Source organism: Siphateles boraxobius, unplaced genomic scaffold (genome assembly GCF_051911475.1).
Source record: "Siphateles boraxobius isolate OS27281-9 unplaced genomic scaffold, OSU_SipBor_1 8, whole genome shotgun sequence".
NCBI lineage: Eukaryota > Metazoa > Chordata > Actinopteri > Cypriniformes > Leuciscidae > Siphateles > Siphateles boraxobius.
In genome coordinates, this window is record NW_027509208.1 from 8,388,984 (window position 1) to 8,602,500 (window position 213,517).

General features: G+C 39.5%; 4 protein-coding genes across 14 annotated transcripts; 2 read left to right on the top strand and 2 right to left on the bottom strand.

Moving 5' to 3' along the window:
- The first annotated feature begins 10,476 nt into the window (after window positions 1-10,476).
- asb2a.2 (ankyrin repeat and SOCS box containing 2a, tandem duplicate 2) lies at window positions 10,477-16,150 on the top strand. Of its 4 annotated transcripts, none has more exons than XM_077219448.1 (10): window positions 10,477-10,555; window positions 10,802-11,032; window positions 11,127-11,249; window positions 11,670-11,839; window positions 11,923-12,078; window positions 12,169-12,414; window positions 12,499-12,670; window positions 13,241-13,811; window positions 14,061-14,214; window positions 14,332-16,150. In XM_077219448.1, the coding sequence occupies exons 2-10, from the start codon at window positions 10,809-10,811 to the stop codon at window positions 14,457-14,459; spliced, it is 1,944 nt and encodes a 647-aa protein (XP_077075563.1). In that variant the 5' UTR covers window positions 10,477-10,555; window positions 10,802-10,808; the 3' UTR covers window positions 14,460-16,150. The 4 variants fall into 4 exon arrangements, with proteins under 4 accessions (XP_077075563.1, XP_077075564.1, XP_077075565.1 ...); XM_077219449.1 differs by having other exon boundaries at window positions 10,495-10,555; window positions 11,154-11,249; XM_077219450.1 differs by having other exon boundaries at window positions 10,495-10,555; window positions 11,154-11,229.
- Window positions 16,151-34,170: 18,020 nt separating this feature from the next.
- asb2a.1 (ankyrin repeat and SOCS box containing 2a, tandem duplicate 1) lies at window positions 34,171-81,469 on the top strand. 7 transcript variants are annotated; one of them, XR_013199854.1, is made up of 12 exons: window positions 34,174-34,323; window positions 41,007-41,265; window positions 44,780-44,949; window positions 45,044-45,199; window positions 45,480-45,725; window positions 45,821-45,992; window positions 46,159-46,200; window positions 48,760-49,321; window positions 49,411-49,564; window positions 49,654-49,753; window positions 57,868-58,073; window positions 79,177-81,469. XR_013199854.1 is itself a non-coding variant. In XM_077219442.1 (12 exons), the coding sequence occupies exons 2-12, from the start codon at window positions 36,432-36,434 to the stop codon at window positions 49,797-49,799; spliced, it is 2,061 nt and encodes a 686-aa protein (XP_077075557.1). In that variant the 5' UTR covers window positions 34,174-34,323; window positions 35,842-36,431; the 3' UTR covers window positions 49,800-51,109. The 7 variants fall into 7 exon arrangements, 6 of the variants coding, with proteins under 6 accessions (XP_077075559.1, XP_077075557.1, XP_077075558.1 ...); XM_077219442.1 differs by lacking the exons at window positions 57,868-58,073; window positions 79,177-81,469 and adding exons at window positions 35,842-36,465; window positions 43,209-43,328 and having other exon boundaries at window positions 49,654-51,109; XM_077219443.1 differs by lacking the exons at window positions 57,868-58,073; window positions 79,177-81,469 and adding an exon at window positions 43,209-43,328 and having other exon boundaries at window positions 49,654-51,109.
- On the bottom strand, window positions 62,676-65,147 carry LOC143729007 (uncharacterized). Its single transcript, XM_077219984.1, has 2 exons — window positions 64,594-65,147; window positions 62,676-63,081 (listed from the first exon to the last, which is right to left on the bottom strand). Exons 1-2 carry the CDS (start codon window positions 65,145-65,147, stop codon window positions 62,676-62,678), a joined length of 960 nt encoding a protein of 319 aa, XP_077076099.1.
- On the bottom strand, window positions 80,874-175,881 carry prima1 (proline rich membrane anchor 1). Of its 2 annotated transcripts, none has more exons than XM_077219456.1 (4): window positions 175,063-175,881; window positions 174,113-174,263; window positions 122,663-122,795; window positions 80,874-83,206 (listed from the first exon to the last, which is right to left on the bottom strand). In XM_077219456.1, exons 1-4 carry the CDS (start codon window positions 175,153-175,155, stop codon window positions 83,104-83,106), a joined length of 480 nt encoding a protein of 159 aa, XP_077075571.1. In that variant the 5' UTR covers window positions 175,156-175,881; the 3' UTR covers window positions 80,874-83,103. The 2 variants fall into 2 exon arrangements, with proteins under 2 accessions (XP_077075571.1, XP_077075572.1); XM_077219457.1 differs by having other exon boundaries at window positions 175,244-175,474.
- Window positions 175,882-213,517: the final 37,636 nt, after the last annotated feature.

The following is a 213,517-nucleotide window of genomic DNA, read 5'->3' on the forward strand; positions in this document are numbered from 1 at the left end:
CCCAAACAACGTAGAAGCTGTTCGTCAACATCTTCAAGAGCTTCTCGATGCTGGGGTGATTCGTGAAAGTGAGTCCCCATTCTCCTCTCCAATCGCTGTAGTCAGGAAGAAGAATGGCCAGGTACGCCTCTGTATTGACTACAGGAAACTGAACCTGCAGACGGTGAAAGATGCCTATGCACTTCCGAGGATGGATGACACCTTCACAGCACTCACCGGTTCCAAGTGGTTCAGCGTCCTCGACCTAAAGTCTGGCTACTATCAGATCGAAGTAGACGAGGTTGACAAGCCAAAGACCGCCTTCGTATGCCCACTTGGTTTCTGGGAGTATAACCGCATGCCTCAGGGCGGGACAAATGTCCCAAGTACCTGCCAAAAACTGATGGAAAAATGCATGGGAGACATGAACTTGAAGGAAGTTGTTGTTTTCCTGGATGACTTGATAGTCTTCTCGAGAACATTAGAAGATCATGAAGCCAGACTCACCAAGGTTCTCAACCGCCTGAAGGAGTATGGACTCAATCTGTCCCCGGAAAAGTGTAAATTCTTTCAGTCCTCAGTCCGGTACTTGGGCCATGTAGTCTCAGAGCAGGGAGTGGAGACCGACCCGGAAAAGATTGCAGCGTTCAAGACCTGGCCAGTTCCTCTGCATCTAAAAGAGTTAAAGGCTTTCCTTGGATTCTGTGGGTATTATAGGAAGTTCATTAAAGGCTATTCAACTATAATGAAACCCCTGAATGACTTAACATCTGGCTACCCGCCTCTAAGGAAACACCTAAAGTCCAAGGAAAAGAGTGGTTCTTGAAACGTTGGACTCCTGCCTGCCAACAGGCATTCAAGATGATCATCGGGAAGTAGGGTTGGGCGGTATTTCGGTAATATCGTATACCGCAGGGTCTTAAAATAGCAACGGTATCAGTTTCAAAACCGCCATTACCGGCACTTATATATAATATATAAATATAATTTATTCAATGCCTAAAAATGCTTTTGTAGTTGTCATCAAGTGACAGTGTGGAGGAGAAAGAGAGAGAGAGAGAGAAGGGAGAGGCGGTAAATACTGACGAGGCAATTTGTAAATGTTGCAATAAAAAAGGTGACCGCGAGAGATGGAAACACCTCTAACCTAATGTCGCATCTCCGAAACAACCACCCACTCACTGCTGCGAGGATGCATTTTGCCCCGAGTTCATTAAATAAGCGCATTAGTTTATATTTGTTAAAATATTATAATGTTATTTTTTTTTACGTTGATAATGAAAACTGAACAGCACGAGTAAGATGGGATGCATCGGGAGTCAGACATTGACCACTTCATTAAGTTTCATTTTGTAAAAGGCCTTTCTTTAAAGTGAATTTCGTTTTGTATAAATTGTATCTTAATTTTATTAATTGTTTTATCAACCAATTGCCTGGATTTAATAAATAAGAATTAAATATAGCAGACAACATAATCATGACATGATCGTCCGCTGGCGCGCCACGGTCACTTGCATTGAAATCTCATCATAAATTAACCGAAACTCAGTGTATGTCTCACAGACATGACAGATAGGTCTATATCTAAATAAAGCTTGAAATTTCATTAAACGAAACGATTCAAAACGAAAAGAAATAGGCCACTCGCTGATTATTTAATCCATGATGTGCATTTCTCTCTATGCGCGTTCATACGGAAATGGCGATCATCAAATTAAACGAAACTATTCAAAACGAAAAGAATAGGCTAGCCTACTCTCTGATTATGTAATCCATGATGTGCATTTCTCTCTATCGTTCACTATGGAGATGGCGATTCGTCAATTTATTTAAACGAAACAATTCAAAAGGAAAAGAAATATAGGCAGCATACTCTCTGATTAATCCATGATGTGCATTTCTCTCTATAGGCGCGTTCACTACGGAGATATCAATCGTCAATTTCTTTAAACGAAACAATTCAAAACGAAAAGAAAAAGGCTAGCCTATACCTTCTGATTATGTAATCCATGATTTGCATTTCTCTCTATATGCGCGTTCACTAGGAGATGGCAATCGTCAACTTAATCTTTGCAGCACTGACAGAAAAGTTGTATTAATAAAAATCAATGGACGCGTGTCACCGGATTTACAAATGCACTTCTTGCTTGTTGCTTGTTAATTTAATTTAAATTAATTAATAAAATGAATCCAATTGTCATAATAAAAATAATTAAATATTATTAAGTGTCCCATTTTTGCTCATTTATAAATAGTATTTATATCTACCACCCCCTCAGCACCTGGGTTAAAAAATTATTTTGCGCCACCATATTATAATGGCCCACGTATTAAAAATAGTCGAGTCTAAATAGGGCTCCGGCTCATATTAAATTTAATGCCGTCAGCCGGGATCAGACACAACGTCCACGGGTTGGCCTTGATTTTTTTTTTTTTTTTTTTTGCCCGATCTGGTATTCAGTTTCTGAACGGTGTAGGCACAAGCCAACAGTTTGGTGACGCTGTCTGAGCCTTATGTCATAATTTTTAATTAGTCACGGTAATACCGTATACCCCGGTAAAATAGGGAGGAGGTTTGACGGTATCAAAATTTGGATACCGCCCAAGCCTATCGGGAAGTTGACAACGTCCCCAGTTCTGGCTATCGCAAATCCTGCACTTCCTTACATCCTTCACACGGATGCAAGTACCACCGGCCTCGGAGCGGCCTTATATCAGGAGCAGGAGGGACAGCTGCGCATCATCGCCTACGCGAGTAGAGAGTTATCACGTAGTGAGTCCCGGTATCCAGCTCACAAGCTTGAGTTTTTAGCGCTAAAATGCTCTGTAACCGAGAAGTTCATGCATTAAACATGTCATCTCCCAGATTGAGTGTGGCGAGAAACCACCGCCCACAGTAAGAGCTGTGTATCCAGACCTACCTCTGTTATTGAGAGAGTTGACCAGGCTTGAACTGCGGAACGGCATCCTCTATAGAACATGCCAAGAAGAAGGCCACACACAGTATCAGCTAGTTTTACCTGAAGAACTTCGTGAGACTGTCTTAACCAGCCTGCATGACAACATGGGTCATATGGGAAAAGACCGCACACTGGACTTGGTCAGAGCCAGATTCTACTGGCCGAGGATGGCCTCTGACATTGAGAGGAAAGTCAAGATGTGTAACAAGTGTTTGCTCAGGAAAACCTTACCTGAGAGGGCAGCACCTTTAGTGAACATCATGACGACAAGACCGCTTGAACTGGTCTGCATGGACTTCTTGTCCATTGAACCGGACAGAAGCAACACAAAGGACATTCTCGTGATCACAGATCACTTCACAAAATACGCAGTGGCTATCCCAACACCAAACCAAAAGGCTCAAAGGGTTGCAAAGTGCTTATGGGACAATTTCGTCGTCCATTATGGTATTCCAGAGAAACTGCACAGTGACCAAGGTCCCGATTTTGAGTCGCGGCTAATCAAACAACTGTGTGAAATTGCAGGCATACGGAAAATTCGAACAACTCCGAACCACCCAAGGGGGAACCCGGTGGAACGTTTTAACCGCACACTTTTAGACATGCTTGGCACTCTGGAAAACCCGGATAAGTCGCACTGGAAGGACTTTGTGAAGCCTCTGGTCCACGCGTACAATTGTACCAGGAGTGAAGTGACTGGATTCACGCCGTATGAGCTAATGTTTGGACGCCAGCCACGCCTGCCTGTCGACCTTGCATTCGGCTTACCTGTCAAAGAAGGGCAACAGAAGGCACACTCCCAGTACGTAAAGCACCTCAAATCCCACCTCGAGGAGAGCTACAAAATAGCTACAAGGAGTGCCGCCAAGGTAGCTGAAAAGAACAAAACAAGATTTGACAAGCGTGTGACCCCTTTTGCTCTGGACATTGGAGACAGGTACTTGTTAGGAACGTACGTATTTGTGGAAAGCACAAGCTCGCTGATAAATGGGAATCCACTGTCCATGTGGTAGTGTGGAAATCTGGAGACCTTCCTGTCTATACAGTAAAACCAGAGACTGGAGAACGCCTTTCTTTTGGAGAACGCACGCTGCATCGAGACCTCTTGCTCCCATGTGGTTTCCTCCAAGTAACAACAGAAGAACAACCCAAAACACTTGAGCGCCGCAAGACACGCCAGAAAATTCGTAGTGACCCAAGAGAAGTTGATCAGTCCTCAGATGAGGATGATATCATTCCTGTTACATGGTCCCCAAAAGAACCAGTTCCAGAAGTAACCAGATATATTGTCTCGCGAAATGTTCCAATACACCATGGTCAAAGTCATCCTAAAGAGAATTTGACGACAAAACTCAACAAGGTGACTGATGATGTCCCAGCTAATGCCAATATCTTACCTGACATCCCTCCAGTCAACCGAGTAATGCTGGACATGAACTTACCTGGAAATGTACCTGTGGAAAGAGAGACTAACTTACCTGGAAATAAACCTGTGGAAAGAGAAATGAACTTATCTGGAAATGAACCTGCGGAAAGATAGATGAACTTACCTGACAGTGATGACCTTGCGGAAAGGGTCGTCGGAGAACTATCCTGAACAACTTCCAATCCTCTCCGACATGCCAGTATGTGATGAGACACCTGTCCCTGAAAAGAAAGGAGAAGATGAGATTAAGGAGCTGGAGAAACAAGCAGATACTGATGACCTGATAAGGAGATCTGAGAGGAATCGTCAGCCACCTAGGCGGCTGGACTACACTGAATTGGGAACTCCTTTAGTTACAGTGGTGAAGTCACTCTTTCAAGGGCTGACTACTGTGTGGAATGACGTCATAAGTGAGAGTGATACGTCAAAACATTCCCCTGTTTTGTCCCTTCTGGTGATAACCGTTTGAACACTGCCATGCACAGGGACGTGCATAAGTTTGGAGGGGAGAGTGTAACCCATACAAGGTTACGGAAGTGCAAACCTTCTAATCCGCCAGGGGGGTGGTGCGTGCAGTCCAGGGAGTTTTGAAAAAAACACACCACTCTTCCGGTGGAGACGTTGTCCGAACGCATCAAGGACTGGTTAAAAGCTGTGAGAGAGAGAGAGAGATAAATCGCATGACTTTGCGAGCTCCTAAAGATACCTCCGATTGTTTTTTTAGAGAGGAACAAATCATCTGAATCTGACCTGCAGTCAGTGGCGAGCCAACCAAAGAAACCATTGAGCAGACCGAGAGCCTGGTGTGGCCAGCCGTGGCATCTTCGGAACCATCTCCTGTGCCTTCTTTACATACAGATAAGAATACATAAACCTAGTGAAACGAACATACATACTTTGAGGAACACACACAAACACTTTCACAGACTCTTTCTTTTGTTTGAAATTGTTTATTTTGGGTTCAGTGTGCACTCAGGAAGCCAGCCTAGGTAGGCAGGGAATGTAAATTACTGTCATTAACTTGTACAATACATCTCTTGAGCTTCATCTCTGTTGTGTTGTCTGTTTTCTGCTGACATTTTATCATTTCAGGCTCCGTAGTCGTACCTAGAGTTCTGATATTAGCCCAGTTTGATCCACAGCTATAATCAAATTAGTTGTCAGTAGGGATGGGAATCGAGAACCGGTTCTTCTTCAGAACCGGTGCCCAGTGAACCGATTCCTTGGAACCGTTAGCATGCTTGCTTAACGATTCCTCTTATCGGTTCCGCTCGTTGCAAATGTGTCATGACATCACACAAGCGCTACGTTGTTTTGGTTATATTTCACGCGAAAAGACGACAATACAGTCACTTGCAACACTTGTAAAATTTAAATTTCGTCAAAGGGAACTACCTCCAATATGCAGAAACATTTGGCCACACAGCATGCAATTAATTTGACGCGAGTGTGAGTAATTAAAAATGCTCCAACTACTTTAAAAGCCTACATCTGGGCACATTTCGGCTTTTATGAACCACCTGGTAAGCACGACCTGGAGAAGAGACAGTGCGTGTGCGCTCATGTCACGCACAAATAGAATATGCAGGAGGTAATACCACTAACTTGAAATACCACGTTAGCCATGTTCACTCGAGCTGTTATAACGCCTGCAGAGTCTGACTGCTTTAGAGTAAGCATGAGCTCCAATATCACCCGGATCCGCAGCCAAAAACAAATCATCCACCCGCCCTAATGTTATCTGATTTAGGTATCCGCACCTGATGGTCAAATTAGAAGTATTCTGTGTTGTTACGCGTGATTATAAATGGATGATCGTCTTCAACAACTGACTCGTTGACGGATGCGCGCGTCTCAGGGTAACATTATAAAATGATGAATGAGCGCTGCTTTTAAATGAACATTTCTTTAAAACAAAATTGATTTGACAGAATTTCATTTTCTTAATGGCATAAACAGACTAGTCCCATGAAACTTTAACTGGAATGTCACTGTTTCTGTCACTGCGACCGCCCGAACAGGCGAACACACACACACACACACACGCTTGCGCACGCACACATCACTTTTGAAGTAAAATTGAAAATTGGATGCAGAGATATCGAATTGAACTGAATCGATGACATGATAATCGTAATCGAACCGAACCATGAGAACAGTGTAGGTTCAAACCACTAATACTCTGTGCTGTGTCTTCTGATCAGATATTAAAGCGAGTTAATACAAACAAACACATTTGTACTTATTCCCTCACCCAATGAGAATCGATAAGAGAATCGATAAGAGAATCGATAAGGAATCGAATCGATAAGCAATATCGATAATGGAATCGGAATCGTTAAATTCTTATCAATTCCCATCCCTAGTTGTCAGGTATATTTACAAAACCATTAGAAGGGTTACACACAGTTTAAAGGAATAAATATATAATAGGTAATATAAATACGCTTTAGAATCAATTAAGCTATAAAATGACTACATATAGCAAGACCTTTTCTTTTAGTGGTCCTCTTTCAAAGACAGCTATTTTCTTTTTGCTGTGTAAATTAGTTTAAATTATTCATATTTTTCAATCTCGTAATATTCTGCAGAAGAGAGAAGTGAATTGCTTGCTTCTCTCGCGAGAAATGAATCCAGTTTCACTCTTTCTCAGCATGTGATTGGCTGTTCGCTACTGATGTCACACCTAAACTCCTAAACTCAGGTTCAAAGCCTACCATCAACAGGCCCAGCTCAGAGATCCACTCATCAACAAACGGTGGTGGAAACACGTTAGTATTTCTAATAACTAATATGATTAGCCTTTCGCTTAGCTACATTATCAAACAGCTAATAATGTGTTGCTAATGTAAACCATGTTCCTGTTAGTCATCTCAGACAGCTGCATTCGAAAAATCTGCATCTAAGAAACGTTTTGAACAACTTAGAACATCAGGTGAGAAAGGCATAGAGTTCCTCATTATGTCGTAATATACATCATATACATAATTCAATTGCTAAATGTAACCGATTTTTCATACAAACAAAAATCTAGTGGGATAACCATGGGGTCTACCCCTGCTGCAGTTACTGATATTCTAAAGCCCACCGGCACGTTGACTTGATTGGTTACAAGGTAGTTTGTGACATCAGCGATTTCAAAGCGTGTTTTTGAGACTGTCTGTAGTTCATTGCAGGTTTAAGGAGAAAATACTCAGCAATGTTGTTGACTTTTGAATTTGCACATGGTTTGTCTTAAAGTATATAAAAAAACACTATAGACATGTAAACAACATTAAAAACTTGATTTTCACCACATGGGGCCTTTAACAGACCTATTTATAAGCACATGTTGCTACAAGCAAATGTGAAGGAGTTGTTATTTTGACCTCCAGTGATCTTCACTATCCTTAATATCCCTCTTGGATAACAGGTCATATCTGGTCAGCTGGAAAGGGTAAGTCTCCCTACCTCTGGGATCCCAAAGAATCCATGCATCCTCTCCCTGACCTAAGTTTCTCATATCACTGCTAGACTGACAAGTCAACTGTACATACCCCTCTCAACATGTGCCGTGTCAGATGTCTGAATGTCTCTCTGAATATATCAAACTAAATGTCCAGTCATGACTTCACGATATGTCTGAGCTTCTCTTACGTCTAGCTAAGGAAGGTCCTCACTGACAATTAGTGACTCGAATTATTAATCCAAGATTAATAAAATGCTATTGTAACTGAAAAATGCATGGCAAAGATTATTTTACTGCATAACCTATATTGTAAATAGTGTAAATATGGAGTTTTTGTTAAGGAGCTATTTCTACCTGGATTACTTTAGTCGGTTGATTCTCTCAGGTTGATTTAGTCTTTTTAAGTACATTTTTTGGACTTCAATAAATCCAATATTCAGTTTAGTTCAGTTATGTATGAGAAAGCTTGCTTATTATAGGAGGAATTCTGTAATGATTTGTACTGCTATTTTTAAAAAAATATATAATCATAATAATGAGTGTGAATAAAAAATAAGATATATTAAAGGTATAGTTCACCCAAAAATGAAAATTCTTTCATCATTTGCTCAACCTCATGTTTTTCCAAACCTGTATGAGTTTCTTTAAATCTGTTGAACACAGAAGAAGATATTTTGAAGAATGTTGGTAACCATTGACGGTAGCCATTGACTTCCATAGCAGGAAATAATTACTATGGCTACCAACTGTCTGGTTACCAACATTTTTCAAAATATCTTCTTTCGTGTTCAACAGAAGAAGGAAATGCATAAAGGTTTGGAACAACATGAGGGTGTTTAAATTATGACAGAATATGTGGGTGAACAATCACTTTAATCTTACAGGTAAAGATTTGGATGTTTGACATATTTTAACCACATGGTGGTGCCAATGCACTGCTTTTATTCATTAGAAACCAGCAGGATTCTGTACAATTAATTACATGCATTGAAGCTTAAATTGTGTAACATGTTTACTATCATTTCAACCTGCAAATCAAACAACAAGCTTGGTTGTGCTGGGACAAATCCAAATCTAAATTTTGAGAGTGTATGAGTTTATTTCAATAATTTATAAATTCAAAATAGTCATCCTATTTTGAACAAATACATTAATTATTGAATTAAATTAATTAATATATAATTTTGCCCATAATTCAATTCACATTTATTTGTATAGCGCTTTTCACAATACATATAGTTTCAAAGCAGCTTTAAAGAAAATGCACGAGTCTACATTACCATTTAAAGTGATATGTTATAAGAGGTGGCTGTGTCAAGAAATTTCCAAAATGTATGCCTACATATACAAATCACGCAGTTAGTTAACAAGTTATAATTTAAGGCAGAAACAATGAGCTCTTTGAAGGAATTATTACGAGTTTTGGACATGATTGCGAAAATGGAAAATTTAGCATTGGTGCATGTTGATTCAGAGTTTGCGTCATCTGAAGTCCTCGCAAAAGTTGGCACCGTCTCTTCACGGGTATTGGGTCATCTGAAGTTTTCGTAAGAGGCTAGATCCAAACTGAAGCTGACATGCACTCTAGTTACCTCGGGATGGGCATCCTAAGATAATAAAGAAAAGCAAATGGAAAATAATTAGCATAGTTACTGTTCAATAATTTTAAGCAAAGATAATCATGTGCATTTGATCTTATATAACTGGAGTACAAGGTTACACAGTAAACATAACACAGTAAACAAATACTGAATGCGTTAAAGGATAAAACTTTGAGCATAGACATAATACAATGAAAAGTACTTGCATACATGCAGACTATTCTTGCTGCCTTAAGTAATGGCTTAATATCAATAATTTAGAATTCCACAAATATACAGACAGTACTGCATGTTTGGGTCAAAAGATGATCAGAAATATGGTTTATAAACAACATATCTACCTTCAAATTTCATTACTTGCACTGTTTTGAAGCTGATACCTTCATTGCCACACCACTACAGATTAAAACGCATGAGTCATGTAATAGAACAGGAGGTGAGTGTCCATCCGAGATGTTTACAGAGTCACAGAGAGGTTTCCAGCACATTCAAGCGTTCAGAGACAGCTGTCTCTGAAAATAGGGTCACTCAAGGATAGAGCACATACTGATATCTACGCATGAAGAAATGTGCCAGTAAATTTGTAAATAATGCATGTAAAAAGCTGTATAGGTCATCATTGGACACAATGTAAATCTTTACAGCACAGTTTATTATAGAGTATAATGTTCAAATACAATGTACAAATAAAAACAGCCATTATTTCACATAAAACATATTTATATATAATCAGTCATGTCATATTCCTGTTTTTGCACATTTAACTAGTATACTAAAGGATGTCCAGTGCTGCAACGTTGATTTATAGCTAATTATTAAATTTGTGGTTAAATGTTGTTTTCTAGTTCAGGGAAAATGTTGATTTTTACCAGTTTCAAATCAAAGTAAACCAATCCGATACTTGTTCTTCTGCTCTTCCCGTTTCTTGGCCCATAAGTAAAGAAGATCATGTCCCATCTAGGCCAGACATGCTATAATGAATCACATGCAAACCAGGCAGATGTATTTATAAGATTATCAGTTTTGTTTACATCGTGACGTGAAATCAGACTCTTCATAAAGCAAGCAGCAGCAACTGCCATACAGAAGAAGGAGGAGAACCACATACACACATTAATAATTGTTGATATTCTGCAGAAAGGTAGGTGGACTTCTTAGTGATAATAGTAATGAATTATAACGTTGATGTTAGGACTTATGAAACCTAAGATGTAAGGGAACTTGTGTGGATTTTTTATTTTTTTTATGTTTATGAGAATATCTTTGTTATTAACCTGGTATTTTGAAGCTAATTTGTCTTGACAGTTTGTCTGATTGATTAGAACTAGGCCTACATTATTTTGAACATTCTTCGGTATTCTAATTACTGAGCACTTTACTATCACAGGTGCAAAATGGCAGCAGCCTTGGCTGTTTCAAGGACAACAAATGAAGACCTAGAGGACTACAGTGCGTATGCACGCATGTCTGAAGAACAGCTGCTACAGTTAGCTATTGAACGAAGTCTAGCTGAAACCAATTTAAATCCATGGCAGATTCGACAACTGCATGCCCGCACAGTGCCAGCTGTCCCTACACAACAACAACGATTTAACCCTAACTCAGCAAACCCACCCAGGTAATTTTAGTCTTGTTATGCACAACTATGCTTCAAGTAAACAATCACATACAAAAATCACTTTAATGAAAATGTATTGCTGGCCTCCTTTCAGTGATATTACGTGTACACAAATCAACAGAAATGCTCAAGATCATTTCTTCAGTAAGGACAAACACAAGGTGATTGCCTGGACAAGACACAATGGACACCTGCAGGTCAGACTGGAGAATGTGAAGTGAGTGGCAGGAGAGGTCTCATTCAATTTGTGTTTGTGCTGTTGTTGTGATTAGCAGCGACCTATTACTGATATTAAGACCAACAGCACAATTGCAAGTGCAATATTGCTTTTGTACAACAGTTCAATTAGCAGGTTAATATGGAGTAACTTACACATCAGACAATATTTCCAATTAATTTGTTCATCTTTGTTCTTCCAAAATGCATAAATGAATGACAGACTATATTGTTTCCTTCATGAATTAATCATTGTTATTGAACGAATAGTTTGTTTGACTGAATTACTCACTTGTCGCCACCTACTGGCGTAACGTGTAACTTACGAAAATGGGTCAATAGTGAGAAGCAATATAATGCTCATGGATTGATCTCATCCATTGAGATAACAGTCCTAAGATCCTCTTATTTGTTCTTCCAGTGATATAGACCCTTTTCTCTCAGTCATTTGGAGAGGAGATGCAAAGGCTCTACAAGAAATCATTCATTCCAAATCTAAAAATCTCAATGAACCCAATCAAGACGGCTGGATACCGCTTCATGACACTGCATACTATGGCCATATCGAGTGCCTTAAGATTTTGCTCAAAGGTGATGAATGAATCAATTCAGATTCATGTCCAGTCCAGAATCGCATTCTTCAAAATCACAGTTGTATCCCATCTCTCCCACAGCCAGACCAGATACAATCAACAAACGAACAAACACAAGTCAGACACCGCTCATTCTGGCAGTGGGTCGCAAACATGTTTCTTGTGTATTGCACCTCTTAGAGCAAGGAGCTGATCCTAACATTGCAAATAACCAGTGGGAGACACCACTGCACAAAGGTAAACATAATTTTAGCATGATATTTCTCAACAACTGCACAAATGACCAGAAAGAGGTCTGAACCGTCATTGTTGGTTTTTTTTTTACAGCATGTGAGAAACCTAATGAAGAGATTGTGGAGCTTCTTTTGAGATTTGGAGCTTCTCCATCCAAAGCCTGTATTCAAGGTGGTACTCCACTACATGAAGCAGTGAGGAACAAGAAGTTAGAGATTTGTAAGATATTGGTACAAGCAGGGGCAAAGCTGTGGGCCAAAAATGTTTATGGCATTGACAGCCTGTTTACAGCTGCTCAGTGTGATGCTGTTGACGTGCTTAACTTCCTAATTTTTAAAGGTAAGAATTTTTGAAAGGTAAGACGAGAAAAAATCTATTACTTACTTTAATCTAGTAGCATTAACCATGTTACCTATTCTTTAGGAGGTGATATTAATACCCAGGCAAATGATGATGCAACCGCATTGTTTGAGGCTTCTAAGAATGGTCATGATGAAGTTGTTGAGATCCTCTTGAAGAAAAGAGCTGATGTTAACAAAGCCAACAAACATGGATTACTTCCTATTCATGTTGCAGCAAAGAATGGCCATGAGAGGTTAGTAGACCTACTACACTATATACGTAAGTAAATCCCATATTTATCTTTATTACAGAGCTCTTGAGATTACGTAAATTTGATTGGTTCTGATTGAAAGCTCCAAATCTGATTGGTGGAGCTCTCTTTGCAGAATCATGCTATGTTCAATGTTCAATTTTCCCCAGGAATTCCACTGCTGAACATGGCTGTTTGAAAAAAAAGTTTAAATAATGTGAACTGATGACTTTAACAAAAGCATATACCATTGATTAATAGCCTTGGTGCTCATAGTAGGTCTGTCTTTCAAAATGTATAATTCTTCATTAAAAGTCTAAATTCCCCTATATGGAGAAAATTAATGGGATTTTTACTTCTGCACTCTATAGTATACTCACCATTGTCCGCAGCAATATATAAGTCTACTCATCAGTAACTGGCTCTACTTTCGTGTCTCTCCTATCACGCCACAGACTCACGCTCATTTCATACGAACGTAACTGGCATCTCAGTTATTGATTATAATTGAAAATGACCTTGAAGAAATTTATTCATGAAGAAATAAATATCTCTCTTTCTCATCTTCCTCAGCATTGTTGCCCTATTAATCCCAAGAACTAACATGGCCAAAGTGAAATACTCCGGTATCAGTCCTCTTCATTTTGCTGCAGAACGTAACAGAGATGATGTTCTAGAAACATTGATTGAGGGTGGATATGACGTCAATGCCACGCTGTCAGATGACTGGTCAAAAATGCATGAAGATCGTCGCAGCACGGCTCTGTACTCGGCTGTGGCAAACAGGAACATTGAGGCAGCTACTATGCTGTTAGAAGCAGGTGCTAACCCCAACCTGGACATTTTCAACACCCTGCTAGTGGCTGTGAGGAAAGGAAGTATGGAAATGGTGGTCTTACTGGTACAGCATGGTGCTAATGTCAATGCCCTACTGCCAACTCATCCCACCAACTTCCCAGTGGTTTTGGCTTTCTGTGTGAGGCACATGTTGATGATGAAGTATCTACTGGACAATGGCTGCGATGCACTATCATGTTTTAACTGTCAATATGGCAGTAATCCTCACCCCCCCATAAAACTAAGACGGAATGGACATGAAAGAATATATTGTTTGAATGACGAACCATCAGAATACTGTGTACAGGTACAGATTTCTAATGAGATGATTTCACTTTAACACATTTTTAAAACATTTAGAATAAAACAGTCTTTAAGTTTATATAATTGTTTCATAATATTTTATAAAATAAAATATAAAAAATATATAGTAAATAAAATATAGCATTTAATCGTATTATATTTATTACATGCTATATTCAACTATATTCAATTGTATAATTTGACTAATTTCTGTAAAATCAAATTAATTTTATTTAAATTTCTTTTTTTACAGTTTTGTGAGATAATCTCTCCTCCCTCAGTCAGCGAAATGGCGGGACCAATCATAAACACGTTGCTTGACTATGTGGGTCATATTAAACTCTGCTCTAGAATAACTGAGCACCTAGACAGCTACAAAGAATGGGCCCATATTAAAGAAAAATCAGGTAAGAAATTCTTTCTAATCTCTTCATTTGCAGAACCTAAAATTATTGATGTGCAATTGAATCAATTTTTCAAATAATTGGAACTAAAAATGAAAAACTGAAACCTCTCTATTTCAGTTCTTCCTTGCACACTGATGCATCTGTGCAGACTCAAGATTCGTCAGCGAATGGGAATCACCAGACTGAGGCGAATCAATTCTCTTCCTCTACCAGGAAGACTAATCAAGTTTTTGAGTTATGAATGAGAATCATTAGAGGATATCCTGTGATGAACTTCATGCCAATCTGAATTGTTTACAGAACTTGTTGATTTGAATTATTTTGTTCCCGGCTGTACTGCTGCTTTTATAGGGTGTATGGTGTTGTTTACACTAATCACTATATAGGTCAGTGTTGCCGCCGTTCATTGCCTTCCTATGATAATCACCAGCTGTGCCGCTGTTCTCATAAAGAGGATATTGCGCTGCTTGGGCTATCTGCTGTATATGTCGGCACTATAACATCATTCATAATGTTGTCACAGCCGCTCAAAAAAACTAAAATGCGCACATAGACAGATGCAAAAATTAGTAGGGAAAGACATTTGATTGTATGCTCAAGCGAGTCAATCCCATGTACCCATGTAAAAAAATGTGTTTACAGCCTGGTGCAAAAAGTGGTTTTGGTCTATACCGGTGGTGCTTGGACCCTGATAATCACTGCTTGTAGCTATATTTTTATTCTAGTTTTATTTAAAACCTATTTCTATAGGTTGACATTCAGGGCTGTTGTGGTCGTTGCAGGGTGCAGGTTTCAATGTGAGAAAGTAAAGCAAGCAAACAGGGACAATAAACTATGTTACAGTAGTTGCAGCATGTAAGAGATCTAATAAACCTAATACAATATACAATAAACACCATTCTTTCAAAAAGTTTATGTATTCAACAGGTATCATGGTTGGCTAGACCAACAACACCTTTATTACCACAACCATAAATAGTGTCTACACAAAAAGAGCAACAGTTTGTAAATGAATATTACTTTTAATTATAGCATATCAGCGACTAAAAGTAATTATATACTGACAAAAAATATTATACATATGGCAATGATTCTTGAAATTCTAAATCAGATATGAGCTGCAGTGCAGGTGGAGTCGCAGGCTGCGGAGAATGCAGGTGGCGATTGAGAAAGTCATATCTTGCTGAGATGAGGGAAGTCGATAAAGTGCACTTTCCTAACAGCCCCATCTTGCAGGGTGGCCTCTTCCGCAACACTGTCAAGGACTTTGCCCAGCAGTTCTCGGCAGTAAAGAAGCAGGCCAAGGCGATTAAACACATCTTGCCAACGCCCAATGACCCCTGAGGTCACGCTTGTTGTCTGCTCATTGCAGAGGGCATAATGAATTCACCCTAGGCTGGAAGAGTGTGTACAGAAATACACATAAAAGTATGGCAAAATAGCCATATTGGCGAGTAGGGTAGAGCCGGGATGATTGAAACGCGGGACGGATGAAACATTGACATTTCCTTGAAAACCACTCACGTTATGTACGTCAAATTTCGTCAGCACGTACAGCACGCAATGCCTATCAGACCCGCGAAAACATTTCTTCTTTACGTCTTGCCGTTTTAAGGTTAGAGCCGGAAAGCTGTTTTTGATTGTGGTTAGTGAAATCTTTTGTGCAGTACTTTTTTTTGACTGACAAGTTGTATTTATTGTTTCATGTGCCATTGTAATAATAATATGGCAGGTGTATTAGTACTGCATCACACCCTTAAGTGTATAATATCAGAGTTTTTTAGTTTACGGACAAAACAGGTTTAAATGGCTGGAGGCGCTGTCGGGACGGTTGAAACAGCGACTCGTGCCAGTTAAACCTGGTCATAGGAAAACACTCAATATGACTAAATCACTCAATATGACTCAAGGAATAAATGTAAGAATTAATTGTAAACGGATTTGTCTGTCTTCTTCAAAATAGCCTATTAGAAAGATTACGCAAAATGCACAAAGGCTTATCGCCGATTGTTTATTGGGCGACAGAACAAACATGTTAATATGAACTTTAAAATGAAAATAAATGACAAAATATGTTTGTAACAATATGTACATAAGTTACTTGTCAGGTACTGTTCATAAAAACAAGAATTAGATGAATAGTTACCTTTTAAACTGTTATGTTTCATCCGTCCCACCCCTGTGTTTAAATCGTCCCGCTGTGGAGGGACGATTGAAACAAAACGATACTCGGTTACTAACGTAACCTCGGTTCTCTCTAGAGAGGGAACGAGTATTGCGTAAGTTTAGCTTACGCTACGGGAAAGATTCATCTTCTCGAGATACTGAAGCCAAAAAATTATCCTTAATTTTGTATACCTTGTCAACGCAGTGCAGCAGCTAGCAGACCTAGAGCAGGCCATCTCGCGTGCTCATTGGCTGCCCTGCGGGCAACTGCTGCAGCCTACCAGTGAGCCCGGCGTGACGTCACGCCCAATGAAGGGCGCCCGCGCCTTTATAGCGTCACAGCCCGCCAGATAGGCGTGGCTTAGCGTATAAAATAGGGGCTGTAGGCTGAATTCTCTGGTTTTTCGACGACTGAAGCGAAGTCGCTCGTGGCGCGAGCACGGCCGGTAAAGCAATACTCGTTCCCTCTCTAGAGAGAACCGAGGTTACGTTAGTAACCGAGTATCGTTCTCTCACGAGAGGTTCTCTTGTATTGCGTAAGTTTAGCTTACGCTACGGGAACACTTTGTCAACGCCGTGCGCGCCTAGCATCCACATGAGACCCCGAGCTTGAGGGGAACCCCATAAGTGGAAAAAATAAGATGGCCAGCCACGCGGGCCATCACTTGTACATAAGCACATATAGGGAATACAGAGCAGCGCGCCGGTCTGTATAGTCATATGGCACATACCCTACTTAGTGCAGCTCAACCAGGAGAGCTGAGTCATGAAAGTGATCTGAGCAGGAGATCTGGGCAGAATACACCTCTTTTTCAGACTGACAACAGTTTAGCCTGCAAGGCAGGAACTTCTAGGTTATAAAACCTGACAAAGGTAGACGGGGAGCTCCAGCCCGCCGCTACACATATGTCATGGATAGAAATTCTACTGGACCATGCCCACGACGAGGCCACGCCTCTCGTGGAATGAGCCCTGATGCCCAGAGGGCATTGCAGACCTTTTGACGCGTAAGCTGCTGCTATAGCGTCCACTATCCATCTGGACAGGCTCTGTTTCGAGGAGGCGTGCCCCTTGGCGCGCCCACCAAACGAAACGAAAAGCTGTTCCGAACGCCTGAAGGAGGCGGAGCGCGTAATGTAAAATCTCAGCGCTCTGACAGGGCAGAGGAGATTCACATCACTTTCGCTGTCAGATGTTGGGAGAGCTGACAGCGATATAACTTGCGCTCTGAATGGAGTGCCGATCACCTTAGGGCCATAACCATGTCTAGGTCTGAGGATGACTTTAGAGTCATTTGGCCCGAACTCAAGACACGACGCGCTGACAGACAGCGCGTGCAGATCCCCTACACGTTTTACTGACGACAGTGCAGTCAGAAAAAACGTTTTTTAGTGATAGATATTTCAACCCCACGGAGTCTAGTGGTTCAAATGGAAAAGCTTTCAGGGCCTCGAGGACCAATGAAAGATCCCACATGGGAACCGACGGGGGGCGCGGCGGATTCATCCTTCTAGCACCTCTAAGGAAGCGGATGACCAACTCATGTCTTCCCAGTGACTGGCCGTGCGTCGATTCCGCGAACGCTGCCACGGCCGCCACGTATACTTTGAGCGTGGATGGGAACCTTCCCTTATCCAGCAGCTCTTGTAGGAAGGTGAGCAGCTGCGCCACCCCGCATGTCCGCGGGTCCAGACCTCTGTCGGTGCACCATCCAGAGAACACCGACCATTTGGACGCGTAGAGCCTTCTCGTGGAAGGGGCTCTAGACTGCGTGATCGTGTTCATCACTCCTTCTGGCAGGGCAACGAGTACCCGTTGATCAACCATGCATGCAGAGACCGGCGCTCTGGATGGGGATGTCAGATCGTGCCGCGAGCCTGAGAGAGGAGATCTGCCCTCACCGGAATCGGCCACGGAGCTGTATGTGACAGCCGTGCCAGTTCCGGGAACCAAGTCTGATTCTCCCAACGCGGGGCTATGAGGAGCACCGAGTGGCGCGTTTCCCTGATCCTCTTGATCACCTGTGGCAACAGAGAGACCGGAGGGAAAGCACATAGCGGGAGGCTGGGCCAAACCTGGGCCAGCGCGTCCTCGTCCTTCGAGAAGAACGTCGGGCATTGAGCGTTGTCTTTTGACGCAAACAGGTCGACTTCCGCTCTGCCGAATAGGCGCCTCAGTTTCTGGACCGTTTGGGGCTGCAGGGACCATTCCCCTGGGGGAACATTGTCCCTGGACAGTTTGTCTGGGCCGTCGTTCAAATGGCCAGGCACATGCGCCGCCCTCAGCGAGCGCAGGTTCATCTGTGACCAAATAAGGAGGCGTTCCGTCAGATTGCAGAGATTTCTGGATCTGACACCGCCCTGACGGTTTACATAGGATACCACAGATGTGTTGTCCGAGCGGACAAGAACATGCTGGTCCTGTATGAATGGGAGGAAGCGCTTCAGCGCGTTCTCGACCGCTATCATTTCCAGACAGTTTATGTGAAAACCCTTCTCCTGGTCTGACCACTGGCCAAAGGCCGGTCTGCCCTCGAACAGCGCGCCCCAACCCGAGTTGGATGCGTCTGTCGAGATGACCTTCCGATAAGAGATGGTTCCCATCATTACTCCCTGCTGGTACCAGTCGGCCACTAACCAGGGCTGCAGAGCTGTTATGCAGGTCTGAGTCACTCTGATTTTCTGGCCGCCAGACACCCAGGCTCGGCGAGGTGCGCGAGCGTTCAACCAGCGTTGGAGCGGGCGCATGCGCAGTAGGCCCAGCTGGAGCACCGCTGCAGCTGATGCCATACAGCCCAACATCCTTTGAAATGTTTTCAAAGGGAGAAAGCTGCCCTTCTGGAAAGATGCGGCTAGATGGCGAACACGGCGCGCGCGCTGTGTCGATAAACGAGCCTTCATGGTCACCGAGTCCAGTTCTATTCCTAAAAAGGAAATTGACTGGCTGGGCAGTAATGAGCTCTTGGTCCAGTTGACCGTGAGACCCAAGCTTTCCAGATGACTGAGAAGCACTGTTCTGTGAGATAGTAGTTCTGTCTCTGACTGTGCCAATATCAGCCAATCGTCCAGATCGTTCATTATGCGCAGCCCCTGACTTCTCAGGGGGGCGAGCGCCGCGTCCATGCACTTTGTAAATGTACGGGGTGCCAGGGACAGGCCGAACGGCAGGACGGTGTATTGATATGCCTGACCGTCGAAGGCGAATCTCAAAAATTTCCTGTGACGGGGTACTATCTGAATCTGAAAATAGGCATCCTTCAGATCTAGAGAAATAAACCAGTCCCTCGGGCGAACGTGCGCGAGGATTTTCCTGGTCGTAAGCATTTTGAACGGTCTTTTTGCAAGCACTTTGTTCAAATATCTCAGATCTAGGATAGGTCTGAAGGCTCCGTCCTTCTTGGGTACGAGAAAATATCGGCTGTAAAAGCCTGACTCGCTCAGAGAAGGCGGTACCTTTTCTATAGCCCCTTTGCACAGCAGCTTTGCTATTTCTGCGTGAAGTAGGTGTGCTACTTCCGCATTCACTATCGTCGCGGTCCGGGCTTGAAATCGCGGGGGACGGCGAATGAATTGAAGTGTATAGCCCTGCTTTATTGTGCTCAAAACCCATTCTGAAATCCCTGGGATAGTTTCCCACGCAGCTATGTATGCCGCTAGGGGGCGAATGGCCTCAGGGTTCAGACCGCCGCCATTTGCGGGCTTGTGAAACTGAACCGGAGCCGAGAGCGCGGTGCGCGCGCTCTCGGTTCTGGGCAATGGCCGCTCGCTGACAGCCGAAACCGGCTGACTTATGTGAGATGTCCCGATCATAAGGGATGGGGAACATACTTTTACCACAATCTGGGCGGAAGAGCTCTCTGAAAGCGTGAGCGCGCGCACGCGGGCACGAGACTTACAACTGTATCTGACGCCTCGATCATAATAGATGGGGAGCGCTTTATTAACGCCCTGTGTTTTGTGATAACACTTAAACGCGCAGGCGGGGCCCGGGGGGAGGTTTGTGTTAGCAAGCGTGAGCGCTCTCTGGCGGGCACGAGACTTACGTTCATAACCTGCTTCTTTGATCGTGTAACAGAGCGGGCAGATAGTGGGCACAGACCTGTGGACACATTTCTTACATTCAACACTCGAGCGGCTTTTCTGCGTTTTATGAGAGTGTGCTCTGTGAGTGACACGGGATTTGGAGTGCTTATGTGTAGGGGTGAACACTGGGGCGTGGGCACATTCACTACACTTAAAACACTGACGGCGTGAGCCGGACCAGACATTATACTCTTTTTGAGATTTCTCTGGGTCGCCGTGAAAACGGCGTTTGTGTGCAGGCGAGAGGGTGAATAAACCGGCTCGTTGGCTGCTAGTTGAACCACTGCAGTAGCCTGTTCGAAGGGGACTGACAGGGAAATTAACTTTCACGGCGGTCCGGCCGCAGCGGGATACGCGCGTCTTTTCTCTCTCGCTGTTAGGAGGGCTTCGCGTGCTCGGACTTCAGCGTGATTCTTTGCCGAGGCCCTCTGGGGGGCGGCGGTCTGTGACGGCTGTCTGAGCGCGATCTAGGGCGGCCGCCCTGACGTCGCTGCGAAGGCTGAGGCTGAGGCTGTGCTGGACGCTGGGTGCTGGTTCGCACAGGAGGCTGGCTTTGTCTCTCGCGAGAGCGGCCTGTGGCGGAACTCGAGCGTCGCGGCAGGAAGAGGTTCATGGCCTGCGTGGTCTTTTGCACCACAGAGAAGCGGTCAACAATCCCGTTCACCGCTGGGCCGAAGAGACCAGTGGGGGAAAGCGGCGCGTTCAGAAAGGTGGCTCGCTCAGTTTCCCTCATATCCGCAAGCGTTAACCAGAGGTGCCTCTCCGTCACGGTTAACGCGGCCATGGCTCGTCCGATGGCTTGGGCTGCGGCTTTGGTGGCGCGGAGAGAGAGATCCATCGCGCTTCTCATTCCGTAACCGCAGCTGGGTCCCGGCCCTTCTCATCCCATTCACGGAGGAGGTCGGCTTGCAGGATCTGAAGCACAGCCATCGAGTGTAGAGCAGACGCGGCCTGGCCGGAGGCGGCATAAGCGCGGCCGACCAAGGCGGAAGTGGCTCTGCAGGCTTTAGACGGGAGGGCTGACCGTGACCGCCATCTCGCGGAGGGCGGGCAAAGGTGCGCTGCGACCGCCTCTTCCACAGGGGGAATCGCTGTGTACCCTTTTTCGGCGGCGCCGTCCACTCGGGAGAGCGACGCGGAGGCCTGTGACTGAAGTCTAGCAGAAAACGGTGTATTCCATGACTTCGTCAGCTCCGCATGAAGTTCCGGCAGGAATGGAGCGGGCCTAGTTTCTGAAACTGCGCGGCGGCGACTTTGAAGGAAGCAGCCGTCGAGCCTGTTCGGCGCGGGTTCCTTCGGCAGCGACCACTCGAGCCCGAGACGGTCAACGGCTTGTGTCAGCAGGCGCATAAGTTCCGCGTCAGCTCCAGCGCGGGTACGGGTGGATTCCTGGATTGTCGAGGTGGCGGAGTGAAGCGACCATTCCTCGCTGTCTGATGCCAGGATAGAGCAGCAGTCTCTTGTGACGTGTCCCTCGGACTCATCCTCCGAAGCGACGGCAGTGAGGCTCGCAAGCGGCAGCTGCGCGTCAGTGAGGAGAGGTGGGGAAGGCGAGAGCGAGGCTCGAGGGAGGTTCTCCGGCGAGCGCGTCGCTGTGGCCACAGGTTCCGGCTGTCTCAGGGAACGGCGCTTCTTTCTGCGCGGTCCCACAGGGGGCGGAGTGACTGCTGTGGTGTTGAAAACTTCGAGTCGAGCCCGCAGGGTCGACAGCGGAAGCTCCTCACAGAGCTCGCAGCCCCCGGACGCGAGGGCGAGCTCTGCGTGTTCCAGGCCCAGGCAGATCAGGTGGCGGTCTCTGGCGCTGAGCGGGGCTTTACACGAGCCACAGGAAGTGCGAGGCATCTTTAAAAAGACGCTCGCTGCTCTTTTAGAATAATATGCAAAAAGGATACGTCGCCGGATAGCGTAGCTCGCACGGATGGCTGAAGGTGGCGAAGACGGCCGGCTTCCTCAGCGCTGTCCTAGGCTGGCTGTTCGCTGTTCGACGGCGGCGGTGGCTTGTCTCAAATCCAGCGATGCGAAGAGCTCGCTGAAGAGTCGAAAAATCAGAGAATTCAGCCTACAGCCCCTATTTTATACGCTAAGCCACGCCTATCTGGCGGGCTCCGACGCTATAAAGGCGCGGGCGCCCTTCATTGGGCGTGACGTCACGCCGGGCTCACTGGTAGGCTGCAGCAGTTGCCCACAGGGCAGCCAATGAACACGCGAGATGGCCTGCTCTAGGTCTGCTAGCTGCTGCACTGCGTTGACAAGGTATACAAAATTAAGGATAATTTTTTGGCTTCAGTATCTCGAGAAGATGAATCTTTCCCGTAGCGTAAGCTAAACTTACGCAATACGAGAGAACCTCTCGTAAGAGAACCCAACTCCCGTTCAAAGTAAATTTTTACTTAAATCATTCTATGTTTCTACCGAATAACACATGATACTAAGAGAACACATATGTGAGTTGTTGATCACATACACACAAAAAAATCTATCTGTAACCTTATATTAGAAAACGACGTTTTTCTGAAAAGTGTTTCAACCGTCCCGGCTCTCCCCTACCAGTATCATAGTCATTATTTCTTAACCGAATGTAAACCGATGAGAAAGAAATCAGATGTGTCATGCAGCAAATTAGCTCAAAGGGGAAGTATTAAGAATTAAACATAACTTGTTATGATTAATTATGAATACTGGGTTCAGTTAATCAGATTAAATTAATGCTACAATCAATTAATCAGTTAATACAGCGAACACTCAGTATTGATTATTTATTAATTCTAAGAAAAAGGTATTTCATGGCCAGATAAAAATAATTCTTTCGTAGCATATATAGAGCTTAGAGCGTGTAGCAAGATCAGGAATCGCTAAATTGACTTTGTTGCAAGCAGAGAATCAGAACCCAATATGTATTGTGCACAAGTTTTTTTTTTAGCTAAATAACCAACACAACCAATTTTAACAAACACTCACACACACATGGGTAAAATGGAAAGTGACTGAATGAAACAGAAACAGGGAATGAAGCTATGGACAAGAGTCATTTAACCATATGAAAGGAACCAACAGTCACTGATTTCATTAGGCTTATCCTAAACATCTATTTAGTTAAAATATTCGATACTTGAATTGCCTTTGCAGTTGAAGCAGTCTGTTGTTCGGGAAGAGGGTCTTGATGATTCTGTGAGTTACGGAATAACTTGCGTAGTTAGCTTGTGTTATAGATGGGAGAGAGTTCTCTCTCTCTCCTGAGTAAGCACATGGTTGGTTGTAGATTGAGGCCTGCCACCATGCTGGAGAGGACATGCAGAACAGCACACAGAAGATACAGAGAAGAGGGAAGACAGCGGGAGGTCACTCTGACAGAGCCTTTTAACTCTGTGAGGAGGTCGTACTTCCATGGGTCAGTGAGCCAGTGTTAGCCTAAGCTTTCGGAAGGGAACGTTTTACGAGCCTTTGCCTTAAGCAGATCGTTTGCATATGTAACTGGATTGGGTGCTGATGAAGAAACTATTAAAGATTCTTGGAATACTAATATGTTGCATAGGTTTCAACATATAATATACACGATCCACGTAGGTCTTTAAAATACAAATTCGTAGATACCAAACATGGTATGATGTGATCTTGAATAATCAAATAACACTCTTATGCATTCAGGGATTAATACATAGGCAAAACACTATAAAAGAATGATCATAGAGTGAAATCATATACATAAATGTACAAGTCTCGAGTGATTATTCGACTGAGTTGGAAAAGGGTACATTATTTAAAGCTGCAGTCGGCAAGATATCCAATGAAAACGACACTATGCTCCGACAGAACATAAATCAGCCGGATTTTAGAAAAAACGCCGCGCTTCTACCTCCACCTAGAGCCTGTTATTTGTTTTGCAAAAATCCACCGCTCCTGGTTCTTCTGGTCCAATCAGCGCAGGGCTGTGTCAGATCTGACTGTCAATCACAGTTCGTGCACACACCACAGATCCCCCCTCCCTCCTTGTGCACGTTACAATATACACGCACTGACGAGCACAAACTCGATGGGAGGGTGCTCGGTGGTAGTGGGGGAGGGGCGTTAGAGTTGCAAACATTAAAAATTCACCTCAATCTGCCAGACTTGCTGACTGCAGCTTCAATAATTATATCATAAGACAGGAATAGAACAAAATACAATACAAGAGACAATATACATTAATAATAGATGCCCTGTCCTGGGGATATGCATGTTCATTTATAGAAAATGTGTTTATAAATAATTGCAGGAAAGTCTGTTTAAGGGCTATGTGTCTTTCCTTGCTTTTCACAGTTTTTTCAAGCAATAAAACGTCTCGGGTTACGTATGTAACGTCTGCCTGAGTAAGCGATCGTGACGACGAATGGGGTTTCGCTTACAAAGCCTATCAACTTCAAGTATTACAAAACGAGCCAATGGCAAAGAAATGCCATGGGTCTGCGTATCCAGTTCGAGGAGTGTAATGGCAAGCAAGCGAAGACACCTGAGCAGATCTTAGTACCGGCTGGTTGAAGCGAGTACATGAGAGGACACTGGCTCCACTCGGAGATTGAGGCTTTCACACCAAGGGGGCACGGTCGACCATGATGCTGGTATGCAAAAACAATTGCGTCCACTATCCAGTGAGACAACCTTTGCTTGGAGAGAGCCTTTCCCCTTCAGCTTCCCACCATAACAGACAAAGAGTTGGACTGAGGTCCTGAAACACTGCGCTCTGTCTACGTAGGTACGGAGAGCGCGTAATGGACAGAGCAGTGCCGAGGCTGGGTCTGCCTCCTCCAGGGGCAGTGCTTGCAGGTTCACCACCTGATCTCGAAAGGGAATGGTGGGAACCTTGGGCACATATCCAGGCCAGGGTCTCAGGATCACGTGAGAAAAGGCCGGCCCGAATTCCAGGCACGCTTCGTCAACGGAAAATGCGTGCAGGTCCCCTACCCTCTTGATGGAGGCCAATGCAACCAGGAGCGCTATCTTATTTGACAGGAACTTAAGCTCCACTGATTGCAGAGGGCCAAGGGGAACACTCACTGCAGGGCAGTTAGAACCACTGAGAGGTCCCAAGAGGGAACGAGAGGAGGGCGAGGAGGATTGAGTCTCATTGGGACAAGGGTGCCATAGGGTGCCCTGTCCCTGAGAAAGAAGGTCCTTCCTCAGAGGAATTGGCCAGGGAGGTGCTGTACAAGTTCGGAGAGGAATACAAGTTCGGAGAACCAGGTCTGGGTTATTCAGTGAGGCGCAACCAAAATACCTGCTCCTTGTCCTCCCTGATCTTGCACAGGGTCTGTGCTCACTGGGGGAAGCACATACTTGCGGAGGCCCCGCAGCCAGCTGTGCGCCAGTGCATCCGGTCAGGGAGTAATACAGGTCGCAATGGGACGAGTTGTGGGAGGCAAACAGGTCTACTGGAGCGTCCCCAAACTGATCCCAAATCAGCTGAACCGACTGGGGATGGAGTCGCCATTCTTCAGGAAGGGGCTGAAACCGTGAGAGCTCGTCGGCTGCACAGTTCAGGGTTCCTGGAATACAAATTGCTTGAAGCGACCTCAGATGCTTCTGACTACTTAAGAGGAGGTGGTGGTCAAGTTGCAACATACAGTGGGAGCGTAGACCACCTTGTCGGTTGATTTATGCTACTGTCACGGAATTTTCTGAGCGGACTAGTACGTATTGACCCCTGAGCAGCGCAAGAAAGCGGTGCAGAGCAAGGCGTACTGCCACCAACTCGAGGCAATTGACATGCCAAAGGCGCTGGGGTCCTGTCTAGGAGCCTGTGGCAGCATGTTCATTGCGCATGGCGCTCTAGCCTGTGAAGGAGGCATCTGTTGAGAAAACATGCCTGGAAACTCGTTCCAAGGGCACTCCGGCCCGTAGAAAGCTGAGGTTCGACAACGGGTTGAAGGTCTGACGGCAGGTCGGAGTAACTGGTACTCGGAGCATGCCGTGTTGCCATCCCCACCTCGGGACTCGGTTGCGAAGCCAGAGCTGAAGCGGTCTCATATGAAGAAATCCAAGCGCTGTTGCTGTGGCTGCAGATGCCATATGCCCCAGGAGCCTCTGAAATAATTTCAGTGGAACCGCACTCTTGCCCTCGAACTGTGTGGGGCAAGTCAGCAGTGACTGCGTGCGCGCGCTCGTAAGCTGCTCGGACATGGCGACCGAGTCGATTTCCATACCGAGAAAAGAGATCCTCTGCACGGGGCAAAGTTTGCTCTTCTCCCAGTTGACCCAAAGGCTCAGACGAGCTAGGTGCCGGAGCACAAGGTCCCTGTGTTTGCAAACCTGGTTTCGAGAGTGAGCTAGGATTAGCCAGTCATTGAAATAGTTCAGGATGCAAACCCTGTGTTCGCTTAGTGGAACAAGGGCTGCCTCGACGATCTTCGATGCCAATCATCCATAGCCCAGCCTGATAGTTCGGGCGACCCAGCTTCCCAATCGAGGATAGGTTTGGGAACTCTAGCCAGGCTCCCAAGAACTGTGCCAGCGGGGTCATGCGAACTACAGACGTCCCCTCGGTGGTGCAGCGAAGCGGAATGACCGGCCCGGACGTGGGTGGCATAGCGGCCATGTGTGGGGTCACGGTCATTAGCCATATCCTGACAGAAGAGGCCAGGGAAGGATCAGCGTTCCACGGGGGCCTGCTCTGCCAGGGGTCTGGTGACAGAGGGGGACGAGAGTGGTGCGGCCCCTGGGCGGCACACACTGTAATCCGAGAACTCTGTGACAGAGGGGGACGAGAGTGGCGAGGCCCGCGGGCGGCGCGCACTGTCATCCGAGAACTCTGTGTGCACAGAGATGGGAATGTCAGTTCTTTCTTTAACCACATTAGGGTAGTGGAGAACGAAAGATTCTCCCCCGGCCCTCCTCCGGAGGAAGGAGTGGTCCTGTTACCACCTCCTGGAAAGAACTGAGTGCCATCTCTGAGCAGCCTGTCTCAGGAGCACCGCTTAGCCTGGCGTTTAGTGGGGTGCGGGGCTGGAGAGCGCTGTGGCGTCTTCCTGCGGCTTCTTCCACGACACGGCCCAAGTGAAGGCTGCTGCTGGGGCCGTGCGGGAGGGGCGGGAGCAGCAGGAGGGCGCCCTCGGTGGCGAGCAGACTGAGGATTCTGAGCCGACGGCTGGGTGGAGGCAGCAGCAGGCCGTCGGGGCAGTATATGCTTAATCGCCTCAGTCTGCCTCTGGGCGGTTGAGAACTGTTGGGCAATGTCCTCAACCACACCGCCAAAGAGGCCGTGAGGGTGAGCCGAGACCGCTCGACATCCCGCATATCGGCCAGGTTCAGCCACAGGTGTCGCTTCTGGACCACACTAGTGGACATCGCCTGACCCAGAGAGAGTGTGGTCACTTTCGTCGCTCGGAAAGCAAGGTCAGTGGCGGGACGCAGCTCATCAAAGAGCCCTGGGTCAGTCCTACTCTCGTGTAGGGCTGAGCAATTTTATCGATTCTGCGATATAAATCGATATTTTTTTTACCAAGAAAGAATCGATTTTTAAGCCACGAGTATTGATACACAAGTCCCATTCAAATCCCCCGTGTTTACCCCCGTTCGCATTGCAGGAAGAGCGATTTGGTCAGCCAGCCGCTAGTTTCGCTGTATAGCAAATTACCCGTACTAACTTTACACAGACGCCGACGTCTACTTCTTCCTGTTTACGGAGTCAGAGCGAAGAGATTCAAGATAATCGCGGCATATATAAATCCACCACCTTCATGCTTAAAAGCAGATGTGTGGGAGCACTTTTCCTGATTCCCAACTCCCAACCATTTCCTGATGTATGAACTTATTAACGCTTCCAGCTTATCCACTGTTGTCAAAGAAACCTCGTACACAGTCCGCGGCCACAGCAACCTTGGCAGTAGACCAAACTGAAAGCACCAGAGTTTTAGTTTGCCTGGTAGAGCACTGCTGTTTATGCTCTTCAACCCTTCCACTGCTTGTCGTCTAACTTCTCCCACTCAAACTGTGTCCTTTAGATCCCCATCGTACCATCTCCCAAGACTCTTCACTGGCTTCTCAGGAACTGTTGGTATTGCCTCAACATTAATGAAGAATGTTTTATCTACCACCTTTCCTTTAACTATCGAGATGCTCCTTGATTTAGAGGGCTTAAATTGCATTCGTGCCCATTCAATATTATCTGTTAACTTCCCCAATAACCGATTAGTGCAGGCTACTGTTGTAGTCATGGTTGTCATGTCATCCATGTATGCTCTGATTGGTGGTAGTCGCATCCCAGAAGCCAAGCGCTCTCCTCCTACTACCCATCTTGATGCCCTAATGATTACTTCCATTGCCATGGTAAAAGCCAGTGGAGAAATGGTGCATCCTGCCATTATTTCAACCTCTAAGCATTGCCATGCGGTGCTGAATTTTGGAGTTGAGAAACTAAATTGCAAATCTCCAAAATAGGCTTTCACTAAATTTGTTATTGACATTGGTACTCTACAAAAATCAAATGCTGCCCAAAGAAGCTCATGTGGCACTGAACCATATGCATTAGCCAAATCCAGGAATGTCAAATGGAGCTCCTTCCTCTCCTTTTTAGCTGATTGAATTCGTTGCCAGATAACATTGATGTGTTCTAAGCATCCTGAGAACCCTGGAATGCCCCATTTTGAACTGAAGTGTCAATGAAGCCATTCTTTAATAGGTAGGTTGACAATCTCTGCGCAATAATGCTGAAGAAAATCTTACCTTCGACGTCTAATAGTGAAATTGGACGAAACTGACTGATGCTTGTAGCATCTTTTTCTTTAGGTATGAAGACTCCACCTGCTCGGCGCCATACTCTAGGTACAACCTGCTTTTCCCATGCCACTTTTATCAATTTCCACAGAATTTGTAGAACTCCTGAAGCATTCTTGTTCACTCTGTACGGAACTCCATTAGGCCCTGGAGATGATGAAGCCCTTGCCTTTCTCACAACCTGCTCTATCTCTTTCCACTTAGGTGCACAGACCTCCATTTGGTATTCTGGTGGATTGATAGGTGGGATATCTGACGGAATTGACATAGGCTCATGCCTTTTTGCATCTGTATGCGTTTCCTCCAAATATCTCTCTAGCTCAACCCTAGATGCTTTTAAAGGGCCATTCTTCTCACTGGTGAATAACTTCTTTACGAATTTGAATGGGTCTTTATAGAAATTAGCCCTCGCACGCTCCTTCTTTTTGCAGCGTTTCCATAGGCGCTCAGCTCTGCGTAATGTTGCATGCTTATCTTTTATGGCCCTTTGTAAGAGATTGAGTCCCTCCTTCTGACTTTGTTCTGCTTTTTTCCATTGCTTCCTCAGCTGTCTCCTTTCTCTAACTAACCCTTCAATTTTCTGCTGCCGTCTAGATACAGGAGGAGTAGTTTGTACTTTTTCCTTCCTTTTTCCACACCAAACCTCTCACTGCCATATGCGTAAATGATGTCCCCAAATTTATCCAGCTTCTTTTCAACTGCACCAGTTAATCTTTCCAATGCAAAGCATAGATCTTTGTTTACCGTGTCCCATGCAGTTTTCTCACAAGCTCTTGGCCATCTTACTCCAGGCCTATGCCCGTTGAGGTTCTTTTCTCTCTTATGCTGGTTAGTCTAACCGGGTTCACAAGTATCAATGTGTTCATCACTAACTGTGCAAACCCTACTCCTCTATGACAGGGGTACTGATATCCTGCGAACTGTGGTTTGCTTCCTGTCGCTGGATTTCATTCGACTGACTTGACTGACTTCGTAAGAAGTACTGATTAATGCGAGGCCCTTGTCCCTTCTCCCTCAAGCATTTCATTTTCCCTTGATGAATCTTCAACCCCCTGACCGTTGTCACCTTGCTCCAGCCACAGACACAAGCTTGGAGTTCAATGACTTTGCTAACTGCAGAACCTTAACTAGTCTTTTGTGAGGTACTCACCATACTCAAAGCCGTTTCCATTCCAACGTCGTTAACCATGTTGTCCAACATTGAGTCATCTTCCGCCCCTGCTCTCGCAGACTCTAGGGGTATTTTTCTCTTTAATTTCTCAGAAGCCTTGGGCGGGTGTCTCCAGCATCCTGTAAACACAGAGCTGGATACTGCCGACAAGGGTAACTAACCCTTACCAGCCCCATTGGGGTCTCTTTCCTCCTGTCAGCTGTCTCTCCAGGCTGTCACAAGGTCTTTCCCTTGTTGCCAGCAGCACTATTCACTGCAGTCACTGGACGTATCCAGATCTTCATGATTTCCATTACACGAGAGTAGATGTTAAAACTTCATGCTGATTTGTATTCGGCTTTCGCCAAGATACGCACCAACTAAGACATAGCTTTACAGCAACCTATGCTTCTCCATTCATTTACGCTTCTTTCTATATGGTGATGTAAATCTCCTTCTGTCTAGTGTTAACCCTTATGGCGCCACGGTCGAGTTTACTCGACAAGATGCGGCACTGAATAAAACGGCCGATTTTGTCAAATAGGGTGTCACATTTCGTTCGACCTCCCCACTATTAGATGGCAAGCATGTCATACTTCATCCCTGACTCAAAAAAAGTCATGGTTCTATACAAAATCTTCGAGCTAGAGCGCATTGAATCAGTGTAAACAAAAGCGGAGCTAATGTGCGAGTGAGCCATTTTATCAGAGCAATATTGTCAACGTCAGCGAGTATTTGCATTAGATTATTATTATTATTATTATTATTATTATTATTATTATTATTAATATTATTGTCTAATGGCATCAATAAAGCTTACCCGCAAGTGTTGGGTCTTATCACGGACCCTGATTCTGAAGGGGAATATCTGCATTCAGAAGATGACGGTGATTCTGAAAGTGAAAGTATAGCCCTACACCAAGCACAAACGGTGAATCAGAGGTGGAACAATGTTTCCCGGGGTCGGATTGTTCATCGTGAAGTCAGCAGGCGTGTTAGTGTTGTGGGGAACGAGGCGGGAGATTTTTACCGTGCTAGCCACGTAGATTTGTCTTCTGACCGTGTGCCTCTCCGCAATCCCGGCGACAGTATTGTGGTGGAGACTTTGTCTAATGCCACTGGGTATGTTAGACGAGGTCAAAGTATTCATAGGACAGTTAGGGGGCAACGTGGAGGCAGGGTGGGGGGTCACAATGACAAAGACAGTAGTCCGAGCTGTGCACACTCGGCGTGCGAGGCAGATCTGGCCATGTTGCTCGTAGCAGGAGCAGAGTCGGTGTGACACGGGGCAGAGGGGCTATTATGCATAGTCAATCACAAGCATATGAATAATATAAATGTGCCCCATACATGGAATCAGAGTGCCTACTCTATGTAGTAAATGGAAAATCTCTACAGCAAAAGGCCCACCGCTACATGCATATGGTTTGTTTCTACCATTTATTAGTAATGATTTACAGTTTGTTTACTACTTACTATTTACCTGAGCATTCAGTATTGTGCAATATAGCATACAGAAGGTGAGGGACATTTGGGGGGGAAAGAAGTTCTGCATTTTATCATTTAAACATGTGACTTTTCTTGAAAATTCTATAATCCAAGGTGGCCGCCACCATATGACGTCATAATATGCAAATTAGATGGGAAAATGTAATCCCTACATAAACTTTGGGTCATCCTTAATATTTCTCTAATTTACAGAAAGTCTCTATCTTTTATCACTTTTAAGATATAGCCTTTTGAAATTAAGATGTCAAAATCGAATGTTTTAGGAAAAAAACTCTGGCTCCTAAAGGGTTAACACGCGTCAGCACACACAACGGCTGCAACCACAGTGCGGTCCCCCCATGACAACTGTCTGGATTGAGCTGAGTAGGGGACATCTCTAGGGTCTTCAAGTGGGCACCTTCCGTCCTGAGTGTTTCGTCGACTAGCCCACGACACCTCAAGAGGGCTCGACAGTGACTCTGGCGTCCCAGAGTCACCCCCCTCCGTCCCCCACTCAACTCAGCCCAGCTTACTGACCTCTACATCCCTCCTGCTGCTGAGACCTAACCACATTCTCACAATCTCTCCGCAACCCAACCATACGCGCCAACCCGTTTGACTAAGGCTGTCGAGCCCCACTGGTGCGTTATGCCCCATTTGTCGTCACGATGGAACTCGTAGTGACTACGAAAGGGAATCTTATCTGATGGTAGCCCTGGTGACTGAGGCCTTCTCTGCTCTAGTGGCTCTTTTCGGGTGATGGTTCATTTCTAATAGTAGGCTTTATTGCATATATTGCATTCGGTCTTAATGTGACAGCAGCCTAATATAGCCTACCTGCTGTCTGTGTCATTGAAGTTAATCAAAGAACAAAAGAAAAAAAATCACTCACTGATCTTGAGTGAATAACAAGGAGTAATCTATATTTAATTTATACAGTGAAGATTATGCAATGCTATTTTACGTGTGATTATTCAATATCTGTACCTGAATTACTGTTTCTGTACCTGAAAAACTTCAAGCACTTAATTCTTAGCACTGTTCTTATTTTATTGCTGCTTGGCCACTTTTCTACAATAATGTTTGAAATTTATATTAGTTAGGCTTGTAGTTTTCGCTGTGGTATATAAGTTGGAACCAAGAATTGTGAAATCGTGAAATTTTACTGGTATCTAAAATTTTTATTTCGTTTTAGTTATCAGTTAAAAGTGTATTTATTAGAATAATGGGCCAATGTTACGTGGGTCAAAACAATGAAAATAAGTTTTTATTACACATAATATTCTGCCACCCCCTTGCCAGCCCATGCATAACAGTCTAGTTCCACCACTGAGTAGATGTGATGTATTCTCCACATACTAACCTCCCCTTTGGATAGGATGTGGTCTCTGTATTGTTCTTTCTCTTCTCCCATCTGGTTACCTCGTAAATCAGTTCAGCAATTGTGCCATTTTCCACAGGGACCGGGACACACTGTTGACTCCTCAGCACAAATATGAATGAGTGGATGCATGCCTGCTCCTTTTAGTGTGACCCCTATTGTCAGCATTCGACAACACGTCTCATCCCTCCGTCAGGGAACGGAGATTGCAATATATATAGTAACAAAGACATTTCTGGCCAATGAAAGACCTTGTAATGAATAATGAAACAAGGGCAAAAGTGCAAATCTGCAGACTAACCATGGATGTTACCGTGGATGTAGTGGTTGATACTCAAACTTTTTGCTTTTTGATAATGTTTGTCAAGATTATTCATCCATTATCCAAAAAGGCAACTAAAAGGGTTAAATTGTTACATCAGCCCAAACAAAAGTATGATGTGAGTTTATAACCTTGATTATGTGTGCTTGACATTAACTTAAACAGCTTTACCTATAAATAAGGAATAAGGTATTCACACAATGCAATCCCATGTGCCTTTTGTCTCGTAGCCTTGACACGCTTGTAACCTAACACAGCAAAAACAGCCTAACAATTTAACCCAGTTAGGCAATAAACGATTCATTAGACAAAGACATTGTATGAAGGTAAGTTCTAACATTATTTACAGCTACATCATACAGTCTTAAATAAGAGAAATTTGTTTTACTATCTTTATAAATCCACATCAATCAAGAAATTTCATACTGGGTATTTTCAGATAATATATTTCTGGAAGCACATTTCAGCTGTAGTCAGAGGAGAGCCCACAGACTTTTTTGTTGTTGTTGTAATCTACTGCAGGTCTGCTACTCCTCAAGAACAGTATTGGCTAAGAGGTTGATAATCTTAGCATACACGTCACGTGTCCTCTCCATAACATACTCTAAACAGTCTGGTGTGGGGTGACAGTCAAAGGCCTCTCTCTGCAGAGAGCTAAACAAGTCCCAGTGCAAGTGTCGAGTGTGCCACTAGACACTGGGGAACAACAACAACAAAAACTTCTCTGTTTGGAAATCTGACTGAGTTAAGAAAGGGGGAAAACATTTTTAAGGGGGTAAGCTTTTTTATTTGTTGTTTGCTTTGGATTGTGTTGTTTTGGATGTAAATGTATACATTGGATCATTATTGTAATAATGTTGAGAGATCATCTATGAAGCAAGTCTATTGTACCGAGACACACTCTTCACTTGATTAAACGGATTTTTATTTGTTTAATTTTTGCAATTATATTTAATGCACATTAACTTTTATGTGTGTTTTTTTTTTTTACAAAAGTTGTAATTGTACAGAGATTAGAATGGATATATAAACTTAACATGGTTAGTTCACCCAAAAATGAAAATTTGTTCATCGTTTGCTCATCCTCATATCTTTACAAACCTGTATGACTTTCTTTCTATAAAAGATGATTATTTTGAGAAATCTATTAAGTTTGAATGTGTGTACAAATTAAACGTTTTCTCATGTCCACAATGCTTTGTTGCTGTATTGTCACAGCAACTACGTAAATGCTTGCTGCTGCTGTATAAACATGATAATGTAATCGCTGCTGCTTAACTGCTTTGTAATTTATTTCTGCATGGAATGCAAAACTGTAAAACACCACGCTTGGTTTTAATACTTGTTTTATACAGTTACATTAATTTCAATGCTATAAAAACACTCTGCTAATTAGTTTACGGCATTACCGGTAATGCATGTGCCATTGGAGCAATGAATGAATGAACAGGGGGCATGCAAGCATGACTCTGAACTGATGCGCAGCAGAGTCCCTTTAAGACAAGTCATTTCACTCGACAGCCAACTTTGAAATGCCTCTCAGGCAGAAGTCATACAACTCCCATCTCTTTGAATGCGGAAACATCAAATTCTCCAAAGCTGTTAAAAAAGCTTACAATTAAATTTCATATTTGAATTTTGAAAGGTCTCATAAATGTAGTTTCTTAGCAAATAATCGCAAAAAACACCGCAAATAGAAAAAAATTTAATTCTCTAGAGTGCAAACACAAATACGCACTGTTTTCACCAATATGATATTATTACAGTATTAACTGAGGGTGCTCGTTTGAGGATGCCTGGAAAACTGTCTTGACACGCTTAATTATGTTTCTTGATACAGTGCCCACATAGCAATTGTTCTCTGGCCCAACTCTTGTCCACACAACCAGCTTTCGCTCGGCCTACATACAGCAATGAATTATGGTCCTTGGGTGGTCCAGAACTCAATCCAAGACAAGAGCCATGTATTAACTAGTCCTGGACTGGGCCAGAACAAGTTTTAATATTGGTACCGATTCACAGTCTTTAACCAGAAACCCCAAAACGGAACCACACCTGTGCCTTATCTAGCCCAATATAACACAGAATCTTAGTATTTGGTATTGTTATATTGTATACTGCATTTCTCTTATTTGCCATTATTTGTTTTGTGTAATAATGTTTTGGCAATGCTGTATGTAAACATAAATCATGGCAATTAAGTACAAAATTTAAACTCAGCCATAAAATCATGTACCTGTAGAATAATAAAATACTAATCTAAAAACATTTTACTTTTATATATAAAATCAAGCCTGGAGGAGGAGGCTCAGGTGGAGGACGAGAGTCCAAGAGAGGGATCAAACGGAAATTCCAAGGTGGTGCAGGTGGTGTGATCCAGGGAATGGCCTTGAGCAGGGACAGATGGGAGGCGAGCCAGGCCACAGCCAGAACTGTGATCTATGGCGGTGTCGCTGGAGGGAGGAGCCATAGTGGAGAGAGTTCTGACGCCACCTTAGGGACGAGCGGAGGTGACGGTGACATTGGAAAAGAATGACTAAGATGCCAAAGACCTTTGTGAAGACTTTGTGGGTTACGGCCCACCGCGCAGACAAAGATGCCAAAGACCTTGGCGCCAGTGACGGAGCCACAATGATTACCCAAGAGATGTAAGTATGGATCTGGAGGGCAGAGGTGGAGCTTGTGGAAGGGCGGAGCCACACCACTGAGAGGAGGCTGAGGTGGTACTGAGGAGCTGACGGGAGAAAACGATGAATGGGTTGCAGAAGTGGCTGAGGAGAGGAGACTAAAGTGAAACACATGGACTGACAGAACACATTAAATCCATTGTAGCAGTTTGGAGAGGAGGTGGAAGAGGAAGGCTGGGAGGGACCAACAAGTCTGATGAAGATTAATCGGATTCAGGCAGAATCAAGAGGTAGGGAATCCTCTTTTTTTAAACGCAAAACAAATGTTCATTAAGTCCAGCAGATGCTCGCTCTCAGTGGTGGGAGGGTTGGGGGTGCTCACTTCCATACACTCGCATTCCACAAGGACTCCCACGGCAATGGATGGTGCAGTCGGCTCACAAACCTGACCTGGTCAGACACACGCAGCTCTGGCTCCAAGGTGATGTTCTGCTCGGTCGCTCCCGTTGGCACTGGCTCACACATCACAGCGGAGGCGAACTCGGACTCGTTGTCTGTGGTGGGCTCGTGCTACTGCTCCTCGAAGTGGGATAGTATCTGGATTTGGAGTGGAGCTGGCCTCGTCAGCTGGTCCGACGGTCAGTGATAATTCACAGGATACCAGCACCAACTCCAAATACTCAAAGAAGCTCCCTCTTGAACCCTCCACAGACAACTGAGCCTTTGTCACAATGTTGACTCCCATGAAAAGGAAAGAACAAAGGCAGTTGTCGGGGAAGTTCAACTGATGAGCAAGGTCGAGGAAGTCTTCCATATGTCCCTCGAGGGAGGGATCTGAAATTATCTGAAATGAGGGAGAATCCACGATGAGGGGGGGGGGGGGGGGATCCAAACAGGTCGTGTCTTATGTCACAGTTGTGTAGTAGTAAGCACACGAAGAAGAAGGTTCAAGTTCAAAACAGTGTTTAATAACATCCACAGCTAAATCAAAAGGAGAACACACAAGAACTTATATACAACTGAAAACAATAATGATTAAACACACACACCTGAACTGAGAGACGAAATCAAATCTGTAACTATGACAACAAGGCAGGGAGAAATGGTGCAAACTAAAACTCATGCTGCATCTCAATTCGCCTACTTATACTACATCCTAAAAGTATGTACTCTTTTTGTGAAGAAAAAGTGCATACTTTTGAGTGTGTAGCAGAAGAGTAGACAAGCTTTGGGACATACTATCACATAATACAATTTTTAACGGTTGAGCGGGCTAACTTTAATGGTTGCTCTCTGTCGCTTAGTTACACGCAACCCGTCATGCAAACTGACCAGTCAATCATCTTGTCAAAGATAAAATCCTCCACATTTCATTTCCTTCCGTATTGGAGAGAAATGCAGAAGCACTTTGATCTGCAGTCGCGTGAGTCTTTCATACAGAGAACTCTCCTCATATTAATGCTGAATGATACATTTAAAAGTTAATGGCCAAACAGATCTTTATAAAAGTCCACATTGTTATTGCAGATAAAATGTAACACGGATAACAATAAATAAATATTTTTCTATCAGGTTAAACTGATTAGTCACTCAAACCTTTATCTAAACCTCTCACCGTTGGTCACGCATATGTTTTGTAGTTTGTTTCATATGTTTCGCCATGTTTTGTAGTTTTTTAACATGTTTCACTTGTGTTTGTAGCTCCTCCTCCAAAGTGCTATGGGTTGTGGGCAATATTAGCTTTTTAGAGTGTGCACGGATCCACACTTCTAAAATCCACTGGAAATAGTAGACCATCCGGGGACTTCTAGCATACTCTTTTCAACACACTATGCTTTGGGACACACTTAGGCCCCGTTTACACGAAGGGAAAACGCAGATATTTCCCTGCAGTTTGGCCTCTCATTTACACAAAAACCCCGTTTTTATCACAGAAAACGATTATATAAAAACTCCGGCCAAAGTGGAGATTTCTGAAAACGCCGATTATGTGTTGCCGTGTCAACTGGGAGAAACGGGGTTTTAGGTTCTCTCTTGTCGATTCTGAGGATTCTGATTGGCTTGCATGGCTTTATCCATCTCCCTACACTGCCGCCCATAGGTTTGGCATAGTTATGATGGCGCTTGCGGTGTATTTATGCGGGTTGTGTGCATAATTTTATTATTGAAAACGGGGGGGGGGCATTCGTTTCTCTAAATACCCGGCTATGTGTAAACGTAGCCTGATTTTAATCTCACATACTGTTTAGGATGGATAGTATGGACATTGAGACGCAGGGAAAGTCCAAACGGAGGTGACTTATGACAGAAGGAGAGGCTTCACTACGCTGAATAGACCACTCACTCGTTTTCATTCACTCCCTCAAGTGACCCATATTAGTGGACTAATGTAGGGAATAGGGAAAGAGAGTATATGTGGCGATTTCAGACACAGCCCGTGAAGGCACACATTTAATTTGTCAAAACGCTCCCTGAGGCAGCACATTTTTTACTTTTAATGAGTGATGGATTTGACTGTTATCGCTACTGAAGATGAAGATGAAGACAAAGATAGTTGAATAAATTTGGGTCCGTTTCACACACAAAGCAATCACATTGATTCCGAAGATTTGGATTACAGCGCACAAATACAATTTTGCAGTGTATTTTATGGTCATTTTTGGGCCACTGCATATTCATAAAATTCCTTATATTTCCCACAAAATAAATATTGTATAACATTTAATGGTTAAATGATTACATGAATGTTATTCATTTTAAGATTTTAAAGTGTAGTCTGAGTTATTAGAATTAAATTATATAATTTCAAATTAAGTAAATCGGTCATCTGCCTTAAACTGCAATTAATTCTTCTGTTTTTCAATTATGCATTTAATTATGAATTATTTTCAGTATGTTTTGCTAAAATGTCTCTTTCTCATCTGAAATAATCTTGGAATCCTTTAAAATAATAATTTAAAATGTGGTCCTATGGTCACAAGCCTGATTTGGGCCACATGATAACATGACTGATCTGTGCCCCACACCTTCCACCAGTGTTGCCAAGGCCACGGTTTTCCCACGGAATCAGGCTACTTTAAGTTGTTGCCGCAGGTAAAAAAAAAATTCTGCGAGTTGATTTCCACCTCCAAAGGTACGATTTCGATGGAGAATTGGGCGTCCAGTGGAGAGAGAAAAAAATCACATTGGGCTATTTTTGGGCTAGTCTCGCCTAGCCAGACCTTCAGACTGACGGCAGAAGGCCTGGACTCTATCGCAGCTTTTCTTGGCCAAGGACCACCCAAGAGGACGTTTGACTGACATGTAACGCAACCAATCACAGTTCGTTTTGTTCCGTGTCATGTTTACGGGTGTGCAATATAATGTCGATGTCTCTACAATAACAGACCGACGTGCATCTAATAAATTATTCATTCAAGAACGTTATGCAAGTTTACTGCAACAATGGAGCCGCGAACTTTACAAACTTTTGAAAATCTAGCGTTTAGTTGAGCCTGGTAAACGATCATTGTCACAGTTGTAAACACAATGGCTTTTTTCTCTCACGAGGGGTTTTGACGTCATGGCATTTGTTTCCAGGCGGATCCATAAAGAACGCGACACACACATCTCCAAGACATCCTGTAGAATTCAACCAATCAGATCGTGACTTCGAAACTCCTGAAGTGTTTCTAGAAAAGTGTGCCATATACATCAGCCGTTCAGCCAACGGTCAGTGGGCGTGACGTCTGAGGCTGAGACTATTTTTGGGCTACATTTGACTGGCCATTGGGTTACTTTTTTTTCCTCCCACCAACAATCGGCCCTCATGTTTTCTGTTATTATCCATGCTGTGCCATCATTGCCATACTTGGACCAGCTTTGGCTGACAGGACACTTGCCGCTGCCAACAGGAGCAGTGCCAGCATGAGGCCGCATTCGAGCCAAGACTGTTTGCAATGTGGGTGGATGATCTACTTACCTTTAGCCTACTAATATGTTGACGATGGAAGTATCCAACAAGTTTCTCCTGTAGTTGTGAGATTGTATATGGCCAAATTCTAATTATGTTCGAAATGCAGCTTGATACTTCCGTATTGTAATCAAAGTGAATATTTGTTCGCATATTGAAATGATAAATGTTCACATTGCATGATCAAATTGTTAGCCAACACATGACTCATCTCACTCAATTAAGCAAGACACAACAGGGTTTTTATACTTCACCACAACATCTGCTAGGGTGCTATTGCTGTTGATAATATTTGCTAACGTTGCAATCTGAATTTGCAGAAAGAAGGCAGAGCCTCAGTGCACACCTACCTATTACGTAATCGCCACGGACCAATGGTAGTACAAAGCGTTTACCAGCCATAGCAAACATTTCAAACTTTTTTTGGCAAGATGTTTTGAACTCCCAAAACGAATTCCATACGAAGTTCGTTTTGCCCTGATTTTGTTTTAAATGACTTCACAGCAGTTCTTCGATTTCGCTTGAAGTATATCGGGGCCTTCAGAACCTATGAGCTTGAGCCATCTACAGAACTGTGTATTTGTTCCTTCTTTGTTCATTACTTCACAGTGTATTAACAAATGTTAACAAATACAACTTTAGATTTTAAAAAAATGTGTTAATAATTTTTAAAATTACCAGTGACTAAGATTAATAAATGCTGTAGAAGTATTGTTCATTGTTAGGTAATGTTAACAAGTGAAACCTTAAATTTAAAAAAAAAAAATTAATCTAACAGATTTAAATCCTTGAGTTGTATCTCCTAATCAAGCAACTGAAATATGCAATAATACATGTTAGTCCAGTTTCATTACATAATGAATGTTTTGGTTGTCTTAGGGTCCATCATGGCAGTCGCCCATGTGTCCAACCTGGAATTTGCTGACTACAGTCTCTATAGCAACCTGTCTGATAATGAGCTCATGCAGCTGGCAATCGAGCGGAGCCTTTCTGATGCCCAGAGCTCTGGGCCGGGGTCAGAAAACTCTAATAACCCTGCTGCTCTGAACATGTCAGCATCACCATGCCAAGCTCTACCATCACATCGTCGTCCCCAGCAGCAACTAGATCCAACTGCGTGTCCTGCCAATCCACCCAGGTACAGTGTGATGTGCTTCATTCAAGTTGAAATGAGGTACCATCATAAATCAACTCTCACTGCCAGTATAAAAATAACCAGTGCTTAGAACACCTTACTCGCACTGACCTTTAGTGAGTAGCCTATATTTTCAAATTGGCTTCAAGCTAAAATTCTTTAGATATTAGATATCAGATAGATATATGACACTATATTGCCAAAAGTTTTGGGACGTCTGCCCTCACATGCACATGAACTTTAGTGACATCCCATGCCTGATCCGTAGGGTTTAATATGGAGTTGGCCCACCCTTTGCAGCTATAACTGCTTCAACTCTTCTGGGAAGGCTTTCCGCAAGGTTTAGGAGTGTGTTTATGGGAATGTTTAACTATTCTTCTAGAAGTGCATTTGTGAGGTCAGGCTCTGATGTTGGACGAGAAGGCCTGGCTGGCAGTCTCCGCTCTAATTTATCCCAAAGGTGTTCAATCGGGTTGAGGTCAGGACTCTGTGCAGCCCAGTCAAGTTCCTCCACACCAAACTCACTCATCCATGTCTTTATGGACCTTGCTTTGTGCACTGGTGCGCAGTCATGTTAGAACAGGAAGAGGCCATCCCCAAACTGTTCCCACAAAGTTGGGAGCATGAAATTGTCCAAAATGTCTTGGTATGCTGAAGCATTAAGATTTCCTTTCACTAGAACTAAGGGGGCAAGCCCAAGCCCTGAAAAACAACCCCACACCATTATCCCCCCTCCACCAAACTGTACACTTGGCACAAAGTAGTCAGGCAAGTACCGTTCTCCTGGCAATCGCCAAACACAATCTCGTCCATCGGATTGCCAGACAGAGAAGGGTGATTCGTCACTCCAGAGAACACGTCTCCACTGCTCTAAAATCCAGTGGTGGCGCTGCATCCGATGCTTTGCATTGCACTTGATGTAAGGCCTGGATGGAGCTGCTCGGTCATGGAAATCCATTCCATGAAGCGCTCTACACACTGTTCTTGAGCTAATATGAAGGCCACACGAAGTTTGGAGGTCTGTAGCTATTGACTCTGCAGAAAGCTGGCGACTTCTGCGCACTGTGCGCCTCAGCATGCGCTGACCTGCTCTGTGGGTCAGCATTTTAAATGACCTAGCACTTCATGGCTGAGTGCTGTTGTTCCCAATTGCTTCCACTTTGTTATAATACCACTAACATTTGACTGTGGAATATTTAGTAGTGAGGAAATTTCACAAATGGACTTATTGCACAGGTGGCAACCTATCACGGTACCGCACTTGAATTCACTGAGCTCCTCAGAGCGACCCATTCTTTCACAAATCTTTGTAGAGGCAGTCTGCATGTCTGGGTGCTTGATTTTATACAACTGTGGCCATCAAAGTGATTGGAACACCTGAATTCAATGATTTGGAGGAGTGTCCCAATTCTTTTGGCAATATAGTGTAAATTAGATATTTCACTATGTGACTTATGCAATACACAAACTTAACAACTAGACTACATTTAAATGTAAAACAGAGAGACATAGGATAAAAACATGATTAATATGTTGCTTCATGAAATTTCTAGTCATGTTTTGATGATGCAGCTCATGGGGAGTGTAACAAGATCACTTACAGATGCCTACTGCAGCTTCTTCAATGGCTGGCACAAGTGCTTCACACCTGTTCCTCTTCATTTAAAGGAAAACTTTATAAAGTACAAGCGTAGTTCAAGTTCACATGCCACCATGCATAAAAATAGACGCTATCCTTTGCTGTGCCCCAATCTACTTGTTTGGATCCACCTCTAGGCTTCCAGTTGTGGATTTTGGTTTAATTTAGATAATATTTAAAGGTAATTTAATTTGAAATTATGAAAATTTCTTAGAATTCTGAAAATGTGATTGTGCAATAGGTAGAGATTTAAGGCAGCATTAAATTAACCTTACCCATCTCAATGCAACTCCTTTTTCTCCAAAAGTGAAACAATAAAACCACATGGTGTGTGTTCGGTGAGTCACTTTGTGACTGGTTCTGGCAAGCGAATGGTGGCGTATCGAAGATATGATGGAACTATGCAAATCGCACCTGAGCCTGAAGAGTGAGTGATCATCTAATTGCCCACATGACAGTATGATCTCATTATAACGTTTGTAAAGAAAAGTGTGATTATTTGTATGTTTTCATAGAAGCTAATAAATATATTATAGCCTATATGGGCACCTTATTAGGTACACACATGTTCAACTGCTCGTTAATGCAACTATCTAATCAGCAAATCACATGGCAGCAACTCAATGCATTTAGGCATGTAGACATGGTCAAGACGATTGTTCAAACTGAGCATCAGAATAAGAAAGAAAGGTGATCTTGAACGTGGAATGGTTGTTGGTGCCAGATGGGCTGGTCTTGAGTATTTCAGAAACTGCTGATCCACTGGGATTTTCACTCTAGGGTTTACAGAGAATGGTCCGAAAAAAAGAGAAAATATCCAGTGAGCGGCAGTTCTATGGGCGAAAATGCCTTGTTGGTGCCAGAGGTCAGAGGAGAATGGCCAGACTGGTTCGACCTGATAGAAAGGCAACAGTAACAAAAAAAACAAAAACAAAAAAAAAACACATTCATTACAACTGAGGTATGCAGAAAATGTTGTACCTTGAAGCAGATAGGCTACAACAGCAGAAGACATATTATATATAATATTTATGATATTAAATATAAAGGATTCATGAAAGATTTTACATTCCCAGAGCTAATAGTTTTACATTTTAGCTTTTGTGGTCAGAATGTACTGTTTCAGTGTACGGTATATGCAAATGTACAAAAATGTACACTACCGTTCAAAAGTTTGGGGTCAGTATAATTTTTTAAATATTTTTAAAATAAGTCTCTTATGCTCACCGAGGCTGCATTTATTTGATCAAATATACGGTAAAAACAGTAGGGAATTCAGGGTGAATGGCACACTTTTTGCCATTGAGATGGAAAAAGTGTCCTAATCAACCTGAATCCACGCTAATATCGTGAAATATTATTACATTTAAAATAACTGTTTTCTATTTTTATATATTTTATAAGTGATGTATTCCTGTGATGGAATAGCTGAATTTTCAGCAGACATTACTCCAGTCTTCAGTTTCACATCCTTCAGAAATCATTCTAATATCATATAACATTTATTTTTATTATCAGTGTTGAAAACAGTTGTGTTGCTTAATATTTTTGTGGAAACCTAAATTATTATTTTTTTCAGTATTATTTTATGAACAGAAAGTTCCATAGAAAATTATTTATCAGAAATAGAGAACTTTTGTTTTAAGCATTAAACAACTTTACTTTCACTTGTGATTATTTTAATACATCCTTGCTGAATAAAATTTTTTGTTTTTTTACTGACTCCAAACTTGTAAACGTATAACTAATGACATCAGGCTGCACATGGAACAGTTGATATGTTATATACATTTTAATATTACATATGCAAGAGCCATAATGAACATCATCTCACCTGCAACACTTCATGCATCAAAATAAAAGCGGTGTCTTCTCTAGGGAGCTTGAGCCTATTGTTAAGGCCATTTTGGACGATGATGTAGAAACAGTGAGGCTATTGGTTAAGCAACCCGATTGCAACCTTCTTTCACCAAATAAAGATGGATGGATTCCTTTACACGAGGCGGCATATTATGGACAAGATCAATGCATTAAAATTCTCCTGAGAGGTAGAGTGCACTCATTTGAAAATAACTGTTTCACTTTTTTTAGCCAAGCTCTAACCAATTGTTCTGGCTTTTATCATGAACACTATTCTCACAGCTCAACCTGGCATGGTTAACCAGCGCACTTTGAAGTCGAAGACTGCTTTAATGTTAGCTGTGTCCATGGAACACCTTGCATGTGTGGAGAGTCTTCTGGGGAATGGGGCTGATCCTGAAATTGCAAATGTGGAGAGGGAGACTCCCCTTTACAAAGGTATCTATCCCTCCATCCATGGCCTTTGACCCTGCAAATTTCAGGTTTTTTCATCCCCAAAACAATTTTGTTAAATCTTGATGTTGCTTTTTTTATATAGAGTTTTCTTCTTAATTATTCTAGAATTCTTGTTAATTATAATTCCTTACATTCAGCTTATTTTTTTAGGTTTAAAAGCCTTGCATACCAGCCCAGATCCACAAAAATTTATTTTGTTTCACATTTAATAAGACCTTCAGTGGTGTGATGGAAATTGTATCATTTCTATACATATCTGTAGCTTGTGAGAAGGAGAACCCAGCAATGGTTGCCATGTTACTGAATTACGGCGCCTCTGTGAATAAGAACTGTATTCAAGGCTGGACCGCTCTCCATGAGAGTGTTTGCAGAAACAATGTGGAAATCTGTGAGATACTAGTGAAAGCTGGAGCCAAAGTCAACATGCCCAACATGTACGGAATTACTCCTATCTTTGTCGCTGCCCAGAGTGGAAAAGTGGATGCTCTTCGCATGCTTTTAAAAAATGGTAACATCTTTGACTTCACTGTCATTTTCCTTTCTGTTTCATTGTTGCTTTGTGATGTAATGCATCTCAAATGTAATGCATCTCAACTCAATCAGGTGCAGATCTCAACAGCCAGGCCACAGATGGAGCCACAGCACTGTATGAGGCCTGTAAGAATGGTCATGAGGACATTGTAGAGTTCCTTCTATCTCAAAATGCAGACGCCAACAAGCCGGGCAAAACAGGACTGATGCCAATTCATATTGCTGCTCAGCGTGGCAATGATGGGTATGAATTAGGAAATCACTTAAGGAATTTGTATAAATTAATGAATTTGATTTGGGAGAAATGTTCTCAGGTCACAGTTTATCTAAACAACTTATTTGTGTGCGAAGGCCATTGGTTCTTAATAGTTTAGGTTTAGTATATCTCATGATTTTGCATTAATTTTCAGCAAAGTCCTCGGGTGTGCCTACAAAAATGCCAGGGAAACTAAGTAAGTCTCAATGGGTTCTTTACAGCAATGCTGTGGCAAGAGGGTGCTAATCCTGTAACCTATCACCTGAAAACTCAAGCTAACTCAAGTAGTAAATGGTTTTATTTGCAAAATACCATTTAAGATAAGTTTTCTTTCTTCATGTCTTGTTAACCCTTCTAGTTTAATGTGTGTAGGGTCTTTTTCTCGCCTAACAGTTAAACTAATCATCCCATAGCATAATTCCTGATAGCATGAGATGTTTAGGGATGGGAATCGTAAAGAATTGAATGATCCCGGATTCTGGTTCCTCTTAACAATTTAAATTCCTTAAACAACTCCATTAACAAATATTTTAGTATTTTTAAGGAATATATATTTGAAAAAAAGAAATGCATTTTAAATGTCAAATGATTATATAATTATATCATTTTCACAATACATGTTAAGCAGTTCTTTCGAGTGAAAGTGAAAGTGACTTCTGAAATATCAAGTATGGTAACCCATACTTGGAATTTGTGCTCTGCATTTAACCCATCCAAGTTAGCGCACACACATCAGGAGCAGTGAATGAGTAGTGAAAACACACACTGCAAACCAAGGACACTTTGCTGTGGCACCAGGAGAGTGATTGAGGGTTAGGTGTGTTGCTCAGTGGCACCTCAGTCATACAGAATGTGTTTTTGCATTTCCACTGCACTGCTTTTCTGTTGTTTTTTATGTAAACATTCACTAGACTGACATCTTTGATCGTCTTGTGTCTTTTTCAGGGTCTAGTGTGAGACATGCGTTTTTAAAGTCGCTATGAAACAGAAGTTGCGATAATATATTCTTCCCTTTTGTAATGTATGTCAGAGTTAAACAGCTTCTCGAACTTGGCTTTGTCCATCAGGAATTGATTGATTCGCTGTGGTTTGCTATTGCTGTGATCTCATTGTCACGGTTCATGTTTCTGTGTTAATTTTTGGCATGTTTTTGTGTTTCTGTCTCTGGCCTGGTTGGCTGTCAGCGTTGCTGGGCAACTCATTGCGCTGACAGGCCAACAACACCTGGTACTCATTTCGTTCTCCCCAATATCTACCCTTGCGGTTGCAGTCAATCTTTGTCATATTTTTGTTGCTCATGTCCTGTTTTGACGTTTAGTGTTCCCTGTTCTTGTGTTCTTGTTTCTTTTTTGGATTACCTGTTGTCATCACTGTTCCTGGATAACTCTTTGGCTCTACTGGTCGGCAGCCTGCTTCTCCAACCCGCTGCAGTTTGATCCGCGTTGCCAAAGCCTGTTACTTCATCATCGCATCTCTTCAACACCTGACCATCTAAGTTCTGTTTTCTGTATTGATTTTATGTTTAATAAACACCCTATTTGGTTGCATATGTTGCTACTGGATCTATTAGTTATTTCCCTTGAAATAACGATCTGACCAAGATGGATCCAGCGAGTGCTTTGAGCTGAGACATTTTGGACAGCAACAGCACTCGTATAGAACGCCAAGAGGATCAGATCATGGCAACGGGTTAAACAGTTCAGGCTTTGGTAACACAGGTTGCAGAGTTGTCTGCCCAGTTCCAGCAACTGAAGACCGAGGCAGCTGACCCGTTGACTGCGCCTAACCTAACGTTCATTTCTGTGCTCAAGTGCTCTCTGTTTTTTGCTCTCCAGCCGTCTGCCTTCCTATCAGAGAGATCTAAGTGGCTTTTGTGAACTGGCTGACTGCTGACTGGCCTAGCAGCTCAATGGGGATGACATATTCCGTGATGAGCTGAAGAAGGTGTTTGACTGTCTCTGGAAGAGGTACGGGTGTTGGCAGAGCTGCAACAAGGTAATCAATCTGGGATCTGTGTTTCGCACGCTGAATGCTCAATGCAACTGGAACGAGGAGGCACCGTGGGATATGCTCCTGCATGGGTTGGCTGACTGTATACAGAATGAAAGGTATGCTCTGGAAACACCATCTGCCTTGGATAACCTGATTGAGTTGTCCCATCCTGTGCCAGTTGACACGTCATCAGAAAGCACAAGAGACATCGTTGCAAGAGGGAGCAGAAGTTATTTTGATTAATGATATGCACGGATAAATAATTTATAATAAATAGAAATTGTCCATTTTGATTTCATGAGGACTTTAAGTTGAATTTTTAAACTTGAACTCGAACACTGTTTTTAGAACAGGCAAGACACTGTAAAAGATGCAAGATGGGAGCACAACAGTCAAACACGTCCATTATGTGCATGAATGTTTACATTAAAAAACAATGGAAATGCAGTGCAGTGAAATTAAAAACTATGTGAACGGCCCCTAATAAGCCTGAATGTCATCCACTTATGCATTTATTTTTTTTACACAAATTCTCGGTTCCCAACCCTAGTACTGGTTCTCTTAAACTTTCATTATTGCCAAGTATCACTATACATACAAGCTACAAGGTTTACACGCATTAATAGTCTTCTCACGAAATAATTTTCCAATTGTATAATTGTCATTTCACCCTAATGTTGTTAAATTCTAACAAGACATTCAATTGTATTTTGGTGCACACTAGCAAGGCAACACTCAAGAACACAAAACGTCTCGTTTTTAGCATTGTAGCCATGCTGATCCCAGCCACAAGTAAGGCCAGAGTGAGACGTGCAGGTATCAGCCCTCTCCATTTAGCAGCGGAGCGCAACAGAAATGATATTCTCGAGGTACTGATCGAGGCCGGCTTTGATGTCAATGCCACATTGTCTGAGGATCATTCTATGATGTATGAAGATCGACGCAGCACAGCTCTCTACTTCGCTGTCATGAACAACAACATCGATGCTACCACCATGCTCCTGGAGGCTGGTGCTAACCCAAACCTGGACACGTTCAACCCGCTCCTGGTGGCCCTGAGGCAGGGTTGCGTACAGACAGTGACTTTGCTGGTGCAACATGGTGCTAATGTCAATGCCTACATCCCAACTCACCCAACTACCTTTCCAGCGGCTGTTATGTTCTGTTTGAAGTATCTGACCTTACTGAAGTATCTGATGGATAATGGCTGTGATGCCTTGTCATGTTTCTATTGTGTTTATGGCAGCAATCCTCATCCTCCTATAAAGACCAGGCGTAATGTAAGATATGATTTAGATGAAACTACGGAAAAGACCTGTGTTCAGGTGAGTGGCCTGAAGCCAATACATACAGTATAATTGTTATTTTATTCTGAATTGTGTATAGTACCACATTTTTGTACACTTTTTACTAGTTCTGTGAGGTGATCTCCACCGAAACCTACTCCTACTGGGCAGGACCGATTATAGATGTACTGCTTGACTATGTTGGGCATGTGAAACTCTGTGCACGACTCATTGAACATCTGGACAGTTATCACGAGTGGCAATGCATCAAAGAGAAATCAAGTATGTGCACCCATATCTTTTGCTTAAATTATTCATATATGCAAATTCTTTCAGTCACCTGTGTATTCATTTGCTGGTTCTGATTGCAGTGCCTCCACGCCCACTCATGCAGCTCTGCAGACTTAAAATTCGCAAACTGCTTGGGATCAATAGACTGAAGAAAATTTGCAAGCTTCCAGTTCCTCCAAGGTTGATCAAATTCCTAAATCATCAAGAACGAGAGCGAGAATTTTAATCCTGCTTTTGAGTGTTATCTTTTTTGAGTGTCAGTATTGAGAGAACAATGACATTAGAAAATCATAAACTTCTGTTTACAGAACTTGCACTGAGCTAAATTTATAGAATAAATGGCATTTACATTCTGAGTCCATTATTGCACAAATATAACAAACAAATGTGCTGCTTAATAGTGTAAAAATGCCATAAATGTTTTTATCAGACAAACAGAATTTTAAAGAACATTTATTAAATAAATGTAGTGATTAGATAGTACTTTAATTTGTCTATTATATGGGGTGTTATTGGTGCTAGAAATGAAAATTAATGTTACTTTTTGTAATGTAGTAGAAATGTATTGAACGTATTAAGAAATATCCAAAATGGTAAGTGGATCCTGTTGTAAAACAAGAAAATCCACGTCCAGGCTCTAGATACACCTGTGACCATACATTTCAGGATCTGACCACTAGATGTCTCTTGAGTAGGGTTGGGTATCGGTTGGGTTTTATCCAATACCAGTACCTACTCTGTATTTTTTAAACGGTTCCGGTGCTTAAACGGTTCTTGAAACGGTACTTAAGAAAACGAAACCGCACACACTTTGTCAAAAAATAATACCCTTTTATTTACAGGGCCAAACTGGACACAATATTAACTTAAATGGTAAACATATGGTAATAATAAATAAACCAGTATAAAATAAAAATTCACATTTACATAATATCAAATAAAACAATATTGTATCAAACAATGTAATAATACTGGAGATTAATAGAGATTACTACCAGTGTAATCTAATCTCGACATGGCTCCAGGTTCCCATGTTCTCTGAATAGGGAACGAGACGCTGCGTTCGCTGCAAGTTCCTCGCGCTGCCGACAAGCTTCATTTTTCGGCAGAGAAATATGAGGAGCAGATGACGCGTGCGCCAATATAATATGACGACGTAAGAGAACGTCGAGGCGGTGCCCGCAGCATCAGCCAATGCTTTGGCGTGATTCTATATGGGCTTCAGACAATCAGCACAGAGCGCGCATGCGAGACAGAAGAGACTGCGCTCCAAACCGTATAGCGCGCACGGCGGAAGGAGAGACCGTACGTGTGTGTGAGTCATGAAGCGCATGTATGACAGAGAGTGAGGCACCTAAATCAGGCACCGAAATTTTCGTTCTTACTACCGTTTACGTCGGAACCGGTTCCTTATTGGCACCGCGTTTCGGTACCCAACCCTACTCTTGAGTAAAGCACAGGCAGTGTTTGAAATTAACTTTTTTTTAAACAATTACCGGCCATTCAGAACTTCTACTAGCCAAAAGAAAAAAGAAACCAAATTAGCTTATATATATATATATATATATATATATATATATATATATATATATATATATATAAACGTGTTTTTGAAAACTTGTTTTTGAAGATAAAACTAAACTAAAGATAAAACTGGGTACATTCAATTATCATGAAAACGCATCCCAGAGAACGGTCGACTCGGTACACTTGTGTTATTTACCCCTATGTTCATTTTTGGCCGGAATTGTCCTTTAATATTCACTATTGCTTCAATGCAAATGAACAAGAGCACCGTTATTTGTTGCGTAGCGACGTGCATGTTCAAGTAAGCCAGATATGCACAGATTCTGCGCAACACGCTGTATTTATCATGATGACTCACGAGTTTGGTATTTGTGCTAAAGCTGCGCAGATTTGGCTTACACAAACTTCCCCAGCAAAGTAAACATAAGTAACATGCAAAATTGACTAGTGATTTGACAGCAATATCCGCCACAGTTGACTTCTACCTGCAATTGGCAGGTGTTAATTTCAAACCCTGATCACAGGTGTATCTATTTAACTACTTCTTACTCTCTAGTGTCTAGCACCCTAACGAAGTCCTGTTTGGGCTGATACGCATTGGTGTTTTTTAAGATTTAAGCCCTGTCTTACAATAAAGGCCTTTCTAACTATGCGAGTGCCTGGACTTGGATTTTCTTCTTTTGTTTTACAACAGTATCCATCTACCATTTTTTATATTTTGTTCGCTTTCTGGAGCACCCATAGTTTTGTTTGTGAGTACCAGATGCACCCCTGGTTGAGATATTTTCTTTGTATTAAGAAATATACTTGATGTTTGTGTATAGTTTTGTATTTTTACTTTTGACTAGTTTTCTTAGTCAGCTGTACATTTTTTTCTTTGTACATTTTTCAAGTATTTTAATTTTTTGGTTGCTTGCAAAACGAACCAATACACAAACTTTAAATTCTATATACATTTTAAATGGGATACATTTCCCTGATTCCGTCAGTGCTTTATTAGTTGTGACAATGTATATGTTTGAACAACTTCCAACCATATGATTAATGATAAATTTTTCTCTACCTTTTTGGGCAAAGTATAAAAATACATTAGTATTTTTTGGTCTTCACTAGCTGCTATTGTGTTCCGGCGAGAACATACAAGAAGCTGAGCTCGTGAGGCGCTGTCAAAGCAGCTGACTGTAGCCACTGATTATATTGTTCATACAAAGCATCACTGCAATATTTAAAAAAAAAAATTATTTAAATTAAAAGTTATGTTCTGATCTATTATTTTCTCTTGCTGTTGTATTTTTCAATGTTTCAGTTACATGTAGGCAGCATGCAGGGACAAAGAGAGGTGAGACTACAGTTTCAGCAGTATTTATTGAAACCAAAAACAAAATCCAAATAGAGGGTCAAACCCAGGAGCATGAGCATGAAACATAATTAAAAGAGCAGGTACTTAACAACTTCACACAACTTGCAAAGACAAAAACCGACAAACCGAGACTGAAACACTGGGGAATATATACACAGAATAACAAGTGGTTAACAAGGCACACCTGAAACTGTGGAATTGAATCCATGGAATTAATCACTATGGTAACAAACAAGTCAAAAGTTAACAGGAACTAAACAGGAAAGGGAAAGTAATGATATAAGTAGAACAGAAAATGCATTGCAAAATAAGAGTCCACACAACAAGGAACCATGATACAGAGATTGTGACAGTTTCAATTGCATTGCAGAGTAAAATTGCAGATGTTTTATATTTTTTTGTGAAAATATTTGGTAGACAGAGGTGAGGTGGGGAGCACCAGCATGACCAAAAGGTTTGAGAACCACTGAGCAATACCCTTTTATAGGCACAGTACTTCTTTGAAAATAAATTCCAGTACAGCACTATTGGCACAACCCCATAATGTAATAACCCTTCACAATAGAATAGATAATACTTTACAATGAACACTGTTAGAGAGCTACATATGACAGTTTATCATCTGTTCAATGAAATACCTCACTCACCTGTTGAGTAAAATCTCGGTGTCACTTTCAAATCCCTCAGTTCTCGCTATCTCCGAAAAGCCAAGCCAATGCTGATTCTCGTTTTATTACGAGCTCTGTGACTTTCACGTTCTCTTTTTGCCAGCAGACTCTCCTCTATTAAGAGTTAAAAACAACAACAACAACAACAACAACATCAACGACAACAACGTGTGAGTCATTGGCACGTGCCAATGGATAAAACTTGTGACGTGCCGATGGATTGCGTCATATTGTGCACTGACACTGATACTGTAACAGTCATCAGCTCAATTCAGATTGTTGTTTTTCCCTCACAACTACATTTCCCATAACTCACTGCCCGGACTCATCATCACTGATCACATTCACCTGTTTGTCATTACCTTGTTTAGCTCACCCCTTATAAGCCTGGTTTTTACATTCAATCACTGCGTCGTTTTGTACGTTGTTGCACTGCATCTTTGAGCATTTCTCTGGTTCCCTGTATTTCGTTTTTTGGACTCTCTGCTGGATTACCCGTTTGCCTTGTTCCCAACCTTGTGTGTTTTGTTTGTTTGGACTGCCTTCCTGTGTTTGACCCTTTGCCCATGTTTGACCACAATTCTGGATTACTCTATTAAACTGCATTTGGATCCTCAACCTTGTCTCGGAGCAGTTTGACAGATACGGAGCATGTCGCCATATGTTGTGGCACCTCCCAATAACCTAGTAACACATGCCGCTGTTTGCCGGAGCATTATGTAGATTGTGTAACATACGCACTTAATGGCAGTACATTTAATCAATAATATGTTCCTTGTTTATATATATATTTACATTTAATTTTTTTTTTTTTTTTATCAATAAATTTGGGTATTTGTTTAGGATTTAGTATAACAATTAGATCAGTATAACTGCTCAACTCATCTGTCAGTCACTACTGGAGGAGGACACAATCCATCAGCACGTCACAAGTTTTAGTGGCACATGCCACAATCCACTGGCACATACAAGTGGCACATGACGCAATCCATAAGCACGTCGCAAGTGTCAGTTGCACATGCCACTATCCACTGGCACGTCACATGTTTTAGTGGCATATAAATGTTTTAGGCCAATAAAATCCAGACATGCCAGAGAGGAGGAAAGAGTAATAAAATATTCTACTCAAGTAAAAGTACTACTTCAATGAAATTTTACTTAAGTACAAGTAAAATTACTGGTCTAAAAATCTACTCAAGTAAAAAGTAGTTCATTTAAAATTTACTCAAGTAAAAGTTACTGAGTTACTTTTTTGACAGTGGGGGGTGGGTGAACAATGGGTGGGGTGGGGGACTCTCCCATGTAGGGTTGTAATGGTATGAGATTTTTACAGTATGATAATGTCTCAGAAAATATTACGGTTTACAGTATTAATCAATTATTAAATAAATGGTATTATTAAATTATGGTTATTATTATTATCATCAGTTAAAATGACAGTTAAATTAAAGAAAACAGGTTTTTTTGGGGGTTGAACAAATGCATTTGTTATAACAAACTTGAAACCATTTGTTTGTTTTGTTTATTAAAATTTCAATAGAACATCTCTAATCAATTAAATTCAATAATTGATAATGAATTAGATTAAAAAATCATTTTTAACATTAATAATTTATAACCATTTTTAAGAATAATATCAATCAAAATGAAAGTGGCAATCAAATGAAAATTTAAACTTGTGTCCTTTTATTTTTTGGGGAAGAGCTGCAAGAAACAGATTTACTAAATTAAACCATGGACAAAAAAATATATGCCTTAATTAATGTTTAAATAAATTGTATTATTATTGTTGTTGTTATTATTATTTTGAGAAGTTCATTCTATTGTATGCCTACAATAGTAATATATTTCTGTCATAATTTCTCCTAGTTAAACCAAACTTTTATTGTGACGGGTTGTAGTGAAGACCTTTTTCAAAGTGTAAGCCTATTTGACAATGTTTTTTCCCAAATAAAATGATGAAAATGCTCATTAGGCGTTCTCTCAGAGCAGCTCTGGAAATGTTCGTGTATTCATCATGTATTCAAATTGTTTGTGAGACGCTGAAAACACCACGGGTACTTGAGTATGTAGTAGACAAAGTGGACAAACGGCCTTACGTTATAATCGGGACATAACTTTATCTCCAGGAGGGATGGTGTCCTATGTATCCTCCTTTTGCAGCCACTTTGTGTCCACATTTTTTGCAAATTGGATATCTATCCTCGAGGACAACCACACTTTTTTCTACATCCAAAGTATTTCCATACTGGCCATAATTCGCTTCATAAGAATTCAAGGGCGCTTCGCTTTCAGTTTCAGCTGGGTCTGCGTCACCTTTTTTGCGCGTTTGTTCTCCCGCCCTTCAATCAATGCAGTAGTTTCCAGAGTGTGATTTTTTTTTTCTCCTTTGTATTATTTTTTACTCAATAACGGATATGATTTCAAATGTAGCGAAGTACAATACTTCAAACAAAACGTACTTAAGTAAAAGTAAAATTACAGATTTTAAAAACTACTTAAAAAAGTAGAAGTACACAAAAAAACGACTCAATTACATAACGCGAGTAAATGTAATTCGTTACTTTCCACCTCTGCGTGCCACTTAGCACAGCAGCATTTGCCAATGGCTTCTGTGCGTAAGATGCTATGCCACTTAATGTTAATATACTGCTACATAGTTTCTATGCCACTCCTACACCATACACGTCCAAGTGGCCCGGAACAACTTTTCTTTATTTACGGATCTGACAGTACACCATCCCACTATACTAAATTACACATTATCAACATTATTGACACAAAATCACAGGTTCTCATGTAAATGAATGATAAAATTTTCATTTTTGGGAGATAATCACCTGAACAGAAATATTACCCCTTTACTCAAGTTGAGAAAAGCTACAGCTTTTTATTCCAGTTCTTTTACTCCAACTACTTAACCTAATTGAATACCCCTGCATTTTAGTTACATACCTTTTTTGAAACATAATTAATAATAAATTAAATATAAAGTAACTTTTTTAATAACTAATTTGTGTTAATTAATGCATGGCGACGAAAAGAAAACGTGTTAGTTAAAAATGTAAACCGATAAACGTGTTCGTTAAAAACGTAAAAAACCCAAATGATTCAGAGTAGGATATAACGTCACGTATGGAAAATTATTCTGTATTTTCATTCATTCATTCATTCATCGCTTCATGTGACTTCAGAAATCCAGCATCCAAACTACTATTTATTTATGTATTTACTGTCGGGCCCTGATGTGAGATGATCCACCAATCACAGAGGTTCCTTAATCTCAATCAATATTTTTGATTGGTTAAAATTATTTGAGACATGTTTTTCCGTGGGTGCTATGCTATGAAATAAATAATAAATCGATATTTTTTTTTTAGTGGTTACTAATTTACATAATGTTGCCAGCGACAATGCTGTCAGTAGGCCTAATAGTCACACCGAAGCTGTGCCCTTGAAGGTGGGTGTTGCCCCGACCTGAACTTTTTCAGGTCAGTTTTGATGTCAGCCAGAAAAGCCTCTTTCCAGATGGCCAGACTGCTTGTTGCGAGCAGAACTGATGGCATTGCCCAGATTCCCATTATGTCTATTCGTTTTCCAGCCAATGCTATGCTCTGCTTGAAGCACCTCCTGAAGTATCTCATGTACATCAACATACTGTCCTGACTTTTCGTATTGTGTAAATGTATCATATTTATTTAATTTTATCATTTTTTTAATTTGTATTCATTTAATTATTTATTATTATTGTGTTTGTGCATATATTAGGTTTTTAAACCTGCATATATACATCTAATTTTAAGAATTAAATTAAATATTTCATTAAATGTAGATATATTACATAAAACAAAACAAAAATGTTACTTGGCACATCCAACATTGTCTGTTACAAAAGGCCACTCTAAAGCCTCAAAAGCTCACGTGCATATTGAGCTTAATTCTGCAAAGCTGGCGGATGAGGTGGCATTGCAGGTTATGGAATTTTTGGGGGTTAGCAATAAATAAACATCAAAGAGGAGGGAAGGACCTGTAAGTGTGCCACACCAGCAGGGCGCAGATTGGAAAAACAAACTCTGTGGGACTTTTCCCTGTGTTTGTTGCTATGTTTTCTTCCTCAGACAAAGGCTAAAAAAGGCAGCTTTCAATATATGATTTATTTTTATATGTTTGCCACTTCTTTTGAATCTGATCTAGTACAATAATGTCACCACAATTAATGCATTGCCATTCCTAGATAAATTTATACATATAGTTTTTAGCTGTTAACAAACTGGTTCTATTATATTTGATTGCAATTAAAATATATGTGTGACAGAAATTGTGCCTGAATAATTTAGTTTAAATCATGTTGGACCAGGATCAATGACTATTTAAAAAATGTCTATTTTAGAAATATATTCAAGCCAAAGTGAAGTCTAATTGCAGGTTTTGTTTGGGTAATTATTTAATGTCTTTATAAAATAACCACAGGGTGGCAATGTAACTCCATAGCTAATAAATTAAGAAAACTAAAGGGTCCAGATAAGAGAATTGGTGTTGCTAACACTGATGCATAAGCCAAGACATTTGTTGTGTGTTATATGCTTATAATTTAGTAGTAGTATTTGAATATATGGAATATTTTATAGCCTATAGTGTAATATTTCTTTGTATATTAATCGAAATGCATGTCAACACAAAGCACATATGATTTCATCACTGATTTGGAGGTGTTTTCTTTCTTTTTCTCTCCCTCTCAGAGCCCAGGAACCTGTCATCACTCTATCCCACAACTGTCCACTATCATTATAATTTGTGAGATGGGCCAAACCACAACACTCGGTCTTGAGCTTTGTTTTTGTTCATCAGTTTTCCATTGCGGCATTTATGTGGATGAATGGCCCTAGAAAGGTCAACACAACATTGACTACACACCTCGCTGTCAGAGGGGCATCGGGCGAAAGGGGTAAGTGGCCATTTGTTTTGTGCAAACTCTTTTAAATTGCCAGAAATCTTCAAAAAGTGCTGGCAGAAGAGGCAGGAGCATTGTAGGGCTCTCCATCACACTCTGGCACCGGCTGACACTACAGAGCCGTTTAAGGACTGACTCCTCCCCAGGCATCCAAAACTGCAGAGTGTGACTCTGCGGTTTTATTTAATGCAGTCAAATGGTAATGAAATGAAAGCTAAACCTACCTTAAAACATACACTGTAGAAAAAATCCTGTTGTTTTTTGTTTTCAGAAGATAAAAAAGGGGAGATAAAGAAAAAGTGCCAGAATAATTCTGTAAAAATAACGTAAAATGTAAACATTTACAGAACAACCTATACATTTTACAATATAAAACTATGATTTACAAAAAAAAATACTTAATAATTATTAAAATTAAAAAGCATCAAATATGAGCTATCTTACATGGAATTCTGGTAATGACAGTTTATTGCTTTTCACTGTAAATTCACTGTTCTTTTTTATTTCCAAAAACGGAACATTTAACAGTGCTTTACTGTATTATATGCAAATATAATTATATAAATAATGTAAAGTTAGATCTGTAAGGGAACTTACTGTTAACCAATTAACATGTTTTTACTCTAGTATTTTTTACAGTCTTTTAAAGTTAAGTGTACATTTTTACAGGGCTGCTCTCGTCAAATTTTTTAGTGAAATTTTAACTGTCTACCCAAATTGAGACTGATAGGCTATTGCTTTTATTCAACAGTTCAATAAACAAGATGATATATTTAGTATTTCACATTGTAGCAAATTTTGCCCACTATATTTTTGCTCCGCTAATGAAAATAGCACCAAACTAAGCCAAAGCAAATTCGTTCCTGCAACAGAAGAGGTGTTTTTCATTCCTAAATGAATCGTTTAGAGTTCATGATTCAAAGACTTCCTTATAAAGACAGTCCAATTGTTTAATTCTTAAATGAATCGGTGGTATTGAAAAAATCACTCAAGAGGACTCCTTGACTCACTCAGGTTGTTTCATTCCTCTGAATCAGTAATTTTTTAACAAATAGTTTGAATGAATGATTCAATGACTAGCTCATAAACACAGTTCACTTGTTTCGTTCTTAAAGTCCCCCTGTAGTCAATGATTTTATCCACTCATCTTTGATCACCAAAATGACTGATGATTTAAATGTTTTTTCAAAAAAAATGTAATGCCTTGAAATAGCTTGAATGAACTCTACACCCTTGCCTCATTTAGTATACGCGGTTCTATGAATATGCAAATTAGCCCAGGCTCCACTCACTCATGCTAGCTCAGAGATCCACTCGTTGAGGATCACCAGTTGACTTGATTGGTTACAAGGTAGTTTGTGATTTCAAAAACAGCAGCGATTTTAAGACTGTCTTTAGATCACTGCAGTTTTAAAGAGAAAATACTCAGCAATGGTGTTGACTTATGAATTTGCACATGGTTTGTCTAAAAGCATATTAAAAATACCACATAGACACAAACAACATTAAAAGCTTGATTTTCACCACAGGGTGACTGAATAAATCGTTGTTATTGAACAAATCAGTCAAGTTGATGATTTCCTTGACTTATCCACTTAACTGGTAGAAGAATAAATAAAAAAACACGTTTTTTAAATGTTGAATGTCGTTTAATGTTGTGATTTTTGAAAGGCGTGTCACTCGGACACTAAAAAAATGCAATACGCAAGTGCAATGTTCAAACACGTCTGCCTAGTGCATGTTTACATGAGGTGCATCCCAATTTGCATACTATTCTATGTTGTTTTGTAGTATAAATAGTGCGAGTAGTGTGTTCACACTAAAAATTCCCAAAAGAAATAGTGCACTTAAATACGCAGATGATTAATTAAACGGGAGGAAAAGTGTGGAATGTTAGACACTTCATGCACTCAACTGTTGCAGCTTTAATTTATATAATGGAGAGGGAGGGGCTGTCAGACTCTGTTGAATGACAAAATAATAACCATATAAAAGTCATACAATACATGGTTAAGTATATGTATGCACCTCCGATGCAAAAGCCTCTAAAAGCCACCTCTTTCAAAAATAAGATGATAATATTGAGTGAGTATGTTTATCAAATACTTTAACTTCAAATGTACTAAATCCCAGCCTCAACCCATTCAGAAATGCCGGTACTTGGGTAGAAACCCATACATAGGAGCCTGATAAAAATGTTAATATTGTAATGACCCGGAAGTCAGCGCTAGTAGCTGGGTGCATTATGGGTAATTGTTTGTTGGGAGTTGATTTATGCGTTACTGTTACGTGTCAGAACGTAAGTGTTTAATTCTGTCTAGAACAAATGAGTTTGCGCATGCTTTCTTTTTGTTTTTGTTTCTCTCTCTCTCTCTGTCGCTTTATGCTCATTTGAGTGTAACAGATGCAGCTTTTTAGAAGGGTGGGGCTGTTGGACTCAGCGCCTGAATATAAGCTGTGTGGAAGGCTTGTTCATCGAGTTCCCCCTCCTGCTTCATCGTGTTGTGAACTATGTGTGTGAATGGTTTTCTACCAACATAGTGGAGTTGGCCGTTTTGTGCTTCTCTTGTGGCGCTTTTCCACTACACAGTACCAGCTCGCCTTTGCTCGGCTCGGCTCGACTCGACTCGCTTTTGTTTGGTTTTCCACTGTGTAAAAGTTGTACCTGTACCTGTACCTGCTTTCGGGTACTTTTTTTCGTACCACCTCCGGCGAGGTTCTAAGCGAGCTAAGGCGATACTAAAATGTGACATAATACAATGCCGACTGCTGATTGGTCAGAGAGAATCGTCACTATTCACTGCGTCATCATTGCAAGCGGCAGACGGAGTATCCAGAATAACCAGAGAATAACCCCGCCATTTTTAAATAGTTTGCCCAGATATACTAAACTTACTATTATGGCAACTCGGAAGAATACGCCGTGGTCAAACGAGGAGGTGCAGACTTTCCTATGTTTGGTTGCCGAAGAAAGGATCCAGCGAGAGCTTGATGGGGCAACGAGGAACGAAAAAGTTTATCAAGAAATCTCCGAACTGCTGTCCACACATGGCTACAACAGGACTTTCCAGCAATGTAGGGAAAAGTTAAAAAAACTGAAAAGTGACTACAGAGCTGTAAAGGACCACAACAGCCGCAGTGGTTCAAACCGAAAAAGCTGGAAGTGGTACGAACAGATGGACGGTATCTACGGCCATAGACCGGCGAGCAACGGGAGGGAGGGAGGACTTGACTCGGCCACCAGTTTGTTGGAGTCGCTGATGGAGGATGGTAAGTGTTTAAAATTTACATTACATTTATCATGTAGGCGCACTCTGCTTGAGAGTTTTGTTTTCTGTAGGCTGGCTTTTGAAAAGCTGAAGCTCACTTATAACATCGAAGACTGTAAACTTGTGTCGCAGATAACAATTGCTGCTACCGCTAACTATCTGCCATTGCTATTTTCATATTGTGTTGACTTTTGTATGATCTTTCTATCTAGATTCCTTTTCGACGAGCGAGAATGGTTCAGTGACTCCCACTGATGCCACGTCGGCACCGGAACCAGCGGCACCATCGACACCAACAAGATCAGCAGCGTCGACACCGAGACCCGCAGCAGCGTCGACACCGGCAACCGGTTAGTATAATTGGAGAAAAAGTAAACTCTTCTAGCCTGTTGTCTGTGAATCTATACACACTTTTTAATATATCATTAATCGTATCAATAACTCATTAATATAACGTAAACGTACTTGCATAACAACAGGAAGCATTCCCAGTTATGGGAATGCAGGATTCATTAATAAACCTGTTCAGTATTTTATAACTTTCCAGACGTACACCTATACTGTACACATGGTATTTTAAAGTTGACATTTACTAAAATAGTTGGGCTCAGATGTTAAGTTGTTATATACTATATAAGTAATAGTAAGTTGTGGGCTTGTCTTTTTTTTATGTAGAAGCTGTAATGATAATACATGTGAACAATTTACAACACACACAACCTTTGAATGAAACGTGACTTGTCCGTTTTTCTTTATAACTCATTCATTGTAATTATTTTTTTGGCCAGGACGGAGGAAACGAAAGAGGGAACAGGAGCATCTGACTGTCCTGAGGGAGAGGCAGACATCGGATGTCGAGCAGCTGGAATTGAACCGGGCACAGCGGGAGCGCCATTTACAGATGGCACTCGATGATGCAGCACATGCCCGAGAACTAGAAGCGGCTTTAAGGAGAGAGGAGATGGCTGCAATGTCGTCCTTCAACCAGGCCTTTCTGGGAACCCTGAGCCAGCTTGTCCAGGCACTGAACCGGCGGGATGCTGTTCCACCGCCCCTGGACTGAAACCCCTTTGTTTATTTTAATTTAATGTTTGCACTACATGTAACATATGTATATAGTTGGATGTGTGAATTTATATTAATATAATATTTTTTTCTATTTGTATGCGTGTTTAAATAAAACCTTTTTGAAACTTATTACAAACAGTGTCTTTTTTTGATGGTTTGCTTTTTTACAAGGGTTTAAACAAGTATTTTCAGATTTTATACTGTGATAACCTTTAATGAAAAACAGCAGAGACAACATATTTAATGATAATGTATTTATTTAGCAATTAAAATAACGCATCAGACCCTCCCGTACATCTCTGCCCTCCTCCTCAACACCCTGTGCCACTGGCACCACAGGCTCTGCTGCTGCAGGTGCATCCCAGTCATCGTCATAGTCCTCTCCATGACTCTCACAAAGGTTATGCAAAGCACAGCAAGTAAGAATCATAGATTTCACGATTGTAACATCAGAGTCATTTCTTTTCATGAGGCAACGCCACCTTCCCTTCAGTCTACCAAAAGCGTTTTCAACCACTACCCGTGCTCGACATATTTTCTTGTTGTAGATCTGCTGTTCTACTGTCAGCCGTCCAGTGTCAGTGAATGGCTTTAGGAGCCAGTTCTGCAGGGGATAGGCAGAATCTCCCAGGATGTAGTAGGCAACATTCACCCCACCAATATTCCTGGTGTCAGGGTATCTGCACACTTTTTAAAGTCAAATTTAAGGCTTTTTAAGACCTGAAGAAATCTAAATTAATACCTTACATTAGGGGTGCGCAATATTGACAAAAATATGTCTCAATATTTTCAAAGTTTTGTTGATAATAATTAGATGATATTTTACTGATTGTGCATGTTTGTGTACTGGTACCATGGCTGGTTTAGGCCTGTTGTTGACAGCTGACTCACGAAGATATTCATATTTTTCATATTCTATGCAGTGGTCAGTTCACAGCAGTGACAGAAATTAACATTTTTTATAAAAGGGCAATATTTGCAACCTTAAATTGAGTTCCAGGGGCATTTTCACCCATATATGGACTTTTTTTTTTTAAACGTAGAGGTATGCATCACCTTTTATGTCAAATTATAACATTCAAATTAAATTATATTAGAATAATAACACAATACAACTGTTACCAGTTAAATTAAATCATTAAATCAAAATCCATCTTTGCAGTGCAGAGCTGACTCAGAAGCGGCATCAGAACTGGCATTAATATATTTACACTCCATTTACAATTGCATAAATAAAGCTATGATATATTCAATTCTTAATTCAATATTTAAATATGAACTGATTTCTAATTGTAACATTTTAATTACAGGGTACTTTAAATGTGAAACTAAACCCGCCAGTAGGCGGCGGCAAGTCACTGTCTTCATTCAACCGATTTGTTCAAACGGCTGATTCATTCAGGAAGTGCAAGTGATTGTTCATTGAATCGTTAAAATGATTCGTTCAATACGCGGATTTCAGTCAAGAAATCATCGCTGTCTTTTGCATTGAGACTCTGCTACGGTTTCATTTTGAAATTCTCGTCAGCGAAATAAAGGGAAAACAAACAATATTGACAATATTGTTTATAAAATGTAACAATGTTAATTTAACTGTTATATAAAATAAATATCATATTTGCTATTGTGCACGGGAAAACAGCCCTCTTGCTGATGTAATATTGTATGATAACAACATATGATATATAAAATACCAAAACTTTATACGTCTATTAGGGAACATACCTATAACTGCACTGACACATCACGCAGTGAAAGCAAGCATGAGAGACAATGCGATGTCAGCTCGCAGTGCGCCCTCGTACATAGTTAAAAGTAAAACAATGATTACAATATCATAATAGACAATACACATCGCACACCACTACGCACATAAAGAATGAACTTACAATTGATCTGAAATTAACCAGCTTTCTCCTCCTTCTCTCGCGTGAGGGAGACAGAAGTAATGCTGCCGCGAATGTGACGCCAAATGTCACGTGAACGAGCAAATCCACAAAGAACGAATAATAAATATAAAAGTACGCTAATTATTTGGAAAACATTTAGATACGTCTAAGTCAAATTGCCATCGAAAATTTAAGACCTTTCATAAGTAAAAATAAGACTTTTTAAGACTTGTTAAGGCCTTAAATTTTTAAAATCTAATTTAAGACTTTTTAAGGACCCGCGGACACCCTGTGGTGTAAGCTGGAAAGTGGTTGCCACGGCTGGCCAACTCCCACAATGTGGACAGTCTTAAAACACGAGCATCATGCAAGCTGCCAGGCAGTCCTGCAAACACGTTCCAGAACAGTCCTTTTCCATCTACAACACCTTGAAGGACGATGGAGTGCCAACCTTTACGGTTGAAATAGTCACAGTGGTACTCCTGTGGTGCCAAAATGGGTATGTGTGACCCATCAATAGCACCAACACACTGCGGGAGCCCCCATCTGTTCTCAATGTAGGCAGCCATTTCTTCAAACTTCTCCTGGTCTGGGTAACGGATTTGTTCGGGAACCAACAACGTTTCTGCAGCAGCAGTGAACTCTTGAACACACCGGCAAACAGTTGTTATGCTTACTCCGAAAAGATGGCCGACAGTTCTGTACTCTGAACCGGTCGCAAGCTTCCATAAAGCGATGGCCACTCTCTTCTTTAGAGGAACACACTTGCGGAAGCTTGTGTCTTGTCTCTCCATCACTGGACGCAGTTTGTTGTACAAATATATGAATGTTTCTTCCGACATTCTGAAGTTCTGAACCCACTGCGCGTTTGTGAAACCAGGAACAATAACATCCCACCACTCGGTAGCTCGGTTGAAAGCCCAAACAGACGGTTTGCCGCGGCGACTTTGCAAAGCTAAACAGATCTGAAACACATAAACCATGCACATTTTAGTATGTAATACTGGTAGCTATAAAGTTGATTAAATACTTTGCATATAGTATAGTATTTACACATATGCAAACGTTAGCTATGTTAGCATAACTTACCCTCTTGCGTCGGCTTTGAACAACCGGATTCGTCTCGTAGTCTGAACTCTGTAGTAATTCCCAAACTCTCCTGTTTTTTTCAGCAGTGTTTCGTTTTGCTGCCCTCAGCCTCTCATGAAACAACGTTTGTCTTCTTGCTGTGAGAAACAGCCACATCCCGAGGATCAAAAACAGCATACACTCGATTTCCTCCATTGTCCTGTGTGTGTGGGTAGCGGATGTGTGTCGCGTATAAGATTACGTCACGGCAGTTTCCTGCGGCGTCGCTATGACTACCGGGTACTATTTGTGGCGGTACTATCTGCAATGGAAAACGGAGCGAAAAGCGAGCCGAGTCGAGGCGAGCCGAGGCGAGCCGAGTCGAGCTGGTACTGGTAATGGAAAAGCGCCATTAGAGTAAGCCGCTTGTGAGCGGCGTTCTGATTGTTAACGGTATAGGCCGGTAATTTCCATTCAATTCAATTCAAATTTATTTGTATAGCGCTTTTCACAATACACATTGTCTCAAAGTAGCTTTACAGAAAGTGCATTTCGGAAATGTACATAGAAAAATACAGTTAGTTAATCATGTATTAATTTATGGCATAACATATCGACGGCTTTGAGTCGTCTCTTCACAGGCGTCGAGTCGTCTCTTCACAGGCGTTGGGGCATCTGAAGTCTCCGTGAGAGGCTGGATACAAACTGGAGCTGACGAACGCTATTTACCTCGGGACTAGCGTCCCGAGATAACAGCAGAAAGGCAGATGGGAAATAATTAGCATAGCTGATGTTCATAATGTTAATGCATTCGAAATGATTCAGCAGTAGTATTAAAGGTTAAGCATTAAGTGAATGCTTGGTTAAAGAGATGCGTCTTTAATCTAGTTTTAAACTGGGACAGCGAGTCTGAGTCTCGAACAATATCAGGAAGGCTATTCCAGAGTTTAGGAGCTAAATGTGAGAACGCCCTCCCTCCTTTAGTGGACTTAGATATCCTAGGAATGACCAGAAGCCTCGAATTTAGTGATCTTAAAGAGCGCGATGGATTGTATGGCGATAGAAGGTCTGTTAAATACACAGGAGCTAAACCATTTAGGGCTTTATAGGTCAGTAGGAATACTTTGTAATTGATACGTAACTTAATAGGTAACCAGTGTAGAGATGATAAAATAGGTGTTATATGATCATATTTTCTTGATCTAGTAAGAACTCTAGCGGCTGCATTTTGCACTAACTGTAGCTTGTTTATTGAGGATGCAGGACAACCAGCTAATAAAGCATTACAGTAATCTAGTCTCGAGGTCATGAATGCATGAACTAACTTTTCTGCAACAGAAACAGATAGCATGTTACGTAGCTTAGCAATGTTTCTAAGGTGGAAAAAGGCTGTTCTTGTAATATATGAAATATGATTTTCGAAAGTCAAGTTGCGGTCTAGTATAACACCCAGGTCTTTTACTGTAGTGGATAAAGTAACAGGACATCCTTCTAAATTAAAGTTGTATTGTAAGGGATTTTGTGGGTAGTTAATTGTGTTCACTGAGATTATTTGAGAGGTCTGAGGCCCTTTTCTTTCTTTGTAACATGTTTCTCTTGTTTGTTGGTTAGCAGGGAGGTAAGAATTGTACTTTCTTTTGTTTATTTCTAAATTTAGGAAAGACGAGCTAAAACTTAGTTAGAAGACCTGTCTTGTTTTTTGTTTTGTGGCCGACTGAACCCTCTCACCGATCCCTATATTTTCCTTTACAAAACGGATGAAATCTTACCCCTAAAATAAACCTTCATTCTCTTTGACTTCAATTGTTTCGTTGTGTGTTTTACGGGAGCAGGAGATGGAACTCCGGGCGTCGCCTTTTAACAGGCGTCGCTCTGTATGTTAGTGCATGTGGCACGTTACAGTTACTAAAGCAAGATGGTTGGGTTTTTCTGTTAGTAAAGTTATGTGTGTTTATGTTCAAGTTATTTCGGTTGTTCTTGGTCGTCACACCAACACTCCAAATGAATGGCCGGCCAGGCTCCCTCACATGATCGCCTGCTAAGTTGCCACAATATAACGGGTTGACACCCCTGGAGCCCTACCTGGCACAAGTTGACCTGGCCGCTCTCCACGATGGATGGAGCTGTGAGGAGACAGCGATTCACTTGGCCATTGCCTTGGAGGGTCCCGCGCTCCAGATCCTCATCGATCAGTCCCCTGAGGAGCGGCGTAATCTCCAGGCCCTCACTGCTGCTCTCAACCGCTACTTCGGGAAGAGAACCTCCGCAGAACAGAGCAGGGAGGAGCTGACTAACCGACGTCGACGTGAGGGAGAGAGTGTGGGCGCGTTCGCTGCTGACATCCGGGTTTACGCCTGGAAGGGCTACCCTACCTTCCAGGCCGCAGCGAGGGAAGAGCTGAGCATCCACGCTTTCCTGTGGGTCTTAAACCTGAGCGGCTCCGTCTTACACCTGAGCGTCTTCTAACAAGAGCCGCCGAATGGGAGGTTGATGGGGTCCGATCTGAGGAGGAGGGCAGCCGGGGTTCAACCAGCGGCGACCCCCCGACAGAGGTCAAGGCTAGACCACTGCTACCATTGCGGAGAACCGGGGCATTTCGCCAGAGACTGCCCTGCCCCGAGCCCCCTGCCCTGGGCAACGTCACCCCCGGGAAATGACCTCGGAGTGAGGCAGTGAGGGGACCCTCACCCCGTTCTTCAGCACCCCTCCACAACGACTGCCCTACCGTGGGGCGTTGCGGGTTTGCCAAAGGACTGTACCTGGACTGTGTTGTTGACGGGCAGCCCTGCAGCGCCCTGGTGGATACGGGGTCAACCATTTGCTTGCTGCGAAAAGGACTGTTGTCAGGAACGGCCGGTCCTCTTCCGGAGGACTGGACCAACACCAATTCCGAACTGCTCACCGTAACGAGTGAAAGGACAGTAATGCCTGCGAAGAAGCTATTGTCTGTGGTGGTGGGGATGAGCCAGACAAGCCATGAGATCAGAGATGAGTGCATTGTTGGCTTGGACTTGTTGGCCCACTGGGGAGCACGTGTCGACGTGCCGGGGGCTGCCCTATACCTAGATAACGAGACCGTGCCGCTCCGATTGGGCCGGAGCCGTCATGGAAAAGCTCCGGCCCCCAACCGCCACACGAGAGCTGCAGAAACTCAGGGGGAGCCCTGGGGGAGTATTGCAGCTCAGACCACTGCATCTCAGCCACTACCACCGCAAGCTCTATACGCCCCCCCCCCCCCCCCCCCCCCCCCGTGTCACCTGAAACTGTTGTAGCTGTTGAGGAGTTGGGCCGGCGAAGCAGTGAGCATCTGAGCGTGCCGCAACAGGAGCAATTAAAACGCCTATTGGGAAACTTTGTGGACATTTTTGCAGCCCGAGAGGAGGACTGTACCAGAACAGCTCTGGTGCAGCATCACATTGACACTGGCCCCGCTTTCCCCATTCGCTTGCGCCCCCATAGACTGCCTCTCACCAAGCACCAGGCTGCTGAAGAAATGATCAGAGAAATGGCAGCTAACTGCATTATTGAGCCCTCGGACAGTCCCTGGGTTGCACCCATGGTTATGGTGCGGAAGAAAACGGGGGCGTGGCGCTCTTGCGTGGACTTCCGACGACTAAATGCAGTCACCCGCAAGGACTCATACCCACTACCGCACATAGATGATGCATTGGATTATGTAGCTGGATCTTGTTGGTCCAGCTCTTTGGACTTGCGCAGTGGGTATTGGCAAGTGGAGCTGGCGACAGAGGCCTGGCCAAAAACTGCATTTACCATAGGGCAAGGACTGTGGCAGTTTAAAGTGATGCCCTTTGGACTGTGTAATGCCCCAGCCACCTTTGAGAGGCTGATGGAGCGGGTCCTTAAAGACATTCCTCGGACCCGCTGTGTGGTGTACTTGGACGATCTGTTGGTCCATGCCAAAGACTTTGACCAGGCTGTCCACAACTTACGGGAGGTCCTGACAGCCATCCGTAGCGCTGGGTTGCGGTTGAACCCAGCCAAGTGCAACATGCTCACCCGCCAGACACAGTTTTTGAGGCATGTAGTCAGTGAGAGCGGGGTGGCTACCGACCCAACAAAGGTGGCCGCGGTGAGGGACTGGCCCCCACCAACCAACATCACTGAGCTGCGGAGCTTCCTGGGCCTGGCCTCCTATTACAGGAGGTTCGTCAGAGACTTTGCAATCATCGCCAGCCCCTTACATTAGCTGACAAAAAAGGGCCGGCGGTTTGGGTGGTCTGAGGACTGCACTGCGGCCTTTCAGCTATCCCAAAGGGGGGAAAATGGAGAGCGAGTGGTGGCCTAGTATAGTTGCAGCCTCAGTCGCCCAGAAAGTAATTACTGCGTCACCCGGCGGGAGTTGCTAGCGGTGGTCCTGGCGGTCCGTCACTTCAGGCCCTACCTCCTGGGCACCAGGTTCACACTGAGGACCGACCACGCTAGCCTCACTTAGATGCTGAATGTCCGCCAGCCAGAGGGTCAGGTGGCAAGGTGGCTGGAAATCCTTCATAGACCATCTGCGACTCCTGGTTCCCTGTGCTCTGCGGCCGGAGGTCCTCCGTTGGGTACATGGGGCAGCTGGAGCCGGCCATTTCGGGAACTCCAAGACAGTGCGGCGGCTGCGGCAGCGGTTCTACTGGCCGGGATGTCGGCAGGATACAGAGCTGTACGTCCATTGCTGCGATATTTGCACGGCACAGAAGGGACCCAGCCAACGCTCTCATGCGCCATTGCAGCAGTACCTAGTCGGGGCGCCCATGGAGAGGATCGGGGTGGACATCTTGGGTCCGTTTCCCATCACAGAGGCCGGCAACCGTTTTGTCCAGGTTGCTATGGACTATTTTACGAAGTGGCCGGAGGCATATGCGGTGCCGGATCAGAGTGCTTCCACTACGGCGCAGCGGCTAGTGGACGAGATGTTTGCCCGGGTCAGGGTGCCGGACGAAGAAGACAAGAACCACTCTCCTCCACCCGCAAAGCGATGGACTAGTTGAGCGGTTCAACCGCACCCTGGCCACCCAACTTGCCATCTTGACCAGTCAGCACAAGAGAGACAATCTGTCAGCATCTGCCTCTGGTCCTGTGGGCATATAGGACAGCGGTGCAAGAGTCGAGCATGTTCACACCGGCCGCGCTGATGTTTGGGAGGGAGCTCCGCACGCCGGTGGACTTGGTGGTCGGTTCGCCCCCTGAGCCGGAGATTGCTGGTGGGCCAGAATTGGATTACTTCAGGAAATTGAAGGAGCGTCTGAACACGGTCTATCAAATTGCCGGGGAGGCTCTAGGGGACGCTGGAGCTCGCCAAAAGCGGGCATACGACGCCTGGGCCCATGGACCTACGATTGGGCCAGTGGACAAAGTTTGGGTGTTCTGCCCCCAGAGGAAGCGGGGGTTGTCACCCAAACTGGCTCATCATTGGCAGGGACCTGGGGAGATTCTGGACAAAATTTCGGAGATGATCTTCTGGGTCCGAATGACTGGACGGTGTAGACGGATGGTGCTTCATAAGGACCGGTTGGCACCGTACCACCCACTGGTCCCAGAGCAAAAGACTGATGGAAGCCAGAAAGGATCCCCGAAACCCACTCCCAGCGCAGAGACGGACAATAACGGACTCAGGTTGAGCCTGGCGCTGGGGGTAGGACACCGGGCAGGTAGAAGCGTGTTCGACATTTGTTGGATTTTGTGTTGTGGGAGACTAGGGTTGTGGGGACACTAACCCTCTTGGGGGGGGGATTATTGTAATGACCCGGAAGTCAGCTCTAGTAGCTGGGTGCATTATGGGTAATTGTTTTTTGGGAGTTGATTTATGCGTTACTAAAGCAAGATGGTTGGGTTTTTGTGTTAGTAAAGTTATGTGTGTTATGTTCAAGTTAGTTTGGGTGTTCTTGGTACATTTACTGCCTTGTTATGTAGAAATGTGTCTCCCACCATCACGGAGAGAGATGTGTAAGGGAGCGACTTAGCGATGGTTTGTTCTACCAATACACCACATGCAGAGACACTCATGGTCGTGCGGTGTATGGGACACGAGTGCTCGTATCGTGCGCTAGTGATTAGCTCAGTAAAAGTGCAATAGTGTAGTTTAGCTCCAGTCCGCTCCACGTTCTAGTTAATAACTGCCAGTTATTACAATATTAAACAAAAACTTTAGATGGACTTGGATGGTTTTGCTTCTGAAGTCTTCATATAGTGTATAAGTGCATAGTGTAGAACAATGGAAAAGCAGCACAGTGGAATGCTAAAGCACGTTATGTGTGAATGGCCCCTTGTTATATCAGCTTATACCAGGGGTTTTCAAATAGGGTGAATGTGAGCCTCCCCTTACAGTGGGTTAGGACAGCCGAGCCCCCCCTTCCCCAAAATCCCGCCCGCCTGCCATAACCCACACACGCCTCTGCAATAAATGCCATCTTTTGTGTGTTCCAGGCGGGCAATGGTGAATTTCAATAAAAACTGATAAAATGTAAATATTTTTTAATATTGTATTTGAAGACAATTTATTTCCACAACTTTTTTAAAAGTGCATTCATAAACTATTCTTTGCAAAAGCAAATCATTTCCAACTTTATGCAGGCCTAATTGAGGCTACTTTTAAAATTACTGAACATCAGTAAGCCTAACCACAAGTCAACAAAACATGCTTAACATGTGTAATGCAACGAGTAGCAATGTTTCGCCGATGTTATGGGGTTTGCCTGCCTTCGCTATACGTGACACGATAAGATGCTTCTGTCGCCTTCATGTTAATAGTGCCAAACAACTGAATTATTCTTTTTTGTGACTGCAAATCACGCTTCCTCTAAAAAACTCAACTGGTTAGTTTCAATTTGACACCGAAGTTTGCATGGTCTCATGCTATCATTTGCTAGCACCTCCTTGCAGATCACACACTGCGGCAGAGGTGCAGCCTCGGACCCCGACTATTCAGGATCATATTTCCTACGTTTTTTGATGGGTCCTGTCTCATCCCTTAATGCTGACTTTTGTTGACTTGGGACAAGGAAACAATGCATTTTAAAGCTAATACAGGCTTTACACACAATTACCGATATCGGGGGCTAAAGTCCTGGGTCTGAATTTGTTATGGCATCTTTTATGGATAAAGGCCATCACTGATATTAATATAGTGTAGGATTACAAATTTTATTTAAATGTTTAATTGAGCTTCCAATACAATAGTATAGAAACTGAGAAAGTTTAGTAGACTGAATTTAGATATCAGAATATCAGCAAGAGATTCATTGCCAGTCCTGTTCTCTCTATTGTAAGTTAAATTGATCAGAGCACTGAGACTATTACCTTTTGTCTTTATGCACTGCCTGGCCATTAAGATAATGTGAAGGTATCAGTGAAGAGTCTGGCTGATCGGATTAGGATATTTACATTACACTGTTAAGCTGATTGGACCAGGATTGGTAACACTCTCAGTCTAGGGCACGTTCCTCATTTACATGCTTTTGTTTCAGAGTGTCTCCACCTTTATGTAACTCCTCCCCCTTAAAGGGTATATGAACTACTGTATACTGCTTTTAGTTAGACTTGGGTAAGATTTTGGACAAAGCAGACTACAGCAAATAAACAATCCTGCTTAAAAGATACAATCCCAACGTCTCCTGGAGTTCCAGAACTGAATCTCAACAAAGCTGACTGAGTTCCAGAACTGAATCTCAACAAAGCTGACTGAGTTCCAGAACTGAATCTCAACAAAGATCTCAACAAAGCTAACTGAGTTCCAGAACTGAATCTCAACAAAGATCTCAACAAAGCTAACTGAGTTCCAGAACTGAATCTCAACAAAGATCTCAACAAAGCTGACTGAGTTCCAGAACTGAATCTCAACAAAGATCTCAACAAAGCTAACTGAGTTCCAGAACTGAATCTCAACAAAGATCTCAACAAAGCTAACTGAGTTCCAGAACTGAATCTCAACAAAGATCTCAACAAAGCTGACTGAGTTCCAGAACTGAATCTCAACAAAGATCTCAATAGGGCTGACTGAGTTCCAGAACCAAGCTCAACAAAGATCTCTGACTGAGTTTTCCAGACGGAAATTTTCCGAACAACGAACGATTTGGTGAGTTTCACTCTATTCAAAGAACCGCTGAAGACCAGTACAAATCTGTTATTCCTCTGCGCCGTCAGAAGAAGAGTTAACAAACAGCTGTAAAGTTTGGTTAACTAAAGTTATCCTCTAAAGTTGCTTTAAGAGATGAAATGTATCCTCTGTTTTTCAGGCAGGGAAGATTAACGTACATGTTAATACTGTTTACCCTCTGCTTTGCCAGGGAAGTGTTGTATCCTCTATAAAGTTAGGGAAGATTAGCATCAAGTGCTAATATATTGTACCCTCTGTTTTTCAGGCAGGGAAGATTAACGTACATGTTAATATTGTTTTACCCTCTGCTTTGCCAGGGAAGTGTTTTATCCTCTGTAAAGTTAGGGAAGATTAGCATCAAGTGCTAATATATTGTATCCTCTGTTTTCAGGCAGGGAAGATTAAGGTACATGTTAATATTGTTTTATCCTCTGCTTTGCCAGGGAAGTGGCAAAAGTTTTTTTCAGGCAGGGAAGATTTTAGCATAAATTGCTAGTAATTTGTGTATCCTTTGCTTTAGGCAGAGAAGGTTAGTATTAACAACAGTAATCTGTGTTAACGAGTGTACCCTCTGTGGATCTGAGAAGTTTTAGTGTCTGTTTGTGTTGGCAACAAAGAAAACTCACAACAATGTTTAGAAGACAACAATCCCCACAATAGAAAAAGGTGGTCTCGCTACTCCTTTATGGACAGACAGTGAGTTCAGGTCATTGTTAGGGGAGCAGATGGACTCCATAGTGACTGAGTCAGTCAGATTGGATTTGAGAAAGAAATTTGGTATTCACCCAGAAAAAGTATGGTCTATTGAAGAATGCAAGAAGGTGTTGGGTGCATGTATCAGGAAGAGAAACATAAAAGGCATTATTTTCTGTCACATGGAATTTAGCTTATCCATTGCACAAGAACAATCTAGGTGTATAGCTAAATTAAAAGAACAGAACAAACAATTGCACACTAAGGTGGGCCATAACAAGGCCTCAACCAAATGTGACTCAGAAGACCAACAGTCAGATGAAACTTTTCCTGACTTACAAGCTTTCTTTGAAACAGATGTAGCCATCCAATCAGTAACTAATAAGCCTGTAGATTCAGTAAAGGTATGTGTCGCAAGAAGATCTCATTGAGGGAACTGAAAGTGTTCTTCCCAACTCTTCTGTTGTCCAAAACCAAACTGTTGCCAAAGCACTCGGACCTAGAGACATAGAAAGACTATCCCAAAGCTTACCTTCAGTGCGCACAGATTTTTCTGAATTTAGAAGGGCATTGATCAGTAAAATGCGTCTTTACGACATGTCGTTGGCAGAAGTCACACAGCTGATGTCACAAATTCTGAATCTGAATTCAACAGTTTTGAGTCAGCTGTTACTTCTGAACTACAACATGCCAGAAAAGATGAATTGAGAGAGGGAGTTCTGAAAGCATTAAAGAACATTGTTGGACCAAACATGGACTGGTCAAAGATCACAAGTTGTGTACAGAAGAAACATGAGAATGTTAGTGAGTACACTCAAAGATTTTGTCAGTCAGCAGCAGCATACAGTGGTATAGCTGACACTTCAGAGAAGGTGCTAGAAGATAATGGTCCCCTAGTTCGCACATGGTTTGATGGTCTTTTGTCAGAACATAGAAAAGCATTGCCTTTCTTAGACTTAACATGGTCCACTAGAACCATACAAAACAACTTAGACAGTTTGGCTCCATGGGAAAGAGACTCTGATGTCAAGGCAAAAGTAGAAATTGCAGCAGCATCCTTTAAGGTCAACACAGAGAATCAACAGAAACGCAAATGTCCTAAGAGAGAGGGCAGTAGTTGTTATTATTGTGGTAAACATGGACATTGGGGAAAAGTGTGTAGGAAAAACAAAAAGAACTTTAAACAAGTTAACAATGTTACTCAGCTCCTACTCAGTCTGCTTGCTACTTTGAAACAGCCCCTCCCCTCATCATTAAACTGGGGCACCTGGTTGACGTGTTAACCATTTGGGCTGTGAGTGCTTAATTTCCCCAGTATCTTACAACAAAGATGAAAGACTTATTTTTGTTTAATAGAACAAAAGGAAAGTGACGGTCTCACCCTTCCTTTGGGGAACACCAAGTTAAGTAGACTCACAGCCTTAAATGTTATGTTACAGCACAGGCCCTTCATCAGTAATGATGTTAGGTCAGACTGTAAATGTAAAATGCCTTCATGCAGTGTCCACACTGATGAATGAAACAAAAGAAACTTCTGTCACCTCCTCCCATTGGGGAAATTGGTTAACTACCCCCACAGCCCCAAACATTGTTTTACAGCGTGCACCAGTCAAGAACCCATCCTCATGTATGATGTCTGCAATGACTGAATTTGTGTTAGAGGCTGAAGAAGAAATGACTCATGATTGTGTTACGCTTACATACACACCTTTGAGAGAAGTAAAAGAAACTCCCATAGAGAATTCAGGATTTGAGTTGTTTGTTAAAGATTCAGCTCAAGTAATTTAAAGTAATTCAGAAACAAGCTATTAGAGCCTATGTGGCATGAACCACATTAAGTGATGTTGATTACAGTATCTGCAGTATTGTGTCAGGATAAAACAAAAACAAAAATACCTGGACTTATGTTTCACACTGTAACGTTGTTCCCCCACCTACAGGGATAGGTTAGGACACGGAACCAGGCTTCGGGGGTCAAACTCTGTGGTGAAGACTCCCTCATAGGCCCTATCCTAGTCCATCCTTACCTCACTGTTCCTTAGGTGTCAAAGGGTTTAAGAAATAGGGAAAGAGTGAACAACAATAGCAGACTCAGAAAAGTTTACAACCCTAGTGTTTGAACAAATACTGCTCTACTGTCTAGCAGACTCTGAAAAAGTTTACAACCCTAGTGTGTGAACAAATACTGCTCTCCTGTCTTTTGTTTTCTTTCTTATTCTGTGCAGACACCACTTGATGACTGTCCGGGACCCATACGCACCGACCTCGTCATCTGCGTATGAAGCCACAAGAAAACCTCAAGAAAACGACTAGACCCACTGCCGAACCAACTATCACGAAAGAAAAAAAATACACAACTCAGAGACTCACATACGAAACCTTCAGTCATCCTTCATCATGATCAAGATTGTCGTACCAGTAACATGACAGACACTCTCGCTTCGCACAAGATAATAATCTTACAGAACAGAGTGGCCTGCACCATCATCGGACCTGAGTGCTGCACCAGGTTAATGGATCCAACAGAGAACTTGAACAAAATCCAACAGGACATTCTTGATCTTTCAGCAAAATTACACCAGATGACTGAAGATAATTCTTCATGGTTCGGAAACTTGATTGGGAAACCCTGGTTGTGGATAAAGGAAATAGTAATTATGTTGTTGTTTGTTCTACTGGCGTACTATCTATGCGTCCACAGTATCAAGTGTTTCATTCAACATATGAATCACGCCTCTCACGAGAAAATCACAGTTCCTACCAGAAGAGACTATTACCCGTAGGGACGTCACGGATCCTAAAATTGCATGTTTGTTTCTGTGTAAGCATGCAATGGCAGAAAAGCAAACACAGAACATGCGTTATGTGCCTGTAACAATCACAAGTTACAAGAATGAACTTTTAAGTGTTGAAATTTGTATATAATGTGAGTTATTTAGAACTCTCAAAGGGGGAAATGTAGGATTACAAATTTTATTTAAATGTTTAATTGAGCTTCCAATACAATAGTATAGAAACTGAGAAAGTTTAGTAGACTGAATTTAGATATCAGAGTATCAGCTAGAGATTCATTGCCAGTCCTGTTCTCTCTATTGTAAGTTAAATTGGTCAGAGCACTGAGACTATCACCTTTTGTCTTTATGCACTGCCTGGCCATTAAGATAATGTGAAGGTATCGGTGAAGATTCTGGCTGATTGGATTAGGATATATATTTTTACATTACACTGTTATGCTGATTGGATTCGGATTGGTAACACTCTCAGTCTAGGGCACTTTCCTCATTTACATGCTTTTGTTTCAAAGTGTCTCCACCTTTATGTAACTCCTCCCCCTTAAAGGGTACATGAACTACTGTATACTGCTTTTAGTTAGACTTGGGTAAAATTTTGGACGAAGCAGACTACAGCAAATAAACAATCCTGCTTAAAAGATACAATCCCAACGTCTCCTGGTTTTTCGCTTCTAAGTCTCCTACACTTAAGAAGAACAAGGTTTACAACTATAGCTACTGATGTCTCCATGAAAATGATTTTCACCAAAAATTTAAACATTTATTAGGCTTCAAAAAATTTAACAACTTTTAATTTAAGTTAACTTAAAACAATCCTCACTTAAACCCATAATAAATGTCATATTTACTTGTAGGCTACCTATCCTGTCTAACAGGTATGAAATATACAGAAATTGAATAAAGTTATAAAACAGTTTGCACTGCATAAATTATAAATGAAATATAGATTAATCCTTATTAAAGCTACAAGCCTTCTTTAGTCAAGAGCAGTGAGTAATTTTCTCTGTTCCCTTTGTTCTTTGGTTAACCTTACTGACAGAGAGAATGAGTGCCGCTGTCACTTTAAGATCTGCCGCATCTCATTCTCTCACTACTCTTTACTTCTATTTAAGATTTTATTTAACTCATTTAAGACTGTTCTTGTGAGGATACTCGACAAAACGGACATTTTGGCATAAATGTGTGGATTATTGTTCGTTCAAGCGCGAAAGAGAACTCGATACTGGCGCGCGTTTTTCTGTGTGTGTGTGTCTGTGTGAGTGTCAGGAGGACATTCAATGACAGCGCATTTTCTTTTCGTCTTGTTGCGAATGAATGGTTTAAAAGCATTTGCGTGAATAAGAGCGTGATCATATACAAACATGTATCGCATGCAAGGCCGGAATACTTTAAGCCCTGCGATATTAATAGAGCTGCATACAGAGTTATTTTTTCTTCGTGTGTCGCGCCTCCCCTGTGGCTCTTTGCCGCCCCCCAGGGGAGGCGCGCCTCACCTATTGAAAACCGCTGGCTTATACAATCAAATTTGTGTAATATAACTAACTGTAATGTATACTGTAATGCACAATATAGTTACATCCCGGATCTGGTTGGATTATGACTGAATTGAAACCAATAACTGATGGTATTCTTGTTGAGGTTTCTCACCATTGAACCAAGTCTGAAAACATCTCTTCAAAGAACAGCCTGTACAAAAGAGAAGTGCATTTTTCACAGATGTTGTTGTTGTTAATACTGAGGCTTGGACCAATGAGATGCAAATGGGTGCAGCCACATTAGCAGTGGTGCATTGGTTTTGTTTATGGGTACAGCAGAAGGATTATCCCCTCCAGTCCATTTCATTTGATCCATATGGCCCAAAAGGCCTTAGCTTCAGCTGTGCCACAGCTTCGGAGCCACGGTTGAGTTTGTTATTGTCCCAACTCAGGCTGAATGCAGTGCTACAAATCCTGACAATATAATATGCGCAGTCAGTGCACTCTCTACAATGACACGGACAGAAAAGCAAAGCTTCTTTAGTGTTCTGTTTACTTATTACAAATGTTGTGCATGCACACTGAGCAAAGTTTAATTTAATCTATCATTTTCATATGATTTCTCGGTGGAATCATCGATTACAGGGCTGTCATGATGAAGTCATATATCTATAGATTTGTGTCATCGTCTAAAAGTGGACCCCTTTCTCTATCTATCTCTCTCTCTCTCTCTTCCCATAAGCAGGAGCTGAGCAGAGCGATTTACAGGCTGTCAGGTTGGCTTTGTTCCCGTGTAAGTCAAGTCTCGGTGGAGAAGAGATGCATCAGTGCTCCAAATGGCCCCAGCCGTCTCATTGCATTATCTTCAAATGGCACATCTGATGGCGAAGTTAGAGAACAGCTCTCCTAGCTTCTCTCATTTAGAGATGCCTCCCTTATTAACATGTACTGTACCCCAGATAGTTGTGTATTTGTTCACGTGACAAGATTTTGGGATTTGTGGTTATTCATGGGTTTGTGCTGTGTTATATGTCCTCTCAATCACAAGGAAGGGCTTGAGATTAGCACTGCATTAATACTGGGTCACCTATCATAAAGGGCGATTATGAGGAAGCTTTGAAAGGTGAGAGAACCAACAACTCATTCTGCCAACGGCAAATGCATGACTACCTGGAGGAAAAGGAGCTATGCACATGAAAACTTGTTGGTGAATGCAGCACTGAAACATTACTTTCCATTACATTACAGAAATCATTCTAATATGCTCAGAAACATTAATAATTATTATCAATGTTGAAAACAGTTGTGCTGCTTAATTTTTTTTTTGGAAATCATGCTACTTTTTTCAGGATTAATAGAAAGTTCAAAATACCAGCATTTATTTGAAATAGAAATCTTCTCTAACATTGTAAATGTTTTTACTGTCACTTTTGATCAATTTATTTACCCAACTTTTGAACAGTAGTGTATATATAAAAATGGCTTATAACCAGAAAAATATCTTAACTATTTATTTCTGAGTTTTTGCTTTACAAACATTTCAGAGACCTGTAATGTACAATGAGAGCATTGGGTCTGAATAATATGAACCCGCGGACAAATAACTCTGACTGACGTGAAGCCGCACTGGTGCCTGACTAATTGACAGAGTAAACATTGTAAAGCATCAGCTTTTTCACGTGAAACTGACTGACAGACAGCAGATTCGGCCTTCAGGTTCTCCAAGCAATTTATCATCCTTATCCACACTGGGGTAATTTATCTGGCAGCACAGAGAAAATATCTTTACATTGTGGTTCTTATTGGAAAGACATCTTGATATTCCACTTTTCTAAATGACTTGTCAAGCAAGGCGTGTCAGCAGACAGAGGTGAAGCGACAACATTTTCTTCAAACAAATTCTCTCATTTAACTCCAACAACAGGTTTCACCCTTGCCTGACATGGAGGTTTTACTAACTGTCTTGTCTAAACTTTAACTTGAATAAAAAGAAAGACACATATTATACACCCAAATATTATAAGAATTTTTTTGGAAAAGGACTAAAATAGAAAAGAAGAATAAAAGAAAACGTTTTATATACGTGAGAGAGAAATCTCTCTTTTATAAAGAGTCCCACAAGGCCTTGTTGTTGCTAGGTACAGGATATTTTTAGGACAATAATTATATAGAGATAATTATATCTCAGATAGCAATTAATGGCATATAATTATCCAATACATAAAACCACAAAGCGTTCCAAGGTTGACAGATATCAGGCATCAACAGTGTAATGATATCAGATATTTATAAGCATACACTGTTTACATATTATAGCCTATCTGCTATTTTCAGACTGGAAAGATGCACATGTACAGAATTATGGAATTATTCTTCCAGTTTAAATTGTGACAGACCAATTTAGAGACCAAATTATTTTTTCAGACAAATAAGCACGAGATACGATTCAGTAGTACAATTTTATTTAAAACTAAAAAAAGTCAGCAAGTTGCAATTAAATGAGTTCAATGCACAATATATAATTGTTTTACATTTTGGTATGTGATGCATACATTGTGCAACCTCTGATTACTCAAATATACATTAATGGCTTGTTCCAGACAAACAATAATACTTGTTCTGTTCTGACGAAACATCGATTTATACTTATCCCTATAAACATTTTCTCTTACTCTGTACACACGATAGACTGTCAAGAAGGCAAATATTGATATGTACATTCATGCAATACAATTCTGAGTATCTTTGTACAGTATAATACACATAAATCTTCCGTACTTATATCTTGTTGAACGGGTGATTGACTGTCCACTAGTGTGAGAATGTTTTACAGGATATGAAGAGGGATGTTTGTTTACTTGTATTTTATGTAAACATGATTGCTCAGTTGTATATGGTTTTATATTATGATTCATAGTTCAGTGTTACTGTATGCATGAACATTGCATCCCTGTTTTCTAAATACAACAAGCTCCTGTCTATAAAACATATTTAGATACGTTGGATATACAGTTCTAATAAAAATAAACTAAACAATAGAGGGGTGTCTGATTGAGAGTGACATTACAAGCTAAATTTAGGGTTAAGCTTGTTTGATGAATCACCTTGATGCATCTTTGAAACATCAACTAACGGTAACCCTAACGAAATCACAGTATTAACCACTTCAAAAATACCACTTCAAATAATCTTAGTAAAAGTATGATAAGTACCACCCTCGATTTTAAGAGTAGCCAGAAAGGTCAAGAAGGGACTTGATGTGAATCTAGAATGATTTGCAAGCATTCCCAAGACTGAAGATGGACAACAGGCCACAAATGATGACGTGATTATCAAATCCAGTTACACTAGTGCACTGTTTTCTGTTATATTAACCTTACTGATTTATGTTAGAGAAAATGACTACTGTAAATTTATATATTTCTCATTGCTTTAAGTTCTAGAAGAAGAAAACAATTTAAGTTGAAATGATTGAACAATTATTAAAATTATTAAATTTTTTAAAATTATTACCATTTTATTTCTTGCTTCCCACCTGAAATGTATCTAATTGGTGCAAATTATGGACCACTTTCATATACAAATGCTAAATATTTGAGAACGGGAATGTGTAGCTACTGAAAGGTAAACTGATTCTGGACATCCATCATATTGTGTCCATTGCATAAACATATAACACAGAAAGCCAAACTTCTATATTATTAAAACAGTTAGAGAGGTCTCCCATGTACTCAAACTACTCAAACAATTATTCATCTCAAAATGAATAGTTATCCATATTTCATACTGTACATAAATGTTGTCTAAGCAGCCAAACATTGCTTTGACATTCACCAAAACTACACATTTCAGTTTTTGGTGTCTTTTATTTTTATAATTAGACAAAAAAAAGTATAGATTTTAATATCAGCTATTTATCAGCCATAACATGAAACATGATTGATATTTTTCACATGTAGGCTACATCAGCCATATTTAGCTTGTTTAAAATGTATACATATCTATAGAAGTATCAAACTTCAATCAGCTAACTATTAGCAATGCTAACGCTAGCATTGTGTTTTTGTATTATCAGCATGCACCTCAAAAACTCAATCCTTTCCAATTGCATAGTAACACAAACCGCAACAAATTTCTGGATGTTTTCTTGTTCTCTATTGTATATTTGGTACACAAGTGCAGGATGAACCAATCCATTTGGACGCTCTAACAGACTCTATTACAACAATGGGGCCAATGCGTCATTTATCCATTCAACACATTTACACAATCTACATGGTGAGAGAACCCTTAAATGTTCAATGAGGTACACTGCAGAGACAGAGTTAAAGACAAAAGAAAGACAGGAATTTAAAAACATTGCATTCAACAGAAAGTGCATGCGTTTATTTTATTTGTTGTTGTTGTATATTGTCATCAGGTTGAGTCTCGTGATACTCGTGCAGCTGCCAACATTGCTAGAAGTTTCCAAGTCTCCTCAAAACCTGCTTATACTTGCCTATACAGTCTTTTCTTTAAACATTGTTCTATGTCCCAAGAAGGGCAGCCATACGGTTTACAGTTCATAAATTCATAATATACCTTGCGTCCTTCTCATAAGCCCAAACAGAGAGACAGTGGTGCTGTAGGGAACAGAATGTTCAGCTGTACATGCCTTGCTGTAGCATGGCCACTATACTCCAGTGTTATTGGTTTCCACTACCTGCTGTTTACAGCGTGAGCTCATGGCATACTCCCCTCGGCTTGTGCCGTTCTCTTCTTTTCGGAGGGGTTTCCTGGAAAAGAGAACAAAAAGAGGACACTTCAAACAACTATTTATGCCCAGAGTGAGGATGCTATTGATCGGTTGTAGAGGCCTGAGCTAAGTCAAATAACATAAAATGTCTCAAAGGCAAACAGGAAAACTAGGAATAGATAGGCAAATAGTAGGGTTAAGATTGCCCCCCTGAAGATCAATGTGCATTTACTTTCATATTTAGATGTAAGTTTAGCATGTGCAGGAGGTTGATGCATCAGCCAGTGTATTAAGGAAAATAAAAGAAAGCATTTGCTAAATAAGTAGTCACAGCACAAAATGTTAATTATATGAAGCATTTGTTTTTACTAACATGTATATATATTTTAAAGTGTCATTGATGTTATATACTAAATCAACTATTCTATTTAAAATTGTTTTGACAATTTAGTTAAATACTTGAATAACCGATGTCAAACAAAACAAAATCCCAATAAAAGAGGTTCATCTGAAATGGAAATGTTTTCTGACTTATTTACAGGCATGCAGTGTTTCCCTAAGGATTTTGTTAGGGACCCCTGAAGACCCCATGGAAGACATGGAAGAAAAATTGTTTTAATGATTATTTATTTGTATTAGTGTTAGTATTATTATTACTACATTGAGACATATCTAAATTCTACTGTACAACAGTAATATATTTCTGTCAAGTTAAACCAAACTTTTATTTTGACAGATTGTTGTGAAGACCTTTGAGTTTCTGGACCCTATTTTAACGATCTGAAACGCAAGTATCAAACGCGAAACGCAAGTAACTTTGTGGCCGGATCTCGGGCGCTGTTGCAATTATACCGGCGGAATAAATGACTCTATTGCGCCCAATGCAAATCTAAAATGGGTTGGTCTGCAGTAACTACATTACTCATAGGTGTGGTTTGGGTGTAATGCGAAATAAACCACTCAAAGCGTCATCTCGCATTCCCTTTAAAAGCAGGCGCGCTTGTTCCATGGTGGATTTGCCAGGCGCACGGCAGGAGCGTTTCACAGCCAAGGAGACGGACGTTTTCATCAGGGCCGTAAAAGACAGAGAAGTGACATTTTATGGTGATGGGAGAAACCCATCCAAATTAGCTTCGGTTAAACAGGCGTATAATAATTCGGATAAATGTGTAAGCTAGATTTATGCCTATTTTTTCACATCTTCATGGACACCACAATGATTTCCCTCGTGTGGAAATATTTTTCCTTGTAATTATGTATGGTTTGCAAAAATGGGAACTGCTGCGTCTGTGTAAATGAGAGAAGCAAAGTGTATGCGCGTTGTGCACACGCTAAATTATGGCCAAGCATGCGCCCTTAAAATAGCATCTGAATAACGCACCACTGACTTTAGACTAGGTTTTTCCTGGTCTGTGGCGGAATTGTTTACTAAAAATGTAAAATAGCACCAGGGAATGTTTGCGCCGGAACACGCCTCTTTTCGCTGAACTGCTCTCGGGGGGGCGCAAGTTCATTCCCTAATTTCCCGACGTGCGTCTGTGGAGGGAAAAGTCCACTGTGCGTTGTGTGCAAAATAGGAATGATACATGAGTCGGTGTACAAAGTCAATTGCGCTGGGTGCAAGATAGAGCCCTCTGTGTGTTTATGGCATGGCGAAGGTATTTCTCGAATTAAGCAGAATTAAATGCTCACAAAGTGACTTTCAGAGCGGATCTAGAGTCTGGAGATTAAGTTCATGCATTCGTGTACTCATATAAGCACAAAACAGCCCGTCACACGTGCTTTAGTGTGTGTGCATGTGAGGTAAATGAAACCGTGTGTCGTGTGCACCATATATTCGTCAGAACATGCAGGATTCTTATTTAAATAGTATTTTTGCGGTTTAATATTCACACAAACTAGTCCGTCCCACTTTATATTAAGTGGCTATCGGTACTATGTACTTACATTGAAATTAATAATTTGATACAATGGACTTGTGTACATATATGTTTTTACATTGTACTTATATTTTGAAAATACCTGCGTGTAATTACAGCTGTAATTAATGTATGTAATTACACTGTTGACCCTTCCCTTACACCTTGACCCATCCTTAAACCTACCCATACCACCACACCAGCCCCTAACCCTACCCGTATCACACCTCAATAGCAGCAAAAGTGTTTTACAATACAACCTTAACACAATAAGTAGAGGTGTAACGATACCCTCATGTCACGATTCGATACATATCACGATACTGAACTCACGATACGATATTATTGTAATAAACCAAGACATATGATAAAAGGTCAACAAAAAATGCACTGTTGATTAAAATGCTAATATGCTGATATTACATTGTGTGTGTAAATGAATAGGCTTGAACTCTGCTTTTAACCCAAGGACAATGGTGACACCAGAATAAAAATATTCATGATTCTGAAGCTGAAAATACAGAATTATTTTATAATATTCTTGCGCTTTTTCACTGACTAGATATATTTAAAATAATGTTGGACACTTTTTACTCGTCAGGTAACATTTGGTATTATCAGGACCCACAAATATTCCCCCATTACATTATTATACATTATAATCAACATTATATACAGTAGTTTAATGTAGTACTGACACTAAAACTCTGAAAACTTGAATTATTTTCTCACACAGTAAAATTTTTTTTGGGGGGGGAACTAGCCACGATACATTTTGTCACTATCCACGATACGTATTGTTGCGATTTTGTATTGCGATATATTGTGGCACGATATATTGTTACACCCCTAATAAGTACATAGTAAACAATAAGTACTTTGTACTTATTTGTTGATGCAAGTACATAGTACTTAAAGCCACTTAATATAAATTGGGACCCACTAGTCTATATCACGATTTGATTTCAAGTGTACTGAACTGCTTTTTATTTATTCATTATTTTTTTTACAAATTACGTGAAATTCCGCATTATACAGTAAATTCAGTTGGCATCTCCACCATCTCCTCAACGTGTAATGAGGTATAATGAGCTGGAAAGAAAAAGACTGACATCTCTCTCTTTTCATACAGATTACATAAACTGAGAATATTTGTTTTTTTATATAAATTACTTCATTTAAAAGAAGAGAATTTCAGTTTCATAAAGAGAAATCTCTCGTATCTCTGTGACAAGTATTGACAGAGTTACAGTTCATTTTTCGGACGCGTTTCAGAATGGACCTCACTGACGAGAGAAGGTAAAACGCGCATCATGTTTATTTTTCTTTATCTGACGAAAAGCACAACACTTTGTTTTTATTGTGAGTACCCACAAAAAAAATAGACACTTAACAGGATGTAATGATGTACAGCACTTATATGTAAGATCAAAATCATTTAAGACAGTTAAGACAGTTAAGCTCAAAAGCATCAAAAGATATTAAGGTTTATATAGCAAGCATTTAACCACTGACTTCATAGATGGAATCAGGGCCGATTCCAGGATTTTATAAATGGGGGGGCACAGGGGGGACCAAGATCCAGTCAGGGGGGGCCCATCATGGGAAATCAGAAAATTCAAATGGAAATAAATACGTGTTTAGAAAATATTAAGCACGATTTTAAAAAAATCTTTGCAATGCTCAGTGACCTAATATAGATGGTATTAAATGTGGCACTGAAAAAGAGCCTGAAAATCATTTTGTATTATACATGGATTGGACCACACAGTTTTGTTCTAATAAATAAAAAACATCACCTAGGCATTATTTAGTCATTTAACATGCTTTATTCTCAACACAAACACTGAATGTATGTGTGTGTGTGTTGGCGAACGTTCTCTGCATGAAATCTGTCTCTGACATGGTTTCTTCTTAAAGAAGGTCCTGTTGCGGTGTAAAAATAAACAAAAACCCATTCAGTATAAATTACACAGAGTTGTAATTATAGTGCCTTTAGTCTTTAAAACAAAAGATAAAGTAATATGCGGGTCATTCCTGGTTTGCGGTGACATTTTGGCTTCATGAATGTTGGGAAAAAAAGGGCATGATTTTCATGTTTTTAGCATTCTATCAAAATAGTGACGTGTTTAACATATAGGTTTGATGTTTGACATATAGGTCAAGCTCAGGGACTCTATAATAATAATTATTGGTAGATTGTTCAGACACTGTCTATAAAAATATTCCACCCTGTTAGGGACATATACGTTTGTACAGTTGAATTCCAGTTGAACAGTTGAAAAGAAATTTCACTTCTTGAAAATGGTCTCAAGGAAATTGCAGTTGGATTTGGAAGGCAAAAAAGTACATACTAACAGGGTGGAAGATGACTTCAGGGATGCAGTAATTGAAGAAAATTTTAAGAAAAAGACCTATATTTCCACATGATTTATATGTATGATTAGAGGCAATTTAGCCTAGTCTATAACATAATTTAAAATTATTTTGAGGTTTCTGTCATTTCATGGTTTATATTTCTTGCAGAAGTTGATTACTGTGCACTGAGGACATGATATAATTAAATGCATACATCAATTATAATTGTGTAAAATACAAAATAGTATTTTTAATGTCTATTATCTCTGATTGTAAGTCACCGCATACCAGGAATGACCCATGTATCTATTTTATATTTATGTAGACGTGCTGCCGCGGAATAACACTGACAAGTCATCTGCCGAAATTACGTTAGCTAATCTAACGTTACTGGCTTGATCAGTCACACATGAAAGTAATCAGACCAACATATGGTGCGATATTTCAAAATATATACTGTAATTGAATGTGTATATACCATAAACAGTGATGTGTCGAGGTGTTTCTCTCTCTCTCTCCTCCGGTTTGAAAAATGCGGACCTGTGATTCCGCTTTGCGAATCGTAAATCAAGCAATGATTGACAGCGCTCTGATCCAATGGCGTTGGGCATTGTCAGGTTGACAGTAATAGTAATATAATATAGCCCAATGATGTTGGGGGGGCACCAGGGGGGGCCAATCATATTTCAGGGGGGGCCAGTGCCACCCCGTGCCCCCCTTCTAGACACGCCCCTGGATGGAATAGACTATGTTTTAGCATGATTTGCCATGATATACAACATTTCAGTGTGATTGTTCATGATTTACTATGTTACAGTATCATTTATCATAGTTTACTATGATATACCGAGTTCTAGTATGATTCACCATGGTTTACCCTGTTCTTGCATGATTTACCACAATTGAACACATTCTAGTAGCCTATGATGTAATATGATTCTAGCATGCTTTATCATAGTTTACCTTGATTTGTCTTAGTTTACCTTGATTTGCCATGTTATAGGATGATTTACCAGGATTGCAACATGCTTTACCATGATTTATCACATTGCTAGCATGATTTACCATGATACACCATGTAAAAATATTATTTACTGTGATTTACCATGTTTCTATCGTGATTTACCATGATTTACCACGTTGCTAGCAATTATGTGAAGCATCAGAACAAATGAAGTGAAACTCTGACAAAATATGATTGTTTTATAATAGTTAATAATAGTTAATAAGGAAAAAACTGTTTGCTTTAGTGCAGAATACTGGTGAAAATCAAGTCTGTCAAAATGAAAGTGAGCCAATAAGTGGTCTTCTACTGCCCTCTGCTGGACATTATACTTATTAATAAAGTCTTTTCACAGGTGCTTTTGCACTCATATTTAGACTCTCTCTCTCTCTCTCTCTCTCTCTCTCTCTCTCTCTCTCTCTCTCTCTCTCTCTCTCTCTCTCTCTCTCTCTCTCTCTCTCTCTCTCTCTCTCTCTCTCTCTCTCTCTCTCTCTCTCTCTCTCTCTCTCTCTCTCTCTCTCTCTCTCTCTCTCTCTCTCTCTCTCACACACACACACACACACACAAATAAAGACAAATGTTGTTGTTGTGGTGGTTTTCAATGCTATTGGGATGTGTCATTATGAAAATATACTTTAATGGTCTATAAGCATTTCACATAATGTGTTTGTAAACTATTAATCAGATTATTCGGCATTTATTCAGAAACCTAGGACTACACACACACATTCTGTTGTAGATACAGATATTTGAACTATGTGATGGAAAAAAGAAATGTTTCCTGCAATTGTACTTCAGGATTCATATTTTTCAATGTGCTACAATAGTCAGTTTACCATGATTTGTCTTAGTTTACCTTGATGTTACCTTGTTGTGACCGAATGTTACACAATAATTTATCATGATATACCACATTCTAGAATGATTAAGCAGGATTGTAGCATGATTTACTATAATTTACCACGTTGTTAGCAATTATGTGAAGCTTCAGAACAGTAAAGTGAATTGAATTATTATATTTAGTTATAATTGTTATTATAGTAATTGTCACATAAGGTTATTTTTTAGTGTCTAAATATATGAATGCAAAAGCACATGTGAAAAGACTATTAATAAGTATAATGTCCAGCAGAGGGTAGTAGAAGACTTATTGCTATAGTACCACTTTTATTTTGAACTACTTGGTTTAATCAGTATTGTGCACTAAAGCAAACCAGTCTTTCAATGTGAATTCCATTATGCATGCTTACACACACACACACACACACACACACACACACACACACACACACACACACACACACACAATTTTGGGTTATTATATTGCGAAAATCTCTTTTTGTGGTCCTGAAGCATTTCAGATATTTATTTGTGATGTAAAAATATTAAACTTTCTAATAAATCATTTCATAATATATTATTTATTATAAATATTATTTCCAACATAATAAATATCTTTAAGCATTTGTTTGTTAGCCATTGCTGAAAACTGGTTAAAAAGATTACAAATGTCTAATGCTGTTGCTCCCTCTAGTGGACAACAGCGGTTTTACAGCCTACATAAAAGGTTGAAATGAATGACAGGAAATTCGTTTTTTTTTTTTACTTATATCTCGGGAACGAGAAAGTGAAAAAATCTGAAACTCAGAACTTAGATAGTGTTAGAGGAGTCCTCTTGAACAAGACCATCCCCGTGTTGCTGAGTGATTTGGGCCGGGAGTTATGTCCGTTGAAATGCATATCTTTGTGGGCTTATATCTCGGGAATGCCTGGGTCAAATCACAACATACTCGAATCGAAGCTAGATGAGGACGGGCCCTTTCCAACAAGCTCTCCCACAAGGATCTAGGTGGTCTAGGTCGGGAGTTACAGCCGTTCCAAGTTGGGGGTCTCACGGATTAGCGATCCGCGGGGGGGCGCCTCCGAGCCCCGCGATGCTAGATTTCGATCAAGAGCCCCGAGAGAACCTTACCATCAAATTTTTAGCGTGCTGCGACTTTCCATTTTTGAGTTATGAGTGAATATGTACTGAAGGGGCGTGGCCTAATTGGTGGCCAACGTTTCTCTTTCATTTTTATGATTTCCACTTCTCAATAGTAATATAGTATGGAAAGTTCTCAATAGTAATACTCCAATAAATTAATTTTGACAAAATGTGAGTGTGAATGTTAAAATAGTGATTTTAAAGAAGTCTAAATGTGAAATATCTAACAATATTAGGGAATAGTATTGTGAAATGACAGAAGGGGGCAGTAAAAGACCACTTATTTGCCTAATAAGCCATTATGTTTTTCCATAGAAAATCTATGGTTTTAAAGCTTTTTAACAGCTATAGCGCCACCTAAGGTCTGATCTCCATGAAATTTTTCATGCTTGTTAATGATGTTGTCACATATCCTCACCAATTTTTGTGAAGTTCTGAGTTTTTATTTATGATTTATAGGCTTTTGAGTGCATTTTGCCACACCCCTTTTCTAAATAACCATTTAATACCATGCGAAAAATAAAAAAATGCAACTTTTTTTGATAATTATTTATCTAGAGACTCCAGACTGTCCTAGACTGGTCTGGTTTTGATCCGACGAAAAACCAGGGACTAGTTCGCAAAAGTAGGTTTTCAACATATTCATGAATATTTAATGAACGGTTCGATTGACAGCAATGGTTCTAGAGGCAAAGTTGTTCAGCATGAGGAGATCTATCAAATGATATGCATATTGTGGGGATGTGTGCAACATGTAATTACAGAGCTGTAAAACTCATTAGCGCCAACTAGTGTCTGATTTCTTTCAAAACTCTTACAGACCTCTTGGGCCATGAGTCGAACGCGCCCATCGAGTTTCGTTCCGATCGGCCTCCGTTAACCTTGTCTCATAGGTGATCAAACTTCATTGGCCAATGGCGGCCATGTTTTTTGAGATACACCAATGTCCTCATACACATACATGGGGCCTTGGACCAAGACACTGCATACCAATTTTCGAGTCAATCTGACTAACGGTCATAGGCCTTTTTATGTTTTTATAATGTTATAGCGCCACCATGTGGCCAATCAACGCCGTTTTTTTACTGTTACCTCAAAATGTCCTCCTAAACATGTCTTTCGAGTTTGGTGAAGATACACACTAACAAAGTCTGGGTTGATAAACAACAGCACAGGTTATCAAAAGTGAGTTATTCTGCAGTTTAAATGACTTCCCGCAAGCCGTAATGGCTGCTAGACTTAAAAAGCTGTGGTATGCACCCGACCTGTCCATTCTTTATTACAATTTGAAATATACAACCTGCCTGCAGCCAATTGCCTTCATAACTGCATTAAAACCCAGAGCTGCTCAAACAGCAGAGCATGCAGATCCAATCTGTTGAGATTTTGTTAAATCATCTCAGTCACATATTGACTTATTGGTAGAGAGGGCCTGAGGTAAAAGCTGGTTATGTAGAGAGATGGATGCTAGGGATACATATTTTGTCAAATACCAACATGAATATCAGTAAAGGTTTGAAATAGTTGGGGCATATGCCTCAGCATTCACGCTTCAACAGATGTACAAAAAGCAGACATGAATGCAGCAATCGACAATGTTCAATAAGCTAATGGAGTACACCAGTGGTTCTCAACCTTTTTTGGCCCAGCGCCCCCTTTCCAAGATCCAGAACCCTGACCGCCCCCCACCACCACCAAAAAAGGGCTAAATGTCTTTATTGAATGTATGCTGATTATCATTCTGTTATAATAATAATAATAAAAACAATAATAATGTGTATGATTGACGTCCTTATTTTCTTCTTAAAATTATAATTATCATTATTATTATTATGAAATCCGTAACTTTAAGTATTTAAATTGTGAAACATTTATGTATTGAGTCAGTATATCCATTTTCAAAACCGTGCTTTTGTCTTATTCTGAATTACTAAAGTACACCTAATAAGTGTACATAAGGGCCGCATCGTTTTCTCCTTTCCACAAGCGCTTGCGCTCCCGTCTGTTGTTGCTAAGAAAGCATGAACTGCGCTCTCCATGACATGATGACGAGGATTCATTGCATTTGATACAAAGGATTGATTGATTTCTAGCCCTTGCATTAGCTTTAGTAGTAGATATATTTATGGAGATGAGAAAAAAAAAACTGCCCTGTACAGCTATGATCAGCTGTCCGGCCGAGCGTTCGATGTTGTTACGGAAAGGCCGAAGCTGATCAGATGGGTTTTGTCATTATGACTTGCTGTGCACTTGCGGCATTCTGAAAAGTTGAGATGTTTTCAACCGAGGCGTCGGTTAACATATTATGTCTTCAGTTAACTAATTTATAGTTATAAACGCAAATAATAATAATTACCATTATTACCATTATTATTATTACATTTGGGCTATGTAGAAGACGCTTTTATCCAAAAAAAAAAAGAAGAACAACAAAGCAATTCTTCAAATGTCTCTCACAATACAAGTTAGTAGTTAGTAGTAAGATTATCACAAATAAACACAAGATGTTTACGCATATCCAAGTGTGTGTGCGGAGTGTGGCGCTTGCTGCATGCAGGCACGATCACGTGCATTTTCCTATCAACAGTGGAAACAACTGAAAATACTAGCTAGGCCTATATAATTTCTGGTCATACAAAAAAAAAAAAACATAATTTGCAACTTTTATTTAAACTCACAATAACAAGAAAATGTGCTTTTGTAAATAAAATCAAACTATCAGGCGCACTTTGATGAACTGGAGCGCGTCTCAAATATGAACAAACAAAATATAGCCTACCTATATTGAAATGTCCACTTTTAAACTAAAAAAATCTGATCGAAAGCAAATACCCGTATGAAAGGTGCATTTCTCTCTAAAGGCGCATCCGCTTTACAGCGGAGATGGAGAGGTTTTCAGCCGACAGCGATCCTTGGATGCCTGAATTTTAGTAAGGTGCTCCTTAAGACGGGACGGTTTCATTGCCTCGTTAGAAAAAACCTGCTGGCAAAGCAGGCACATAGGGAGCTGGATGTTCGTGGGTGAGGGAATAAATCCATATTTAATATACTCGACACTATACTGTCTGCACTTCTTCTTGTTTTCCGCCATGATGTTTAAATGTGTTTTGATGTCAAAATTGTTTTAGTTTACGTGATTGTGTGCATTTTGATTGGACACATTAATCTTAAACCGCGAAGCTTGTGTACATTTTGATTGGACACATTCTTTCTACCACTCTGCCGGCTGCGGCATTTGTTTTTAAGCGTTGCCATGGAGATAATTTGCCGGTAACTAGCCGGGACAAGTCTGAGTGGGCTACTAGCAACATTTAAATATTAATTAATTAACACAGACATAATTTTATTTTACATTAAAACATGGACGCTATGGAATTATGTCGGACAGAGACGCATTCGGAAGGGCATTTTCAAAAGTGCGAATGACTCATTCATTCTTTTTTTTTTCTTTTGCGCAGGTAATGTTTTGAAAGACGATGTCTTGTAACGTTAGCTTACTGATGTAAATAAATAAAAATGTATACAAAGATGTGATGATGTCCTGATTCACTTTCTTTTTTTTTCTCTTTTTTTTTATTGCATAACAAGAACAATATATAACATACACATACGGAGGATCACATAGTATTATATCTATTACATTCATAATAGCATCAAAGAAACAATAGACAGAAAGAAAAAAAAAACTATAAGGGGAAACATTACAAAAAAATCCAAAAAGAAAGGGATTCAAAAATAGTATACATCCGTTTCGCTTTTTTATTTCTTACATCTTTTAGGGAGACTTTCACTTTCCGTAACGGACTGAAGTGCGCGTCCGAGTGAAGACAACACATTTCAGCGCTAGATCGTCTCTTATTTAACAAACGAATGAAACGAATGCTGCTAGTTAACTGGATATGTTTTATTTGTATTGGTACATCCGTGCCGCGAGATGTTTTAAAAGTGTTTCAAAACCGCCCTGTAGGCTAAATGACGCCTAGGCTACTATTTCATATACCGGTAGGCTACATGTTCTACGATATGATATTTTATATTAATATTCTCATAGGAACCTGAGACTCGCGCTTGGGACTGCACGTGCGTATTGGATCGTCTGGCCTGGTGGGACTCCGAATGAAGGTGGAATGGATTTGAGCAGCAGCGTGGAAATCAATGCTGTACCTAAAACGCCCATGCATTCAAATTAACATTGTATGTGTTGTCAGAGGCTTAAAAAAGTTGTGATAATAACAGTGAGTATATAGTGCCACAGTCAGACATAACGCCCCCCATTTGTGCCTGAGCGCCCCCCTCTCAGCTGCCTCGTTCCCAACGCCCCCCGACACTGTCCAAACGCCCCCAAGGGGGCGGTACCGCCCCCGTTGAGAAACGCTAGAGTACACAAATGCCAAGCAACCACATAACCTCTAGAAAGACACGTCCATACAATAGGGCTCAATGGCTGGCTTCCAGAAGTGAAGCTGCCGGTCAGAATCTCCATAGTGAAAATGACAATTTCAACAATACCTAATAAATATTTTAAGACACCCTTAATATAACCCGGAGGTTAATTGCTAGCGTGTGCCTATATAGAAGCCATTAGTCCGATTCCTTTTTTAGAAAATCCGAATTAGTTTAAGTGAAATCTACTAAAAAGCCTGTTACCATGGAAACGACTAAAGTTGACAATGCAGCGACAATGTGAATCTCACTAAATTCACAAACTATTGAAATTTCTATCAAACTTCCATCTAGGAAATAACAGCACAACAATGAAATAAATACTACAATATACACCACTTGTGTATTGCTTAATATTTATGTGGAAGTGATAAAAAAAATTTAGGAATTATTTTATAATTAGCAAGTTCAAAAGAACAGCATTTATTAGGGGTGCTCAGATCAGGATTTTTGGGGCCGATCACCGATCCTCGATTACTGGAAGCTGTATCACCCGATACCGATCACCGATTAAACATTTTTTAATGTTCTATAGGAAGTGTAAAATAATGTAAAACACGGTACATATGGTATTCAAAGATCCTCCCATTTATTAAAGTGTTGTTAAACAAATATAATTACATTTTTATTTTCCACCAGAGATGGCTGGGTTTCAAGGCTTAGAACTTTGTGGAGAAAATAAATGTGAATTAGATGAAAACGCATCCAAAACCCAGTGTTGGCCAAGTTACTAAATTACTATAACTAATTAATTACTAGCTACTAATTACATCTTCAACTGTGTAATTCGATTATTGTACTAATTAATCTCTCTAAAAAGTATTACATTAATTATTACTTTCTACATACTATCCCATATCAACCTTGACCAGTTTAACAATATAATGATAGACATGAAACTGCTCTTTTAATTCTTTCCAATAAATAATATAAAATGGCATAAATTATTCTTGAACTGGCCAAAATATTTAAAGGGAGAAGGTTACATTAAAACATACAGTACATTTTAATGTTATATGTTAAATATTGATGTTAAATTCACTATTGTTTTTAGAATTGTTCTAGAGTATGAAGTATTTAATGGAATTGCATCAGAAGTATACTGTAAATTACGGGAAAATTAAGAGTAATCCTTTACTTTACTTTTTCAAAAAAAGTAATTAAATGACAGTAAATAATGACTTGGTAATGCATTACACCCAACAATGCCAAAACCCATAAAAAGTGTACAGCTAGTAAGTTCTACAGTAAACTCACCAAAAACTTGAACAATAATGAACAAAAATTCTAAATACCAAAACGAGAGATTCCACATCACATCACTGATTAGGTCGGGAAAAAATGAAAAGGATCATGAGAAAGAAAACAACCTGACCTTTACAGAGCCCATTTCTACTGTCTGCAGATCTCTGGGGTCTGTCTAGAGGACAAGTCTAATTTCATAAACAGAGCTTGAGCTCATTAAAATTGACCTGTTTCTTCCAGAGAAATGTACAGATAACAACTTGTTGAATGAAGGCTACTTTTGCAGACAGAATAAGATAGAGCATTTTTTTCATCTGACTCATATTAAATGTCATTTGAGTGTGGAGCTGAGCTACGGCTTCAACATCCATCCCTTCAATGTGGTACAATTTGTGTTCTATCGATATGACAAGGCCATGCCTGAGCCATATTGTACATAAATAGTGAACTGTCTCTGTGAAATTTAAATCAAAGAGACAGAACGACAGTAAACCTGTTAATTATGATCTAAGGGATGTTCATTTTCATCAGGGGTTGACAATTTTTAGCACAGCTTGATTTATGCAAAAAAGCAATGATGCAACAACATCCACCGATGGACCCCTGGATGTGCGCTACTGTTCAAAAGTTTGGGGTCAGAAATTAACTATTTTATTCAACAAGGGTGCATTACATGAATCAAAAGTGACGGTGAAGACTTTTATAATTTCTGTTTCAAATAAATGCTGTTCTTTCAAACTTATCAACATGCATCAAATAACCCTGCAAAAAAAAAAAAAAAAAAAAAAAAAATTTTAAGTGGCACAACTGGTTTCAACATTGATAATTCTTGAGCACAAAATCAGCATATTATGATTTGAGGGATCATGTGACATTTTAGTATGTTGAAAATTCAGCTTTACTGTCAATATGGAAACATATTTTAAACTTTAATAATATTTAACGATATTACTGTGTTTTTGATTAAATAAATGTAGCCATGGTGAGCATAAGAGACCTTTCCAAAACATAAAAAAAAAATCTTACTGACCCTTTTGAATGGCAATGTATAGTATAACAATTTGAAAGGGATAGCTCAAAACCACTAAAACTTACATTTCTGTCTAGAAATTTTGATTTTTATCTCCCTAGTCCAGAAGGCCCAAGGCAAAAAAGTAAAAACATTCTTTAAAATATCTTCTTTTATCTTCTGCTGAAGAAAAAGCCATACACTCTGGAACAACAAGAGGGGAAAAAAATGACACAACAAGAGGGAAAACAAATGACAGAACATTCATTTTTGTGAGAACAATCCCTTTGAATAATAATTATTTGCTATGTTGATGGATTGGACATAGAGCTAATCTCATCCTCTTCAGCTTCTAAAAAAGATCTAGTAAATGGCTCCAGACTGCAACCACCTTTTTTCTTGCTGGTGCGACTGACTTTTTTTAGATGTCGCACTGTTGCAACCACCACATTGCCCAACTGATAAGAGCTGCTAATTCTGTTTCATATAAAAAAACATAAAACGCCAAACAAAACGAAAGCGGAATGAAACCACACTTCTCATTTGAGCTGCGCAGCATGGACAGTTTACCAGTTCGGACCAATATTAGACAGCGTAACGCGAGCTCAGAACAGGTTCACTCGCCGGTCGATCTTTATCACATGACACCGTTACTACACAGCGCTGGCGGGGAGATCCAGTGAAAAGCGTTTGAATTAGACGCATTATTAATTACATTGCTGCAAGATCCAGTGAAAAGCATTGGGGCAGAGAATTCTCTATTATAAACATCTCATGCTCAGTGCTTTACTGTCAAATGTGCATTTCCAAAAAATAAACATTATTATTAGTTACTGCACTTATTAGTGCAAAATAATAGTAATTTTATGATTAAATTACCTTTATGATTAAAAAACCCTTATCATTAAATTAGTCTGGAGCCCTGTAGTATTTCAAACCTTGAGCAACAAATACAGCTATACCTTCAAATTAATTCCTCTCTAAGTCTTTTCGAGATTGATTAAATGTTTAGAGGTAGCTTGCGCTCATCTGTTGTGATTTTGAGAAACACAGTCTCTGTCTCTTGGGCAGGACTGATGAGACAATCCCATAGCTCTGCAGGGGCCATCTGTCACAAGATGCAGGGCTTTCCTATAAAGACATCCTCTCACTTTGCATGATTTACACATGGGAAAAACTGTGCCTCATCTGATTTTTGAGGGGTGGAAAGGGAAAGGAGATGGGAAGAAAACAAGGTCTTGCTTCCCTTTGTCTTTCAGAGATAAACACTCGGGGAGAAATAAAACAGTCACATAATCCTTGGGTGTATATCTTACGGACTGGTCTTCGTCTATTTGACACGCTTGTATGCTAGACAACTGATGAACAATTCGATGAAAATGGAAAATGTAGACTCAATAATAAACAGTCAAGATTCTCCAGGAAAAAAGGCATATGACAGGTAAAAAAGACTCTTTGGATTGATCACATCATGCAAGTCTTCTTAATTCACATACATTCTATCTGGAAGTCTACTGCATACAATTACTGTTGATGCCTTTTCAGCTAAACAGTAATTTTCCACTGAGAGCTAGTTTCTGTTCCCCCTCCAACCCGCTAAAGGCTCATGGACTCCAGCAGTCATGTGGATGTCCCTCGAGTCGTGTTGCTCTACTGCACCATGTGCAGATGCCCTGACAGTCGCCCAATTTCTCTGTGGACCACTTATGTAACGTGCCAGGACGGGAAGCTAAAACTCTTTTATCTTTCCCCTGAATCAGCACTGAGCGTACTCACTCGCTCTGTTTCTGCTCTCTTTACCACCTTTTCTCACTGATGAACAGAAGCACCTGAGAGGTCCTCGTGGCCATTCCCCAGACATTTCAGTTTACTGTTCGGTTGCCTGGATCTTACGTGACCTCTCCTCTGAGGTCAACAAATAAATCCTGTGGGAAAACGTGGGCTGAAAATGTCTCTGACTGAAATAAATGCTGATCTGGATGGATACGTTCTGAAGCACAGCTGTTAGAAAAACAAGTGATATCTTATTGAGTCATTCTCTTCTAGTGTACAGTAGATGCTATAGATTATTTATACTGCAGTGACAGAGATAAGCAATTATTGATTCAGCCTTTCCTATTTGATTTGGAAGAATTAAAAGTTTGGTTAGAGACATGCTGTGATGAGATGAAAATGAAATGTCAAATGTCAACAAATTATGTTGTAAATATTTCTATAATGCGAAATAAAAATGAGAAAAAAATCTGTGCAACTTCCTTTTTGTAGGTTTGGATGCAAGCTAGGCAAAAAAAAAAAAAAAATTCTTTAACCCCCTGGAGTCGGCTATCGCGAGGGCGCGATAGTCTTGCTTTTTTTCTTATCAGTGCAAAAGAAACTCAAAATACTCTGTTAATTTTGATCTTACATATTAAGTGTTGTACATCATTAGATCCTGATAAGTGTCTATTTTTTTTGTGGATACTCACAATAAAAACAAAGTGTTATGCTTTTCGCCAAATAAAGAAAAATAAACATGATGCGCGTTTTGCTTTTACTCTGTGAGTGAAGTCCATTCTGAAACGCGTCCGAAAATTAACTGTAACTTAGGGGTTACTTGTCATACAGGCACGAGTGTTTTTCCATAATGAAGCTTGAACTCTCTTCTTTTAAATGAATTAATTTATATAAAAAAACAAATATTCTCAGTTTATCTAATCTGTATGAAAAGAGAGAGATGTCAGTATTTTTCTTTCCAGCTCATTATACCCGATTACACGTTAATGTGCCACGACCACGGGAGCGCGTGTTATTCAAACGAAAATGATCTAAGGCAAGCCATTCAAACATGCCAACGCCCACCAGCTGGATTATAAAACACATCGTGTTTAGTAAGTATCTTACTACAGCTGTGTACACAGTATTATTCCTCACAGTGAAAGGATACGCTATCTAATAACCCTGGAAAATGTATCAAAAGTGCTGGTAGTTTCATTTCAAGGAGCAACGGATCCAGCTGATGTAGTAAGTCATTTATTCTTAAGTGCTTTGTTCTAATCGCGATATTGAATAGTGTCTGACTGTAAACCGCAAAAAGACTGTTTAAATATGAATTGCATGTCTGTGTGTAGGCTAAATGATGAATGAACGGCACAGGCGCGCGCTTTGTTTACTACAGTTATACAGCGCGTATCTGTGCCGTTCATTCACTCTCGCACCTACATTAGTGAACGTAATGTTTACATGAACACATCCAAACTATATTGCTATAGTCTACTAAGATGAGTACAAATAGACTGAAATATGTTGAAATAAAATGTCTGTATAAGCAACAAACTGCAAATTCACATGTATATGCTAATATATCATACACAATATGTTACAGACTAAATATGATTGTTTAGAAAAGATTTTGTGATTAGTTTTGGATGGATTATAAAGTTTTGACTGTAAAAAAAGGCTACTGTCACATTAAATAGGTACGCTTTTGTCCACCATTTTCTGCTCACAGTTACATATACTATAGTATGATGTTTTGTCAAAAATAACGTAGGTATATTGAATTATCAACTAAGATGTTATTATAGTGTTTGTTCCAATATTCAAACTAATGAATCCTTACCTTTTTTAATACGTATGATAAAATGTATACTTTTTACAAAGAAATACACTTGAAATATTGTTAAAATTGTAATTGTTGTTGTAATTGTAACCTATTTGTAATTGGTTACAATTTCTAATTGTAAAATATGTATATACAGGTCCTTCTCGAAAAATTAGCATATTGTGATAAAGTTCATTATTTTCCATAATGTAATGATAAAAATTAAACTTTCATATATTTTAGATTCATTGCACACCAGCTGAAATATTTCAGGTCTTTTATTGTTTTAATACTGATGATTTTGGCATACAGCTCATGAAAACCCACAATTCCTATCTCAAAAAATTAGCATGTCATAAAAAGGGTCTCTAAACGAGCTATTAACCTAATCATCTGAATCAACTAATTAACTCTAAACACCTGCAAAAGATTCCTGAGGCTTTTAAAAACTCCCAGCCTGTTTCATTACTCAAAACCACAATCATGGGTAAGACTGCCGACCTGACTGCTGTCCAGTAGGCCATCATTGACATCCTCAAGCAAGAGGGTAAGACACAGAAAGAAATTTCTGAACAAATAGGCTGTTCCCAGAGTGCTGTATCAAGGCACCTCAGTGGGAAGTCTGTGGGAAGAAAAAAGTGTCGCAAAAAACGCTGCACAATGAGAAGAGGTGACCGGACCCTGAGGAAGATTGTGGAGAAGGACCGATTCCAGACCTTGGGGGACCTGCGGAAGCAGTAGACTGAGTCTGGAGTAGAAACATCCAGAGCCACCGTGCACAGGCGTGTGCAGGAAATGGGCTACAGGTGCCGCATTCCCCAGGTCAAGCCACTTTTGAACCAGAAACAGCGGCAGAAGCGCCTGACCTGGGCTACAGAGAAGCAGCACTGGACTGTTGCTCAGTGGTCCAAAGTACTTTTTTCGGATGAAAGCAAATTTTGCATGTCATTTGGAAATCAATGTGCCAGAGTCTGGAGGAAGACTGGGGAGACGGAAATGCCAAAATGCCTGAAGTCCAGTGTCAAGTACCCACAGTCAGTGATGGTCTGGGGTGCCATGTCAGCTGCTGGTGTTGGTCCACTATGTTTTATCAAGGGCAGGGTCAATGCAGCTAGCTATCAGGAGATTTTGGAGCACTTCATGCTTCCATCTGATTTCATTTTTCAGCACGACCTGGCACCTGCTCACAGTGCCAAAACCACTGGTAAATGGTTTACTGACCATGGTATTACTGTGCTCAATTGGCCTGCCAACTCTCCTGACCTGAACCCCATAGAGAATCTGTGGGATATTGTGAAGAGAAAGTTTAGAGACGCAAGACCCAACACTCTGGATGAGCTTAAGGCCGCTATCGAAGCATCCTGGGCCTCCATAACACGGCAAAAGGATTCCCGACCAAGTATTGAGTGCATAACTGAACATACTTATTTGAAGGTTGACTCTTTTTTTGTATTAAAAACACTTCTTTTATCGGTCGGATGAAATATGCTAATTTTTTGAGATAGGAATTTTGGGTTTTCATGAGATGTATGCCAAAATAATCAGTATTAAAACAATAAAAGACCTGAAATATTTCAGTTGGTGTGTAATGAATCTAAAATATATGAAAGTTTAATTGTTATCATTACATTATGGAAAATAATGAACTATCACAATATGCTAATTTTTTGAGAAGGACCTGTATATAGATAATTTCTTTTGTCCTTGCATTCTTTGGGATCCTGTGACAAACCTGTGTGAAAGAATACTTAATATGCAGCTCATTATGCGGCACATTATCCGGCCTTTGTCTTCTCAGGTGTGAACACGCCTCTACGCATATTGCCTTTCCAAACAAAAGGTGTCTGATAAAATTTAAATCAATGCATTGTTTTGTGTAAATGATTAGGCAGGATGATTTTCAGATCATTTTGAAGCAAAAATTCTAGGCAACAACACTCATTAGTCAAAAGTCTTGTGGACACATATTTAGTATGTGTTTTGTGTCCTTATTTCACACACTTTAAGTTTTAGTTTTTTCAAAAACCACGCATAAACATTATTCTATAAAAAATTCGAACATGTACATACATGTTGCTCAAATATTACGGTAGCCCCGTTTGTGCTATATAGAGTGAATTTACACCTTTGCCATTAACATGTTTATAAATAACTGAAAAAAGCACAACTGTCAGAGCATGTCAGAACACCTCAAGGATAGGGCTGTAACGATACACCAAACCCACGATTCGATTCGTATCACGATTTTTGACCCACGATTCGATTCGTATCGCGATTCTATCACGGGGGCGGGGCTTGAGGGGGCGGGGCTTGTGGTGAAAAAAAGAGATTTTGAGAGAAGAAAAAAAATACCGGTATTTTTATTAAATAACATTAGGAAAAACCTGTATAATCTAAACACCAAAGAACAATAATAACTATGCAAATTATTATACTATACGGCAGTGTAGGCTGCTGCTGGGATTTTTTTTGTTTGAGGGGAGAAAGGGGGGGCATTTTTTCCAAACAAAATTATTACATTTATCTTGCCTAAATGTTTGCGCTCATTGCATTTTTACAATGGGGTAATAGCCTATTGTTGTTAAGAATTTACACATCACAAGGAAGCTTGATTTAAATTGTTTAATTAAATTGAAAAAAGTAACACAAATAAATACAATAGAATAAAGATACAAATAAAGACAATTAAAGAGAAAAGTTTTTGAATAGGTCTAACACTAGTATTTATATACAGATACTGAATAAAGTAATCAAATGGAAAATAACACTGGGTAGTATTTTAGTCCTGAATAAATTAAATACATAGGCTATTAATCCTGATTCCTTTAACTTAAAGCCATCTTTTGTTGTTTTGACAACAAAATTAATGACAGACACATATGGCTGCCGTCACTTTAAGAGCTAGTGCACGGATCCTGTGTTCATTATACTGGCATGCGTTTTATGTTTATTAAAGACAAAACCGACTATAGCCTATTTAGAGTATAGCCTACTCACAAAGACCGAAATTGACAATTTTGCGTGTTAAAGCAATATAATCCGCGAAAAATGGTTACTAGCCAGCTGTTTTTGAGGCGGATTTTCTATGAATGTGCGCATAGAAAATAATCTCAGAGAGCGCGCGAGCACTGATTAGTTTAAAATCGCTTGAATGTTTAAACTGGTAAGACTTAAAAAGACTTCAGTCACGATGCACTGCTGGCCCGATTGTGCAAGTGAATATTCCGTCATGTCCCGACCTTACAGTCTATGGTCCCGACTCCAAAACGCGAGTGTGTATTATCGCCGCAGCGCTTGATGCCTGCCTTGCACAAAACATTATGAGAAGAGATAGAAGACGCGCAGCACCGCTGAACACTCACGCTGTTTGTGAAATTGCGTCTGGAAGATAGTTGTTAAAAGAATGATTTTATTTTATTATCTGTGTGGATTACGATTACGGGAATTTCCCACATTATAAATGGGAGACCTGCGGGAATGATTAGAATTATGCGCAATACCCGCGCCGAAATTCGAGCCCTGGTTCTGGACAGGAAGGATAACTCTGGGAGTTGGAAGGGGTGTGATCGCGATTCTGCCTTCTCACATCGCGATACAGGATCGTGGACCTGAGTATCGCGATTTCGATTTTATATCGCGTATCGTTACAGCCCTACTCAAGGACCCCAAAAATCCCTTAGACCTCAGAGGGTTAAAAACAAAAAAACAATTATACACTCAAGGTTTCCTGTTTGGTGAACATATGGTTGGGTGCTCGGTGGTGCAAATTTGTCCTTTCTCATTGAAAATATGCCCAAAATATCACTGCAGTACCAAAAACAGCCAAATCCTCACCTCCAAATGTGGAACTGGGCCCTCAATAATACATGACGTCTAGTACACACATGGCTGAGAGCGACACAAAACATTACAGGTAGAGGTAAATATTTTATAACCCTGCCCTTTGGAATATGCATCAGAAAGTAATAATTTTCCTCTGAAAATAAACAGAGCGGGATGAGATTGTTGCCACATGACTGTAGGTTAAATGGATAATGTAAATTATCTTTTATGCAGTACATGGTAATGTCCTCATATCTTAATAAAGTGAACATAATATGTAAAACAATTTTTCAAGGTGTCATTAATCATATTAATCAGTAATTTATCACAATATCACAATTAATCTGTTGGCACGGCTGATCCCCGTGCATAAACCCGACGTAATTTTGTTTACAATCACTATCTAGACAACTGTCCACAAATGCTATGAATGTTGACAAATCTGACATCTTTTGAAATTTCTAGGGGTTTAGCTTCAGTATCCGGTCTCTGTTTTATGATAGACATGATTATGCAACAGTAATATAGTAATTCCTTCAAAACATACAACAACTGTGCACGTACTCCAAAGGGATCAGAGAAGATTTGAGTTTGAGTTCAGGTATGTCATGATTGGGGGGGGCTGGGGTTCGGTCCCCAATGGGTCAAGCAAATGTAGAAGTGAATAATAAAAAACAACAAAACTTTGGATTGAACTGCTGTTTCCATTTTTCTCTTCTAACATGACAAGTAGGCAAATGTATTAAAAAAAATATAGAATCCTGGTCATATTTTATTTTTTAAACATTTAATGATGTTTTCACCAGTTTTGGTGATCATGATAATATATGTAATGTTTTGTGGTATTAGTTGGAATGTCTATCTTTAAAAAAGGTTCCGTACTCTTTAATAAAATTACAGAAATCAGTACATCATCAAAATTTCACAAGATGGTTAAAAACATTTTTTTTTAAATTAACATCAAGCTGGCACCCTCATGTAAAATAAGTGTCAATCCCTAACCGACTGATCATTTTAGGTCTTTATATCCATCCTGTTAGGAATCTGGTTAAGTTTCTTGTCAATTCTTGTAAAATGTAAGTGCCTGAGCTTAACCAAAGCATTTTTATGAAAGTCTTCTTTTCTTTCTATCTTTATAGAAATTACAACACAAGATTTTTTTTCAAAAGTTAGAGTTCAAAAGGTACTGCACAACAGAAGTTGCCCAATAGTACAAAATTTAGAAAAGCCTAGAAACGTTTATCATCTCACCTAATACACTCAAATATTAAATATTAATAAGAAAAGTCATCCAAGGTGTATGTGCACATTATTACTCTGGGGATAAAAAAAAACAAAGGCTGATAGTACATAATTTTGCAAATGCATTTTACACATTATCACAGCACAATTGTTATGAACGTTAATATTACAAAAGGCAATTTTAGCCTTCTTAACCCCAGTGTCACTTAGAGCACTTTAAATCCAAGCCTGAGTCTAATTAGCATTTTAAATGTGAGTTAAGTTCACACAAAAAGTTATTTTAGGATGTATTGACTGTAACTATGCATGAAAGCATTTAACAGTGCTGCATGTTCAGCAGAGCTAAGAGGAGAAAAAAGACAGATTGAAGTTGTGTTTATACATCCTATCCAGACTGAGGGTTCTGAATGTCCATTTGTTTAGAGTCTTCGTTATCATAATTCCACTAACGTTCAATGACCGGGGTGCTTTATCAGTCATTTACAGCGGTCAAAAATTCACGCAGAACCCCATTTCTCTCCTCTAAGATCTATTCTATACTATATGCATTGAGCAACTGTTCAACAAAACTGCTTTAGCTTTCCCCTCCAGTGCCTCTAATTCCATTAAACTCATTACAATAAGTGAGCCGCACCGGTCTTCAGCATGCAAAAGCCATAAAGCAATGATTGGGGTAATACTCCGAGCCTTCACTGGGACATTTTACCAAGTGTTTGAAGAAGCACCATTCGCGGTGCATCGGTCATTGAGCATAGCTAAATGATGTGTTCGAATGCATATAAAGGAAGGCATTAAACATGTCTCTCTCTCTTCATTTTGGCAGACTGGGCAAGCTCATTAGCGGAGAAATAGCTGCCAGCTGGGTTTTCTTTTGGGAGTTGGCTTCCTTATACCAAGTTCTCAGGCAAAAAAGAGGCAATGTGTAACAAACAAATTCTCCAAGTGAAATGATTCCAAAACAGAGAGCTCATAACAAGTCCCTATTTGATAGCCAGGAGGGGATGTTCCACAGCTTTCATAAATAAAAGATTAATTTCCAGAAGACTGGAATGTTTTAACATTAACAGCTTGGATTCCACCTCCACTTAGTTTCACTTGAATATCTGAATAGTATCAATTTAATGAGAGTAGCTTCACAATGACATGAACCAGGCCAAATATAGTTCAGCGATAGTTACCAAAAGGAATCTTGGGGGGGGGGGGGGTTTAAGCCTGTTTATCACTTGCATGAGACTCTCATGAGTTGTGATGTTTTATAGATGATATCTGTTGGTTGCCTCCTGTGTTGACCCACCAAATAAAGAGTGTTGTGGTTAAGGGTCAAAACCTCTGATCTATATAAATGGCTGGATAGCTCATGACGTCATAAAGTGAAGCCACTGCACCATTGGTGTTTCCTAGTATTCCCTCACATTCTATCCTATTAATTAATATGAAACCATCTGAATTTAATGAAAACATTACCTAGCAAGTCAGCATTTTTTATATCTGAAGTCTCCCTATACATTCTTACAAATCAGGAATTTCCCCTACTTATTAAAAGTTGTCTTCATTATAGCAGCAGATATCAGGTCAGCTGACGGATGGGATACCTCAACATTTGTTACATTTTAAAATGATTCTTCTGAAATCTGCAGATTTATGCTTTTAAGGCATGCACATACTTAATTCGCCATATACATTTATTTATTGTCGTTATGTATTTGTATTATACAATATTGTTTTTATTCATACGGTAACTGTAAATTATTTAACAGTGTTTTCATTAACAGCATGTATTTCAAAGCAGTAGATATAACAACTTACACATTAGTTAAATTATAATTATATCAACAATATATACACTTAATTCAAACTGTCATGCTAGTAAAAAAGCAGTAGAATTTGAGCTGACCTGTCTTTAACAGTTTCCAAAATCTCCAAGAGTCTGAAGTGGATGTTGGTCAACAACAAGATAGGAAATATACACACTTCACAACTTATGCAGAGAAACAAAGAATTAAATATGGATTTAAAGATGTGAAGCTTTATTTCCAAACATTTACACTGTCACTCCGAGCAAGATGATGCATGGTAACCCTTGGATTTTAAAGCAAATTAGTAAAATATAACAATCTACACTTTATGTATTGTAATATTTATTGTATACAGGGTATCTGCACACTTTTTAAAGTCAAATTTAAGGCTTTTTAAGACCTGAAGAAATCAAAATTAATACCTTACATTAGGGGTGCGCAATATTGACAAAAATATGTCTCAATATTTTCAAAGTTTTGTAGATGATAATTAGATTATATTTTACTGATTGTGTTTGTGTACTGGTACCATGGCTGGTTTAGGCCTGTTTATGACAGCTGACTCACGAAGATATACATATTTTTCATATTCTATGCAGTGGTCAATTCACAGCAGTGAAAGAAATTAAAATTTTTTATTAAAGGGCAATATTTCAGGGTTTCTGCAGGTATCTTCAAATTAAATTTAATGCCTTTTTAATGCCTTTTTTAAACTTTTTAATGCCATACACGACCCATGACTAACCACTAGGCCTGTCACGATAACAAATTTTGCTGGACGATAAATTGTCCAAGAAATTATTGCGATAAACGATAATATTGATAATAAACAATATTGTCGTTCTGAGACCATTTTCATCTAAAATAATGATAATGGCATAATAATGCAGGTACACATTTTCAAAGATCAAACTTTTATTTCTAGAGACTATTTTAATTCACAAAACAACCAAAAACAATAAAAGCAATGGACTCTGTCTCTGTTAACAAAAAATGCACTTACCAATGTGTGACTTCCGTTCACACCGAGAATCACATGCATCATGTACTGTGTGAGCATGTGTCTCATATGAGTATGTGCAGTAGTTTGTGTGTGTGTGTGCTCGCGTCTCATATGAGTATGTGCGCGGACAGTTTGTGTGTGTGTGCTCCGTCCCATTGAGTTTGTGTGTGTGTGTATGTGTGTGCGTGCACTCGCGTCTCATATGAGTGTGCGTGAGTTTGTGTGTGTGCGCGCGTCTCATATGTGCGTGGAGAGTTTGTGTGTGCGCGCATCTCGTTCTCGTGTGTGCAGAGTTTGCGTGTATGTGCGTGAGAGACTTTAGGTGTGTCGTTGTGCATTTCATATGTACTTGTTTGAGCATTCAGCAGTATACATGTATGTTTGACTACTTAATATATGTGTATGCAAGTGTTTCATATATGTGCGTGAATGAAGTTTGATTTAAGCCCTAGACGGCGCCTCATATGAGGGTGAAAGAGCGCACGAGAGAGAGAGGGACGCGCTACGGCGCTCTGCAATCAAATACGATTGAAAATTAGCTCAGTGGGAAAAAAAACAATAATAATTTAAAAAACATTCGAAAATCAATGTGTGGCGGTCAGCGTTGATATTGACATCCAGTCGTCTCTTTGGTAGAGAGAGAGAGAGAGAGAGAGAGAGAGAGAGAGAGAGAGAGAGAGAGAGAGAGAGAGAGAGAGAGAGAGAGAGAGAGAGAGAGAAGGAAAACAAAACAAGCATGCAAATGGAAATTATCGCGGCCGGAAAAATTTCCTGGAAATATATGTAATTTGCAGGTGGGACATGTCCCCACCACCTTTGCCAAGGTCGATTGTGTCCCCACCATTTTTGAAACATCTCGCGCCAAGAATGTAACAATACAAATAAATAAAACCTCTCCAGTTAACTAGCAGAGCATTAATTTCGCTCGTTTGTTAAATAAGAGGCAATCTGAAATGTGTTGTTTTTTAAATCAAGTAACCAAAGTGCTCATTGCCGCTTCTATCAGTGGCGCGTAGGGCTGGCCGATATGGACCAAAAGTCATATCCCGATATATTTTGGCTGAATATCGATATACCATATATATCCCGATATTTTTTCCACAAAATGAGAGCAAATGTTCAGTCAAAGTCAAAGCCAAATATAGTCTTCACTGTATAAATTATACATTAATTCTTATTAAAGCTACTATTAAAGTTCTCAGTCAAGAGCAGTGAGTGATTTCCTCTGTGTTTTGTTGTTTTAATAACATTAAATAGATTTCTCCCAAAAATTTTAACTATCATCATTTACTCTCTCAAGTTGTTTTAAACCTGAATAAGTTTCTTTCTTCTGTTGAAGTTATTTGGAAGAATGTGGATAACCAAACAGTTGATGTACCCCAGTGATTTCCATAGTATATTTTTCCCGATGGAAGTCAATGGGGACCAGCAACTGTCTGGTTATCCACATTCTTCAAAATATCTTCTTTTGTGTTCAGCACAAGAAATAAATTAATACAGGTTTGGAACAACATTAGAGTGAATAAATAATGACAGAATTTTTATTTTTGGGTGAACTATCCGTTTAAAAGACAAGCGGCTGCATGTTTACTTTTAGGGCTACTGTCTCTTTAAGACCTGTACACGACGCATCTAATATACACGCATTTGACAAGCAGATTTCTCTCAATTTTCTCAGTTTGCTCTCAGTTTAGACATAACCAACTTTCCTTGTGTAAACCTTGTGTGTATTTGAGAGTATTAGCGAAATAAGACTCGAAAGATAACTTAGTCCAGTAACCAGGCGCTGTAGACTGTAGGCTTTTAGTGCGTGTGCGAGTCGGGTGTTCGCGCTCAGTAAAGCGCATGTTAGAACAGCGCATCAGCAGTGAATGACATGTTTAACCGGCAAGGCTTTAAAGCACATGCAAATAATGAACTTTTGTGAACTCACTGAACTGCTGTGTCCCGTTCCTCTGCGTTAACATTTGATGTGAGTATTTCTCGCGTTGTACACTAAGGCTGCGCTCACATATAGCGCCTAAAAACGCGTAGAAAACGCTAGGCGCGCCGCGTTCTCCTTTTTTTCAAAGGGCTAGCGTTATACGGCGGTTATGGACATTAGACGACAAATGTAACACAATGTATAAAACACTCATTAAACACGATCTAGGCCTACTATTTAAATCGATTCTTTACGCCGATTTGTGGCAGTCACACTGCATGGGATTTTACGGCGCTTATTTCCATTGTCACTAACTTAAATGCTTTTTTTTTTACAAACGCCAAAATCCTTCATTTTTACCCCTAACGGACTGCAACCATGTCTTAAAAGTTTCGTTTTCCAGTCACTTTGGCTGGAATTTGCACTTTCCCATTTTTCCAAGGTTCCAACCCGTCCACCGCTGTACAAAATGCCCAAGTCACCTTTTGCTCCGGCCGGAAGCAATTACCAAATTGGTTCCACGTGTTTATCACACTAACGTACATATTTTGCGACAGCAAATAAAGATTATTAATTATGAAGGCTATATTCAAATAAATTGATATAAAATTCTCTTCAAAACTATAATTTTCACAAAATCCATTTAAGGACTTTTAATGCTTTTTAATGCCCCGCGGAAACCCTGTATTTGCAACCTTAAATTGAGTTCCAGGGGCATTTTCACTAATATAGGGATTTTTTTTTTTTTTTACTTCGAGGTATGCATCACCTTTTATGTTAAATTCTAACATTCAAATTAAATTATATTACAATAATAACAATACCACTATTACCAGTTAAATTAAATCATTAAATCAAAATCCATCTTTGCAGTGCAGAGGAGACACAGAAGCATCAGAACTGGCATTAATATATTTACACTCCATTTCCAATTGCATAAATAAAGCTATGAGATATTCAATTCTTCAATTCTTAATTCAATGTTTACAGGGTACCCCCAGGATCTTCCAACTTAAATTCAAGACTTTTTAAGACCTTTTTAATACCATTTCAAATAAAATTCAATGCCAATTTTGTACCCATTCCGAAAGACGTATGAGGGGAAAATGTCAAATCTGTATACATTTTAAACCCTAGAAAATAATTATGTACAAGTAGGCTACTTGAATTAAATAAAATATTTTACTTAAATTATCAGTCATTTTTAATACATATACACAACAGCGTTGTAGCGCGCACATGTGTAGGCCAGTGTTAATTTTGGCAGCCATTTTTGATTTAGTCTTCATCTTCACATGAAAATGCTTATTGGTCTTAATCACATTTGAGCCGTTCTGTTTTTTTTATAGTTTTATTTGACAGTTACTTTACTTTTGGTAGTTATTTTATATGTAGTCTTTAGACAGAAAATGTCAATTATTCTCTCTAGGCCAATTCAATTAAGCTTATGAGAAATGATTGACATTGCACACTTTAGCAGTAGCACTTGTGCAGTTCTACATATATATCCCTTTTCCTAAGTTCCGTGTTTCTCCAGTGTTTTAGAGTGCCATACCCCTGAACCCCCCTCTCTTAGACTGCACTCGCACCTTTTCCATTAAGTGACAATATTTGCCCCCTTTGATCAATTTTCCATGTAATTTTTTACCTTTAAAAAATTAAATAATGCTTTAAATAAAACAATGTTCATTAAATATGCAATGTTAAAAAGATTAAAATCGCCAGTAGGTGGCAGTAAATCACTATCTTTATGAGTGAGTCTGAGTCATTCATTCATTGAATCTCACGATTCGTTCAAAGCCACATATTTCCTTGCAAAATAGAGCAATAAGCCCGACTATGCTGTTTTAAATGTAGTACATCACTTAATTAGGGCCCTATGAAATCAGTTTTATTTCTCAAATTCCATTTTTTTTTTTTTTCAAATTCCGTTTTTTTGGATTTATTTTTAGCCCTTTTGGATTTTTCGGATTTGCTTGTTTTCTTTTCACTTCAAAGCAGTATTGACGGTTAAAAATTCAGTTACACAAACTCACAATTCAGCATTTTTATTTAAACTGTTAATATATTCAGCAAAGCACATTCAAAATTCAGCCAAACCTTCAACAAATCTCTGGCCAAAAATAACAGTAACATGAAGGTAACAGTTACAAGGTAGGATTGATGAATATTAAATTAAAGATTAAATGCAGACATGCTGTAGGGAGACAGAAACATTGAAACAACGATATGTGCCTGACAGAAAGCCAACACAATTACATTAAAACCACTTTCCTAAAGTAAAAAATTCTTTATAACTACTTGCATACATCATTCATTCTTTCAAGCAGACATATTTATTTGTATGAATTAAATATAATTAATCCTTAAAGCTATTAACAAACAGTGAATGCTTCTCTCTTTTTCTTTTGTTGCTTGATCAATATTAAGGACATGGACCGCATTACGTTTATTACCCACTGTCACTTTAAGACGTCGGATCATGTCCAATGACATGCTGATCCAATTGCACTGATGCACATCCGATACACTCACAAGACATAACCGACATAGTTTACGTGAATACTCTCCAAAACTGACATTTAGACATAATGTTGTGTGTATTTGTCTATTTAGACACGAAAGAGAGCTCAATTCAGTACTCGCGGGCTGTAGGTCTATTGTGCATGGCTGCACGCTTCGGGTTGGGTGTGTGCGCACAGAAAACCGTACCGAATAGTGCTCTTTTTTGCATCATCACTTTTATTCAGATCGCCTGCTCTACTCATTCTCCCAGACGTTTACATTTTTTAACGTTTTATGAGACCGCTGGTTAGATCAGCACGTTACAGTATACAAATGGGCGCATCTACCACAAACGCAGCCACCGTTAGCTTATCAGAAGCCACTCGCTTCGACATTTTTTTTCCTACGCGTGAACGTGAGGTCGTATGCTTACTATGCAACATGTTTATCAATGCCATTTGGCCACGGTTTAGGTAGAGACCTTTCTACATTTGTTCTTTTAAACTGAAAAATGAGAAGGAAGTAAAAAAAAATGTTTATTTAATGTCAACAAAATATATGCAAATTCCGTTTTCATGTGTAAATTCCGTGATTCCTTCCGCGTTTTCCGCATCACGGATATCATAGGGCCCTACTTAATGTTACCATTTATTTATTTATTTTTTTACAGTTGTATAAAATCAATGTCACATTTGAAACCGTGTGGATATTCGGGGAACATTGCATTCTTGCTCGTATAATATGATCAATATTAAAAACACTGCTGGATATCCGCCTTCATTTTGATCGCAGATTTAGACTGCGCTCACATATAGCGCCTAAAAACGCGTAGAAAACGCTAGGTGCGCCGCGTTCTCCTTTTTCCAAAGCGCTATACGGCGGTTGCGCTCCGGAGGCGTCTGTCGTTGCTTATGTGAACGCGATATGTGAACAGGCCCTTATTCGCACAAATAGCGCAAGCGGCTCGAGACAGAACACAGACCGACTGAATAACACTTTAATTTAAGTAGAAAATCTCGAATGAAGATTGCTGAACTCCAGCTTGTCTGTGTTTTCAGATCATCCGCGCTTCTTCAGCAGTGTAGAGAGAGCGCGCGCATGGTTGCAAAAACTATTGAAAAGAACGGTTAGAATTTGTACTTTTTACATTAAAGCTCTGATTTGGGGTTTAAATTATTGAATTCTGGCATTTGTGGCCACAGCGGATTAAACCGACACTTTCCCATTTCAGACGACAAACTAGGCGCAGGGCTCGACATTAACTTTTTGAGGCACTTGTCCTTCGGACAAGTAAATTTATGTTTCACTTGTCCATGCACAAAAGTCACTTGTCCGGGTAATCAATTTGCAAGTCCTGTCAGTTTAAACATCTAGCGCAAGAAAACTGGAACTTTAGCACCGTTTTCTGTCAGCTTTTCTAAACCGTATTTTTGTCCTGCCAAAGCCTTATTTGACCGGTGAGTGATAGTTGACTGACTTCGCTTGTTTAACTGAGAGAACGAGCAGAGAGAGTGAAATCCCTGGTTGCGCGCGCACTCTCTCACCGTCTTCAAACTGTCTTGCTCTCTCTCCCTCCCTCGCGCATATTAATGAATTGAGTTGACTGAAATATCTTTGAGAATACACGATGGTAAAAGCTCGGAAGACCGATTTTTTTTTTTTTCCTGAACTACCACTGGTTTTGAATTGTGCTAAAATAACGTTGCCTTATCTTCTCTGAAAAGCGTTCCACACATTCAGATGACATAAACCAGACTTTCAATAAACAAAAAAAATCTATCCAGGGATGAAATGTTTTCTGTGTTGACACAGATCTTGTCCTTGTCCTAAACTGCCTGTATAATCAATGTGTCGTGGTCCGTTAATGACACGTCCGATTCGCGAAATAGCGTCTCCTTTAAACCAACTCACTTTAATGAATGGTTAAAACAACTGATCTGTCCAACACTGAACTCAAGAGAAATCGGAAACACTATAAGGTTTAATAAGGTTCCATTGATTAAAGTCTAGTTAACTGATTAGTTAACATTCTATTAATATTAGTTTCTATGCGGATTTACTCCATGACAAAACCACCCCAGTCATTCTAGAATGATTCATTCTTTCCAAATAGAGCTATTCAAGTCATATGGTGAAATTGTTTTTATATCACATTATTACATGGCTTTGTTGAATTCTAATGTAGAATGCGGCCTGTTATTTCTTGATAACAGACCGCTGCTAACCCGTTGCCATGAAAAACAGAGTGTTGCCATGGATTCTAACCGTAGAGACGGAACGGACTGTTTTCTTTGGCGGAAGCAATATAATCGTTTTTAAATCAATAAACTCCTTTTTAAGTCAATATTTTGTGTAAAATTATTGATTTATTTGGTAGGTAGCCGTGTAATAAGCGGGATAATGTAGAGCGAGGCGGTTGTTATAGCGAATACAACACCTTCAGGCTGATTAGGACCCTGGCGCGAATCGAAGCTCACTCTACATTAAGTTATCCCTTAACGTTACATATATATCGCAGAAAAATAAAATATCGCAATGTCATTTTTTACCAATGTCGTGCATCCCTAATACAAATGCTGTTAATGGTTGTTTACAGTACACGGCTAGCAAGCTAACGCCACTTAAGCTTGTCAGCCAGGTTGGGTTGCCCCCTATGGTTGCCCCCGACAGACGCCACAGAGCATAACTCCGTCTTCATAAATAACCCAGTCAAATACATCTTTCCATTTGGTTACAAATTTTAAATTCGTATGGTGCTGTTGGTGTAAGGTGACTTGTTTTTGGAGCTTTTCCTGGAGCTTGGCCAGGCTACGGAGCCTGAAGAAACATCACTCTCCATCACTGTTCTTGAGTCAGGTAAAAATGTTTAAACTCCTGATTGGCCAATCAAAGCATTCTGAGCTGGACGCTGGTTCGACGGATTGTGGGGGGGGGGGGGGAATGTGTTCGTTTCAAATCGGTAAAATTAAATCTGTATAATCGACGTAATGAGTGGCACATAACGTGAAGTAACATCCCATTTTATTTTGTTTGAAATTTAACTTGTCCAGTGGGACAAGTAATTTTCTTTTCCACTTGTCCTACAAAAAAACCTACTTGTCCCGGACAAGCGGACAAGCCTTAATGTCGAGCCCTGGCTAGGTTACTATCTTGTTTGGTACCTCACTTGCCTAGTAACCATAGTAACGAGTGCGCACGCTATCAGTTTTTCTGCTAGGACGTGGAGCGCGAGGTGCACTCAACGCTGCATGAATTTTGAATTAGCCTACATTAGTAACAGATAATTTTGCTACGGTATGAACTTAATCCTAGGAAAGGCAAAATAATATTTAAGACCTTTGTAACGAAATCCAAGACTTTGTATACCCAATTCAAGGCTTTTAAGGCCTTAATTTGAGATTAATCAATTTAAGACTTTTTGAATGCTTTTAAGACCCGCGGGTACCCTGGTTTAAATATGAACTGATTTCTAATTGTAACATTTTAATTACAGGGTACTTTAAATGTGAAACTAAAACCGCCAGTAGGCGGCGGCAAGTCATGTCTCAGGGAGTCACTCATTCAACCGATTTGTTCAAACGGCTGATTCATTCAGGAAGTGCAAGTGATTGTTCATTGAATCTTTAAAATGATTCGTTCAAACGTGGATTTCAGTCAAGAAATCATCGCTGTTCTTGCATTGAGATTCTGCTACGGTTTCATTTTGAATTTCTCGTCAGCGAAATAAAGGGAAAACAAACAATATTGACAATATTGTTTATAAAATGTAACTCAATGTTAATTTAACTGTTATATAAAATAAATATCATATTTGCTATTGTGCACGGGAAAACAGCCCTCTTCCTGATGTAATATTGTATGATAACAACATATGATATATAAAATACAAAAACTTTATACGTCTATTAGGGAACATACTAGGTATGTAACGATTCACTCTCAACCGATTGAAAATCGATACAAATGTGTGACGATTCAAGTCGGTTGAAATGTTAAACGAATCGCGATACACGTTTTAAACAGCAGGGACGTTTACTGTAGCCTACTGTGAAGTTGTGACGCTTTAGAGGCACAATAGCAGCAAGCACACACTGGCGCGAAGCTAGCGAGTGTTTTCACTTCATTAATGGAACTTGAGCTTGTGTGAGCCAAGCTCAACTTCCATAGGAATGAACTGATAACTCTCGGTTTGTTCCGCTCGCGCCGCGCCAGTGTGTGTCATAGTCTGGTGTGCGCTCGCGCCGTCAAACACATGGCGACGGCAAGCGTAGATGTTGACTCATTCAAATCGGAGGTGTGGCGGCATTTTGACTTTCCGTAGACTAATAATAATCACCACCGTGAGAAGCACCAGTCACCTCCGTTTTCATGTAAAAGGCATTAATACGACAAGTGCGAGAGCCACAGAGATCACAAGGTGCATCAGTGTTTCCGTGGCAACCAGGTGTTGTATTTATTTTACTCTCTCTTTCTCTAAATGTGTAAGTTACATGGATATATATATTTTTATATATATAATTTATTGATGGTTATGGCATATTTTTCAATGTAGTTTTTTTATTTGACAAATATATTTTAAAATGAAAAAGAAATGTGCAGCATTTTGTCTGAGAAATAATAAAAGGGACACTTTTTCATTTATAATTTCTTAAATTAATCACTTGTTAAAAAAATCGTATCGTGAAACAAGTATCGTGAATCGTACCGCATCGTGAGTTGAGTGAATCGTTACATCCCTAGAACATACCTATAACTGACACATCACGCAGTGAAAGCAAGCATGAGACACAAATGCGATGTCAGCTCGCAGTGCGTGCGCCCTCGTACATAGTTAAAGTAAAACAATGATTACAATATCATAATAGACAATACACATCGCACACCACTACGCACATAAAGAATGAACTTAAATTGACCTGAAATTAACCAGCTTTATTCTACTCTCCTGCTGTTTCTCAATGTGTTTCGCGTGCAGGAGACAGACGTAATGCTGGCGCGAATGTGACGCGAAATGTCACGTGAACGAGCAAATCCACAAAGAACGAATAATGAATAAAAAAGGACGCTAATTAGATAGTTTTAATCTGGAAAACATTTAGATATGTCTAAGTCAAATTGCCATCGAAAATTTAAGACCTTTCATAAGTAAAAATAAGACAAGATTTTTTATGGGCTTAAATTTTTAAAATCTAATTTAAGACTTTTTAAGACTTTAAGGACCCGCGGACACCCTGGTATATTCAAATCAATTTCTGCTAATAATCCCTGATATACGTTCATGCTTAAAATTTCCTGCGTACAGTAATTATGTAAATAAATCTATATTGTGTTAGGTCAATTACCTGTGTCAGCAGTGTGCCCATAGGTGGAGCGTGCGTAAAGCTGGACAAGATTTTAGCCTTCCCCTGGCCACGGACTTGAGACTAACATGGAATTTTCTCACTCACAACGCTGACTGCTGCTGCTTCTGATTGTATTTAGAGGGAAAATCCATCCATAACTACTGGTCTAAGATCAGTTTTCTCCATAATAATAGCATGTTGGCAAAAGAGATTAGGGGTTTGTGCTCTTGAGAACGTCAAAGGTTTCTATCTATTTTTATTTATTTTTTGCAGCTTTGAACAATGCTGATGATATCAACTCCAACAGTCAGCAAGAATGAAACATCTAACGATTTATTATAAACCTGAGCCAACTCACTTTTGCAAATTGCCGTTAATCTTTTGTATATTTTACAATAAGGACCCACAAACTAGAATGGTAAAAAACAAATATAAGGAGGAGAAATGTTTGGTTGCTGTAAAACCTGTAGCGATAAATCCAAATAATAAATGGTCAAAAGTTCCAATGGCATGCTGTAATAATGCACATAAAACTCCATGATAGAGCTCAGTGGCTCTCGTGTGTAACTTCTCATTATGGCCAGGCTTGACATCTTATGGGATTTTATTACATTGTCAGGTTTTCACAATTTGATGTAGCCGAAATTGTTTTGAGTTAACACTACAACTCATAAAAAAGACAAAAAAAGTGTTGAAGCTACTGCATAAAGTGATATAGTGGTATATATTAAAGGTCCATTTTTCCCATAAAAAATGCTGTGACACCAATCTGACAGCTTTTATGATTACCTAAAAGAAAAATAAATATGATACAACACAATGCAAAATAATAATAAATTTGTGAAATCTATGTGTTATGGTAGTATTGCCCTGGGTGTATCAAAGAGAGTCTGGGAGCCCCTTTCCTTTTTTGCTGTGTGAGTGATTTGGGTGGTCTGAGGCCATTTCCCTGTCTGCTGCTGATTTGACAGGCCTCTCAGGTTTCCCTTGACAACATGTCACTGGTACCAGACCAAAAGAGCAGCTTAAGTCTGACACACCACGCAATACCTTCTACAGCGCCATCAGTGCAAAACACATTAGGGTTGTTGCAATAACCGCAATATCGTAATACCAACTGGCTCGTTTTTGCTTAAGACTCCGTGTATAATTGTGTACAGAGGCTCAATAGATTAGCAATAAACAAGCCTAAACTGACAACAAATGAGAGAGAAAGTTCGACTGAGCACGTGCGATTACCAGCGTCTGTCCTTTTTTCAGGTCAACATTTGTGGAAAAAAGTTCGCCATTTCCGAAGAGGAAAGCGAAATCTTTGTCATAGCATCCTGTCAACGTTTTGGGCATTTCCCATGAATGGCATCAGTGCTGGTAAATGAATTGAATCAATGCCATAAGAAAAGCATCATCTTCAGCGTTACTCGGTTTAACGGTGAACGGTTTAATTGACCCACTCACCTAGTGGCGTAACAGTGTAACCTGCACTGACTGACAGCCTAGAAAGCGCAGAGACAAGCAGTGCTGATACTGGTGAAATATCAGCAGTTTTAGAAAGAATCTCGTTCAGTCAGATTCGATGATTGGAACTGTTATACATATAGCCCTACAAGCTTATTGTCAGGTTTATGTTCCGTTATATTTTGACATTCCGTTTGGTTTCCTTTAGTTCCTGTTTCCCCGCTCGGTTTAGTTTCAGTGTCATTGGTTACTGATTATATCCTCGTTTGTTTTTGTAGGTACACGTCTAGTTAACTTTCTTTTGTACAACCCGTTTACATAGTACTGTTTCAGATGTTCTTGGTCAGTTCTTGTTCATTGTGTGGTTTGCGTTATTCTCCTGCTGGTTCATTCAGAGTGTTTGGATTATTAATAAAGCCTGTTTTGTTTTTGAATCTTATTCATCTTCCTGCATGCTGACCACATTGTAACACTTATTGATATAGTAAAAAAATAAATATATTTTAAAATGTCGATAATGAAGGAATACGACTTTGTCAAATGTTTAATCTAGTTTCATATATAAACTGAGAAAGTTCTGTAAATTGAATTTAGCATTCAGCTGTGGAGCACGAAACTCCTGTCTTATTCTGTGTCTCTATATACAGCTGTCAGACGGGTTTTCTTTCTATTGTAAGTTAAATAAAATATGTTAATGAAACTCTTGGAGACTCTCGCGAGCTTTTGTCTTAGCAAGAGAGAGTCCTGTCACTCCTGTTCTGGAGTCTCTGGGTTTGAATAAGTTTTTCCCTCTCTCTCTTTTAATACAGGTTCCTAAACTGGTATACGAGTTTCCACCATCACAATGTAATCCCTCCCTCTTATAATGTATATATATTACAATGTTTGACTCAAAAAGTCAGACTTGATTGAGATGACTACAGCGACGAAATAAAGAACTTATACCTCAACAATCTCCTGGTCTGCAACTCTATCTTTTCTACACTTGAGAAGAACAAGGTTTACAACAATAACAATACATATTGCAAAATTGCTTCACCACGACAGAGGTGAATAAATCATTGTCATTGTTTTTCCTAATGTAGGAAGATGACAGCTTCATGTCAGTTCAACTAAAACAACATTCACAATTCATGTTTCAGATAAGAAGATATCATCTTCTCAGCCTTGTAATCTTGTTACATTAAGGTAGCATGAAGCTGACACAGATAAAACGTTAATGGAATCTGCTTTGTTTACCTGGCTGTAGGCTTGTTTGGTGCTTTAAAAAACGTAATTGTCCATACTAGTGCTGGGCGATAAATCGATTTTATCGATTAACTCGAATGTGTAGTTGACGCCGATTTTTTTTTAATGAAAATCGGTTTTCTCTTTAACAACCGCCGACGCTCCCATCTGGGCTCCCGTAGTTCCGACCGGGCTCAGCGCTTGCCATGATAGAGATACACAAACAACATGGCAAATGAGCGAGACCGCAGCAGCAGAAGCACACCCGCCGAAAACATTTACAAGCTGAATCTGCAGGGCCGCCAACTCTCACGAGTTCACTGTGAGACGCAATTTTGTCACTTTTTACACGACCTCACGCCACACATCCATTTTCTCACGCAGATAAAAATGACGAAGCAAAGAGGACACTGACACCGACAGACAAGACAGAGAAGGTTACTATCGATATGAAACAGATTCTCAGCTCTCAGATTCTGTCAATTTTATTACGAAATTCAAACAATAAACACCGTTTTGGCGCTTGTAAATTTGACGTGAGAGAACGCTGGCAGATCTCAGTTCAAGCGGCACGTGAACCGATCACCTGTTACTCTTTACTACCAACTTACCGAAATGTAATAAAATCGATCGATTCAACCGCGGAAAGATGTCAATAAAACAGCTGGAGAACAACATATGTCACGTAACGTTACATTTACCTCAGGAATGCCTTTTAATGACCCATAGCACGCATGTGGACTTAAAATAATTGCTAAAGAGAGGAGTATTTTGCTAAATATGATAACTATATTACACATTTATTATATTTTTTACCTATATCATTAAAATAGTATAACGTTGTTATTATAAAAAACGCATTATATTTAATTTGAGTTAGTTTTAACCTTTAATAATACCAGCTGACAGGGCTCTCTGTATGTTTACAGCAGGTGATTTTTTTTTTTTTTTTGGAGAACAATTAACACATTAACGTATCTACTGTACCTAATATTTATCCAAAGGAATTTATATTGAATCAAGATCAGAATCAAATCACAAGAATTGAACTGAAATTGTGAATTTTGTGTTAAGCAATAATAAAAAAAGTAGCATACCAGTAAACTTAATAAAATTATGTTTAGTTACCAAATAATTTGACAATCACAATACACTTATTGTGATGCAAGTTTTTAGTTTTTTTTACACATCCCCCCAATCCCAATCCACCCATTTTATTTTATGTTACATTTTCATTGTTTTCAAAGACAGGGCCTGTCCTCTTGTCATTTTGGCTTGTTGTTTCTGATTGCACTTTAATCGAGATCAAATCCCAGAAGGGAATATTAAAACAAAATAAAGTTAAACCTTGTTTTGAACAATTTCTTTGGCATCTTTGTCATTGATTTTAAGTAGGGAGAGAAAAAAATCGATTTAAATCATAAATCGGATTTTTTGTGAAAAAATCGGGGATTTTTTTTTTTATGGCATATCGCCCAGCCCTAGTCCATACTATGAAAGTCAATGTTTTATATTAACCCATTTATCCCATTTTACTAATTTCGTTTTTTTTTTGTTTTTTGTTTTTTACATGTTTCTGAAGTAAAATCAACAAAATTAACAGATTTGTCATAAAATCTCTAAAACTATTGAGTCTTACCTTTTGATGGCCTTGTAGCAAATGATGACAGTGAGGAGGAGAAAGACCACAGATGCACAGCTTACTGTCCCCAGTACTAAGATCTCCATCTCTCTCCTCCAGGGTATTATGGGGGATACAGTGGAGGGAGCCACTGGAAGAGAGACAAAGTGTTAAAAATTGGGCTGGGTTAAAAAAAATTATTTCTCGATTATAATCCATTCTCATTTTGAAGAACCGATATCGATTCTTAAATCCCAAGAATATTTCAGTCTCTGCTGTTTTCAGTTGATGAATTAAAGATTTGTATTGTACCTCCCCTCCCATCCAATAAATCACAATAAGCTTTGTGCTTTGTCAATTCTGATATGAAACAAAGGATCAGCTTTTAAATTCATGGCATGAAAGTCTAAGCAAAGTATTAAATAAATAAACACGAATGAAAATCAGAAGGTATGTTGAAAGACGTCAATAAGACAGCATGTAAACAATGTCACATAAGCCATTCAAATTCATTTTTCAGCTAGTAAAATCTAGAGCATTTTGCTAAATATATGCCCTACATTGCATATTAATTTTATTTTTACTTAACCTGTTCTTCAATATTTATTGTATTTCTGAATAAATTCGTCATGTTATGACAGCACCATTTACATATTTATTTTAAAAAAACAGTAGAAACTAAGAGTAGAAAATGTGTTTTATAATGTTATTATAAAAACTCCCTTATGTGCAATTTAAATACAAGAAGAAAACAAACCAGTTAATTTTAACCTTTAATAGTATAGTGATGTACCAACTAGGGTTCCCCGTTTACACCATTAGAGATTTTTTTCCTTGAGGAAATTTGCCATCTACTGAACCTGGTCTACACCAATTAATTGATATTAGGGATGTAATGGTATGAAAATTGTATATCACGATTATAGTGACCAAAATTATCACAATTATCAATATTATCACAGTTTTGTTAAAATGAGATGAAAATGCTCAAAAAGAACTGATACGCACACTGAAAACATTTCAACAAGTTTTATTTTTGGAAATCAACAAACAATTAAAATTAGCCCCTCTATGCAATTTTATTAAGCATACACATTAAATTATATGACGGTCGTCAATAGCAACGCATTATAACAGCGCACATCTCTTCTATCACCGCAGACGCGCTCTCTCATTTCATTAAAATGCTATTATAAATGAGGTTAGTGGATAATTCAGTAGCAAATGTTATTAGTGAGAAAAAAAACATTTAGTTTGGAACAAATAAAAGGTAAAATGTTCCACATTGGTTTTTGTATTGTTATAAAATACATTGATGAAAAATAAATGTATTTACATATAAATTAGTGGTCGACCGATGTGGGTTTTTTGATGGCCGATGCCGATATCTTAGATGGCAGGGTGGCCGATGGCCGATATAAAGGCGATATTTATATTTATATATCAAATATATATATATATATACACACACACACATATATATATATATATAATATATATATATATATATATATATATATATATATATATATATATATTATATATATATATATGTGTGTGTGTGTATATATATATATATATATATATATATATATATATATACACACACACACTTTATATTTATAAAAATCAATATTTAATAAATTAGATAAATTTAATAAATATTTAAAAATATTTAAAATAAATATGCTTAGGCCCTATACTTTAGATGGCAACTTCTTGAATCTGCAATCCTATTACAGTATTTTTCAAAAATAAACGAATTGTTTAAAAATATATGAATATGTGAATAAAGGGAAGTAAACACTAACAGAGCACTAAGTAATCTGGTAATTTCATGCGCACTGATAATCAATTTTTCTTTACTTTGACTTTTGACAAGGTAACGCTAATTTTACATACAGCACACAGTGAAAACGACATGAATATGACACAGTGGGCAACTGGATAAAGCACAGCATATTTTAAAATGAATTATTTAAAGTTTTTCGATTGCGTCTCCTGTGAAGCTGATCTTCTGTTCGCATTTACTCACTTCGCACGGACCGTCTCTCGCAGGAACACATTTATGCAGGCTACAAATGCACACTCCACAAGATATCACAGCTGGATTCGATTAAATCTGCAAGGTTTGTGAAATTAAATGTTTATTAGATATTCAGAGATTTGTTTAAATGATGTAGATGCACATTTGCTAAAAGTTGACGTTAAATGAGAAAGTATTTTAGCCTGATTGTTTGCCTTTTCGGTTACAAATAATATAAAAGCAAACGCATTACTTTTTCGCATACCATCGCATACCAAATGTTTAATTTAACTTCTAATACTATCATATATAAACTGAGAAAGTTCTGTAAATTGAATTTAGCATTCAGCTGTGAAGCACGAAAGTCCTGTCTTATTCTGTGTCTCTATATACAGCTGTCAGACGGGTTTTCTTTCTATTGTAAGTTAAATGAAACATGTTAGAGAAACTCTTGGAGACTCTCGCGAGCTTTTGTCTTAGCAAGAGAGAGTCCTGTCATTCCTGTTCTGGAGTCTCAGGGTTTGAATAGGTTTTTTTCCCTCTCTCTTTTAATACAGGTTCCTAAACCTGTATATGAGTTTCCACCATCACAATGTAATCCCTACCTCTTATAATGTATATATATTACAATGTTTGACTCAAGAAGTCAGACGATGTTGGAATGACTGCAGCTAGCGACAAGCAATAAAAGAACTTCTGCTTGGAAAACTTCCTCCGTCTCCTGGTCTGAGCTTCTAACTTTTCTACAAAGAAAAAGTTCACTACACCATTTACTTTCTTTGACTACCAGTTCTGTAGCCACCGGTTCTGTCTAACAAAGTATTAGATATGACTGACAGAGAGACGGAGAATGTGAGTGAGCGCTGTGTGATCAGATTCAGGCGCTGCCGTTCTCTTCTCAGGTGCTGGTATTCTCAGCGCCGCCCGTCAAAATAAAAGTCTGCAGCGCGGTCAAAATAAAAGTCCCGCTTCCAACACATCGGCCAATCAGAGAAACTTATCGGCCGATGCAGTTATATTTAAAAAGCCAAATATCGGCCGATATATCGGCTGTGGCGATATATCGGTCGACTACTAATATAAATGAAAAGATATTTATTTTAAATATATAGTGCAGCTTTTTCATGAGGCAACATTTGATGGATAGGACAGAACAAGAAAGACCATTAATAATATTAATCTTTTATTGGGCAAAAGTATTATAGGCCTATTATGAAACACTTCAATAGAGCGCCAGAGCGCATCCCGTGCGCAGAATGATGCGCTTGAAGCGCAACTCTTCGCATTGAAAAGTTCTAAAAACAAGGGGAAGAGAATCGATGTTGATACTTACTGTATCCATTCAACAGTTGAAGGACTGAGGAGAGATGAGTTTCCATTAACTTTAATGACAATGCTTAAATATCAATTTGTACCTCACATTAAGTTATCAAACAGCTTCAGTCTTGGAATATAATGTATGAAAATTTTATGGTGCTTTACAATATTTTATATCTTTAGTGGGGTTTAACCCCCTGGGGTCGGCGGTATCGCCGGCGATACCAGCTCACTTTTTTTCTTATCAGTGCAAAAGAGACTCAAAATACTCTGTTGATTTTGATCTTACATATAAGTGTTATACATCATTCGATCCTGTGTATTATTTTTGTGTATACTCACAATAAAAAATAAGTGTTGTGCTTTTTGTCAAATAAAGAAAAATAAACATGATGCGAGTTTTGCCTTCTCTCTGTCAGTGAAGTCCATTCTGAAACGCGTCCAAAAATTAACTGTAACTCCGCGAATACTTGTCATACAGACACGAGAGATTTTTCTTCATGAAGCTTGAACTCTCTTCTTTTAAATGAAGTCATTTATATAAAAAACAAATATTCTCAGTTTATGTATTCTGTGAGAGAGAGATTGCAGTCTTTTTCTTTTCAGCTCATTATACCTGATTACGTGTTAAAGTGCCAAGCCTACGGAGAGCGCGCGCTATTCAAACGCAAATGATCTGAGGTAAGCCATGCAAACATGCCTACGCCCACCAGCTGGATTATAAAACAGATCAAGTTTAATAAAAATCTTGTACTTTACCTCATCTTGCTGTGCTGTGAGGAATAATACCATCTAATAATCCTGGAAAATGTACCAGAAGTGCTGGTAATTTCATTTCGAGGAGCACAGATCCAGCTGATGTGAAGTTAGTTATTTATTCTTAAGTGCTTTGTTCTAATAGCGATATTGAATAGTGTCTGTAAACTGCAAAAAGACTTTAAATATGAATTGCGTGTCTGTGTGTAAATGATGAATGAACGACACAGGCGCACGCACTTTTGTTTACTACAGTTATAGAGCGCGTGTCTGTGCCGTTCATTCACTCTCGCACCTACATTAATAAACATTTTACTTTTACATGAACACATCCAAACTATATTGCTATAGCCTACTGAGATGAGTAAAAATAGACTGAAATATATGTTGAAATAAAATGTCTGTATAAGCAACAAACTGCAAATTAACATGTAGGTATATTCTAATATATTATAAACACGATATGTTACAGACTATATAATTTGAATGCTTAGACAAGATTTCGTTGATTAGTTTTGGATAGATTATAAAGTTTTTACTGTAAAAAAAAAAGACTACTGACACATTAAATAAGCTTTTGGGGGTGGTGATGGCGCAGTGGATAAGACACACGCCTTTGGTGTGAGAGACCCGGGTTCAAATCCACTGTGAGACACCAATGTGTCCCTGAGCAAGACACTTAACCCCTAATTGCTCCAGAGGCGTGCGACCTCTGACATATATAGCAATTGTAAGTCGCTTTGGATAAAAGCGTCAGCTAAATGAATAAATGTAAATGTAAATGTAAGCTTTTGTTCGCCAATTTTTGCTATGTTAAATATATAGTCTGGGATGTTTTGTCAAAAATAAAGTAGGTATATTGAATTATCAACTAAGACGTTATATTACAGTGTTTGTTCCAATATTCAAACTAATGAATCCTTACCTTTGAAATACGTATGACAAAATGTATACTTTTTACAAAGAAAGAATACACTTGAAATAATGTTAAAATTGTAATTGTTGTTGTAATTGTAACCTATTTGTAATTGGTTACAATTTCTAATTGTTATATATATATATATATATATATATATATATATATATATATATATATATATATATATATATATATATATATATATATATATATAAATATAAATCATTTATTTTGTGTCCTCGCATTCTTGGGTACCCAGTGCACACCTGTGTGAAGTGAAAGGCTCATTATGCAGCTCATTAAGGGGCACATTATGCAGGTCTTTGTTTTCTCAGGTGTGAACACGACTCCACGCATATTGCCTTTCCAAACAAAAAGTGTCTTATAAAATTTAAATCAATGTATTGTTTTGTGTAAATGATTAGGTAAGATGATTTTCAGACCATTTTGAAGAAAAAACTCTAGGCGACATCATCCATTAGTCAAAAGTATTGTGGACACATATTTAGTATGTGTTTTGTGGCCTTATTTCATAAACTTTAAGTTTTATTTTTTTTCAATAACCATGCATACACAATATTCTCTCAAAAATACAAACATAGATGTTACTCACATATTATGGTAGCCCTGTTTGTGCTAAATAGAGTGCAATTACACCTTTGCCATTAATATGTTTATAAGCAACTGAAAAAAGCACAAATGTCAGGGCATGTCAAAACATCTCAAGGACCCCAAAAACACCTTAGACCCCAGAGGGTTAACAATAACAGAGAATAGTATGTACAATATCGGACGTCACTAAAAAGCTGAAGCCGCGGCGGGGAGGATTTTTTGTTGATGAATCTCCAGAGCGCTGTCACTGCTTTCAACAGTCTTCTCGTACCAAATAAACAACAATGTTGTCAGACTGATGCTGCCTGAACAGGATTTACCGTTTTACCGTTTTCAGTTTTCAAAATGGCGATAATCGAACACTGTTTTTGTGGTGATAAAATTTTGAAGGATAATACTAACAGTCAGGACATTTTATCATGGTTTATCGTGAAACTGGTAATCGTTCCATCCCTAATCAGTATAGAATTAAAATGAATCTTATCGAATTGCAAGCTTCTAAATGAAAAAACAACTTGAACTGTGCAAATTGTGTCAATGCCCAGCCCCATTTGAAATTTGCATTGGGAAGCTGTTGCTGTGAACCTACATCATGCTGTCAAGAGCTCTCCATGCAAGTCAAGCAAGCCATCATTAAGCTTCAAAAACAAAATAAATAATTCAGAGATATAGCAAGAACATTAGGAGTGGCCAAACCAACAGTTTGTGGTAGTGAATAACACTCTCCAGGAGGTCGGTGTGTCATTGTCAAAGTCTACAATCAAGAAAAGACTTCACAAGTGCAAATACAGAGGGTTCACCACAAGGTGCAAACCATTAATAAGCCTCAAGAATAGAAAAAAAACCATCTAAAAAAGCCAGACCAGTTCTGGAAAAGAATTCTTTGGACTATGAACCTAAGATCAACCTGTGCCAGAATGACAGGCAGAAAAAAAGTACGGAAAAAGCTTGGAACAGCTTATGATCCAAAGCATACAACATCATCTGTAAATTACGGTGGAGGCAGTGTGACACCATGGGTATGCATGGCTTCTAATGGCACTGGGCCACTGGTGTTTTTTGATGTTGTGACAGAAGAAAGAAGCAGCCGGATGAATCCTAAGTGTATAGAGATATACTTTCTGCCAAAATTCAGCCAAATGCAGCAAAGTTGATTCAAGAACGGCGCTTCACAGTACAGGGCAATGACCCAAAACACACTGCAAATTCAACCCAGGAGTTTTTGAAGGAAAATAAGTGGAATACTCTGCCATTGCTGATCACCTGATCTCAACCCAATCAAGTATGCATTTCACTTGCTGAAGACAAAACTAAAGGCAGAAAGACCAACAAACAAATAACTGAAGACAGCTGCAGTAAAGGCCTGGCAAAGCATCACAAATGAGGAAACCTTTTGGTGATGTCCATGGGCTCCAGACTTCAGGCTTTGGATTAGGGATGTGCACGATTAGTCGACTATTCAACTAAACGATACAGCTGCTACTAGTCGACACTGAAAACAATAGGCGATTACACAGAAAAAAATAAACAATATTTTATCGTTCGAATTACTGATGGGCGCGTGCAGTGGAAAAGGATTGAGGCCGGTGGCATGAGTGTTAATGAACGTCACTGCGCACTGCACCAGTCTGGAGTCCCAGGAGCTCCGAAGGAGAGGAGGAGGGACGACACTGGAAGACAAGAGATGACCAGGCCTGGGACATTTAAGTTGAGTTTTGTCTATGTATGGGCGGCAGTCGGCTATAAAGCACATGCCGTTTACTTTTGTTTTATTTATTTTAAAACGTCCGTTTACAATTCACTGGTTCCCCATTCTCCCCTGCACCTTGAAGTTTGTTACATTTATATTTAAAAAGAATTTTAAATAGCACATTAAAATATAACACTTGGAAAAATAACTTTAGAGGTAGGGCCTAATCATTTTACCTCAGATCCAATGCGTTTTTTTATTCGTGTCAGTCACAGAGAGCACAGAAATGACCGCTTAAAAGACAAATGAGGTGCGAGAGTATTTTGAATTAGAAATAAAACAGAAAAGTTTTATGTAAGCTGTGCCATTTCAAACGGGCATAATTCAACTAGAGTCATGCATAACCATATTCAGCACATGCACATAGATGTGATAGCCGAAGCAAGCAAATGCCCATCGCGTATTCATTTCAACTCAGATAAAATAAATGAGCTTCAGAATCGCAAATCAGAATGAGTTTTATTCGCCAAGTGTGCGGCGTTGGGCGGCATTTATTATATTGATTCAAACACACAAGTCTTTAGAGGGTAGGGCTGGGCGATATGGCCAAAAAATCATATCTCTGTATTTTTCGCCTAAATGACGGTATACGATATAGATATATATATATATATATATATATATATATATATATATATATATATATATATATATATATCTATATCGGTACTATCTACATTTGGATAAAGAAACATTAAAAAAATGTTATTTCACATCCTGCACAAAAACAAATATTTTAGAAATATGTTTAGTCAGAATTATTCCGCTACTATTCAATTGTGCTCCGTCTGTTTGTCGCGCATGTGCGCGGCGGCGCTCATTCATGGAAGCTTGAATTTTAGTGGAGATTGCAGAAGGCTTGTCCTCTCCTGACAGTGAAATGGACATATTTGTCCAGGGCTCCAGACTAACTTTTTTTACTATGAGCGCTGTAGCCCCTGACTGAAATTTTTAGGAGTGCAAGAAGAAAATTTAGGGGCACACCTTAAATCAGCTTGCAATGCAATTATTCAAATTTCCCCCAAAATAACTCTAATACTGACAAATTCTTTAATAATAGACTTAAACGTACAGATATTACAATGTGCAGTTTTATTTTAAGTTCAAAGGGCTCCAGACTAACATCTGAGGGCAGCAGCACCGGAGACACTGAGTTTTGAGCATTGGGGCTGACAATAAAGCACTAAGCTTAATTTAGGGTGTAGATGAAATTAACTTTAATTATTATCATTCATAATGTCTTAATATAAATTAAAAACCAAAACGAGTAAAAACATATATATTAGGGAGTGAAAATATCCAATAAGTATCCTACTGTTTACAATGATAATTTATTTTTATTTTTATTAAGTGTTTAAATAAGAGTTTTCCTACATATTCAGGGCCTGATTTTCGTTTTGGAAAATAGGGGGGAAATCCCCCTTTAGGTCATTCTTAAGGGGGGGATTTTTTAATTTGAGGGGGGAGTTTTTTAGACAATTTTTAAAAAATACGTTTAGCTAAATGTTTACTCACTCATTGTATTTGTGTTTTTACAATGGGGTCATTTTTTTAGTTTACACAACAAAAGGAAGCTTGATTTCAATCTTTGAATTAAATTGAAAAAAATAGCACAAATAAATACATGAAATAAAGAGAAAAGTTTAGGCCTAACACTATTCAGAAATGCTAGAAACGGAAAAAAGTAATCAAATGTAAAATAACACGGAATAGTCTTTTAGTCCTGTATAATTTGAATACATAGGCTATTAATCCTGATCCCTTACAATTAATGCAATCTTTTGTTGTTTTATATACAATAATGACAGACACATTTTAGGCTACTCTCACTTTAAAGGTCCCCTGACATAGGGTTATTTTATTATTTTATAATGTTTCCTGGGTTGCCCTTATAATGTTAGTATGTTTTTTAGATCAAAAATAGTCATAATTTATAAATAAAAGGCATTTTTCCTAGCCTGATTTTAGCCTCTGATTTGAACACTATGTATGAAGCGGCGTGTCTGCTGTGGGATTCAGTGTAAACGCGGCCACTGCTGTGATTGGCTGACATGCGTGCATATGAAATAGCTACGTATTACATGTGAAATTCTCTCGAATACCTTTACTACTGCTATTATACCATCCAAAACTTTGGGAAGATGTATCGGCGCATTTCCAGAGAAAATAAAATGAACCCATTGTTTCTTCAGAGGCTCGTATGAAGGAACTAAAAAATACTTTTGTGTTCATTTGTACATCCGAACACTGATACACTGCCATGCTTCGCTCGTTTTGCAAGCCATTATATCTCTCTATTCAACTTTTGTGCTTCGATCAGTCACACGCCATGATCTCTCAAGGATAAACTAAGATCGCGCACGCGCGCGTTCGTACTTCCTAGCTCGTTTTCTCATGGGACGGTCAAATTCTCTGGGCGGGCAAAGCAGAGAGGGGGGAGGTAACCTTTCCCCTATATGACGTCATATAGGGGAGATTCAAGATCAGCCCGTCTGAGGTCTCATTTTCTCACAGGCAGAGAAAGATAGCCAAAACTCGGTTTACACCGACTGAAATTTCTAGACACGAGGGGACCAAATACAGGCTAGGGGAACTAATATTAATGTAAAAAAAAACTCAGAAAAGTGAAAATTTCATGTCAGGGGACCTTTAAGAACTAGTGTACGGATCCACGTTCACATGTTGCGTGTAAAGCGCAGTCCGCGCCACTTTCTCCTCTTTTAAAAAGGGCTCCCTGTTGCTAAGCAATCATGACGAGCAATGTTCTCCATGAAGACGAAGACGTTTCAGCAAAAGATGAGCGCGCAAAAGACGTAACGTGAACGGCCCATACTGTTTTCATTACAGTGTCACATGCATTTTCTTTTAGTATTATTTTTTTAAGACATAACCGATTGTTTGAAAGGATACTCCCCAAGACTGGAATTTAGACAATGTTGTGTGCTTTTGACCGTTAAAGCGCTATAATTCAAGAAAAATAACTCAGTTTTGTTACTCACAAGCTGTTTGTTATGGGGGTTAAAATCGCTCGAATGTTTAAATAGGTAAGACTTAAAAAGACTAGTGATCGACCGATGTATCGGTTTACCGATATTTTTACCGATATTTAAGCATTTTCCCATAATCGGTTATCGTTTTTGTAATATCGGATTTGCCGATAAACGGCGCCATCTTGTGGCCGTTTTGAGAATTCCGCCATTGCAGCCCGCGTCTGAGGAGATCACCAGAGCAAGACTTATGCAACTCTGTGGACACGTAAAGTTTATGTTCTACTTGCTTTGCTTTAATTATTCAACTTTATTTAACATAACAGGCATGCAGAAATGAGGTTTGAGACATAAATGCCTGATATAGTTTATGCAGCTTGGTTCTAACAAATTGAGACGAACTCATGGAGTCACGTACGTAGCATAATCCGTCATGTCCTGCCCCAATAAAGACGTAACTTTACATTAATTAAATAAAACAGACATGAATGAGTGCATGTTGAAAATAAAAGCGCTGCATTTAATTCTTTATCTGTTGTATTTGCTCACCATTAGTCTCGAAAAAAAGTTCGTTCATATTGCTGAGCACTCACTGGGTCGATCAGGAATGCTCAAGCACGGCCACTGAATGAAACTTTTGACAAGATTATCTTGTTTAAACAACCTAGATTATATTATCATTTACTACATAGCAATTATTTCGCTAATACACATCTAAATATACCGCTTTGTGGAAATTATTTATTATCTGCAGGCGCGATCGCGGTTGAGTAGCCTATAGTTCTGTGAAAATGCGCATAGATAAACTGCACTTTGTCAGAAAGCATTTCATGATCTAGACCTACAAAAATATTATTAATAATTAATAACATACTAGTTGGAAAATGCAATGATGTATATGCTGTTTTGTTTGTTACTTTCCTGACAATGTTATATTCCAGCTAATATTATTCAGTGAATAAATATTACCCAGTGAATTATTCCTCACTCTTAGTTTAAACCTATTAAACGGCACATAAACCTTCTAAAACTGTTTAAAATGAATTACATTTCTGCAAAGGTGATATGACTCCCCTGTCAATTATTTTCTCCATATGAAAACATTAGACTTTTAACATTTATTTTGCCTATTGTTAACATTGTTGCTGCTGATGCTTAAAAATTATATGTATAATTTAGATATAAATTATATAATGTAATAATATAAATGTTTTTATTGTAATTTGATATATTTACCATTTATGAAAACAAACGAAGCAGGCTTACAGAGCAGAATGCTGAAATACTCTGTTGACACTCTGTGTCATCTACTCTACAACCTAGTTCTGCTTAACTGGGAGTATTAAGTTACACTACTAAAATAGCTACTAAAATTCATGTAATTTAGATTTTTTCCCCCCAGTATGTTAGATTAATTTGTGTGCCTTATTTTTTACCTCATCAAAGCTTTTATTTTTAAACAAAGGGACTTTATTTTTTGGACTCAGACCCCTCTATTTATTTGGGTATAAATATAAAGTTTTATATGTATATATTATATAGGAGGGATATTATATATTATATAGGAGGGAGTGATTGTTATAAATAAAATGGTTTGTTCAGTTCATTTGTGTTGTAATAATTGTGTCAAAAACAGAAGTATAACAGTAAATAAATATCGGTTCTGCGTATCGGTTATCGGGCACATAAACATGCAAATAATCGGTATCGGTATCGGTTATAAAAAATCAATATCGGTCGATCACTAAAAAAGACGCACAAATTATAAACAATAGTGACGATGCAATGGCCCGATTGTGCAAGTGACATTTCCATCAAATGTCCCGACTCCTGAAACGCGAGAGTCTAGAATCACCGCCTGCAGCTGCAGCGTGATTGGCTTGCCTTGTGTAACCTATTTTAAGAGACAGAGAAGACGCGGCATTGGCAGAATCACTCACGCTGTTTGTGAAATTGCGTCTCGCAGAAAGTTTTAAAATGACTGATTTGATCTTATAATCTGTTAGTTTAAATTTACTCATAGGCCTACATGCTAGATTGAATGAATTTTTGTGGGAATTTCCCGCATCATAAACGCAAGACCTGCGGGAATGATTAAAATAATGCGCAATACCAGCAATCCCGCACCGTAATTCGAGCCATGATATTAGGCTAACATTTTTTGTTTTTAGGACAATCTTTGAAGGATGAACAAAAAATGTGTTGGTCATCACATTAAAAATAACATTGATATTATAGTTTTTAAATGCTGGAAAAAGATGTGTAGTACTTGTAAGCGTTTGACTATTTCTGTCACAATACCATAGTAATGTTTAGAGTTACTACATTAGCCTAAATCCATGGTAAATGTTGCTGATTTTTGAACTGAAAGCCTTCTATAATGGCTTATATGGAAAATCCAAGATGGCGCCGCGGATGGCTGCCTCGGTGTGGAGCTCTCCAGCTATTGTGTTGTTTTTGTTCGTTTGTTCTGCGTTTAGTCATTCTTTTCCTATCAGTTTCACCAAAGACGAACTACTGGACATTAGGAAACACACACCAGAAACCTTTTCTACAGTTTTTGATTATTCGGACGTTTTGCTGGACATTCTCGTCGGAGGGGCAGCGGTGTTGTTCAAACGCGCGTTCAGACGCAAACGCGGGAAGCGAGCCGGCGCGCTGGTTAAACTCCGCGAGCGCGGCCTGCGCACTGCACTCCCCAGTATTCATCTCGCGAATCTCCGATCCCTTCCTAACAAAACGGATGAACTTCTCCTCACCCACACGAACAAGGATTTTTTAAACTCTGCTGCTTTGTGCTTCACTGAAACCTGGCTGAGTGAAGCCATACCGGACAACGCAATACATCTGCCGGGCTTCCAGCTGTTCCGAGTGGATCGCATCGCGGAGCTAACGGGGAAAACGAGAGGTGGTGGATTGTGTTTCTACATTAACGAAAGTTGGTGTTCAGATGTAACAACACTGAAGAAGATGTGCTCTCCTAATTTAGAGGCACATTTCATAAACTGTAAACCCTTCTACTCGCCTCGGGAATTTTCCTCTTTCATTCTCGTGAATGTTTACATCCCTCCAGGCGCGTGCGTGAGCGCGGCACTACAACAGCTGGCTGAACAAATATCTGAAACGGAACAAAGGTACCCAGACTCTCTTTTAGTCATTCTTGGGGATTTTAACAAAGCAAATCTTTCCCGTGAACTACCAAAATACAGACAGCACGTTACATGTCCCACCAGAGACAGTAATATACTGGACCACTGTTACACCACAATAAGAAATGCGTATCACTCCGTCCCACGGGCAGCTTTGGGGCTCTCTGATCACTGTTTGGTTCATCTCATACCGACGTACAGGCAGAAACTGAAATCAGCTAAACCTGGAATAAGGACTGTAAAAAGATGGACTAATGAAGCAGAGCAGAATCTACAGGCCTGCTTTGATTGCACTGATTGGACTGTTTTTGAAGCTGCTACCAATGATCTGGATGAGCTCACAAATACTGTAACATCATATATAAGTTTCTGTGAGGATACATGCATTCCTACCAGGACATTCTTATCATTCACTAATGATAAACCATGGTTTACTGGGAAACTCAAACACCTTCGTCATGCCAAAGAGGATGCTTACAGAAGTGGGGATAAAATCTTGTATAACCAGGCCAGAAACAAATTGACAAAGGAGATCAGAGTTGCTAAAAGGAACTACTCTGATAAACTGAAAAACCAGTTTTCATCCAACGACCCATCATCAGTCTGGAATGGCCTGAGGAACATCACCCACTACAAGTCACCATCCCCTCGATCTGTGGACAATCAACACCTGGCTGACGATTTAAATTCATTTTACTGCCGGTTTGAAAAGCCCTCATTCACACCACACACCCGGTCTGATCTGCACTTCACACATTCACCATCACCTCCTGCACTCCAATTATCACTCCCCCCTCCTGCCATCCAACCTGAGCTTAAGGTCTGTGTGGAGGACGTGAGCCGAGTCTTCAAAAAACAGAAGACTAGGAAAGCCTCAGGCCCAGACGGCATCTCATCTGCTTGTTTAAAAGCCTGCGCTGACCAACTGGCCCCGGTCTTCACGCAGATCTTCAACAGATCATTGGAGCAGTGTGAACTTCCCTGCTGCTTCAAACGCTCCACTATCATTCCTGTCCCCAAAAAACCCAAAATCACTGGACTTAATGACTACAGACCTGTCGCTCTCACGTCTGTGGTCATGAAGTCGTTTGAAAGACTGGTGCTGGCCCACCTGAAGGACATCACTGGACCCCTGCTGGATCCCTTTCAGTTTGCTTACAGAGCAAACAGGTCTGTGGATGATGCAGTCAACATGGGACTGCATTATATCCTGCAACATCTCGACAGACCAGGGACTTATGCAAGGATCCTCTTTGTGGACTTCAGTTCGGCCTTCAATACCATCATGCCTGGTCTTCTCACAGCCAAACTGACCCAGCTCTCCATACCATCCTCGATCTGTCAGTGGATCACCAGCTTCCTGACGGACCGGCAGCAGCGAGTGAGACTGGGGAAACACACATCCAAGACACTCACAATCAGCACCGTAGCCCCCCAAGGGTGCGTTCTCTCCCCACTGCTCTTCTCCCTGTACACTAATGACTGCACTTCTAAAGACCCCACTGTCAAGCTCCTGAAATTTGCAGACGACACCACTGTCATCGGTCTCATCCAAAACGGTGACGAGTCTGCTTACAGACTGGAGGTTGAACAGCTGGCTGCCTGGTGCAGTTATAACAACCTTGAGCTGAACACGCTCAAAACAGTGGAGATGATCGTGGACTTCAGGAGGAACAGCCCAGCACTCCCCCCACTCACCATCATGAACAGCACTGTGGAAGCAGTGGAGTCATTCAGGTTCCTGGGCACTATCATCTCTCAGGAACTGAAGTGGGACAATCGCATTGACTCCACTGTGAAAAATGCCCAGCAGAGACTGTACTTCCTTCGCCAGCTGAGGAAGTTCAACCTGCCAGAGGATCTGCTGATTCAGTTCTACTCAGCCGTCATTGAGTCTGTCTTGTGCGCTTCCATCACTGTCTGGTTTGGTTCAGCTACCAAATCAGACATCAGGAGACTACAACGGACAGTCCGGACTGCGGAGAGGATCATTGGTGCCCCCCTGCCAAACCTCCAGGACCTGTACTCTTCCAGAGTGAGGAAGAGAGCAGGTAAAATCATCACAGACTCCACTCACCCTGGACACCACCTGTTTGAACTGTTACCGTCAAGACGGAGACTCAGATCACTGGCCACAAGAACATCTCGGCACAGGAACAGTTTCTTCCCACAGGCCATTTCCCTCCTGAACAGTTAACACTCCTCCCAAGGCATATGCCTGTAAGTGCAATACTCCCACTGTTTAGTGCAATATCCTACAACTCAGGTGATACTTATATGTAGATTTATTTATTTATAATATTCAAAACACTGTAAATAGGTTCATAATCTGTAAATCTGAAAATGTCTATTCTGACTAAACCCAACTGTGATAGTTTTATTCTCATATTTATATTTTTATTTTTTATTCTTATAATTTGTAGTATTATGTTTCATGTTGTATTTGTATTTGTATATGTCCACTGGATGCCTCAGTACCAAAACAAATTCCTTGTGTGTGCAAGCACACTTGGCAATAAAGCTCTTTCTGATTCTGATTCTGATTCTATAAGTGTTTCTCCTGGTTTCCACGTCAGCGCTGATCTATGGTTTATAACAGAGAACTCTGCGCCGAATCGGAGTGTTTCTCACTGGATCTCGCAGCAATGATGTTATTAATTCTGAGGCAAAGTCAATGGATTTCTTCACTGGATCTCCTATAAACAGTGTCGTGTGATGGCAAGTTCGGGGCGCTGCGCGCTCTATTATTGGTCCGAACTAATAAACGGTTCATGAAATGAGTAGCGCATTTTCGTTCCGCTTTCATGTTGTCTGCATTCGCTGCTCGGCAACGTTGTGGTCGTGCCAGTGCGACCTAAATAAATATTTGGTCGCACCGGCAGGAAAAATGGTTGCAAAATGCGACCAATTGGTCACAGTCTGGAGCCCTGCAAACACATTAAACAGTGCAAGTATTTATCTGTCAGTCAGCAACAGTATCTGTCAGAGCATCTGACAGGGCAAGCTGCTTTAAACTTGTTAACTATTTCTTGCCAGTTATTTTGAAGCCCTTAATATAAGCTTGTGTCATGTTCAGGACAAATTGTACTATGTACTTTCACAGCAGCAGCTCACACTGCATCCTCCGCTATTTTTCAGATGTACTCGTATCAAACTACTGTATCGATATAAACGGTATCGTTTAAAAAAAAATATATCGATATATCGTACAAACTCAATATACCGCCCAGCCCTATTAAAGGGGTTCTTACTTTTAGACTAATCGGATATCAAAACTTTTGTTTAAAGAACTGTCAAATAAGTCAATGCGCACAGCCCTACTTTGGATCAGCAGTGTATCTTAGCTATTTTCGATCATCCCACCCATCCCTAATGTAGAGTACATTTACTATTATCACTCTCAAACTGGTCCCTCACACCAATACAGCTTGATGGCCCAATCACAAGGCTACAGCATTCTGCTCTACTCCGTTTATCATTCTGTATCCGAGAGGCGGTTTATTTGGACCATTACGCAGCCGTCTCATCCAGAAACATATTAGTGCTTCAGGCTGCTCTACCTTCCCCACCACTTTAAAGTTCAGATGAGTTTTCTCTGGTTGAGAACTGATAGTGGCACCCTGCTTTACTGAGCAGTTTTAATGGTACTTATAAAAATGCACAGGAGAATGCTAATTAACAAGTTCATTGCCCTCATGAGCACACAGGGCTTCTGCCTCTTCTCTCTTACTCTTCCTTCCTCTAGCTCTTCGTCTCTCAATTTCCACCCCTGCATACCTCCTTCTCTGCCTCTCTTTGCCTTTCTGTCTCTCTTTGCCTTTATGTCTAAATACATTTGAGAATTAAGCCTCAGATTCAGATGTATTTGTTCTTAAACCAAGGTTTTTGAAAGTGTTTGGGATTGACAACCGAATTTACTAGTAAGTTCAAGTTCATACAATAGCTATCAGTAGCTCAAATACTGTCTGTATGATAGCGACTGGAATGGAGACACAATTATTTTTAACCCTTTTGCATTGGCATTATTACATTATGCTTACCAAGGCTCCATTTATTTGATGAAAAATAATATTGTGAAATATTGCTACAATTTAAAATATCTGTTTTATATCTTAATATATTTTAAAATGTAATTTATTCCTGGTGGCAAAGCTGAATTTTCAGCAGCAAAAAGTTGTGCTGCTTAATGATTTTGTGGAATCTTTGACACTTTTCTTTTCAGGATTCTTTGATGAAAATAAACTTCAGGGCTCTCAAGTGTCATGCATTGAGCGTGACAGTCCCTCATTTCGGTCTTTTGTCACGCACTCCCGCCACACATTGTAGCTATTTCTCAAGCGGAAAAACTACTTATAATATATTTAATATGCTGCAGCACCCAAAATTTCTCTGGCCCCGCCGCTCTCACTATGGACCCTGCAGGAATCAAGCACTCCCTGGAGTTCTAAGTCGAGCCTGCCACTTATCAGCCAATTAAAAAAACACATTAGCCAATCAGAAAATAGCACAATTGTATCTGGGTAAGATTTAACGCAACAACCAATGAAAAAAAAAAGCATATCCTGGAATTGTTCACGTGATTCTGCTACAACATCTTCCGAATGTTTCGTTCACCCAAAGAGGAAACCACTGGAGCTCAGAGCATCAATTTGAGCACAGAGTAAGTCATGATATCCTGTTTTAATGTTACAACAATTTCACAACTTGTTTGAAACAAACAATGACAACATGACTGCTGTTAGAGAACGTTTGCCAGATAATTAGCATCAGTTTTTCACGAGTGTCTGTAACTTAGCCAACAGTTTTACAGCCTGTTCACTGACAACACCTGCTCAGAACAAGTAGTCTAGGCCCAGTCATGTTTTCGTTATCATACGATGACAGACATATTGCCATGAAACACCCCAATTCCTGCGAAACACTCCCCCTTAGTTGACCAAACTTTTATTAGTCATTTAGTCGCAGATAAAAAACAAAACAAATTACAGTATGTTGGGCAGGAAATCCCAAAATTTCCCTATCATTCATCAATCTTAAATATGGCTTATCATTTGAAACATGAAAGTAGTAGTTTTAAATGGCCGCTCACTCTAAAGTTAGCCAAGATAAATGTGTGCTATTATTAGGCGCATATCCAAGTGTTTGTGCGGAGTGTGGAAGCTAAAGTATTAGTGCACTTACCTCATGACATGGATGTGCAGGGCAATCACTTGCATTTCTTCCTGATAACAGTGGAAACAACTTAAAATACTCTGTCATTTTTGGTCATACAGACAAGATAATCATTTGAAACTGTAAACTTTTATTTGTGTAAACTCACAACAACAACAAAACTTTGTACTTTTGTAAAGTAAAGAAAACATACAGGATGTGTTTTCTGCTGTCTCTGTCTCTGTGAACTAGAGCACGTCACAAAAACTTGAGATGTCTACTTTTAAACAAACCAATTTGAATTGAAAACATATAGCCTTCTCTCGGATTATGTAATTTGTATCAAAAGTTGCATTTCTCTCTAAAGGGGTGTCCACTATACTGCGGAGATGGTGAGTCAGCATCGTCAGCTTTATCTTTGCAGTCGACACTGACTAAGAATTCACTAGTTTATTAGTGAATAATTACAATGTCTCGTTTCTTTCCGACAAATTTATTCCGACACCGGCATTTGGCGGTGCTTCCCAGCAAGCTTTAAGCAGGCACTTGAGCGTGGAATAGGCTACAGGCTATATTTAGGGCCAAATGATTTCCGCAAAGCGGAAATCGCGGACGGAATCGCGGAATTGGCAAATTAACGCGGAATCTACTGTTAATGCGGAATTTCGCAGAATTTCGCAGAATTTGACATATTTGGAATGAAATTCTGTTTTGTGTACGTATGTCTGGGGAAAATGCAGACTGGGAAAGCAAATATGGGCGACACAACCTCTCCCGTCATTTCAGCTGCCTCTCCCCCTTCAACACAACGAAAGCATGGCGAAGCGGCGCTCCACGGCTCTGCTTTCGTCGACGAAAAAGTTAAGGAAACCTGACGGGTCAGTACCGAGGCGAGCAGTTCCCACGTGACTGTTATGCAGTGTTTCCCACACATAGACTAATTCGTGGCGGTGCGCCACAGAATCAAAAATGGCCGCCACATTTTGTGTTTCGTTATTCATTTTTTAACGCTATTTAAAACACGCAGCGTATTCTTTCAGTTGCATTTCCTTTCCCTGCTCTCCCTCCGTCTCTGTCACTCACGCGTCTATCTCTCACACACACACACTGTGTGAGACCGAGTGTGTCCGAGAGCACACTCGACAGTGCGAGAGAGAGAGACTGAGTGTGACTTTTATTTAAACTTAAATTAATATAATGTATTTTACTGGACAGTTTAAAGCTCATAATCATTAATATTTTGTTGTTACCTGAAGTACTTCGAGTGCAGTGTTTGCATCATGCAGTAAATGTGATGTTTGTTACCTCAATAAATTTAAGGTCATTCCTGTTTTATGTGTGTACATTTTAGACATGTGCCGGTATTCGGTAATGCGATAAATCGCGGTAATGAATATGCACGATATTGTTATCGCGGGGACTTCGAAATACCGTGAAAAATAATAGATCCGAATTTAGATTTTTAGAACGCGCATCAGCTTATTTTCCATCAACCGCTTAAAAAAACAATGCGTATATGCTGCGCAAAACACGTGCGCACTTTGATGTAAACAATCCCCACATCACATGTATAAGCACTGTGTGAATGCAGTGTGCACTCTAGTCTAATGTAAACAATCCTCACATGGAAAAGAAGCACGGCGGAAGGAGGAACGCTGCCGACTATTTATCCCCCGCATGGCTGCCAACTCTCACGCATTCAGCACTCACGCAATTGACACTTTCACACGGTCTCGCGCCACACATCCATTTTCTCACGCAGAGAAAAATCGCGGAGCAAAGAGGACACTGACACCGACAGACTAGACAGAGCAGGTTACTTTTGATATGAAAAAAATATCAGCTCTCAGGTTTTATAACGAAATTCAGACAATAAATACTGTTTTGGTGCTTGTAAATGACGTGACAGATCGCGCGCCTCAGTTCAAGTAAACAGATCATCTGTTACTTTTTATTAAAGATACAGTACAACCCACCGAAAGGTATACGTACTTTCGATCAATCAGTGTTTTTCAACCACGGAAAGAGGTCAATAACACTGCAGGAGAACAATTATGTCACAGAACGTTACATTTACCTCAGGAAAGCCATTTAATGTTAGTTGACTATAAGAAAATAGCTATAGAGAGAAGTATTTTGCTAAATATGTGCACTATATTACATATTTTAATATATGTTTACTTGTCATTATATAATTGTTATTATAATGAAAATTACGGCATATTACATTTTTATATTTATATTATTATTATATTTATATTGTATGCATTATATTTAATTTCTCTCTGTATGTTTACAGCATTATGTGAGATATATTTTTTCTTGAGAAAAAATTTAATATATGTTTACTTGTCATTATATAATTGTTATTATAATGAAAATTACGGCATATTACATTTTTATATTTATATTATTATTATATTTATATTGTATGCATTATATTTAATTTCTCTCTGTATGTTTACAGCATTATGTGAGATATATTTTTTCTTGAGAAAAAATTAAATGCAGGCTATCTACTGTAGCCTACCTTATATTTATCCAAATGAGTCAATATTGAATCAAGATTGAAATTAAATCAAGAATTTAATTGAAATCATGAAAATTGTGTTAAGCAATAATACAAACAGTAGCCTCAGTAACTGTACCATGTAAACATTATAACATGTTGTCACTAAAAAATAAAATTAATGTTTTGACAATCACAATTACAATTGCAAGTATTTTTTAGATACCCCCAATCCGTCTGTTTCTCTTGTGCAATTAAAATATCGTGATAATACCGTATACCGTGATAAAAGCTCAATCAATTAATCGCAGCATGAAAATTTGATACCGGCACATGCCTAGTACATTTTAATCATTAACATTAAAAGCACACTCTTTTTACGACTGAAATAACAGTAAAGGGTAAAAAAATATATATACCCAAAAATTAAAACGAAAACAAGGAATTTGCTAAAATTAAAACGGAAAAAACGGAATTTGGAAAAAAATAAAACGGATTTCATAGGGCCCTATATATTACGCCTATATATATTAATGGCTCTTAACTTGATGTAATAGATGTTTTCAAATCCTATAAACAAACCAAGCTTGCTTTTTTGTGGGCAGGTTACGTAGTAACAATCAGTTACGTCATTGTTGAGTAAGTTAATGAAAAATACTGTATCGTATAAAACTGAAATGAGTCGTATAAAACATTTCAGTTTTTACTTGTGCAATTATTATATCTGAAAATAAATAGCAGTTGAATATAATAGTTTGGGCTCTGTTGTTAAACTTAACCTATAATATAACTGTAATGTACCAAATGAGAGGGTTCCCTGTATAGTTTACAGCATTAGTTGGGAGAGATTTTTTTCCCCTTAAGAAAACCTAACTATTGGTATCGGCAGATATCATTCAGAATAACCGGCTATTAGTATGAATAACTTTCCTGGGGTAAATGTAATGTTTTGTGACATTGTTTGCAAGCTGTTATATTGACGTCTTTCTTTGGTTGAAACTGATTAAGTGATTACATTAGAGATGATTCATTTCAGTAAGTTGTACTGTATCTTTCATAGGGATGGGACGATTACTGGTTTCAATATAAACCACGATAAAATGTACTGACGGTTAGTAGTATCGTTTAAAATTCAATTATCATTAAAGCTGCAGTAGGGAGTTTTTGAGAAAATGTTGACTTAGCCTGAAAATTTGAACAAGCACAACTTACAGGTCCAACCCCCTTGCTCTCTGCTACGCTACAACCCTCCCTCCACAGCTCCACCCCCACAGCGGAGCCTGCCGTGAACACGCAGGCTAGTAAGCAGGACCACCGATGGCGGCGGATTATAAACAGTTATGGAACATTCACTAATAGGGACGAAACATCAACAATATGCTTTACATTGACTATGGCCTGCCCATACTTTGACTACAAACTTGGTCCTCAAATCATTATGTATTTTGCAATACATGTAACTTTATAAGGTTGCACTCTTTCTATAAGTTATAGCTACTAAAATAACGTTAAAAGATTAGTTCACTTTAAAAAAAAACTTTTGCTGATAATTTACTCACCCCCATGTCATCCAAGATGTCCATGTCTTTCTTTCTTCAGTCGAAAAGAAATTAAGTTTTTTGATGAAAACATTCCAGGCTTTTTCTCCATATAATGGACTTCAATAGGACACAAACGTTTCGAGGACCAAATGACAGTTTCAGCGCAGCTTCAAAGGGTTTTAAACGATACCAGACGATGAATAAGGGTCTTATCTAGTGAAACGATCGGTCATTTCAAAAATAAATAAAAAACTTGAATGAACGAAATGACTCGAAAAAAGATTCGTTCATTTGGATGAACGAGTTTGAACAGGAGAGTCACGAACGACGGTACGCGCTCACGCTGTGCAAGAGAGGGGTGATCAGCGCGTAGACGAGCGTGATTGACACTGCTAAGACATTCCTCCTGGCTCTGATTGGTTGTTTCTGACCGGGAGCGGTGTATTTCTGCAAATGGCAGTAGGACCACAGGGAGGAGCCAGAGGGGCTTGATTTTTTTCACAGATTATCTGTCTCATATTCTACTTTCAAGACATAATGAGAGTTTTAACAAATATTTGTTTACAAAAGCTACCTACTGGAGCTTTAAAACCGTGTTTGGTTATCGCGATTTTAATAACTCACTATAAATCCTGTACAGCCAGCAACAGTCTGACTCTATTCGAGAAGGAGTGGCGGAAGGCGGTGACCGTGTTCGGGAGATTTTTCAGCCTTTTAAGAGGACCACTACTGAGGTGTGGTCATATTTTGGCATTTACAAAAATCCTGAGGGAGACTTAATCGAGGATGGTCAGTGGTCACTCTGTCTGCAGAACATGCACAAAAAAAGTCGCTGCGATAGGCGTAAACACTTCAAATCTGCCGAGTCGTCCTGTGTGACCATCACCCACTGTTTTGTAGCGAACGCAAGGCAAGTTAACTTTGATCTCAATACTAAAACTACGTCTAGGAAATAATTGGGCACAAAATGTTGTTTTGAGTTGAAATATTTTCTATCACTCACTTGAAATAAATTTGAAGAAAAGTTTGCAGCAAGTGGCTTTTGAGCCAAAGACGAACGAACAAGTTCAAACAAGACTATTAAGAATGACATTTAAGAGATAATAATGTATATTCATTGTACAGTTATAACACCGATTATTTTTTTTTACCACATAATTACGGGGACATATTGAATAGAGATTAATGTCTCTATTCTTACCTGTTAAATCCATTTTGTACAGCGTACAAAACTCATCCAGACAAGATGATCACAACAATATTATCAAATTCTGTAAACAATAAATCAACTCTGATTTCATTTTCAATACAATCAAAAACGGAGACGCAAGATGACAAGTTGTATTTGAATGAAATGAGAGCGCGCGTCCGTTGTGATACATGGATGTGTGCTGTGTTATGTTGCTATTGACGGCGGTGATTATAAGGAAGGACATGCCAAAGAATAGAATCTTACTTTAAAAAGTGCATAGAGCTGCTTGTTTTATTTGTTGTTTGTTGATTCTCAAATATAACTCATATATATACTTGTTGAAATGTTTTCAGTGTGAGCATCAGTTCTTTTTTAACACTTTCATCTTGTTTTAACAAAACCGTGATAATATTGACAATCACAATAATTTCGGTCACTATAATCGTGATATGAAATTTTCATACCGTCCCATCCCTAATCTTTCAACATACCTTTTGATGATTATTCATGTTTATTTTGTGATGTAATAGTAGAAAAGAGGAAGAGATGATAGGTTCATGTGCTGCTCGACATGGGGCGCTACAGCGATCTGTCACGCTATCCTACATTAAAAAGCGCCAAAACCACATGTATTGTTTAAATTTCATAGTAAAATTGACAATTTAACAGCTGAGACTTTGTTTTACATCAAAAGTAACCGGCTCGGTCTTATCGGTCAACAAATTATCTGTTCTCTTTGCTCTACGATGCATCTTGCACTGCGTGAGAAAATGGACATGTGGCGTGAGAACAGTTAGTGAGTTTGGCACAAAGAGTGAGAGTTTGTGGCACTGCATATGACAGCGTTTTTTTGTAGTAATGTTAAACTTTCCCACATTTTACGGGTTCGACTTTGTTTTCACTACGAAGTAGAGCTGCACGATTATGACAAAAATCATAATTGCCGATTATTCACTTGAAATTGTAATTGCGATTATTAATTACGATTATCACAGTTTACATTGAATATATATAGGCATATTATAATACATGTTTACACAAAAATTGTTAACACACACAAGTACTGCCCCCCTTTAATTAACATACACATAAATTGTAAGAATGACTCATAGTAAAGACTAGAAAAACATTAGGACTATGCTAAAGCAATTAAATAGCAGTCCCAAACTAGTTTTTGTTGATACAATGTTGATATGAGCCACCACAGTCATTTAATAATATAAAAAATAACACAAATTGAAAATAAAGTTGCATTTTTGGGTTATGGAAACGACAGTTACCATGGTGAATACACAATACTAACAATAACTGTTAATGAAACAGCTCATGGTGAAGAGAATGAAAATCATACCTGCATGCAAATCCTTCTCAGCTAACACATGATTTATTGGTATTTTACTTTTATTTCTCGACTTAATAATTTACATTGTAACGACGTTGCTCGTAGTTTCTTTTGCACTTTATACAGTGAAGCGATACACAGCCACAGATGCGCGCCGCCGCATTTGCACGTGCAATTGAAGAGTGCGCGCTACGTGCACAGTATAACGGCTGACAGGACAGTAAAGTCCGTTTTTCTGAGGTGAAAGACTTTTTTATTTCAGCGTACACTTTCATCACTGACTGGTCATATTGTGCTGGGTTTTCTTTTGTAATCGCGGCTTTGAACGATTACGTAATCGTGGCATCCGTAATATTAATCGCAATTAGAAATTCGATTAATTGTGCAGCCCTACTACGAAGCACCATGTCTTCAATTGGATTGGATCCGGGAGGGCCGCATTACAGTTTTGCGCAACAGCGACCCCACTGTTCAAACCATGTTATTGCAGACCCTTCAAATAGGACATATAAGATCAAAAGACTATTCGACAACAAAAATATTTGTCAACATTGTTGATAATGTTGACTAATCGTTTACGTTAGTATCGGTGCATCTCTAGTTTAGAGTTCTTACCAGCTGAGCATAGTCTTTAGCACAGGAATCAGCATTAATTCAATGGAAAAGAGCACTGGTACACTGTAACACTGTTACACAGGAGAAATACTAGAAACATCGCTGTTATTCCTCGTTCTCTCAAACCTACCATTAATTAAAAGGCTGTGAGGTATTAGCCAGCAGCTTTGGAGTATAAATCACTAAATAATTCTCCCTTGGGTCGAGACCAATGCATCAGCAACTTCAGATTGGCTTCTCTCTTGCGGTTTATCATCCTGATCGATGACCCCAAACGGACGGAAAAAACGCAAACACATAACTGTGGAAATAATTCAACAGATCAGAAAGTAACTCTTATATTGATCACCAAGTCAGATTCTTTACTGATAACCACGACACAGCCGGAAATCAAAATAAATTATAAAGAAGGCAGAAAGTGAACAGGTCAAGATGAGTGCCAAGATGACATCAGTGACCTCATTTAAATATCAAAGTGGACTTGCCCATTTGTTAAAGTCTGTTGTTAAACTGTAAAGCCCCTGTAATCAATAATTGTATCCCTTAAAACATATCTTTGATCACCAAAATTAGATTTTTAAATGTTTTTTCCTGTGAAAAAAAAATTCTTCATGCTTTAAAATAGCTTGAATGTAACACTACACCCTTGCTACATTTAGTATACACGGATCTATTAATATGAAAATTACTCACACCGGCTAAGAGATTCACTGACCAACTTACTGAGGTAAACGCTTCACAATGGTGTCGGTCTTTACGTCAGACGCATAACGGCAATTAATATGATTAGCCTTTTGCTTGAATCAGCTAATAATGTGTTGCTAATGTTACACAAACCATGTTCCCATTCCATATCTTAGAGTCAGGCAGCTGCGTTCTAACAATAATCAGAAACCCTTTGAACAACTCAGAACGTCAGTGGAGAAAGGCATATAGTTGACATCATATTATACATCATACATACACCCGCTATATTGCTAAAACTACGATTTTTCATATTAACAAAAATATACCGGAATAACCTGGGTTCTCGAGACTCATCTGCTTCGCAGCATAGTTAATGATGCTATGCTAAAGCATTTTGACATGATTGGTTCCAAGTAGTTTGTGATGTCAAACCGTTTTTCAGACGGTCTGTAGTTCATTGCCGTTTTAAAGAGAAAATACTCAGCAATGGTGTTGACTTATGAATTTGAACATGGTTTGTCTTAAAGAATATTAAAAACACCACACAGACATATAAAACTTTAAAAACTTGATTTTCACCACAGGAGGACTTTAAAACATCTACATGAGAATGTATACTGGTTGATTACACAACTTTAAAGCCAATACATTAAGACTCCAAAGATCAAGCACATTTTTCAGCAGTGATTTTATTTCCTCTTATTTCAACGAAAGATCTGTCTGCTTCTAGGCCCTCGGTGTCTTCTGCACATGCTCTCAGTCTGATAACTTACAGCAAAGAGTGAAATGAAATAATATTCGGCATTGAGTGTAGTGGCTGCCTGGAAGACAAGGCCTGTCCTTTGAAGACTCCTTAGTCTCAAATGGCCCAACACACACTATGTTCTTACCGAGAAAAGATGGCTGCCCGAAAGATATGACCTCCAATGGAAATGAGTGTCTAACTTGGATGAACTCAGTAATTGGATCCTTGTGCATTTATAGGGAATGTAGTGGACACACATGGGAAAAGGGTCACTGTGATCAAATAGCAGCCTTTTAGACTCTTAAACAGATCACCCAAAAATGAATATTCTGTCATCATTTACTGTTATAAGCAAAACCACAAAATGAAAACAATTTTGTAATTCAACCTTAAAGCAAGTGAAATTTTGATACAACGTGCACACTGCGAATAGATGCATCTCCTGTTGATGATAAAGGAGCAGCAGACATATCAGAGGGTTGGTCTTATGAAGACAGAGAGAACCAGGCCTATTAGATTAGGCTATTTTTGTACCTGCTCTCCTGTTTAATGGAGTTACATGGCTCTGGATTGCCTGGGCAAAACTGATTTTAAAATAAGAGGACTGACAGGCTGCCAGATATAAAAACAAACAATAGGCTAACTCCATCTGAGTTGAGCTCTGCACATTTTTCTGGTAGACTGCCACACAAGGAGCAGTGTCAGGGACTTAAGTAATTTACAAGAATTTTCAACTCCAGACTAATTCTTACCGCTCTGTTAAAGTATGGGCTCACATTTTTTTACTCTCACTATTTCTTTGGTTGCAGTACCATCTGCTTGTACTTGAATGGTATCAGATATTCCACAAGCAAGAAGTGGATATCAATGGCTGTGATATTGCATATATTCAGATGCCGAGACCTTCGTTCTACAGAACTAGAGCCCCCAGTGTACCCACTTTTATCCTCTGTCACCCGAGCCACAGACCTCTTGCGTTTGATCACAAGCGCAGGTAGAGAGGGCCTCAGCTCTACTTGTACAATGGGAAAGTCTGCAGGCGGAGGGAAGGAGCAATCGTGGGCCTTCATCCCTGTGGGTGGCTCATCCACACTCATGACAAAGTGCATCCAAGCAAAGGTCAGTGCAGCGCCTGCAGGCAACTGCTGCTTCCCTCATCCTACCTAGTTAGTCATCGACGGGAAAACATCACTCCATCATCCAATGACGATGAGTGGAGAAATGAAAAAATAAAAAAGATGTACAAAGATGATTCAAAAGCTGTGGGAGTGTGGAAAGCTAGATGAGACGGTGAGGGTGATCGATGAAGGCGACACTCCAAAGTCTTTGGCACACATCCTAAAGCACTCTTTAGGATTAAAGCTAGGAGCCTGGTGCAGGGCCAGACCGGCAAGCACGTCCCATCCGTTCATTTGAGGGGATGTGGTTGAGCCAGATCGTGACTCCTGACATTCCACCACAACTCCTGGCATTTTTAGCGGCATTGGGCTAGATGTGCAAGAGGAAGAGCAAGAGCTAGAAAGAGATATTGTCTATATACTTCCATGTCTCCTGTTCATGCATTTACACGTGTGCATACTAGAATTTTACAGATTTTTTTAATATATATATATATATTTTCAAAGTTTCTCAAAGTAACTTAGTTATTGTCAAGTTGTGAGTTAAATATTATGTTACATAATTTGCTTGTTAAATGTTTCAAACATCTCAGACTACAGTACTGAAATCTAATTCCACCCAGATAGAAATGTCTGTGACTGGATTTTTTTTCTAATCTATTTTGACCTCTGGTGAATATCGTAAGCTAATTTTTGCTCGTTGTGCTGCCTGGTGCATTTTCATTATTGATTTAGACCTTTTGCCAAGTTTCTGAGTGAAATAACAGTTGGTCGTTCAACTGCCTGCTGGCATCCTTTCCAACATAAAAAGCTAATTAAATCAATAAGGAAAGCCCGATCCCCGAAACTGCTCAGAATAGCCACTTTAGTAGAAGGTCACGATTCCTGTCTAAATTGAGTCCTTCTCTTAATTACATACTAACATTATAAATGAAATCAAGCATCGCGTTAGTTCTGGCAGGTCACGTTAGTCAACCTCGCATCAGCAGACTCTCAGCTGATCCACGTCTACCTATAGGAATACGACGCCTATCACTGTATACATATATAAGCTCCTTCAGTTTAATCAGCAGCTATCGCGTTTCTCAGGATCTAATTACCCTCCTCCATACCCAGCTCCTCCTCTCGTCAGTCAGGATTTGGTTTTCCCCTAGGATCAGAATAAATTCTCGAATTACGTTGTACTTTAAAATCTTGAATTAACGATATTGCATGCATTCATGTTGGTTCTGTTCTGTTTACCCTAAGGGGGATTATTGCTGCTCTCCCTGCTATTATCCATGCTAGGCTGCATGGATACGCAGGGAGTTCTCACCCAGAACGGAACCATACCGCCAATCCAAAATGTATGCTAATTGTCAATCATATTTGACGATAGTGGTCCTGACTGAAGTAACACCCACATCCAAACAACCGACCAATCAGCCTTATGGATGTAGCTATAGACATCCCACTCCTTCTTAATTATTTAAATGCATGTTTAAAATATCTTTAATGAAAATGACAGCAACTGTGTAAATTATTATATTTCAATAAAAATTTTCAATAAATTAGAGTAAACTGGCTTATGTTCAGTTTACATGTTTTCATACAATGTGTTGGGTGTTGATTATTATATCTAAAAAAATAAATAGCATCTGAATTTAGGCTAAAAGTCTAGGCTCTGTTGTTAACCTTTAATGTTATAGTAATGTACTGGCTCCATATAGTTTACAGCATTATCAGATCTTTTTTTTTAAATCCTTGCAAAACGTTTAATTGTAATTGAACTAATTTAAAGACAATTTTTTTTCATTAAACCACTGTTTAAAAAAAAACAAAAAAAAGCAATTTTAGCTTTCTAAATCCCGGCCTACCGAACCATATGTGTATGTGTGTGTGTGTGTGTGTGTGTGTGTGTGTGTGTGTGTTTTCACCACTCACTGCTCCTGATGTGTGTCCACTAGGGCTGGGCAATTTTTCAGATTTTTTCTATTAATTCGAATTTAAAATGTCATGAAATCGAAATCATGAATCTGTTAATCTATCTGGGGGAAAAAAGAGATTACATTTTTTTGCCATATCGCCTAGCCCTAGTGTGCACTAACTTGGATGGGTTAAATGCAGAGGACAAATTCTGAGTATGGGTTGCCATACTTGGCCTTCACTTTAAAGTTGTGATGGAATAGTGACAAACCATTTCTTTCATATTGTGATGTATATCCAAGTGAAACGACTTACCGAAAAAAAAAGTTGAGCAAGGACTTCTATCCATCGGGTGTTGATTGGATTTTGGGGAGAAAGTGAAAGATCTGAATGCAAGCTTGAGGTCGATAGTAAGAAAGGGTGGAGATTAAGCAGACTAAATGATTCACACAGATGGCAAAACAACTCAACCAAGACTTGACACAATGTACTAAGTTCACAACATTAAATCTTGATTCTAAAAAGGGCAGCAATTAGGGGTGGGCGATATAGCCTCAAAATAATATCACGATATTTCAAGAATACTCACTCATTGCGTTTTTACAATGTGGTAATTTTGTTGTTAAGAGTTTAAACACAAGGAAGCTTGATTTCAATCTTTGAATTAAATGTTAAATGTGTGTAGGTCTAACACCAGTATTCAGAAATACTACAGAAACATAATAAAGTCATCAAATGTAAAATAACACAGTCTTTTAGTTCTGTTTCCTTATTAAATTAAATACATAGGCTAATAATTCTCATTCATTACAATTAAAGCTATCTTTTGTTGTTTTGAAGACAACATTAATGACAGACGCATAGCCTATGGCTGCGGTCACTTTTACAGCTAGTTCACGGAGCAATTGCTGTTTTCATTATACTGTCTGTCAAACTGTCACATGCGTTTTATACATAACCGACTGTGTTTATGAGTATACTTACCAAGACCGGAAGTTTTACACAATTTTGCGTTTTTCCCCCCATTAAAGCGATATAATCCGCGAAAAATAACTTTAGTTTCTCGCGAGCTGTAGGCTACTTTATGTATGCACGCAGTGAAACTCTCTCAGAGAGTGCGCGAGTAGCTTACTGGATAGTTTAAAACCGCTTGAATGTTTAAACTGGTAAGAATTAAGAAGACTTGAAAATTATAAACTTTAGTTACGATGCACTGATGGCCCGATTGTGCAAGAGACCATTCAGTCATGTCCCGACTCCTAAACGCGTGCGAAAGACGACGCGCGTCGGCAGCCCCGCTGAACACTATAGCTGTTTGTGAAATTGCTAAATCGTCATCGGAGGCTGACAGGCTGCTCTCGCGCTCAGACAGGTGGTGTTGTTGTGCGTGCTAGGGAACGTAAATGCGCCATACGTCATTGCGTCGCTATATCATTGATATCGCGATATGACACTTTTTTTATCATGTAAAAAGTATACCGGTATTATCGTGGACGGTATGATATGGCACACCCCTAGCAGCAATTCATTTTATCTGCAAAGATATGTGCCTATCCCAGATAGCACTGTTGAAAGCAACGGTTTTAAAACCCCATTATGTTACTCCTACCTAGGGCTTTATCTGCTCTACACTATAAGATACAAACTTTTTAGGATCTGCACACCTGTATCATAAATTGTATTGTATCGTGAAGTAGCCTATAGTTGGCCACACGCAGCCCTAAATGACACTTAAAGTTGATTCTTCACTGTAGAAAAAAATCTGAAAGTTGATGAAACACCTTATTATGATTTATATTACATTCTCAAATAGCATTTTTAAGTACAGGTAAAGGCACACTACAAATAAAACATTCAAACTGAATACAAACTGCTGCATCATGAGAATCGTGATTAGCTTATCTAGTATGTAATTAACCTAAACTGGAAAGCATTAATCAGCAGTAGATAAAAAAAAAAGCTTTATTACCTCGAAGCTAAGACTATTCGAGGGTCTTGATCTTATTTGCAGCTTAGCATTCCATCTTGGGCATACAACAACTGCATGGCTTTCAGCCAATGATTGTCAATCTACTAATGCTCATCAATTACAATGTCCAATGTAACATAGCAGATAAGCTTGACAACACATTGGACAGAGGGGAAGGTGAATGTACGAGTGAGTGAGTAGAGGTGAATGGCTCCTTATTCATCAGATTCTCTACTCTATGCCAGGTGAATTTCTCAATTTCACAGTCAGCAAAAACATCAGCAGGAGTTACACCCCTCATCCTCCTGCACTATGGTCCAGTACTCATACAGCGGACAAGATCTTGTGTCTATGAAGAAAGGTAGCTTTGAAAAATAAGCCTGGCTCACCAGCATCAGCATTGCAGTCCACACTTCAAAATACTAAAATATATACACTAAGTGGCTTTATTCGAAAGTATACTGGTCAAAAACAGAAGGTTAGTCTATGAACTAAGAGCAGCAACAGGAATCGGAGCTAGTCTAAATGTAGTGATGTAAAATGTAGTGGTGTAAAATGTCCCACCCGATTTTTAATTTTTCAAAAACATGCTCAACCAAACGGTTGATTTGGCACATAACGGTTAACTGTCACCCCCCTTTTTGAGAATGGACATTACAATGCACTTTTAAAACTTGGTTGTAATTCAAGAATGCTTTGGAATAAAGACCTAAGTTTGGTCTTGTTTTAAAGGGGTCATATAATGGTACATGCACTTTTACAAGTTGATTGTACTGCAATGTGTGTTGGCAGTGCCTGTACACAACCATCATATAATGATAAAAATCCATCCAGTGTTTTTGTTTTAATCTCCTTATGCATTCCCGTCTCAAATCAAGCCGTTTCACCGTGTGACGTCACACAGCGCATGACGCCCCTCCCAGTGGTGTTACAGTTAACGTACTAACACTTAAGTAAAACATAAAACATTTTCGTACTGCACTAAACATAAACATACAACAAATTCTTAGGTATCCTTAAACTACTGCTAGAATCATTACTGACATGACAGGACATGTTTCAGTCACAATAATTGTACCGAACACGGAGATAACCTTACGCCATCACTGACAAGCCTACATTTACCCAAAAAAAGTTTTTCAACATAAATCTGTCTATGAACTAACCTATACAGTAAACACAACGTTTGTATCCAACTATTCTACCCTGACAGTACATACAAAAATAGATCAAAATGACATTACGTTAACCAACCATTCAGAAACGTCCTGTTCGAGCCTTAATGGTCAAGATTCTTCGGGGCCGTCATCTTGTTTCCGGGTCTGACTCCGGTTCAAATTGGTATGGCAACACTACAGATGTGTCCTCAGAGACTCCCTCTGCCATTCTTTCGCCAAAATATACCATCAACTGTTGTCAAGGCAACACTCCGCGCTGTTTTTGAGCAGGTAAAATTGGCAGGTAACTAATGAGAATTTTTAATAAAAGTATATTACAAAGTTTTCATTTAGACCCTAAAGATTCATATTAACTTGTACCAAAATGGCATTATATGACCCCTTTAAAGAAAACAGTCGGTAGATTATTGCTGAAGTAAAAGCACTTCAAAAAATGTAAGTATGAAAAAGTTATGGAAGTTTTAACTTTACATTAAATCAAATATACTGTACTTAATATATATAAAATATATATTTTACAAAATATTTTTTACTATAAAATTAATATAAAATCAAAGTCATATATCTAACCAAGTTGTGTTCCAAATTTGAAGTTGATACCACAAAAATTGAAGTTCCCATGAGATTTTGTTTAGGCGTAATACCAAAGATGACATAAATTCCATTGAATTTAATTGTATGCATTCTGCTGTAACAACTTTCTTTTAAATGTCTGTCCAAATATCACTTCTAGGGATGTGAATTTCTGCCAAAAATGGCATTCGAAAATCGAGGAACAAAAGTCGATTATCGTTCGAAAATAAAAAATATATAAAAAAACGCACAATGTCAGAAAGGGAGGACAATTTCATCTTTAGCGATTTGTCATCAAACAAACTGTTTATTAATTGAACAAGTAACATGTTTTCGTGGTTTTTTAACATAGTTAACAGAAGAAAAAAACAATAAGCAGGACAGACCGTTTTTGCATCGCCAAACCAGATGCTCGTTAGATAAAAAAATAATGAAATATGTCATAATGATTTCATGCGGACCTGCCTTGTTACTGCAATAGCCTATTTTTTAAACAAATTAGTTTCAATCAAAACTATTCGTGTGATGCCGCTGTGCAATACACACACATTACCGCGGGATGGCGGGTGTTCATTTCATAAACTGTGGACAATGGTAGCTTATTTAATGTAGCCTATAAATTAACATCTTCAAAAAACGGATAATGTCATCATACTTGTAGCATTGCTATCATCGCGTAATAATCTGTTTGGTTGTAAAATGTATTACCTGAATGAAATGAACTCGAATGTATCGTCCTGTGGAATCATTCATTCACAGACATCATACGAAGATGTTCAACTAGATCTTCATCGCTGGCATAAATGATGCATTTGCAGATTTGCTTTCACTAGACTAAACTGTAGGCCCACGGCCACTTCATCCAACGCTCTTGATGTTCTTAAATCTTCCTGTTACGACTCCGAGTGTGAATTGAAAGCGCATCAGAGGATTCAGTGCGTGCAGGAAACTGAACAGACCGTTCAAACTGATTCACGAACCGATTTAGACAGATCTGTTTGTTGAAGTCTTTGAACAGAATCGACTCAAAAGAGTGATTAATTTGTGAATTGAGCATCGCTCATGCCCATAAAAAAGATTCAGCACGCTTGGAATAAACTATACATTTAACAGCATGTATTGCATTAAAATAAAGTAACGAGAGGAACGTCGCCCCAACGTAAGGAAGTAAATGTAGCCTACTTTGTAGACGTTTACTACCATAGACAGTAAAAGGTTACTACCCACCTCTGTTGGGCGCAGAGTTAACGGTCACGGTGCTCTTCTTCTGTTGTTTGTTTACACTATATAAAACGCTGGTATCCTATCGCGCAGTAGGGGGTTTCATTCATGTTAGTGACACCTTGTGTCCCCGACAGGAAAATACCCTGCTGCGCGATCTGTGACAGTTGGCGCGCCGTCAATTATGACACATTGGAATTGCGCGAAAATATAACGATATTCGAAAAAGTTATTTTATGATCGAATTTCGAACGCAGTTCGACTATTCGACTATTCGAAGATCGCGACTCATCCCTAATCACTTCTGTCAAAAAATATGGAACCTTGAGACTCAGACCTTTCTGACAATGTGTTTGTCAAGATTAGAAAAGATTTTGATCATAAATTATGATGGGCAATGAAAAAGTATGGCAATATGTGTATGAATTCCGGTACCTTTTTTTTACCATTAAGTGACATCTCAACCATTTGGTAGAGGCCGATATTTTAAAAATTATGGGATGTGTTGAAAAAAAATACATTGAGTCTGGTTACTAGCGACATAAGGAGATAAGAAATGCAAACAAAAGATTTTTCCATCACTTTTTTCTTGGTGCGGACCTTAAAGGGTTAAAAACACAGTAAACAATCTTACAAAAGCTATTGCTTACAAAAGCAACAAAAAAAAAACTGTTCTCCATAAAATCTGCAGTGCACAGATAAACGTTGGGGTTATAATGTTCCTGAACAGTATTTAAAATAAATTTGAACCACTCTCTTTGCGCCCATGGGCGTGCTGGTGTGAAAATTAGGTGTGTTCAGACGCATTGTTGGTGCGTTGCTATTTTGAGGCAACTGAAATAAACTGCTCCATTGACTAACAAAAACCTGGTCTAAAATCAATGGCAAGTGGCGGCTGTTGGTCTTTCAAAAGAGGGGAAGCTCTTTTTTTTTTTTTAACTCAACTGTCAGGTGTGGGATGGTGAAAGGAGAGATGGACTTAGGTGCAGAGTTGATGGGCTTTATTTTAATAACAAAATAAAACAATATACAAACTTTCTACAAAATTCATCTTCTGATTTTTTTTAATGGTGGTTGGCAAACAACTTTTTAATGTGCATTACCGCCACCAGCACAAGACTGCAAACGCAAGGAGAATAAATAGGGAGCAAACAAGGCAGGTAACAAGGGAGGACAGGTGGGGCAAATTAACCAAAAATCAGGTAACAAGATGGGAGTACACACAATCGACAGGAGAGCACATGGTACAAGGAAACACATGACAAGCCATGTGCTCACAACCAAACATGACAAAAAACACAAGCACATGGCCAGTAAAACAAATCACAAGCAAAGTGCTCACACAAAATGAGACATGAAGAACAATGAGAACACTCATAAGCCACGTGTTCACACAGAACATGACATGAAAGCACACAGCTAGTGTTAGGGCTGGGCAAAAAATCGATTTAATCGATTTATCGATTTTGTAGTTTAAAACGATTTTTATTTTGCAAACTCGAGTTTTTTTCCACAATAGTTTTTTCGGACTTTTCCGCGTTTCGTCCTTGTGCGTTACCGTAGCGCGATATGAGCCAGCCCCCGCCCCGCGTTACACAGTCAAAACAACATGGCAGCGTGTAGCAGAGAACTAACGTTACTTCCAAAGAAAGGCACAGGTAATTCCGTAATTTGGAACTGGTTTGGTTTTGATGCAGCAGACACAACACAGACGAAGCCTTGCTGCAAAATATGTTTCAAGGCTGTTGCTACTGGAAGCAGCAGTACAACAAATCTTTTCCAGCACCTGAGGAATAAACATCGCGAAGAATGGGAGAAGTGCAGCCGGCTCCGTAGCGAAAACGGCTCCTCTAGCACACCTGCTAAAAAGCAAACTACACTTCCTGAGAGCTTTACAAACTGTGTGCCTTATGATAAGAACGGAGCGCGATGGAAAGCGATTACAGAGGCGATCACGTTTTATATTGCCACAGACATGCTGCCAATTTATTCTGTCGAAAAGCGAGGCTTTAATCACATGCTAAAAGTATTAGATGCGAGGTACGTTGTCCCCAGTCGCAAGTATTTCGCCAATGTAGCGCTGCCTCACCTGTACAATACAACTCGGGAAAAGATCAGCAGTGAGCTGGAGGAGATGCAGTTTTACTCAGCCACAACGGACCTGTGGTCCAGCCGGACGATGCAGCCATATCTGAGTCTGACGGTTCACTACATCAACATTAGTTGGACTCTGCGCAGCATCTGCCTTCAGACAGCGTATTTCCCAGACAACCACACTGGTGAGATAATTGCCCATGGCTTAAAAGACGCTCTCAGCTCCTGGGGACTTTCGGAGGAACGACTCGTCTGCATGACAACTGATAGTGGCACCAACATCATAAAAGCCCTTAAGGACAACAACTGGCCCAGCTTGCAGTGTTTTGGCCACAGACTCCACAACGCTATAGGTAAGAGTTGGTGTAAGAATAAATAGGTGCACATACTTGCACATTGTAAAGTACTGTTTGCTCATAATTTAATAGCCAGAACATGGTATATATTTCAACTGGTTTACACACAGACATAAATTCATATTTACAGTTTATTTTAGTTTATTTACATAAATAAACCTGACTTTTCCTTAATCTGCATTCATTATACATTATGTATTAAACAGTGTTACAGCTATTAAAATTGGGATAAAAGTACAAAACAATAGTTTGGAGTGACAAAAAATATACTAAATATCTTTTCACATTTATTACAGAGAATGGTGTGAAGGACCCAAGGATCGATCGGGCCATAGGGGTCTGCAAAAAAGCTGTATCAGCCTTCTCCTACAGCTGGAAAAAAAGGCGAGACATGACAGAGGTGCAGGCTGAGCTTGGACTTCCCCAGCATCTTCTGATCTCAGAATCCCCAACACGTTGGGGGTCTCGTCAAAAGATGATTGAGCGCTTCCTTGAGCAAGAGAAGGCAATAACTCGTGTCCTGGGTGCGGACAAGAAAACGCGTCATCTTGTTCCCACGTGGCAAGATTTGGAAGTATTAGAAGCCACCAACAAAGCAGTGAAACCTCTCCAGGACTTCACTGATGCACTGTCAGGGGAATCATTTGTCAGTGTGTCATGCATCAAACCAGTGCTGCATTTGTTTAAAACAAGTCTCCTCCTGCCAGACGAGGAAGATTTGGAGCTAACAAAAACAATCAAAGCGAACATCATGCGTTACCTCGAAAGTAAATACAGTGATTTGGAGAAAGAGGAACTTTTGGACATGGCCACACTTTTAGACCCGAGGTTCCGTACAACCTACATTGATGCTAGCAAACTGGAAGTTGTCAAAAAAAGAGCAGTGTCTGAGATCTCTGCTCTCTGCAGCTCTACCACAGAGGAAGCTGGTCCCTCAGCTGTTCAAGAGAACACCCCACCAAAAAAGAAAATGACTCTGGGTGCCTTCTTTAAAAACAGTGCACCATCCACCACGCCACACCCACAATCTGAGAAAACAAAAATTGAGACTGAGCTTGCAACATATTTCCTTATTCCAGACATAGAGCCAGACACAGATCCTCTTGAATGGTGGAAGCTGCATCAGCCCAACTTTCCAAGGCTAAGCTTACTGGCTAAAAAATATCTTTCTATTCCAGCCACTAGTGCCCCCTCAGAGAGGGTATTTAGTGTGGGTGGGGGAATAGTTACCTGCAACCGGGCCTGCCTTAAGCCAGAGGTTGTGGACAGGCTCATCTTTCTTGCAAAAAATGTTTAGAATGAGCATGCACAATGTTTCAGAGATCTAACAAGCATGTGTTTTGTTGTTATAGATAAAAGTTTACATTTGTTCACTCTTTGAGCAAGCTATATGTCTGCCACAGGCATGTTTCATTTTTTATATTCACACTATACTGAGAAGAGTTTATTTTTTTAATTGTAATGTTATATGTTACAAAATTTGTAATTATCTGATTTCTTGAACAGAAAATTTAAGCTACTGTGAAGTTGTTGCACTTTTGCTTAAACCTGGGTTAAAGCTTGAAATTGTTGAATGACAGAGCCTCATTTACTTTTTGTTTTGGGATTCTACGCATTGTAACTCTTGAGGACAATCATAGCAATAAAGTTGCACTTTTGACACTATATCTGATGTCTGCAGTCATTTAAGTGCATTGAAAAAAAAAATCGAAAATCGAATCGAAACTCGAATTTTCTTTAAAAATCGAAAATTTATTTTTTGGGCAAAATCGCCCAGCCCTAGCTAGTGTAAAACACTAGATCTCCCTTTGGAGTGGACTTTGAGCTTTGCAACCTTGCAGATGTTTTTTTATACACACTAACTAAAGTTGGAAAAGTAGAAAAGCATAATAAGGCCCATTTAAGTATGCCAATCTTTAACTGTACACCTATTATTTTACAATGTTATGTATTGTAGCACTTCACAGAAGCAGAGCCACTGACTGCCTTCTCACTGTGTAGAACAATTTTACATTTCTCCCTATAGCAAGCTATCCTACTTCCACACATTTGAATAATTCAGAAGTGTGATACGAGGGAGAATTTTCTACAATCCGTCATGCTCTACAAGCAAAAACATTGCCTGGTTATCTCAGAAATGTGCTGTCACCTGCCATGATTTCACCTGATGCGAAGATATAGGACAGATGAATTTGTTTCACTTTATTTGTGTTTTGTTACAATGTGTTTTTGATTTGGCTACACTTAATTCGAAAGATACTGAAACGCTTAACTAATGTTGAAATGCTTTGAATTAGCATAAACAGGCAGATACACTTGCAAGACAAAACAGCCCTCCGGACTGGGAGACATTAGCTTTGCTTTTTCTCTCCCTTACTTTGATTGTCAGGAGGGGGGAGTCAAGTCGACAGGCCCGGAGGGAGAACGGCTGACAAGAGCAAAGAAGTACTTTCCATTTCAAAGCTCTCTGTGTTATCTTGTTGTTTTTAGGCAGCAACTTTTTGTAAAAAACAAAAAAAAATAAATTAACAAAAACCACAACATCTAAAATCACTTGTTTTAAAATGCTATAAGTGAATTTAGACATTACAACATTGTAATGTACAATTTGAGATTTGCTAAAAATTAACATTTAAAAGTGATATTATTATTAAAGTTTTTTCCAGATTAACCTTAAGTTAGTGCGTGTTAGATGATGGAAAAGGTCATTTAAAAAAAGAGGAAATCCTACTTCCTTTGTTGCGACCACTACTGCCACTGCAAACTACATCTTGATTGACACATAGGTTAGCACCATAAAAATATTAAAGCTGCAAGCAGCATTTATCGGTGTTCAAGCAGTTAAGGCAGTTAATCTCAAAAGCATCAAAAGACATTAAGTTTCATGTAGCAAGCATTTAACCACTGACATCATAGATGGAATAGACTTTGTTTTAGCATGATTTACCATGATATACCAAATTTAAGTGTGATTTTTCATGATTTACCATGTTCCAGTATGATTTACCATGCATCTAGCATTATTTACCATAGTTTACCATGATATACCAAGTTCTAGTATGATTCACCATGATTTACCCTGTTTTAGCATGGTTTACCACAATTGAACACATTCCAGTATGATTTAAGCATGATTCTAGCATGATTTGCCAGTTTACCACGATTTTCCATGTTATAGGATGATTTATCATGATATACCACATTCTAGAATGATTTACCAGGACTGTAGCACGATTTACCATGATTGCTAGCATTGATGTGAAGTGTCAAAAGTCATATACTTTGATAAAAAAAATAGTTAACATGGAAAAACAGGTTTGCTTTAGTGCAGAATACTGGTGAAAATCAGGTCTGTCAAAATGAAAGTGAGCCAATAAGTGGTCTTCTACTGCCCTCTGCTGGCCATTATACTTATTAATAATACGTTTTCACAGGTGCTTTTGCACTCATATGTAGACATATGCTTACACACACACAGACACACAAATATTGTTGAAATCAACAGGAAAATCCAAGGCACTCTCTTTAGAAAAGTTAAAAAGCTTTTATTTCTATGGCTTTGTCATAATCAATAGAATTAGAAATCAATTAGCCATAGAAATAAAGGCTTTTTAACTTTTCTAAAGAGAGTGCCTTGGATGTTCCTGTTGATTTCTACATGTTTTTTCCTATCCAAAGAGCACCTCAAACTTATTCACTTGAGTCCAGGAAGCGCTTCTCTACAGACATTTGTTCACAAATATTGTTGTTGTTTTTTTCAATGCTATTGGGATGTGTCATTATGAAAATATACTTTAATGGTCTATAAGCATTTCAAATATTTCTTTGTGAAGCTAGATGAGCACGGGACCTTTCAAACAAGCTATCCCAAAAGAATCTTGTTGGTCTAGGTAGGGAGTTACAGCTGTTCCAAGCCGGAGGTCTCACGGATATATTATATATATATATATATATATATATATATATATATATATATATATATATATATATATATATATATATATACAGGTCCTTCTCAAAAAATTAGCATATTGTGATAAAGTTCATTATTTTACATAATATAATGATAAAAATTAAACTTTCATATATTTTAGATTCATTGCACACCAACTGAAATATTTCAGGTCTTTTATTGTTTTAATACTGATGATTTTGGCATACAGCTCATGAAAACCCAAAATTCCTATCTCAAAAAATTAGCATATCATGAAAAGGGTCTCTAAACGAGTTATTAACCTAATCATCTGAATCAACTAATTAACTCTAAACACCTGCAAAAGATTCCTGAGGCTTTTAAAAACTCCCAGCCTGTTTCATTACTCAAAACCGCAATCATGGGTAAGACTGCCGACCTGACTGCTGTCCAGAAGGCCATCATTGACACGCTCAAGCAAGAGGGTAAGACACAGAAAGAAATTTCTGAACAAATAGGCTGTTCCCAGAGTGCTGTATCAAGGCACCTCAGTGGGAAGGAAAAAGTGTGGCAAAAAACGCTGCACAACGAGAAGAGGTGACCGGACCCTGAGGAAGATTGTGGAGTAGGACCGATTCCAGACCTTGGGGGACCTGCGTAAGCAGTGGACTGAGTCTGGAGTAGAAACATCCAGAGCCACCGTGCACAGGCGTGTGCAGGAAATGGGCTACAGGTGCCGCATTCCCCACGTCAAGCCACTTTTGAACCAGAAACAGCGGCAGAAGCGCCTGACCTGGGCTACAGAGAAGCAGCACTGGACTGTTGCTCAGTGGTCCAAAGTACTTTTTTTGGATGAAAGCTAATTTTGCATGTCATTCGGAAATCAAGGTGCCAGAGTCTGGAGGAAGACTGGGGAGAAGGAAATGCCAAAATGCCTGAAGTCCAGTGTCAACTGGGGTGCCATGTCAGCTGCTGGTGTTGGTCCACTGTGTTTTATCAAGGGCAGGGTTAATACAGCTAGCTATCAGGAGATTTTGGAGCACTTCATGCTTGCATCTGCTGAAAAGCTTTATCGAGATGAAGATTTCATTTTTCAGCACGACCTGGCACCTGCTCACAGTGCCAAAACCACTGGTAAATGGTTTACTGACCATGGTATTACTGTGCTCAATTGGCCTGCCAACTCTCCTGACCTGAACCCCATAGAGAATCTGTGGGATATTGTGAAAGTTGAGAGACGCAAGACCCAACACTCTGGATGAGCTTAAGGCCGCTATCGAAGCATCCTGGGCCTCCATAACACCTCAGCAGTGCCACAGGCTGATTGCCTCCATGCCACGCCGCATTGAAGCAGTCATTTCTGCAAAAGGATTTCCGACCAAGTATTGAGTGCATAACTGAACATAATTATTTGAAGGTTGACTTTTTTTGTATTAAAAAAACACTTATTTTATTGGTCGGATGAAATATGCAAATTTTTTGAGATAGGAATTTGGGGTTTTCATGAGCTGTATGCCAAAATCATCAGTATTAAAACAATAAAAGACCTGAAATATTTCAGTTGGTGTGCAATGAATCCAAAATATATGAAAGTTTAATTTTTATCATTACATTATGGTAAATAATGAACTTTATCACAATATGCTAATTTTTTTAGAAGGATATATATATATATATATATATATATATATATATATATATATATATATATATATATATATATATATATATATATATATGCAATAGGGGTGTAAATCGGAGCCTACATGACGATTCGATACGATACCGATTTCTTAAGCCAACGATTCGATTATTTTCGATACTTCAGAATTCCCCGTGATACGATTCGATACGATTCAATAATCGATATTTTTTACATGATATCTATTAAGTTTCAAATAAATCAACAAAAATGTTTATAATTTGCCTTTTATTGAGAATACAGGAACAGTATTCTATTCACATAATGTGTATGTTGTGCTCAATGCACTGCAAATAGAACAGCAAATTATAACAGTTACTGCATACAGTTCAAAACTTGATTCTATCGAATCCTGGTGCGTTTCTGTGCATCTTACGACATCGCAAACGTGCACGACGCATGATAGAAAACAGAATGCGGGTAAATATATTGTGTTTATTTTATTTTATTTGGTGCTATTATGCACAGCTGAGTGAACAACACCGGTTTACTGTGTGTCGCATTTGGCTTTTTGCTGATTGCAAAAGCAGGAGACAGTGGATTTCCATTAATGTGTTGCCCTGAGTCAACGCGCTATGTGTGTGCGAATACACTGCAGACTCACTCTCGCTCTTATCCAAGGTAAATTATCTACAATATCATCCCTTACATGTGTTTTATTTAACTAAATACATCATAACCAGCTAAAAGGCATGCGCAGGTCACTTACTTCCTGAACAAGTCCGCACCCGAGTCCATGATGCTTTCACATTCACGCGAGCCGCGACACGGTTCGAGTGCAACCGAACTCAGCGCACCTCCTCCAGACAGTCTCGGGTTTGGTACCCCAGTGCGCACCCGGGTCCGCATGACAGACAGTGTTTGCATAATTAGCGATTTTTCATGCAAACCGTGCCCGTTCCGTTCCGACGTTAGCCCAGTGCATAACAACAATCGTTTGTACACATATGAGCGGATGCTGAAAATAGACAGGCGGCAAAACAAACACATTAATCGATACTCTTGCAGACGCATCGAATCGTCGGCTGTATAATCGATTCATCGATACGAATCGATTAATATTTACACTCCTAATATGCAATATAGTTTTGAACATATATTAATGCAAAAACTTTTCTTCTTTAATATGTGCAAAAAATTGAAATGAATGAAATGATACCACAGAGACATTCTTCAATATGCAAACGATTGAACTTGAATAAATTAATTGATTGTTAATGTTACTTATTTTCATATGCATTGTTTTAAAAAAAAAACATTGTATTATTCTGGCATTAAAATACAGTTTTGTTTTCTATGACTTGGTTTGATTCCATGTATTTTTTAATGGCACGTTTTTCATATTAACTCTAATAAAAATGCTTAAACACATTTTGTTATAGCTATAGATATTTTAAATAAATGGTAGGTAAAAAAAGCGTATTACAGGTTTCCCATTTAAAACGCAATTTTTAGTTTTAATTTTAATCATATAATTTTATTGAAAAAAATTTCTCACATTTTCATGTTTACTCAATGCATGGTTACACACACACACACACAATTTTGGGATGTTATTGTGAAAATCTAATTTAGTTTAATATAGTTGATAAAATCTCATTTAGTTTAGTTGAATATTTAGGTAATATAGTTTTATAATATTAAAGTATATTACCAGTCCATCATAATAATAAAAAAATAGCTTTAAGAAGTAAAATGGCCGGCAGAGGGCAGTAGAAGACCACTTATTGGCTCACTTTCATTTTAAACAACTTGGTTTCACCAGTATTCTGCACTAAAGCAAACCAGTTTTTTCATGTTAACTCCATATTACATACACACACACACACACGTGTGGGATATGTTATTTTTGAAATCTCTTTTAATGGTCTATAAGCATTTCACATATTTCTTTGTGATGTAATAATATACAACTAATTTAAAAAAATAGCTTTAAGCATTTGTTTGTAAGCCAATACTGAAAGCTGATAAAAAGATTAAACATGTATAATCCTGCTGCTCCCTCTAGTGGACAACAGTGGTATTACAGCCTATATAGAGTTGAAATGAATGAATGGAAATTTGGTTTTTCACTTATATCTTGGGAACGAGAAAGTGAAAAAATCTGAAACTCAGAACTTAGATAGTGTCCGAGGAGCCCTGTTGAACGAGACCATCACGGTGTTGGTGGCCGATCGGGGCCGGGAGTTATGCCCGTTCAAAGGCATATCTTTTGGGGCTTATATCTCGGGAATGCCCAGGCCAAATCACGCCAAACTCGTACCTTTCCAACGAGCTATCCCATAAGAATCTAGGTGGTCTAGGTCGGGAGTTACAGCCGTTCAAATACGGGGGGTCTCTCGAATTAGCGATCCGCGGGGGGCGCTCCCGAGGCCCGCGACGATAGATTTCGATCAAGGCCCAATAGAGGACCTTACCATCCAAATTTGAGCGCACAGGGAGTTTCCGTTTTCGAGTTATGAGTGAATTTGTACTGGGAGGGTCTGGCCTAACGTTATACTTTCGTTTTCAGCCTTCCTGTGACACAATTGTGAATACATGAATTTTAACAAAATGTGACTGTAAATGTTAAAATAATTATTTTATAAAGTCTAAATATGAATTATATATAACAATATTAGGGAGTAGTATGATGAAATGACAGCAGGGGGCAGTAAAATACCACTTATTGGCTGTTATAGCCATACAAGCAGTTATAGCTGTTATAACCATCCAACTTACACCCTATTATAGCCATCAAAATTAAGTTATACCTTTTCTGACAATTATTGATCTAGATAGTCCAGAGAATTGTACTGCACTGGTTTTAAACAGGCAATTTACCATAGGAAATATATGGTTTTAAAGCTTTTTAACATATATTACTTATTAACATTATAGCCCCACCTATGGTCCGATCTCCATGAAACTTTGCATGCTTCTTCGCCATGTTATGACACATATGCTCATCAATTTTTGTGAAGTTCTGATTTTTTATTTATGATTTATAGGCTTTTGAGTGTATTTTGACAAGCCCCTTTTCTAAAGTACCCTGTTACCGCCACCCAAATGCAAAAGTTCATTTTTTTTTTGATAATTATTGATCTAGAGAGTCCAGAGAATTGTCCTAGACTGGTCTGGTTCCGATCGGGGGAAAAACCTAGGACTAGTTCGCAAAAGTAGGTTTTTAACATATTCGTGAATATTTAATGAACGATTTGATTGACAGCAATGGTTATAGAGGCAAAGTTGTTCAGCATGAGGAGATCGATCAAATGATATGCATATTGTGGGGATGTGTGCAACACCACGTGATTACAGAGCCATAAAACTCGTTAGCGCCAACTAGTGGCCGATTTCTTTCAAAACTCTTACAGACCTCTTAGGCCATGAGTTGAACATGCCTATCGAGTTTTGTTCCGATTGGCCTCCGTTAACCTCGTCTCACAAGTGCTCAAACTTCATTGGCCGATGGCGGCCATGTTTTTTGAGATACGCCAATGTCCTTATATACATAAATGGGGACTTGGACCAAGACACTGCATACCAATTTTCAAGTCAATCGGACTAACGGTCAGGTGGTCAGAGCCCTTTTTATGTTTTTTTCATGTTATAGCGCCACCTAGTGTTCGATCATCGCGATTTTTTTACTGTGACCTCAGAATCAACTCATTCACATGTGTACCGAGTTTGGTGAAGCTATCTCATTTACTTCTTGAGTTATAGCCATTTTAGTAAAATAGGTTCCGCCCACAACGATCATTTTGCACCCCTAGCGACCGTGAATCAAAATTTCAACTTTGTTTTGATAATTATTGATATTCAGACTCCAGAGAACATTTCTGCACTGGTTCACAAAAGTAGTTTTTCGACAAAATTCTAAATGGCGGGAAAAATTGCATACCGGAAATTAAATCGGAGATATACCTTTTGTTCCTCAGGAGTCCAGCTTTCCAATGATATAAGACACGTGAGTGTACGACATACGGTTTAGGAGTTATGAGCAGTTTCATGTTTTTGTTGCTACAGCGCCACCTATGGGCCAATCGGGGTCATACTCTCTCAACCTCTCCTCGATTTCTGTGCTACCTTAATCCCAAATATCATGTCTCTAGCACTTACGGTTTGGTCTGCAAGATGCATTTTAGCGGAGAATAATAATAATAAAAATCAGTACAAATACATTAGGTTTTCAGCACTTTGTGCTTGAACACCTAAATATCAAATTCTTCACAGCTTAAGGTAAAAGCCTATGAAGACGGGCTCTTCGGGCTTTTAGGCTACTATAATTTGTCACAACGACAATCCTAGTCTCTCGGAGCACCTCTGTAAGGTTAGCTGAGTTTCTGACTGCCACACATGCCCTTTTTTGGGCTTAAAAGAGTGTGTTCTTCAAGAGCCCAGGAGCAATTCCATCTAATCTACTTCCCCTCATCTACATCCTCAGCAGTTCTGTTAAAAATAGATTCAGACTAATCTTGAGATAAAAATGTGTACATATTCTGGGTTCAATCAGTACTATGTCTGCTCCAAAAGCATTATTATAAAGACAATACAATATAGAGCAATACAGTGTTGCATTATCCATTGTGGACATTTATTGGACAAACTGGTTAAGACGATGTGTGATAAATGGCGACTTAAAAAAAACATCTTGTTATTTTATTGCTTCCAATATTCAGTCAAAGTCAAACTGACATTAAATCCTACTATTAGGTTTAGGGCGGTAACACTTCTTATTGCAATCCGGCTCTCTGAAGCAGCCTTTCCTTTTGCACAAATATAATACATTGCTCAGTTTAAACCTTTTATCACTGCTTCAATAACGACAGGTGTGGGAGACCTCATTAAATGCAACTTCCTCATGAATAATTTTAATAAGCTAATGTTAAAGTCATTTCACCCCCTAAAGGCAAAGCCTGTCACCATCCTACAACTGGTTACTTATCAAAACCGCCTTTTACAGTTAAATCCTCAGCCCTTGCACGGTTGTTAATAGCTATGTTGCATTCGCCCTCAAACATTTCATGTCACAGACTGAAAACATAACATTAAAGTCTTTCAGGCTACTCATGGTAAATATTGATTTTGTTCGCTTCAGATCTGAAGATGTATCAAGCATGTATGCATGAGGCAGGTATGGATGAAAGGCACATACTAATGTATTTTTCATAAATTCTTATGAAAATTCTCTTTCCCAAAGAGCTTGCCATTGTTGTGAGAGTACATTACTTAGACCTAAACTAGAAGGCTAAAACTCTAGAGGCAGATTGATAGGCCTCATTGATCTGGCTTTCCTGAGCGCCTGACAGGAAACCCTGACGACAAATCTAAAATTTCCTCCCCCTGTAATAAAGCGGATTGAGCCTTGTGTCAATTGCGACCAGCAACGTACTTTCCAGCCATGTCCATTTCTCAAAACTGGAAATGTCAGGAAATGAACGTTGTTTCAGCAAGAAGCGCAATCTATTAAACTGCTTGTAAGCAACCTTCAAAAGGAAGGTGAAAAAATATGATTAAAAGAACTCGCCCGTCTTTCTGGCAAAGCGTGCAGCCACAGCCAATTCATTAATTTTGGGGATTGAACTCACGGCAGATTCTGACAACATGACAACTGAGATAAAATTACACTTGTTAGAGGAAATCCTAGATTGCAAGATTAATTTGAGAGACACAGAAAGCTACCTTTCAGAGGTGATGCAGAGAAATGGGTTTGAGCTTACAAACTGTGTTCTAGGGCTGCCCCTGGCTAAAGACTAGTAGTCATTAATTCAAGCCATTGGTCGACTAATCGCACGTTTACATTAATTTGATAACTTAAATATACTGAGGGGTTGGGATACTAAACCATGAGCCTTTAGTAGGCTATATATAGGCATAATATAATTAGGGCTGCAACTAACGATTATTTTGATAATCGATTAATTATCAATTAATCGATTAATAATAGAGCCGCAGTAGATTGCGCTTGAAAAACAATTAAAACTTAGTAGTAGAAAAATGCTATAAGAAGAGAATGGAGATACGCAGCAAGCTAATAGGCTTGATTAAAATGACAGGAAAAATGATGCATTAGTGCACAAGCATTCGCTGAAAACCACTGACTACAGTGACTAAAAAACAATCTTTTACTGCTGCTGTTATTAACTGCCTTTATATTTAATGCTTCACTTAGTAAACACCGTTTTAATTTCTATAGTAGCGCTATTTTAATCCATAACTTATGTTGCGAGCGAACTGATTGTGCAACCTGATGCTCGAGACAAAATAGATCTAGTGTGACTGTCCCAAAGTTAGTAAACAAAGCTGTTTACACAGTAGCATTGTTTTCTCAGATCGGATAGCTATCTGATCGTGAAAAGAACAGTTGTAAATGCCCTCCGAAACGCATTCGAGACGGATTTGAATCCGATCGCTCAAACCGCTTCAGGAGGAGATCTGAGAATCATTGCAGACGAAACTGGACAAGTGTAAATGCATCTGGTTGTTGAAACCACGTGTAAATCTTACTCCTCCCAAAAATGCTAAAAAATAAACATGTGAGAGCGTGCTATATAGGCTATATGTAACGTTAATGTTATAGCCAGATATGACGGCGCTACTGCAACACGCATCACCGCAGATGAGAAGCTGAACATTTATTTATTTATTTATTTATTTATTTGATGGTTAATTCGTTCGATTAGTTTTATCTTCAGCTTTTTTCTTTCTCTTTCTCGAGCTTACTCCACTGCCGCCTGCCTCCGCCATCTCGCTGAATGCTGCAGAGACGCAGAGCCACTGTGCGGGAAGCACGTGACATAAAACGAGGCCAGCTATTGGCTATTCGCTACTTCTCCTGCTGTACTGGCTGAGTAAAACCTCTGGTGGCTCATTACTGCCACACTTTGGTCACCGCAGATTTAAAATATTTACGAAATGAGCCGCTTACGGCAAATAAAAGTTATTTAGCAACATATCTATGACTAAATTAGTTGACAACTATTTTAATAATCGATTTTAATCGATTAGTTGTTTCAGCCCTAAATATAATAGCCTATTCCGCGCTCAAGCACACGCATAAAGCTTGCCGCAAAGCACGGGCAAAAGTAATGATTATGAATGTGTCTGAAAAAAAATAGCAAGGAGACATTTTAATAATTTATTAATAAAGTAGTGTTTTCTTAGTGTCGACTGCAAAGATAAAGTTGACGATGCTGACTCACCAACTCCACAGTATAGTGGACACTCAGTATAGAGGAAATACAACTTTCAGACGGATTACATAATCAGAGAGTATATGTTTTCAATATGAATTGGTTAGTTTAAAAGAAGACATTTCAAGCTTTATATAGATATCAAGTGTATTTTCATGTTTGTGAGGCAAGTACCCTACACGCTGAATTGCGGTTCATTTTTGTGACGAGCTCCAGTTGACGAAGATTGAGACGGCAGAAAGCGCATCTTGCTTGTTATTTTTTTTAAAACACAAAGTTTTGTTGTTGATGTGAGTTTACACAAATAAAGGTATACAAATGATTGCACGGCGCCTCCATGTCGTGCAAGCACACTAATACTTTAGCTTCAACACTCCGCACAAACACTTGGATATGCATAAAAAAATAGCGCACATTTATCTAGGTTAACTAGGGCCCTATTAAATCCATTTATCTAGGCAAAATTTTACAGGCAAAATAGATCTATTGTATGTTGTCTATAGCATAGTTATGTATGAAGTCACTTTCAAACCAAGCAGCTTTCTAATGATCATACAGCAAAATCGCATGACCTACTTGAACATGAATAAACTGCGTCAGGTATTTTTTGCACTCACAAAACTCCCACTTCCACTGGATTGCACCAGTGAAATTTCACCAGTCAAAGGTAAATGTAACTGCACCTTTAATAAATTAAGCCACGTTAAGCGTTTAAGAACTTTGCGCTGTTATTAGTGATTGAAATACTGCGGCGGGTACTGTATGTGGACAAAACTTGCAGTTTGTTTGAACATATCTTTATTTTCCTTCTTTAGAGAGGTTATCTAAATATTCATGGCTTGAAACGTGTGTAAAATTAACAGGCCGGAGCAGCAGTTCTATAGATGTTTAGCCCTCCAGGTCTCACATTACTGAAAACTATGAATCAGGACTGCAGAGACATAATTACAGGGCAGAGCTACTCACCAGTTGGAGCCAGCAGCCTTGGGGGTGGTGGAGGAGGGGGTGGAGGCGGTAATGGTGGGTAGGGTCTACACTGGCATGGCAACTGGCAGCTTCCTTCCAGCAGTGCCACTGTGGTTCGCGAGCATGACTTCTGGAGCTCCCCTCTTGCAAACTAGGGTGAAGAAAACAGCACAAATTAGATTAGTGTTTCTGTCACTTTCATCACCATGCCATGTGTAGTGCAGCAAAAACTTGGATAGTAAAAAGAGATTTTTCACAATAGTACTTAGAATTTACAATGAAGAGAACACCACAAGCACTCTCTTTTTTCTCTCGGCATGCTGGCGAATGGGAGCTCCCTCCCACTAAAGTGGAGAATGAAGGGTGTGTGGAGGCTGAGGTCTCTCAAAGAGAGCAGCCACCCACACCGCAGAGCCTCAGACCCCCAGAGGAGTGGGAGTATTGAGGGGTGAACCCTGACACTGCCTCCCCCTAATAGGCCATCCTAGAAACACTTTTGCTTGTCTTGTGAGCACTATTGTCACATGAGACAGTAGTAAAAGGACCAAAAGCCAAGTCTCCAGAAAACAGTTCAATTTCAATTACTTTAACCAGTGCTGGAACTGAGAGGAGAGTAGAATAAAAAGTATTCTAGTAGTAAATACAACTATTAGATGTGTAAAATCAAAATGTCACAAGTGCATTCAAGTGAAATCTTCAAACATCATTCCCCAAACCTGTCGATGGTTAATGACTTAAAATATATAAATGGCGTATTTTAATGTGTGTATGTATGTATATATATATATATATATATATATATATATATATATATATATATTCAATCTCAGCGCAGTAACGTTAGATAATCCAAAACTGTGACCGTTATGCACGTGAATTTTCGCGACTGTTCGTTTATTGTACTTCACTGTGAATTATCATCAACGACTGAACTGCTAATTCCAACTTACCTGCAATAGCGGAAAAAATACTGAGAGAAAACAGTGACTGAACAAAAGCGGCAAAAAACCCAAACTAAGCGGCAATGAATTTCGGATAAACATTCCTCTTCTGTCTCTTCACAGTCCACCTAGCGAGGACGCGAGTCTGAGGCGCATAAAAGTCATTTATTATCCGCTTCTCAAGGCTTACCAACGATGTTTTCCCAGAGTTTAAGCAGATATGGTATCTGAAACATGCTCTTCCAATTAGAGCGACAATAATTGGTGACATGAAAGGGTTTGAAGCGACATAGGAAGGACGCTAGCGCTGTTTCTGAGGAAAGTTGTTGTTCCTCCGCGCGCTGCCGTGGCGCGTGCCGTATCCACACAAGAGTTGCGAAGCAAAGTTCTCTCCGCGCGCGATTCTGTGTGAGTCGAGCGCTGAATCAGAAATCATTTCTTGCCAGGCATGATGAAATGATGTCAGTACACGGCACATAAGTTACGGGCACTCAAAACAGCACGGAGAACACACGTTGACTAGGTGAATCGCACGGACGCCGGTGCTCAAATAGGTCCCTACTCCCTAGACTGTGGATTCACCTCTTAGTTACTTCTATAGCACCAGCTGACGTGACGGCGTCCAGTGAGAGACGCGCGCCAAGATAACGCACTATTGTTAATGTGATAGCCATTCACATTAGCGACGAAATCACATGTTTTCTATCGCTTCTGGGTTGAGCTGAAGAGATTTATTTAACGAGGACCCTTAGGGTTACGTTTGGTTAGGTCACGCCGTTAGACAGTATAAGCATGTATTCGGGGCGAGTTGAATGTACTCTGCCGAGTAGACAGACACAGAGCACATGAGGCAGTAAGGGAGAAAGCCATGGGGGAGGGGACAGTTTGCCATCCACCCCTTTTGTTTAGGTGGCAGAATTTTAATTTTAGCATGGCTTGCGTGGTAAATTAAATGACGTAGCTATTGTGTGTGTGTGTGTGTGTGTGTGTGTGTGTGTGTGTGTGTGTGTGTGTGTGTGTGTATTACCATCCAAATGGGATTTGATTAACAGCTGAAACAAAGTTCAAATGAAAATACTTCAATAAATTAAAAATGACATGAAAGCCAAAAAAATAAATGGTAAAAGGCAGTAAAATTGGCAAAGTATTGAAGTCACGAACAGGAAGAGCAGATTTAGTAGGCTATAAACACTTCTAGTTCAATTAGGCTTATATCCGAATCCTGGTTTTTGGTTGATGGAACAAACGCATTGGTCCCTTCTAATTAGGCTACTGTATGATCTAATTTACATAATGCATTGGTGCTAAAACTACAGTTTTTTAGACCAGTGCAAAACATGTGTGTTTTGTGATATTACATATTTAAGCTATGTAACAGTATATTGTATGTATGTATGTATGTATGTATGTGTGTGTATATATATATATATATATATGTGTGTGTGTGTGTGTGTGTGTGTGTGTGTGTGTGTGTGTGTGTGTGTGTGTGTGTGTGTGTATATAGGAATACTGGATAGCGCAGGAATACTGTGGATAGCGAATAAACTTTAATAATGTGAGAAATGTTGAAGGTGTCTGAATAAATTTTGGTTTTACTGTATATATATACATACATACAGTAAAACCAAAATTTATTCAGACACCTTCAACATTTCTCACATTATTAAAGTTCGCTATCCACAGTATTCTTTATTCGCTATTCACAGTATACATACATACAGTAAAACCAAAATTTATTCAGACACCTTCAACATTTCTCACGTTATTAAAGTTTATTCGCTATCCACAGTATTCCTGCGCCCCATGACGCTTTGCGCGAATTATGGGTGTACTTCCGTAAAGCTGTAAACAATCAGTGAAAGACTAGCTCTGGACGCAATAATATATTTTTAAACCGTGTACGATGACTTTACATTATTCTACTTACCCTTCAACCATTGAACATTAAAAGGACATTTAAAAGTGTAAAAGCATAAACAAGGTACTTTCAACAGACCATGAATAATCTATGAAAAAGTATCTTTCCACAGCAACATATCGGCGGTAATCTGTATTATGTAACATACGTTGCCTTAATAATAATAAAAAAATGTTTTACTACAGCATTGCGTGATACTATTTTAAAGTGATTTCAGTCATTTTGACATAATAAATTGTAAATTTACCTGTGTAACCAAACCTGGAAAGAGACGTGCAGTATTTGGGGAGTATTCCAGTGAATTGGTATAGGCTACATCGTAAATTAAATCGGGAGAACAGACCACAAAGGTGCAGTATATGTTGACCTTTATCATACTATTACAGCGAAATTCAAAAGAAAAAAAGAAAATAATCATGAGGAAAAGAATGCAGAGCTCTCACTATAGATATTCTTGTTATAACCTGTCACGTTAAAATACCAAGTGTTACGTTATTCTGATGTTATTCTTAGATAAAACATGAAAGAAAACTAATAGCTCATTAAGTTAAACTGACGGATCAGCTTTATTTGTAGGGCAACCTTATGATTTGAAATGATTCGTTTCAGTCTTTTTGAATGGGAGTTCCCCAAACCGGAAGTGCCACCCATAATTCAAAACGCAGTAAACTCGTCAGGAATAAGGTGGATAGTTTAGAAAATGGTAATAAAATATGACTAGAATTTACAGTTATCAAATCAGTTGATGTTTTGGCCGTCCTTCTGTTAGACTGTTTGACCAATGAATTGGGTTGAAAAGCTGCCAGCTGTTAAATTTAAGTACATAATTAGATACCAATTTAGGTCAACAAATTACTGAGCAATGCTTCATTTTGTTCAGTCTGTGGTGTAAAAAGGTCACATTAGCAATTTAAGAAAAAACACTTAAGACACAAAACATGGTCAGGTCAAAGTGTCTGAATAATTTTTGGTCCCAAATTTTTATAGATTTTACTGGTAGTCCACTGTATGAAGAACTTTTGGGTATAATATATATCACAGTTTAATTTATTTTGTTATCCTCACTAACTTAAATTAACTAAAGAGTGTAAACTGCACCCACTAGTTAAAAAATATCAAAAATTATATCTGGTGTCTGAATACATTTTAGTTTGACTGTATATAACAGTATATTGTCAGTCTATATGCCTAATAAGGATTTAAATTGAATCAGAAAGAAAAAAAATGACCAATAATTTTGTTTATATATCTTTATAGTTTTGACAAATTATTGGGATCTTTTTTGGTAATTAATTAATTATCCCACCTCTTTCTCTACCAAACTGCAGTGTGTGGTGACAGCTTACACTTTTGCACTAAACCCCCCTCCTTCATCGAATTTAATTAGACTGAGGAGCCCTCTGATGTGATCATCCTAAATGAGGTTGCTCCAGTAAATCACCAAACCAATAAATTCTACCCAGAATAAATTGAATCTTAATTTATAGGTCTTGTTTTATGGACTGAGTCAGAGTCTGCCAGTGCCAGCACCTCAGACACCGTGTCTCCAGTGTGTTGCTTCTGTTTAATCACAGCGATCATTCATTGGCTCTTAAAAGTGAACTGGCAGATATTTCGATTTATTCACTTGGTAAACACCACAAGGATTGTTTAGTGCAGTTTAAACACACCTTTAACTAATGATCTCAAAGTAATTAGAGTAATTTACAGTATTATTTAGACAATACTTAATTTAAAAATCTACCTGCCTGGGTATACTTCTCATAAAAGAATCAGAAAACTAGTGCGATACTATTAGAAATGCAGGCACCATACATGCGTTCTCCTAAGTACTGGACAAACGTAGTCAATAGGAATCAATGTGAGTGCTTGGTTTTAGTGATAGGCTCTAGTCCAAGTTAATGCCATTTCATTAGTTGAGACATGGCATCCTGCAGAGTAGATTAGTAGGAATAAGGGTCGCAGAACAGGGAGGGGTGTATTCAGGCAATTGCTGATCCTACAGCTTGATGCCAGGAAGTCCTGCTTGGTCTGCAGCGGTCCTCTCCCCTGCCTGCTGACCAACCCTAAAAGGTGCTGTAATCTAGTTAAAAAAAGAGATTGACGGCTCTTTGTACATTGAGGTAGATCTGTCCGATTTTTCATTCAATTGAGTCCAGGCCATTAGGCCTGTGTTCAATCAAGATGAGCTCACGTTGATTATTTTCCTTCCTCTCCGTCTTTTCGATTTCTGTCCCTTATCTCCCAGTCTTGAATTCTTTATTTGTTCTTCCTCACCTAAAGAAACCCTCAGTCTATTCTGGGCTTTTTTCTGCTGAAGATTAAATTGAATTGTGAATCAAACTGGCTGTGGGTATTCTCTTGGCAGATTCAATATGGTTTGAGGGAACCTTGCACCTTAACAACCCCATGTTTCTGTCTCCGCGTGCTCTCAGTAGACATTATGTCAATGGTGTTGTTATAAAAGAGATCAAAGAGACCTCTGGGAATTTTATAGGTGTACTCAAAAAAGATGATAGCATAACACAATCTAAAATGATCATAAACAAAATACTTAAGCACTCACTCAGTCTTCAGCCTATTTTTGGTTCCTTTACTGCATGACGACAAAAGGCATCACAAGAGACATTTATATCTGTGTTTATCTGATATATTTAAATGTCATTGATCCTGAGAGAACAATCTGAAATTAGTCTTTTGGTCACTTAGAGCATAAACTGGTTGTTTTGACGTATTAAATCATTTATCTGCGAATGTTTCTGACAAATATTCATTGATGAATATACAGTCACGATAAGATGTAATCTATGGCTCAATCCAGTTCATTTAGAGTTAGTCTAATTAGGGCTTTTACTATTATTAATGTAGCCAGATATTGCTTTTGAGTACATTGTCTCTCAGTCAATAAACTAATCATTTTTTATCCGTTTGGGACAGCCAGATTTGTTGTAGAGGACAAAATGTTCATGTTCAATCTTAAGAAATAATGTGGCTTCATCCATTTTCTGAAAAGTAATTAAAATGAGGACCATCTTGCATGTCATTCATATTAAGCGTATTTGCAATTATCTTCATTTCTAAATTGAATTGGTCACTCATGCGGAAATGCTAAATATATTTTTATGACTGAAGAATTAAGCAATTCAAAAGTGTGCTTGAAAACACTATTGATGCCACATGACGTTGTCCTCTAATCATACTCAATTCTAACATTCAACTCAATGAAAAGTTTTTAGACATTGACCAGATTTGCTATGAACCTCTTTTATGCATTTTCCATAAATGTTATATTGAATATGACAAGAACATATGCTAAAATGAAACCCCGCCCGCTGATTTCTAATTTGATATTCTGTTCCTCTCGGAAATATGTCACAATATACTGAAATCAAGTCGGCTGAAACTTCCGCTACACGGATATGTTATTATTTAGGTAACTTGCTATAAACATATTGACTAATTAATTCGATCAGCAATATCAAACTGTTGCTTCACCTTGACAGCAGTTAAGTTATAGGATTGAAGTTTAAAATAAAAGAGCACCTCTTCATCAAGTCATTGCTTTTCTCTGAAACAGGTGCATTGCAAGAATTCTATCCTTGATTCACGCTCAAATTGATAAATTGTGTATATATAAATTAGGAAATTAAGACTTTGATACATTCGTATACAGTATATGTGTGGGTAACTTGTCCATATTAATGGATGACCGCCATGAATCCCGGAACATAAACAAGTGCACTATGACCATTTAGAGGACCATTTTTACTCACATTTGACTTGCATAAACACATTTTGGTACACTCTTAAATGTTGCCTTGTGAAAGCCAACCGAACTAAGGAGAAAATGCAAAATTGTAATAATTTAAGTCCCTGTTTCAGAACAAAGACAATGAAAGTGAAGTGAAAATGCCTTAAAGGAATTGTTCGCCCAAAAATGAAAATTTTGTCAACATTTCCTCACCCTCAATCCATGTAATGCTGAATAACATAGTGAGAAAAAGATTGTGGCCTTTTAGATGAATCAAACAACAACAGCCTACCTCTTACTCTTGTCTTTCAGATAAGACTTCCACACCACTGCATTACTCCATGTCAGCTCTAATAACATGTTGCAAATCATTTCTTTGTGCTTGCATGATCTCTTTATGATGTAATGCTCTATTGAAGCCTGTGGAGAGCACTTGGATATAATGCAGCAGAAGCACAGTGCCCAAGTCCTGGGGGGGTTGCATGGGTAGACTGTGTCCTGAGATGGAGGGGGCAGTGGTGATAGATGATGTTGTGACAGCCATTCGTTTCTTGCTGAGTTTTTTCCGCCCCAGGTCAAGGAGTGAAGTGCAGTGGAGTCAGCACAGCCATGGCACTGTGATTTAAGGCCTGTGCTTCAACAGTAAATCGATCTGAGTGGAAGAGACTGAGTGGCCAGCAGCAGAGAAGCGAATCCAGCAAGGTATCCCTCAGCTCCCAAAGACCACATTGCACTTACTGACAGAGTAGATGTAGCGCTGCCAAAAGCCTCTGCAAGCCCATGCAATCCTTGAAGTAAATTGCTACAGAGCATGTCTGCAGAAGAGTCTGTTCTGTGATATAGTAGATAAAAATTATCAGCTTTCTTGTGCGACATTTGCCAGAATCACTGTTTCCTAGTCAGCCATTATTTGTTGTACCGGAGCCATTTTAAAGACTTTAAAGTTTAAAAGTCTTTTTAAATAAAAAGTATATAAATATTATATAATATTAACCACTTTAAAGAAATTTATAATGTATAATTTCTATTTTTTATGGGATTCACTGTGAGCAGCACCACTTTGCAGTGTATATCTCGACCAGCAGCGTCAAGTTCCAAAAAAGCACTATAAACGTAGTCGATGTAACTTGGGCAATATAGAGGCAATACAACTTGTGTGCTATACAAACTTTTATGGTGCCTTTTTGTCAAATGAAATACTTTAGGATCCTTTAAGGTACTTTTTGGTGTTTATTCTGAGCTTCTGTGAGAGTAGTAGCCTACATTTTCATTGTCTTAGACACAGAATATTTGCTCTGTGATTAATGGTCTTTTACTTTTTTTCACGAGCCAGTTCATCTATCTTCTAACTGTCAAGGTATCTTTTAAATATAAGCTGAGAACAGCTTTAAGTGCCAGTGCTGAAGTATGCTTCACCCACTACTGCGAAAGATAGCTAATGGCACTTCACAGATAACAAGTGATCTATGGGGAGCTTTTAGCATTACCATTAAGAGTTATTGCATCATATGTCTTTGCATTCACCTCATCCGTTGATCTCTGCATCCAATCCGATGAATTTAAGTATTTCTAAACATGGTGAAGTCTGGATCTTGTAATAGCCATAAGTAGTATGTGTTGCGTTTATCAGAATATCATTATATTCTGAGTAGCTATAGATAACATTAACGCAATGAAACAGGGTGCTTCTCAATGTCCTTCCTCATTTCCTCGCTCCTCCGTCCTCCATCCTAAGACCCGGAAACCGATCGAGCGCAGCCATCTTGAAGGACATCTCAATTCCCATAGATATCCATAAATTTATTTTATTATGGATATCTATGTCAATTCCCTAATTGCTCCGCAAGGAGGCGAGGATCGAGCATAGACAGTAAAAGAAGGGATCAAGGAGTGAGGAGGCTTCATGAGGAGTTAAACACTAAATACATAACATTTCCTCCCAACTTAAAGGTGATTTTTTGTCACATACAGCAAACATCTCCTCACTATCCACTAGCTGCCTGTCCCCTGAACACACTGTAAAACAACGCGGTCTCTGCGGACACCCGAGGCTCCAAAAATGGCAACAAAAACTACTTAGCGACACGTCTTACTCTTCATGAATCTATCCCTTTTATGTAGATTAGAAATGCTTGATAGCGGTCAGGTGGTCTAGTGAGACGGGTAGGATAACGCTAAATAGTCTTTCCCATGTTTGTACAGTCCCCGGGGGTGATTGGTCAATGTTGCCTGACCCTGGTTTGTCAACCATCATCTCCACAAGATTGTCAGTCTTTCACTCGATGTTCTCCTGAAGCGGATGTGCCTGAAAATTATCAGGTCCAGCAACTTCTGGTTCCATCTGAGTTTCAGAGGATTCAGTCCCTTGTTTCAGTAATTGATCTACATGACGTTTCCAGATTCCAGAAACACCCATATTGACGATGTAGGAGACAGGTCCCGTTTCGGACATCACCACTCCAGGTATCCATTTTTCCCCCTTTCTGTAGTCACGAGCAAGAACGGACTCTCCAACACGAAATTCTCTGAACTTAGAGTGTTTTTGGCGTCATAACTGCTGGGCATCCTGGGACTGACTCACTGTTTTGGTGAAACTAGGTTTTAGAAGATCCAGCCAGGTTCTTAGTTTGTGGTTGAGGAATAGCATCGCAGGTGACTCCTTTGTGGTAGCGTGCAGAGTGTTTCTGTACCCACTTTTGAAGTTTTTAGAGCGTGTTTGAATGTTTGGACAAAACGTTCAGCTTGTCCATTGCTACAGGGGTGATATGGGGCAGATCAAATATGTTGCACCCCATTTGCCTTCAGGGCATGAAAACTCCTCAGCACAAAACTGTGGCCCGTTGTCACTGACAATGACATTAGGGATGCCATAATGACTGAAAAGTCTTCGTAAAACCTGATTGGTTTTGCTGGTGGTAGTAATTGAGACTTCCGGCCATTTGGAGTGTGCATCAACTACAATGAAGTACATATGGCCTTCAAAGGGACCGGCAAAATGCACATGTATCTTTTCTGAGCTGGCCAAGTCCATGGGTGAATTGGTGCAGGACTGGGGACATTTTGTATACGCTGACAAGACTGGCATGCTTTGGACTGAGATTCAATCTGTCCATCAATGCCCGGCTACCAGACATAGCTGCGGGCCAGATGTTTCATCCTTACCACCCCAGGATGGCCCAAATGCAGATCAGCTAACACCCGGTAGCAAAGCTTGGTTGGTACCACGACATGACTCCACCCCATTAAACATCCTTGAACAACTGTGACCGCTTGGCGACGTGTCACAAAGGGTAGCAAGTCTTGAGGTACCACTTTAGATTTCGGGAACCGTCCAGTTGAAACCATGTACAGCACAGGTGACAAAGTGGGATCCTTTAGGGTGTCACGTCTAATTTCAACTCTACTGACAGGCAGGGTCCCTACCTGGGCAGCATAGAACACATCCACCGTGTCCGTTTTTTCAGTGTGTGTCACTGGTAATGGCAGCCGCGACAGTCTGTCTGCGTTGGCATGTAAGGCTGCTTTCTTATACTCAAGGACATAGTCATGGGCGGCTAAGTTCAGAGCCCATCGTTGCATTCTAGCTGCTGCCATGGATGGAATGTTCTTGTTGGGACTGATAACAGCCGTTAGAGGTTGATGATCAGTAAAGAGGGTAAACCTTCCTCAATATAAGTAATGATGGAATTTGTAAATTCCAAAAATTATACTCAGGGCCTCACGCTCGATCTGAACATAATTTTGTTCCGCTTTACTGAGTGTCCTGGACGCAAAAGCAATCGTCTTTTCCTCCCCATCGGGGCACACATGTGATATCCCCGACCCCACCCCATATGGGGAAGCATCACAGGCGAGACTAATGGGTAATTTTGGATCATAATGTGCGAGTACAGCTGGTGAAGTAAGGAGATTCTTCACTTTCTGAAATTATTGTTCACATGCCACACTCAAGCACTTTTCTTTTCTTTACATAAACGAGCATTGAGGGGGTTCAAAACAGATGCCAGATTTGGAATGAAATGGCCATAGTAGTTGATCATCCCAAGAAAAGAGCGTAATTGACTTACATTGGTCGGTGGAGGTGCTTCCATTATGGATTTGATCTTTTCTGGTGATTTGTGTAATCCAGTTGCGTCGATGTAGTGACCCAGATACTCCTGTGACTGTCTGAAAAATTCACATTTTTCACGCGGCAATTTCAGACCATATTTATCCAGTCTGATGAGTACTTGGTCTAATGTCTTGAGGTGTTCCACATTATCTCCTCCTGTTATCAGTATGTCATCAAGATAGCAGTGAGTGTTTGGAATTCCCTAAAGGATTTAATCCATTGCTTTCTGAAATAATGCAGGGGGCGGGGCAATCCCGAAGGGTAAGCGGTTGTAGCAGAATAGTTCTTTTTGAGTGGATATGGTGGGTAGTTTTCTCGACTCATGTCCCACTGGCATCTGCAAATAAGCGCTTGACAAGTCCAGCTTACTGAATAATTGACCACCAGCCAGAGATGCAAAAAGATCTTCTATGCGTGGAATTGGGTAGTGATCCACACAAATGGCTGGGTTGAATGTCACTTTTAAAATCACCACACAGTCTCACTGAGCCATCTTTTTTTATAAATTGTACCACCGGTGTGGCCCACTCACTGTACTGCATTGGTGAAATCACTCCCATCTCTGTTAAACGTGTCAATTCAGCCTCCACTTTTGGCCGAATAGCATAAGGTACTACTCATGGATGGTAGAATTTTGGAGTATGGTCAGACTTGAGTGTAATTTTTATGGAGCGAATTATGTCCCATAATTAAACAAACAAATACAGCATTTTGCAAACAAACTCAATCTGCTTTGCAAGGGAAAACTTGACTCGCAAACAAACTCGATCTGCTTTGCAAAGGAAAAATCAACTCACAAACAAACTCGATCTGCTTTGCAAAGGAAAACTCGACTCACAAACAAACATAAAGCAATGTTCAAGTACAAAGGTCAATTTGTGCGAAAATGAAGTGGAGTAACAAATATGTATTGTGTTTTGCAAATATAAATAAATGAGCCTAGACAATATTTCACAAATAAATACAAACCATCCTACAAATTGCATGTAACCTTTGAACAAATACAAAATCTAGTGCATACAAATGCATATCTGTCTGTTTTGTTTGTGAGACACTTGGCTTTTTATGAGATCTCTCGGCTCGATTTTCTCACAAATGCGTCCAGGCAGATTTTCTCACAAATCCGTCCAGGCAGATTTTCTCACAAATGCAGTTGACCAACTTCCTCTTCTTAAAACAGTAGATGGCGCTAAGATACGGGATTAATTTAGCGCTAGTCTCCCTGGAGAAGCACTGATTTGAAACGCGTGCTTGCCTTTGCCTACAGCTGAGGAAAATAAGTGGTGAACAGGTGAGTTTCTATCTTACTGTATCTATAATTTACCTTTTTGAGGTTTTCTTTTGCAAAATGTTATTACATCAGAAATCCACATTAGCACTTCACTCTCTCTAGGACAGAGGAAGCTAAAAGCTCTGCCATCATATGTTGCTTTTTTACATTTGTGTAAAAACGTTACATTTACTGAACGCGTCTATTTATTTTGTTCTCCATATGACTTCTCCAATAAGAACATTTAATTTAATTGAAAGGAGGGTCCCACTTATTCATCTATTTACTTGGAATTCAGTCAGCTTAACTGTTAATGTAATAAAAAAATGAATGAACAAAACAAACAATATACAATTGTTTCTTAACTTGCCTGACATATGTGTAACCCATGTTAAATGTGGTGCAAAATAAATAATATAATTGTATATTCTAATAATTATAGTTTTCACTAAAAAGTTAAAATGATCTATTAATAAACATTGTGGATTGACTATTCATAAATAAAAATAATAAGTATGATAATTGAGCACAGAACATGTGACGTATTACACGTACACACGTTGTGTTTGACGTAAGCTGATAATTCGCGGAAGTGTGAGAGACGCGCTGAACACGAGATGAACCTCATGCAGACGGGATTTAAAAGAGTGATGATTGCTGATTTAATCGCGGATGTTAGACGATTGTGAAGCTTCTCGGAATCTGAAGTGTTTAAAAACTGTGAAACTCGGGATTTGGTCAGGTTTATTGCTTGAGTTGGAAATTTTTCTCATGGATTTGAGATGGCGAGCCACCCATACCATTGAATGCTGATATCTGAGCCTGGGAAGAGACCTTTTGGCTGTATACTACCCCTTTTCCACCAAAAAAGAACTGGTTCGGAACTGGTGCTGGTTCAAAGTTGGTTCGGAGTTGGTTCAACTTGCGAACCTTCTCAGAACCGGTTTGTTTTCCCACTGACTAGAGCGCCCAGCGAACGACGTCGTTACGTCACTGTGTACGTCGCCATACAGAAACGCTAGCAAGTACATTATTTTGGGATTATCTCTAACTTGTGTACCATGAAGGCTTTAAAAACAATTGAAATAAGTAAGTCTTTTAATCTTTTCCTTTGATATGTAATCATTTCTGATTAGTTATGTACCTCTGTCTTGTGTCTTTTTTTCTTTCCGTTTATTTGTTCTATATTTTGACTGTTTTCTTCTTTGCTTACATGTTTTCAATAAAAAAATAAAATTTAAAAAAAGCTAGAAACGCTTGCGCCAACTTCAAGCATAATAATTACAATGGTGGACTACATCGTGTTTCTGCAAATGTTTCTCCTGGCTTTGCGGTCATAAAATATGTTTAGGACACATCTAAACCCGCCTCCAGCCCCGCCGTAAGCATGACACGGTGGTAAAAGAACGGTTCTCTGGTTCTAGTCCAGCAAAGAGTTGGTGCCGCTTTGGAACCAGTTTTCCTGGCCGAGAACCGGTTCTTTGGCTGTCGAAACACAAAGAACCGGTTCGCGAGTAGGTACCGGCTCCGAACCGGCTCTCAAAATGCTTTGGTGGAAAAGGGGTATACGAGGACCTTTTCGTTGCACTATAGACATCACCCTTTTACAAGTGGGAAGACGTTCTTTTCGACTTTGAACTGGTAGGATTGAACTGATTTCACTCACCCACTGGACTTTATTAAAGGACTTTTCTGGATGATATTCAGAAGACAATTCATAAAAAGAGTCATAATAAGAGTATTGTTCATTGAATATTATTGAAAGTGACTCAGATGTGAATTTTGGATTTGGGTTTTTTTTTGTCTGTTGTTTTAATTATTTCATGTGATCTAAGTTTAAATTGAAATTGAATTGTGGTAACATGATATTGTACCTTTTGTTTCAGAAATTATTTGGTTTTTCAAAACAGTATAGAAGGTTTAACACTTTTTTTTAAACTAGTTAGTTTAGTTTTTTAGTTTAGTTTTAATTAGTTTTTTAAAACTAAATAGAATGAAACCCTAAACTAAATTAAAGATTAGTAAATCTTAGGAGCTTTCCAAATTAAGGCGAAATCAAATAAGAACTGTGCTATAATCCATATCTGAACATAGATAAAGTAAATAATATAGATTCAATTGTAAAAGAAAAAAAGGGAATACAACTTAAAGAGAATAAGACACGAAAACCAAATACGACACTGAGAATTATTTCTTTTGGTATACACATTTTATTGTTTTATTTTTGAAATCTGATTCATGTTGTTTACATGACTGTTCAATCACAATACATATTTCTTGAGTAATCTTCCTTACCTGTGATGTGATTTATTTACTCCCAGGAATTTATTCTGTCAGTTACTAACCTAGAAACTGGTCCATTGCTCCAACCTACATTGAGGGCCCTTGTTACATAAATCTTGGCGAGCCAGCCAGGAGGACAGTGGTAGTAAATATATCCTGAACAGGTTCCTGAAAAAAACAAAACAGATTATACAAATTTGGGGTCACGTTAGTCCTTAGAAACATGGATATCGTTGAATCTGAGAATGTTAAAGTTGCGAACTCCGTGATAGTTCATGGGTTGACTGACACAGAGTGTGACGAGGACCTGGTTGATAATGTCTCTTATGTCATATCACTCTTGTCAAGTGCCTACTTGCCAGCAGCAACCAAGCAGGCTACCGCCTGTTACTTTGCTGAGCTGCAGAAATTGGCTACGATTAGTGGGAAGACTTTTGAGGAACTTCTGCAAGAACAGTTATCTCAAGCCACTACATCATGTGCTGAAATCGCAACAGATGAGAACGAACCAAAGTTTTCCTTTGGGACTGGCACTCTCACGCATGATCCTCTTACCTCATTCAAGGAAGCGGAAAGTGCAGAGGGGTGTCAAAGCCCTGAGACCGTACGTTTAGTGGTCTTTGAAAAGAAAATATCAGCTTTCGATGTGGCTGATGTAAATCCACCAGAGATCCAGCGTGTGGTAGTCGAACATCTAATAAAGAATGAGGGAATTTCCCACATGCATGCACCTTTCAGACTTCGAGTGTTCTCTGGGAAAATTCCACGTCCAACCACTGAAGTCGATTATGATGCCTGGAGAGGGAGTGTTGAACTGATTCTCCAAGATCCTTCTCTTTCTGATTTGCACCGATCCAGGAAAATATTAGACAGTTTGTTACCTCCAGCATCGGAAATTGTGAGGCATCTTGGTGCCACAGCTCTACCTAATGCATACCTCGACATTCTGGATTCCGCTTTTGATGCAGTTTAGGACGGAGACGATCTTTTTGCTAGATTCTTGAACACATTGCAAAATACAGGCGAAAAGCCTTCCTTGTATCTACAGCGCTTACAAGCAGCCCTCTTAAAAGCAATAAAAAGAGGTGCCGTATCCAATGCTGAGGCTGATAAACAGCTCTTGAAACAGTTCTGTCGAGGCTGTTGGAACGACACGTTGATAACAAACCTACAGCTCGAGGCTAGATTAGAGAGTCCTCCTTCATTTTCTGAACTGCTTCTGCAGTTGCGCAGCGAAGAAAATTGACATTCTGCCAAAGAGAGTCGTGTGCGTCAGCATCTGTGTGCATCGACATAAAGTCAGCTCAAATGTCGTGTCCACAAGCTCTTTTGACTTGGATCATGTTGCGGCATCAGAGGGGAGAGAGATTGCGGAACTAAGACGGCAAGTTACAAAACTTCAAAATCAGCTCAGTAAGCAGAAGGCCAAACAGATGGAGAGTGATGATGTGCTCCACTTGAAAAAACAGATTGCAGAACTTCAGAGTCAGTTCACAAAGCTTGGATCCCAACAGCCTCAAAAGCAAAAAGAAGACCGTGAGACCAAACAGGCTTACTTTAAGCCCAGTGTTTCAGCTTTTGTCCCAAAGCCTCTAGATAGACCTAAGCCAGGTTGTTTCCGCTGTGGCGAAGATGGACATATCGTGTCTGCTTGCGAGAACGATCCAAACCCATCTTTAGTGAATGAAAAACGGAAGCAGCTGAGGGAACGGCAGAGTCTGTGGGACCGTCAACAGTGCCAAGGGGTCTCAGAGTCTTTAAACTGGAATTAGCCCCTGTAGCGCGACGTACAAGGGCTTCCATATGCAAAACAAGTCTCAAATGATCTACAGGAAGAAGGGGTGGTTCAGAGTTTTACGACAGCAGAGGTCCGTTGGCTAGCCTCCCAAAGGGGCTGATAGGGGCCAAGTGTACTGCTCAAGTGTACATTGAAGGGAAACTATGTTCCTGCCTCCTGGACACAGGTTCGCAAGTGACAACAATCTCAAAATCCTATCATGACCGAACTCTGCCTGAGCTAAGAGTAATCCCTTTGGATAATCTGCTGGAAGTGGAGGCTGCAAATGGACAGGTAGTACCCTATTTGGGGTATGTAGAAATGAGGATCAAGTTCCCTGAGGTTTTTCTTGGGAGTACTGTAGAAGTGTCAACGCTTGCGCTGGTTATTCCAGACACAAGTGGTACCGCTCAGCCGAAAGTGCTCATAGGTACCAATACTTTAGACTTGGCATATGGGAAGTATCTTGAAGCCAATAACACTGTCTGCAAATGCATTCCATTTGGTTATAAGGCAGTAGTGAGAACGATTGAGTATCGATGGAATCAGAGAGTAAACAGTAATGTCGGAGTTGTCAGACACCCCACCGCTGATGCTGCTATCGTACCCCCAGGGCAGAACCTTGTCATGGAGGGAGTTGTGAGTGTAAAAGGACAAGTGACGGATAGGTGGGTAGTGATGGAACCCCCCTCTCATTCTTCTGTTCCTGGAGGACTTTTAGTTGAAAGCTGTCTTCTTGACTTACCTAAGCATCCATCTTGTGAAGTCTCTTTAGTGCTTAAAAATGAGACTGAGCATGATATTACCATTCCTGGAAAGAGTGTAATTGCGGAAGTCCATGCCATACAGAGAGTAATCTCAAACAAGAGCACTCAGAAGGGAGACATGGCCTCCAACGGAGAAGAGAAATCTACAAAGGAACTCTGTTTTGATTTTGGCGACTCTCCAATAACCACAGAATGGAAGGAGAGGATTTCCCAGAAGTTAAGGGACAAGTCAGAAGTCTTTGCTATGCATTATTTCGATGTTGGACGAACTGACAAGGTGAAGCACAGCATCAAGCTACATGACAATACTCATTTCAAGCACAGGGCCCGACCTATACATCCTGATGACTTCGAAGCAGTTCGTCGGCATCTGGAAGAGTTGCTTGAGGCTGGAATCATCCGGGAATCGGAATCATCCTTTTCGTCACATATTGTGGTTGTCAAAAAGAAGAATGGTGATGTGAGGCTGTGAATCGACTACCGTAAATTGAACACACAGACCATAAAGGATGCTTATGCACTGCCAAATCTCGAGGAAGCCTTTTCAGCACTCCGTGGATCTAAGTGGTTTTCAGTGCTCGATCTTAAGTCTGGGTATTACCAGATTGAAGTTGAGGAAAAGGACAAGCCCAAAACCGCTTTTGTTTGTCCTCTTGGGTTCTGGGAGTTCAATCGAATGCCTCAGGGGATAACGAATGCTCCCAGTACATTTCAACGCCTTATGGAGAAGTGTATGCGCGATATTAACCTCATTGAAGTTCTTGTATTCTTGGACGATTTGATTATATTTTCTGAGACACTAGAAGAACATGAAATCCGCCTTTTGCATGGCCTAAATCGCTTGAAAGAGTATGGATTGAAGCCTTCAGTAGAGAAGTGTAAATTTCTCCAGACATCTGTTAGGTATTTAGGACATATTGTATCACGGAATGGCGTGGAAACCGATCCTCAAAAAATAGAGACTATTAAAACCTGGCCAAATCCTAAAACCCTCACAGAATTACGTTCCTTCTTGGGGTTTTCTGGCTATTATCGCAGTTTCATCCAAGATTACTCCAAGATCGCAAAGCCACTAAATGACTTGACTGTCGGATATCCACCTCTCCGCAAGAACTGTAAAGGCAAGAGCAAGAGTACGTCCTACCTGAGTCCTAAAGTGCCTTTTGGCGGAAGATGGACAAAGTTGTCAACAGGCTTTTGACACGCTCATTGAGAAACTCACCACAGCACCCATTTTGGGATTTGCTGATCCCACACTGCCGTACGAGTTGCACACCGATGCTAGCACCACCGGGCTAGGTGCTGCACTTTACCAGCAGCAAGGGGGAGAACTGCGAGCAATTGCTTTCGCCAGCCGTGGGCTTTCAAGGAGTGAGGCTCGTTACCCTGCTCATAAGCTCGAGTTTTTGGCCCTGAAATGGGGAGTCACTGAGAAATTTTCTGATTACCTGTATGGAAGCAATTTCAAAGTGGTCACAGATAGTAATCCGTTGACTTATGTGTTGATTTCCAGTGGTTCCTCAACTGACAGAGCAAGAGCTGAAAGATAAACAAAGAGCTGATCCAGCAATACAGGAAGTCGTCTTACAACTGGAATAAGGGAATAAACTAAATTAAAGATTAATAAATCTTAGGAGCTTTCCAAATTAAGGCGAAATCAAATAAGAACTGTGATATAATCCATTTCTGAACATAGATAAAGTAAATAATATAGATTAAAATGTAAAAGAAAAAAAGGGAATACAACTTAAAGGGAATAAGACACGAAAACCAAAGACGACACTGAGAATTATTATTTCTTTTGGTATACACATTTTGTTTTATTTTTGAAATCTGATTCATGTTGTTTACATTACTGTTCAATCACAATACATATTTCTTGAGTAATCTTCCTTACCTGTGGTGGGATTTATTTACTGCCAGGAATTTATTCTGTCCTTTACTAACCTAAAAACTGGTCCATTGCTCCAACCTACATTGAGGGCCCTTGTTACATATGCAGTGCCCAAATTATTTTGGACAGAGAAATGAAACCCTCCTTTCAATTAAATGAAATGTTCTCATTAATTTATGGAGAATGAAAGAAATAGACTTGTTCAGTGTAGACACAATCACTAATTTAGTCATTTTGCACGCGTCTGATAGGAAAAATGTAAAAACAACATTATGATGGCAGAGCTTTCAGTTTATAGATTCCTCGATCCTAGAGTGAAGTGCTACTAAGTACTAATCTGGATTTCTGTCTAGATATGTAATAACATTTTGCAAAAGAAAACCTCAAAAAGGTAAATTATAAATAGGCCTACTGTAAGATAGAAACTCACCTGTTCACCGCTTATTTTCCTCAGCTGTAGGCAAAGGCAAGCACGCGTCAAATAAGTGCTTCTCCCGGGAGACTAGCGCTAAATTAATCCCGTATCTTAGCGCCATCTACTGTTTTAGAAGAGGAAGTTGCTCTACTGCATTTGTGAGAAAATCTGCCTGGACGCATTTGTGAGAAAATCTGCCTGGACACATTTGTGAGAAAATCGAGCCGAGAGATCTAAAAAAAAGCCATGTGTCTCACAATCAAAACAGACAGATATGCATTTGTATGCACTAGATTTGGTATTTGTTCAAAGGTTACATGCAATTTGTAGGATGGTTTGTATTTAATTGTGAAATATTATCTAGGCTCATTTATTTATATTTGCAAAACACAATACATATTTGTTACTCCACTGCATTTTCGCACAAATTGACCTTTGTACTTGAACATTGCTTTATGTTTGTTTGCGAGTCGATTTTTCCTTTGCAAAGCAGATCGAGTTTGTTTGCAAAATGCTGTATTTGTTTGTTTAATTATGGCACATAATTCGCTCCACAAATTTTTGCCTCAATTCCTTTCATGTGTCCTAGTTCTTTTCCAAAAACTTGGGAGTGTCGTTTTAACACACTTTCCATAGTGTCTTTGACTCCCTGTTTGACAATTTTTATGTCTTGCCATTTTAGCTTTATAGCTTTATTCATCTTCTCGAGATACTGAAGCCAAAAAATTATCCTTCATATTGTATTCCTTGTCAACGCAATGCAGCAGCTAGCAGACCTAGAGCAGACCATCTCGCGTGCTCATTGGCTGCCCTGCGGCAACTGCTGCAGCCTACCAGTGAGCCCGGCGTGACGTCACGCCCAATGAAGGGCGCCCGCGCCTTCATAGCGTCACAGCCCGCCAGAATGGGCGTGGCTTAGCGTGTAAAAATAGGTGCTGTAGTCTGAATTCTCTGGTTTTTCGTCGACTGAAGCGAAGTCGCTCGTGGCGCGAGCACGGCCGGTTACGCAATACTCGTTCCCTCTCTAGAGAGAGTGTTCTGTAGAACCGCGCTCTCGGTTCTGGGCAATGGCTGCTCGCTGACAGCCGAAACCGGCTGACTTATGTGAGATGTCCCAATCATAAGGGATGGGGAACATACTTTTACCACACTTTGACGTGCGAGCGGCGCACTGGGCGGAAAAGCTTTTCTGCGCTTTATGAGAATGTGCTCTGTGAGTGACACGGGATTCGGAGTGCTTATGTGTAGGGGTGAACACTGGGGCGTGGGCACTTTCACTACACTTAAAACACTGACGGCGTGAGCCGGACCAGACATTATACTCTTTTTGAGATTTCTCTGGGTCACCGTGAAAACGGCGTTTGTGTGCAGGCGAGAGGGTGAATAAACCGGCTCGTTGGCTGCTAATTGAACCACTGCAGTAGCCTGTTTGAAGGGGACTGACAGGGAAATGTACTTTGACGGCGGTCCGGCCGCAGCGGGACACGCGCGTCTTTTCTCTCCCGCTGTTAGGAGGGCTTCGCGTGCTCAAACTTCAGCGTAATTCTTTGCCGAGCGGTCTGTGACGGCTGTCTGAGCGCGATCTAGGGCGGCCGCCCTGGCGTCGCTGCGAAGGCTGAGGCCTTGCTTGACGCTGGGTGCTGGTTCGCACGGGCAGCTGGCTCTGTCTCCCGCGAGAGCGGCCTGCGGCGGAATCTCGAGCGTCGCGGCAGGAAGAGGTCCATGGCCTGCGTGGTCTTCTGCACCTCAGAGAAGCGGTCAACGATCCCGTTCACTGCTGGGCCGAAGAGACCAGTGGGGGAGAGCGGCGCGTTCAGGAAGGTGGCTAGCTCAGATTCCCTCATATCCGCGAAAATTAACCAGAGGTGCCTCTCTGTCACAGTTAACGCGGCCATGGCTCGTCCGATGGCTTGAGCTGCGGCTTTGGTGGCGCGGAGAGAGAGATCCGTCGCACTTCTCAGATCCGTAACCGCAGCTGGATCCCGGCCCTTCTCATCCCACTCACGGAGGAGGTCGGCTTGCAGGATTTGAAGCACAGCCATTGAGTGTAGAGCAGACGCGGCCTGGCCGGAGGCGGCATAAGCGCGGGCGACCAAGGCGGACGTGGCTCTGCAGCCTTTAGACGGGAGGGCTGACCGTGACCGCCATCTCGCAGAGGGCGGGCAAAGGTGCGTTGCGACCCCCTCTTCCACAGGGGGAATAGCCGTGTACCCTTTCTCGGTGGCGCCGTCCACTTGGGAAGTCTTGAAGAAAAAGGTGTACTCCACGACTTCGTCAGCTCCGCATGAAGTTCCGGCAGGAATTGAGCGGGCCTAGTTGCTGAAGCTGTATGGCGGCGGCGACTCTGAAGGAAACAGCCGTCGAGCCTGTTCGGCGCGGGTTCCTCTGGCAGCGACCACTCGAGCCCGAGACGGTCAACAGCCTGTGTCAGCAGGTGCATCAGTTCCGCATCAGCTCCAGCGCGGGTACGGGTAGATTCCTGGATCGACGAGGTGGCGGAATGAAGCGACCATTCCTCGCTGTCCGATGCCAGGATGGAGCAGCAGTCTTTCGTGGCTTGTTCGTTGGCCTCATCCTCCGATGCGACGGCAGTGAGGCTCGTAAGCGGCAGCTGCGTGTCAGTGAGGAGAGGTGGAGAAGGGGAAGGCGAGGCTCGATGGAGGTTCTCCGGCGAGCGCGTCGCTGTGGCCACAGGTTCCGGCTGTCTCAGGGAACGGCGCTTCTTCCTGCGCGGTCCCACAGAGGGCGGAGTGACTGCTGCGGTGTTAAACGCCTCGAGTCGAGCCCGCAGGGTCGACAGCGGAAGCTCCTCACAGAGCTCGCAGCCCCCGGACGCGAGGGCGAGCTCTGAGTGTTCCAGGCCTAGGCAGAGAGCGCAGATCAGGTGGCGGTCTCCGGCGCTGAGCGGGGCTCTACACGAGCCGCAGGAAGTGCGAGGCATCTTGAAAAAGACGCTCGCTGCTCTTTTAGAATTTTTTTTTTTTTTTTTTTGCAAGGCAAAAAGGATACGTCGCCGGATAGCATAGCTCACACGGATGGCTGAAGGTGGCAAAGACGGCCGGCTTCCTCAGCGCTGTCCTAAGCTGGCTGTTCGCTGTTCGACGGCGGCGGTGGCTTCTCTCAAATCCAGCGATGCGAAGAGCTCGCTGAAGAGCCACCACTCACCACTTTGTTTTCCACCTGTGTCCAAATGATGCACCCTTTTCTAATCAACTTTACTCCGATTACTTGACTTAAACTTACTCTCGTGCTTTGTTTCTCTCTCAAAATTCTGTTTATTTCTGCACACTCATCCGATGTGGCCTTTCTTTCCACATGAATGGCTAACGCATTCTCATCCTTTGGCGTCATATAGGTGACGCCATATGACATTTCGTCGAAATCTTACGCACATGGCATCCTTTAGCGTCAATATAACACGCACTGTTATGGGTAGGTTTAGGTCTGGGGTAGGGTTACGGTTATGACGCCTTGGGATCTGCGTCTCATATTCACGCTAAACAATGCCATGTGCGTTGGATTTAGACGAGCGTCACCTGTATGACGCCTTGGGTTCTGCGTCTCATATTGATGCTTATGGATGCAACGTGCATAAGATTTCAACGAAATGTACAAAGCGACACATGTATGACGCCAAAGGATGAAAACGGGCAGGAATGGCAGGCTTGGTCCTTGTACCAGCAGTCCTCGTCCGTGTGGTTAGTTTTTCCACATCTCTTACAATTATGTCGCTGTTTGGGCGAGGAAACATGCATTGCATTGACTTTAAGGGAACTGCTGAGCTGCTGTGCTCAGGCGACGGTTTCTGCGGCAACAGCTATCTCTACTGCTTTTTGAAAAGTAAGTGCAGCCTCTGTGAGAAGTCGTATTGCCTCGTTGTTTAATCCACAAACAAGTCTATCTCGTAGGGCATCTTGCAAATGTGTACCCAAGTCACAATGTTCAGAGAGTTGTTTTAATACTGCTACGTATTGTGCAACTGTCTCCCCTTCCTGTTGATTTCGTTTGTGGAAACGGAATCGTTCCGCTATTATGAGGGGCTTCGGCGAATAATGTTCACTTAACGTTGTCACAATCTCCTGATATGTTCTTTCTCTTGGTTTAGCAGGCGCAATCAAGTTATGTAGAAGGCCGTACGTTTTAGTGCCAATAACACCTAACAGCACTGGTACTAGTTTCTCCTCGTTGATATCATTTGCCTTTATGAAGTGGTCAAACCGTTCAAAATATGTTGTCTACTGTTCGATGTCCTCGTCAAAAGCATCTATATGCCCGATAGTCGCCATCCTGAATTGGCCCACTGTTCGGTTGTTGCTAGTGTCTTCTGTAACACCGTGCACTCTTCATCTATGTCAGAAAATGCACTCATTTTATGTTAATCTTCTCCGTAAAAATTAAAGTCAATATTTCCTCACCTCGTCGCCAATTTTGTTGTTTATCCAGCCCGTCCTCATCCCAATGCATCATATACAACGCTTTTGCCAAAGCGTACATATCCTACGCACATGGCACCCTTTAGCGTAAATATGAGACGCAGATATATATGGGGCAGAAGGCGCCTCCTAGTGGTCTAACCCTAACCCTACCCCAGACCTAAACCTACCCATACTCTGTGCGTGTTATATTTACGCTAAAGGGTGCCATGTGCGTAGAATATGTAGGCTTTGGCAAAAGCGTCGTATATGACGCATTTGGATGAGAACGCGTTGGTTTATCAGAATATCATTATATTCTGAGGAGCTATAGATAACAATAACACAATGAAACCGAGTACGCTTAGAACTGACTTCTTTAACTGTTTCAATGTTCAAGGTATACATGGTTACACAACACCATCTACAGCATAAGAAAAACAACTGCAGGATAACCCAGTTACCAACACTAAATACATAACAGTAAGTACTTTAGATGCCCGTGAATTAGATCTTGCATTCTGAGTTGTACTGATGTGAAAAGTCATTTACTTTTACACAGTAATGAAATACTTGACTGGACTATTGACACCTCATTACTTAAACTAAAGCAATAACTAAATGTTTATAGAATGATGTAAATGTGGAATTATATTGGGCTTTTCTTTTGTCCACAAAAATGTCAAAGTCAAGCAACCAATAATAACATTTAAGGTTTCAACCACCCAAATTGTGGTTCCAGAGACAGTCCTTTCAAAAAAATTAGTCGCCGGTACAACAATAAGTGTAATTTCATGAAATGTATGTGTAGCTTGAAAGAAATTATTGTCAAAATACAAGGTTCATACTGAATGGTTGTCACTAGAGAAAAAAAAAAACGCTTTTTGGAACTTGATGATGTATAGTTATGGCATCGGAGCCATACTAACCAGAAAAAAAAAAAGAGCCATCTTCAGCAGCATGTAAAAAATCTGTAGGTTTATATACTCTGTATTGGCAGTTAAGTCCATTTTGTCCAAAAATAGGCTAGTAAAAATAATTGTTATAAGCTCTTTCTTTAACTTTATCTTTTCTTTATCTTTTTCATTTCAGATCAGAGCATGTCAGACTCATTTCTCACATTAAGACAATTAGCATATATAGCCTACTTGTATACAACATGTTTACATTACATCCCAGTGCTGGTTCTGTGATTACACTTCAAATTTAACCATTTAGGCCACAGTTACATTGTTTATCGTTGTTATTGAACAATAAAATAGCTATATAACATAGAAAAAAAATATGATACTGTTCAAAAGGTTAGGGTCAGAATTTTTTTTGTGTGAAATTTGACTTTTATTCGACATAGAAATATGTTGACATAAACAGGGTTTATAAAATCCCTAAATGTGCAACTGGGACACATCATCAGTGACAAAACAAGAAGTTTCTTGAGCACTAAATCAGCATATTAGAAAGATTTCTGAAGGATCAGGAGGATCTGAGGACTGACTGCTGATAATACAGCTTTGACATAACAGGAATAAATTACATTTTAAAATATATTCAAATAGAAAAAAACCTTTAAGAAATCATTAAGAATTCTTTCTGACCCCAAACTTTTGATCGCTTGTGTAGTATATATGTTTAAATACTTTTATTTGGAAAGAATTGGCTTTCTTTTTAACATAATATGTGCTAAATGAATTGTTAGACCGTATTAATTGAATAAAACATGAGCAGAAAATGTTGTTTTAGTCTTATTTTTACTTGTGCTATAATGGAGCCAGGAATGATGGAGTCTGGTGTGATGAATTGCTAACCTGGGGCCTCATTTATAACCATTGCGTACGCACAAAACAAGCCCTGAAAGATGCGTACGCCACTTCCGACGCAAAGTGTTGATTTATAAAAACAAACTTGACGGGAAAATTTGCGCACCTGCACGCAAACTCTGACCCATGCGTACGAACGTTTTGGAGATGAAGCAGTTTGGCGACACCGATGGTGAGCTGGAGTTACATGTCTTTTTGGTCACTTTTAGACAGAAAATCTAAAAAAATTATACATATATTTTTTAATATATATTATATATATATATATATATATATATATATATATATATTTAGATTAAATATGCCATTCTGATTAATGGAGTTAAACACTTAAATAACATGAAATCATTACTGAAAAGTTACAACATTTTTTATAGGTTATTCAATAAATAGAAATATTTGTTGTGGATGCAATGCTTTTGAACACTTTTCCTCTGGCATCCTGTGTTTTAATGTTTTAAGTACAGAGATAATTGCTTATCATAATAGCAGATTGTCTGAGAAAATAGTTTCGTGCAAATAATGCACAACAAGGTCTATCTGTTTCCATTAAAAACATAAATCAATTAAAAATACTCTTTGGCCAGTGGAAAAACTTTTTTCCGAAATGTATTTTACACTATTTAATTTATTTATTCAAAAACAGGGCAAGGATAGGCTACTAAATGATAAACTAATGTGACATCACATCCGCGTTTCATATTTTCCTAATGTCTTGTACAGTTAAACATGTTATCACGTGGATGAATAATCATATGCAAATGATATGCAGATGAGGATATGCGTAGTAAAACTAGGCGTTGTAAGCTCCATATATGGTTGTTTCGGGGTGGAGACGCATGTGCGCACAATCTTCCGCTGACTGGGATTTATAAAGTGAATTCTGCGCAGGTTCCGTCGTACGCACGGTTTTATAAGTCTGAATATTTTTTTGCGTACACCATTTTTGGCTTTCTGGCGCACGTACACTTTAAGTAAGGATCCTACGCACGGTTTTATAAATGAGGCCCCTGATCTTTGTCCTTGGCATTCTGATGCATCATCGCCTGGCTCAACAGCACAGGTCAGTACAGAGAACAAATGGAAAGATTATAGGGGAGAGTGGGAGGTGAGTTGTCAGAAAAATACAATGAACTTAAATGTCAGAATGTAAAATAACTCACTGTAATGAACATACACACACACACACACACATTATGGGGGCCTCATTTCCTTTTGTTTCTTTTTGCTTTCCTTTTATCTGGCTTTCCAAAAATAATTATGTCTATTTACAGGGATAGTTCAACCAAAAATATAAATTCTATTATCTTTAATTTTCATTTGAAACAATTATATGCCATGACAACTTTAATCCAAATGATACCTAGCTAATATCTGACAGACAAAAGGTGAAACGAGATGCACACCAGAATTTTGATTGAGTAGACTATCCCTTTAAAGGGAGACCAGTTTGGTTCCTTTAAAGAGGTCTCAAGAGTGACAGTTGCCTTAGTTAAATCTATTTTTTCTTTGAAAAATGTCACAGTATCAAATGTCAGACCATGGCAAAAGATCAAACAGGGCTTAAGTCCAGAGATGGATATGCTGTGCGTGGTATCGCAGGTCTGCAGAGGGGAGATGTTTAATTTCTTGAAAACTAGCCACCTAACATCAATAGCAAAAATTAACATGAACAATGTGATGCAACCTTCTGTATTAGTGTCATCACACAGTGTTTTTAAAACATCAATTGGTGCCTGAGATATCAGTGTCTGTCCTTGTGTTCTTTTGAATGGATTAATGACTTCTTTTCATTTATTATCTACAGGTAAGGGCCTTTGAAAAGATGGATGCATTGTTAGCCCAACCATTATTAACGCCCAGGCTCCAGCTTGGCCTTCGTGATGAAAGAGAGCAAACTGAATGTGATGATAATAGACATAGATCCACAGCTGTGGGATTGAGAGCCTCTCTTTGAAACTGTAAGCCCATTTATCGGTCCAATGGCGGTTTTCCAATAATATGGGTGAAGGTCTTTACGCGTTACTGTCTTTCCTTTTACGCAACACAACAAGATTAAATGAAATACATTTGTCTCAAATGTATTACCTCATTATTTCATCTGACTCCATAAATTAGAGAGGTTTTAAATGATATTTGAGCATCATTCAAAGTCAGCGAATGTTTGATTATTCTTTTTAACTCTTTAATTACTTTACCCGTTCAAATTAGGAAACTATGGCTGCGTTCACACTGCAGGGGCTTAATGCTCAATTCCAATTTTTTGAAAAAATGAAATTTTTTTGAAAAGGCCGTTCACATTTCCAATTAAATGCGACCTTTTGTGATCTCCTGTGTGAACGAGAACGTGAATGTGAAATGACCCAGAATTGGCCCGCATGCGCAGAAGAGTACTCAACGGACAACGACGTCCAAATATTAATTAAATCAGAAACCTCGCTTCCCTTCCATTGACTGGTCTCAGCATTGTCCGCCAGTTGTTGTTTATCTTCTTATTTCCGCCTACTTCAACGCAGAATTATGACGTTTGTCGCATATCAATGATGTGCGGGTTGGATACATGCGACCTGGCCCTTCAGATTGAAGTCGCATTTCAAAAGATCGGATACATATCGGATTTGGACCACATACCCAAGTGGCCTGGGTCGCATTTGAAAAGATCGGATCTGTGTCGTTCAGACTGTCATGAAAAGATCAGATACAGGTCGCATAGGGGCAAAAAAATCGTAATTGGGTCGTTTCAGCCTGCAGTGTGAACTATGTCGCTCAGAGGTCTTCACATTTAAACGCGGGTCTCAAGTACGCAAGCTCATTAGTTTTGGTCACCAAACAGAGCTAATTGCTATATACCTGAGATCGGTCACATTCACGCTTACACAATCAAAGATACTTTGGTATAGCCCCCACGCTGTGGTTTCCCACGTACACTTATCTAAAGTAACAGATTAAAACATAGGTAAGACACACCCAGATTTAGGTTGGTCAAGTAGCACTTTTGCTGCCCTAAACGGAAATTCACTTCTTGCCTTTGCAAACCAAGTACACTTGAATTGATGCCAAACATTAGTCGTCACTAATCTGACGCAAAACTTGCGGTAACATACGAATCCGTTTAATCTACTTGGGAAAACAATTTCAGACACAGTCGGAATAAAATCAAATGTTTACAATTTATTGACCAGGTAATAAAACAATAATTCAAAATCCAATTCATCGGTCAATCAAATATAATAACAACAATTCAGAAATCGAGGAATTAGAAATATTTACCTGGCTACGAAAACTACACACAGCGATCGTGTGGGAAGTCTACCTACAGACTCCCCGAACTTTTTGCCCGTTTTCCTTATAAATCCGGATAATTCAATATGGTTACCAAATGGTGGTGTCTGTCATTATAATTAGATTTTGGTCCCCTATTTAGGGGTTCACAACTGTGGGATGAGAATTTGTAATTGAATGGGTTGTTGATACTTGTAGAAGAATACTTATTTACATAGTTTGTATGGAGGATCTGGGGGAGGGCACACCTTTAAGGGGCACATCGCATTTCTCATATTTTATAACTTCTTTTAGCTTTTCGTTATTGCTGGGAGAATGAGACCATTTTACCAGGCGCACTGAGACACTTTAAATGATACCAAACATGAATAGTTACTTTTTGTACACACTTAATCATTGCATAGGTTTTTAGTGAGGAGGAGAACAGGGGGAGCAGGGGGAGATGATGAGACTGTAAAACTGAGGTGTGAGCTGCACTGTGTGCTGTGTCGTGGATGTTGCTGTTACATATTCAAGAGAGAGTTCAAATGTTAATTCTCATGAGAGCCTTTTGTTTTCTCGGGGGTAGCCAAGACTTGCTGGCACCCACCTTACATAACCAAGTCTTTCTTTCAGTTTGAATTATTGAACTTCGATAGCCAAGAGCATCTTTTGTCTGTCAGACATTATCATTTACACATAGATTAGAATTGTGTTTTAAATGAAATTCCACCACAAAAATAAGTTTTCATTCCAAAATATTATTCTAACTTTTGTCATAAAATGTCTTGGTTACCACCCTAAATACGAGAAAGTCTTACATGAAACCGTTTTCAACTAAAAATGGAAAACTTTTTATGCATTTTTGCCATTCATTTACATGACAACTACGTTTTGGGGTCCTGAAAATGCTAACTCTTGAAAACGGCTCTCGACGTACAAGTTTTTGAAAATGATACTGTAATCATCTCTGTGTAAACAACAAAAATGCGAATTTGTGAAAACGGTGACGTCATGCGCATGCGTATTACATATTTAGTCTATAGGCATGTATAGTGTTTCTTTACAAAGTGTCATTGCCAACTACTGGCCTGGCATGCATAATATAGAGTTTTTAGTAGTTTCCGCAGATCCGTGTGAACAGGGATCATTTTGACAACATTTATCAGCAATCATCTGTGTGCAAAAAACGCACAAGGAAAATTTGAGTTTTTAGTACATCGTTATCGTGTAAACAGCGACAGATTGCAGTATATTATATAGTTAATATTGTGTTCTGTATGTTTATTAATAGAATGAGCTATAAAATTATTTGACAGCAATTATTTGACTGTGTATCACAGATCTGCGGTTCTATTTTTAAAGCCTTTATTATTTTCTTTGTGACTGGCAGGTTGGATATCACCACCCCAAGGCCTATATCTAAGAATCTAATCTGACAGGCAGCATCTCAAAGCCTCCTCACTCCTCATAGTGGATCATGGATTGTCACCAGATTTGGTCATATAGCAACATTTAATGTGGGGGGATCAGTGCCATTCATATTCACTGGAACTATAAAAAATTATTGCAAATGTATTTGAAAAGATTTGACCATACAAAACTTTCAGCCATGATGGGTTGTTAATTAAAACTAAAACCATTAAATAAAAAAAACATAGTTGAAACCAAACATACATTAACTGAAAGAAAATTAGTTAGTTGCCCAGGCAATATTTCTCATAGAGCTGCACAATTTATCGTTAAATCACAATCTCAATTAAAATACCCACGTGATCTTACAGTGATGGTCAGAATTATTTGCCCCTTAGTAAATATGATCAAAGATGGCTGTAAAGAATAAATCTGAATTGTTAATCCTTTTGATGTTTTATTTTTTTTAAAATAGCAAAAATCTAACCTTTCATTTAAGCAAAATAATTGAAAGTGGAGGAAAATCACATTATGAAATAAATGTTTTTCTCCAAAACAAATTGGGAACAATTATTTGCCCCCTTTTATTAAATACTTTTTGCAACCTCCTTTCCCCATGATAACAGCTCTGAGTCTTCTCCTTTAATGCCTGATGAGTTTGGAGAACAACTGACAAGAGACCAGAGACCATTCCTCCACACAGAATCTTCAGATCCTTCAGATTCCCAGATCCATATTGGCGCTTCTTCTCTTCAGTTCAGCTCACTCATTTTCTATAGGGTTAAGGTCAGGGACTGGGATGGCCATTGGTTTTGTGCTCAGTGACCCATTTTTGTTTTGATTTTGATGTTTGTTTTTGGATCACTGCCCTGTTGGAAGATCCAAACATGGCCCATTATAAGATTTCTAGCAGAGGTTGTCAGGTTTAGATTTTTTATCTTTTGGTATTTGATTGAATACATGATGCCATGTATCTGAACAAGATGTCCAGGACCTCTGGCAGAAAATTAGACCCACAGCATTAAAGATACAGGAGAGCATTTCATTTTACACATGGGGTACTTTTTATCCCTGTGTGCACCAAACCCATCTTAAGAGTTTGCTGACAAAAAAGCATTTTCTTTGTTTGTTTCATCTCATCATCTCAATGGGTTTTGGAGAAAAACATTTATTTCATAATATGATTTTACCCCCACTTTCAATTCTTTTACTTCAATAAAAGGTTAGATCTGTGCATTTAAAAAAAAAATATATATCAAAAGGATAAACAATGCAGATTTATTTTTTACAGCCATCTTTGATTATATTTATCAAGGGGGCAAATAATTCTGACCAGCACTGTATTTCCAAATGACAACGATTTGGCTAATATCTATTAAGCCTTTGACAGGCATGATCACAGCGGAACATTCAAATCTGCGAGCTAATTCTAATTATCACAGAAGTACTGATGTCTACGGTAGCGATCAAAATAAAGTAAATAACCTTTTGAAAGTAACTTGACACTTTAAATAAAGATTGTATCAAATAGATTGTTATGCCAAAAAATAAAGATGCCATCTGAAAGTTGTGGTTGGTGGTCAGTTGTAAGTTTTTGACCAACGTTTTCCACTTTTGATGTAATTTCTAGTGAGAAATTAGTATTGTAGAAATTGTATATATTTACTTAGTTTTCACCAAAGCTCTCTCTATTTTGTTGTATATCATTAAACCATTATGTTGCCTCCAAAGTCAGTTTTGTGAGTTACCTTTGTACACAAACACTGCCTGCAAAGTCATTGCCTGATAGGGCATTGAGGCAACAAGTCAAGTGCCTTATAGCTTTTGGACACAGCCAATGTATTTGCCATTGAATCATTCATTCAAGAGATTTGTTCAAACATGTTGATTCATCTAGTAATGAGTCATTGAAAAACAATTAAATCAAATGAATTAAATATTTAAAAATAGACTGCAGCAAATAGACAAACATTTTATCCAAAACTGTTTTATTTGGTTGTCTTTTCAGAATCGTGATCTCTATTTTGATTCTCATTCCAGAATCGTGCAGTTCTAATTTCTTATGTTCATTTAGTTTAACTTGATGTACTAAAATAACAAAAACTACAAAATAAAAACTACAAAAATATTTTAAAATATATATATATTTAGAATAAAAATGCTGAAACCACGACAAAATTACCAATTTTACTAAAATTACAGTGAAAACAGAAAATAAAATAAAATCTAATTCAAAATATTAACAAAAACCATAATAGTATATCGATACAAAAATAGCACTGGAGTGCCGGTAGGTGGTTGCTCGGGCGTTTTGAATGTTTGTTCGAATTTTTTTTAACCAATTTTTTATAGAAATTGTAATGTCCAATAACATCGGTTTTGCTAAAAGAAGCAGTTGCATACCTGTTCTTAAGAAGCTGCATGCATTCATGTCTGAGTGCTTAGGGTTTTGGGGTTTGTTATCAAATTAGCATCATCAGGGAAGTTGTGCATTTTTGCCAGCAATCTTAATGTTGTACATTTTACAAATGCAGCTATTCAAGCCTATCATCATTCGGTCTAAGGAATCCTTTCACTGCACTGTTATTGGTTAGCACCAATGATAATTTCATCTAGATGAGAGAAATTGACAAAAAACACACACTTTTTCCGAGAGTCATAATGTAATAGTTTCTGAGAACTGAGACCCAGCTGTGAGAGTCGTCGGGAAGCCTGGGGAGGACAGAGAGCATTCGTGATTGTGGTATGAAAGGAAGACAGTGAGTGGGTTTATGCTGCCAGGTGCATCTGGCAGGGTCAATTATGTGACTGATTTACCTCGTCACAGCGGTACACTTGGCTGTGGATAACAGGGCATGAATCACTGTCCTCCAGAGGGGGGTCACCACCACTTTGAATGTAAAACTGTGTCCACTCTGCATCCCAAGTTTGCGTTTGGTAAGATTTTTTTAATATTTCTGAAAGAAGTCTTTTGTATGCTTACCCAAGCTGAATTTATTTGTAAACAGTAATTTATTAGTAAAAATATTACAATTTAAAATAACAGTTTTCTATTTGAATACATTTTAAAATAAATGTATTTATTCAAGTGATAGAAAAGCTGAATTCAGTCTCCAGTCTTCAGTGTCACACGATCCTTCAAAAATCATTTGAATATGCTGTTTAAGAAACCTTTCTCGTTATGATCCATGTTGAAAACAGTTGTGCTGAGCCCAATATTTTTGTGAAAACTGGTCTTTGAATATAAAGTTATAAATAACAGTGTTAATTTAAAATATAAATCTATAATAATGTTTTAATTGTTTTGTCACATTCGATCAGTTTAACAGTGAATAAAAGTATTCATTTCTTTATATATTAGTCAGTGACGGACTATATATGTTTGCATTCACTTTGTGCATATCGAACTACTATGTGAGAGAAAGAACGAGAGATAGTGTTCTAGAACGGTGCTTCCTAATCCAGCGGTTTACATACGTGCTCAAACTTTTAATCATGTTTTAAGTTAAGTTTAAGTAACTGTCTGGCAGCACTGTCAAGCTTAAAGGGTTAGTTAACCCAAAAATGAAAATTATGTCATTAATGACTCACCCTCATGTCGTTCCAAGCCCGTAAGACCTCCGTTCATCTTCGGAACACAGTTTAAGATATTTTAGATTTAGTCCGAGAGTTTTCTGTCCCTCCATTGGAAAACTATGTACGGTATACTGTCCTTGTCCAGAAAGGCAATAAAGACATCATCAAAGTAGTCCATGTGACCTCAGTGGGTTAGTTAGAATTTTTTGTAGCATCGAAAATACATTTTGTTCCAAAAATAACAAAAACGATGACTTTATTCAGCATTGTAATCTCTTCCGGTTCTGTTGTCAATCTGCGTTCACGAGGCCAGTGATGCTGCTGACGTGTTATCTGGTGCGTCCGTGTATTCGGGTTCAAATAAATATGTCTGGTTAAAAAAAAATGCAAGTCTTCCCCTGTGTCGAAATCCTTAGACATGTTTGCAAAGATTGTTTTGTTTACAGCGTGCGTCTCCCTCAGACTGTAAATGAAGCTCGGGCGCACCAGATAACACGTCAGCTCGTCTTACGTCAGCGGACTCATGAACGCGGATTGACAACAGAACCGGAAGAGAATACAATGCTGAATAAAGTCGTCGTTTTTGTTATTTTTGGAACAAAATGTATTTTCGATGCTTCAAAAAATTCTAACTAACCCACTGAGGTCACATGGACTACTTTGATGATGTCTTTATTGTCTTTCTGGACAAGGACAATATACCGTACATAGATTTTCAATGGAGGGACAAAAAGCTCTCGGACTGAATCTAAAATATCTTAAACTGTGTTCCGAACATAAACAGAGGTCTTACGGGCTTGGAACAACATGAGGGTGAGTCATTAATGACATAATTTTCATTTTTGGGTGCACTAACCCTTTAATGTGCACATGGACTGTTTGTTCCCATACAAAATGAGATCTTCCAAAAAACAGGCGCTAGTATTAGACACAAGGACATGCACTGGATAAGAATATTGTTAGCTATTATGCTGCAATTTAAATAAATCCTTGAAAATATATAACAGTGTGGACACATTACGTCTTGGAAAGCGAGGCTTGATGTTTCTGCACTAAATCTGGCAGTCAATTACAAATAAATTAACAAGAAGATGTTTCAAATCTGAGCTTGACTCAATGAGATGCCGCAAAGCCGAAACCTTAAAATAGTTTGATTACAAAGCTGATTGATTTTACAAATAAATGGACATGCTGGTAAACCACACATGAATGCTGACAGGCTAATTAAATATTGCAGTATTGTGTAAGATGACCACATATTGTATCCAGTCTAACTGAATCAGTCACAATCTGGTAGCAGTCAGTTTCTCTGCTAATATGAAGGAGACTTTGTCCTAGTCATGCTTTTGTCCTGGTCTCATTTATCTCATTCATTAAATCATTTATCATCTCTAGTATTGCCATCAGCACATAAATGAGGTTGGAGGTTGAAAGACTAGCTAATTAGACATTAAGGTGTGTGTGTGTATATATATATATATATATACAGGGTTTCAAATGCCTTGTACATAGCTGTGCTTCAAATTACTTAAATGGTTGGTTGCAATATTAATGAAATATCCACACTTTACATAGATAATATCCAAAATGTAACAACCAAATGAATCCAAACCTACAACTGAAATAAGAATAATAAGAATATGACTGAAATTTCAGATAATCTTTGTTTCCAACAATGCAGCCACAATACCACTTTCACCTATTCAGCCTTTTCTTAGTTACTTATGCATGCAGAAATCTGACATTTCCAAACAGTAAAAATTGCGAATGCATGAAATCCCCAGCTGTCTTTGATATAATTAAGCTGAGTTTTCATTCCTCGTTCGTTTGTCATTTTGATTCAGTCTATAGCAACCAGTCAGGCAGAGCCATTGACTGAACTCTGCCTTGAAATCAGATGTACCAAACGTGATTGCACACATGTGAGTGATGTGTGAACATATGCCCATCAGCCATGAAGCATTATACAATAGTTAGTTAGTTGTCATCCTATCCCTAAACGTTCCATCACTACAGCACATACTAAGGTCACATAATTCGGTGCAACATTTGTCCTCAAATCTGATTGGTCAAACAACGTTCCAATAGTGCCGAACATAATAGTCTAACAGCACTAGGACTTTTCACTGTTTGTTTCACTCTGCTCGTCGTTGTTTGCGTGTCCCTTGACTTTATCTGTGTTTTGTTCAAAAACAGTTCTATTAAGATGTTACGAGTGAGTCATTGAACCCTTTACTTAACCGATTTGATTAAAAAAAACTGATTCATTCATAAAACAAATCTTTAAATTTAGGCAACATTTAGCAGACGCTTTTTTCCAAAGCAACTTACAAACGAGGAACACAAACGATTTTTGTCTTTGTGAGTGAATCCTTATTCTTGTCTTTGCGAGTGAATCCAATTAATTCAAAAACACTTTCTGTATCTAAAATCATCCCCTACACTCCTTACCATGACGGCAGACCGAGCCATTTGCTTACTACATTACTCCACTAAATAGTCCACTGAATGAGTGAATGAAATGAGTGAGTGAATTTAGACACTGTGGAGTGTGCCGTGGAAGTGCTACTGCTGATGCCATATTCTGGCGAGGCCTCGTTCATGAAATTAATCGTTCGTAAAGCCTTTCTGAAGTACATTTTCAAAATGTTATCAAAATGTTAGTTGATATAATACTACTTATTATTCCTAATACTAATGGTATGAACTAATGGTATGAAATAAACGTACACCTGCTCCCTACCACGTGTAGGCTAAATGGTGCGTAAAACATTCGAAAATTCTGTGTTCTTTAAGGCAAACTAATGACACTGCATTTGATGCATATGTAGCATAATAATAAGTTTGTTTCCCTTGACTTATTTTTTTTTGCTAAGAGTCGAAAACTGTTCAACTTTGGGTAAAACTCAACGCTCATCACTGTCACTTTTTACCCAGCAATCAAATCACAGTGGAATAGTGGCGGGACATATACCAATGATTCTTCTTGTACAATGACTGAACAACAACGGAAAAGTTAATATTGCTGGTTACTGCATTTTTATATTCAGTAGCCTAATATTCTTCAAAATGTGATAATAGTAACACATTACTGCCATAGATATTCCAAATCATAGCAACCAAAGCATCTCGGCTGGAAAAACGTTCTGCCTCCAAAGCACTCTCAAGCACCACCAGCTGGCTGTTTCTCATAAGAGAACCAGGCATTTTTTCAGCATGATGAAACACTTTGGTGGATGAATGTTGATCGAATATTTATTGTTAGGCATATGTCATAATATGCTCTTTTGTATTTATGCAATATAATGTAGCCAACCCTGAGAAGGGAGTCCAGAAGATTCCACAGCGTTCCTTGACACGTTTGCATAGTTGTAATTCATAGGTGGGAATTTTGCTCTTTACGAATTATTGGAATTCATTAACATACACACACATTTAAATATCCAATCTGATGTTTACGAAGCGTTTGTGAATCCGGAGTTGTGTTTTTGGGAAGGTCCATTTTACGTGCAAATTACTCCAAATTTACTCATATATTTATGAAGGTTTCATGAATAAAGCCCACTGTGAGGGAATCCTTGAATCATTCACACAACAGATTCTCTAAAAGAAGAAGATGATTAATTCAGAAATGAAACACCGACACTGTGTGTTGCTCAGGGACTTTTGACACCCTTTTTGACATTATTAAGACTTTAGTTTCATTGGCATCGTAAAAATACAAAAAAGGGCCTACTAGTACTAGGCCTACATTATTGGGTCTAAAATATTAACTTGTTTATTGAACTGTTGTAAAAAAAAAAATTTAAAATTAAAAAAACGGTCAGTGTTTCAGTTATTGGTTGTTGGTCTGAATATCAGTAAATGTTAATGTTGCCTTTTATTTGCTGATCTGAGCCACAATTTAAGTAATTAATTCAAAATTCATTCTCAGAAAAGGGACAATACGGTTTTGTTTCTGCAAGTCACAGGGTCGCTGTTAAATGCAGCTTTGGCAAAAATGTAGCACAAGGTGCTTTTTAACAGATATTCTCATCAAGCAGAAAATAATTGCCAACAAAAGGCTCTTGATCCAAAAATAACACACCATCCTGTAGTGACATTGTGGTTAAGGCTTGAACAAGTTAGAGAAATGGCACTGCAGTCTTTTACACAAAGGCTCCATCTGCTGGGGGCATTGAAACACCAAGTGATCTGGGTACCCTTAAAATGACATACTTTTGCTGTCTTTATGCTGATTTATGTTGACCACCATGGCTGTTTAACTTTTCTAACAAAAAGAACATGTGACTTTGCAACATATTTTTAATTTCGAAGCCTCTTTGAATGGATTTGATTTGTCAGCTTTTTCATATCACAAAGCTACGTGTAGCCTTTAGCAAACCCAGCAGTGAGTTCAGTGAAATGTTGATAATAGCATTTATCTCTCTTGTGAAGCTGTGATAATGGCAATGCAGTTTCAGCAATGATTTTTCCCCCTTCCAAGTCTTCATGCTGACTCTAAATTATAAGAAACAAAAGTAGGCTTATGTAAGAGACAGAGGAAGATGAGAATAACACAAAAGGAGGAGATTCTGTTTTTTTTTTTTTAAATTCCCTGGCCTAACTTATTTTTATACTGGTCATAACTGTGATTCGGGTCTATATTTATGAAACTTTTAGATGACTATTTTTAGTTTGAAAGTAGAGGCCTACGATGAAAAAATGGCTTGATGCCTTATTCATTTGGCTAAATTTAGAGGGGCTGTATTAAAACAGGGCACTCAGCTACGGTCTGATGCTGCTGTTTTCTGGGTTGGACAGGATTCCATTCTATTTATTATGTGCCCTGTGTGCTATTTATAATCTGCCACTCGGATGTGATAGTGACTTGTTTGGGGAATGACCCAAAATATGGATGTTTCATTTAGGTCTATGCCTGTCTGCGTGTTTGGGTGTGTGCGTTATATAAATTCTTCATAATGCTACACTGTCTTGACAGAGTACAAAAAAAGACATGCACAAGATATTCTAAAACATTGATTAAAATATCTAATTAAATAGCTAATTGTTTATTGAAAAAGAAACTAATCTATCTTTATAATCTATCTGGTGATATACGTTTCATCACATTCTCGCTAAACTTCCTAATAGGTTTAAATTCAGCATAAAAAATAATTAAGTTTGGACAAAGAATACGACAAATTCCCCACCCTTTTAAATTTATTAATTTATTGTTAGTTTATTTGTCTGTCATCTGGGGGGAAATCTTAGAGCAATGCAATCACGTTGCATGTTACTGAATTTATTGTTTTTAAAGGGGTCTTGCATTTATTTGCACAATTGAAAATTTAAAAAAATGCAAAATTGTGAAATATTATTACTGATTAAAATAACAGTTTTCTATTTGAATATATTTAAAAGGATGTTCACTTCAGAATAAAAATGTCCTGATAATTGTCTCACCCCCATGTCATCCAAGATGTTTATGTCTCTATTTCTTCAGTCGAAAAGAAATTAAAGGTACAACATGCAGGATTTTGCAGTAAAATATCCAAAAACCACTAGGCCAATGTTATATATTTTGTTTTGTTGATTACTTGCATTATCCCAAATGTTTCCAACTATTTGTAAATCGTGAGGAAATTGCGATTTTAACCAAGGAAACGGGACGTGTTAGCAGCATAGACAGTAAAAGAAATGGACAGAGCGACCCCGTTGATTTCAACGGAGAGAGTTGAAGCCAAACATGGGTACTCACTTCCTGATAGCCAAGCGTTCTGCGCAGGCTCAAACTGAGCTTGATGACGTAGATGTCAC

What these genes read in the sequence shown, in the direction of transcription:
- LOC143729007 (XM_077219984.1), bottom strand. Translation starts at nt 65,147, where the DNA reads ATGTCGGAAGAAACATTCATATATTTGTACAACAAACTGCGTCCAGTG. An exon ending in TTTCCAGCTTACACCACAGG is followed by an intron (nt 63,082 to 64,593) that starts GTGTCCGCGGGT and finishes CCCTGACACCAG; the next exon opens with GAATATTGGTGGGGTGAATG.
- prima1 (XM_077219456.1), bottom strand. Translation starts at nt 175,155, where the DNA reads ATGTTTATCCGAAATTCATTGCCGCTTAGTTTGGGTTTTTTGCCGCTT. An exon ending in TATTTTTTCCGCTATTGCAG is followed by an intron (nt 174,264 to 175,062) that starts GTAAGTTGGAAT and finishes TCTTCACCCTAG; the next exon opens with TTTGCAAGAGGGGAGCTCCA. An exon ending in AAGGCTGCTGGCTCCAACTG is followed by an intron (nt 122,796 to 174,112) that starts GTGAGTAGCTCT and finishes TCTCTCTTCCAG; the next exon opens with TGGCTCCCTCCACTGTATCC.
- asb2a.2 (XM_077219448.1), top strand. Translation starts at nt 10,809, where the DNA reads ATGGCAGCAGCCTTGGCTGTTTCAAGGACAACAAATGAAGACCTAGAG. An exon ending in GGAGACACCACTGCACAAAG is followed by an intron (nt 12,079 to 12,168) that starts GTAAACATAATT and finishes TTTTTTTTACAG; the next exon opens with CATGTGAGAAACCTAATGAA. An exon ending in GCAAAGAATGGCCATGAGAG is followed by an intron (nt 12,671 to 13,240) that starts GTTAGTAGACCT and finishes CATCTTCCTCAG; the next exon opens with CATTGTTGCCCTATTAATCC.
- asb2a.1 (XM_077219442.1), top strand. Translation starts at nt 36,432, where the DNA reads ATGAAGATTAATCGGATTCAGGCAGAATCAAGAG. An exon ending in ATCGCACCTGAGCCTGAAGA is followed by an intron (nt 43,329 to 44,779) that starts GTGAGTGATCAT and finishes TGTCTTCTCTAG; the next exon opens with GGAGCTTGAGCCTATTGTTA. An exon ending in ATGCATCAAAGAGAAATCAA is followed by an intron (nt 49,565 to 49,653) that starts GTATGTGCACCC and finishes TTCTGATTGCAG; the next exon opens with TGCCTCCACGCCCACTCATG.